At 42.1% G+C, this 288,358-nt stretch overlaps 1 protein-coding gene across 1 annotated transcript; it reads left to right on the top strand.

The window, feature by feature from the left end:
• Nucleotides 1–136,209: 136,209 nt before the first annotated feature.
• On the top strand, nucleotides 136,210–271,476 carry LOC127569160 (protein diaphanous homolog 1-like). Its single transcript, XM_052013548.1, has 17 exons — nucleotides 136,210–136,687; nucleotides 202,259–202,285; nucleotides 205,356–205,505; nucleotides 207,227–207,328; nucleotides 211,168–211,298; nucleotides 212,871–212,957; nucleotides 214,957–215,017; nucleotides 216,395–216,534; nucleotides 218,229–218,337; nucleotides 221,907–222,017; nucleotides 223,094–223,213; nucleotides 230,952–231,067; nucleotides 249,348–249,463; nucleotides 249,679–249,743; nucleotides 252,129–252,308; nucleotides 264,796–265,428; nucleotides 271,342–271,476. The coding sequence occupies exons 1-17, from the start codon at nucleotides 136,586–136,588 to the stop codon at nucleotides 271,474–271,476; spliced, it is 2,385 nt and encodes a 794-aa protein (XP_051869508.1). The 5' UTR covers nucleotides 136,210–136,585.
• Nucleotides 271,477–288,358: the final 16,882 nt, after the last annotated feature.

The following is a 288,358-nucleotide window of genomic DNA, read 5'->3' as shown; positions in this document are numbered from 1 at the left end:
CCTGAGAGCACGTACCACCAAGCTCAAGGACAGCTTCTATCCCACTGTTATCAGACTGTTGAACAGACCTCTCATATGCTAAAAGATGAGCTCTTGAATGCTTGATCTCCCAATCTACCTCACCGTGGCCCTTGCTCTTTGTCTTCCTGCCCTGCACTTTCTCTGTAACTGCAACGTTATATTCTGCATTCTGTTTTCCTTTTTACTACCTTGATGCATGGCGTGATCTGTGTGGATGGCATGCAAACCAAAAGCTGTTCACTATATCTCGGTACATGTGACAACAATAAACCAATCCAATCAGTTACTGAATGGAGAAAATAAACAGATCGGCTGCATCTTTGTACACTGGCATCTGTCACTCATTCTGTTCCAGATCTATGATGTTTCTCATGCAAGTCACAGCCAGCATATTTCAGGCTGGTGACCTAATGCCTGGTCAAGGTGTGAGGTTGTAAGGAGTGTCTTAAAGAAGGGTTGGAGGTTCAGGGAGGCAATTCTAGACTTTAGGCCAGAGAGCATTTCCTGTTTTTATTTCAGATTTCCTGCAGCCATGGTACTTTGCTCTTTTTGTTAAGCAGACACTGCTGGACTCTGTAAGACAATAATCTCACATTGAATCTCCCGCTGACTTCACATGATACTTAATGACTGTATTTGCATTTCTCTGTGGGAGACTTGCCCACATCTGTTGCATATGCATCGGCGCAGCAGCCATAGTGACGGCTTCTAAATGAATTGTTTCAACGCCGTGACAATGCAGTTTGCAATTTCTGCCACTTTAGAAAGACCACAGAATAAATGTAAATTCACAGCCTGAGGAAATGAACAGCAAAACAGAAGGGGTAGCTGAATATGGGGTTGGCTACTTAAGACAAAGATGAGGGGCAAATTTCATGAACCTCTGGAATGCTTTACCACAGAGAGCTGTAAAGGTCAAATCACTGAATATATACAGTGGCGCAGCTGGAAGAGCAGCTTCCTAACAGCTCCAGCAACATGGGTTCAATGGCTCCCTTGGGTGCTGTCTGTGTGGAGTTTGCATGTTCTTCAAGTTCAAGTTTGTGTTTGTTGTCATAGATATATATACCCACGGTATAAATGCCATGAATGTTCACTTTCTGCAGCAGCAGCACAGTACACTACAAACATAGACTCGAACTGACATAAATCGTACATAACTTACATAACAAAATAAACTCAACATAGTGACATTAGTGCAAGTTAAGAGAAAAAAGAAATGGAATCCGAGGCAGTGTTGGGGTTGTTCAGATGGGTTCAAGAACCTGACGGCAGTGGGGGAGAAGCTGTTGTTGAACCTCGAGGTGTGGGTCTTCAGGCTTCTGTACCTCCTGCCTGATGGCAGCATCGAGAAGAGGGCATAGCCCAGACGGTAGGGGTCCCTGACGATGGATGACGCCTTCCTGAGACATCGCCTCTTGTAGATGTCATTGATAATGGGGAGAGCTGTGCCCATGATGAAACCGAGTGAGTCCACCACTCTCTGTAGCCTCTTGCGTTCCTCTACATTTAAGTTTCCATTCCAAGCTGTACTGCAAACAGTCAGAATGCTTTCTCTCTGTGACTGCACAGTTGCTCCAGTTTCATCCCACATCCCAAAGACGGAGACATAGACATGGAGTCTTACAGCATGGAAACAGGCCCTTTGGTCCAACTCGTCCATGCCATCTATGTTGCCCAGTGATCTAGTCTCATCTGCCTGTGTTTGGTCCATAGCCCTCTAAACCTCTCCTATCCGTGTAATTATCTAGACAGCTTTTAAACATTGCTAATGTGCCCTCCTCAACCACTATTTCTGGCAGCTCGTTCCAAATACGCACCACCCTTTGCATGAAGAAGCTGCCTCTGATGTCTCTTTTAAATCTCTCGCCTCTGATCTTAAACCTATGCCCTCTTGTTTTTAGCACCCCCTCCCTGGGAGAAAGACTATGTGCTTTCACCCTGTCTATGCCCCTCATGATTTTATATACCTCTGTCAGGTCACCCCTCTATGGGTCCCTACATGTAAGTCAGTAGGTTAATTGGCCACTGTACATTGAACCTGGTGTGTAGGTGAGTGGTAAAATCCAGGAGGAGTTGAAGGGATTGTGAAGAGATAAAATGGGATTGGTGAAGGGTGAGTGTAAATGGAATTTAATGGCTGGTGCAGACTCGATGGGCTGAAGGGCCTGTTTCTGTGCTATTTGACTCTATGACTATGATCTGCAAGGCTGTGACAGACAGATTTTTGGAATATATGGGATTTAAGGACTATGATTATTGGTATCGGTATTGGTTTATTATTGTTACTTGTACCGAGGCACAATGAAAAACTTGTCTTGCATATCGATCGTACAGATCAGTTCATTACACAGTGCAGTGAGGTAGTACAGGATAAAACAATAACAATACAGAGTAAAGTGTCACAGCTACAGCAAAGTGTATTGCAGGTAAACAATAAGGTGCAAGGTCATAACAAGGTAGGTTGTGAGTTCAAGAGTCTATCTCATCGTATAAGGGAACCGTTCAATAGTCTTATCACAGTGGGATAGAAGCTGTCCTTGAGCCTGGTGGTATGTGCCCTCAGGCTACTGTATATTCCACCTGATGGGAGAGGAGAGAAGAGAGAATGACCCGGGTGGGTGGGGTCTTTGATTATGCTGGCTGCTTCACCAAGGCAGTGAGAGGTATAGACAAAATCCACGGAGGGGAGGCTTGTTTCCGTGATGCGCTGGGCTGTGTCCGTAACTCTCTGCAGCTTCTTGTGGTCCTGGGCAGAGCAGATGCCATACCAAGCCATGATGCATCCAGATAAGATAGGATGCTATTAGGAGTATTAGAAAAATAAGCAGACTTGAGGCCAAGATCACATCTGTGTGACCTCATTAGGTCTTTGATCAAGCTTTTGATCATCTGCTGAAGTATCCCCTTTCGTGGTTTGGCAACAGCGTAACTCCTGATAATGCTTCAATAGTGCAGTATTCAACGTTTCACTACTTAAGAGGCGGTAAGTAAATGAAAGTTGATTTTCCAATGTTAAATCTATTCACAGGTCCTCCCCAGGTAGGCAGGGTTCCGTTCCTGTGAACTGCTTGTAAACCAAAGATTTCACAAGCGGGAAATGCAGCCGCGATCCAAGTTCCCACCCGGCAGAAGATGCCTGCAGCCCTACAGCAACCGGCAAATCCATCCCGCCGGTCTCCCAAACACTCATTTGTATGTACAGGCTGTATCTACTTCCTCAGGAGGCTAAAAAAATTCAGTATGTACCCTTTGACATTCACCAGCTCTTATCAATGCACCATAGAAAGCATCCTATCTGGATGCATCACAGCTTGGTACGGCATCTGCTCTGCCCAGGACCGCAACAAACTGCAGAGAGTTGTGCTCACAGCCCAGCGCGTCACAGAAACCATCCTCCCCTCCATGGACTCTGTCTTTACCTCTCGCTGCCTTGCTGAAGCAGTCAGCATAATCAAAGACCCCACCCACACAGGCCATTCTCTCTTGTCCCCTCTCCCATCAGGCAGAAGATACAGGAGCCTGAGGGCACGTACCACCAGGCTTAAGGACAGCTTCTATCCCACGGTGATAAGACTATTGAACGGTTGCCTTATACGATGAGATGGACTCTGACCTCATGATCTACCTTGTTGTGACCTTGCACCTTATTGTTTACCTGCACTGCACTTCCTCTGTAGCTGTGACACTTTACTCTGTACTGTTATTGTTTTTTCCTGTACTACCTCAATGCACTCTGTACTAAGTCAATGTAACTGCACTGTGTAATGAATTGACCTGTACGATCAGTATGCAAGACAAGTTTTTCACTGTACCTCGGTACAAGTGACAATAATGAACCAATACCAATACCATAAGTCAGGCACTCATAAGCTGGGGAGGATTTGTATACCCGGCGTGAACGACAACAGAAAATGCTGAAAATACTCAGGAGTGTCAGGCAGCATCGAGTCACAGAGAGATATAGCACAGAATCAGGTCCTTTGGGAAAGGGAATCAAAAACTAGGGGACATAGGTTTAAGGTGAAAGTGGAGAGATTTGAAAAGGATTTGACTTGCTTAAGTGGGCATCTTAGTTGGCATGGACGAGTTGGGCCAAATGGACTGTTTCCATGCAGTATTACTCTATAACTGATGAAAGATGTACGAAACCAACAAAGTGAGCAGCTGGCATCCTGTGGAACTGCCCCAGTGGCAGCTAATTCAATTACACCTCGTACCTCAGCGGCCAGATTTACCATGTGTGGCACCAAGCGAGACCCCATCTCCAACCTCCCGCTGCCCAGAGGGAGGGGCTTGGAGAGAGGGTCCTCACGCGAAGAGCTCAGGGCTCACGGTGGGGTCTTCGAGAGAGTGAATGCCAATTAGATGATTCAAACAGGGTCCTGCTGAAGAGATCTGGGGACTTGGGGATAGGAACTGAGTTTTCAAAAGGGTGGAGGTGGCGCAAAGAAAGTGTGGGAAGCAGTTGGGGAGAGATCAAGTGTTTCAGTGGGGAGAGATTGGGGCTTTGGAGACAAGTATTGGACCAACACACAAAATGCTGGAGGAACTCAACGTGTCAGGCATAATCGATGGAAGGAAATGGACCGGCAAACTTTTTGAGTGGAGACTCTTCTTCAGGTCTTGACACGAAATGTCAACAGTCCATTTTTCTCCATAGATGCTGCCTGACCCTCTGAGTTCCTCCAGCATTTTGTGTGTGTTGCTCCAGATTCCAGCCCCTGCAGAATCTCTTGTGTCTCCAGGTATTGGACCAAGGCAGAAGAGGTCAGATCGGAGAAACCCCATGTACCCAAAACTGGGGCATTAAGTTGGGTGCCTTCTGTGGAGAGGTCATCCCCACCCAGAGGGAGTTAGAATGGAGAGAGATTTGGACCTTGGGATGATAAACAGACTGGCAAGTGGCTGGGTGAGAGAACAGTAGGTGGGACAGGGTGCTGAGGGTGTTTGGTGTCCTTTTACTGGAGCAACACATCCTTATTCCGCCTGCGTCCTCACTCACAAAATCTTCCCGCTGAGTTTCCTAAATTGCTGCAGTGACACCACATCACTTGTCTCGTGACTTCTTAAATTTGTGCAAGTGTTACGTGTTAACTCAATCATGTTACTCCTTAAATGTGCAAACCTGCCGCTCGCGGCCGGTGGAATCAGAAACCAAACCAGAAGGTGCTGGAAATGCTCATCAGGTCGGGCGGCGTCTGTGGAGAGAGAAACAGTTAACTGTTCAGGTTCAGGACCCTGAGACATACCCTGAGGGAGGAGAAGAGCGCACACCCCAAGTGCTCTCCTCCACACACTCACCAATTCACCTGGTTTTCTTCTCCATTTTTTCCTCATCTCTCCCAACCTGGTTCCATCTTCCCATCAACCCCACCCCCACCCCCCCCTTCTGGTTCCACCAATCACCTACCAGCTTCTGTCTCATCCCCCTGCTATATACTGGCAACCTTTTCTCTTCCCACTCAGTCCTGAAGCAGGTTCTCGACCTAAAACGTCCTTACACCTTTTGCCTCCACAGATGCTGCTTGACCTGCTGAGTCCTTCCAGCGTTCTGCTTTTTGAACAAAGCTTCCTGTCTGCCACAATGAAAATGTGCTGTTAGGTTACAAAAAAACAGGGCTTAATTGTAAGCTATTTCACTATAAAAGATGTCTATAAAGGTTTCTATTTTTGTGAATGCTTTCATTAACTCTTTATTAAACTGCCTGGTATTCATTTATTTGTTCCCACTATTTCCCATTCCCACACCTACGTGTTTGTCCACGGCCTCCTCTACTGCCAAGATGAGGCCAGATGCCAATTAGAGGAACATCAACTCATATTCCGCCTTGGTAGTCTCCAACCTGATGGCGCGACATCCATTTCTCTAACTTCCGGTAATCACTCCACTCTGTCCCTTATTTCTGATCCTTATCCCACCAGCCCCCATTACCTCTTCTCTTTCCCCTCTCCCGCCCTCTTGATCTCCCCATCACCCAAACATTCCTCCTACTGGTTCCCCTTCCCACCTTTATTCCATGGTCCGCTGTCCTCTCCTATCAGGTTCCATCTTCTTTGTCTCCTCCACCTATCGCCTCCCAGCTTCTCACATTATTCCCACTCTCCCCGTCCCTCACCTGCCAATCACTCCCCCTCACCTAGATCCACCTATCACCTGCCAGCTCTTGGTCCACCCCTTCCCCCCTCCTTTATACACTGACTCCCTCCCCTCTTTCTTTCCAGTCCTGATGAAGGGTCTCAACCCAAAACGTCGACTGTCCATTTCCCTCCATAGATGCTGCCTCACCCGCTGAGTTCCTTCTGCTGCTCTGTATGTTGCTTCAGATTTCCAGCCTCTGCAGTCACTCTTGTGTCTTCATTTATTTGTTTCAAAATTACTGAAGACATTGAGTTGAAAAGGCTCATTTGAACAGTTCAGATTATTCAAAAATAACTACAGAAAAAGATGAAAACACAGATCAGGCAGCAACTATGGAGAGGAAAACATCATTAACATTTCAGGTCGAAGACCTTTCATCAGAAATGGGAAAAATTAAAAACAAAGCAAAGTTGATTCAGTTGATTTAATGTATAAATTAATAGTGTTTTGGGAATATCAGCCAATATTTAACTTTTCTTAACTCAGTCATGGTATGTGAACACTTTGATGAGAACATAAAAGCAGGAATAGTCATTCAAACCCTGAAGCCTGGTCTGCCATTCATTAACATCATGGCTAATCTGATTTTAACCTCAATTCTGCATTCTTTCCTACCCTGCTAACCTTTCAGCTTCATGATTATTAATAATCTTCCTGCCTCTCCCTTAAATATATTACATAGAAACATAGAACACGAAAGCACAGTACAGGCCCTTTGGCCCATAATGTTGTGCCGACATTTTATCCTGCTCTAATATCTATCTAACCCTTCCCTCCCACATAGCCCCCCATTTCTCTATCATTCATGCGTCTGTCTAAGAGTCTCTTAAATGTCCCTAATGTATCTACCTCCACAACCTCTGTCAGTAGTACGTTCCATGCACCCACCACTCTCTGTGTAAAAAGCTTACCTCTTTTCCAGGTTGAACTCCATCTGCCACTTCTCAGCCCAGCTCTGCATCCTATCAATGTCCTGTTGTAATCTGCATCAACCTTCTACACGATCCACAACACCACCAACCTTCATGTCATCAGCAAACTCACTAACTCATCCTTCCACATCCTCATCCAAGTCATTTATAAAAATCACAAAGAGCAGGGGTCCCAGAACAGATCCCTGCAGAACACCACTGGTCACTGACCTCCAGGCAGAATACTCTCCATCTACCACCACCCTCTGCCTTCTATGGGTGAGCCAATTCTGAATCCACACAGCCAAGCTTCCCTGGATCCCATGCCTCCTGTCTTTCTGAATAAGCCTTCCATGAGGAACCTTATCAAATGCCTTACTAAAATATTAAAAAAGAACTCTGCTGCCCTTTCAAGAAGAAAGTTCCAAAGATGTGTTGGTCCTCTGAGAGAAAAGAATTTCACCTCCTCTCCACCTGATATGAGTGATCCCGTATTTTTAAGCAGTGATTAGCAGTTCCAAATTGTCCCACAGGAGGAAATTCTCTCTACATCCACCCTGTCAAGACTCCTCAGGATCTTAGACGTTTCAATCAAGTCACCTCAGTCTTCTAAACTCCAGCAGGTACAGGCCTGGCTTTTCCATTAGTCATAGGACAACCTACCCACTTCAGATGAGGGACACAACTCTCCCCACCACCGAGGACATCTTCAAGAGGCAGTGTCTCAAGAAGGCAGCATCCATCACTAATGACGTTCACCATCTGGGACGTGCCCTCTTCTCGTTACTACCATCGGGGAGGAGGTACAGGAGCCTGGAGACCCACACTCAATGATTCAGAAACAGCTTCTTCCCCTCCACCAACAGATTTTTGAATGGTCTGTGAACCCATGAACACGACCTCATTCTTCCTTTTTTTTCACTATTTATTTATTTTTGTAATTTATAGTAATTCTTACGTCTTTGAAGCTGCAAAACAACAAATTTCACATCATATAAGTCAACGATAATAAGTCTGATTCTGTCAGTCTTGTAAACCTTCTCTGAACTACATACAATGTGTTTACTGAGGAGACTGTACACCAGGTGTGGTCTCACCAATGTCTTATTTGACTGGAGCAAAACCTCCCTCCTTTTGTATTCAATCCCCTTCAAAATATTGGTATTGGTATTGGTTTATTATTGTCACTTGTACCAAGGTACAGTGAAAAGCTTGTCTTACAAACTGATTGTACAGGTCAATTCATTACACAGTGCAGTTACATTGAGTTAGTGCAGAGTGCATTGATGCAGTACAGGTAAAAACAATAACAGTACAGAGTAAAGTGTCACAGCTACAGAGAAAGTGCAGTGCAATAAGGTGCATGGTCACAACAAGGTAGATTGTGAGGTCAGAGTCCATCTCATTGTATAAGGGAACTGTTCAATAGTCTTATCACAGTGGAGTAGAAGCTGTCCTTAAGTCTGGTGGTACGTGCCCTCAGGCTCCTGTATCTTCTACCCGATGAAAGAGGAGAGAAGAGAGAATGTCCCGGGTGGGTGGGGTCTTTGATTATGCCGGCTGCTTCACTAAGACAACAAGAGAACTTTTCTGAATTACTTGCTGTACCTACATGCCAGTCTTTTGAAAATCATGCACCAGAAACTCAGGTTCCTTTGTCCCTACGAAATTTCTGGTCTCTCGCTATTCAGCTAGTATGCTTCTTTTTTTTGTATACTGTCCAACATGAACAACTTCACAATTTCCCTCATTTTCCAGATCTTCACCAACTCATCTAACCTATCTATATGTCTCCGTTGCTCATTTATGTGATGTTAACACCACTGGCAAGACCAACGTATATTCTCCATTGATAATTACCTTTGAACTCAATACCTTCCTGGGCCATTTCATCAGGCTTGCTGTGGGTCAAGAGTCTCTTATTATCCAGATTGGGTAAGAATGTTAGTAACCAAATGGGTTGTAACAACAATCTGGATGAAGGATCTCAACCTGAAATGTCGACTGTCCATTTCCCTCTGACCTGCTGAGTTTCTCCAGCACTTTGTGTGTTGTAACAACAGTCTGGTAGTTTCAATGTCATCATTAAAGGCACTAGATTCTAATTTCAGATTTATTTAAATTTCCCATGAGGTATAGAACTCTAGCTTCCTGATCACTCATCCAGACCTCTGGATAACCAATGTGTTCAAACCCAACCCTTGTGCTCATGTCTCTGAAATGACACTTAAGCCCGCAGACTGCTGACTCTGAGAATCTGTGCTGACACACAAGCAGGTTGGTGGAAAGCACAGGATGGATCCAATTCTATGGGAGAAATTCAGCAGGAGAGGACTTCCTGATGACATTGCAGTCCTTATAGTACACTACCACATGCCCAAACACTCTGTCTACACTTCTCGATGCCTCGGTAAAGCAGCTGACATAATCAAAGGCCCCACCCACTCCAGATATTGTCTCTTCTCCTCCCTCCCATTGAACAGAAGATACAAAACCCTGAAAGCACATACCACCAGGCTCAAGGACAGCTCCCATCCCACTGTATAAAGACTATTGAATGGTCCGCTAGTATGATAAGATGGACTCTTGTCCTCACAATCTACCTCGTTCTGACCTTGCACCTTATTGTCTGCCTGCATTGCACTTTCTCTGTAAATGTTACACTTTATTCTGTATTCTGTTATTGTTTTCCCTTGTACTACCTCAATGCACTGCTGTGATGAAATGATCTGTCTGGATGGCATGCAAAACAAAGTTTTTCACTGTACCTCGGTACATGTGACAATAATAAACCAATTTACATAAATAACCAAAAATGTACCAGCTGAAGTAACTATCATTCTTTTTCTGTTTTCATTTTTACAGTAGACCACTAAGTAAGAATCTTAAGTTGGAAATAGATTGATTGCAGCATCTGTGCCATCTTTTGTTTAGAATGTCATTTCCAAACCCTTATCATTTATGCTGATTTAATTATCCAGCTGCAGTTGTTATATCCAGAATACTGAGAGCAAGCCATGACATTTATAAATAACAAAGCAACGAAAAAAAAATAATTTTAATTTTAAGTATTTTGTGACTAAGACATTAAACAAAAACTGAATTAATTGCTCACTGCCAAAACAGCCCTTGTACTTTTTCCTTGAGCAATAACTATTTGCTGTGCTTTCTTGTTTAGGCAACTTATATATCATTTGATCCATACTAATGATCTGGAGATCCAGGGTATAATTGCAAAATCTGCAAATGGCAAAGAATTTAATGTTGAATTTAGTAACAGGAGAATGAGGCAGACTGGAGAAATAGGCAGATACATGGCAGAAGCATTATACATTCAGAGCATCATGAAGTCATTGTGGTACAGAAGGAGTCCAGTCAGCCCATCAAGTCTGTGCCAGCTCCTGTACATAGCAATAGATTCATAGAATCAAACAGCAAGGATACAGGCCATTTGACCCAACTCATCCAATCTCTTTCCCCGCAGCCATGAAGATTATTTCCCTGCGAGGGTTGTGAGATTTAACAGGGAGAAAGTAGATTTGGTGCTTTTTAGCAAAACCTCAGACAATGTACATCCCAGAACAGAATAAGCAATCTTCACCCAGCAAAAGCAGGATACAATCTTCGTAAAATGTACACTTTCAGGCACAGTTCATTTCCACTACCTCTGTGAGAAAAAACACAATAGACTAAAAAATTAGCCCAAAACATGCTGGTTAGTAGCATCATCGCATTGTAATCTGCCTGCTTGAAGTCAGTTCCAAAGACAAGAGTACAATGAGCTGATGCATCTATACTGCACCATCACTGACCTTCCACTGACTGGTAATGAGTTTCTAGACAGATGTGGAAGGGAGTTGATGCTGCACCCTGCACCCACCTCGAGGCGTCCCTCTTGGACTGAATATTCCTGGAGAAAAGTAACAGCCACTTGCTTTGAGCACCCTTCTACCCCGAGATTAAGAAGATGGCACCAACCATAGCAAGGAGTAGTTCAGACGAATAGCACAGATGCCTTAACTGTGAACTCCCTGACTTGTAACCTCTACCAGCTGGAAGTCTTAGGGCATCAGGGGTGCGGGATGTCACTGCCAGCAAATTCCCCACAATCCCGATTTAGAAATATATCATTATTCATTCTTTCACTGGATCTAAATCCTGGATCTCCCTCCTCAAGGACACCAGGGAAGCACCTTCACCAGAGGGACTGCAAGAAATAAAGAAGGTGGCTCACCACCATGTCCTCCAAGACCATTGGGGAAAGACTAAAAAATAGCGTGTGCACACGGTAATGTGCATGATTGCCTTGAAGGACTGCAGGCTCAAATCACCTGGGGCTTTTGATCTAAGTACAGCTGATATCCTAATTGGTAATGATAGCAACAGTGACTCTATGCATTGGTATTGGTATATTATTGTCATCTGTACCGAGATACAATGAAAAGCTTTGCATGCCATCCAGACAGATCATGCCATACATAAGTACATCGAAGTAGTAAAAAGAAAAGCAGAATGCAGAATATAGTGTTGCAGTTACAGAGAAAGTGCAGTGCAGGTAGACAAATAAAGTGCAAAGGCCATGACGAGGTAGGTTGGGAGATCAAGAGTTCATCTTTTAGTGTATGAGAGGTCCATTAAAGAATTTGGTAACAGCGGGAAAGAAGCAGTCCTTGAGTCTTGCCTCTCTCTCAAGCTCTCAAGCATTTGAATCTTCTGCCCGACCGGAAAGGGGAGAAGAGAGAATGGCCGGGGTGGGACGGGTCACTGATTATGTTGGCTGCTTTCTCAAGGCAGCAGGAAGTGTAGACAGAGTCAATGGAGGGGAGGCTGGTTTGAGTGAAGGACTGGGTTGTGTTTACAACACTCTGCAGTTTCTTGCAGTCCTGGACAGAGCAGATGCCATGCCAAACAGTGATGGTGCATCTGTAAAAATTGTTAACACCCTGAATCAATCACTCATTTTCCAAACCAACCTAATCCTGTTTGCTACAGCATAAAGCTCCAACTGAACTGTTGTTATAGCATCCTGAGCGCATCTGACTACTAAAGTTGAATTTCCCTTCCTCTTCCTGATTGCTGTGAAAACCCACCTTGGTCACTAATATTCCTTGGAGACACAAGAGACTACGGATGCTGGAATCTGGACCAACACATAAAGTGCTGGAAGAACTCAGCAGGTCATAGAACATAGAACATGGAACAGTACAGCACAGGAACAGGCCCTTCAGCCCACGATGTTGTACCAACCTAATTAAACCAGTAATTAAATGCCTAACTGAACTAATCCTTTCTGCCTGCACAATGTCCATATCTCTCCATTCTATGCACATTCATGTGCCTATCTAAGAGCCTCTTAAATGCTTCTATTGTATCTGCTTCCACCACCACCCCTGGCAGTGTATTCCAGGCACCCACCACTCTCTGTGTAAAAACTTGCCTCACACATCTCCTTTGAACTTACCCCGTCTCACCTTAAATGCATGCCCCCTAGTATTAGACATTTTGACCCTGGGGAAAAGATACCAGCTTTCTGCTCTATCTATGCCTCTCATAATCTTATCAACTTCTATCAGGTCTCCCCTCAGCTTCCACCACTCCAGAGCAAACAACACAAGTTTATCCAACCTCTCCTTATAGCACATGCTCTCTAATCCAAGCAGCATCCTGGTAAACCTTTTCTGCACACTCTCCAAAGCCTCCACATCCTTCCTATAGTGTGGCAACCAGAATTGAATGCAATACTCCAGCAGCAGCCAAACTAGAGTTTTATAAAGGTCAGGCAGCATCTGTAGAGGGAAATGGACAGTCAACATTTCAGGTTGTCACTCTTCATCTCTACTCAAAGTACATCAGTCCAGAAGAAGGGTCTCGACCCAAAACATTGACTGTCCATTTCCCTCCACTAATATCCCGTGATGAGCTACAAGTGACTCCAGAAATAGCAATTGATTCTTATTTTGCCTCCAAGGTGGCCCATGGTCTCCTGATTCAAGGGAATTTGGGGATGGAGAATAAATATTTATCTTGCAGTTGTCCCATGAATATATCTTTTTAAAATTCTTAGGCATTTTAATTTTCATGATCAAAAAGAAGCAATGGCACACTGGTAGAGCTGCTGCCTCACAGCACCGACAACTGGTGTTCGATCCCGACCTTCAGTCTACCTGTGTGGAGTTTGCATGTTCTCCCTGTGACTGCGTGAGTTTCCTCTGAGTGCTCCACTTCTCTCCAACATTCCAAGGACATGCAGTGGCTGGGTTAACTGGCCACTGTATAAATTGCAAGGAATTTGAACATTTGGTATTGAGATTTCTAACAGGACTTCAGGAGAATGAGCAAAAACCAAACTGCTGGAGGAACTCAGCAGGTCAGGCAGCATCTGTGGAGGGAAATGGACAGTGAGTGTTTTGGATCGAGACCCTCAACTGTCCATTTCCCTCCACAGATGCTGCCTGATCAGCTGAGTTCCTCCAGCAGTTTGTTTTCGCTCCAAATTCCAGCATCATCAGTCTCCTTCAGGAGAATGAGACAGGCTGGAGAAGTGGACAGGTACATGGCAGAAGCAGTTTACATTTGGAGCATCATAAAATCATTGTGGTACAGAAGGAGGCTATTCAGCCCATCGAGTCTGTACCAGCTCCCGTGCATAACAATAGAGTCATAGAATCATACAGCATGGAAACAGGCCATTCAGCCCAACTCATCCAATCTCTTCAGAGTCATTCTCCTGCTCTTTCCTCACAGCCATGAAGACTGTTTCCCTGCAAGGGCTAAGAGCCTTAACAGGCAGAAGTGAGATCTGATTCTATTTAGCAAAACCTCAGGCCATAACATCGTGGAACGGAATGAGAAATCTTCACCCAGCAAAAGCAGGATAGATGAGTGATAGCATCTGGGGACAGATGATGTGAATGTGGGGGTGAATAAAAATGGGATTTAGTGTGGAATTAGTCAGAATGTGTGCTTGTTGGTTGGTGTGGACTCTGAGGGGCCTATTTCTGTGCTGTTTGACTGTGGTTTTGCCTTATGATTTTCATGATGACTTCTTATTCTTGGAACAAGTATTACTCTTATATCAAACCATAACACATTTTCACAGACCAACACTTTTTGATCCACAGTACTAGACTATCTTGATGGATTATTTTGAAAAGAGTGTGATTCCTTTTTATATTTTAAATTAACTTTATGTGTAACTAACACCATTCATTGTTGAAATTGGAAGCCTACGTGAGCATTTTAATATAATCTAACCTAAATATGTGTCTGTAGGAATACCATCAGGCAGATAGGTAGATCTATGAAGATCCAAAGAGCACAATTAAAAAATTGAAGACTAGTCTTTTTGCCTGAGAAAGACAAGATTTTTCATTGTTGAAATCATCAACCCCCAACACTCTACTGATTGAGCAGAGTTGGTTCATTTTTAGGCTCAGAGCTGTATTGATTGATTCCTGGAGACAATTTTACCAGGAGAGAAGTTTATGCAATAAACATATTGTGATCCAAGATATTCACTTGTGGCATAAGAGTTGTGCTTCTCTTGCAAGTTCTTGCTAATGGATATGCTGAGAGGGCTTAAACCTTCACAAATGGACAGGATATTGATTATGCCTTAAGTGAGTTCAGCATCTTCGAAACTTCCAGATGTCAGATAAGGAGACAAGTCGAAAAGAACTTTAGGCTTAATTAGAAGAAACTGTACCTGGCTCCTTATCACAATTGCTTCATACACTTTTCCTTTAGCTTTGAGGCTCTAAGGTAATCAAAATGTCAATAATGTTACCCAGCGTAGTATTAATAGGGGATATCTTAGCCCTAATAGGGGATTTTCTTTGTGATTCGGGATATTGTTGTCATAGGAAAATGGCTTTTAGCCTCACCTGTGAGGGGAGCACATTCAACCTGCCCTACACTACAACGTTAGAACATCTGAGATGATTAATACAGAGGTTCACAGATACCCGAAATACCTACATTGTTACTGCATTTTTCACAATCCCAAAAATCAATGAGCTATTTTGCAAACCTGGTTGCTCTGCTAACATGGGAAATGGGGCAGGGAATTTACTCGATGATAAACACAATAATGCTGGAGAAATTCAGCAGGCCAGGCAGCATCTGTGGAGAAAAGCAGGCAGTCAATGTTTCAGGAAGGAGGGTCTTGAACAAGGGTCTCGACCCGACACATTGACCGCCTGCTTTTCTCCACGGATGCTGCCTGGCCTGCTGAGTTCCTCCAGCATCATAGTGTTTTTCATCTAGATTCCAGCATCTGCAGTCCTTTGTTTCTCCAGGGAATTTACTCACAGAGCAAGGTCCCACAGTCACCAATCAGATGCACAAATAGATTATCTGGTTCAGCTATCGCTTGTGAACAATAAACCGGGGAGAAGTCTGTGGCTCTTCTTTCAATGGTGATGAGGAATCATTTACTGAGGGGGCAGATGGTTAGCTTTACATCAAAGTGACAGCACCTTCAAGAGTGCAGCACTCTCTCAGTATTGCATTGAGATAAATTAATTTGTTGGTTTTATTCATTGCAACAGAAGAAAAGCAAGTACGATATCCATCTATACTTAACAATATGATATTCATAGGTGTCTGCAAGCGATTGATCAATCCTATCAAGGCACATTCAAAGGACATTGCCAAATGACGTTGTAAGGTTATGGATTTCTAAGCACATGACCTTTATCAGGCCGTGCACTTAACCCAGTAAGTGGTAATGTCACAAGGTGTATGCATAATTCTCAGGCTTTACTTATGGAAAAAGTAATGCAATTTTCCATGGTTATATACATTACATTTAACTTTGCAATGGTGGTAAAACTGTAGGCATGCTGGCTCTAAACTGACCATAATTACCTTACAAACCTTTTGATATTTCATAAATTACATTAAGCCAAAACTTTCTGCTAAGTTTACATTGTCTGGGGAATCTTAGCAACCTAAATAAAACCAAATTAACCCTCTATTACTTAGAATACATTCTTATAATGAATTAATAATCTGTTTTTCTTATTATGTTAAATGTTATCCCCAAGACTGCCATGTACCTGCTTGGGTCAAAGAGTAATACAGCACAGCAACAGGCCCTTCGGCCCAACTTGTCCATACCAACCAAGGTACCCACAAAAGCTAATTCCATTTGCCTGCATTTGGCCCCATCCTTCCAAACCTTTCCTTTTCATGAATTTATCTAAAGGCCTTTTAAATGCCATTATTGTACCTTTCTCAACTACATTCTCTGGCAGCTTGTTCCATACTGTATACGCACCACCCTCTGCATGTAGAAGTTGCCCCTTGAGTCCCTTTTAAATCTTTCCCTTGGAGTTCCCTGAGGATAGTGTTCTGGGTCAGAAGCAGCAGTGAAATCAAATTTTGCCCAAAGCAGGCTAACTTTTCTGAAATTAGTGCTGAATTATCAAAGCTACTCTTCTTTGAGTGAGGTATTTTAACCATGTTTCAATCTGTCTAATCCAATAGAGGCAGAAATTGCCATAATATGATTCAAATTGGAGAGGTAAATTTTTCTGGAGACACAAGAGACTGCAGATGCTGGAATCTTGAACAACAATCACCTGTGGGAGAAAAGGAACTGTTGACATTTCAGAACTGATGCAGGGTTTCGACACAAAATATTGACAATTCCTCTCCCCCACAGATGCTGCTCTACCCACTGAGTTCCTCCAGCAGTTTGTCTGTCAGGTAAATTTCTCTCATGTGCTTCCCAACATCCCTCCGTTAGCTATTACCAACAGTAGGATATAATGGCACAGTATGCTACTTTCTGTGGGATGTTGCTCTGTGGTGTGACCCCACATGACAAAATTAACAAGATTCCAAAAATTAAACGCAGGACAAGAGGCCATCCCTTAAATTTAGACCCAGATCACTCAGGAGTGATATTAGGAAGATCTTCTTCACATACGGAGCCTTTTAATTTGCCATTCTCTCCCCTGAAATGCTCTGAAACCACAGGAGTTTTTGAGTGAGATAAATGGAATTTTGCTGATGAAGTATCATGAAGCAAAGGTAGGCTGATGGCATCGTAGAGTAGCAGTTAGTGTAACGCTGTTACAGCGCCAGCGACCTGGGTTCAATTCCGGCCACTGTCTGTAAGGCGTTTGTACATTCTCTCCGTGTCTGTGTGGGTTTCCTCCCACATTCCAAAGACATACGGGTTAGGAAGTTGTGGGCATGCTATGTTGGCGCTGGAAGCGTGACGACACTTGTGGGCTGCCCCTAGAACACTCTACGCAAAAGGTGCATTTCGCTGTATGTTTAAATGTACATGTGACTAATAAAGATATCTTATCTTATCCTATCGAAGTACCTGTTCAAATGCCTTTTAAACATTGCAATAGTATCTGCCTCCACCACCTCCTCTGGCAGCTCGTTCCAGATGTTCACCACCCTATGTGTGATAATCTTACTCTGCAAATCACTTTTACTTTTTCCCCTCTCACCTCAAACCTGTACCCTCTAGAACCATAGAACCATAGAACCATACAGCACAAAACAGGCCCTTCGGCCCACCATGTTATGCCGTCCATCAAACCACCCTCACACTACCTAACCCCTTCCTCCCGCATATCCCCCCATCCCACACTCCTCCATATGCCTATCCAACAAGCTCTTGAACCTGTCCAATGTATCTGCCTCCACCACCACCCCAGGCAGTGCATTCCATGCACCAACCACTCTCTGGGTGAAAAACCTCCCCCTGACATCTCCCCTGAACCTCCCACCCATAACCTTAAAGCCATGCCCTCTCGTCTTGAGCATTGGTGCCCTGGGAAGGAGGCGCTGACTGTCTACTCTATCTATTTCTCTCAATAGTTCTAGTTCTAGACTTCTCCGCCCTGGGAAAGAAACTCTTGACTATCTATGCTATTTATGGCCCTCATAATTTTGTAAACCTCCATAAGGTCACCCCTCATCCTCCTGCATTCTAGAGAGAAGACTTTTACCTAAGCAACATTTTCCTGTGCTAAACTCATAACCCATGATTCTGCTAGCTAAAAATCAACTGCTCTCTTCATAGAATCATTGAGAGATGCATCATTAAGACAGGACTTCTAGCCCACAGTGTCCATACTGACCATCAAACTCTCACTTACACTAATCCTACGTTGTCCCCTTTTTTTTATTCTCCCCACTTTCTCATCACCTCCCCCCCAGATTCTACCCCTCACCTACACACTAGGGGCAACTTACACCGGCCAATTAACCTACCAACCTGCATGTCTTTGGGACGTGGGAGGAAACTGGAGCACCTGGAGGAAATGCACGCGGTCACTGAGAAACATGCAAACTCCACACAGACAGCACCGGTGGCCATGATCGAACCTGCACCCCTGACATTTGTGAGTTGCATCACTGAGCCGTCTTCCTTGAGTATACTCAGTGACTGGTATATAAGATCATGAGGGGCATAGACAGGGTTAAAGCACATAGTCTCTTTCCCAGGGAGGGGGCTCCTAAAAATAAGCGGGTATAGGTTTAAGATCAGAAGCGAGAAATTTAAAAGGGACATCAGGGGCAGCTTCTTCACACAAAGGGTGGTGCTTATTTGGAATGAGCTGCCAGAACTAGTGGTTGAGGTGGGCACATTAGCAACAGTTAAAAGCCATCTAGGTAAGTGCATGAATAGGAGAGGTGTAGAGGGCTATGGCCAAACGCAGGCAGATGGAACTAGCTCGCTGGGCAATACAGTTGGCATGGATGAGTTGGGCCAAATGGCCTATTTCCAACCTGTACGACTCTATGACTCAATGACTGAACTTCCACAGGACTCTCGGGAAGTGGACTTCAAAGATTCACAACCCTTTGGATGAAGAAATTTCTTTTCATCTCATTCCTGAACGGTCAACCCTTATTTTGAAACCGTGACCATGATTCCTGATATCCCAGCCAGGGAAAACATCCATTCCCATCTACCGTCTCAAGGCCCTTAAGAATTTTATACACTTCAACGAGATCATTTCACGCTTCTAAACTCTAGAGAGCACAGGTCTAGACTGCTTAATCACCCCTCATACAACAAACCCTCCATCTCAAGAATCAACCCGATAAAACTTCACTGCACTCCCTCTTTCAGAAGTGCATCCATCCATATGTAAGGAAACAAGAGCTGTAGATAATGTTCTAGACAAGTCTCACCAGCGCTCAATATAATTGGAATGAGGCACTTGCTGTACCAGTGTGTTAACTTGTAGTGAATCATGCGCAAGGACTGCCAGGGTCCTCTGGACACCAACATCTTTCAATCTTTTAAAAAAGTTCCCCACCTCTCTATTTCCAAATATTAGTATTGGTATTGGTTTATTATTGTCACTTGTACCAAGGTACAGTGAAAAACTTGTCTTGCATACCGCTCGTACAGATCAATTCATTACATCAGTGCATTGAGGTAGTACAGGGTAAAAAACAGTAACAGAATACAGAGTAAAGTGTCACAGCTGCAGCGAAGTGCATTGCGGGTAGACAATAAAGTGCAAGGTCATAACAAGGTAGATTGTGAGGTCAAGAGTCTATCTCATCGTATAAGGGAACCTTTCAATAATCTTATCACAGTGGGATAGAAGCTGTCCTTGAGCCTGGTGGTATGTGCCCTCAGGCTCCTAAGTACATAGATCCCTCAAAGTTGACTCACAAGTGGATAGGGCAGTTAAGAAGGTGTATGGTGTGCTGGCCTTCATTAGTCAGGGGATTGAGTTCAAGAGCGGAGAGGTAATGTTGCAGCTCTATAAGACTCTGGTTAGACCACTTGGAATATTGTGTTCAGTTCTGGTCACCTCATTATAGGAAGGATGTGAAAGCTTTGGAGAGGGTGCAGAGGAGATTTACAGGGATGCTACCTGGGTTGGAGAGGAGAGGTTGAGAGAGTCAGGGTTTTTCTCTTTGGAGTGACAGAGGATGAGAGGAGACTTGATAGAGGTACTTAAGATCATGAGAGGCATGGACAGAGTGGACAGCCAGCACCTTTTCCCCAGGGTGGCAATGGCCAATACTAGAGGTATGGGCATGCTATGTTGGCGCCGGAAGTGTGGCGACACTTGCGGGCTGCCCCCAGAACACTCTACACAAAGATGCATTTCACTGTGTGTTTCGATGTACATGTGACTAATAAAGATCTTATCTTATCTTATCTAGAGGTCACCCGTTTAAGGTGTGTGGAGGAAAGTTCAGAGGGGATGTCAGAGGAAGATTTTATAACAGAGGGTGGTGGGTGCGTGGAATGCACTGTCGGGGACAGTGGTAGTAACTGATACAATAGGGTCATTTAAGAGACTATTAGGCACATGGACAAAAGAAAAATAGAGGGTTACGGGAGGTGAAGTAAAGAGGGGGGATTGATTGAATGCGGAAAAGATTTATATAAATCAGCACATCGTGGGCTGAAGGGTCTGTACTGTGCTGTATTGTTCTATGTTCTCCCTATAAAAGTGATGTCCTCATATTTTTGCACATTATATTCCTTCTGCCATGTCCTTGCCCATTCACTTAGGCTAACTATATCCTCCTAAAGCCTCCCTACATCTCCTCTCACCCCACACGAGATTCCCAGGCAGTTAACCTGCCAATAGAGTGGAGGAAGTGGAGCAGAATACAACTAGAATCAGGTTTATTATCACTGACATATGACGTGAAATTTGTAGTTTTGAGCCACAGTACAGTGTAAGACAGAAAATTACAATAAACTACAAAATAAATAAATAGTGCAAAAAAAAAAATGAGGTAGTGTTCATGGGTTCATGTACCGTACGGAAATCTGATGGTGGAGGGGAAGAAGCTGTTCCTAAGTAAGAACATTAGAATGTAAATAGGAGCAGGAGGAGGCCATCTGGCCCGTCAATCCTGCTCCACCATTCAATAAGATCAGGGCTGATCTGGTCGTGGACTCAGATCCACCTACCTTCCTTTTCCCCATAACCCTTAATTCCCCTACTATGCAAAAATCTATCTAACTGTGTCTTAAATATGTTTAATGGGTAGCCTCTACTGCTTCCTTGGGCAGAGAATTCCACGGTTTTCCTGCCTCTATCATATCTTTGTGTGGGTAATTGAGTGTGGGTATTCAGGCTCCTGTACCTCCTCCCTGATGGTAATAACGTGAAGAGGGCATGTCCCAGATGGCTTGGGTCCTTAATCATGGATGCCACCTCCTTGGGGCACTGACCCTTGAAGATATCCTCGATGGTGGGGAGGGTTGTGTCCGTGATGGAGCTGGCTGAGTCTACAACCCTCTGCAGCCTCTTGCGATCCTGTACATTGGAGCCTCCATACCAGGCTGTGATGCAACCAGTCAGAGTGGTCTCCACTGTACATCTATAGAAATTTGCAGGAGTCTTTGGTGACATACCAAATCTCCTCAAACTCCTAATGAAGTAGAATCATTGGTGTACCTTCTTCATGATTACATGAATATGTTGGGTCCAGTATAGATCCTCCGAGATGTTGATAACCAGGAACTTGGTCACCCTTTCCACTGCTGACCCCCAAATGAAGACTGGTGTGTGTTCTCCCTACTTCCCCTTCCTGAAGTCCACAATCAATTCCCTTGTCTTGCTGAGGTTGAGTGCGAGGTTGTTATTGCAACACCACTCAGAGACCACAGAGAGTTTCATTGGATGCTAAATATTTCACATAGCATGTCTGTGAAGCAGAAGTTTCAGGTGACACCATCTGTACTTGAACCCATGAATTAGGAGCCAGAGATGGCCACTCAAGCCTTCATGTTTTGACTTTTCACCACCTATCAACCTTGTCGTGAAAGTATTCAAAGACTCTGCTTACTCTACCCTTTGAGGAAGAGCATTGCAAGGTGTTGACCAATTTGATCACTCTGATCCTTTCATCCCTGAGCAAGAACCAGTTCACAAAATGGTGGTCACAAAATGGCGGCCTCCACTCCTTCCACCGCATGGCAACAACAAAGACGTTTGTTTTGTCTACTTCCACTGTCCTTGACTCATTCCACTTAGCCGTTTTGCAGATTGTAATTCCTTCATGGCTAAAGGACTCACAGTGCTCCTGAAAATCATTTCACTTCATCTCTGGTTTAAGTGGGTGGTCCATACTGTCAAATAGTGACCCCTAATTACCCCAAACATCCTCTTCACATCCACCCTGTTATGACTCCTCAGAATGTCTTTTGTGTCTTTGACTATTCTAATCTCTGCCAGATTCAACCCCAGCCTGCCTATCCTTTCCTCATGAGACAGCGGTTTATCACTCCAGTGCGTTTCAATGTAAGCAGAAAAACTTCCATTGGTACCAGGACTCCCACATCTCACACAGCTACTTGAAGGGGAAATGTTGCAGTAAGTTGCACTCCCCATCGATTTACAGAGGAGGTTCATTGAAAGGTCACTGATAGCAAGCAATCTTCATCCTGACTTATCACACTGTCTGTGGTAATATTCTCCCAAGCAGGGATGTGATGATCATCTATTATATCTGTGTGATATCATTACTTTAATCCAGTTCCACACTGAAGGAACTGCAAATGGTACAAATTATTCCAGTAATAATCTGATAATGTTAACACAATTGTAATCGTCTATTTTTAATGAGATGATCTCATGCAGGTTTCAATTCATGTTTTGTAACCATCTGAAAACCATTGGCTTCTACCTGGCTCCTGCAGAAGTAGATGGGTTCATTTATTCATCGAGTCACACTGCATCTGAGCAGGGTGTTGCTGATAACGTGGTATTTTGAACAGTTGTTTATCAAACACAAGGAATCTGAGACAATGGGATAGAAATTTGTCCCCATCACATGCAGTAAATGGAGGGCAAAGTCACGTGTGGACATCGTACATTCATTCTGAAATCAAGCTCTGCTGCAATCAATGGAGCCGAATTTCAGAATGCTGCATGCAAACGTCGTTGCATTCAGTGCATGCAAATAAGGGCAGATGTCTGTTCTAACATGTTCAATAGTGGGCTAGATACGTGCTTCAAGAGAAAACATTTCAGGGCTATGTGAGAGTACAGGGAGACAGTGACTAATTTGATAGTGAATGTTCCATTCTGATGACCTGAAGCCTGAACTCTATGTCTTACTCTGCAGACACTGCCTGTCCTGCTGAGCATTTTTATTTATGACTAGTTTGATATGTCTTTCAAACAGCCAGCACAGAAATAACAGGCTAAATCATACTTTATCAGTGACATTTTTTTCAAATATATCAAAAAAATATACTAGAAAAGAAAGATTTGAATTTACATAGCTCCTTACATGACTATGGAAGTTGTGTGCATGCTTTGTTGGCGCCAGAAGTGTGGCAACACTTGTAGGCCGCCCCCAGGACACTACGCAAAAAGATGCATTTCACTGTGTGTTTCGATGTACATGTGACTAATAAAGATATCTTGTCTTATCTTATAATATATACAAAAATTGCTTTGCAGCCAATTAAGTTATTGCTTGCATACACTGCAGGAAATTAATTAAAATTTTGCAAGCTACCATAAGTTAGAATGTGATGTTGGAAAGATAATCTGTGTTGACGATAAGACCATAAGACATAAGACATAGGAGCAGAATTAGGCCATTCAGCCCATTGAGTCTGCTCCACCATTCAATCATGGCTGATTTACTCTTCCCTCTCAACCCCATTCTCCTGCCTTCTCCCCATAGCCTTTGACATCCTTACTAATCAAGAACCTATTAACCTCTGCTTTAAATATACCCAGTGACTTGGCCTCCACAGCCATCTGTAGCAATGAATTCCACAGATTCACCACCCTCTGGCTAAAGAAATTCCTCCTCATCTCACTTCTCAAGGGATGTCCTTTTATTCTGAGGTTGTGCCCTCTGGTCCTAGACTCTCCCACTACTGAAAACATTGTCTCCATGTCCACTCTCCAGACCTTTCAATATTTGGTAGGTTTCAATGAGGTAGATTTCAATGACGCTGATTGAGAGGCAGACGTTGGCCAGAACATGATGGATTACTCCTTACTTCTCCTCCAGGTAGTATAGCAGATTCCAAAACTCCCTGACAAAGTAACCAGAGATTTGGTTTAATAACCCAACCTAAACTCAGCACCATCCAGTATCCTGACTGGTTACATCACGGCCTGGTAAGGCAATTCCAACGCACAGGAGTGCAAGAGGCTGCAGAGAGTAGTGGACACAGCCCAGTCTATCACGGGCACAGCCCTCCCCACCATCGAAAGCATCTACATGCTGTGCTGCCTCAAGAAGGCAGCATCTATCATGAAGGATCCCCACCACCCAGGCTATGCCCTCTTCTTGCTGCTACTGTCGGACAGGAGGTACAGAAGCCTTAAGTCCCACATCAGCAGGAACAGCTACTTTCCTACACCCTTCAGGTTCTTGATCTGACCTGCACACCCTAATCCTACCTTAGCAAGGGAACACTATGGATCACCTCTTGCACTACCGTGGACAGTCAGAGATTTTTTCCCAGGGCAACAATGGCTAACATGAGGGGGCATAATTTTAAGGTGATTGGAGGAAGATATAAGGGGGATGTCAGGGGTAAGTTTTTTTACACAGAAAGTGGTGGGTGCGTGGAACACACTGCCGGCGGAGGTTGTGGGGGCAGATACATTAGGGACATTTAAGAGACTCTTAGACACATGAATGATAGAGAAATGGGGGGCTATGTGGGAAGGAAGGATTAGATAGATCTTAGAGCAGGATAAAATGACAGCACAACATTGTGGGCCGAAGGGCCTGTACTGTGCTGTAATGTTCTCTGTTCTATGACTTGTCTCTGTGGGGTTTATTTGCACTATTGTCTTGTTTTGCACATCTTTTTCTTCACTGCCTTGTATAATTTATGTTCCGTGTGTTGTCTATACCTACGTACCTGTGATGCTGCTGCAAGCAAATTTTCCATTGTACTTTTACCTCACTGTACTTGTGCCCATGACAATAAGCTTGACTTGACTTGACTTACCTCACTGGAGCACCAACATGGGACTTGAGCCTACACATTTCTGACTCAGAGGTGAAGTGCTGCCCAGTGAACCACAGCTGAAATGCACTGTTGTTCTAAAAGTTACTGCAGAACCCACTTCCAATACTCATCAAACAACCCATTCCAGCTGCCAACAATACTTTGCAAGGAGAAAGCCTTCCGTCTTGCTCTTTGGCCCAAGGAGCTTTATTGACGTCTTATGCAATGATACCCAGTTGCTCTTCAATGGAAGTGACAAAGGTGGATTAGAGAGGAAAAATGTGAGAAAACGAAAAGGAACAAAGGAATTAGATTTAACCGACGGCCCCCATTTTGTTTGCACCTCTAATAAAAGACATACAATTTATAATGCCTTAAATGGAAGTGAAAGAAATCAATGTCCAAGCAGTTCATTCACAAACAGTTTGCAGAATTCATCTGTGCGAATTAGCAGCTTGTCACAATGACCAAGGGGGCATTTAGTTTGCTGCCTTGAATTGGAAAACCTGACTGCCAAGAATCCACAAATTAATCATGCAGAGCGTTCTCCAAACTACCGAGTCCATTAATAAAAGATGCAACATTTCTGTTTCAGCTGCTGTTGCTGAATTTGAGTAAATCCATTAGCAAGACAGGCCACTGTGCTTCTTGAAGCAGTTGGTCACTTTGATGTAAACTGAGGCAACAGCACCATCTGTTGTCAGCCTGGGGAACTTTGCAGAAGAGAAGATTCATGTTTCATGATCAGGGAACAACAGAGGGGGATAAACCCCTTTCTCCCGGGCACCAAAGGTGTTAGAAATAAGCTGAAGAAAGATGAGATGAATTATGGTAAACTGAGCGATGGAAACAGATTCCATCGCGCCTTTCAAAAGAGAATCAGATCAATACTTAAAAAGGAAGAAATGCTTGCAGTGTTTTAAGAAAAAAAGAGAATGGTAAATGGTTTATTATTGTCGCACGTACCAAAGGTACAGTGAAAAACTTTGTATTGAATGCATTCCATACAGACTATTTCATTACAACAGTGCTTTGAGGTAGTACAACAATGACAGAATGCAGAATAAAGTGTTACAGTTACAGGGAAAGTGCAATGCAGGTAGACAATAAGGTGCAAGATCATAAGAAGGCAGATTGTGAGGTCAAGAGTTTATCTTAATGAATGCACTTATTGGCTGCTAAAAGAGAGCACAGCCATGATAGATCAAATTGCCTCATTTTATGCTGTATGGTCCTTGCTAAATAAGAAGCAACATGTAATCCACATTATCATTAATCTTGCACTTTCAAATTCTGGAAGTTTAAAGGAGGAAGACAGCAAAATTTAAAATGGATGAAATTGTCACCAATCTCAGCATTTTGTGTTTGCTCCTGTTGAAATGCTCTTTCCAAACCTCCAGAACAAGAGGCATAAATATCCAGGGATTCATTGCTCGGTGCCAGTCATGGGGCTCACCAGCTCCATTTTTGTTGGGATGCATCTGTATGCCAGCTGTTGCTCATCTGGAAGCTCTCTTGCCTTGTTGATGGTTGTGGGTCCAATCCCTTGTCAGAGCTTTGAGCGGAAAATTCTCGGCTGACGCTCCAGTGCAGTATTAAGGCAATAGATCATGGAGTCATACAGCACAGAAACAGGCCCTTCAGCCCACTCTGTCCATGCTGACCATCAAGTCCCCACCTATACCAATCCCATTTACCAGCACTTGGTTCAGAGCCAACTATGCCTTGGTGATTCAAGTGCTTGTCTGGATGCTGTGAGAGTATCTGCTTCCACCACTCGGGCAGGCATGGTAGTGTAGCAGTTAGCATAATGTTTTACAGTGCCAGCAACCCGGGTTCAATTCTGGCTGCTGTCTGTAAGGAATTTGTACGTTCTCCCCGCGTCTGCATGGGTTTCCTCCAGGTGCTCCGGTTTCCTCCCACATTCCAAAGATGTATGGGTTAGGAAGTTGTGGGCATGCTATGTTGGCACCAGAAGCGTGGCGACACTTGTGGGCTGCCCCCCAGAACAGACTACACAAAAGATGCATTTCACTGTGTGTTTCGATGTACATGTGGCTAATAAGGATACCATCTTATCAGGCCATGTGTTCCAGATTCCAACCACCCTCTGGGTGAAAAAAATTCTTTCTTATTTCCCCTCCAAACCTTTACCTCTTTACCTTAAGTCTGTGCCCTCTAGTTATAGATACCTCTGCTATGGGCAAACGTTTACGACTGTCATTCTCATCTATGCCCCTCACAACTTTGTACACCTCTATCTGGCTCCGCCCTCAGCCTTTCCCACTCCACTGAAAACAGACCCAGTCTCTCCTCAAAACTGAGACACTCCATCCCAGGCAACATCCTAGTGAACCTCCGCAGAGCATTCACATCCTTCCTATACACACAGCTGCACACAATATTCCAGATGTAGCCTCACCAATGTTTTATGAAGATTTACCATAACGTCCCTGCTCTTATGTTCTATGCTTCAATTAAGGAAAGCTAGCATCCCCCATACCTTGTTTACCATCCTACCAATGCTACCACCTTCAGGGATCTTTGGGCTTGTACACCAAGTTACCTCTGCTCCTCAATATTCCCTACAGCCCTACCGTTCATTGTGTATGGCCTACCCTTACTTCACTTCCAAAAATGTATCACTTTACACTCATCAAGCGACATTAAACTAACGCTGAATTTTCCCATGTGTGGACATAAAAAATTCCATTGGGAAGTTCTTAAGGAAAAAGATATTTATCCTCGGTTTCTTGGCTAATATTTATCTCTCAACAGTATCTCCACAGATTAGCAGTTCAATTTCAATTAGCTGATTGTGGGAGCTTGGTACAAATCAGCTCCTTTGTCTACTGATTTGCAGCATTGACTACACTTCAAAGATAAGATAAGCTAAGATATCTTTATTAGTCACATGTACATCAAAACACGCAGTGAAATACATCTTTTTGCGTAGAGTGTTCTGGGGGCAGCCCGCTAGTGTTGCCACGCTTCCAGTGCCAACATAGCACGCCCGCAACTTCCTAACCCGTACGTGTTTGGAATGTGGGAGGAAACCAGATCACCCAGAGGAAACCCATGCATATACGTGGAGAACGTACAAACTCCTTACAGACAGTGGCCAGATTTGAACCTAGGTTGCTGGTGCTGTAAAGCATTACACTATCCGTTACACTACCGTACCTGCCATCTACACTACCATACAATATGTTATATAGAACAGTACAGTACAGCACAGTTACAGCCCCTTCATATCTGTGCCGGCCAACCTAAAGAAATCCCATCTGCCTGCACATGGTCCATATCCCTCCATTCCTTGTTCATGTGTCTGTCCAAATGCCTCTTAAATGGCACTATTGTATATACTTCTACCAACTCCTCTGGCAACACATTTCAGGCTCCTCCCACTCTCTGTGTAAAAACTTGCCTTGCTAAATCTCCTCAAACTGTCCCCCACTCACCCTGAACCTACGCCCTGTAGTACTTGACATTTAGAACATAGAACATAGAATACTACAGCACAGTACAGGCCCTTCGGCCCACAATGTTGTGCTGACATTTTATCCTGCTCTAAGATCTATCTAACCTTTCCCTCCCACATAGCTCCCTATTTTTCTATCATTCATGTGTCTATCTAAGAGTCTCTTAAATGTCCCTAATGTATCTGCCCCACAACCTCTGCCGGCAGTGTGTTCCACACACTCACCATTCTCTCTGTAAAAAACTTACCTCTGACATCCCCCTTATACCTTCCTCCAATCACCTTAAAATTATGTTCCCTTGTGTTAGCCATTGTCCCCCTGGGAAAAAGTCTCTGACTGTCCACTCGATCTATGCCTCTTATCATCTCGTACACCTCTATCAAGTCTCCTCTCATCCTCCTTCTCTCCAAAGGGAAAAGCCCTAACCCTAGTAGATTTCCAAAGCCTCTGACTATCTACCCTGTCTAATCCTCCTGTAATGTTAGATACTTCTATCAGGTCACCCCTCAGCCTTCAACCATCCAGGGAAAATAATCCATGTTTGTCCAACCTCTTCTTGTAGTTAATACTTTCCAGTCCAGACAACATCCTGGTGAAGTGTTTTAATGGAAAATAAAACACTTTGTAACATTCAGAATGTTGTAAGAGTTGTTAATATAAACCCAACTCTTTTTCACTATGCTCTGCTGTGAATTCTTCAGTTAACTTCAGTGGAATCTTACATCTTTTTATCTCAATGGTTTTTACAAATGCAGATCAGCACAATTCTGTAAAATCAACAACATATATTTTCAATACAAGCTGAAGTAAAATAAATGCAGTTCCTTAATCAATTATGAGATTTTTCTTTTCAAATGCCTCTAACCGATTCTTTGGAAATTTAACAAGTTCCACGGTACCAGCTTGAACTATGTGGTATATTGAGCATCAAGACTCACAATGGCCAATTGTCCAGCAGATTAATAACTAGCTAATTAATAACAAGCCCTTTCACCTGACCCTTGAGGTGTAAGTTGTGAATTCAGGTTCCAAACACTGACCAGTTAACCAGCAATGGTTAATTAGTCAATCAAGCCTCTTTGGGTTAAAAAGTAAATTTGTTTCGGAACTAAGGAATCGAACACAGCAAATAAAATGGATCTGATTAGTTCCCCAAACGACAAGTAGCACAGCAGGATATTATAACATACAGGCCATAAAGCTAAATGAAAAACAGGAAGTCAAATAGCAGGAAAAGAAAGCTGGAAACTCCAGAGACACAATTGCATCTACTGTGCTTAATGAACATTACACATGAAGGCTTTTTGTTATTGAAAGTTCCAAACTAATATCACAAGGTAGCTCATTGGCAAACTACAAAGGGAAATATATACAAGCCTGGGCGAGTACAATGTTTCTTTATCACTTCATAAAATCCACCAATTTTACATCAGTAAGGTACATGATGGAGTTGATATTGCTTACAATTGTGCTTACGAGAGTGGATAGCATGAAGGCTCCTCAGAGTGCAATCAAAGTGCAGTATCTGTTCTCCATTTCTATTTTACAAAGTGCTTTCTTTTATACACAGCTGCCGAAAAGATCCAGTGGGGGAAAATGCAACAGAAAGGAGTCCAAAGTTAGTTTCTTGGCTCAACTGGTCGCAATTTGGTCTCTGCTCCAGACTGGAAAGCAATAATCTCAGCTGAGGAAGTAAAGACAGGAAATGGGTCAGGCAGCAGTTGTGGAAAGGTGAACAGATAATGTTTCAGATTGATAACCGTTCATCAGAATTAAGAGGGCGTGCATTTAAGGTGAGAAGGGGGTGAGTTCAAAGGAGACGCGCAGGGCAAGTTTTTTACACAGGGAGCGGTGGGTGCATGGAATGCCCTTCTAAGGGTAGTGCTGGAAGCAAATACAACAGAGGCATTCAAGAGTTTCGTAGATAAGCACATGAATGTGCAGAGAGTGGAGGGATCTGGACATTGTGTAGCCAGAAGGGATTAGTTTCATTAGGCGTTTAATTACAAGTTTAATTAGTTCAGCACAACATTGTGGACTGAAGGGCCTGTTCCTGTGCTGTACTGTTTTATGTTTGATGGTCTGTGGTTGCCGACATTAAAGTGGATACAACTCTTCAAGAGCGCTTAAGTGGCTGTGATGCACTTTGGAACAACTGTAAAAAATGCAGTAAGATTGTGAATCCTTGTTTCTTCCTCTATGTGGTAAGGTCACTATTGTATCTGGGAAGTTTGGTATTGGTATCGGTTTATTATTCTCACTTGTACCGAGGTACAGTGAAAAACTTGGTACGAACGTGCATCCCGTTCATACAGATCAATTGATTACACCGTGCAGTTACATTGAGTTAGTACAGGTAAAAAAACAATAACAGAGTAAAGTGTCACAGCTACAGGGAAGTGCATTTCAGGTAGACAATAAGGTGCAAGGTTAAACAAGGTAGATTGTGAGGTCAAGAGTCCATCTCAACGTATAAGGGAACCGTTCAATATTCTTATCACCATGGGATAGAAGCTGTCCTTGAGCCTGGTGGTATGTGCCCTCAGTCTCCTGTATCTTCTGCCTGATGGGAGAGGAGAGAAGAGAGAATGACCTGGGTGGGTGGTGTCTTTGATTTTGCTGGCTGCTTCACCAAGGCAGCGAGAGGCATAGACAAGAGTCCATGGAGGGGAGGCTGGTTTCCGTGATGATCTGGGCTGTGTCCACAACTCTCTGCAGTTTCTTGTGGTCCTGGGCAGAGCAGTTGCCGTACCAAGCCATGATGCATCCAGATAGGATGCTTTCTATGGTGCATCGATAAAAGTTGGTGAGTGAGTTAAGCCGCCATTGTCAAGCTGGAGACCACTGCATAAAATAAACTCTGGGAAACATTGGAACCCTCAGAACATGCGCTAACTCTTCATTGAAGACCAGCGACTACGACACTGCATATGATTATATCATGCACACATGACTTACTTGCATACAGATATATCACAATTGTGTGTTCAAGTTCTGCCCTGACCTGAAAACCAGCAGTAATTGAAAGAAAGCACGAGTGTAGTAGCATGGTGGTTAAGTTACTGTGCTGATGTCCTGAAACCAAGACAGTTGATCCAAAGGCATGAGTTTAAATCCCATCATGGCAGCTGAGAAATTTAAAATCAGCTCACTAAATAATTCAAGTTATCAAATAAAAACACATTTATGCCTGTAGGATTACTGTGCAATTAACAAATTACTTTTAAAAATCTAACTCACCGAAGTCCTTCTGAGAAGGAAGTCAGACATCGTTACTCTGTTTGTTCTTCATGGCGTTCCACACAGAGTAACATGGTTGAGACTCTTGACTATCCACCGAAATTTCTCACAAAGGATTCTAATGAAGGGCCCTCCAACCTACAACATTAACACTGTTTCTCTTTCCACAGACACTGCCTGACCTGCTGAGCGTTACCATTTGATTCTGTTTTTTTTAATTTCAGATTCCCAGCGCCTGCAGTTTCTTGTTATTTTCACAAGCCACTCTGTTCAATGGGCAATTAATCACTTGATTTTCTATGCTGCTATTTCTGAAGATTGGGCCAAACAAGGTTGCCAAGTAGTGGCACTTATCGAGTAGCAGGGAATCATTGAGGCAACCTCAGCATTCTCATGTGTAGCTGTACATGTGCCCTTCGAAAGCTGCTGTTGATTTAATGGTTTAATGGCACTGCATGCCAACAATTTCCTCGCAGTACTCGCTCAAGATCAGGGCTTTTATTTATTGCCATGATTTAATCTGACAACTGGAACATCGTGTATTCATATGGAATGGCAATGCAAAAATCTGACAGAGATAAAATAGTGGTGATCAAATATTTGGCAAGTGTTACATGGTAGGAAGAATCTTAGGTTAAAAGGTATTTAGACAGGAGCATGGATAGGAAAGGGTTCGGGGTGTTCAGTTGGGAGAAAATGTTATCCAGAAGGTTCTTTGGAAGTCATGAATGAGGGGCAAATTTCATGGTTACAGCTGTTTTATTGGATATTCATCATAGTACAAGTCAGCAGTGTCAGCTTCTAACAGCAGGTAAGGCAAGCAGAACACAGTAATGGCAAGTAAAACAAAGTAACAAAGAACTTATCCTCATGCTCTCCCTTTATAATGCAAACTAATCTAAACTGGTAAGGTAAGGGTCTTCTAATAACAGTCTGTGGAAAAGTACTGTCTAAGTTAAACTGCCATAAGACTTCAGGCTTAGGCAAAGGAAATACGGAGCCAGATATACTACATTACTGGAAGTCTACAGACAAATGGGTGGTTATACAAACATATAAGCAAGTGAAAAGAAAACTAAAGTGACAAGATAAACAGCAATCTGGACCGTAATCCAACAGGGGGATGTGGGCCAAACACAGGCAACTGGGACTAGCTTAGTTCGGCATCTTGGTCGGTATGGGTAAGTTGGGCTGAAGGCCTGTTTCTGTGCTGTATAACTCCGTAACTCTATATAAAAAAAGGTGCAGAGGTTGAGAAAGGGCAATTAAAGGACTCGAGGTCTTTGCAGTTTCCACCCGTGTTGCCAATGATGACTTAAAATGGACATCAGGAAGACACAAGAGGTTAGAACCAAGGGAATGCAGAGCTCGTGGAGAACGAGAACACGGGAAGACAACCTGTTTCTGCACATCATAAATTTGATGCAATTGCTGAAATTCTTTGGGTTCTCTGAATTCTATTAGGAAGGCTTAAATCAATCCAGTGACATTTCCTTGCATCAATTTGTGTCGGGTTTTGTTCCTCACGGATGTGTTAACATCGGAATTTGTGCTTGCTAATGGCTTTGCAATTAGGTTGGACTTGAACCAATAAACCAAGTGAACACAATGTTAATCCTATTAAAAAATAATCTGTACAAGAACTATGCAGGTTGCTAATGGAAATGTTATTAGCTGTGTTCCTTGGTTTTTAAATCATTCGGCATCGTTAATGCTCAACAAGCATATTGGTTTCTGTTGCATATAAAATTCAACGCTTTCTGAGTTCTTGCTGCCTGGGTAATGGCTAAATCTTTGTCACTTTCAATGTGGCAATCCGATTTGGTTAGAAAATTGTATAAATGTTACCTCTACACAAACACAGTGAGCGTTAACATTGAGCTTTCAATAGAGACATTGTAAGTATGGTCACACAATCGTGATGTGACTGGATCTGGAATACTGACCTGGAGATGTGTTCAAATCCTGAAAGTCAAAGAAACTACAGATTGGTATTGGCATTGGTTTATTATTGTCACTTGTACCGAGGTACAGTGAAAAACTTGTCTTGCATACCGATCGTACAGGTCAATTTATTACGCAGTGCAGTTACATAGGGTTAGTACAGGTAAAAAACAATAACAGTAAGAAAGTGCAGTGCAGTAAGGTGCAAGGTCACAACAAGGTAGATCGTGAGGTCAGAGTCCATCTCATCGTAGATGATGAGAATCTGAAGCATAAACAGAAAATGCTGGCAGCATTCAGCTAGTCAGGCAACATCTGTGGAAAGGGCAAAAGGGTTATCATTTCAGGTTGATTGATCTGACGGATAATTGAACTGAAGTGTTAACTCTTGTTTCTCTTTCCACAGAGTCTGCCTGACCTGCTGAGTGTTTCCTGCATTTCATGCTCAAACGTTGGATTGGCAGATGGTGGTTCCTTGGTCTGTGGAAAAGTACTGTCTAAGTTAAACTGCCATAAGACTTCAGGTTTAGACAAAAGAAATACAGAGCCAGATATACTACGTTACTGGAAGTCTACAGACAAATGGGTGGTTATACAAACATAGTGAAAAGAAAACTAAAACAGTGATCTGGAATAGAGATCTGGAAGAAAGTAGAACACATGGACTTAAGTCATAGAGAAAAAGTCCCTTCGGCCCAGCTCATCCATGTTGACCAAGTTACCTAACTGAGCTTTTAAATGTTGTAATTGTACCCACTTCTACCACTTCCTCTGGCAGCTCGTTCCATATACGCACCACCCTATGTATGAAAATGTTGCCCCTCATCTCCCTTTTAAATCTTTCTCCTCTCACTTGAAGCCCATGCTCTCTAGTTTTGGACTCCCCTACCCTACGGAAAAGACTGCGGCTATTCACTCTATCTGTGCCCCTCATGATTTTATAAACCTCGACAAGGTCACCCCTCAGCCTCCTACGCTCCAGAGAAAAATATCCCAGCCTATGGAGCTCTCTTTATAATCCAAACCCTCCAGTCCCTGTAATGTCCGCGTAAATCTTTTTTGCACCCTTTAGAGTTTAATGACATCCTCCCTATGGTAGGGTGACCAGAACTGTACGTAGTATCGACTTGGATCAGCTATTGATTTTATTCAATTGCAGATTAGCGTCAAAGAACTAAATGATCTGTTCTCTCTACATTCTGCTTTAAAAATCTAGAATCAGTTATGTTAACCATTAAGCATCTGGAATGTTGTAGAAAATGCACCAAAATCACTAATGTCCTTCAAGAAGGAAATCCGCCATCCTCCTTGACCTGACCGATATACACATCAATAAAGTGACTCTTAAGAGGCTGAGCAGTTCAAGTTAAGGGTGAGTAATATCTAGCCTTACTTGCAGCATTAAGAATTAATATTCTTACAAAAAAATCAGAGAAATCCTCACTTTGACCTGAGGAAGTTCTAGACTAGCAAGGCCATAATTGTGGGAAAGCTAAGGAGGAATATTTTGGAAAAACAAGACATCTTTTCCAATATAAGCTACCTCTTTAAATCCCAATTAACTGCCCCATCCACCATCAGCTCTAAACAATGTATGCGAGTGCCTCAAGGGTTTCTTTCATTATCAATTTGGTTGTCTGAGATGTCAGCTTCAACAAATAACACTAGTGCTTTGAGGTGGAGAGTCGTGGGTTCAATTTCCACTCTGAGAGACTTAGAGTATCGAAATCTAAGCTGATGCTTCAAAGGAGTACTGAGAGTATTGTTGCATTGTCAGAGAAGTCATCTTTTAGATAAGTAACTTGAATCCAGATGGAGGGTCTCGATCCAAAACATCAACTGTCCATTTCCCTCCAAAGATGCTGGCTACCTACTGAGTTCCTCCAGCGCCTTTTGTGTTGCTCCAAATTCCAGCATCTGCGGTCTCTTGTGCCTTCATCTTTTGAAAAAGGGATCATCTTTCAAGCAAACATTAAAGGTCCCTTGATCCTAATCAAAGAGTGAACTTTCTGCTGAGCCCTCGGTCAGTATTTGTCCACAGCATCACTGAATCAACAAAGAATGTGACCCTTACCATATGTTTGAGCTTGCTGTGTGCAAATTAGCTGTCTTGATACCTAAATTGTAACAGAGACCATACATCAGCAATACTTCATCAGCTTTAACAAGCTCTGAAATGGCATGAAAGGCACAAATCAATGCAATGAAAATCAGAAAGAAAACGGCAGATGCTGTAAATCTGAAATAAAAAAGAAAGTATTGGAAAAACACAGCAGGCCAGGCAGCATCTGTGGAAAGAGAAACAGTTAACCTTTCAGGTTGGGGATCCTTCATCAGAACTGAGGAAGAGTGAAACAAATAAATTGGGGTAGCAGAGAAGGTGGAGGAGAGCAACGGATGGGATAAAGGGAACTTCTCAGATCAGGTAAAATAACATATAAGATTTCTTTATTAGTCACATGTACATCGAAACACACAGTGAAATACATCTTTTGCATAGAGTGTTCTGGGGGCAGCCCGCAAGTGTCGCCACGCTTCCAGTGCCAACATAGCATGTCCACAACTTCCTAATCCGTACATCTTTGGAATGTGGAAGGAAACCGGAGCACCCGGAGGAGACCCACGCAGACACGGTGAGAACGTACAAACTCCTTATAGACAGCGGCTGGAATTGAACCCAGGTCGCTGGCGCTGTAATAGCGTTATGTTAACCGCTAGACTACTGTGCCTGCCCATTAACGTGTCAATTAAGGGGCAGCTAAAATCAGATTAATCTTAGTTGTCTGAGTACAGGGTTACGAATGTTGTATAGTCTGTGTAACATTGTATAGTTTCAAGTACTGGGACATGCACACAGAGAAGGTAAGCTTCCACCAATGTAATATTTTTTGCTTCCCTTTTCCTTTCTCACCTATGCCAACTCACTGTCCTGTTCGGTAGAGCCCTTGGTGTCAGCAAGGTAATTGCAGTGGGCATCTTCTGATAGAATATTGAGATCAGCTATTAATAAGAATGTGTAGCGGTTGCTACCGCGGAATAAAACAAGACTCTACTCGGAGGATTGCCAAACAGAACTGGTTTATTTTCCCGCCTTGTGCGGGCCCTTTAAGGGAGAAAAACTCCCGCCCAAAAAAACCGGCAATGACGTAAGTTCTACGTCATCAGGACTTTCCCGCGCGCGGGTTCTCCCCGTCGCTCGGAAAGACGAGGCCCGCCGCCATCTTGGGCCTCGTCGCTCCGACGCCGCGCGACCCGACTGCCGAGCCGGTTCGCCCGACTAGACGGTGAGTCGCCACACAACCCCCCCCAGAACCGGCGAGACAGTCCCCAAGGTCCGTGGGCTGTGCCAGCTGCCGCTTAGGGGGGCGGCCTCTGCGTCGTGGCGTGGCAACCTCGACAGGCTGTTGCAGATCCAAATGGGCCGGTTTGAGGTGGTCCGCCGTGAAAACCTGTTCCCTGCCTCCAATGTCCAAAATAAAAGTGGATCCGTTATTCCGTATGACTCGGAACGGTCCCTCATATGGTCGTTGCAATGGCGCCCGAGGTGTGCCCCTGCGAACGAAAACAAACTTACAGTCCCGTAGTTCCTTGGGCTGGCAGGATGGGGCTTGACCGTGCCATGAGGTGGGAATCGGGGCCAAGGCGCCGAGCTGCTCACGCAGTCTTTGTAGAACTGCTGGGGGTTGTTCCCCTTGGTCCTGAAGGGCAGGTATGAAATCCCCGGGGACAACTAGTGGCGCCCCGTATACAAGCTCAGCTGACGAAGTGCGGAGGTCTTCTTTGGGGGCAGTGCGTATGCCGAGCAGGACCCAAGGCAGCTCGTCAACCCAGTTAGGACCCTTCAGGCGGGCCATCAAGGCCGATTTTAGATGGCGGTGAAAACATTCCACCAACCCGTTTGATTGAGGATGGTAGGCCGTGGTGGTGTGCAGCTGCGTCCCTAGCAGGTTCGCTAATGCAGCCCAGAGACTGGAAGTGAATTGGGTGCCTCTGTCTGAAGTGATGTGGGCCGGAACGCCAAAACGTGAGACCCAAGTTGTGAGCAGCGCTCGGGCGCAGGAATCAGTTGTGATGTCAGTCAGGGGGTTGCCTCAGGCCACCTCGTGAACCGGTCCACGATGGTAAGGAGGTACCGGGCTCCTCTTGAAACCGGCAGAGGGCCCACGAGGTCGACGTGTATGTGGTCGAACCTCCTACGGGTAGGCTCGAACTGCTGTGGTGGGACCTTGGTGTGTCGCTGGATTTTTGACGTCTGGCAGTGCAGACAAGTCCTGGCCCACTCACTGACCTGTTTGCGCAGGCCATGCCAGACAAACTTGCTGGCGACCAGTCAGACAGTAGATCTGATGGACGGCTGCGCCAACCCATGTACCGAGTCAAAAACGCGTCTCCGCCAGGCTGCAGGGACAATAGGGCGGGGCTGACCAGTCGCAACGTCGCAAAGTAGGGTCCGCTGACGTGGACCAACTAAGAAATCTCGGAGCTGCAGACCCGAGACTGCGGTTCGGTAGCTGGGCAGTTCGTCGTCGGCTTGCTGTGCGTCAGCCAGGGCCGTGTAGTCGACACCCAAGGATAGGTTGTGGATGGTTGGTCTGGAAAGTGCATCAGCAACGACATTATCCTTTCCGGAGACATGTTGGATGTCAGTTGTGAACTCGGAAATATAGGATAAATGTCTCTGCTGACGAGCTGACCAGGGATCGGAGACTTTGGAGAAGGCAAAGGACAGAGGCTTATGATCGGTGAAAGCGGTGAAAGGCCTGCCTTCTAGAAAGTATCGGAAATGCCGGACCGCCAGATACAGCGCTAGAGTGGACTAACCGCCTCCTTCGCAGGTCGACTAACAGGTTGTGGGCCCGAAGGAAATCGGCGCCTAGGAGTGGTCGGGCGACGGTGGCAAGGGTAAAGGTCCAGGTAAAACGGCTGCCGCCAAAGTGTAATTGAAGCGTACGGGTGCCGAAAGACCGTATCGTTGTACCGTTGGCGGCATTGAGTAGAGGACCTGGTGGCCTGTCACGAGTGTCGCGGCCTGTCGGGGGCAAAATACTGACCTCCGCTCCAGTATCAACGAGGAAATGCCGTCCAGATTTCTTGTCCTGAACGAAGAGGAGGCTCTGTCGGCGGCCAGCCGCCGTAGCCATCAGCGGCGGCTGGCCCTGGCGTTTCCCTGAAACTTGCAGGGTGGGCGGCATCGACGGGCCTCCACACCCCACCTCTGATGGTAGAAGCACAGCTGGTCACCCGTGTCGTCGTCTGCGTTCCTGGGGCGCGGCTGCTCGGTTGCTGGGGCCGGGCAAGGCAGGCGTTGGGCTCGCGGCCTGGTGATTTGACTGACGGACGAACCGCTCTCGCGCTTGGCCCTCCACAGGACATCTGCCCGGGCGGCCACCTCACGGGGGTTGCTGAAGTCGGCATCAGCTTACAACAAGTGGATGTCATCGGGGAGCTGTTCGAGGAAGGCGTGTTCGAACATCAGGCATGGCTTGTGTCCCTCGGCCAATGCCAGCATCTTATTCATTAGGGCAGATGGGGATCTGTCCCCCAGGCCATCCAGATGAAGCAGGCGGGCGGCGCGCTCACGACGGGAGAGGCTGAAGGTCCGGATCAAAAGATCTTTGAAAGCCGGGTACTTATCTTCCTCCCGAGGCGACTGGATGAAGTCTCCAACCTGGGCGGCTGTCTCCTGGTCCAGAGAGCTAACCACATGGTAGTACTTCGTGGAGTCGGAGGTGATCTGCCGAAGGTGGAATTGCGCTTCGGCCTGGTCAAACCAGACGCTGGGCCGAAGTGTCCAAAAGGTGGGCAGCTTGAGGGCCACTGCGTTGGCTGCTGCGCTGTCGTCCATTTCGCGGGTCCAAAAGCCGTTTGGACCGTCGGGGTCACCAATGTAGCGGTTGCTACCGCGGAATAAAACAAGACTCTACTCGGAGGATTGCCAAACAGAACTGGTTTATTTTCCCGCCTTGTGCGGGCCCTTTAAGGGAGAAAAACTCCCGCCCAAAAAAACCGGCAATGACGTAAGTCCTACGTCATCAGGACTTTCCCGCGCGCAGGTTCTCCCCGTCGCTCGGAAAGACGAGGCCCGCCGCCATCTTGGGCCTCGTCGCTCCGACGCCGCGCGACCCGACTGCCGAGCCGGTTCGCCCGACTAGACGGTGAGTCGCCACAAATGCAAGAAAAGGGAGATGGAGTTGACCATTCAGTCTTTCAAGCCTACTCCTCACAAGTAACTGCAGAGAGTTGTGGACACAGCTCAGCACATCACCGAAACCAGCCTCCTCTCCATGGACTCTGTCTACATTTCTCACTGCCTCGGTAAAGAAGCCAACATAACCAAAGACCCCTCCCACCCCGAACATTCTTCTCTCCTCTCCCATCAGGCAGAAGATACAAAAGCCTGAAGTACCACCAGGCTCAAGGACAGCTTCTATCCCGCTGTTATAAGACTATTGGACAGTCTCCAGTACAATAAGATGGACTCTTGACCTCACAAACTCCCTCATTAAGACCTTGCACCTTCTTGTCTGCCTGCATTGCACTTTCTCTGTAACTGTAGCACTTTATTCTGCGTTCTATTATCATTTTCCCCTTTACTACCTCAGTGCACTGCCGTAATGAAATGAACTGTCTGAATGGCATGTAGAACAAAGTTTTTCACTGTACATGTGACAACAGCAAACCAACTTACCAATTTTCACCAAGTTCTTGACTGATCAACCAGCTTAATGCCAGGTTTCCCTACAATTCCCTATGTCCTTTTCTTCCTTTAGTATCCAGAGATTTGTCATTTTCTATTTTAAATACAATCAGTGACTGAACCTCTTCAGATCTTCAAGGTAGAAAGGAGTGAAGCAATTTTCCCTCATCCTAAACAGCCTACCCCCTTAGTTTTAAACCATGACCCTTAATTCTAGACTCCTCAGCCAGGGGAAACATCTTCCTTATTCTAGGCAGGCACGGTAGTGTAGCGGTTAGCGTAATGTTATTACAATGCCAGCGACCCGGGTTCAATTCCGGCCACTGTCTGTAAGGAGTTTGTACGTTCTCCCCATGTCTATGTGGGTTTCCTCCAGGTGCTCCAGCTTCCTCCCACATTCCAAAGAAGTATAAATTAGGAAGTTGTGGGCATGCTATGTTGGTGCCGGAAGCGTGGCGACACTTGCGGGCTGCCCCCAGAACACTCTACACAAAAGGTGTATTTCACTGTGTGTTTCAATGTACATGTGACTAATAAAGGTATCTTATCTTAGCTTACAATTTTATATAGTTCGTTCAGGTACTGATGAATGGTCTCGACCCGAAACGTCGACTGTTCATTTTCCTCCATAGATGCTGCCTGAACTGTTGAGTTCCTCCAGTATTTTGTGTGTTGCTCTCTATATAATTGAATCTTTTTTCACTGCACTTGAGGCTCATATCAAATTTATCCTGCCAGTTTTGAATAATTCACTGGGTACAGAATGACTCTATTGGGCAAACCACTGAGGAAAAGACCTGGCCTCCAAAAGTGCAACCTACCGTCCAAATATTACCTTCGAAAGGACACTCCCAGTTGTGTTTGTATGCCTCATGTTGTCAAGTGCAGACAAATAAATAATAGAACAGTATTAATATCAAACTACTTTCCTGCAGGCACCTGCCTTGGAAAAAAGATTTATTTCGAATATTATCAGTGGACCTGGTCTTAACAGACACTTGTCAGAAAGCCTGTTATTCAGGAAAGGCAATTGGAACAATTTCTGGAAATCATATAATGTGAATAATCTACTGTTTCTTTAACTTCTTTCACTGTCTCAGAACCTCCCTCAATATTTTACAGTCAACCAACTGCTTTCAAAGTGTAGTCACTCTTGTAACATAGGGAACTCACAAACAGCAGTGAAACGGATGATTAGATCATCAATTTCAAGTGCTGTTTTGGAGACAGAGGACTCAGTTCATGACCGCTGCTTTCCGCAATATATATTAATGACAGGAGCCTAATTGTAGGGGCACGAAAACTAATTTGCAAATTTTCCGTGTTGTTGACAATAAGGAGGAAAGTTTTAGTCTGGAGGAAGATTTCGATGATCTAATCAGTTGGACAGGAAAATGACAAATTGAATTTAAAACAGCAAAGTGTGAGTTATTGCATTTGGGAAGTATAATGAGACAAGGGGAACATACAATAAATGGGAGGATATTGAGTGATATGGAAGAGCAAAGGCACCTTTAAATGTGTGTGTGCACATATCCTTAAGGATTACGGGACAGCTTAATAAGATGGTTAAAAATGCATATGGGATGTTTCCTTTATTAGGGGGAGCATAGAATATAAAAATAAGGAGGTTATGGAACTGGGGGCGGCACGGTAGCGTAGCTGTTAGCGCAACGCTATTACAGCGCCAGTGATTGGGGTTCGGTTCCCGCCGTTGTCTGTAAGGAGTTTATACGTTCTCCCGTGTCTGCGTGGGATTTCTCCGGGTGCTCCAGTTTCCTCCCACATTGCAAAGACGTACGGGTAGGTTAATATGGGTTTAAAATGGGCGGCGCGGACTCATTGGGCCGGAAGGGCCTGTTACCACGCTGTAAAAAAAATTTTAAAAATAAATAAAATAAAACTGCTAGTAAGGCTACAGCTTCAGTAATGCATGGAGTTCTGGTCACCACGTCACATGAAAGATAGAGAGAGTGCAGAGGAGATTTGCAGCAATGTTGTCATGGTCAAAAATTGGATGAGACAGGGTTTTCTCTTTGGAACAGAGAAGACTGAGGAAAGACTTAAGTGAGTTGTATAAGGCCACACTAGAGTGAATAGGAAGGATCTATTCCCCCTCAACAGAGGGGTCAAAAACCAAGAGATGTGGATTTAAAATAATTGGTAGAAGATTTAGAGGAGAGAGGAGGAAATATTCTCCACCCCTCAGAGGGTGCTAGGTGTCTGGGACATTCACTGCCTGAAAGGGTAGGGTAGGCAGAAAGTCTTGTCACATTTAAACAGTAACTGGATGAGTTCTTGAAGAAGCATGAACAGGGAGACTACAGAGTGTTGGAAGGTGGGATTAGACCAGAGGTCTCTTTTCTTGACTAATATAGACAACATTGTGATACATTTTTATTGATTCTATGATTCTTGAACAAGACGCCGGGAAGAGTAACACCATACCCTTGCTTAAAAACATATCAGCTTACATTGCAACAGTGAACACACTTGGAAAGTATGTCAGTGAGTGTAAATTGTTTGGGAAAACACTGAGATGATGTAGAGCTTTGATTTCCCTATCCTGTCTGCTTCAGCTGAGTTGTCCCCATCACCACCCATACCCCCCTCCCATGCCCTCCCAGAGGAGTGAAAATTTAAAGAAAATCCAATAATGTCACTGATAAACGCTCTAGAGGAGGGGAAAAGCTACATAATCAAATTGTTCAAGGCTGACAGCCACATTTATGCTGTGAAATATGTGGAACAGTGATAATTCTCTCCTTAGCAGCAACATTGCATTAACCAGTGATTGATGGGCTTGGTTTTGGAACCTGATCTTTCATTCCCGATAATAGATTTGCTCCATGCAGTGTGTGATCTGTGTGCGTCGCTGTTTCATGAGGCTGCAGTAAGTGCATGAAGACTCGCCCCAGAATTAAACCAATGGAGGCCCTCATCGGATTATCATTTTGTGTGCATGCTCAAGAAGAAATAAGAAGAACATAACAAAGAAATGATTCACAAAATAAAGTGTGGCTGGAATTTGTGTTATGTCTTTCACAGTCACAAACACTTCACAGCCATTGAGGTCATCACTGTGATAAGATCGTTAATGTAGGAAAAGTGGCAGCCAAATTAGGCATAGGAAGATCCCAATCCCACGAACAGCAATAAGATAAGATCTCTTTATTAGTCACATGTACATCGAAACACACAGTGAAATGCATCCTTTGCGTAGAGTTTTCTGGGGGCAGCCCGCAAGTGTCGCCACGCTTCTGGCACCAACATAGCATGCCCACAATTTCCTAACCCATATGTCTTTGGAATAACCAGATTATAACCAGATAATCTATCTCACTAACGTTGATTGATTGCTAGATATTGGCCAGGTCACCAGGCATAGCTTCCTTCCCCATTTTCAAAAACTTCTTCATACCTTTGATATCTTCCTGAGAGAACAAATGAGAACATCGCCTCTCTCCCAGAGAGTCAGCCGACACTATTGTGCTCAGTTCACTGGAGTGGGACTTGAATTGGCCCTCTTCAGACACAGAAACAAGAACGCTGTCCGTCAAGCTATGCTCAACAATGGCAACTAACGCTATCCATGCAAGACAATTCAACCACTCCACAAAACTGGATGGGCAGATAAATAGATGGACGGAGGAAAGATTGGAGGATCGGGCATGAAATGGGATAGGCAGGGTCCGTTCTCAGAATTAATCATGCACAGAGAATATTAAATAGAATTTCAGAGCATTCAGAGCAGAGAAACAGCTCACCTTGCCAGACAGGTACATTCCAGGATTTATGCTCTGCACAAGGCTTCTCCCATATATTTCACCTTACTCTGTCAGCATAATCTTTTCTTTCTTTTTCCTTCAAGTACTCATTTCACAATCCCATATATTGCCTCCATGCTATCTGCCTCCGCTTCCCACTTGCGAGTGAGATGCACACTCTCGCCATTCTCTAACTAAGGACATTCCTCCTGAATTCTTTATTGGGTTTATCACCAGCCATCTCATAGTTATGGTCTATAGTTATTGCATTCCCACAATCTGGAATTCTATCCCCTCTGAAGGACAGATTCTACAGCAAATGAAGTTGTCAAGGCAGAGTATGATCCAGTTCCATTGGGTTATGGGGTCAAAGAGGACTATGAGCTCAATGAATGGTGGAGCAGATTAGAGGGATGCCCCCCCATTCCACTTGACATATTTATGTGCGGAAATGTACCAGATGGGCCGGTGGGTTTGAAATATTGGAATTGGAATTGGTTTATTATTGTCACATATACCAAGGTGCAGTGAAAAAATTGTCTTGCATAGCATTCATACAGATGCATTGAGCTAGTACAAGGTAAAACAATAACAGAGTGCAGAATAAAGTGTTACAGTTAAAGAAACTGTGCAGTGCAGGTAGACAATAAGGGGCAAGGCCATGATGAGGTAGATTGTGAGGTCAAGAATCCATCTTATGAGATATCTTTATTAGTCACATGTACATCGAAACACATAGTGAAATATTTCTTTTTGCGTAGTGTTCTGGGGCAGCCCGCAAGTGTCGCCACGCTTCCAGTGCCAACATAACATGTCCACAACTTCCTAACCCATATGTCTTTGGAATGTGGGAGGAAACCGGAGCACCCGGAGGAAACCCACACAGACACGGGGAGAACGTACAAACTCCTTACAGACAGCGGCCGGAATTGAACCCGGGTCGCTGGCGCTGTAATAGCGTTACACTAACCGCTACACTAACCATTTAATAGTCTTATAACAGTGGGATAGAAGCTGTCCTTGAGCCTGGTGGTACGTGTTTTCAGGCTTTTGTATCTTCTGCCTGATGGGAGGGGAGGAGAAGAATATCCAAGGTGGCTGGGGTCTTTGATTGTGTTGGCTGATTTACCGAGGCAGTGAGAAGTGTAGAGTCCATGGAGGGGAGGCTGGTTTCCATGATGTGCTGAACTGTGTTCACAACTCTCTGCAGTTTCTTGTAGTCATGGGCAGAGCAATTGCCGTACTAAGCCGTGATGCATCTGGATAGGATGGTGAATTGATAAAAATTGGTGAGTGTCAAAAGAGACATGCCAAATTTCTCTCCTTAGCCTCTTCCTCTCTCTGCTTTCATTAGAAGTAATTGTCTGCCGGTCATTGCCTTACCGTTCACGCAGAGTCCAGCTGGCTGTAGGCATGCCGGTGTGGTAGTACCCACCATGACCAGATGCTTGACTGTGAACTGACAGATAGGAGAATGCATGCCCATGAATAATCTAGCATTGAGTACAAAACCTTCCACTTTATACAGCCTGATCCACAGGAGCGACTTCAGAATCCCAGTCCATTGTTGATCTTCACTGCTCTCGGAATTGGCACAAGACATAAGGATTTGATGACAATTCCCAACTCCCAAGGAATTCATGACTCTTGACTCTTGACAAGGTTACAGCTCTCTTTCTCTCTCTCTCTCTCTCTCTCTCCCTCTCTCTCTCTCTCCTTCCAATCCTCATCCAGTCCTCCCATTTTTGTTCCCTTTACCTCAGCCCCCTGCCATCACCCAACTTCGTCCCCCTGCTGATTCTATCCACCTATTACACACATTCACCCCCAGGCTCCCTGCCCATCCCCTTTCTGGCCTGGTTCCATCTGCCATACACCTCTCCCCTAATGGTTCCCATTCCCACCTCCTTTACTTGTCCAAGTCCAGCACCAATAGCCCTTTGTGTTCCTGCTTATCTCCCCCCATCAGCTGTCTCCACCTCCACTCTCCCCTCCCTCAGCTCACTCCATATACCTCTCATTTTTTTATTTTCTCTTTCTCTCTTTTTCTGCCCCCACCTATCATTCACCTGCCACTGTCTCCCAACTCCCAACTTTTACCCCCTCTTCCTCTTCCCCTACCTGGCACCACCTGCTCGTCATCTTACACCCCTCCTCAATCCACCAGTCACCTCAGACTCCTGTCTCGCCACTCTGGCTCTCCTCTATACCGGCCATTCTCCCTCTCCACTCCTGATGTAGGGTTTCAACCTGAAACATTGACATTCCTTTCCCCCCACAGATGCTGCTCGACCCACTGAGTTCCTCCAGCAGATTGTTTGTTGCTCCAGATTCCAGCATCTGCAGTCTCTTGTGTCTCCTAGGTAACAACCAGGATCATATTCCCCAGAAAATGGAAGGCCCAGAGGTGAGATGATGGAAGGTTTGAAGGGTTGGTAGTAGGGTGGATGGGAAGAAATCCTTTCTACTGTTTGGGGAGTTAAAATCTGGAGGGTAATGTCTGTAGATTATGGCCAGGCTTTCATAAATGAAGGTAGGAAATGCTTCAATGCAGAAAGGATGATAGGATTAATGAAGATCAGAAATACCGCAGATGCTGCAAATCCAAAATAAAACCAGAAAGCGCTGGAAACACTCAGCGAGTCATATTTATATGAAGGATTCCATATTTCCAGCAAATCCAATAATTTTCCTGACCTGCTGAAATATAGAACCCTCTTGCACAAGAGAGAAATTTTGCTAAATCAGTTTGAACCTGAGATTGACATATTTAGTAACTAAAGAGGATTTCAAGAGGTTTTTAGTTAAGCACATGAATATGCAGGAAATGGAGGGATATGGATCACGTCTAGGCTGAAGAGATAGTTTAATATGACATCATGCATAGCACAGACCTCATGGGCCAAAGGGCCTATTACTGTGCTGTAATGTTCTATGTTTTATATCTTATGTTCTGTTTTCCATGTTCTATGTTCTGTTCTAAAGGGATAAGGGGAAAACGAAGGTATATAATCACAGATCTGCTGGGATCTTATTGAACGTCAGAATATTCTTGAGGGGCTGAAAGGCCTACTTGTGGTTTTACGTTCCCCAGAACTGTGGACTTCTCTTCCGTGTAACCATGCCAACACAGTGACTGAGTGTTTTTATTTTAATTAGCGTGGTTATGTTACAAAATGAGTCTTGTGCATCTTGTTTGTGTGTTGACTAGTAAAACTAATGATGGTTGGGACTGTTTGACCAGGAGGGAATTACAAATCTTGCCTCAGTTGCCCAGACATTGTAAGCATGCACAAGTTGAGCAGCTAATGTGGGATCTGAATATTGTTAACCTCCAAGCATTTGTAATGTTAAGTGTATTCTTTTGGGAGATAAAACAGTGTGAAATAAATTGAGGTGCAGGAGAAATAGTTTTGGAGGTTTAAGAATCCAGTTCTAACTCAAAGTAATGATGCAAGGAGATCTCAATTACTAACTCCTGCAATAATTGGATAATGACATAAAATAACAAGTGACTCATAATTCAAGGCAATCAATCAAACACCAGGTTAAAGCAAATCTGAAAACAGCGACTGCTAGAAATAAGACCTTAAGATACAGGAGCAGAATTAGGCCATTCGGCCCATTAAGTCTGCTCTGCCACTCAGTCATGTTTGATTTTTTTTCAATGCCATTCTCTCACGTTCTCCCCTTAACCCTTAACCCCCTTACCAACCAGGAACCTATCAATCTCTGCCTTAAATATACCCAATGACTTGGCCTCCACAGCCCTCTGTGTCAACAAATTCTACAGATTCACCACCCTCTGGCTGAAGAAATTCCTCCTCATCTCAGTTCTAAAGGGACTTCCCTTTATTCTGAGGCTGTGCCCTCGGATCCTGGACTCTCCTCCTAATGGAAACAGTCTCTCCATTCCCTCTCTATCCAGGCCTTTCAGTATTCAGTAGGTTTCAATGAGTTCCCTCACCGTCCTTCTGAACTCCATTGAGGACAGGCCCAGAGACATCAAACGCTCCTCTGAAATTCAAGACCGAAAAATGTTGGAAACGCACAGCGAATCAGGCAGTGTCAGTGGAAAGAGAAACAGTTAATGTTTCAGGTCTGCCTCCCTCCATTAGAACTGGGAAAAAGAGTAGCACAGACATTGGGGGAGAAACCAAAGGGAATATCTCTGAGAGGGTGAGACCAAATGGGTTAATGGGAGCAGTTACAAACACATTCAGCTGTTGCGTGTGTGTAATGTGTTTTTAATAGCAAGGCTGTTATTTAATATTTAATTATTTAATAGCTCAACTTGTGCATGCTTACAACGTCTGGGCAACTGAGGCAAGATTAGTAATTCCCTCCTGGTCAAACAGTCCCAACCATCATTAGTTTTACTAGTCAACACACAAACATGCCCAGCAGGCCAGAGTTTACCAATAGAATAACAGAAACTGAGCCAAAATGATGAAAGCCCAATTCTGATTCAAACACAAAGAAAGAGTCAATATCCTAAGGTTGGAGAATTCAGCATTGAGTGTGGAAGGCTACAACATGGTCATACTGAACATGAGGTGTTGTTCCTCAAGCTTGTGTTGGGCTTTGTTCTAACAGTGCAGGAGCCACAGACGGAAAATGGGAGTGGGATGGTGAATTAAGGTGGTGGTTTAAGGAGTGGCTTGGGCTGGGTGTTTCCTCTGGAACAATGGAGAACTAGGGGAGACTTAAACTATATCTAAACTATATGCGGCAGCTCCACCCGGGCCCACGCCCTAGGTTTCCGTGGTCAACGCAGCCTCCCTCCTCCTCATCGCAGCCTAGCCCTCGCGTTCTTTCCACTGCCAGCGACAGCCGGGTGCAGGCCCGACACTCCAACGCCATCTATTTTGAGGGTTGGTTGATTCGGCAGGTGAGTTGTTATGCACTCCCTAGCGGATTCCAACTTCCATAGCCACCATCCTGCTCTCCGCGTCAACCAACACCTCTCGTGGGGTCTGATGAGCGTCGGCATCGGGCGCCTTGACCCGGCGTTCCGTTCATCCCGCAACGCCAGCTCTGCCGACCAAAAGTGGCCCTCTGGGCACTCGCATTCCACGCCCAGCTCCATGCCAGCGAGCCAGGCTTCTTACCCATTTAATCTACAACTACGAGAAGTGTAAGCAAGGTGAAGGAGAAGAGGCAATTTCCCTGAATGGAAACATAAGATAAGATAAGATCTTTATTAGTCACATGTACATCGAAGCACACAGTGAAATACATATTTTGCGTAGAGTGTTCTGGGGGCAGCCCGCTAGTGTCGCCACGCTTCCGGCGCCAACATAGCATGCCCACAACTTCCTAACCCGTACGCCTTTGGAATGTGGGAGGAAACCAGAACACCCGGGGGAAACCCAAGCAGACACGGGGAGAACGTAAAAACTCCTTACAGACAGCGGCCGGAATTGAACCGGGGTTGCTGGCGCTAACCGCTACACCACCGTGCCAGCCCCTACTTCTCTGCTACTCAATAATTACGTATAAAAATTTTGCATCTGCTGCCTATTGGCCCAAGGACAGCTTCTATCTCACAGTTATGAGACTATAACGAGGTAGATTGTAAGGTCAAGAGTCCATCTCATCGTATAAGGGAACATCTCAATAGTCTTATCACAGTGGGGTAGAAGCTGTCCTTAAGTCTGGTGGTACGTGCCCTCAGGCTCCTGTATCTTCTACCCGCTGGAAGAGGAGAGAAGAGACAATGACCCGGGTGGGTGGGGTCTTTGATTATGCTGGCTGCTTCACCAAGGCAGTGAGAGGTAAAAGAGTCCATGGAGGGGAGGCTGGTGCCGTGATGCTCTGGGCTGTGTCCACAACTCTCTGCAGTTTCTTGCAGTCCTGGGCAGCACAGTTGCCGTACCAAGCCGTGCTGCATCCAGATAGGATGCTTTCTATGGTGCATCAATAAAAGTTGGTGAGTGTCAAAGGGGACATACCAAATTTCTTTAGCCTCCTGAGGAAGTAGAGGCACTGGTGAGCTTTATAGGTGCTGGTGAGCTTTCTGGAAAGTCAAATCAAGGTAGGACTTTCACAGTGAACGGCAGGGCCCTGGGGAGTGTTGTACAACAGAGGGACCTAGGAGTTCAGGTGCATAGTTCCCTGAAAGTGGAGTCATAGGTAGACAGGGTGGTGAAGAAGGCTTTTGGCACGCTGGCCTTCATCAGTCAGGGCACTGAGTATCAAAGCTGGGTACGTTGCAGTTGTAGAAGATGCTAGTCAGGCCGCACTTGGAGTACTGTGTTCAGTTGTGGTCACCCTGCTACTGGAAAGATGTCATTAAACTGGAAAGAGTACAGAAAAGATTTACAATGGTGTTGCCAGAATGCCCTAAGTTATAGGGAGAGGTTGGACAGGCTGGGAACATTTTCCTTGGAGCATAGGAGACAGAGAGGTGATCTAGTAGAGGTGTATAAGATCATGAAGGGCACAGATAGGGTGAATGCACACAGTCTTTCTCCCAGGGTTGGGGAATCAAGAATTAGAGGGCATAGGTTTAAGGTGAAAGGGGAAAGATTTACTAGGCACTTGAGGGGCAACTTTTTTTCACACAGAGCTTCTTACCAGTGAGCCAATTGTGTATCCAATTAGCCAGCTCTCCCTGGATTCCATCCAATCTAACCTTCCAGAGCAGCCTACCATTTGGAACTTAATCAAACGCCTTCCTGAAGTGCCAATGCACCACTTCCCTCATCGACCTTCTCGATCACATCATCAAAAGGGTCACTTACTTGAGCTATAAAGAGAGATCGGACGAACTTGGGTTGTTTTCTCTGGAGCGTCGGAGGCCGAGGGGAGACCTGACAGAATTGTATAAAACTATGGGAGGCATAGATAGGGTAGGCAGTCAGAATCTTTCTCCAAGCGTAGAAATGTCAAATACTAGAGGACGTGCATTTAAGGTGAGAGGGGGAATATTTAAAGGAGATGTGCGGGGCAAGTTTTTTTTACACAGAGAGTGGTGGGTGCCTGGAACGGGCTGCCAGGGGTGGGGTTGGAGGCAGTTATGATAGAGGTGTTTAAAGAGGCTTTTAGACGCACACATGAATATGCAGGGGATGGAGGGATATGGATCATGCACAGGCAGAAGAAATTTAATTTAATTTGGCATCATGTTCGGCACAGACATCGTGGATTGAAGGGCCAAGTCATTCTTAATCCCACGAAATTCCTAAAACAGAGACTCTATCTTAAGCACTCTCATTGGAACATGTTATAGGGTGTGCTCAAAGCTTTCCTTGAAGAAATGCAATCTCCCAAACAACTCCTGGGAGCCTCTGATCCATGACCACTCAAGGGGGAGGAGGAGCATTCGGAAAGGTGTTGAGAACCTCGGGGCCGTACATCAGGAGCAAGCAGAGGTTCTGTGTAAATGGTGGAAGGAACACGCCATCTCACAAACCACCCACCCACCTGTCCACCACTCCTTCCCCATCTGTGGAAGGGTCTACGGTCCCTACATTGGCTCCTCAAGACCCACAGAACTGGATTGGAAGCAAGTCATCCTTCCCAAGGAACTGCCAACAAAGAGGACTGTCAAACACACAAGGGCACGTACACACATGGGCACACACACACGGGCAAACACACATGTACACACATGTACATACACACACATGCACGCGCACACACGCACACACACACACGCACAGATTCATACACATTCAGTGGCATTTGGATACAGGGGTTAGATACTAATTTAACATGATCACTGACGCAGGTAGTAACAGAGCTCTCTGTTCTTTATACAAGAGTAACTGAAGTTTATGCTTTCTTTCTGTTCTGTCATTTGCTTGTTTTCAGTTTTAAGTCCCACTGCACAAATAATAGTATTTAACATGAGTATGCAGGCAATCCACAACAGTGACTGTCCTCGATGTTTGGTGCTGTGAAGGGCCCAATTACATCAGAGTTTCTGTTGTTTACAAGCTTTGGAGATAGAAGTGAAGAATAAAACAGCATGCTCATCTTGTATCTAACGCTGTGATCAGTGCACACAGCTGTGGGACAACAGGTAACGGGAAAGCAGGACCAGGCTGGGACTTCTTTTCTTCTTACAGTTCCAATCGGTCGCTTCTCTGGTCAGGGAAGATGAGGAGAATTGCAGGAACATTAACATTATGTTTGCGCCGTGCTGCTCCCGGCCGGCTCTCTGTAGTGAGTTTAATAGACTGTTGTTGGGCAAGTGCAGACTCTAAATAACTTTTGGGATGTGGTGAGTGTGGTGCTGTTGTATGAGGTGAACAGAGGAACTACAACAAACTAGCATGCTGTACAATTATTGACAAATAATTCTGTGAACAGTATCCACTGTAAGCATTGATCCAACATTGACATCCAATTCAATTGACTAGTATTCTCTCTCAACCCTACGATTATATCTAAATCTGTGATGTACCTTCCATGTAGGAGTGAAGGAGGCTGAAGGCTGACCATATAGAGATTTATACAATCACTAAAGGCATTGATGAGGTGAATAGCCACAGTCTTTATCCCAGGGTAAGGGAGGTATAGGTTTAAAGTGAGAGGGGAAAGATTTAAAAGGGACCTGAGGGGTAACTTCTTTACACAAGAGGCCGGTGCCTATATGGAACAAGCTGCCAGAGGATAAGATAAGACAAAATAAGATTTCTTTATTAATCACATGTACATCGAAACACACAGTGAAATACATCTTTTTTGCATAGAGTGTTCTGGGGGCAGCCCGCAAATGTCACCACGCTTCCAGCACCAACATAGCATGCCCACAACTTCCTAACCCGTACGCCTTTGGAATGGGGGAAGAAACCGGAGCACCCGGAGGAAACCCACGCAGACACGGGGAGAACGTACAAACTCCTTACAGACAGCGGCTGGAATTGAACCCAGGTCACTGACGCTGTAATAGCGTTACGCTAACCGCTACACTACCGTGCCTGAGGTAGAAGTGGGTTCAATTATGACATTTAAAAGAGATTTGGACAGGTATGTAGATAGGAAAGGTTTGGAGAGAGATGGCCCAAACACAGGCAAATGGGGTTAACTTAGTTTGGCAACTTGGTCAGCATGGACGAGTTGAGCTGAAGGGCCTGTTTCTGTGCTGTAGATCTCTATGACGATGTGTATTAACCTACACTGGTAACTAGCTCAGTGATCAGTACCCACAGAGTGTATTGTTCCCGTACTGATATCCAATCCTATGTCCAGTATCCTCCCTTAACCCTGCACCATTACTAAACCTGTGACATACCCTCTGCCTATCAAGTGATACGAGCTGTTAAAATGGAGGCACAAGAGACCGCAGATGCCGGAACCTGGAGCAACACACAATCTGCATCTGAGTCCTGACTCAGGGTTTCGACCTGAAAAGTTGACAATTCCTTCCCCCCCCACAGAGTCACTGAGATCCTCCAGCAGATCTTTTGTTGCACTGGCAGCCAGCCCTTGTGACCAGTACCCTCTGTATATCAACCCGACACAGATAACCAGCTCAGTGGCAACCTTTTGCTCAACCAATAGCCTTATAAAAGTATGAAGGTAAAAATTTGTCAACCAGCATTTGCCTAACTTATTAAATAGTTCTTCCGTGTTTTGTGAAGTGTGCTGGTTTGAGGTATTTCCAGATGGCCTGTTCTCTCTGCCAAGCCAGGTTGTTTGTGAATTGCAGCAACACTGATTAAGAAGTGAAGGGTTGACCGTGTCACAGGCAGAGGTAGAATCTCTCTCTTAATTATCTCTGCTTCCGTCAAAAGCAGTGACACTTGGCACTGGCAAGATAGCTGCAGCACTGATTGGGACCTTACAGTGCGATGGCAGGGGGTGTGTGTATGTGAGGGGGGCAGAGTGGTTCGGAGGGGGAGGGGGGGAAACGAGTGATATCAGGTTAGATGGAGACTCCTAATAGCCTGTCAATTGTCTACAACAGCGGCAGAGCCATTAGCAGCAGAATTACCTGCAAAACTGCACAATATTAACCAAAGATCACAGGCTCTGTCAATAATTACGATTTTTATTGTTTCTGGCTTCCTACCTCTTTAGTCAAATAAGGTTCTATTTTCAGTTCATGCAAATGAAAGGCAGATAATTACAGTTTACACATTGTAAACACCGGTCTTTAATCTGTCTGGGAATAATGACAGAAGCATTGCAGGTCTTTAGGATGGATGACAGTGATTTGCAGAACTTCTCCACTCAGTGTTTATGAATATTAGGCTCACTACCTCCCTAGAGATGCCAAGTGAAGACTTGTTTGTTGAGATATTATTGGATTAGTCAGCAGCTGGCTATCAGGAAGGATGTAGCCACAGCAACTGCTGCTTGCCTTACAGAATCTCAACAGTGGGGTCACATCACCATCTAGTGGGCAGAAGTTGCATTGCTGCTCAGTTAACAATAGAGACAAAACTTCAGCTGCAGAACAATCTGCTAGAGGAACTCAACGCGTTGAGCAGCTTCTGTGGGAGGAAAGGAATTGTCAACGTTTCAGGTTGAAACTCTGCATCAGTCAAGTTCCTTTCCTCCCACAGATGCTGCTCAACCCGCCGAGTTCCTCCGGCAGATTGTTTGTTGCTCCAGATTCCAGCGTCTGCAGTCTCCTGTGTCTCCACAAACTTCTGCTGCCCTGACTTGCAACGCTGAAATCAGGGAGCCCTGTTTCTGCAATGCTCTTTGTTTCAGATTTCCAGCATCTACAGAGTTTTTGTTTTTGACTGTCTTAAACCACCTCAGACAGCAACAACGCCCATAATCATTTGTAGAGCATGTTTTATATTGTAAAACGCTCACAGGCACTTCGCAGGACCGGTCCCAATCAAAATTGGATGTGTTGTGAAATATTTAGGCAGTGCATCAAAAACCGGGTTAACAGGTAGGTTTTAAGAAGTCTCTTAAAGGTGGGGATGGACACTGAGAGGCAGAGGGATTTAGGGAAGGGGTTTTGGAGACATCTTCTGCCTTCACCGTCACACTTCCTACCCCCTCGTGCACCACCCCTTCCTCTGGGAAATCCCTGAGTTTCAGCCGGTCTGAAATACAGAAATGCTTTAGCACAGGAAGGCAGGGAGGGAGGGAGAGAAGGAGAAAGGGATGAAGGGAGGGAGGAAGAGGGGAGAGAGGGAGGGAGGAAGGAAGGGACAGATGGAGGAAGGATTCATGTAAAATTGAGCCTTTTATGCTATGAAGTCTTGCCAAAACACTCTCCAACAATGTTTTAATGTGTTACCACCATTGTAATGTCAGAGACAAGCCCCCAATTTATGCTAAAATATCACTGTGACATCAGCCTGACATTCTGTTCTCCTTTTGGTAATGTTCTTCGAGGAATAAATAATGATCAGAAATCCGGTCTCCAATTGGAAATGTTACCATGGGACTCTTATCTCCAAGAGAGAAGGCAATGGTATAACACATCACATCAACTGCCCTCTGCTCCCTTCAGCCAAGCACCTGAGTTCCAGCCTGGATTTTGTGTTCAAGTTTCCAATGGGAAGATATCCAAAAGTAATCATCCATCTCTGTAGAAGATTTTACATTGATTGAAGATGGAAATGTATCAGAAAGTGACGCAAACAGATTTCTGATGGAAGGAACCACAGGCAAAAGGAATCAATATATGGATTGACAACAGAGTTAAAAGACACATTAACACAAGCAAAAATGAAATCAATAAAATTAAACTGTATTTTTGTTTCATCCATGAATTACCGATAAGTATTTCAAGTGTGTGTGAGTAGACTTGGGTAGGACATTCAATCGCCCCAGTATGTTCTGCCTCTGCTAGACTATTATTGGTCTGTGTCCATTTTCCCACTTATTATCTCAAAGGTACACAGATCAATAACCTGACCCAACATTAGATTATCCGTTTCAAATGTGATGGTCGCAATTGGCACCTGGTATCTAGAGTCTTTCATGTTCTGGTTGCCTCATTATAGGAAGGATGTGGAGGCTTTGGAGAGGGTGCAGAGGTTTACCAGGATGCTACCTGGATTAGAGGGTGTGTGCTATAAGCAGAGGTTGGACAAACTTGGGTTGTTTTCTCTGGAGCAGCAGAGGCTGAGGGGAGATCTGATAGAGGTTTATAAGGTTTTGAGGGGCACAGATAGACAGCCGGTATCTTTACCCCAGGGTGAAAATGTTTAATATCAGAGGGCATGCATTTAAGGTGAGATGGGGTAAGTTCAAAGGAGATATGTGGGGAAAGTTTTTTACACAGAGAGTGGTGGGTGCCTGGAATGCACTGTCAGGGGTGGTGATGGAGGCAGATACGAGAGAGGCGTTCAAGAGGCTCTTAGATACACACATGAATGTGAGGGAAATGGAAGGATATCGACGTTGTGTAGGCAGAAGGGATTAGTTTAGTTGGGCATTTGATTATTAATTTAATTAGTTCGGCACAACATTGTGGGCCGAAGGGCCTGTTCCTGTGCTGTACTGTTCTATGTTCTATGGGGGGAGGGGGGGGGTCGCGGTCCCACAAAAATAAAAGAGTGCCAGATTTCTGGAGTTCCTGGTCTCCACGGAACATTGAGGGAGAGATCCCTTTCTGATTTTACTCCTGGGTGACCTTACACCACTTCGGCCCAAGATGTTGTGTCGATCTTGATACCGATTTATACTCAATGTCCTCTTCCTGTGTATCATCCATATAAGATATCTTTATTAGTCACATGTACATCGAAACACACGGTGAAATGCATCTTTTGTGTCGAGTGTTCTGGGGGCAGCCCGCAAGTGTCGCCACGCTTCCGGTGCCAACATAACATGCCCACAACTTCCTAACCCGTACGTCTTTGGAATGTGGGAGGAAACCCACACAGACATGGGGAGAACGTACAAACTCCTTACAGGTAGCGGCCGGAATTGAACACGGCTCACTGGCGCTGTAATAGTGTTACGCTAACCACTACACTACCGTGATATCTCTCCATTCCCTTCATATTCATCTGTCTATCTAAAACCCCACCAGACTAACTGTAACCCATTCCAGGAACCTACCACTCTCTGCTTAAAAAACTTGTCCTTCACATCGCCCTTAAACTTCACCCCTCTAACCTTAAAAGCATGTCCGCTGGTGTTTGACGTTTCTACCTTGGGGAAAAGATTCTGACTCCGAGATATTTCTGGTCATTTGTCTAATTAATTGTTTGTGGGATCTTGCTGTGCAAAGGTTGGCAGCCATGCCTCCTCGCACTTCGAGATGGAGCTCAAACTTTCGGCAGATTAAGGAAGTCTCTCCCAACATGAAGACGGGAAGCAAACGGCATCGGTTAAACACAACCGGCAAAGGAAGAAGAGGGAGCATTGAAGGGGATTTTTCTTTAACGCAGTGAGATGCTTTGATCTGAGGTGTATCAGTCAGTGTGGTGAAAGCTTATTCATTTGTATCTTCCAACAAATGTCACGACAAAAGAAACATAGTGTTACAACTGGTAGAACAAGTTCAATTCTGACATCTGGTGCTGCCTGTGTGAAATTTGCTCCCTGTGACTGCATGGGTTTCCTCCAAGTGCTCCAGTTTCCTCCCACATCCCAAAGATGCAAAGGCTGCAGCCCTTTCGAACTCTGGTTAGACCACACTTGGGGTATTGTGTTCAGTTCTGGTCATCTCATTATAGGAAGGATGTAGAAGCTTTAGAGAGGGTGCAGAGGAGATTTACCAGGATGTTGCCTGGATTGGAGAGCATGTCTTATGAGGATAGGTTGAGTGATCTAGGGCTTTTCTCTTTGGAGAGAAGGAGGATGAGAGGTAACTTGATAGAGATCTACAAGATGATAAGAGGCATAGATCAAGTGGAGAGTCGAGTCTTTTTCTCAGTGCGACAAGGGGACATAATTTTAAGGTGATTGGAGGAAGGTATAAGGGGGATGTCAGAGGTAAGTTTTTTTACAGAGAGATTAGTGGGTGCATGGAACGCACTGCCGGCAGAGGTTGTGGGGGCAGATACATTAGGGACATTTAAGACACTCTTAGATAGACAAATGAATGACAGAAAAATGGAGGGCTATGTGGGAGGGAAGGGTTAGATAGATCTTAGAGCAGGATAAGATGTCGGCACAACATCATGGGCCGAAGGGCCTGTACTGTGCTGTAATGTTCTATGTTCTATGTTCTATGTATGGGTTGATAGTGTAATTGACCACTGTAAATTGCCCCTTGTGTGTGGTAGAATCCCAGGTGATTTGATGAGAAAATGGGGAGAATAAATAAATGGGACTAATGTAGGTTGATGGACAGTGCCTCTCATCCTGCATCGCTCCAAAGCTCGTTCAACCTTTCCTCATCAGACATGTTCTCTAATCCAGGCAGCATCCTGATAAATCTCTTCTGCACCCTCTCTAAAGCTTCCACATCCTTCCAATAATGATGTGACCAGAACTGAACACTATACTCCAAGTGTGATCTAACCAGAGCTTTAAAGACCTGCAACTTCACCTCATGGCTCTTGAAATCAATCCCCTGACTAATGAGGGCCAGCACACCATATGTCATCTCAACCACCCTATCGACCTGTGCAGCAACCTTGAGAGATCTATGGACTTGGACCCCAAGATCCCTCTGTTCCTCCACACTGCTAAGAATCCTGCCATTAACCTTGTATTCTGCCTTCATGTATATTCTTCCAATGTGCGTCACTTCACACTTTTCCAGATTGAATCCATCAGCCACTTCTCTGCCCATCTCTGCATCCTGTCTGTATCCTGCTGTAACCTACGACAACCTTCTACACTATCCATAACATCTCCAACCTTTGTGTCATCCGCAAACTTACTAACCCATAACCCCCACTTCCTCATCCAAGTCATTTATAAAAATCACAAAGAGTAGAGGTCCCAGAATAGATCCCTGCAGAACACCACTAGTCACCCACCTCCAAGCAGAATACTCTCCATCTACTACCACCCTCTGCCTTCTGTGGGCAGGCCAATTCCAAATCCATGCAGCCAAGTCTCCATGGATCCCATGCCTCATGACTTTCTGGATGAGCCTACCATGGGGAATCATGTCAAACACCTTACTAAAGTTCATGTACACCACATCCACCGGTCTACCTCACCTCCTTGAAAAACTCAATTAGGCTCATGAGGCATGACCTGCCCCTCACAAAGCCATGCTGACTATCCCTAATAAGACTATGCTTCTCCAAGTGCTCATAAATCCTGTCCCTAAGAATCCTGTCCGATAGTTTGCCCACCACTGACATAAGACTGACTGGTCTATAATTCCCAGGATTTTCCCTATTACCTTTCTTGAACAAGAGAACAATATTTTCCATCCTCCAATCCTCTGGTACCACTCCTGTGGCCAGTGAGGATGCAAATATCATCGTCAATGCCCCAGCAATCTCTTCCCTCACCTTCCATATTAACCTGGGGTATATCCCATCCATTTCCAGGGACATCGATCGTAATATTTTTCAGAAGCTCCAATACTATCTCTTTCTTAACCTCAACATGTTCCAGCACATTAACCTATTCTACACTGATCTCACATTCGTCGAGATCCCTCTCCTTGGTGAACACTGAAGCAAAGTATTCATTAAGGACCTCCCCTACCTCCTCCGCCTCCAGGTACATGTTTCCCCCTTTATCCCTGAGTTGTCCTACCCTCTAGAGTGACTCATTCTTCTGTTCCTCACATAAGTGTAGAACGCCTTGGGGTTTTATTTAACTCTGCTCACCAAGGCCTTCTCATGTCCCCATCTAGCTCTCCTAAGTCCCTTCTTACATTCCTTCCTGGCTACCTAATAATTCTCAAGAGCCCTGCCTGATTATTGCTTCCTAAAGCTTGTATGCTTCCTTCTTCCTCCTGACTAAATAGTTCGCCTCTCTTGTCAACCACGGTTCCTTTAGCCTGCCATCCTTTCCCTGTCTCAGTGGGACAAACCTATCCAGAACCCCATGCAGGTGTTCCCTAAACAGCCTCTGCAATTTTTCTGTGCATTTCCCTGAGAACATCTTTTCCCAATTTACACTCCCAAGATCCTGCCTAATACCATCGATATTAGCCCTCCCCCAATTAAAAGCTTTCCCATATTACCTGCTCCTGTCCCTGGTGTTGCTAAAGGTCAGGGAATTGTGGTCACTATCTCTGAAATGCTCACCTACCGAGAGTACTGTCACCTGACCACGTTCATTGCCAAGTACTGGATCCAGTATGGCCTTTCCTCTAGTTGGCCTGTCAACATACTGTGTTAGGAATCCTTCCTGGACATACCTAACAAATTCTGCCCCATCTAAACCTTTTGCACAAAGGATGTGCTAATCAATATTAGGGAAGTTGAAGTCTCCCATGACAACAACCCTTTTATTTTTGCACCTTTCCAAAATCTGCCTACTTATCTGCTCCTCAGAGTCCTGGTGGCTATTTGGGGGCCTATAGAATACTCCCAATAGAGTGATTGCTCCCTTCCTGTTTCTAGCTTCCACCCACACTGACTCAGTAGACGATCCCTCCTTAATATCCTCCCTTTCTGCAGCTGTGATACTGTCCCTGATTAGCAATGCCACTCCCTCCCCTCTTTTACCTCCCTCCCTATCCCTTTTGAAACATCTAAACCCCGGAACATCAAGCAGCCAATCCTGCCCTTGCGACAGCCAGGTCTCTGTAATGGCCACAACATCGTAATTCCGTGTACTGATCCGTGCTCTGAGTTCATCGCCCTTATTCTTAATACTTCTCACATTAAAGACATACCAACCCATCCAACTGACTGTGTTTATGACCTATCCACTGCCTATCTTTCCTCACAGTCTCTCCGCACAATGCATCTACCTTTACACCAACTGCTCCATCATCTGACCTAACGCTCTGGTTCCCGTCCCCCTGACAACCTAGTTTAAACCCTCTCCAGCAGCTCTCACAAACCTGCCCGCAAGGACATTGGTCCCTCTCGAGTTCAGGTGCAACCTGTCCCTTTTGAACAGCTCATACCTTTCCCAGAAGAGATTCCAATGATCCACAAATCTGAAACCCTGCCCTCTGCACCAACTCTTCAGCCACGCATTCATCGGCCATGCCTTCCTATTCTTACCCTCACTGGCGCGTGGCACAGGCAGCAATCCAGGGATTACCACCATTGAGGTCCTGCTTTTTAGCTTCCTTCCCAACTCCTTATATTCCCTCTTCAGGGCCTCATCCCTTTTCCTACCTCTGTTGTTGGTACCAATGTGTACCTTGACTTCTGACTGCTCACCCTCCCCCTTAAAAATGCTGCAGACTCGATCTGAGACAGCTCTGACCCTGGCACCTGGGAGGCAACATACCATCCAGGAGTCTCTTTCACATCCACAGAATCTCCCATCTGTACCCCTTTAACAAAGAATCCCCCATCACTACCGCAGTCCTCTTCTTCCCCCTTCCCTTCTGACCCACAGAGCCAGACTCAGTGCCAGAGACCTGGGAACTTGAGGGGCAACTTTTTTACACAGAGGTTGGTCAGTATGTGGAATGAGCTGCCAGAGGAAGTGGTTGAGGCAGGTACAATAACACTTTTAAAAGATAGTTGGACAGGTACATGGAAAGGAAAGGTTTAGAGGGATATGGGCCGAAAGCTGGCAAATGAGGCTGGCTTGGATGGTCATTTTGGTCAGCATGGACCAGTTGGGCCAAAGGTCTATTTCCATGCTGTATGGCTCTGTGACTCTAAGCAATCTGCTGGAGGAACTCAGCCGGACAAGCAGCATCCATGGGCATAAAGGAGTTGTCGACATTTCAGGTCAAAGCCCTGCATTGGGATTTGGTGCCATTCAGTCCTGATGCAGGGTTTTGTCCCAAAACATCAACAATTCCTCTCCTGCCACAGATGCTGCTCAACCCACTGAGTTCCTCCAGCATATTGTGTATTGTCTGTTGTAGTGGTTAGCATAACGCTATTACAGAACCAAAGACCCGGGTTCAATTCCGGCTGCTGTCTGTAAGGAGTTTGTACATTCTCCCCGTGACTGCACGGGTTTCCTCCGGGTGCTCCGGTTTCCTCCTACATTCCAAAGACGTACGGGTTAGGAAGTTGTGGGCATGCTATGTTGGCGCCGGAAGCGTGGTGACACTTGTGGGCTGCCCCCAGAACACTCTACGCAAAAGATGCATTTCACTGTGTGTTTCGATGTACATGTGACTAATAAAGATCTTATCTTATCTCTCTTTATTCCCATGTTTTTCGGCTTCTCTCTTTCCCAATACACCCAGGTTTGAAAATCAAAAATCTGCAGATTTTAGAAATCTAAAATAAAAGCAGGAAATACAGCAAACACTCAGCAGGTCAGGCACCATCTGTGCAAAGAGGAACAGAATTAATGGCTCACGTCGAAAGTGTTTTGTCAGAACTGCTAGGTGCAAATCAAAATCCCATTCTAACCAGGCTGTATTTATTGCTGTACTTATTACTACCATGTACACTGTTTACTCTGTGAACTTCACACAAGCAAAGAATTTCATTGCACCCTGGTGTTTATGACAATAAACTAATTTGTAATCTGTAAAATCAAGGCCTTTTGTAGTCAGGAGCCAGCATAGACAAGAGTGAAGTGTATACTCAATGGACAGTTAACCAATTAAAAATGTTTTTGTTTTGGGAAAGTACACACTTCCAAGTTAAAGAAGGGCAACTTGTCTTCTTTATCCCTAAACCAGGGGATTTTATAGCAGATGACTTACATTTGTTACAACATTTCAAATCTGCCCAATTCACTCTTAGTCATGGTTCTGGGAATTGCCAGCAGACTCCTTGAATAATTGCATTTTAATGTGAGTTATCTTATAGATAGGAATTGTAATAGATTTGCAGAAGTGTTGAATAATATTAATCTACATTCATAGATGCCAGCACTTGGTAGCTATGCTTTATTTTGCATGTGTATGTGTGTCGGGAAACATTAATTTCCCCAAGCATCAAAAGTTTAGTGCTCCTTACGAAACATAGCCCTCAATAAATCAAATTGTGATTTTCATGTATCAGTGAAGTTGAACAGAAATCACCCTGAAGCTGCCAATCTCTGGGTAACACCTTTGAAAAGAAAAGCGAATATCATTCTTCCTAAACCTTTCATCACAATAAATAGCCTAGTCTGGGACTGGCAATTGGTCTGACCCTCTTTATTATCTGGTGCCCTTCTAGAAGGTTGCAGATGGATTCCCAATAGTCTTATAAACAGATCTCCTGAACTACGAATGCACATCAGCAAAGCTTTGTAAAGGAAGAAATGGAATAGAATTCTGAAACCCTAGTTTTACCAGCAGTGAGGGAGAAGATTCAGCCCATTCCTCTCCATGCTTGCAATGTTAATAAGAAACATTGTGGTTTAATTTCTTGTCCAGAGGAATTTGATTAATCAGTTTCCAATTAACACCAGTCCTACTATCTTAATATGAGAATCCAAACCACTTCAGCTTAGTAACATAAGGAAGATTTTAATGGGAATATCTTCTCCGTGGATTGTCACCTTGTCGTGGTGGAGAAGCTTGTGTGGTCCTGAGATCCTGAGAGCGACGCCATCTGGAGCTATGCTCCTGGTAGGGTCACCCATGGTGGTAAGGTCAATGGTGAGGTCCCTGACAAAGAACAATCCAACCAAGACCTCAACGGTGGAACAGGCGGACAAAGTTATTTCGAACTCAATGGCTGTGAAGGCGGATGAAGGCTGCAACAAATCCATCAGCTCCAATCGTCGTGGGTTCCATGCCATTGGAATCAGTTGGTTGATTTGTGAAGTATCGTGTGCTTTTTGTAGTGCAACATCAAGTACACGTTAAACAAATACACGCACAGGCATCTTCGCTCTGTGGGCCATTACTATTGGACTCATAAGCCACTTGAGAGCCCATAAATAGATCAACGGAACAAAGACCATCATCCTCAACCTCGAGGGATAGCCACAACAAATGGGAATATCTTGACCAGTGCACTAAACATATCCCACAGAGCAAATTAACTTCACTGAAGTATCATACAGCAGGAATAAAGCCATTTATCCCAGCTTGTCTCTTCCAGATCTTTGATAAGAATTTGAGAACAGTGAGGTGACATTTGTATTGTGCAGAATTATGATTAATCAATATGAGTTTAAGAAGATTTATTTTGATGAGCACTTAGTTGTCTTGCTTTGGTAATGATAGTAACAATTAGAAAATCTCGTTGCTGTACTGAGGGAGGGCTGCTCTGTCAGGTGTTCTAAGATTTGAAAGAGATGTTTAACAAAATTAACCTTGACTTAAAAGACTCAAGGGCATTGCTTCAAAGATCGGATGGAGAGTAACCCCTGGTGTCCTGTTCAATATTTTTCAGTCCGTAATCTTCACATTACTGTTTCTGGCATCTTACAATGGACAAACTGCCCACCATTACCCTCATTAAAACTGCAGCTACATTTCAAAAAGAAATATTCCATTGGTTATAAAATGCTTTGGACTATTCTAAGTGCTAAATAAATTTAAGTTTTAAATTGAATAATAACTGGCATGGGTGGGTTGACTTAAACTTGTGTTGGGCTTCAATGTGACAGTGCAGACCATGGACAGGGTGGGGAGTGGAGATGGAGATTTAAAGTGGCAGGCAACAAAAAGCTCAGGGTCACTCCTGTGGAATGAATAGAATTTCTCCACAAAGCAATCACCCAACCCTCATTTGGTTTTTCCATGTCAGCACATCAAATGCAGTACGCTAAATCGGACGAAGAGTAATTGAATCATTGCTTCAGCTGTAAAGACTGTCTAGGTCCCTGGATGGTGGGAAGAGAAGATGTGAAAGAACAGGAGCTGCAAGTTCTGTGACTGAATGGACAAGTGCCTTATTGTAGCACAAGAGATTGCAGACGCCGGAATCTGGAGCAACGCACAAGATGCTGGAGGAACTCAGTGGGTCTATGGAGGGAAATAGACAGTCGGCATTTTGAGTCAAGACTCTTCAGCTGGGATGAAGGGTCTCGACCCGAAATGTCAACTGTCCATTTCCCTCCACAGATGCTTCCTGTTCTGCTGAGTTCCTCCAGCTCCTTATGTGTTGCCTTACGGTAACAATGGATTTGAACTTCCTCCAATCTATCAGGAGGCATTTGTGGAGAGAGAAACAGAGTTACTGTTTCAGATGAATGGTCTAAGAGGAGGGAGGGGTGGGCAGAGTAAAGGGAAGTCCATAATAAGGGGGATACTGTTGGATTCGACTGTCTTAAGTAGTTTTTTAACATGTATAGTGTTTAATACACCTCATGGCTGTACAAGGAATGGCCACTTGTTAGCTTATTGGTTCGTCCATCAGGTGAATATCTGTTTTCTCATTGGTTGGTTTTGCCACAGATACCTAATAGGTTTTCTGATTGGACTATTGTTAGCTAAGGAGTACCTCTTATCTCAGGTATAAAAGGTATCGTTTTCTGTTAATCTCTCTCTTGCTCTCTTCCCCCTCCCCCTAGCTCCTTTTAGTTCCTTTGTCTCAGCTCATCTCCTAATAGTAAAGCTAGTGCCATGTGCTCTGTGACCGTTTCTTTGTTTTAAACTCTTCCAATAAAACTTTGTGAAGCACCAAGTTGTTTTCAACTCATTCTTGGACTCCTGAGAGAACCCGCGGATTGGAAAATAACCGGATCCGACAGTACCAAAAGATTGACGTAAGCTGAGAGGGGTTGCTGAAGGCTTGTTAGTTGCAGATGGTCTGTCTGGCAGAGATGTAAATAGAAGACCAATGAAAACAGAAAAAGAAACAAAGGGAGAAAAACAACTGTCTCTTGAGTGCAAGTGATGACAGCCTGTCTCCTGACATGGGCAACTGCTCATGAATTTAGTTGTCAACAATGTCTCAGTGATATCCTCCTCATCTGTGAATCAAGAACTTGCAGATTCCATGACACTGTTGGGTGGAAGAGAATAGGAGCTCTTTACCAGACTCAATAATTCTGATTCCTCAACCAATGTCCAACTTCATGACAGTGCCATCACATCAAGGGAACTTAATAGTCTGATATTGTAAAAGGCATATTGTAAATGCAAACTTTCCTTTATATAAAACTGATTATTTCAGCAGTTATCTTAGTGCTTTTAGTGCGACCTTGATATGAACAGAATTGGATGTACTTATTTCCTCGATTGTTACAGCAACTACCCTTCAAAAGAACAGATCACAAAAGGGACATTCTGAGGTTTTGAACGGCGCTATATGAATACAGGTTCTTTGTTTTGTTTTTGTTGCAGTCAGCTTAAGAATGGAATGAAAGAAACATCATAAACAAGGTTGCTGGCTCAAAGCCAAGAGTCTCTCCCACTCATTGGGCATCAAGCAATATTTCACTAGGAGACTCTTTCTCAAAAAATGTAATATCTCACTCAGGGCATTTAAATGGCGGTAGTTACATCAAAACAAAGATAAACGACGACTACCCCTGCAAAATAACACTATGTCTTTGGTTTTCAACTGAATTAAAATGGACTACATCAACTTCAGACTTCATGAAAAAGAAATTGTTCACTTCAATGAATAAGGTAGAAGTTATTATCTATTAATTACGTAAGTGTGTAAATAAAATGCACATTGGCAAGCAATGGAAAGAGGAAATAAAACTAGTTCAGCCAATTCATCAGAAACATTTTCATTATCTTCTCAAACCGTCACCCAATGCATAAACCAATAGAAGGGAGTGTTGGGCAATTTCTTACACCCAAATGCCATTAAAATTTTACCTGATGGAATCATTTGAAATTTGGGTGGAGATTGAGGACTTGCAATTTACACATTGTAGTAGAATAAATTTAAAACTTCTTTTTAAACTTCATTTTGCAGCACTTTATTAAACTTTATTTTCCGGCCCAATGAGCCCACACCGCCCATTTAAACCCATGTTAACCTACCCGTACATCTTTGGAATGTGGGAGGAAACCGGAGCACCCGGAGGAAACCCACGCAGACACAGGGAGAATGTACAAACTCCTTATAGACAGCGACGGGAATTGAACCCTGACCGCTGGCACCATAATAAAATCACGCTAACCGCTACATTACCGTGCCGGTATCCCAAGGTATTTTGCTGACACATAGTTTGAACTAAGACATTAATTCATAGATTCATAGATATTCATAGAGTTATACAGCACAGAAACAGGCCCTTCAACCCAACTCGTCCATGCTGACCAAGATGCCTATTTATGCTAATTCCATTTGCCGTGTTTGGTTCAGAACCTTTCCTATCCATGGACCTGTCCAAATGTCTCTTAAATGTTTTAATTGTAACTCCAAACCAAAGAAGGAGATTATATGGATCTAGAGACCAGCAGAATCATGGGTTTCAATGACACCTTGGCAGGTGGGAATTTAAAATACGAGTATTTAAATAAAATCTGGAATTAAAACAAATTACATCAGTCATGGCAAGTGTTCGTCTAAAAGCTTGTTGTAAAAACCCATCTGGTTCACTGAAATCCTGCACAGAAGGAAATGTGCCACCAGTAGATTGCCCCACTCTCACAACATCGTGGTCACGACATTTGGCTGGTCTCTTGAAATGGCCTGGGGAGCAATTAGGGATGAACAGTAAGTGCCGATCTTGCCGGCAACATCCATGTTCCACCAACAGACGTGAAGAAAGCTAAATACTGTGTGTGACGAAATTTAAAAGAAAAGCACACAGAGCTAGAATTTCTCAGTAGGTCAGGCAGAGGGACACTTAATATAGGCAGTGCAAAAGCAGGTCATTTAGCCGAGCCAACCATGCCTGTGTTAATACCTCCTCCCACCATTCCTCATCTAAATCGTTTAGCTTGACTCTCTATTCCCTTCTCCCTTATCTGCTTACCCTTACACACATCTATATTCCACCCTCTCTCTGTAGAAGCAAGTTCAACATGCCCACCACTATTTGGCTCTGCAGCGCTTTCATCAGCAATGCATTGACGTTTAGTCGCAAGAAAATTGAATTTCTTTTTATTATTCACAAGGTGTGGACATTGCAGGCAAGGCTGGTATTTACAATGACAGTGGTGCTGCCAGGTTCTCGAGCTCTTAATTCTATCTCTTCTGTTATTGTCATTTTAACATTTCTTTTTGCACTACTTCAGTTTGCACTACTGCACCAGTCCATTGTTTTTGTGCTTTTTAAGTCAAGCCAAGCCGAGTGTACCATGAAGTATAGGTACAATGAAAAAGCTGCTTGCAGCAGCATCACAGGCATGAAGGTACAGACAACACACAGAATATAAATTATAGTAAATTATACATTGTTGTATTTATTATTACCATGTATGCTGTTTACTCTGTGAGCTTCACGCAAGCAAGGAAGTAATGTAGCGGTTAGCGTAACGCTATTACAGCGCCAGCGACCCGAGTTCATTTCCAGCCTCTGTCTGTAAGGAGTTTGTGCGTTCTCCCCATGTCTGCGTGGGTTTCCTCCGGGTGCTCCGGTTTCCTCCCACATTCCAAAGATGTACGGGTTAGGAAGTTGTGGGCATGCCATGTTGGCACCGGAAGTGTGGCGACACTTGCGGGCTGCCCCCAGAACACACGACGCAAAAGATGCATTTCACTGTGTGTTTTGATGTACATGTGACTAATAAAGAAATCTTATCTTATCTTATCTTATTGCACCCTGGTGTATAGGACAATAAACTAATCTGATCTGATCCTTTCAGAAGCAGTTAGACAGGTATGTGAGCAAGCAGGGATGGGGGGTAACAAAGGATGGCAGATGCTGGAATCTAAGTGAAAAACACGATGATGCTGGAGGAACTCAGCAGGCCAGGCAGCATCCGTGGAGAAAAGCAGGCGGTCAACATTTCGGGTCAGACCCTTCTTCAGGACTGAAGATAGGAAAAGAGGAAGCCCAATATATAAGAGGGGAAATATTGGGCTTCCCCTTTTCCTATCTTCAGTCCAGAAGAAGGGTCCTGACCTGAAACGTTGACCGTCTGCTTTTCTCCACGGATGCTGCCTGGCCTGCTGAGTTCCTCCGGTATTGTAATGTTTTTCAGGGGATGGAGGGATTTAGACCATGTGGAGACAGATGGGATTAGTTTAAATTGGCATCATAGTAGACACTGACATTGTGGGCCGAAGGGCCTGTTCCTGTGCTGTTCTACATTCTATGCTCTTAATTCCCTTTTGGATTGAGTGCCTTTCTGAACAATTTGGGAAGAGTCAGGCACACTGGAGTCACATACAACTCAGACCAGCTAAGAATGGCTGATTTCGTTCCCTGAAGGATACCAGTGAACCAGATGGGTCTTTACACCAATCCAGTACTTTTGTAGTCACCATTAATGACAAAAATAGTTGTTTTATTACAGAACTTTTTTCAATTAGGTGGAATTAAGATCCCTCTCTGTAGTGAGACTTGAACTTGTCCTGGATCAATTGTCCAAGTTTACAAACATACCTCACTGGTTGAAACCAAGCATTATTTGTGTTAAGATTAATTTGAAGTTGTTTATGGTTCATTTTCTTCTTTTGGGGGCCACCATGCTTTCTAACTTGTAATAGGGTCATAGAGTGCAGAAGCAAACCATCAAGAAACTATTTACACTAATCCCGTTTACCAGCAATGGAACAATATACACGGGAGGGAAAAATTCCAGTGTTGTCAGGACGACTCAGGAAAACAAGCATTAGTTTGCTTTTTAAAATTATTTCATCTATTAGAAGTTATTGAATGTCTAAAGGAAATGTAACCATGTCCCCGGGGAACCAAGGAAAGGAAACAAAAACAAACGCCTGTCTGCTATTGAATATTGCTTGGCAGACCTGTGACAAGTTTCCGTTTGATAGATTTCCAGGGGACTTCTATTCATTTCCTTTAAACTTTCAACATCTTCAAATATTGATGAAATTATTTTTTAACAAAGCTTTTTCTTTAAGTCATCTGAACAACATCAGAATTTTCTGTGAAGTGAAAAGCTTCAGAGGCAATATTGAGACACACAAGCATAATAAAATACATTTTTAGTTAAGTAAATAAATATTGTGTGCGATGCTAGTTTTAGTAATAGTAACGATGAGACTACCAGATTGTCATAAAAACCCGACCAGTTCACTAATGACCTTCAGGGAAGGAAATCTATCCTTAACCAGTCTAACTGTAGACCAACCAATTCTCCAATTTTGGTCTCTATTAACCACAACACACCACCCCCACCCCCACCCCCACCCCCCCCCCCACGTGCGTGCGCGCGCACACACACACACACACACACACACACACACACACACACACACACACATACACACACACACACACACTGCACTGGAGAGAATGCAGAGGAGATTCACCACAACGTTGTCTGGATTGGAGCCTTTAGTCTCTCCTTATGAGACTGGATAGATTGTATTTGTCTTCCCTGAAGCAGAGGAGGCTGAGGGGTGACCTGATAGAGCTGTATAAAATTATGAGGGGGAGAGAGAGGGTAAAAATATTTTTCCCATAGTGGAGGTGTCCAAGACAAGAGGACTTCGGTTTAAGGTGAGAGGTCGAAGGTTTAGAGAGAACCTGAGGGGTATTTATTCACACAGAAGGTGGTTGGAACATGTTGCCTGAAGAGGTGATGGAGGCAGATACAAGTGCAGCATTTAAAAAGCATCTCAACAAGTACTTGAATCACCAAGGCGCAGAAGACTGAATGCAGGAAATGGGATTAGTGTAGATATGTACAATGAGCAGAACAGACACGGTGGACCTAAAGGCCTGCTCCTGTGTGACTGTATGACTCTATGACATAATATCACTGACACATTTCCTAATTATTATCATGTCCTATGCAGCCAGGAGCCTCCAATGGCTGCCAGTTTCTCTCCACTAATCACTACATCATTACTCCATTTCATTTGTTGTACAGTATTGTTTGGAATGCATTGATTGCTGTGAAACTGGATATATAAGTGCAAGTCTTTCCTTTGTCTTCTGCTACTGGGTCCAGCATTGATAGTGCAAACAAAGGACTGTACATTCACTTAACCACCATGCCGGCTTGTTCACCAAGAGTAGGTTGTTGGACTCATGCACTTGTCCTACTGGAGGAGAACACTGCTATTGAGTTCTGCTTTACTTTAATTTTATTGCATTCTCGGCAGGTGTTTGATCTCCCTGTGGGACAAGCAGATTTTCTTCATTTTAACAAAAATATCTTGTAATCTGTGCCAATTTAAAACATAAATAAAGCAAAGTGTCTAATGATTCTTACCTGACATATTGCAAGGGATTTCTCCATTCCCACTGTGCTATCTTGGCACATCTGGTCTTGTGATCTATAAAACAGCTGTGTCAGTTCATTGCTAAAATACAAGATGCCAACTTGAGGCACACATTGGAACCATTAGGAAGCATTGCTCATCTGGTAGACAGAGTCATAGAGTTAGACAGCATGGAAACAGGTTCTTTGGCCCAGCCAGTCCATGCTGACCAAGATGCCCATCTAAGCTAGTCCCATTTGCCTGCGTTGGCCCGTATCCCTCTAAATCTTTCCTATCCATGTATGTGTCAAAGTGCCTTTTAAATATTGCCCTGCCTCAACCACTTCCTCCGACAGCTCGTTCCACACATGGACCACCCTCTGGGTGAAAGAGTTTTCCCTCTTTCCCCTCTCACCTTAACCCTCTAGTTCTTGATACCCCATTCCTGGGGAAAAGACTGTGTGCATTCACCCTATCCATGCCCCTCATGATTCTATAGACCTCTATAAGATCATCCCTCAGTCTCTTCCACTCCAGTAAATAAAGTCCTAGCCTGCCCAACCTCTCCCAATAACTCAGTCCCTCGAGTCCTGGCAACATCCTAGTAAATCTTCTGTGCACTCTTTCCAGCTTAGTGGTATCTTTCCTATAGCAGGGTGACCAAAACTGAACACAGTATTCCAAGTGTGGCCTCACCAATGTCCAGATGCAAGAAGCAACCATTACAGAGACTTGGGAGCAAAGAAGTAAGAAAGCCTTGCTGCATTTATGCAGGGCATGAGTGAGACTGCAACCAGAGTAGCGTGTACAGTTTTGTCTCCATCTCCAAGGAAGAATTTATTTCCTTGCAGAGTGCAGAGAGAAGGGTCATTGGATCAATTGCTAAGTGAAGAGGATTTCTTTCTGAGAAGCGAATGAACAAGTGGGCCTACATTCCTTTTGAAATGGAAATGAATAGGTGCTTGAGGAAGAATAATTTGTGGGGCTATGCAGAAAGAGCAGGGGAATTGTTCTATTCCTGATAGGATTGTTCTGTTGGAGCTGCTATAGGCTCAAAGGCCCAAGTTATCTAGTTATCTCCTTTTATGCCATAACAATTCTATGATTCAATGAAGGAGATGAATTTGGATCCCAGGGTTACCAGTCTGTGAGTATGATGACGGCGTTGTAATACATCAGCTTGTTCTCTGCCTCAAATCTCCAGTGATGCTCGTTCAATCCTGTACTTGGGTGCTATCCATGGGGAGTTTAAACATTCTCCCTTTGACCATCTGGGTTTCATTCCAGTGCTTCATTTTCCTCCCCCATCCCACAGGTAGGTTGATTGGCTGGTGTAAATTGCTTCTTAATGTAACTGGGTGTCAGGAGAATCAAGGGGCTGTTGATTGGCGTGGGTTAACAGTGCAAGTCAATGACTTTTCATCATTGACTCCCTGAGCTCCCTGCAGAGGAGATTCACCAGGATGTTGCCTGGATTGGAAGATGTTATAGGGAGACATTGAACAGGCTGGGCTTCTTTTCCCTGGAGTGAAGGAGGCTGAGAGATGACCTGATAGAAGGATATAAGATAATGAGAGGCATAGATAGGATAGATAGTCAGAATCTTTTTCCTATGGTAGGCGGTTCAAAAACAGGGCATCATTTTAAGGTGAGGAGTAGGACATTTAAAGGGGATCTGAGGGATAAGATTTTACACAGAGAGTGGGTGATATCCCAGAATCAGAATCAGAATGAGATTTATTATCACTGACATATGACGTGAAATTTGTTGTTTTGTGGCAGCAGTACAGTGCAAAGATATAACAATTACGATACATTACAAAATAACTAAATAGTGCAAAAAAAAGGATTAATGAGGTAGTGTTCATGGGTTCATGGACCGTTCAGAAATCTGCTGGCGGAGGGGACGAAGCTGTTGCTAAATCATTGAGTGTGGGTCTTCAGGCTGCTGTATCTCCTCCCTGATAGTAGTAACGAGAAGAGGCCATGTCCCAGATAATGAGGGTCTTTAGTGATGGACGCTGCCTTCTTGAGGCACCGTGACTTGAAGATGTCCTCAATGGTGGGGAGGGTTGTACTCGTGATGGAGCTGGCTGAGTCTACAACCCTTTGCAGCCTCTTGTGATCCTGTGCATTGGAGCCTCCATACCAGGCGGTGATGCAACCAGTCAGAATGCTCTCCACCGTACATCTATAGAAAGTTACAAGAGTCGTCGGTGACATACCAAATATCCTCAAGCTCCTAACGAAGTAGAATAGATCCTCTGAGATGTTGACGCCCAGGAACTTGAAGCTGCTCATCCTTTCCACCGCTGACCCCTCAATAAGGACTGGTGTGTGTTCTCTCGTCTTCCCCTTCCTGAAGTGCGTGATCAATTCTTCGGTCAAGCTGGCGTCGAGTGTGAGGTTGTTGTTGCAACACCACTCGACCAGCCGATCTATCTCACTCGTGTACACCTACTCATTGCCATCTGAGATCTTACCAACAACGGTGGTGTCACTGGCGAATTTATAGATGGCGTTTGAGCTGTGCCCAGCCACACAATCATGAGTGCGGAGAGAGTAGAGCAGTGGGCTAAGCACGCATCCTTGAGGTGCACCTGTGTTGATCATCAGCGAGGAGGAGATGTTATTATAGATCCGCACTGACTGTGGTCTCCCGATTCATCTAGAATGAATTGACAGAGGCGGTGGTAGAATCAGATACAATCATTATGTTTAAGAGGCCTTTAGACAGGCACTTAAGTGGGCAAGAAGGTCAGCATGGATATGGTGGGCTGAAGGGCCCCTTCCTGTGCTGGGCAAGCTTCATGAGCTGTGATGACTGCTTATCAATCTGAGTTGTCAACTCTGTCTCCCTCTGTGCAGATACTGCCTGACCTGCCACCTTCTGCCTGACCTGCCACCTTCTGCTTGTATCCCAACTTTCCCCCATTGTTTTACTTCAACGAGGCCGCCGTGAGTTTCATCTAATGTGAGACTTTGCATAAAGGCTCCAGTAAAGGGGAGATTTAAGGATTAACTAAAGAATTGGGGCTATTGACATGGTGATGTATTCATAGAATACATGATGCAGAAAATTTATCTATTACTTGTGCCTTGGAACCAGCTAAAGTGTCATTGGCAAGGATATGTTCCACAAATATATCAAGCACAGTAACAATAACAAGTGGGAAATGGCAAAAGAGCTTCCAGTCAGTGAGTTACAGAGTCATAGAGCAATACAGGCCCTTCGGCCCAACCAGTCTATGCCGACCACGTTGTCCACCCAGCTAGTCCCAATTTCCTGCGTTTGGCCCACATCCCTCTAAGCCCTGCCCCTCCATGTACCTATCTAAGTGCTTCTTAAATGACACTATTGTACCTGCCTCAATCACTTCCTCTGGCAGCTTGTTCCAAATACCCACTACCCTCTCTGTGAAAAAGTTGCCCCTCAGGTCCCTTTTAAATCTTTCCCCTCTCACCCTAAACCTATGCCTCCTAGTTTTGGACTCCCCTATGCTGGGGAAAAGACTGTTCCCATCCACCTTAACTATGCCTCTCAGAATTTTAAACACTTCTGTAAGGTCACCCCTCATTCTCCCACATTCCAGGGAATAAAGCCCTAGCCTGGCCAACCACTCCCTGTAACTCGGGCCCTCTAGTCCTGGCAACATCCATGTAAATCTTCTCTGCACTCTTTCCAGTTTAAACACGTCCCTCCTATAACAGGGTGACCACAGATCTCCATGTGAGGCCTCACCAACAACTTATACAACTGCAACATAATGTCCCAACTCCTATACTCAATGCTCAATATTATAAACAGAATATAGGGGCTCAGAAGATCGTGCTGCTGATGCACAGATCCAGCAACCTGGGTTCTATCCTAATCTCCAGTACTGTCTCTGTGGATTTTGCATATTCCCTCTGTGACCACATGAGTTTTCCTAGGTAATTTCCAAAGAAGTGTAGGTTGGAATGTTAATTGTTACTGTAAATTACCCATGATGCAGAAAGGTGGCAAGACAACCAGTATGAGGTGCACACAAAATGCTGGAGGAACTCGACGGCTCAGGCGGCATCTATGGAGGGAAATGGACAGTCAACGGTTCGAGTCGAGACCTTCATCTGGACTTCACCTCCAGTGCTTTGTGTGTTGCTCCAGATTCCACCATCTGAAGTCTCTTGTGTCACCAGTATGAGTTGATGGGCAGGTGAGAGAAGATTAGATTACAGGAAATAAATGGTGAATAGGGTTGTTCTGAGAACTAACATAGATCCAATTGGCCAGATGCAGTAAGGAAATGATGATAAGATAAGATATCTTTATTAGTCACATGTACATCAAAACACACAGTGAAATGCATCTTTTGCATAGAGTGTTCTGGGGGCAGCCCACAAGTGTCACCACACCTCCAGCACCAACATAGCATGCCCACAACTTCCTAAGCTGCATGTCTTTGGAATGTGGGAGGAAACCGGAGCACCCGGAGGAAACCCACGCAGACATGGAGAGAATGTACAAACTTCTTACAGACAGCGGCCGGAATTGAACCCAGGTCGCTGGCGCTGTAATAACGTTACGCTAACCGCTACACTAACCATTTAATAGTCTTATAACAGCGGGATAGAAGCTGTCCTTGAGCCTGGTGGTACATGTTTACAGGCTTTTGTATCTTCTGCCTGATGGGAGGGGAGGAGAAGAATATCCGAGGTGGCTGGGGTCTTTGATTGTGTTGGCTGATTTACCGAGGCAGTGAGAAGTGTAGACAGAGTCCACAGCGGCCGGAATCGAACCCGGGTCGCTGGCACTGTGATAGCATTATGCTAACCACTACATTACCGTACCAGCATGAGAAAATGCTGGAAGCACTCAGCAGGTCAGGCAGCATCTGTGGGAAGAGAAACAGAACTATTATTTCAGGGCTCTCTTCAGCCTGAAACACGAATGTTTCTCATCCATAGATGCTGCCTAACTTGTGGAGTGTTTTCAGCATTTTCTGTTTTACTTCTGAAGTCTAGCATCTGCAGTTTTTTGATCTCCAGTCAGCATGTTTTGATCTCCAATCAGCATGTCCTGGGATGGACAGGGTTATACAGATGCAGATATAACAAATGAATAGTGAGAGATCATCTAAGAGTCTGGAGTCTACTTTCAGTATCTTAACTTCACTGTAAGCAGTTAGAGAGTTAGAGAGTCATAGAGCAATACAGCAGGGATACAGGCCCTTCGGCCCAACCAGTCTATGCCGACCATGGTGCCCACCCAGCTAGTCCCAATTTCCTGTGTTTGGCCCACATCCCTCCAAGCCCCACCTCTCCATGTACCTATCCAAGTGCTTCTTAAATGACACTGTTGTACCTGCCTCACCCACTTCCTCTGGCAGCTCGTTCCATATACTCACCACCCTCTGCGTGAAAAAAGTTGCCCCTCAGGTCCTTTTAAATCTTTCCCCTCTCACCCTTGATCTATGCCCCCTAGTTTGGACCCCCCTACCCTGGGGAAAGACTGTTTCCATCCACCTTATCGATGCCTCTCATAATTTTAAATGCTTCTATAAGGCTCACCCCTCATTCTCCTATGTTCCAAGGAATAAAGTCCTAGCCTGGCCAACCTCTCCCTATAACTCAGGCCCTCTAGTCCTGACAACGTCTATGTAGATCTTCTCTGCACTCTTTCCAGTTTACCACGTCCTTCCTATAACAGGGTGACCAAAACAGTACACAAGGGCTCCAAGTGCGGCCTCACCAATGACTTATACAACTGCAACATAATGTCCCATCTGCTATACTCAAGGCCCTGACTGATGAAGGCCATTGATAGAGTGGAGCTGCTCAGACATTAACCTCACAGAACATAGAACAGTCCAGCACAGTACAGGCCCTTCAGCCCACAATTCCGCCAGCTCCATCACGGGCACAACACTCCCCGTGGTGCCTCAAGAAGGCGGCATCCATCACGAAGGACCCTCACCACCCAGGACATGCTATATTCACGTTACCACCATCGGGGAGGAGGTACAGGAGCCTGAAGACCCACACAATGATTCAGGAACAACTTCTTCCCCTCCGCCATCAGATTTCTGAATGGACCATGAACCCATGAACACTACCTCGTTATTCTTTTTTATTTTGCACTTCATATTTATTTTTATAACTTATTTTTTGTCTTGCACTGTACTGCTGATGCAAAACAACAACAAGACCTCATTATTCCTCTTTTGCACTACTTATTTATTTTTGTAAATCATGGTAATATTTATGTCTTCATCTCTTGCACTGTACTGCTGCCACAAAACAACAAATCTCATGACATATGTCAGTGATAATAAACCTAAAACATGAAACCTTGGCCTATCTAAGAGTCTTCTAAATGTCCCTGTTGTATCAGCCTCTACCACCACCCCGGCAATGAGTTCCAGGCACCCACCACTCTCTGTGTAAAGAACCTACCTCTGACCCCTCCCCTAAACTTTCCTCCTCTGACCTTAATTGGATGTCCTCTGGTATTGACCATTGCCGCCCTGGGGAAAAGGTGCTGGCTGTACCGCTCTATCTACGCCTCTCTTAATTTTATACACTTCTATCGTCAACTCTCATCCTCCTAAGCTCAAAGAGAAAAGAAAGCCCTGCTCCTCAACCTTCCTCATAAGACATGTTCTCTAATCCAGGCAGCATCCTGGTAAATCTCTTCTGCACCCTCTCTAAAGCTTCCACATCCTTCCTATAAAGAACAAAGTGTGGTCTAACCAGAGTTTTATATCATGTCTCATCTCAATCACTTTGGTTTCTCTCTCACTAAAATCCGAGCTAAATCACCAAAAATAAGCAGTTTATTGTACTTATCTTAAACTGCAACTCTGTGTGTGGCAGAGTGTCGAGTACAATAAATTCGATCGGCTTTGCTTCTGAGAAGGTGAATCAGTGTAATTCTAGAGACGGCGAGAGATCAGTAACTGTGGAGGAGGAAATGTATTCAGGGGTTAAGTCCTTGAGAGCTAATATAAAGTTAGAAAGAGTGAAAAGAGTTAATAAGATTTGGTATGTCAGCTTTAACCCTCACCAATTTTTATCAATGCACCATAGAAAGCATCCTATCCATATGCATCATGGCTTGGTATGGCAACTGCTCTGTCCATGACTGCAAGAAACTGCAGAGAGTCGTAGACACAGCTCAGCACATCACGGAAACCAGCCTCCCCTCCATACACTTCTTGCTGCCTCCGTGAAGCAGCCAACATAATCAAAGACCCCACCCACCCCGGACATTCTCGCTTCTCCCCTCTCCCATCGGGCAGAAGTTACAAAAGCCTGAAAGCACGTACCACCCGGCTCAAGGACAGCTTCTATCCCGCTGTTATAAGACCAATGAATGGTTCCCTAGTACGATAAGATGGACTCTTGACCTCACAATCTACCTCGTTGTGACCTTGCACCTTATTGTCTGCCTGCACTTTCTCTATAACTGTAACACTTTAATCTGCATTCTGTTATTGTTTTTACCTTGTACTACCTCAATGCACTGATGCAATGAATTGATCTGTATTGATGGTATGCAAGACAAGTTTTTCACTGTACCTCGGTACATGGGACAATAATAAACCAATTTAACAATTTAGAATGGAGAGTTTTAGCTGAACTCTGAGATGAAGAAGTTGAACCTTTCTTCATGCATACAAGTTGGAGTTTAGTCCTGGAACTACCTCTCCCTGCAAGGGTGTGGATTTCCATATTTCCTTATGACATAGTGGGAGGCCATGTGACCCCTCAGGTCTATGCCAGCGCACAGAGCAATCCCATTCCTGTAATCTATTCTCCTCACCTTCACAGCTTCCTCCCCAATGCCATCAGGTTCTTGAACCAACCTGAAGAACCTCAACACTACCTTGGATGATATGTTGTTTTCTCTTTCTCAATCTTGTTCCAGTGTTGTTATGTTGATTTTGTTGTTTATTTTGCATGAGTAAATTCTGTATATTTTACCTTAATTAAAATTACCTTATCTGTCTTACTGTGCTGCAGCTGCAAAAAGCTAACCTTCATGCCATTTATAACCCTGGATATGTGTGCCTATGACAACAGCAAAACTTGAACTTGAACTCCCTGTGGATTCAACCACCTACCCAGGGGCAATTTACAGTGGACAATTAAGTTCTCATTAGAACATAACATAGAACAGTACAGCACAGAACAGGCCCTTCAGCCCTCAATGTTGTGCCGACATAGCTATTCTCTCCTACCTACAGAATGCCCAGATCTCTCCGTTGGGATATGGGCATCCACATGTCCTTGGGATGTGGGAGGAAACCAGAGCACCCAAAGGAAAACATGCAATCAAAGAGGGAGAACAGGTAAAGCCGACACAGAACGGCATCAGAGCACAGGATTGACCCAGCCCTCTGGAGCTATGAGGCAGCAGCTCTGCTGGCTGAGCACTGTGTGTAAATTGAAAATCCTTGTTGTTGCTGTAGAACATAGAATATTACAGCACAATACAGGCCCTTTGGCCCACAATGTTGTGCCGACATTTCATCCTGCTCTAAGATCTATCTAACCCTTCCCTCCCACATTGCCCTCCATTTCTCTATCATTCATGTGGCTATCTAAGAGTTTCTTAAACGTCCCTAATGTATCTGCCCCCACAACCTCTGCCGGCAGTGCGTTCCACGCACCCACCACTCTCTGTGTAAAAAACTTACCCCTGACATCCCCCTTATACCTTCCTCCAATCACCTTAAAAATGATGTCCCCTCACGTTAGCCACTTTTGCACTGGGAAAAAGTCTCTGACTGTCCACTCGATCTATGCCTCTTATCATCTTACACACCTCTATCAAGTCACCTGTCATCCTCCTTTGCTCCAAAGAGAAAAGCCCCAGCTCGCTCAACCTATCCTCATAAGACAATCAATAGATTTTCAGTGAAGAAGAAAAATGGGACATGGAGTCATGGAATGGATCCTCTTAGAGTCATAGCCACACAGCACAGAAACAGGACCTTTGACCAGGACCGGTCCATACCAATCAAGACGCACGTCCTATTTGCCTGCATTTGGCCCATATCCTCTGATCCATCCCTCTGAACCTTTCTCATCCGGGTACCTGTCTAAGTGCCTTTCTCCAAGTGCATCCTCTTGACTTGATGGAACAATGGAACAAGCACCTGGAACAACTCCTGCACATTCGGTTTTAATTTATTCACCCGTGAGATGTCACCAGCAATGCTGACGTGTATTGTCTATCCCCAATTGCCCCCTTTCAGAGGACCAGTTAAAAATCAAATTAAATCAGTGGGTGTGAAGTCACATATAAGCCAGACAGGGTAAGGATGGCAGTTTTCCTCTGCTGAAGGGCACCAGTGATCCAGAAGGGATTATTTCTACAGCCATGATTAGCAATGAGAGTTCACCCCCTCCCCACCCCTATCTGGTCTGGTTCCATTTGCCATACACCTCTCCCCTCATGGTTCCCATTCTCACCTTTAGAGTCCAGCACTGGGAGCCCTGTGTGTTCCGGCTTGTCTCTCTCCAGCAGCTTTCTCCTATCTTCACACTCCCCTTCCCCCCTTGTTCCATCTGCCTCTCAATATATTTTTCCTCTCTCTTTGTCTGCTTCCATTTATCATTCACCCACTGTGCTCCAACTCCACCCCCGCTCCCCTCCACTGCCTGACACAACCTGCCTGTCATCTTACACCCCTCTTCAGTTCACCAATCACCTCGGACTCCTTTCTCACCACTCCCTTTCTCCTCTTTATACCGGCCATTACCCCTCTCCACTCTCAATCCTGATGCAGGGCTTTGACCCGATATGTTGATAATTCCTTTCGTCCCACAGATGTTGCTCGACCCGCTGAGTTCCTCCAGCAGATTGCTTGTTGCTCCAGATTCCAGCATCTGCAGTCTCTTTTGTCTCCATTAGCAATGACAAGTTGTTTTGTTTAAATTCCAAATTAGCTGAATTTTAAATTCTACAGCTGGCACGGTGGGATTTGAACTCATGGTTCTTGCTTGTCATCAAGCCCTCTGGGGAAAGTCTACAGTTAATGGCAGGACCCTTAACAGCATTGATGTACAGAAAGAGGCAATACAATTAGATAGAGTGGTAAAGAAGGCGTAGGGCATGCTTGACTTCATTGCTCGGGGCAGAGAGTACAAAAGTCAGAAAGTTATGTTGCAGTTGTATAAAACTGAGGTTGGGCCACACTTGGAGTATTGTGTGCTGTTCTGTTCGCCCCACTACAAGAAGGATGTGGAGGCTTTGGAAAAGGTGTAGAAGAGGTTTACCAGGACGCTGCCTGGATTAGAGGGTATGAGCTACAAGAAGAGTTTGGACAATCTTGAATTCTTTTCTCTGGAGTAGGAGGTTGTGTAGCAACCTGAGAGGAGTTTATAAAATTATGAGAGGCATAAGTAGGGTAGACAGCCAGAATCTTTTTCCCAGGGTAGAAATGCCGAATACTGGAGGATATAGCTTTAAGGTGAGAGGGGGAAAGTTTAAGGGAGATGTGAGGGGCAAGTTTTTTTACGCATAGAGTGGTGGGTGCCTGGAATGTGCTGGAAGGGGTGGTTGTGGAAGCAGATACGGTAGAGGCTTTTAGATAGGCACATGAATATACAGGAAATGGAGGGATATGGATCATGTGCAGGCAGAAGGGATTAGTTTAATTTGGCATCGTGCTCAGCATAGATATCATAGGCCGAAGGGCCTGTTCCTGTGCCGTCCTATGTTCTGTGTTCTCTGTAAGTCATCTGGTAACGGACCCCACAGTAAGGGACTGACTGTCGGTATTCGCTGCCTTACTGCTGCCTCCACCATGAGCAGCAGTCTATTACATAGAACACTACAGCACAGTACAGGCCCTTCAGCCCACAATGTTGTGCCGACTGTTGGCATTCATAGTTTGGACAGGAACACAATAACCATCCTATTGGGGTGTTGCCTCAGTGGAAAGAGAGATGGGTGAGGGAAGTTGCTGAAAATACATAAAGGTAAGTCAAGACTGAGTGAGTGGTGACGGGATAACCATCTGAACATGTAGAATTTTGCTAGAAATCAATTAGCTGGAACATAGAAGAAAGGCTTTGCACCATTCTGCTGTTTTGTGCTTACTGTGATAAGACAATTGAACGGTTCCCTTATACGACTCTTGATCTCACAATCTACATTGTTATGACTTTGCACCTTATTGTCTACCTGCAATGCACTTCCCTGTAGCTGTGACACTTTACTCTGTACCCTGTTATTGTTTTTACCTGTACTACCTCAATGCACTCTGTACTAACTCAATATATCTGCACTGTGTAACGACCTGTACGATCAGTATGCAAGGCAAGTTTTTCACTGTACCTCGGTACAAGTGACAATAATAAACCAATATCAATACCATTGTATTTATTGTTGTATTGATTATTACCATATATACTGTTTACTCTGTGAACTTCATGTGAACAAGAAATTTCATTGCACCCTGATGTATATGACAATAAACTAAGCTAACTTATTGACTAACCAACTAACTTTATGAGGAGAATCAATAAAGTGAATAGTTGCAGTCTTTTCCCCAGGGTAAGGGAGTCCAAAACTAGAGGGCAGAAGTTTAACATAAGAGGGAAAAGATATAAAAGCAAGGAACTTCGTTGCACTCTGATGTATATTCCAATAATCTAAACTGTGTTTTAAATTCTCAAGGTATTCCGATGCACTTTGTGTGGAGCTAACCGAGATCAATCCTGAATCTTTTATGTGCCTGAAGCGCTGGTCAATATCCAGTGCCTTCCAATTCCAGTTGAATTAAACAAGACAACTCATTTTCCAGTTGGAATCTAAAATTCTGCATGTGTTTGAACCTTCACTTCCTTCCTGATCCAGAGTGAGAGCTGTTGCCAAGTTCACTGTGTAGATATCAGGCTGGGACCAAGGATTACCATGTGGATCTCTGTGTAAAAGGGTAAAGGCTTGAGTTTTTTGAGTTGGTATTTTGAAGTGTTTTATACCCTATGTGTGTTTATATTCATTTTAATCAATTTGAATAGATTTTCAAGGTCTCAGTCTAGCAGAGACATTTAAAAAAAACAATTCAGAAACCTCTGATGGTAGAGAGAGAATTATCAAAGGACATCAGAGTGATCTGAGGCCAGCACCTCAGGAACCACTGCCTGAGGTCTGCTCATCTCTCAAGTAAATGCTCTCTGCTTGATTGGCCCTCTGAATTTGGAAAAGGAAGTTACAGAGTCATAGATACAGCACAGAACGAGGCCCTTCAGCCCACTGAGTCCATGCCAACCATCAACCACCCATTTACACTAATCCTACATTAATCTCATTTTTATTCTCCCCACATTCCCATCAGCTCCCGCTTGATTCTACCCAACACATTACTATTGGAGAAAATCCTGAAGGATAGGATTAAAGTATATTTGGAAAGACAGTGGCTGATCAGGGAGAGTCAGCATGGCTTCGTGTGAGTTTTTTGAGGAGGTAACTGAGAAGATAGATGAATGCAGGATGGTAGATGCCTTCTATATGGACTTCTGTAAGGCACTTGACCAGGTCCCAGGTGGTAAGTGGGTCCAAAAGGTAAAGGCAAGTGGAATCCAAGACAATCTGGCTAATTGGATCCAAAATTGGCTCGGTAATTGGAGACAGAGGGTTGTGGTGGAAGGCCGCTTTTCTGATTTGAGGTCTGTGACTACTGATGAAACATGGGGATTGGTGCTGGGACCCTCATTGCTTGTGATATGTATGAACAACTTGGATGTGAAGGTAGGAGGTATGAACAGTAGGTCTGCAGATGACATGAAAGTTGATGGTGGTGTGCATAGCAACAAAGGTTGTCTAAGTCTACAGCAGGATAAAGAGCAGAGGTAAAGTTGGGCAAAGAGTTGGCAGATGGAATTTAATCCTGACAAGTGCGAGATGATGCACTTAGGTAGTCAAGTAGGAGTAGAACACATACAGTAAATGGTAGGTCACTATGGAATGTTGACGAACAGAGAAACCTTGAGGTTTAAGTCCAGAGTTCCTTGGAAGTGGCAACACATAACGAGGAAGAAGACATATGGAATGCTTATCTACATAGGTTGGGGTATAGAATATAGAAGCTGGGATATTGTGTTGTAACTTTAGTTAGACTGCAGTTAGTACACTTGCATAGTTCTAGTCATCGCACTATAGGGAGGATGTGTTTGCACTGGAGATAGTGCAGAAGAAACTCACCAAGGTGTTGCATGGATTGGAGGACTTTAGATACTGGGAGAGACTGGATAGGTTGGGTGTATTTTCCAAGGAGCGAAGGAGGCCAAGGGATGACCTGACAGAGGTGTATAATACTATGAGGCATAGCTAGGTCAGATAGAATCTTTTTTCCCATCATAAACAAGAGGGCATAGGTTTAAGGTGAGAGGAAGGAGTTTTATAGGGGATTTGAGAGGGAAATGCTTTTCCACAGAGGCTGTTGATGTCTGGAACACAGTGTCAGAGGAGACGGTGGAGTCAGAGACCATCACCATGTACAGGAGAAATTTAGATCGGCATTTACATAGGCAAGGCATAGAAAGATATGGACCTAATGCAGGCAAATGGGATCACCGTAGATGGGCAAAATGGTCATAGGTCCCCATTCTGAGCTGTATAACTCTATGATTCTGTGACTCTATGACTAATTGCAGTTGTGACAATGAGTTCCACAGATTCACCACCACTAAAGAAATTCCTCCTCATCTCTGTTCTAAAGGGACATCTTTCTATTCTGAGGCTGTGCCCTCTGGTCCCAGCCTCTCACACTACTGGAAACATCCTCTCCACATCCACTCTATCCAGGCCTTTCAATATTCAGTAGGCTTCAATGAGATCCCCCTCATCCTTCTAAAGTCCAGCGAGTACAAACCCAGAGCTATCAAACACTCCTCATACATTAATCCTTTCATCCCTGGGATCATTCTCATAACCCTCCTCTGGACCCTCTCCAATGCCAGCACATCCCTCCTGAGATATGGGGCCATTTAGCTGCCTAGTCCCTAATCCCTGGAAATTAATAAAATCTGCAGGTGCTGGAAATCTGAGATAAAATCAGAAAATGCTGGAAACACTCAACAGTCAGGCAGTATCTGTGGAAAGAGAAACCGTTAATGTTTCTAGAGACACAAGAGACTGCAGATGCTGGGATCCAAAGCATAAAAAAAACAAGCTGCTGCTTAACGTGGAGCAACACACACAAAAAGCTGGAGGAACTCAGCAGGTCAGGCAGCACCTATGGAGGGAAATAAACAGTCGACGTTTCGGGTCAAGACCCTTCATCAGGACTGGAAAGGGGGGGGGGCAGAAGCCAGAATAAAAGGTTGGGGGGAGGGGGAAGAGCATGAGCTGGCAGGTGATAGGTGAGTCCAGGTGAAAGGGGGAAGGTAGGTAGGCAGAGGGATAAAAGGTAATGATGTGAGAAGCTGGGAGGTGATCGGCGGAGGAGACAAAGGGCTGAAAAGAAGGAATCCGATAGGAGAGGACAGTAGACCATGGAATAAAGGGAAGGAGGTGGGCAGGTCATGAGGTCAGGAGAGGGGAAAGAGAAAGGGTGAAGAGGCCACAGGAATGAGAGAAAACAAAAGATGGGGGGAGAGGAAAACAGGGGGAGGGTTTAGCGGAAGTTAGAGAAGTCGATGTGTCTCCGTTCTGCTGCTTAATGTTTCAGATCTGGGAACCTTCAACAGGACTGGGAAAGAGAGGCAACAAGTTAGTCGAGGTAGCAGAGATTGGGGAGGGGCATGGTGAAACAGAGGGAGTACCTCTGATAGGGTGAGAGAGGATGACTTAATGTTGTGGTTAAGGACCTGTTAAATTCAGGTAAAGCTTCTTTGTCTGTGTAAGGTGTTGCCTGTGCTAAGGCTGTGGATTGAGCCAGAAGGACAAACTGTGCAAAAAAAAGGGGGAAAAGCCTCAGCCAAAGTGATGAGAGGCAAGAAATGACAATTTCCAACACAAACAGAACTAAAGCATGAATTGTCTAATGTTGGAGAATTTGATGGGGTTGGCCCAGTAATGACATCAGTAGGTCTGCAAGTTCGTTTTGTGTCACTGCTGCAAATAAGGGCTCCCATCAGCCAGAATATACAAAAGCCTGATAGCACGTACCACCAGGCTCCAGGACAGCTTCTATCCTGCTGTTATAAGACCATTGAACGGTCCCCTAGTATGATAAGATGGACTCTTGACCTCACAATCTACTTCGTTATGACCTTGCTAGTGGTTTGCGTAATGCTATTACAGCGTCAGCGACCCGGGTTCAATTCCGGCTGCTGTCTGTAGGGAGTTTGTATGCTCTCCCCCATTCTGCGTGGGTTTCCTCCAGGTGCTCCGGTTTCCTCCCACATTCCAAATACGTGCAGGTTAGGAAGTTATGGGCATGTAATGTTGGCGCCAGAAGCGTGGCGACACTTACGGGCTACCCCCAGAACACTCTATGCAAAAGATGCATTTCATTGTGTGTTTTGATGTACATGTGACTAATAAAGATCTTATCTTATCGATTGTCTGCCTGCGCTGCACTTTCTCTGAACCTATAACACTTTATTCTGCATTCTGTTACTGTTTTCCCTTGTACTACCTCAATGCACTAATGTGATGATCTGTGTGGATGGCATGCAAACAAACTTTTTCACTGTACCTCGGTACATGTGACAATAATAAACAATTTACCAATTCTACCAATTTATCAGAGCAGGCCCCTAGGAAATGGGGGGGGGGGGGGGGGGGGGGGGGGGCGGGGGAGGTGGGGAAAAGCTTCATGAAGCATGTCATAGGCCTGGCAATTGAGCTACTGCCTATGGTTTGCCCTCTGAAGCCAGTCGTGGCGTCCTCACTAAATGGTCATGTTGAAGGCACAATATTCTTTTTTCTTTGGGAGGAGGTGCTGGAGTAGGGGTTGGGGAGTGACTGAGGGGCCATGGTGGTGTACAACTCTATCATTTCCTCCCCAGGCATCCAAATCCCACACATTCTCTCTTCTCTTCTCTTCCATCAGGTCGAAGATACAGGAGCCTGAGGGCACGTACCACCAGGCTCAAGGACAGCTTCTACCCCACTGTGATAAGACTATTGAACGGTTCCCTTATACGATAAGATGGACTATGACCTCACGATCTACCTTGTTGTGACCTTGCACCTTATTGCACTGCACTTTCTCTGTAGCTGTGACACTTTACTCTGTACTGTTATTGTTTTTACCTGTACTACCTCAATGCACTCCGTACTAACCCAACGTAACTGCTCTGTGTAATGAATTGACCTGGACGATCGGTATGCAAGACAAGTTTTTCACTGTACCTTGGTACAAGTGACAATAATAAACAAATACCAATACCAATACAATGCCTGAATGAGTGGTGTCATCTCCCATTCCATTCCCGTTGAGAAACACCACATTAAGAGGCCCTGTCTTGTCAGAAGATCACAAGGTATACTTCTGACGCAACTCTTGTACTGACTGAACTGCACCGAAATGCTAAAAATCATGACGACACAAGAGAGACTGCAGGTGCTGGAAATCTGAGGCAACACACGCACAATGCTGGAGGAACTCAGCAGGTCAGGCAGCATCTATTGGAGAGAAATGAACAGTCGACGTTATAGGCCGAGATCCTTAATCAGGATTGGTGAAGGGTCTCAGCCTGGAACTTCGACTGTTCGTTTCCCTCCATTGATGCTGCCTGACCTGTTGAGTTACTCTAGCATTTTGTGAGTGTTGCTAAAAATCATGCTATTATACATCATATACATAAGAACACTACCTCCCATGTCCCCACAAGAAAGACGTACGCCAATAGCACTGAAACATTTTTCCCCTTCAAATATTTATTGGAATTGCTTTTGAGAGTCATTATCAAGGCTGCTTTCCTTTCTTTTCAGGAGGTGTAATCAGGCAAAAATCATCCTTTTGCCAATTCCCATAAATCTATGTCCTCTGCTTACTAACAGTGAAAACAGTGTATTAATTACAGTATCAAAATACTTAAGGCTTTAGACAATCTCTAGTAAATCCCTATCAAATCTCTGTTCTGTGAAAATAACCCAATTTCTCTAGTTGTTCTGAATAATTGAAGTGCTTCACACTAAGTATCCAAGGCCAATACTGCCTGATTAAAGATTATGTGCTTGTTTGAAAAGACTTCTGATCTTCAGTGTTTGCTTTGTTTTAGACACCTCCCAAGCTGCAGGTCAGTAATCTTTACACTGTTAATTAACTCCATCAGATAATATATGACTTCAGGTAAATACACACATATGTTATTTGTTTGAACATTAGCAATAAAGCATCACATAAAAATAACAGTATAGATTTTGTTGTGTAAATAATCTGCATTAACTATTGATAATTAAGTCATTAATTTATTCATAGTCTTTTCCTCTTAATAATGTGTTATTGAAATTGTCTGCTTTAAGAAAGCACTCAGCAAGAAATCATTGCTTAACAATTATCATAGGGCAAATGCTAAAAGACAATGTAACATTCCTCTGTCCATTACTATAGTAGGTCTTAACTATAGAAGGGTCCTGACCCGAAATGTTGACCGCCTGCTTTTCTCCACGGATGCTGCCTGGCCTGCTGAGTTCCTCCAGCATCATCGTGCTTTTCATCTAGATTCCAGCAGCTGCAGTCCTTTATTTCTCTAGTAAGTCTTCACATGTTGAAGTCTGCAGATAGTGAAATATTGAGCATTCAATAAAAAAGACTTGCATTTCTGTGCAACCCTTCACTACTCAGAACATTCTATGTCACTTTACAGATAACTCAAAGTTCTCAAAGTCAAAGTTGAGTTTATTAACATATGCACAAGTGCATTCGTGTATGCACGGATGCAATGAAAAACTTACTTGCAGCAGCATCACAGGCACAGAGCATCATTTAAGCAGCATTCACAAGAAAAACATAAACACATTTTTTACAAGAAAGAACACAATAAACAAAGCCCATTTTAGTGCAAAGTGGTCATAGTGTTGCTAAACTGAAGTGATTAGGGTTGTGCCAGTCGGTTCAAGAACCGAATGGTTGAAGGGAAATAGCTTTTCTTGAACCTGGTGGTGTGGGACTTCAGGCTTCTGTACCTCCTGCCCAATGGTGGCTGTGGGAAGATGGCATGGTCCAGATGGTGGGGATCTTTGATCCAAATACTCTTTAAGTGGATTCACTGCTGCAATTCTGAAAACACAGCTGCCATTTTTGTCATTACCACAGTCCTACAGACAGCAATATGCTAACGACAAGATCACAGAGAGATATAGCACTGAAACAGGCCTTTCAGCCCACTGTCTGCACCGATTATCAAGCACCCACTTACATTACCCTACATGCATCACATTCATTTATTCTCCCCACAATCCTATCAGCTGCCCTCAGATGTATTCTTAACAAAATAAAATATTAATCCACAATTATCCACATAAAAATATAAATCCACAATTTACAATGGTCAATTAATCTACTAAACAGCATATTGGAATTATGTGAATCAATTCTCATCTCTTTGTTAACGTCATATGGATAATTTGATATTCTTAATTTCCTTTTGTTTGACTACTCAGGGACAAAAGCTGCCTTTGATAATGGATAAAGAGTGCTGTTTGTCCAGGATTCCAGCATTAAACTGGCATACTGAAAAGAGATAACTGAGTAAATCTCAGGTCAATATTAAATCATTTATCAGCAATATTCACTTGACAGGATGACACAGTTAAATATGCTGTAACAAAATTATTTGTTGGCTTTTGACTACCATGTAAACATTTCAATTATGAGACTGATTGACACTTTGGATAAAGGACTTAGAAAATGTAATTTGCATTTTACAGGAATCCAACTCTAAAGTACTCACTTAATGTCTGGTACATTACTGCAATGCTTACACCGTCATGTCAGAGCTTCTTTTTATTCAGAGACTAAATCCACAGAAACTATCCGCAGATAATAGAATATTTCAGTTGCTCTTATCTGTGCATTTTAGCCAATTTAAAAAAATGAGCTCATTTTCACATCAGACTGATGAGAATAGCCATTTCTTCATGGATTATTAAAATTCATAGAGAGGGCACTGAATGTCACGGAGACCAGTTTCTTATTTAAGAGAAGCAATCCTTGTTTGTTTGGAGGTGTTTTGTTCTGCTGACTGTTAAATTCCATAGAACCATAGAACAATACGGCACAATACAGGCCCTTCGGCCCACCATGTTGTGCCGCCCTTCAAACCACACCTATGACTATCTAACTCCTTGTTCCCACATATCCCTCTAACTTAAATTCCTCCATATGCCTATCTCTTGAACTTGACCAATGTATCAGCCTCCACCACCACCCCAGGCAGCGCATTCCATGCACCAACCACCCTCTGGGTGAAAAACCTCCCTCTGACATCACCCTTGAACTTCCCACCCATTACCTTAAAGCCATGTCCTCTTGTTTTGAGCATTGGCGCCCTGGGAAAGAGGTGCTGGCTGTCTACTCTATCTATCCCTCTCAATATCTTGTATACCTCTATCATGTCTCCCCTCATCCTCCTTCTCTCCAATAAGAACAGCCGTAGCTCCTTTAATCTCTCCCCATAATCCATACTCTCCAATCCAGGCAGCATCCTGGTAAATCTCCTCTGCACCCTTTCCAATGCCTCCACATCCTTTCTATAATGAGGCGACCAGAACTGGACACAGTACTCCAAGTGTGGCCTAACTTGGACAGTTGTTAATGGGTCTCTGTGAACACAAATTAACAGCTCACTGTTAAGTAGAAATTGCCACAAAAGTTAAACTGTCACCCAACTAATGTAGCTGATGTCTGAAATTGTACATTATTTTCTACAATCCTATCGTTCCATCAAGTCCAGTCTAAATATCGCTTCAAATTCCCAGTGTTTGACTCCTCATTCTACTCCAATAGGACCCAGCTAGTCCTGATGAAGGGTCTCGACCCAAAAAGTCGGCTGTACATTTCCCACCATAGACGCTACCTGACCCGCTGAGTTCCTCCAGCACTTTGTGCGTTGCTCCAGATTTCCAGCATCTGCTGTCTCTTGTGTCTCCACTCAGCATGTTACTCAGTTCAAGGGGCAATTGGAGATGACCAATAAACACTGAACTTGGCAGGGAAGTCCACATCTGGTGAACAAATAAATTAAAAACCTCCTTGTGGTAATGAGCTCCACATTCTCACCACTCTTTATAGATAAAGACATTTCTCCTGGATGCATGAGTGTCTAATGTATATCGATGACTAGAACAGCAGAGTGGTGAAACTGCTGGAGCTGCGGGCTCACATCTCCAGTGAGATGGGTTCAATCCTGACCTCCAGTACTGTCTGTGTGGTTTGCATGTTCTCCCTGTGACCACACGGGTTTCCTCCGGTTGCTCCAGTTTCCTCCTACATCTCAAATAATTGTTGGGTGGTGGGTTAATTGTTGCGTCCTATCTGGATGTATCACGGCTTGGTACAGCAACTGCTCTGCCCGGGACCGCAAGAAACTGCAGAGAGTTGTGGACACAGCCCAGCGCATCACCGAAACCAGCCTCCCCTCCATGGACTCTGTCTACACTTCTCACTGCCCTGGCAAAGCAGCCAACATAATCAAAGACTCCACCTACCCTGGACATTCTCTCTTCTCCCTCTCCCATCGGGCAGAAGATACAAAAGACTGAAAGCACGTACCACCAGGCTCAAGGACAGCTTCTATCGCGCTGTTATAAGATTATTGAATGGTTCCCTAGTACAATAAAATGGATTCTTGACCTCACAATCTACCTCGTTATGACCTTGCGCCTTATTGTCTGCCTGCTCTGCACTTTCTCTGTAGCTGTGACACTTTACTCTGCATTCTGTTATTGTTTTACCTCGTGCAACTTAATACACTGAGTAATGAATTGATCTGTATGAATGGTATGCAAGACAAGTATTTCATTGTACCTCAGTACAAGTGACAATAATAAACCAAGTTGAATAATCAGCCACTGTAAATTGCCCCTAATGTGTAGGTGAGTGGTAGATTTTGAGTAGAGTTGATGGAAATGTAGAGAGAATAAAATGAGATTAGTGTAGGGTTGATAGTCAGTGTGTGGTGAAGGGCCTGTTTCCATGCTATATGGCTCTATATGACTTCCCCCAAGTGGAAATGTTGCTTCTATTCCTAACCCTAAATAACCTTTGCATAACCTTAAAAAGATATAATTAAACTGGAAAGGATGCTGAAAAGATTCACGAGGATGTTTTTGGGACTAGAGGGCTTGAGTTATAAGGAGAGGTTGGCTAAGTTGGAACCTTTTTCCTTGGAGCGTAGGAGGCTGAGGGGGTGATAATATAGAAGTATATAAGACCATGAGGGGCATAGATAAGGTGGATGGCCATAGTTTTTTTTCCAGGGTAGGGGAGTCTAAAACTAGAGTGCATAGATTTACGATGAGAAGGGAACGATTTAAAAGGGACCTCAGGGACAAATGTTTCCACACAGAGGGTAGTAGGTATGTAGAACAAGCTGCCAGAGGAAGCTGTCGAGGCGGGTACAATTACAAAAGTTAAAAGGCACATGGACAGGTACATGGATAGGAAAGGTTTAGAGGGAGTGAGCCAAACGCAGGTGAATGGGACTAGCTCAGATAGGCATCTTGGTTGGCATGGACAAGTAGGGCTGAAAGGCCTGTTTCTGTGCTGTATAACTCTATGACTTTTCTGCATCTTTTTCCCCCAACAGACTGTAGGTAACCTTTGGTTTTCAAGTGAAAATAACCCCAGCCTCTTGAATCTTTCCTGATGAGCAGAACGTTACTACCATCAGGGAGGAGGTACGGGAGCCTGAAGACCCACACTCAGCGTTTCAGGAACAGCTTCTTCCCCTCCGCCATCAGGTTTCTGAACGGCCCATGAACCCATGAACATTACCTCATTATTCCTCTTTTGCATTATTTATTTTTTTTAAACTTATGATAATTTCACGAGATATGTCACTGATAATAAATCTGATTCTGATTCTGATCATCCTTACCAGGTACACTGGGCAAGGGTTAAGGGGAATTGAAGCCTGTTAACCCATGAGCTCATTGCTGTATTTATTGTTGCATTTTTTTATTGCCATGTACACTGTTTACTCTGTGAGCTTCACCCAAGCAATGAATTTCATTGCACCCTGGTGTATGTGCCAATAAATTACTTGAACGATATGAAGAAACAATTATTCCAATTGGTTAGAACAGAAAGATTTTAACATAACTATTTGAAATGCATTGATAATGTTAGCATTCTTAGTGACCAGATTAGTGTATTGCAGAACGATATTCTATACCTTGCCTATACTGATCTGGATGCAAGAGGTGTTCCATTCCCCAGCAGTGGTTTCCTTCAAGCTGAATTCAACAGAGATCGCCCAGCTGAGGGAGAAGCATAGCTGCATTTATATAGCTGCTTTTAGAGCCTCAGGATATTGCAACACCTGCCACAGCCATCTGAAGAGTAATCAGTGTCTTATTCCAGGAAAACAGAAAATATGGACAGAGCGGGATCCCACAAAGAGTAATGAGACACATGAGTAAGAAATGTTGTTTGTTAATAATGTTTGACGGTGTATGGAGTGATTGCATTCTGCTTGTATTTGTACTGTGGAGTATTGCATAATTCACTTAACCCAGCAGCATCAGGGAAACACATCTGTTTACCACTGCAATTAATAGCCAGTTGCCTAAAGCATGTTATGTAATATGCTGCAATGGTTAACCACATGACACAGTACCTTAAGGTAATAGTAAGCTCACCTACGTTAAAGCCACACTTACATTTCACATTAATAGGCATTTACCACAGCAGAAGTGTTGAACAGGACACTCTCGTCTATAGTTCTTCAGATGTCACAGTTGGGGCATTGGCTTAATGTCTGGACTGAAAGAAGGGCACTTCCTCTGGACATCTGTGTGGAGTTTGCATGTTCTCCCCATGACCCTGTGGGTTTCCGCCAGGTAGTCCAGTTCCCCTCGCATCCTAAAGACATGCAGGTAGGCTGATGGGCTATTGTAACTTAACCCTTAGCGCAGGTGTACAGGCACAAGAATTAAAGCAGAGTCAATGGGTTTGTGAGAGAGAATAAGTTGCACTCGACAAGGTAACAAGAGGAGGTGGAACACGATTGGTGGGACTGCTCTCTGGGAACAATATATATCCCATGGGCTGAACATTTTGTAATCGGTAAATCAGCCCGACTTACGTTTGGAATAAGTCTTGAACTCTTGAACTTCAAGCTGAGACATGTTAGCATTGTCATGGAGAAATAATGGACTGCGGATGCTGGAATCTGGAGCAAAAACCAAGCTGCTGGAGGAACTCAGCGGGTCAGGCAGCGTCTGTGGAGGGAAATGGACAGTCAATGTTTTGGGTCGAGACCCTTCATCCGGACACTGGTGCCTCTGTAAAGCAAACTGATACTGGAATTTTAAATTACTGGAATCAACCCGAAACATCAACAATTCCTTTCCTTCCACAAATGCTGCTCGACCCGCTGAGTTCTTCCAGCAGATTGTTTGTTCCTCTGGAACTTTAAAACCTTGCATTGGTGCAACTGCAGCACAGCTGCTACTAGGGAGTCTTCCTCTGCATGGTTGCAGGGATTTGCATTTCCCCATTCCGTGTCACCTCATATTCCCAGCACACCAGCGGGTAAACTTATTGGTGCACTGGTACAGTAAAAATTTCCTGTTTACATTGGGGCTGAGTAGTTCCAAACCAAAGACGACAGGCTCAGTTCTTCGTCTGTCATGGGGGGGAGCTGATTCCAACTGAGGCAGAAGGGACAGATTTAAAAGGGATCTGGTGGGAATCCTTCTCACACAGAGGGTGGTGAGTATGTGGAAAGAGCTGCCAGCTGCCATTTCCCTCTACAGATGCTGTCTGACCCACTGAGTTCCTCCAGCAGCTCAGTTTTTTGCTCCAGGTTCCAGCATCTGCAGTCTGTTGGCATTCCTGAGGATGGACAACAAGGAAAATGTGAACCAGAGCAAAATACTGCAGATGATGAAAAACTGAAACAGAAATAGATAATATTTGAAGCATCCAAAAAACATTTGTTTTCTCACTTCTCTACTGAAGATAGGTCCTTGACTTGAAACATTAATTTCTCTCCTCTTAGGTGCTGCTTGACCTGCTGAGTGATTCCAGTATTTTCTGTTTGTGTTAAGAACAAAGTAGTTTTTATGTTATTAGGGTCTTTTTTAATCTTAATGTTGTGCTTCCTCTTTGCAGCTGTGAGTGTCCAGATCAATACTTATCCTGTGGTATATGAAGATCATTATGAAGTGTAATTGTGACTTTAAGGTTAGTGAGACTGCTATTAACTTCTGTGTCATATGGTTAGTTATTGCAGCACTTTGCAGCACACACTTAAATGTATCATTGTAATATTGGATAATAAAATTAATCTACTCAGCTTCTGAAAGTCTGATTTTAGAACAACGAGGAAAATTCATTTAGAAATATTGAAAAACTTTGAACAACAAAATTGAATTTCATAAAGATCTGTCGGCAGGGGTGAAATTGAAAATCTTTTCTTGAATGAATTCCAAAGTGAGAAATGTGATGGGGACCAGTTAATCTTATTTTACAACCGAAGGTCAGGCATTGAGGAAACTTCCCTGTTATTCTGATTAGGATACTTTACATCCACCTCAGAGATGGTGATGGCTTCACGTTTAACTTCTCATCTGAAAGATGACACCTCTGGGGTTGCAGCACACCCTCAGTGAAAGCTCAGCCTAACAGCTGGAGTTCTAATGGGATCCAGCTAAGATTTAAGTCCCTCACTCTATTCCTTTTTTATTGCACTGTTAACTTATTTTTGTAAATTATAGTCATTTTTATGTCTTTTCATTGTACTGTTGCTGCAAAACAACAAATATCACGTCACATAAGTTAGTGACCAGCGACCTGGGTTTAATTCCAGCCTCTGTCTGTAAGGAGTTTGTATGTTCTCCCCGTGTCTACGTGGGTTTCCTCCGGGTGCTCTGGTTTCCTCCCACATTCCAAAGACGCACGGGTTAGGAAATTGTGCACATGCTACGTTGGCACCAGAAGCGTGGCGACACTTGCGGGCCACCCCCAGAACACTCTACGCAAAAGATGCATTTCACTGTGTGTTTCGATGTACATGTGACTAATAAAGATATCTTATCTTATCCGATTCTGATTCTGACCACCAGGTTCAAGAACAGCTACTTTCCCTTCAACCATTTTGTTCTTGAACCAACCTGCGCAACCATAGTCACTACCTCAGTACAGCAACACTATGAACGCTGGATTTTTGTTTTGTTCTAATTATGTTCTTTTTTAATATAATTTTGCATATGTGTTTAAGTAACATTTTTCTTGTCAATGTTGTGTCTCTAATGCTATGTGCCTGTGATGCTGCTGCAACTAAGTTTTTATTGATATTGGTATTGGTATTGGTATTGGTATTTCATTGCACCTGTGTATACATGTACTTGTGCCTATGACAATAAACTCAACTTTGACTTCCCACTTAAAGTAGGAGGAAGGAAAACTGCCAGCTAATATAAAAAACAAGTGGCCCACTCTGCCAAGCTCTACTGATGCAGGGTTTTGATGCAGGGTTTCCCTCCAATAGATGCTGATCAACCCACTGAATTCCTCCATCAGTGTTGCTCCAGATTCCAGCATCTGCAATCTCTTGTGTCTGCTGAGCCCTACCCTGGCTAAGGATGAAGGTCCATCCACTGTTTATTCCACCTCAGGCACCTGCAATGCTTTGCAGTTTTAAAATAATGAAGACTGAATAGAAGTCCGTGTCAGCCTGGCTATCTCCACACCTCTGAGCTCTCCTTCTCCCCCCATCGACACCATCATCTCTGCATGATCAGCATGTACTGCATCAATGTTGCCATGAAACATTCCAGGCCAAACCAAAATAATGAGATGGACTCTTGACCTCACAATCTACCTTGTTTGACCTTGCACCTTATTGTCTACCTGCAATGCACTTCCCTGTAACTGTGACACTTTACTCTGTATTCTGTTATTGTTTTTACGCTGTACTACCTCAATACACTGTGTAATGAATTGATCTGCACGAACAGTGTGCAAGACAAACTTTTCTCTGTACCTCGGTATAAGTGACAATAATAATAAACCAATACCAATACCAGTACCAAATTTCAAGTCCATGAGACTGGGCTTTGGAATTTGTAAGATTCAAGCACATCTGAATGTGTTTCAGATTTCACCTTTCAAGTTTTAGTGCTTTGCGTTTTTAATTTTTCATTCTTATAGACATGGGTACAGAAGGCTGTTCAGTTCCTAATGGTTGTTCCACCATTCAATTCGATCTTAACCTCTTTTACCCATGGTGGTTCAATAATATCACACAGGAAAACAAACTTACCAATTTCCATTCATGCGCTTTTGCATTGAATGAGCATCAGCAGCTTTTTGGGGGAGAGTGTTCGAGTTGTCCAACGTCATGTCAGGAGAAGCCTCCCAGTGTTATTTCATAGTTACGCTGGTGTAATTCAAAGATGATGCCCTTTTGTTCCGCATTCTTGATAAACAGCTGTAATGATGTTCAGATCTCTGTCACTCCAGAGACTTAAATGAAGGATCTCTGATCACACTCCAGTCCAGTATCAAAAAAGGATTGCACTGTCAGAGGTGGTGTCACAGAGTCACAGGGAGTTACAGCAGGGTTACAGGTCCTTCGGCCCATCGAGTCTGCATTGACCATCAAGCTCCCATTTATACACAAATCCTACCCTAACCCATTTTATCCTTCCCACATTCCCATCAACTCTCCCCAGATTCTACCACTCATTTACATACTACAAGCAATTTACAGTGGCCAATTAACCTATCAACCTGGAGGCACAAGTGACTGCAGATGCAAAGCACAGAAGTCCAGATGACAGGTCTCATCCCAAAATGTCGACTGTCCATTTCCCTCCATAGATGCTGCCTGACCCATTGAGTTCCTCCAACATTTTGTGTGTTGCAACCTATCTACCTAAATTAGTAAATTGGTAAATTGGTTTATTATTGTCACATGTACTGAGGTACAGTGAAAAATTTGTTTTGCATGCCATCCACACAGATAATTTCATTACAACAGTGCAGTGAGATAGTACAAGGGAAAAACAATAACAGAATGCAGAATAAAGTGTTACAGTTATAGAGAAAGTGCAGTGCAGGCAGACAATAAGTGCAAGGCCATAATGAGGTAGATTGTGAGGTCAAGAGTCCATCTTATTGCTCAATAGTCTTATAAGAGTGGGATAGAAGCTAACCTGCATGTCTTTGGGATGTGGGAGGAAAACTGAGCACCCAGAGGAAATCCACACAGTCATAGGGAAAACATGCAAACTCCACACAGACAATGCCTGAGGTCAGGATTGAACCTGAGTCACTGGAGCTGTGAGGCAGCAGTTCTACCACATGTGCCACTTTCAGATGAGACTGCCACCCTCCTAAGGTAGGTGTTAAGGATGCTCTTTTGTGAACGTTATTGAGAAGAAAAGCAGAACTATAATTTGCGGTGACCTGACCAACATTTGGAGAGAAGATTGAGAGATTTTGTCAAAGTAAATGAGTGCATGATGCAGAAGGAGTTTACCAGGATGCTGCCTGGATTCGAGGGCATACACTGTAAGGTGAGGTGGTACACTTTGGAAGGACAAACTCCAAGGCAGAGTACAAAGTTAATGGTAGGATTCTGGGTAGTGTGGAGGAGCAGAGGGATCTAGGGGTCCATATCCACAGATTCCTGAAAGTTGCCTCACAGGCGGATAGGGTAGTTAAGAAAGCTTATGAGATGTTAGCTTTTATAAGTCGAGGGATCGAGTACTGTCAGAGAGTCATAGAGTCACACAGCACAGAAACAGACCCTTCAGCCTAACTTATCCATGCTGACTGTGTTGCCCAGCGAACTAGTCCCATCTGCCTACATTTGGCCCGCAGCCCTCTAAACGTCCCTATCCATGGGGTTAGCCAGATGGCTTTTAAATGTTGCTAATGTGCCCGCCTCAACCACTATTTCTGGCAGCTCATTCCACATTCGTACCACCCTTTGCGTGAAGAAGCTACCCCTGATGTCCCTTTTAAATCTCTGGCCTCTGATCTTAAACCTATGTTCTCTTGATTTTAACAGGTTTTATCACCCTTCCCTGGGAAAAAGCCGATGCATTTTCACCCTGTCTATGCCCCTCATGATCTTATATACCTTTATCAGGTCACCCTTCAACCTCCTACGTTCCAGTCTGTGTGCAGTTCTGATCACCCAGCTGTCGAAAGGACGTCATTAAACTGGAAAGGGTGCAGAAAAGTTTCACGAGGATGTTGCTGAGACTGGAGAGCTTGAGTTATAAGGACAGACTGGATAGGCTGGGACTGTTTTCTCTGGAGTGTAGGAGTCTAAGGGGTGACCTTATAGAGGTTTATAAAATCCCGAGGGGCATCAATAAGATGAATAGTCTTTTTCTCAGTGTAGGGGAGTCTAAAAGTAGAGGGCAGAGGTTTAAGTTGAGAGGGGAAAAGTTTAAAGGAGACCTGAGGGGCAAGTTTTTCCACACAGAGGGCGATGGGTATGTGGAACAAGCTGCCAGAGAAAGTGGTAGCGGTACAATTACAGTGTTTAAAAAACATTTAGGCAGGTTCATGGATAGGAAAAGTGTAGAGGGATATAGGCAACAGGCAGGCAAATGGGACTAGCTCATGTGAGTACCTTGGTGCACATGGAAAGGCCTGTTTCCATGCTCGATGACTCTATGACTCTATAAGGTAAAGAGAGAGAAACAGTTCCCTTTACCAGATGATTCAAAGGCCAGAAGGCACAGATTCAAAGTGGTGGCCAAACGATGCAGAGGGCAATCTTTATTAAACAGAGCGCGGTTATGGTCAGGAATAATGATGGATTCAGAATCAATCAGACTAATCAAACACCTCTATAGAGGATAAGAGTATGCAGGATCACTGGGAAAGAATGGGGGAATGGGATTTAATGGATTGTTCTGCATAACTCTAATGAAACATTAGCTCTTGTTTCTCCCCACACACACCCTGCATCTTTAGCTTTTAGGTCTGCGTTTCAGACTTTTAGCACGTCCAGTATTTTAATTATGTAGTCGCAAGTCTTCACTTTGCCCACCAGAGGGAGCAGTCTCTCTGTCTTAACCATTCAATTCAAATCTATGTTGAGGAAACGTGACAAGAACATCAGATATAAAAGTAGGCCATCTGGTTGCTGGACCAGGTTCTGTCATTCAACAAGACCATGGCTAATATTCTACCCCAGATCCTTTGGTTAGGAAGTTGCAGGCATGCTACGTTGGCACCGGAAGCGTGGCGACACTTGCGGGCTGCCCCCAGAACACTCTACGCAAAAGATGCATTTCACTGTGTGTTTCGATGTACATGTGACTAATAAAGAAATCTAATCTAATCTAATATCCAGAAATCTACTGATTTCAGCATGGATTACAATCTATGACTGAATCTCCGCATGTAGAGCTGAGCCCTCAAGTTGAAAGTTCCAAAGTTTCACCACCTCTGAGTGAACAAATTTCTCCTCAGTTCAATCCTAAATAGCCCACACCAACTTTGAGACTGTGACCACCAGTTCTGGACTCCTCAAACCAAGTAACTGCCCTGTCAAACTTCCAAGTATTTTGTATTTCTCAGTGAGGTCATCTCTCATTCTTTTAAACTCTTGACAATAGGCCGAGCCTACTAAATCTCTTTTCATATGACAGTCTCAGGAACCAGCCTGGTGAATCTTTGCTGCACTTCCCCCATAGCAAGGAGACCAAAATTATACATAATACCCCTGGTGCCGTCTCACCAATGCCCTACATAATTGCAGTAAGATATCAACACACACAAAATGCTGGAGGAACTCAGCAGGTCAGGCAGCATCTATGAAGGAAAATAAACAGTCAATGTTTCGGGTCGAGACCCTCATCAGGACTGATATCCCTGATTTGTACTCAAATTCTTTTGCAATGAAGTCCACCCCACCTTCCTCCTTGCTTGCTGCGCCTGTCAGTGATTTGTGCACAAGGACACCCTGGTTCCTTCGAATATCAACATTTCCCAAACTCTCACCATTTAAAAAAACTTAGCGTTTCTGTTTTTCCCACCAAACTGAATAACCTTGCATTTTCTGTACAGTTACCCACTCATTCAGCTTATCCAGCTGCCTGGATTGGAGAGGCATGTCTTATGAGGATAGGTTGAGTATCTTTTAAAAGTAAAAGGTAGGGCTTTTTCTCTTGGAGAGAAGGAGGATGAGAGAGATGTACAAGATGATAAGAGGCATAGATCGAGTGGACAGTCAAAGACTTTTTCCCAGGGTGACAATGGCTAACAGAAGGGGACATAATTTTAAGGTGATTAAAAGGAAGGTATAAGGGGGATGTCAGGGGTACGTTTTTTTACACAGAGAGTGGTGGGTGCGTGGAACGCACTGCCGGCAGAGGTTGTGGGGGCAGATACATTAAGAGACTCTTAGATAGACACATGAATGATAGAGAAATGGGGGGCTATGTGGAAGGGAAGGGTTAGGTAGATCTTAGAGCTGGATAAAATGTCGGCACAACATTGTGGGCCAAAGGGCCTGTACTGTGTTGTAGTGTTCTATGTGCTGTATCTCTTTAAGCCTTTTTCACATCCTCAATCACTCCTCACATTACCACTTGCTTTCATGTCATCAGTGAACCCTCAACTCAAATCGTAAATAAAGATTGAGAACAGATGGGGTGAGGTGCTGATCCCTACTCTTATTTTCTATCTTTGAACTAACTCTCAATCTATGCTCGCACATTACCTGCAATTCCATGTGGTCTAACCTTATTCAGCAACCTGTATGGAACTCTGTCAAAAGCCTTCTTAAAATCCAAACACACCACATCCAATGGTTCATCTCGTCTACTCTACTAAATATGTTATTTTCATCAATCCATGTTGACTATGTTCAATCATTATTTTCTGAGTTCTTCGAGTCAGAATCAGGTTTATTATCACTGAATAAGGCATGAAATTTGTTGTTTTTGCGGCAGCAGTACAGTGCAAAGACATAAAAGTCTATAAATTACAAAAATAAATAAATAGTGCACACAAGAAGGAACAATGAGGTAGTGTTCATGAGTTCATGGACCGTTCAGAGATCTGATGGCAGAGGGGACGAAGCTGTTCCTGAAACATTGAGTGTGGGTCTTCAGGCTCCTGTACCTCCTCCTTGATGGTAGTAACATCCTTTATTGTAGTTTTCAGCATTTTCCCAACCACCTAACAAGTTGATAGATCCTTCTTTTCTATCTCCTTCCTTTCAAAAATAATGGCATTGCATTTGCTACCTTCCACTCTGTGGATAACATCTCATAACAATCTACTCTAACATTGAATAATCTTCCATAGCAAAGTCAGCTACAATGCTTCACAGAAGCATATTCAGGCCAATACGTTCAGGGGTTCCTTGTGGTACCCTCAGGAAATGCTGTCTTGATGCCAAGAGCAGATAGTTTCCACCTTGCCCTGCATTTGGCTCTTTTGTTTATGTTTGGACCATCACTGTAATGAGATCAAGTCCATCGCCATGCTCCCGTCAAACACTCAGCTGAGCATCAGTGAGGGGTTTCTTGATGTGTAAGTGCCGCTTGGCTGAAGAATGACACCTTCCATCACTTTCCAGGTAATCGAGAGCACAGTGTATGGCAGCAATTGGGCAATTTGAATGTATTCCATTTTTTTGTGGCCATGAGATACTCACAGCGTTCCACTTGGTTGGGCACAGGCTGGTGTTGTAACTATACTAGAACAGCTTGACTAGAGGCACAGCTAATTTTGGACTGTGAACAGCAGCCAAGCTGTTGTCAGGATCCAGAATACTGGTTACATCAAGTCGTCTCAGCCAGTTCTTGCAGATCAAGTCCATTGCCAAGACTTGAGGGCTTCAGTATAGGAAGAGGTTGGGAAGGCTAGGACGTTATTCTTGGAGTGTAGGAGACTGATGGGTGGCATTATAGAGGTGTATTCAATCATGAGGGGCATAGATAGGTTGAATGCACCCAGTCTTTTTCCCAGAGAAAGTGAATCAAAAACTAGAGGGCATGGGTTTAGATTTAAAAGGGACCCGAGAGGCAACTCCTTCACACAGAGGGTGGTGCGTATATGGAATGAGCTGCCAGGGGAAGTGGTTGAGGCAGGTACAATAACAACATTTGAAGGACATTTCAACAATATATGGAGAGGAAAGGTTTAGAGGGATATGGGCCAAATGCGGGCAAATGGGACTCGCTTAGATGGTCAGCATGGGTGAGCTGAGCCGAAGGCCTGTTTTTGTGCTGTATGACTCTATGACTGTATGGCATTTACCAGTGGTGGAAATTGTGAAGAATCTCTAAAGTTGTCTGTAAGATCTTCATTCTATCATGTGCTGTTCTACACCATCACTGAGGGTCATCAGTGGAGGCTCACCATCCCATTACTTGTTTAATTGTCCGCCCACATTCACGACTTTGATGCGGTAGGACTGATCTGTCAGATCATCTAGTGCCAGTCATTGAACGCATGTACTGCCACGCTGTATCCCAGTTAACACCTCCTTTTCAGGAATAAATCCTGCTGATCCTGACTTGCTTTTCTGGTAAGGACAACATTTATTGACTATCGTCATTGCCCCTTCTCCTGAATGGTTTCTAGATCCTTTTGTTTTAAAAGTATCAATTCACAGAACATGGAACATTGAACAGTACAAGCACAGAGCAGGCCTCTCGGCCCACAATGTCTGTGCTGAACAGAATGCCGAATTAAACTGAATGGCTTCTGACTGTACATGATCCATAGCCCTCCATTCCCTGCACATTCATGTGTCTGTCTAACAGCATCTTAAGCACCTGATATAGATCATCCCTAATTGAACCCTGTGCTGGGAATTTCAGAGGCCATGGAAGAATCAAGCACATTGCTTTGGGTCTGGGTACGAATGGCCATTTTTTCTTCAGTGAACTAGCTGCATTTGGTATTGGTATTGTATTAGTTGATTACTATCACTTGTACTGAGGTACAGTGAAAACTTGTCTTGCATACCGATAGTACAGGTCAATTCATTACACAGTGCAGTAACATTGAGTTAGTACAGAGTGCATTGAGGTAGTACAGGTAAAAACAATAACAGTACAGAGTAAAGTGTCACAGCTACAGAGAAAGTGCAGTGCAATAAGGTTCAAGGTCACAACAAGGTAGATCGTGAGGTCAGAGTCATCTCATCGTATAAGGGAACCGTTCAATAGTCTTATCACAGTGGGGTAGAAGCTGTCCTTGAGCCTGGTGGTACGTGCCCTCAGGCTCCTGTATCTTCGACCTGATGGAAGAGGAGAGAAGAGAATGATCCAGGTGGGTGGGGTCTTTGATTGTGCTGGCTGCTTTGCCAAGGCAGCGAGAGGTAAAGACAGAGTCCCAAGGAGGGGAGGCTGGTTTCCGTGATGCGCTGGGCTTTCTTGGCCGTGGCATCTACATGGCATTTTAGTGACACTCCAATAGTTTCATGGCAACTATTAGTGATGCAAGTATTTATTCCATAATTTGTTTAAGTTCCTCAGCTACCATGGTGGTATTTGAAGACAGTCATTCTTATTACCACCTCAATGCACTCTGTATGAACAATATACAAGCCAACTTTTTCACTGTACCTCAGCGCAAGTGACAATAAAGAGCCAATTCCAATTCCAATTCTTATTCTTTATTCTTATTTTTCTTATTAGTACCATATTCCTACTCTACTGTTGGTAATGAGGACCATACTCCTACAATTGTGGTTTGGGTGTAGAGGGACGTATGCCAGAGGGATGTCTAACCAGACCAGTGAGGGCTAAGATTCTCCTTCATGTAAAAAGGGATTGAGAGGACACTTGATAAAGGTTTACAAGACATGTTCAGAACAGCCCAATAAATGGAAGCTGTACCCATTAGCAGATGGTTCATGAACCAAGGGACCCAGATTTCAAAAAATTGGGATGTGAATAATTATTCAGAGGTTAGTTATGACTTTGAATTTACCGCCTATGTACTGATGGAAACAGAATCAATCAGTGAATTTGAAAGGTAATTGGAGAAAATAGTTTACAGGCCATAAGGAAGAAGTGGGGAGGTAGGACTGACTGGGTTGCATGACTAGAAACCGCCATCAAAAGCATCCTATCCGGATGCATCGCGGTTTGGTATGGCAACTGCTCTGCCTGTGACTGCAAGAAACTGCAGAGAGTTGGGAACACAGCCAGTCCATCTTGCAAACCACATCCCCTCTACTGACTCTGTCAGCACTTCCCGCTTGCCTCAGGATATCAGACTTGAATGGACCTCTTTTTTGCTAAAAGGTGAACTCTTGATCTCCCCAATCTACCTCATCATAGCCCTTGCACTTTATTTGTCTACCTGCACTGTACTTTCTCTGTAACTGCAACACTGTATTCTGAATTCTGTTTTCTTTTTACAATCTCTGTGTAATTATGTGTGGCATGTTCTATCTGGATGGCACGCAAAACAAAAGCTTTTCACTGTATTTTGGTACATGAGACAATAAGAAACCAATAAGACAGGATATCTTTAGTAGTCACGTGTACATCGAAACACACGGTGAAATGTATCTTTTTTTATGTAGAGTGTTCTGGGGGCAGCCCACAAGTGTCACCACCCTTCCAGCGCCAACATAGCATGCCCACAACTTCCTAACCCATACGTCTTTGGAATGTGGGAGGAAACCGGAGCCCCCAGAGGAAACCCATGCAGACACGGGGAGAACGTACAAACTCCTTACAGACAGCGGCCGGAATTGAACCCAGGTCACTGGAGCCGTAAAATGTTTCGCTAACCGCTACACTACCGTGCCTGCCCAATGGACTTGATGGACCAATTCTGTGCTGTAAAAGTTCTGTGGTTTGTGCATTCTATATGCTGTTGCCAAAACCAAGACTTGTCTCATGGCAGAATGACATTGATGAAAGACTTTGTTATGAGGACTACTTCCAACCCAATATAACTGGAAGCTTAGGTATCCTTATTGTGCCTGAAAATGTGATGTCACCCTCAAAGCTGTAGCCCAGCAATTTACTCTCTATATCTCTCCCACTCAGTCAGTTTATCAAAATTATATTTCTCTTTTTCTAAGTGAGTTTGTTACTCACAGTAATGGTATCCCTGGATGGATAAAGGATATTAAACGTTCGCTTAGCAAATGGCAGTATCAGTGTAAACACTCTTCTCTCTGAAGTTAAAAAGCAATTTCAAGTTTCAATCATTTATCCTTTATCTTCCCTGTGTTATTGTTGGCAGCATTGTGGAATCTGACCCTGAAGTCCACTGATGAATTATAATGTCCACTGATGACTGCTGTCTACTTTGATTGGGTAATTCTGCAATATTAACCTGTGGGCCACAGTAGCCCATTTCCGAAAATTTATTCACCAAGCTTCTTAAAAATTCACATGCAGGGATTGAGGATGTGACCAGCATTTATTGCCACATCTGTACACAACTGCATTTATTTTGGTATTTCATGTTTTTAATTGTAACATCTGTTTCACGGCACATTTAATCAAAGGGAACAAAGCCTATGTCATCCTCAGACTCTGAGATGTTCTTGTTTCGTCTCTTCCATTTTCTCTTCAGCAGGAGTGGAACCAGCTGCAGCAACCGCAACACTAACACCACCAGTGACACTACTGTGCATCAGGCTGTCAGTGCCGACCAGTCCAGAGGGCTTGATGATGAGTTTCACAACTGCTTTGCCCGTGACTGCAAGAAACTACAGAGAGTTGTGGACACAGCTCAGCACATCAAGGAAACCAGCCTCCCCTCCATGGACCCTGTCTACACTTCTTGCTGCCTCGGTAAAGCAGCCAACGTGATCAAAGACCCCACCCACCCCAGACATTCTCTCTTCTTCCCCCCTCTATCTGGGCAGAAGATACAAAAGCCTGAAAGCACATACCACCAGGCTCAAGGACAGCTTCTATCCCTTTGTTATAAGACTACTAAACGGTTCCCTAGTATGATAAGATGGACTCTTGGCCTCACAATCTACCTCGTTATGGCCTTCCACCTTATTGTCTGCCTGCTCTGCACTTTCTCTGTAAATGCAACATTTTATTCTGCATTCTGTTATTGTTTTCCCTCATACTACCTCAATGCATTGTTATAATGAAATGATCTGTATAGACGGCATGCAAAACATGTTTTTCACTGTACTTTGGTACATGTGACAATAATAAACCAGTTTACCAATTTACCAGTTTGTCTTCAGTCTCGGTGACCTTATTGTCAGGCAGGATGGGAAAGCTGCAGGCACAGGCAAGCTCACACAGAGATGCCACAGCAGTGAATCTCTGGAGGTCCATTGGTGCAAGCAACTAGTGGAACTTGGCCTCAGCTTCCTTGAGAAGAACTGAGCACATCAGAACCAGGCAGCAGTTTACTTTGTCATTTCAGAGCCACCCACATGGTTGTGCAACACAGATTGGGATTGGGACAACAGAGTCCCTTCCCTGAAGGGGATCAGTGAACCAAGAACACAAGTAAATAGGAGCAGGAATAGACCACCAGGCCTCTCAAGCCTGCTCTGTTGTTCAATGCAATCACGGCTGATCTGCCCCAGGTCTCAACTCCTCTTCTGTTCCAGTTCTGATGCAACCACTGGTTACATCATGGTCTGGTACGGCAATTCAAATGTGCAGGAATGTAAGAAGCTGCAGAGAGTAGTGGACTCTGCCCAATCCATTGCGGGTACATCCCTCCCCACCATCGGAGGTACCTGCATGAGGTGCTGCCTCAAGAAGGTGACATCTATCATCAAAGATCCCCACCATCCGGGCCATGCCATCTTCTCACAGGTACCATTGGGCAGGAAGCAGAATCAGAATGAGGTTTATTATCACTGATATATATCGTGAAATTAGTTGTTTTGCAGCAGCAGTAATTTTTAGGTCTTTATGCCTTGCACTGTACTGCTGCCGCAAGACAACAAATTTCACAAATGTCAGTGATAAGAAACCTCATTCTGATTCTGATGCTGATTTGGTACAGAGCAAGACATAAAAATTACTATAATTTACAAAAAATAAATAACTAGAGCATAAGAGGAATAACGAGGTAGTGTTCATGGGTTCATGGACTGTTCAGAAATCCTATGCCGGAGGGAAAGAAGCTGTTCCTGGAATGTTGAGTGTGAGTCTTCATCTCCTGTACCTTCTCCCCGATGGTAGTAACGTGAAGAGGGCATGTCCTGGTTGGTGAGGATCCTTAGTGATGGATGCTTCCTTCCTGAGGCACCTCCTATTGAAGATGTCCTCGATGGTGGGGAGGATTGTGCCCGTGATGGAGCTGGCTATGTCTACAAGCCTCTGCAGCCTCTCTCCTATGCATTGGAGCCTCCATACCAGGCGGTGATGCAACCAGTCAGAATGCTCCCCACCTTACATTTATAGAAATTTGTAAGAGTCTTTGGTGACGTACCAAATATCCTCAAACTCCTAATGAAGTAGAGCTGCTGGCGTGCCTTCTTCGTGATTGCGTCAATTTGTTGGGCCCAAGATAGATCCTCTGAGATCTTGATGCCCTGGAACTTGAAGCTGCTCACCCTTTCTAACGTTGACCCCTCAATGAATACTGGTGTTTGTTCTCCTGACCTCCCATTCCTGAAGTCCACAATCAATTCCTTGGTCTTGCTGACGTTGAGTGTGAGGTTGTTGTTGTGACACCACTCAACCAGCCGATCCATCTCACTCCTGTATGCCTGCTCATCGCCATCAGAGATTCTGCCAACAACAGTGGTGTCACTGGTGAATTTATTGATGGTGCTTGATCTGTGCCTAGCCACACAGTCATGAGAGTAGAGAAAGCAGAGCAGTGGGCTAAGCACCCATCCTTGAGGTGCGCCTGTGTTGATTGTCAGCGAGGAGGAGCTATTGCTACCACTCCGCACTTACTGTGGTCTCCTGATAAGGAAGTCAAGGATCCAGTTGCAGAGGGAGGTACAGAGGCCCAGGTTTTGATGCTTGTTGATTAGTACTGAGGGAATGATGGTGTTGAATGGTGTTGATAACAGCAGCCTGACGAATGTTTTGCTGTTGTCTAGACGTTCCAAAGCAAAGTGGAGAGCCGGTGAGATTGTGTCTGCTGTTGAGCTGTTGTGGCAGTAAGCAGATGGCAGTGGCTCCAAGTCCTTGCTCGGGCAGGAGTTACAGTAATTCTAGCCATGACCAACCTCTCAAAGCACTTCATCATTGTAGATGTGAGTACTACCGGGTGATAGTCATTGAGGCAGCTCACCCTACACTTCTTGGGCATTGGTATGATTGATGCCCTTTGGAAGCAGTACAGAAGAAGGAGTCTTGATGACGCACAGAAGCCTGAAGTCCCACACCACCAGGTTCAAGAACAGCTACTTCCCTTCAACCATTTGGTTCTCGAACCAACCTGCACAACCCTATTCACTACCTCAGTATAGCAGCACCTTAACCACCTTGACCACTTTGCACTACAATGAACTTTGGTTTTTTTGTTTTATTGTGTTCTCTCTTGTATAATTTATGCTTAATTTATGTTTTTTCTTGTGAATGTTGTGTCATTGATGCTATGTGCCTGTGATGCTGCCGCAAGTAAGTTTATCATGGACTCTGTCTATACCTCTTGCTGTCTTGGTGAAGCAGCCAGCATAATCAAAGACCCCACCCACCCGGGTCACTCTCTCCTCTCCCATCAGGCAGAAGATACAAGAGCCTGAGGGCACATACCACCAGGCTCAAGGACAGGCCCTATCCCACTGTGATAAGACTATTGAATGGTTCTCTTATACGATGAGATGGACTTTCTCCTCACAATCTACCTTGTTATGACCTTGCACCTTATTGTCTACCTGCACTGCACTTCCCTGTAGCTGTGACACTTTACTCTGTATTCTGTTATTGTTTTTACCCTGTACTACCTCAATGCACTGTGTAATGAATTGATTTGTACAAACGGTATGCAAGACGTTTTTCACTGTACCTTGGTACAAGTGACAATAATAAACCAATACCAATACTAATGCCTGTGCATACATGTACTTGTGCATATAACAATAAACTCATCTTTGACTTTGACAGTTCACCTTAGCCCTTGATCCAGACCAATGTTCACAACAGTCCATTCATTTCACGGTTTCCATTACAACCCCATGCCCAACATCTGAAACATGTGCCTTGAGGCCTCATGGTTAGTGGGTCATTTGATACGCGCCCTTTCCTTAATTCAGTCATGGACTGAAGTATGGCTGACATTTTATATCAAAACGTAATTAGCCTTGAATTAGGCTTCAGTGGATCGCTAGCTCACCTCAGAGTCAACACATTGCTTTAGGTTTGGAGTCAAGTAAACCTGGAGTCAGTGAGCTGGGTACTTCCTTTCAAAATAGTCAAATTATTTTTATATAACTGAGTTATAAATTAAATGTTTCTTAATAAGCCTCTTGAATTGCATAGACAAGGTGAATGGTCACAGTCTATTTCCCAGGGTAGGGGAGTCTAAAACTAGACAGCATCGGTTTAAGGTGAGAGGGGAAAGATTTATAGGGGACATGAGTGGCAAGTTTTTCACACAGAGGGTGCTGGATACATGGAACAAGCTGCCAGAGGAAGTGGTAGAGGCGGGTACAATTACAATGTTTAAAAGACATTTAAACAGGTACATGGATGGGAAAGATCTAGAGGGACATGGGCCAAACACAGGTAAATGGGACTAGCTCAGGGAGGCACCTTGGTCAGCATGGATGAGTTGGTGTAAAGGGCCCGTTTCTGTGCTGTATAAGTCTATGACTTGAATTGCTGCTACCAGTAGTATAACCGTAATGAGTCATTCAGTATATCCAAGATTACAATCAATAGATTTTTGGATTATTGGGGGAATCAATGGTTATGGGAATTAGACAGAAAGGTAGTTGAGACCAACAATTCGGTTAGGCCTGAATAAATACAATATCCTGGAGGAACTCAGATGAGACCCTTCATTGGCCTGAAACATCAACTATTCATTTCTCTCCATAGATGCTGCCTGACCTTCTGAGTTCCTCCAGCATTTTATGTGTGTTGCTCCAGATTTCTAGCACCTGCAGAATCTCTTGGGTAGGCCTGGATAACGTGGATTTCCTCCAGGCGCTCTCGTTTTGTGCAGGTTGGTAGGTTAATTGGCCACTGTAAATTGCCCTTGATGTAGGCAAGTGATGAGAATGTGAGGAGAATTAAACAATGGGATTAGTGTAGGATCAGTGTAAATGGTTGGTTGATTGTTTGTGGAGTAGACTGAAGGACCTGTTTCCATGCTGTACCTCTCGTGACTTCTATAACTGAGCAGACTTGAGGGGGCGTATGGCCTACTTCTACTACTGTTTCTTGACATAGAACTTAGAACATAGAACAGCACAGCACAGGAACAGGCCCTTCGGCCCACAAGGTTGTGCCGATCTAAGTAAATGATGATTATACTTTCTTACCACTGGGCATATTGCAGCCCAGCCTAATCTAATTCCCATTCAACCCCACACATCATGTGTGCTTTTGCGTTTATGAATAGGGCTGCACTGGCTACCTGCAGTAATTCAAGCATCATGTTTCCTCTCACTGTTACTCAGCCGAAAACTTTCTCCAGTTTAATAAAATACAATGGAAATACTACATGACAGAGATATATAGACTTATGAGGGGGATAGGTAGGAAGGAGAGTAAAATTCTTCACTCCATGGTGGAGGTGTCTAAGACAAGATGGCATATGTTTAAGGTGAGAGGTAGGAGGTTTGGAGGGGAACTGAGGGTTTTACTTTCACACAGAGGGCAGTTGGAGTTTATACTACACTGCTGGAAGAGGAGGTGGAAGCTGATCACCTCACAGCATTTAAGAAGCATCTAGACAAGTACTTGAATTACCAAGACATAGAAGGCTGCAGACCTAATGCAGGAACTGGGTCTAGTGTAGATAGGTAAAGCAGATAGCATGGACATGGTGGGCCAAATAGCCTGTTTCTGCTCTGTATGATTCCGTGACTCTAATGACATGACTTTGAGTGGACATTGCTGACAATCAAATCTTGGTGAAAGGACAAAATAGCATTGAGCACTGGATATTTATGTTCAAAAATCATCTTGCTCTGCTACTTTTATATTCCTCCAATCTTTTTGCATCAATACTGACACAGTGAAACAAAAAAGGATATTGTTTTGTTACGGCTGAAGGCTTGAAGATTGCATCATGAATTAGAGATGATGTGAGATTTGTCTTTACTTTTTGTTGTCCATTGGGATATGCAGTTGTAGATGCCTTTGGTCAGAAGAGGTGTCTGACATCTTTGACCCCAGTGAATGGTGAATATTGATTCATAGAAACTCAGGTGGTTAACAACGGGGACCAAGGTTATCTGAAGAATTGGTCAAGGCTTTTGTACATGGAAACCCTGCCAGTATTAGCAATAGGCCCCATTCAAACAAAGCTCTGTTGTCTGCATTGGTTGGTGCCATCTCAGATCTCAGCATGACTGTCGTGAGTGTTGGGATTGGGAGCCAAGAGGGAAGGGGCATGATTAGAGAAGGAAGCAGCAGTCTAGTTGTTGGGATAGGGGAGTGGGGATAGCAGGTTATGGTGCAAAGCTTCCCTGTGAGATCTGGTTTCTTTGGAGCTAAGCTCTAATTGTGCTGGTGGTAGAACCAGCATATTTCCTCCAGTTAAACTCCTGACAAAGCACCTTCCTACTTTTACGTCAATGAAGTCAAATTCCAGAATCAGATTGCTACAGCTTTATTAGCTTCTACCTCTCTGTGTCTGCAAAGTACAGTTAGCTCTGCTGTCAAAGTTCAGTGTGCAAAGCTCCTGAAGCTTTCAGAGAGGGCGTGTGATTTTCATAAACTGGTTCTTGACTTTGCCTGAAAAATGAACTGATTCCTGGCCACAAGGGCTGATCCTACAAGTGTGACTGCTGGAGACGAGAAGGAGGTGATCTCATTGAAACATGCATGATTCTGAGAGACAAACAATCTGCTGGAGCAACACACACAAAATGCTGGAGGAACTCAGCAGCTCAGGCAGCAACTATGGAGGGAAATAAGTAGTCGACGTTTCACGTGGAGAGCCTTCATCAGGTCTCGAAAGGAAGAAGGCAGAAGTCAGAATGGAGGAACTCAGTGGGTCCTTTTAATGAAAGTTTTTTTTTCTGATTTTTATATTTTGTAATTGTTATGTTTGTTCTTCATCAAGAGACAAACTTCACATGGGTTTAACATCTGAACATTTTATTAACCAACCCCAGACTGCTTGCCTTCCCTCTCTTTTTACAGCCACTTCCTTTTCTCCCATGTGACCCCTTGCATTGCCTACTGGGAAATGTAGTTCCTTATTATAACTACATAATAACACATCTTCCCCCTTTAAAGAAAAACAAACACAATACTTTGTCCTTATAAACCTGCCAAGAACCCTTGTCCACTCAGCAGCTTTCAATCAGTCTCTGAGGTGGTTTAATGGTCCTTTTTGGTCTGGTACTTGTTTTCGCAGGTGTGTTGCTTTCATTTGCTGTTTGACCCTTCCTCTTTGCTTTGCTGTTGCTTTCGTAAATGTCTTATGTGCTCCTTCTCTGTTTTCACAGCATGAACTGTTGTGTCTGCCCTGTGCAGCTCCTTAGCTTGTGCTTGTGTGGTTTCTGCTGACCTGCACATATTCACCGCCTGTTCCATGGTCAAATCCTTTTCACGCAACAGTCTTTCTCTGAGTCCATTATCTGGCATTCCACAAACTATTCTGTCTTTAACTAGTGAGTTTCTCAAATCTCCAAATTCACAAGTCTTACTCAGTGTGTGAAGCTCAGCTAAGCATTGGTCGAAGCTAACACCTTGTTTCTGGTCACAGGAAAAAAAATTATATCTCTCAAATGTGATGTTTTTACTTGGGATAAAATACTCCTCAAATGTTTTCATCAAAGTGCCCAACTCAAAAGCTGTCTCATCAATTTGAAAGCTGTTATAGATGTCCAAAGCATCTTTGCCAATCACGGGCAGAAAAATAGACGCTTTCAATTTTTCATCATTCCTTCCCGCTCCACTAGCATCTAAATGTATGTTGAATTGCTGTTTGAAGCATTTCCAATTATCGGTTAGATTGCCAGTAAACTGCATAGGCATGGGAGGACTTAGCTTATCCATAATGGGAACTCTCAGCCTCTCACCTGAATCTCTCTTGGCAAATCCGGTGACTGCTGAACTTCAGGAACAATGTGCTCCCTCGCCACGCCAGGCCAGCTTTTTCTCCATCTTTTTTACAGGTTTTCTTTTGTACTCACTGAGTCTCTTTTCTCAAATGCACACAGTATTCATCTACTCTCCCTGTTCAGATCTCACTCCAACTTCTGACACCATGTTATGTTTGTTCTTCATCAAGAGACAAACTTCGCGTGGGTTTAACATCTGAACATTTTATTAACCAACCCCAGATTGCGTGCTTTCCCTCTCTTTTTACAGCCACTTCCTTTTCCCCCATGTGATCCCTTGCATTGCCTACTGGGAAATGTAGTTCTTTATTATAACTACATAATAACACATAATAACACAGTGATTACATGAATTTATTTGAGGAGTTCTTTAAAAGATTCCATATGAAAATAGGAGCAGGAGTAGGTCATTCAGCCCCTCAAGCCTGTCCCATCAATCAAGATAAGATAAGATTTCTTTATTGGTCACATGTACATTGAAACACACAGTGAAATTCATCTTTTGTTCTGGGGTCAGCCTGCAAGTGTCGCCACGCTTCTGGTGCCAATGTAGCATGCCCACAACTTCCTAATTCGTACGTCTTTGGAAAGTGGGAGGAAACCAGGACACCCGGAGGAAACCCACGCAGACACAGAGAGAACGTACAAACTCCTTACAGACAGTGGCCTGAATTGAACCACGGTCGCTGGCGCTGTAAAGCGTTACGCTAACCACTACACTACCGTATGATCGTGGCTGATCTGCTCCAGGCCTCATCTCCAGTTAACCATAGCTATCCCTTCCCTGGTCTTTCAAAAGCATATCTACTTTCTGTCTAAATATCCACAATGATCCAGCTTCACAATCCTCCGGGGTAGAGGATTCCGGAGATCCACCTCCCTCTGCTAGAAGTTTCTATGCACCTTGGTTTTAAATGACTGCCCCTAATCTTGCAACAATATCCCCTTGTTCAAAATTATCCCACCGGTGGAAACATCTCATGGTTTACCCAGTCATGCCTCCTCAGGATCATATGTGTTTCAATAAGATCACCTCTCATTCTTCTAAATTCCAAACAACGTAGATCTAATTTCTTTAGCTGTTTGCGAAAGGGCAACCGTCTCATTCCAGGATTTGTGAATCTCTTTTGGATTACTTCCAATGCTTAAGTAAGAGGACCAATACTGTGCACAGTGCCTGGATTGGAGAGCATGTCTTATGAGGATAGGTTGAGTGAGCTAGGGCTTTTCTCTTTGGAGATGAGGAGGATGAGAGGTGACTTGATAGAGGTGTACAAGATGATAAGAGGCTTAGATCAAGTGTACAGTCAGAGACTTTTTCCCAGGGTGAAAATGGCTAACACGAGGTGACATAATTTTAAGGTAATTGGAGGATGGTATAAGGGGGATGTCAGGGGTAAGTTTTTTACACAGAGAGTGGTGGGTGCGTGGACACACTGCCAGCAGAGGTTGTGGGGGCAGATACATTAGGGATGTTTAAGAGACTCTTAGACTGACACATGGATGATAGAAAACTGGAGGGCTATGTGGGAGGGAAGGGTTAGATAGATCTTAGAACAGGATAAAATGTTGGCACAACATCGTGGGCTGAAGGGCCTGTAATGTGCTGTAATGTTCTATGTTCAATGTACTCTAGGTGTGGCCTCACCAGTGCCCTGCATTGTAACAATGTTTCCCTATTTCTAAACTCCAACCCTCTTGCAAATCGCCCATCCTTACGAATATCAGAGTCATTGCCAAAACTGTCAAAAATCCTTTGATAGGGACAAGCTGCCAAAGGAGGTCAAGGTGTTCCGCGATAGTGGATCAGAATACACCTCCATCTGAGGCTTAGTCAGTGCTCTTCTTTACCAGACACTGGTCAGGTGTGGGATGGAGTCTTCTGGGCCAGCTGTCTCCACACATTCTGTATATGGAAGAGTGGGCAAGCACTGCTGGTAGTGAGTCTGAGCAGCAGGTTGATCATGCCCGTTCGCAGCAAGTATCTTTAAATGCTGTAACATAGTACAGTGAAGATAAAACACCACAGCCATTACCAAGTTGACACCCAATGCATGCAGATACTTGCTTTAATTTATTCTTTTGTATGTGAATTTCACCAGTAAGGCTGCCAGTTGTCCATCTCTTGCTTCCTTGATAAGTTGATGGCTTGATAAACTGAATGATTTGCTGGAGCATTTCACAGTGACAGGGAATATTCATCTAAATCAGTGTGGACCTGGAGTTACATGCAAATCTAACTGAGAAAGGAAGGGAAGTTTCCCACTGGATTGTCTTAAGCACTTTAATCCAGGCTGATGCTTCAGTGTAGCACAATCAGAGTCCATGCCTATCAGCTGAGACCGACACGAAAGATCCCACTGCCAAACAGTAAAATGCTTCAGATGCTGGAAATCTGAAATAAAACAGAAAATGCTGGAAATACTCAGCAGATCATGAGAATCAGTTAAGAAAAGATAAGATATTAATTTATTAGTCACATGTACATGGAACAGTGAAAGGCGTCTTTTTGCGTTACTGAGAATGTGCTGGGGGACAGCCCGCAAGTGTCGCCACTTTTCCAGTGCCAACATAGCATGCCCTCAGCTCCTAACCCATACATCTTTAGAATGTGGGAGGAAACTGGAGTACTCAGAGGAAACCCATGCAGACACGGGAGAACGTACAAACTCCTTACAGACAGTGGCAGGAATTAAACTCGGGTCGCTGGCACTGTAATAGCGTTACGCTAACTGCTACGCTACCATGCCATATTTCAAGTTAATAACTTTTCATCAGAACTGCAAAAAATAAGACTTAAAGTAAGTTTTCAGTTATCAGAAAGCAGGAGGGCTGGAGAAAGCAAAACGGACAGTTGGTGATAAATTGAGAGCAGATGAAATCTCTTGTGTACTACCCATTATTTATCCTGCACCATTGTCACTGAAGCAGATTTGTTTGGATGATAAGAATGAACATACTACTGCATGATTTTCTGCGTCCAAACTTTGTTCCATTGGCTTTATTAATGAACCATTTCTCTATTTACCGCCATAAAGATTTTCTTTAATCCTTTAAGTGGATTTACTTTATTGCATTGTAATCCTGACTGTACAAAACAATTTCCAAGTGGTTCTGGGGTGAAGTGAAATGATACCCAATATGGGTAGGTGACAATCACTTATATATATGTATCTGACCCCAAACAAATAAGCTGCCATGTGAATTTTGAGACTTGCCATGTCAGTTCTGAAGACTGCTGATGTCAAGAGGGTAAACTACGAATCCTAATATCATATTGCAGGCTAACTTTCTCCTTCCTGTAAAATTACCAACATTATTGCTGAGAACCCTGTAAACACCACTAAAAGGGGACACTTGGACAATTGCAAACATTCCTATTTGTCATATTTGGATGCAAAATATGGAGTTCCTGACTTCCGTGATGAATGCCAGGTAGTTGACACAGACCCAAGTTCTGCTGAGTTTCACGGTGATAACTGGAATCTTATTTGTTCAAGCTTACAAAGAGCAGATTGTTCTTGAGAGGACAGATCCCAAATTGCATGTTCCTTGACAGGTATACCATGACTCTCTCTCTCAAGTAACAGAGAAGCTGGTGGCAGGAGTGATCTATGTTTTTTATTCTTTGAACAATACTCTTATTATCCAAAGAAGTGACTTTGTTACTAAAAATAACTTCAAAACTTTAGGGAAACAAAGGACTGCAGATGCTGGTATCTAGATGAAAAACGTGATGGTGCTGGAGGAACTCAGCAGGCCAGGCAGCATCCATGGAGAAAAGCAGGCGGTCAACATTTCAGGTCAGGACCCTTCCTTAGGACTGAAGGTAGGAAAAGGGGAAGCCCAATATATAGGAGGGAAAAGCAGAGCAGTGATAGGTGGACAAAAGAGGGGAGGCGGGGTGGGCACAGGGAGGTGATAGGTAGATGCAGGTAAGAGATAGTGACAGGCAGGTGCGGGGGAGGAGGGGAGAGCAGATCCACTGGGGGTGGGTCAAAGGTAAGGAGAGAAAGGAAAAAAAAAGAAATAGTCTAGGAAAGGGAAGAAGAGAAGAAGCATGGTGGGGGGGGGTTTGTGGGGAAGGTGGGGGGGATTACGGGTTACTTAAAGTATGACAATTTACTGTTAATGCCATTAGGCTGCAAGGTTCCAAGATGGAAAATAAGATGCTGTTCCTCCAGTTTGTGCTTGGAATTCTGCGCTCAGTCCATAACCACGATCTGTATCTCCCCTTTGCCAGTCACTTCAACTCCCCCTCCCACACTATCACTGATATGTCAGTCCTCGGCCTCCTCCACTACCAGGAGAATTCCAAGCACAATTCATGTAATTAGATTACGGATAAGTAGAAGATGAAATTATTTTAAATTGAAAGCTTGTTTTTCAGCTTATGACTGTAAAACATTGAATTTCATGAACTGTATTAAATTATAAAATATATTTTCTGATTAGAATGCAGAACTTATTTGCAGTACAAAATTATATTAATGTGCCCCTTCTACCACTTACATACTTTCTCACATATTTTCTGTTTATTATGATGGAGCAGAAATTGTACATTATTCAAAACTTTCTTGTTCAAAACATTATTCAAGTAATTTACTACCAGCATTTTGTGTTATTACACTGGTAACTTATCTTGCAACAGTCAGTTAAAATATATCTGTGACTTCTCTTCTTCCTATTTTCTATTCAATTAGGTAACTTTCGACCTGAAGAAACAAAATCATATTTTCAGTCTTTGCTTGTGATGAAATATGGCTGATATTTGTAATTTAACATTTAACCAGATTTGATGTCTGACCAGAGACTGGACTGGCCACATTTAAACTGTGGATGTAACAGCAGACCATGGGTTGGGTTTCCTGTGGCAGCTGACTCACCTCCTGGCTCTTGAAACTGATCCACAAGCCACAATTTAGGAATATGAGGGAATACTCTCCTCTTGTCTGGATTAGTGCAGCTGCAAAACATTCAAGAAGTTCGACATCATCCAGGACAAAGCAGGCCGCTTAATTGGCATGCTACACATCATCCTGAAATCCACTCCCTCTATGTTGTTGCTGCAGTTTTTACTATCACAAGTAAAGTCACAGAGTCATGCAGCATGGAAACAGGCCCTTCAGCTCAACTAGTCCATGGTGACCAAGATGCCCATCCAAGCTGGTCCCATTTGCCAGCATTTGGCCCATAACCTTCTAAAACTTTCCTATCCATGTACCTGTCCAACTGTCTTTTAAAAGTTCTTATTGTACCCGCCTCAACCACTTTCCCTGGCAGCTCATTCCACATACGTACCACCCTCTGTGTAAAAAAGTTGCCTCTCAAGTTCCTATTAAACCTTTCCCCTCTCACAAATCTTTCCCCTCTCATGTTAAACCTACACTCTCCGGTTCTTGATTCCCCAACCCTGGGAACAAGACTGAGGGCATTCACCCTATCTCTGCCCCTCATGATTTTATACACCTCTATAAGATCACTTCTCAGTCTCCTATGTTCCAAGGAAAAAAGTCCTAGCCTGTCCAACTTCTCCCTATAACTCAGTCCCTCGAGTCCTGACAACATCCTTGTAAATCTTTTCTGCACTCTTTCCAGTTTATTAACATCTTTCCTATGGCAGGGTGACCACAAGTGGACACAATATTCCAAGTGCGGCCTCACCAGCATCTTGTACAACCACACTGTGACCTCCCATCTTCTATACTCAATACCCTGAAGTGCACTGCAGTTACTCACCCAGGCTTGTCTTGACAGGACCCCTCAAACCTGTGACTCCCTCTGTCAAGTAGGGCCAGGGAAGCAGGGACACATGAGAACGCCACTACTTCCCACCTAAATCACACATCATTCTAACTTTACACTATTTTGCTATTCCTTCATCATCATTGGATCGACATTGGGGATTTTCCTTCCTAACAACACTGGGAGTCCAAAATACTACAACAGATGAAGAAAGTGGCTCACCACCACTCTCACAGGAGTTGGCAATGCTAGTAACCACATACACTTCAAAAGAACCTGACTGAGTATTAAATGCTTTGTGACAGCCTGAAGTTGTAAAAGGTGGTAGAAAAATGCAAGTCATACCTTCTTTAAATTGTCCCTCAAATATTAAACCTGGAAATGAATTCCATGGGATCCCAATTTTTCTATGCGAGGACATTCCTCTTGAACTCATTTCTAAATATCTTCCACTTACTTGTAAATGTATGATCTCTCAAACTGCACATAACTTTGGGAATTAAATTGGTAAATTGGTAAAATGATTTACTATTGTCACATGTACTGAGGTGGAGCAAAAACCTTTGTTTTGCATGCCATCCATACAGATCATTTCATTACAACAGTGCATTGAGGTAGTACAAGGGAAACAATAACAGAAGGCAGAATAAAGTGTTACAGTTACAGAGAAAGTGCAGTGCAGGCAGACAAGAAGGTGCAAGGGCATAATGAGGTAGATTACGAGGTCAAGAGTCAACCTCATCATGCTAGGAAACAATTCAACAATCTTATAACAGCAGGGTAGAAGCAGTCCTTGAGCCTGGTGGTACGTGCTTTCAGACTTTTATATCTTCTGCCCGATGGGAGGGGGGAGAAGAGAGAATGTCTGGGGTGGGTGGTGTCTTTGATTTTGCTGGCTGCTTTACTGAGGCAGTGAGAAGTGTAGACAGAATGCATGGGGGTGGGGGAGTGGGGTGGATGGGGGTCCGATTTCTGTGTTGTGCTGAGCAGTGTCTCAGTCTATTTTCTTCCACCCTTCCATAATATGAAACACTCACATATCACCATCCTTTGTTCCAACAAAATGGTCATTGTTAAAAGTAAACAAAAGAAAAATGAGGAGAAAACCCACTAAGAACATGTCAACATAATGGCATTCCACGTGTCACCTCCTGGAAGTATGAGAAGATGCAAAAATAAAGAAATACTTCTGAATTTATTTTGTAATAAATAATCTAAATATCCATTTTATAATCAATGGTGGAGTTGTAGTCTATCTCTCTCACTATTTAGAATGTTTCCCCTTACTGTAAAGAGATGGGAAGGAAGATTAATGAATAAATGTATAAAAGGATTTAATACTACACTACTAAAGATCTGAAAAAAATAAACAAATGTTACGGACTCAGTGAAAGTCCCTGTAAGATAGAGAGTGTGTGTGTTTGTGTGTGTGGGGCGTGCTTACGTCAATAGAAGATAAAGGACGTAATGACGTGGTTGAAGGAGGCAGAAGAAGAAGGAGAGAGAGAGAGAAGGGAGAGAGACACCAGCCTGCTTGTTTTCTCTGCCGATGGATGAGAAACAATAACTGTGTTTGCCATAGAAATCCATGTATGGAAATTGGAAGTAATCCGGTGGAGTTCACTTTGTTGCTGACCTGGAGAAGGAAACAGGTATTTGTGTGTGGACGACCACGGTTCGGATGCTTTTCGGGGTGAGGAAGTCACTACCGAGTAAACATTGAAGTGTCGTTTGGGTTCCATCGTGGAACATTTGGATTTCATATGTACTCTCTCTATGTTTCTCTACATCTACGTCTTATCTTCAGACAACGGTGGTGGTTGAAGAAGCCCTTGCTCATGTTTCACCTTATGGCTTGCGGAACTGAACTTTAAGAACCATTCCGGAACTGGGAGTTTTGGACTTTGCCACACCCACACACACACGACGAGTTTAGTTTTGGGGTTAACGTTCGAGGTTTAACATTTTTGAATTCTAACATACTAACATTTTTACTTTTATTTTACGTATTATCATAAGTAGTGATTAATAAAATAGTTTTTAACACTGAATCATGCTCAGTGTGTTTCTTTTGTTGCTGGTTCGTGACAAAATTGGGGGCTCGTCCGGGATAGTTCCCAAGGTTAACGAGATTCGTCCGGGATAGTTCCCAAGGTTAACGAGATTCGTCCGGGATCCAATCCAAACATTAACGAGTGTCATCTGGAATCGTTCCCCAGATTGACGAGATTTGTTCGGGATTCAATCCAAAGATTGTTGAGGGAGGTCTGATAAATTCTTTTTAATTGGCTTGTGTGTGTGGAAACCAGCAGCAATGGATATTAAGGCATTTTTGGAGTCACCAACCCAAAATGGATTGGAGGTGGCGAAAAAGGATGATCTGATAAAGATTGCTACAAGGCTAAACCTTACAGAAGTAAAGCAGTCTATGAGAAAGGCAGATATTCAGAGACTGATAGCTGGCCATTATGTGGAAAAGAAGGTGTTCGAGAAGGAAGTGTTAAAACAGTTTCCTGGCAGTGAAATAGCAATTTCTGAGGCACAGGTGCAGCTGGCAAAGATAGAAGCTGAACGAGAGAAAAAGAGATTAGAGGCCGAACAAAAGAAATTAGAGACTGAACGAGAGATAACTCGGATGAAGATAGAGGCTGATCTAGCAATGAAGCAGATGGAATTGAGGAGGATGGAGCTGGATAGTGAGGAGAAGGAGAAACAGAGGCAGCATGAGTTACAAATGAAGCGAAAGAGTTTGGAATCTGATTCTGATGATGGTTTTTCAGCCAGCAGGGAGGTTCGATTAGTCCCTCCTTTTGAAGAAGATCAGGTTGATCAGTATTTCCAACATTTTGAAAAGGTTGCTGTGAGTTCAAACTGGCCAAGGAAAGGATGGGCTCTTATGGTACAGAGTGTGATTAAAGGTAAAGCTCAAAAAGCTTATTCTGCTTTGTCTGCTGAGGATGCAGCTGATTATACCAAGGTAAAACAAGCTATATTGAAGGTCTATGAATTGGTACCTGAAGCTTATAGACAAAAATTTAGAGACTTGAGGAAATCTGCAGATCAGACTTATATGGAATTTGCCAATGGAAAGAGAATATGTTTTGAATGATGGTACATGGCTAAAAATGTAGATGGGGATTTTGATAAATTGAAAGAATTGATACTAGTGGAAGACTTTAAAAGATGTGTTCCAGCTGAATTAACAACATATTTAAATGAAAAGGCAGTGGAAACTTTACAAGAAACTGCTAGGTTGGCAGATGATTATGCTTTAACCCATAAATCAAAATGGGGACAACCTAAAACCTTTCAAAAGAGCTACAAGGACAATCCAGGTAAACCGGAGATTAAATTGGGAGGTAATCAAAAAGGAAAGGATGAAAAGAAGCCCGTGCTGGAGAAACCTGTTGAGCGTACTTGTTATTACTGTAAGAAACCTGGCCATGTGATATCTAATTGTGCCCTTTTGAAAAAAGGAAGGAAGGTGTGCCCAATGCTTGCTTTCAGGCAATTAAAAATCAAAAAGGTTTAGGAGATGCTGTTAAAGATCAGTCCTTGCAAGAGGTAAAAGCGGAAAAGTGGGAGGAGGTGAGAAAGGAATTCCGTTCTTATGTGTCAGAGGGTTTTGTTTCACTGAATGATGAGTCACCCCAGGTGCCAGTGAAAATTCTTAGAGATACTGGGGCTAGTCAATCTCTCTTGCTGGACAGTGTTTTAAATTTTGGTGAAGAAAGTGACACTGGTGAGGTAAATCTAGTGCGAGGCGTTACAGATGACACCATATCTGTCCCTTTACACAGGGTGATTTTAAAGTCAAAGTTCGTAGAAGGACCAGTCGAGGTAGGGATAAGACCTAGGTTGCCAGTGGAAGGAGTTTCTTTGTTATTGGGAAATGACCTTGCAGATGGAGAAATTGTTCCTGTGGTACGGTTAACAACCAAACCAAGGATTGATGAGTCTGAGAATGATCCAGATGTTTACCCATCATGTGCGGTGACTCGAGCTAGAGCTAGAGAATTAGCCAAGACAGACAGTCCGGTGCAGTCTGATGTGGTTCCTTGTGACAGTCCTAAACAGGAAGAAAATTATGATGCCTTATCTGAGACTTTTCTGTTTTCACTGGAGGATCAACATCCTTATAGTGAGCCTGAATTTAAAGATTTGTCTTTGTCGAGGAAGGATTTTATGGTGGAACAGACAAAGGACCCTGAGTTGACAGAATTGAAAGAAAAAGCTCTCTCATGTGAGGAGATTGAAAAAGTGCCAATGGGATATTATGTCAAAAATGGAGTGTTAATGAGGAAATGGAGACCTCCTCATGTTCCTGTTAATGAGGAATGGGAAGTTATTCATCAGGTTGTTGTTCCAAAAGTTTATAGGGATGAGATTTTAAACCTGGCCCATAGTATGCCTTTGGGTGGTCATTTTGGGGTGAATAAAACTGTAGGGAAGATCTTGAAACAATTCTATTGGCCTGTTTTGAGAAAAGATGTGGTGATGTTTTGTCGAACCTGCCACACATGTCACATGGTAGGTAAACCAAATCAAAAACCCCCTGTGGCTCCTTTGAAGCCAATTCCTGCTTTTGGTGAACCCTTTTCGAAGGTGATTGTGGATTGTGTTGGCCCATTACCAAAGTCTAAGACTGGAAATCAGTATTTGTTAACCATCATGTGTGCCACTTCTAGATTTCCAGAGGCAATACCCCTTAGAAATATTAAGGCCAAGACGGTGTCAAAGGCTCTTGTAAAATTTTTTACCTTGTTTGGTTTGCCAAAAGAAATCCAATCTGATCAAGGTAGTAATTTTATGTCAAATCTTTTTCAACAAATAGTCTATGAGCTGGGAGCAAAGCAGATTGTATCATCTGCATATCACCCAGAATCTCAAGGAGCTCTGGAGAGATTTCATTCTACTCTCAAAAATATGCTGAAGACTTATTGCTTTGAAAACACCAAGGATTGGGACGAAGGTATACATTTACTTTTTTTTGCCGTTAGAGAATCAATCCAGGAGTCAATAGGATTTAGTCCATTTGAGCTTGTATTTGGACATAGGGTGAGAGGACCTTTGGAGTTGTTGAGAGAGCAATGGGTTAATGAGGAAGTGCACTTGAGTCTGTTGGACTATGTCCACAAATTTAAAACTCGGTTGGAGAGAGTCTGCCAGCTAGCGAGAGAGAATTTGAAAACCAGCCAGATAAGAATGAAGACATATTTTGATAGACGTGCTCGGCCTAGGACATTTGCAGTGGGGCAAAAGGTGTTGGTATTTTTCCCTAGCCAAAATAATCCCTTGCAATCTCGTTTTTCTGGACCCTATGTTATTGAATCTCGAGTGACTGATTTAACATATATAATCAAAACACCATATAGACGCAAGAAGACACAACTCTGTCATGTAAACATGCTAAAACCTTATTATGAGAGGGATTCAGTGGTGGCTTTGGTGGATGATGTAAAGGTTGTTTCTAGAATGCCTGATGTTGATGTTGAGGAAGGCCAATTTAGACCAAATATTGTTCCATCGAGACTAAAAAACCAAAATATCCTGGAGAACCTTGAAACGAAGTTGGACCATTTACAAGTTTCACAAAAACAACAGATGAGAGAATTAATTTTAAAATTTAAAAATCTGTTCCCAGATGTTCCAAACAGAACATCGATAATTACCCATGATGTTGATGTTGGGGATGCAAAACCAATCAAACAACACCCATATCGAATGAATGTGGAAAAAAGTAAACTTTTTGATCAGGAGATCAAATACATGTTGGAAAATGATATTATTAGACATTCTACTTCAAATTGGAGTTCGCCCTGTGTTATTGTACCTAAACCTGATGGAACTGTTAGATTTTGCACAGATTACAAGAAAGTGAATGCTGTAACAAAGTCAGATGCCTACCCTATTCCAAGGGTAGATGATTGCATAGATCGAGTGGGAAAGGCAAAATTTCTTACAAAGATTGACCTATTAAAAGGGTACTGGTGTGTTCCATTAACAGATAGAGGAAGGGAGATTTCAGCCTTTGTAACCCCTTCTGGATTGTATGAATACAATGTTTTGCCATTTGGAATGAAAAATGCTCCAGCAACATTTCAAAGAATGATTAATTCAGTGATTCATGGGTTAAAACATACAGATGCCTACATTGACGACTTAGTGACTGGGAATGATACTTGGGAAGATCACATCTCTGCGTTAGAAAGGTTGTTTGAAAGACTTTCCAAGGCTAACCTCACAGTTAACTTGGCTAAAAGTGAATTTGGCCATGCCACTGTGACGTATCTTGGGTATGTTGTAGGTCAAGGCAAGCAAGCTCCTGTTCAGGCAAAAGTTCAAGCAATATCTGAGTTCCCTATTCCCACAGGTACGAGGACTGTTAGAAGATTTTGGGAATGGTTGGATATTATCGAAAACTTTGTAAAAACTTTGCTGATATTGCTCTTCCCCTAACTAATCTTCTGAAGAAGGGAGTAAAGTTTGTTTGGACAGATTCTTGTCAAGAAGCATTTGAGAAGCTGAAAGCCATTTTATGCTACCATCCTGTGCTCAAAACACCTGACTTTGAAAAGCCATTTTCATTAGCAGTAGATGCCAGTGATGAAGCTGCAGGAGCTGTGTTGTTGCAGAAGGGTGACCTTGATGATATTGACCATCCTGTAGCTTACTTTTCAAAGAAATTTAATGAGCATCAAAAGAATTATTCCACCATAGAGAAAGAATTACTGTCGCTTGTTTTAGCCTTGCAACATTTCAATGTATATGTTTGCACCGCTCAGAAACCATTGACTGTATATACAGATCATAACCCATTGGTGTTTCTGAGCCGAGTCAAAAACAAGAACAGAAGGCTGTTAAACTGGAGTTTAATTTTGCAAGAGTTTGATCTCATGATAACTCACATTAAAGGCAAAGATAATGTGATTGCTGATTGTCTTTCCCGATGTTAAATGGGAAACATGTATCTGTACTAATCATGATAATCTGTAGTTGTGTAGCATGATAATTATTAACATTACTAACTGCATGCGCGGTTAAATTTTTCTTGGGAAAAATTTTTTTTAGGTGGGAGGTGTTACGGACTCAGTGAAAGTCCCTTTAAGATAGAGAGTGTGTGTGTTTGTGTGTGTGGGGCATGCTTACGTCAATAGAAGATAAAGGACATAATGACGTGGTTGAAGAAGGCAGAAGAAGAAGGAGAGAGAGAGAGAAGGGAGGGAGACACCAGCCTGCTTGTTTTCTCTGCCAATGGATGAGAAACAATAACTGTGTTTGCCATAGAAATCCATGTATGGAAATTGGAAGTAATCCGGTGGAGTTCACTTTGTTGCTGACCTGGAGAAGGAAACAGGTATTTGTGTGTGGACGACCACGGTTCGGATGCTTTTCGGGGTGAGGAAGTCACTACCGAGTAAACACTGAAGTGTCGTTTGGGTTCCATCGTGGAACATTTGGATTTCATATGTACTCTCTCTATGTTTCTCTACATCTACGTCTTATCTTCAGACAACGGTGGTGGTTGAAGAAGCCCTTGCTCATGTTTCACCTTATGGCTTGCGGAACTGAACTTTAAGAACCATTCCGGAACTGGGAGTTTTGGACTTTGCCACACCCACACACACACGACGAGTTTAGTTTTGGGGTTAACGTTCGAGGTTTAACATTTTTGAATTCTAACATACTAACATTTTTACTTTTATTTTACGTATTATCATAAGTAGTGATTAATAAAATAGTTTTTAACACCGAATCATGCTCAGTGAGTTTCTTTGGTTGCTGGTTCGTGACACAAAATTTTTTAAATCTTTGCAATGTTTGCAATGCAGTGTCTTTGCAATTATACCCATAATACTCCTTTGGTGTACAGAGGGATCTTGGGGTCCAAGTCCATAGGTCCCTGAAAGTGGCTGCGCAGGTTGATAGTGTGGTAAAGAAGGCGTACGGTATGCTTGCCTTTATTAGTCGAGGCATTGAGTTCAAGAGTCAGGAAGTTATGGTTAGGCCACTTCTGGAGGATTGCATTCAATTCTGGTCATCCATTACAGAAAGGATGTGGAGGCTTTGGAGAGGGTGCAGAAGAGGTTTTACCAGGATGCTGCCTGGATTAGAGGGTTTGTGCTATGAGGAAAGGTTGGACAAACTTGGGTTGTTTTCTCTGGAGTGGCAGAGGCTGAGGGGAGACCTGATAGAGGTTTATAAGATTGTGGTAGGCATAGATTGAGTAGACAGCCGGTATCTTTTTTCCTGGGTCGAAATATCTAATACCAGAGGGCATGAATTTAGGGTGAGAGGGGGTAAGTTCAAGGGAGATGTGCGGGACAAGTTTTTTACACAGAGAGTGGTGGGTGCCTGGAATGCACTTCCATGGGTGGTGGTGGCGTCAAATATGATAGAAGCTTTTAAAAGGCTCTTAGATAAGCACATGAATATGCAGAGAATGGACAAATATAGACATTGTGTAAACAGAAAGGATTAGCTTAGGTGTTTAATTACTAGTTTAATTTGGCACAACATCGTGGGCTGAAGGGCCTTTTCCTCTGCTGTACTATTCTATGTTCTATGTTTAATAACATTACAGTCAGTCACTAATGATTTTATGCATTTTCCTAAAAACTAAATTAACCTGTCGGTTGATTTACTTCTGCGTTTTCATCTCAATGTTCTGACAGTTTGGCAGCATGGCGGTAGAGAGACAGCTCAATTTTTGTGCATAAATTGATAGTCAGAGTTAAATCGAAACCTTCTGAGAATGTTACCAAGTGACTCACAAATGGCATACATTCAACCTGCAAAAGCTGTTGTACGTGAAAGTTTTCCTTCTTAATGCCTCACTATTACCAGAAAGGGGCAATAAGAAGGAAAACTTAAGAAGGGTCGCCACATTATAGTGTGGCGACTCACTGTCTAGTCGGGTGAACCGGCTCGGCAGTCGGATCGCACGGCGTCGGAGCGATGAAGCCCAAGATGGCGGCGGGCCTCGTCTTTCCGAGCGACGGGGAGAACCCGCGCGCGGGAAAGTCCTGATGACGTAGGACTTATGTCATTGCCGGTTGTTTTGGGCGGGAACATTCTCCCTTAAAGGGCCCGCGCAAGGCGGGAAAATAAACCAGTTCTGTATGTCAACCCTCCGAGTAGAGTCTTGTTTTATTCCGCGGTAGCAACCGCTACAATAGGAAGGATGTGGAGGCGTTGGAGAGGGTGCAGAGGAGATTTACCAGGATGCTGCCTGGATTAGAGCATATGGAATATGAGGAAAGGCTTAAGGTGCTGGGGCTTTATTCACTGGAAAGGAGGAGGATGAGAGGAGACATGATAGAGGTATATAAAATATTGAGAGGAATAGATAGAATAGGCAGCCAGCGCCTCCTTCCCAGGGCACCAATGCTCAAGACGAGAGGGCATGGTTTTAAGGTTATGGGTGGGAGGTTCAGGGGAGATGTCAGGGGGAGGTTTTTCACCCAGAGAGTGGTTGGTGCATGGAATGCACTGCCTGGGGTGGTGGTGGAGGCAGATACATTGGACAGTTTCAAGAGTTTGTTGGATAGGCATATGGAGGAATGTGAGATAGAGGGATATGCGGGAGGAAAGGGTTAGATAGTGTGAGGGTGGTTTGATGGACGGCACAACATGGTGGGCCGAAGGGCCTGTTTTGTGCTGTATGGTTCTATGGTTCTATGGTTCTATGGGAGAGTTGGTAAAATATATAATATAGCATGAAAAAATATAAAACAGATACATTTAGTAGGTAGATTGATAGAAACATAGCAATCCACATTATCCTCAACAATGGTGCCCTGCATGGCTGCGTCCTCAGCCCTTTACTTTACTCCCTATACACTCACGACCATGTGGCCAGACTCTTCTCTAACTCTATCTACAAGTTTGCAGATGACAGCACCATCATGGGCCGGATCTCAAACAACAACGAGATGGAGTGCAGGAAGGAGACAAAGAAACTAGTGACCACAACCTTTCAAGACAACAACCTTTCCCTCAACGTCAGCAAAAAAGAGCTGGTCATTGACTTCAGGAAGTGGGGCAGAGTACCTGCCCCTGTATGTATCGACGGTGCTGAGGTGGGGATGGTTGAGAGGTTCAAGTTCCTAGTTGTAAACATCACCAATAGCTTGTCCTAGTCCAACCAATAGGCGCTATGGTCAAGAAAGTGCACCAGCACCTCTACTTCCTCAGAAGGCCAGGAAAATACAGTTTGTTCCCATTGACCCTCACCAATTTTTATAGATGCACCATAGATAGCATCCTATCCAGATGCATCACAGCTTGGTACAGCAACTCCTTTGCCCAAGAGCAAAGGAAATTGCAGAGAATTCTGGACATAATTCAGTCCATCACAAAAACTAACCTCCCCTCCATGGACTCTGTCTACACTTTCCCCTGTCTCGGGAAAGCAGCCATCGTAATCAAAGACCCCTTGCACCCCGGTCATTCTCTCTTCTCCCCCCTTCCATTGTGCAGAAGATACAAAAGCTTGAAAACACGCACCACCATGCTCGAAGACAGCTTCTATCCTGCTGTTATAAGACTTTTGAACGGACCACATGTACAATAAAGATGAACTCTTGATCTCTATAACTGTAACTGTGACACTATATTCTGCATTATGTTATTGCTTTTCCCTTCGTACTATCTCAACGTATATATGTTTTGAAATGATCTTTATGGATGACATGCAAACCAAAATTTTTCACTGTATCTTAGTACCTGTGACAATTATAAACGAATTTCCAAAATACATAAATCTACATAAATATTTGCATTTTGCTTGTTATAAGTAGTGGATTTACAATTCTTGTGCTCATGATGAGTTGGAAGCCTGAAGGGAAGTTGAAATAATATGAAAAAAATTATAAATAAATATATTTAGATATTTTAAAACTCCATGCATATTACTGTGCTTCACATGACACTGTTTGCAAAAGTGTTAATTAAAAAGGAACCAGAGTGAAAAAATGCAGAAGTAAATAAATCAACTGACAGATTAATTTAGTTTTTAGGAAAACATGTAAAATCATTAGTAGCTAATTGTCATGTTATTATGGGTATAATTGCAAAGACACTGCATTGCAAACATTTTGCAAGATTTAAAAAAAAACTAAAAAGCTGGATTTTGTTTTCATTAAGAAGTGAAAATATTGCCACTGCTGGGAGTGGTTGTAATCCATCAACTCAGAAACAGTATTTGCAAACTTTGCGGTGAACGTCATTCATACAATGCAAATAATGTTCTGTTTTAAAAGAGAGGGAAATTTAATGTCAGAAATACTATTTATAAAACATAAAGGAAAATATATTCAGCTGATACTTGTGCTGTGAGTGGACTGAAAGCCAATCCTCATATATTGAGAGAGAATTATTTTAAAGAAAGTGCACACGGTAAAATGTATTGTTATTTCACTTTGAAAAGATTGGTTTGAAGATACAAAATTGTGGTGGATTTCTGCACTCTGGGTGGAGGCAGAACCTTAGCTGTTAAATTAGAGTTATTAATACCAAGTTGGAAACCGATTGATTAAAACAAAATGCACAGAATAAACAGGATGTATTTATTATAGAGTTTAAAAAAGTTAAATATCCCAGCTGCTAAGTGTTTTGAGAATGTATGCCATTCTTAAATTGTGTTTCAAAGTTTTTGTAAGTTGGCAGAGTCAATTTAAAATTCAACAATCAAAGCAAATAAGGGATTATTTTAAGAATAAGAATATTTTAGAAAAAAGGAAAAAAATGTAAATACAGTTGCAGTGAATTGGATCTATGTCTATGCTCTCATACTCCAATGCAAACTTTATTTCAATTTATTTTGTTTTGAAGAAAGTTAATGAAGAAGAAATATGTGTTAGGATTTTTAGTGACTTTTTATCAAATTTTTTAAAAATATCATTTTAAAGAGAAGAAATAAAAGCTATGAGTTGATGCAGGTTTATCATATGTTTGAAGAGACCTGATGTATGCTGTTAAATTGGTGTTGTACCTGTTATTTAAATGATTGGTGAAGCAATGATTGAAAATCTATTATTCACAACACCAAAATAGACACTTTGTTTCACTAAAAAGATTTTTGGAGAAAAAAAACTATAAGCTGTTGATAATTGCCATGAGTGATGATGTGCACTACAACCTACTTATTAACAAAGAATCATGTCTATCCTAAAAGTAATAGATGTTTTAAAATTAAAGCAGATCTTCTTTACAGGAAAACATAAATATGAATGGTGTGTTGTGGAAGGCTGCACTGTAATTATTTGAAAAGAAAAATTATTAACGTTGTCCAGAGATAGTGGGATAATTATTTCTTAAACAGAAATAAAATGCTGAACATCTAAAGTGAAAAAAAAAATCAGAAAATGCTGGAAGTGGCCAGGCAGCATCTGTGATGTGAGAAACAGAGTTAATATTTCAAGCTGAAAATCTATCATGCCTGATCTGCTGAGGTTTTCCAACAGTTTCTATTTTTACCACCTTTAAAAATTTTTTATAATGAATTGTTTTAAAACACAATTGATAGTCTTAAAACAAAGCAACATTGTGGATGATTAGGGAAAGAAAGCATTGATTTGTTAAAGTTAAATTGTGTATAACCAACTTGATAGAAGACATTTTAAAGTTATAGTGAAAGCCATTTTGGGAAACGTGGTACGTATGGACTTCGAGTTGGTGTTTGATTAGCTGCCGCATCATAAGCTTGTTGGCAAGATTGAAGGGGATGGAATAAAAGGGGGATGCAGCAGCTCGGATGGAAAATTAGTTATGTAACAGGAAACTGTTGACCTAAAATGTTATTTGTCTGACCAGACGGAAGTATATCGTGGAGCTCCCCAAGGGTTGGAACCAGCCACTGTTCTTCATGATATGTATTAGTAATTCGGACTTTGGTGTACAAAGTGTAATTCCCAGATTTCAGCCAACGTGGAAAGGTGCAGTAAACTGTAAGGACAAGAGTACTGACTTCAGGGAGATACAGACAGACTAGTGAAATGGGCAGACAGGAGGCAGGTGAAATTTACTGTGGGAGTTGTGTAATGTTACATTCTGGTAGGAGGATTGAGAACAGGCAACATAAACTAAAGAACACAGTTCTAAAATTAATGCAAGGATAGAGGGAGTTGGGAAAATATGTACTTTTATTATTAGAAGTGGCAGAGCTGGTTGAGAAAACACATAAAAAGCAAATGAGATCCTGGTCATTATAAATGGAAGTAATAGAGTACAAGACCAGGGTTTCAACCTGAAACATCGACAATTCCTTTCCTCCCACAGATGCTGCTTGGCTCGATGAGTTCCTCTAGCAGATTGTTTGCTGCTCCAGATTCCAGCATCTGCAGCCTCTTGTGTCTCCAAGACCAAGGACATCAGGATGAACATCTACAAAGCATTGGTTTGCTATTTATGGCAGCCACACTTTAGCAAAGCTCTGAAGGATTTCGGGAGTATCTAGAAGAGATTTACCCAAATGATATCAGGGATGAGGGACGTTGGTTAAGTGGTTCAATGGGAAAAGTTGGGGTTATTCTGCTTGGGAGAGAGGATGGTTAAGCTCTTAAAGGGTATAAACAGAGTAGATAGAGATAACATTTTTCCCATTGGTGGTGGGGTAAAGAAACAGGGTACACAAATCAAAGGCTATCTGCCAAAGAAACCAAAAGTAACATGTGGAAATTCTTGGAAAAGATAAATGATTAGGTCCAGGAACCATCTTCAGTGATCAGATTTCCAGTGTCAGTAGTTTACTTTTTAATTTTCATGTGGAAATACTTTTTTATTGAGTCATAAAGTCATAAGAGTTATACAGCATGGAAACAGGCCATTCAGTCCAACCTGTCCATGCTGACCAAGATGCCTTCTTGAGCGAGTCCCATTTGTCTGCTTTGACCCATATCCCTCTAATTGATTCTTATCCACATACCCGTCCAAATGACTTCAATGTCGTAATTGTACCCACCTCTACCACTTCCTCTGGCAGATTGTTCCATATACCCACCACCCTCTGTGTGAAAAAGTTGCTCCTCAGGTCCCTTTTAAATATTTCCTTGTTGACTTTAAGCCCATGCCCTCTAGTTTTAGACTCCCCTACCCTGGGAAAAAGACTGCGACCATTCACCCTCATGAATATGCCCCTCATGATTTCATAAAACTCTATATGGTCACCACTCAGTATTGGTATTGGTATTAGTATTGGTATTGGTTTATTATTGTCACTTGTACCAAGGTACAGTGAAAAACTTGTCTTGCATACCGTTCGTACAGATCAATTCATTACACAGTGCATTGAGGTAGTACAGGGTAGAAACAATAACAGACTACAGAGTAAAGTGTCACAGTTACAGGGAAGTGCATTGCAGGTAGACAATAAGGTGCAAGGTCATAACAAGTTAGATTGTGAGGTCAAGAGTCCATCTTATTGAATAAGGGAACCGTTCAATAGTCTCCTATGCTTCAGCGAAAAAAGCCTTAGCTTATCCAGCCTCTCCTTATAACTCAAACCTTTTAGTCCCGGTAACATCCTCATGTCTTTTTTGCACCCTTTCCAGTTTACTGACATCCTTTCTGGAGCAGGATGAGCAGAACTGTATGCAGGACCAACTCAGCGGTTCAGGCAGCATCTGTGGTGATGCAGCTGCCGGACCCACTGAATTCCTCCAGCAGCTTTTTTTTTGCTCCAGATCCCAGCATTTGTGGTCTCCCTTATCCCCCTTCATGGGGAGGAGACAAGGAAATGGGACAAGCTGAATTGCTGTCACATTGAACATTGGGAACAGACTTAACCGGCTGAATTGCCTCCTTGCCCTCTCTGTCCTCCCATTGGGCAGAAGATACAAAAGCTTGAGAACATGTAGCACCAGGCTCAACGACAGCTTCTATCCCGCTGTTATAAGACTATTGAACAGATGATAAATATGATCCCACCCACCCGGGATATTCTCTCTTCTCTCCTCTTCCAATGGGTAGAAGAGGGCACGTACCACCAGACTTAGGGACAGCTTCTACCCCACAGTGATAGGACTATTGAACAGTTCCCTTATACAATGAGATGGACTATGACCTATGACCTCATGACCACACGATCTACCTTGTTGTTACCCTGCACCTTATTGCACTGCATTTTCTCTGTAGTTGTGACACTTTACTCTGTACTGTTATTGTTTTATTTTACCTGTACTACATCAATGCACTCTGTACTAACTTGATGTAAGTGCACTGTGTAATGAATTGACCTGTAAGATCCGTTTGTAAGACACGTTTTTCACTGTACCTCGGTACAAGTGACAATAATAAACCAATACCAATACCTTTTGCTTTCTCAATTTACCTCATCATGGCCCTTGAACCTTATTTGTCTACCTGCATTGCACTTTTTTTCTGTAATTGTAACACTATATTTTGCATTCTGTTATTGTTTTCCTTTCCTACTACCTCGATGTACTTATGCATCGAATGATCGGTCTGGATGGCATGCAAACAAAAACTTTTCACCGCATCTTAGTACATGAGACAATAAAAAACCAATTAACTGATAATTGGACAATTGCTATTAAACAATAATTAGCAATTAAGCTGTAAAAGCAACATCACATGTCGAGAATGCATGCAGTAACAGCCCTCTCCGCTGCATGTCACTGTGCCCCCGCAGGTGCAGTCTTTGATAGACACCTGTAGCCCCGCCCCCTTCCTTCAGCCACCTGCGGCCCCGCCCCCTAGCCCTGCCGCTCACTGCGCCCGCCGCCCCGCCCCCTCCGCGCCGCCGACGCACGGGCACACGTGGCCCCGCCCCCCTCCTCGGTGACACCTGCGGCCCCGCCCCCTTTCTGCCGCCCGCGCCCTCCCTGAGAGGGCAACCTTGGCCCCGCCCCCCACCCACCCTTCCCCGGTCGGCGGAGGGCACCTGTGGCCCCGCCCCCCTGTCAATCACGGCCCCCGGGGAGGCAGCGCGGGTTCCTGATCCGCCGCCGCTCTCGCTTGATGGGACGTTTCGTCCGCCTTCCCGCCGTCTGCTCGCTACCCCGCTCGGAAGGCGGCGGCATGTGGCTATCCTGAGAAGCGGGAGGGAAGTTTTCTTCAACCAACCTCCCCCTCCCTCCACTTCCCCCCCCCTCCTCCCCTGCCTGTGGCGGCGGCGGCGGGCTTGCGTGAGGATCGCAGCCGGGAGCCCGCGCCTAGGCCCCGGCCTTGGGGGAAGCCGACTCTGCGTCCTCGGCCACCGCATGTTAAGGACTCGTCCAACTCACTGGGAATAAAAACAAGACACACACCTACACGGTGAGATAAACCGGAAGACCATGGAGGGACAGCAGAGGAGTGAGGCTTCGGGCTCTTCCCGGAGCAAGGAGAAGTCCAAGGTGAAGAAGAACCTGGAGGAAGGAGAAAAGAAAACCAAGTTTGTGAGTCTTTAATTTCCAGATTTAAAAAATAAATTGACACGGGAGAAGTAAAACATGCGGAGAGAAACCTATCCCCACTATTTGCAACCTGTCACGGACCCCTTGTGAAGAGTGTTGTAAAGAATCCGTGCAGAGCTAAACTTGCTCCTGTTCTCTCATTCACACACACCAAAGTCAAGGAAATGACTGGGTCCGATGGTGCCCTAGATTTGACAAGAGACTGCAGTCTTGTAGCAAGTGGGACTGGTGAGAGGTCCTGCAAGTGTAACACGACAATGTGGTACTTCCTTGTGAAAGTTGGGTTGTTTCTGCTCTCAACATTTTTGCTGAGGAGCTGTTCACACTGTGAACGTGTTTTCATGTTGCTCAAGAACTTTCATCTACCGTCATGGTTCGAGCAACAGTTAGTGAACTTGGCCGAATGTTGTAAATTTAATTTAGGAGTTCTGCAATTTCAGAGTATGTGCACATGTTTATAAACTCAGCCAAATATTGTAAATTGCATTGTTTTTCGTTGAGTATAGAAAACTCTATTGAATTCAGGTTAGCAAGCACTAATTTTTTGCTAATTTGGACATAAGGAAATGTTGGTTTCCTGTTGATTTAAAACACTTCTGCTTCAAATTTTCGAATATTGGTGCTACATTATGTCATCACTAACATGAGCTCCAGTCAAATGTAAAAATTATATCAGGTAAAAGTTAAAGGGGTTTTAAATTGTGCTAGATTTCTGTTTTATAATGTGACCTATTGAGAGGTAGATATGGCAGCAAGGTAGGAGTGTAGCTGGTTGTTAATTCCATGGTACACATTTGAGGCAAATTTGTTTGTTCCATTGTGTTCTTATGCAGTGTAGTAGTATTTTTAATATGAATATTTTTGTCATTACAATTGACTATTGTTACTACCTTTACTGAGTACTTTTTTCTCTATGACTAGAAGAAAACTATTTTCGCATATTAAGTCCATGTCAGCTCACAGAGCCATCATAATGCCCAAGTTCTTCCTACATTCCCATCAACTCCCCTCAGATTCTATTTGCTCAGAAGCAGTAAGGATGATTTACAGTGGCCAATTAATTTACCAAACTACATCTCTTTGGAATGTGGGAGGAAACTGAAGTACCGGGGAAAACCCATTTGGTCATAGGGAGAACGTACAAGTTCTTCACAGACAGCACTGGAGGTCAGGATTGAACCCAGGTCACTGGAGCTGTAAGGCTGGAGCTCCACTGGCTGTGTCAAATTGAAGCAATACCAGAAATTAATACAGCAGCAAAGCACTCTGAATGCTTTGTTGTGGATTTGCTCTGATGGAGCATTAACCCCAAATACCAGCTCTGCTTAGCTCACCACAGATGTTTCCTGACTTGTCGAGTATTGCTAGCATCTTTTATGACAGATCAATGTTATCAGAAGTGCATCCACCTGTGCTGTGCCTAATTGACAAAACATGATTTTAATGTTCCTTTGCATTTATATGTACTTTTCTCAAAAAAAAGAAACTTAACAGCAGCATTTTACTTGGTTCCATGTATTTTCTGCTTTTGGGAGTGTACAGTTTACAATCAAGTTACATTCTTTGGACATTTACTAGGGGTGGGGCCCCTGGGTCACTGGCAGCAGCTGTTGTGTTTTGAGTGCAGGAGTAAGTATGTATGACAGCTATTATACATGGCCTAGGTGAGATCATACCTAGAATAATGTGTGCAGTCTTGGTCTCCGGATGTTAGGGTATACTTGCTATGAGGGAGTACAGCAAAAGTTAACTGGATTGATTCTTTGGATGATGGGGTTATCCTATGAGGAAAGACTAAGTTGGCTATTCATTAGAGCTTTGAAGAATGAGAGGGGATCCAACTAAAACTTATAAAATTCTGGTTGGGCTAGACAGACTGAATGTGGGGAGGGTGTTTCCCCTGGTTGGGATGTCCAGAACAACGGATCACGGCATGTAGGAATGAAATGAGGAATTTCTGCTGAGGGTGGTTTTATCTGGTAGATGGAGTCTGAAACTTGCAGCTTGAAAGGGTGGCAAAGGCAGAAATACTCATTGCTTTAAAAAGAGAGCGCATAAGTGATCATTTGAAGAGCCAGAAGATACAAGACTGCAGCCCAAAGCTGGGAAGTGGGATTATGCTTGGCAGTTCTTGTTTGGCTAACACAGATGTTCGTGCACGGAATGGAGACCTCCTGTGCTGTGTAACTTTATATGATTCATTTGAAAATAATCTGCAGAATGACACGAATATCTGAAGCATTTGTCCTATTTCAACCATTATGAAGTTTTAAGTCCCATACTACTCTTGAATTTTTCTTTCCCCAGCTGATTGGTACAATCTGGAATGTACTATCTGAAACGTGTCAAAACAGGTTCAGTGGTAACTCTCAATAGTCAATCAGAAGTGCATTTGAAAAGAAATTTTCAGGGTCCTGGGCAAAAGGCAACAAAAGGAGTGAAAATAACTGGATTCAAGTTCAAGTTTATTGTTGTCAGAAGCAAACATGCACAGGGTATAAATGCATTGAAAATCTTTTTGCAGCAGAACAATACATTGCAAGATGACGATCTTGAAAAGATCTGGGAAAGACACTGGGAAAATTGCTGCTCCTGATTGTAGTAATTCTAAGCTGGATATTTGAATCATTACATCTATATTTCTCTTGGGACTAGGGCTCTGCATAGATATTCTTATCAAATTATAGGCATTCAGTTTGTTTCAATTTGAAAAGTTTGTGTGAAAATCAAAATAAAGTTGTAGGTGTTAGAAATCTGAAATAAAAACAACATGCTGGAAGGCCTCAGCAAGTCAGGCAGCATCTGTGAGAAGAGAAACAGTTAACGTTTCAGGTCAAAATCCCTTCATAAGAACAGTTTGTTGGCCTTCCATTGCAGGTTTATCATACCTTTGACAAGACTGAGTTTACCTCGTAGCCATCCTTCAGTTCCAACCAACCAACCAACTTCAAGTCTTTGGTCTGGTTCTTAAGAGAGAAAAGTAATGAATGAAACTAAAATAGAAACACAAAACATCGGAAACACTTGGCAGGTTAGGTAATGTGTGGAGAATGAAGCATGGTTAGCATTTCAGGTGATGACTTACAACTTTTATTTCAGTTTCTAACCTTTGCAGTATTTTCGTTTTTGTGAATGGAGCTATTTAGTAACTTCTGATAATTATGAGATTGTAGAAGATTGGATTGTACATTGTGCAAACCAAGTTGTGATGAACTGAAGTAATGATTCACTGGTGTTGCACTGTTGTTTTGTACTGTATTCTTAGGGATATCCTCAGGAATCTCTTTTATATTTAAACCTGTACAAAATAAACAAGACACTTGCAATGTAAAATGTAATAAAAGCGGGGTATCAAATCCTGAATCTTATTCCCCCACTAGTTTGTGATACTGATTTTAATCAGATCTGGGAATGATTTGTATTTGTCATGTGGGTCTAGCAGCTTGATATACCAGTTGAGTTCCTCCAGCACATTTAAAAGTTTTACTTTGCTCCTCAAAGGAAAAAAAACATAAGCCGAGTTTATTTTGGATGAAGCTTGGTAATGAGAATTTAACTCAAAGACTCTAGTAATCATTGGGCTATAAAAATTCTGCTCATGGAAAATTGACGATTCTGGATAATACAAGGTCTGGAAGCTGGCAGCTTTTGTGGGACATTGTTGGTATTAGTGTTGCACTAGATGAGATGGCTACTAGGCAAAACTGGGTTTTCAGCATTGTTCTTCATTGTGTGTTGAGTATGTGGAGTTTTTGGAATGCTGGAATGTGACAAACTTTGACTCTAACTGCTGTTTTTTCTTTATAGCTGACATTGTAAATGATCCCTAACCTCTGGCAGTTTCCTCCTCCTTTTCAAAATACCTTTCTTTGAAATACCAACCTTGATACTGATAACTTCATAAATTATCATCACTTTCTCAACTTTCTTTCCTCTCCTGAATCTTTGAATGCGTTGCACCCCCAATTCTGTCTCTACCATTCCCTGTTTGAATTGCTTCATTCAGCATTCCACCCTCTGGTACATGGTGGAGAAGCCCTTGTCCATTCATTATATGATCTCTGCAAGTATGATAGTGGTGCACTATTTCTACTACTGCTAACCAAACTTGCAACTCAGCTGCTGCTGTTCTGCTTTCCAGCTTACTGTGGTCCAATTATAAACGCTTTAATGCAAAATGGGGATGTAGAACTCGTATCTTAAACCGAAACTTACTGCTGATTCTTTGTTGCAGATAGTGTGTAGATATTGAACAAAGATGGAGGAGATTGGAGGGAGGGAAGAAATAAGGAAGCATTGGAGAGATGCAAATCGAGTAGCCATAAATGTATGAATGACGTAAATACAAAACTGACAGCTCAATTTGTATTGTTCCCTTAATCTAGTAGTATGTTCTTAGATACATCACAACAGATGGATGGTAACAGTTGACCTTGATCTAACGAGTGTATAAACTAGGAATGGTGAATAAATTTAATTATTGAGGTTTGGTTTTTAAGTGTTTTAAAGGTTGAAAGGTATAGGGAGAGCTTTCTAGACTCCTAGGACTAAAGGCCTAGTTGGTATTGGTGGGGTGGTGGAAATGGGTAAACACCAAGACTCCACAGTCAGAATATTGAGATCTTGGCTGGTTGCGAGCACTTAACGTTGGGAAGGAGTAAATTTTTGGATAAGCTTGGGTTTGTATACTTGTTTCACATTCCTGTCATGATGTCCTGCAATGCTTTACAGTTTAAAATTGTGGCATGTAAGAAATGCAGCAAACTCCCACAAACAACTTTCTCATTGCAGCTAGGTTATGGCAAGGAGTGAGGAATAAATACTGGTCAGGATAGTGAGGATAACTCCCCTGATGTTTATTGAAATAGTCCCTTAGGAACTTTTGCATCCACTTGACAGGGCAAAATGAACATATCTGAGAGACACCAGTCCCTCATACTTTCATTGGCGTATCGGCCTACATTTTTGTGCTTAATTCTCTGGACTAGAGCTTGATTTTGCAGTCGTCTTAATTCAGATACAATAGTAAACCAAGTGAGCCTTTGTTCCAAAAGTTCAATTGAAGCAGATTGCTACTGGTTAAAGACTGGATATAAAGTAAAACTAAACTGAATTTTAAAACCTTGAAGTCTGATTCTGATCTTGAAGTCAGAGTTGTACAGTGTAGAAATTGGCCCTTCATCCCTTCACAATCCTACTGACCTTTTTGTCTATCTACACTAACCCCATATGCCCACACTGGGTCTGCATCCTCTATGCCTTGCCAATATAACTATTTTATATATTATATTTTCCCATTGGGTGCTTCGGTGGTTAAAGACAAGCATTGTTTGATTAAAACAAAATGCTGAAATCTGAAAACCAGAAGTTGTTCAGAAACCACTTGGCAGGTGAGGTGAAAGGAGGTATGGTGCAAAAAAATTAGTTAAGTATAAGGATTCTATGAGAATGATGGAAGATGCACTCTTTTCATCACTGTCTCCACTTATTCTTTGTAATGTAGTCATTCTCAGTTTTCCACCTCTTTCATGCTAGATCTGTTCATCTATTTACGCTATTTATTTGCAATAACTTTAATTCTGACTACGAGTTATCAACCAGGAACATTAACCCTCTCCTCAAGTACTGCCTGTCCTGCTGATTGTTTTTAGCATGGATAAAATCTTCAGTTTAACAGTAGGAAGCTAGTAGGGTAATGTTTCAATTTATTCCATCAGTCTTCTGACTGCAAAGGATTAAGGCAATAAACGTGTGCATTTCATAGAACAGTATAGCTCAGGAACATGTTCTTTGGCCCACAATGTCTATGCTGACCATGATGCCAATTTAAACTAATCTGCCTGCACGTGGTCTGTATCCCTAAATGCATATGTTTGCCAAAATTCCTATTAAACATTGCTATTGTATCTGCTTCCACCACTTCCCTGGCTGCACATTCCAGGCATCTACCACTCTGTTTTGTAAAAATAAACTTGCCATGTAAATCTCCTTTAAACTTTCTCCCTCTCACCTTAAAGTTATGGCCTCTGGTATTTGCTGTTTCCAGCCTGGGAAAATTACTCAGACGATCTATGCTATTTTATATATTTCTATCAGGATTTTCCTCAGCCTCTGACGCTCCAAAGAAAACGATCCAAATTTGTCCAACCTTTCCTTGTAGCAAATACTCTCTAATCCAGGTAAAATCCCAGTGAGCCTCTTCTGCACTCTCTCCAAAGCCTGCACATCCTTCCTATAATGTGATGACCAGAACTGCACACAATATTGCAAATGTGGCCTTACTAAAAATTTTATATAGCTGTAACTTGACGTCCCGATTTTATACTCAATACCCTGACTAATGAAGGCAAGCAGGCCTCTAAGCCTCCTTTACCATCCTAATAGTTTTGCCACTTACAGAGAGCAATGGATGACCCCAATTTCTCTTGCTTGGGTTTGTTTTGTGGAAATCTGATTATGTAAAGTATTAACTGTTAATTGGAGATGAGATTATACTTTAGGAAACATAGACAATTAACATTTCAGAGAAATTATTTTCAATTTATCATTAAGAAATAACTCAGTGAAGTTGTTAACTAATAGGATTAGAGCTTGCCAAGGATTTTGCAAGTTTGTTATGAATGTTTGCAAAATGCAAATATCTGTGGCGAGGTTAACTTTTATATACCTCAAATTAATGCATCTCTGCATGTTAAATATGCTTGTCTGTATGCATAAAAGATGGAGGTATAATTTGCATAATTCATTGGAACATTCTTATACAAATAAGAACATAAGAAAATAAGAGCAAGAATAGGCCACCAGGTCCCTCAAGTCTGCCCCACCATTCAATATGATCATGTCTGATCTACGCTGGGCTCAAGTCTCTTTTGTGCCAGTTCCTTGATCCAGTTCAGTGCAACTGCAAAAGCAGAATCAATGTAATATGATTTCAGTATTTTGATTGTACTTTCATTTCAGGTTCACCCTTTAAATTATGAAATTGGGCTGTTAGTGTCTGCATGCAGTATATAGTCTTTAGGGAAATAAGTAGATGTCCAGGCTGTCAATAAATTTTGAATAATTCTTTTTCAATACATCTAACTTTATATTGGGTTCTGAGTTCAGCATTCAAGAAAAGAGGTGAAGACCTACTCAATAATAAATTCCCCAACATGACACGAAGGTTGGTGGTGTTGTGAATAGTGTAGAAGGTTGTCATAGGTTACAATGGGATATAGACAGGATGCAGAGCTGAACGAAGAAGTGGCAGATGGAGTTCAATCTGGAGAAGTGTGCAGTGATAAATTTTGGAAGATTGAACTTGAAAATAGCTTACAAGGTTACTGGCAGGATTCTCAGTAATGTGGAGGAATGGAGGGATCTTGGGGTCCAAGTCCATAGATTCCTCAAAGTTGCTGTGCAAGTTGATAGGGTGGTTAAGAAGGCATATGGTGTGCTGGCCTTCATTGGTCGGGGGATTGAGCTCAAGAGCCATGAGGTAATGTTGAGGCTCCATAAAACTCTGGTTAGTTTAGACCGCACTTGGAGTATTGTTTTCAGTTTTGGCTGGCTTATCATTAGGAAGCATGTAGAAGCTTTTGAGAGGGTGCAGAGAAGATTTACCAGGATGCTGCCTGGATTAGAGAACATGTATCATGAGGAACGGTTGAGCGAGCTAAGGCTTTTCTCTTTGGAGTGTAGGAGGATGAGAGGTGACTTGATAGAGGTGTATAAGATTATGGGAGGCATAGATAGTGGACAGGCAGCACCTTTTTCCCAGGAGGGCAATGGCCAATACCAGAGGACATCCATTTAAGGTCAGAGGAGTAAAGTTTAGGGGAGATGTCAAAGGTAGGTTTTTTTTTTACACAGAGGTCGGTGCCTGGAATGAAATGCTAGGGGTGGTAGAGGTTGATACAATAAGGACATTTAAGAGACCTTTAGATAGGCACGTGGATGTATGAAAAATGGAGGGTTATGGGCTCTTTAGGAGGGAAGGGTTAGGTTGATCGTGGAGTAGGTTTATATAGGTCAGCACAACATCGTGGGCCAAAGGGCCCGTAATGTGCTGTACTGTTCTATAACTTGCAATGCCAGCTGCTGAGACATGGAAAAAGCTGACAAAATTTCCAAAGGAAGATACACTGAAATTCCTTCCACGTCTTTTAAAAAAAAATCAAATGGACTCTACTCCATACGTTCCCCTGCTGCAACTGTCCCCCTCCCCCCCCCCCCTTTTAAAAGAGCTTTTCTTGACTATTTTAGGACATTAAGAAATACTGTATAGCCAATGATGTACTATTGATGAGTAGTCACTTTTGAAATGTATCAGTACAAAATTTATTTTGTCACGAACCAGCAACAAAAGAAACACACCGAGCATGATTCAGTGTTAAAAACTATTTTATTAATCACTACTTATGATAATACGTAAAATAGAAGTAAAAATGTTAGTATGTTAGAATTCAAAAATGTTAAACCTTGAACGTTAACTCCAAAACTAAACTCTTCGTGTGTGTGTGTGTGTGTGTGTGTGTGTGACAAAATCCCAAACTCCAAGTTCAGGAATGGTTCTTAAAGTTCAGTTCCGCTAGCCATAAGGTGAAACATGAGTAAGGGCTTCTTCAACAACCACTGTTGTCTGAAGATAAGACGTAGATGTAGAGAAACATAGAATAAATACGAAATCCAAATGTTCCACGATGGAACCCAAATGACACTTCAGTGTTTACTCAGTAGTGACTTCCTCACCCCGAAAAGCATCTGAATCGTGGTCATCCACACACAAATACCTGTTTCCTTCTACAGGTCAGCAACAAAGTGAACTCCACCGGATTACTTCCAACTTCCATACATGGATTTCAGTGGTAGACACAGTTATTGTTTCTCATCCATCGATAGAGAAAACTAGCAGGCTGGTGTCTCTCTCCCTTCTCTCTCTCTCTTCTTCTGACCTTTCTTCTTCTGACTTCTTCAACAATGTCATTACGTCCTTTATCTTCTATTGACATAAGCACGCCACACACAGACACACACACTCACTCTCTCTCTCTCTCTCTCTCTCTCTCTATCTCTCTCTCTCTCTATCTCTCTCTCTCTCTATCTCTCTCTCTCTCTATCTCTCTCTCTCTCTATCTCTCTCTCTCTCTATCTCTCTCTCTCTCTATCTCTCTCTCTCTCTATCTCTCTCTCTCTCTATCTCTCTCTCTCTCTATCTCTCTCTCTCTCTCTATCTCTCTCTCTCTCTATCTCTCTCTCTCTCTATCTCTCTCTCTCTCTATCTCTCTCTCTCTCTATCTCTCTCTCTCTCTATCTCTCTCTCTCTCTATCTCTCTCTCTCTCTATCTCTCTCTCTCTATCTCTCTCTCTCTCTATCTCTCTCTCTCTCTATCTCTCTCTCTCTCTATCTCTCTCTCTCTCTATCTCTCTCTCTCTCTATCTCTCTCTCTCTCTATCTCTCTCTCTCTCTATCTCTCTCTCTCTCTATCTCTCTCTCTCTCTATCTCTCTCTCTCTCTATCTCTCTCTCTCTCTATCTCTCTCTCTCTCTATCTCTCTCTCTCTCTATCTCTCTCTCTCTCTCTCTATCTCTCTCTCTCTCTCTCTCTCTCTCTCTCTCTCTCTCTCTCTCTCTCTCTCTCTCTCTATCTCTCTCTCTCTCTCTCTATCTCTCTCTCTCTCTCTCTCTCTCTCTATCTCTCTCTCTCTCTCTCTATCTCTCTCTCTCTCTCTCTATCTCTCTCTATCTAAAAGGGACATTCACTGAGTCCGTAACAGTATGCTTGGAAGACAGAGAATGATATTGAGAAGCCTTAAAGTTCCAGAGAAACAGTAACTGGACTGCATGAGCATCTCTACTGGTTCTGATCTGAATGAGCAATTGGGACAAGAAAGAATTGGATCAGAGGAAAAAAGAGAACAGAAGTGACAGAAAACAAATGTCGCGCAAATACAGGATAAAGGCAAAGGCATGAATGGGGCTGTCTTGCAAACTCGTAGCGAGAGAGACAGGCAGGTGAAAGCGCATATTCTATGCTTAAGGAATGGTTCAGGAGATTCTATAATAATTTTAAAAAAATGCTTTGCTCTCTGATTTCTTAGTCTTGAATCAGTGCCTGATCTAACTTGAGTTCTTTTTGAAATTTATTTGTAACACAGTGGAGCCAGAGATGGGGTTGGAAACACTTGTTTTTACAAGCTGAAACCTACTGAATTCTATTTCCCCAATGCCCATTTATGAGAATGTTGCCAGGACCTGAGTTATAGAGTAAGATTGGGCAAGTTAGGACTTTATTCCTTGGAGTGTTGGGGTGGGAAGAGGGGTGGTGATGGTGACCTTATAGAGGTGTATAAAATCATGAGGGGGTATAGGAATGCAGTTTTTTTCCCCAGGGAAAGGGAATCGAAAACTGGAGGATATAGGCTCAAGGTGAGAGGGGAAAGATTTAAGAGGGACCTGAGGGGCAACGTCTTCACACAGGGTGGTGGGTATATGAAACAAAGGTAATGGTTGAGGCAGGTACAATAACAACATTTAGAAAACACTTTGGATAGGAAAGGTTTAGAGGGATATGAGCCAAATGCAGGCAAATGGACTAACTTAGATTGGCATCTTGGTCAGTGTGGATGAGTTGGGCCGAAGAGCCTCTTTCTATGCTATATTGCTCTGACTCTATTACTCTTAAATTTGCTTAAAGGGCCTGAGTGTATCAGGGCATCCAGAGTAATGCCATAAAAGAGTAGAAGTTTAATTCCCAGCTGCTGCTCTGATTGATCTGAGGCAGGGAAAGGTTTTGTATTCAGTAATTCTTGGCTAGACAGGAGATAAATCCACCCCTAGTCAATGTCAACAACAATGTGCACTCTGACATGGTGTTTACCGTATTTACTATGCTAAAGCACTTTGGGTGGGAGAGATCGGATGCTGAATAGTGGTAATCGTTAAAAGGACAGAGAACTATGTGAGGTAGTGGATTAGGACAAATCCAATCTGGCTAATTAACACCTTATCAGCCCACTCTCAATAACAAAGTTATCTACAGAGCTACCACATGGTACTTATTCACCAATAATTTGCTCACTGACACCAAGCTTGGGTTTTGCTGGAACAACTTGGCTCAAGACTTTGTTATAGCCTCGGTCCAAAGAGGTGAAGTCAGAGTGACTGTCCATGACATCAAGGCAGCAAGTAACCAACTGTGGTATCAAGATGCTCTGGTAAACCTGAAGGTAGTGGACATCCATGGGAAGCCACTCCAGTGCTTGGAGTTGTACCTCGTAACAAGAAAAGTAATTATGGTTGTCAGAGGTAAATTGTCCCAGGTTTATGTCAGTGCAGGAATTCCTCCATCATAAGGTGTTCCACCCACAAAACTTGCACAGGCACCTCTCTGGCCCATGAGTCTAACACTAAAAATACCAAGGGTTGCAGTTGCCTGGAAACATCACCACCTGCAGGTTTCTCTGCAAGTTGCACACCATTCTGACTTGGAAATGTATTGTTGTTCCTTCGCCACTCCCTCCCCAACAGCACCTTCATCAGAAAGACTGCAGTGGTTCAAGAAAGTGGCTCACGCCATCTTTTCATGAATAGTTAGGGATGGGCAATGAATGCTGGCCTTGCTAGTGATGCCCAGATTGCAAATGAATGAAAAAAATTATGATAAAAAGGGCAGGAATAACTGCACTCCAATGGACCGTTAATTTTGTGCTGCGTCTCATGTTCTGATCACCAAATACTCTTTTCCTCAGTCAGTCAAAGGCCATGCAGGTGCACTGAATGCTCTGGTAGATTTCATCATTGAAGTCTGTCACCATTTGAAAGGTGGCTTCTGAAATATGGGAAATGATCCATATCGTCCAGGTTCTTGCTGCAGACGGCAGATTGGTGCAGCAGTTCATGGTTCTGCTGCTGCACAGCTCCAACGAACCCGGGTTCCATCCTCACGTCTGTTGTCTGGAGTACCAAAATCCTTGTATTTTACAATTTACTGTAATGTTTCTGCAGAGCTAGACTGCATTATTGCAGTTTGTTCTTCAGATCAATAATTTAAGATGCATTACTGTGCAATACTCATAAGAGCATATTTATTACTGGTTTCTGTTTTGTCTATTATTAATTGAGCCCTTTTGGAATTCAGTTCTATACAGGTGACAAACACGATGATGCTGGAGGAACTCAGCAGGCCAGACAGCATCCATTGGAGAAAAGTAGGTGGTCAACGTTTCAGGACTCCTGAAGAAGGGTCCTGACCCAAAATGTTCACTGCCTGCTTTTCTCCACAGATGCTGCCTGGCCTGCTGAGTTCCTTCAGCATCATCGTGTTTTTCATCCAGATTTCAGCATCTGCAGTCCTTTGTTTCTCTATATAGGTAACCCCTGCATTATGCCCATTCAGGTAATGGAAATTTGCCCTTACAGAATTCACAAGTCACTCCCCAAAAATTTGAGATGGATAAAATTCACTCTCATGGAGTTTGTGAGGGAAAAGTAAACGAATAAATACAAAATTTGTTTTTTTCAATTCAGTTCTTGACATGTCTACAGATGATGCAGCTGCATGTAAAAAGAAAATTAAGATACAGACCACTTTCTAGGAATGTAACCACTGTGTAACGGGGGAGCTGCCTGTAATTGCAATGGTGGTGTTTGAGTTCATCTTGTAGCTGCAGTCTCAGCAGTAATTTTAGGAAGAAACTGCAAAAATAATAGCTGGGTGGAACGGAATTTAGTTGTCATTATGTTTGGGTGGGAAAGAATGACTCAAATATTGTAGATGACTAATGAATAGGATTTAGTTGAAGGATTTCATGACAATGCCTAATGGTTTGTTTACACTTGTAAAAGGATTTTAAATTGAAGATTAATGTGGAATTTCTGATGGGATTATTATGGGTTTTGCTAAAGCTGTCCATGTTACTGACTGTGGTGACCATAGCAATTGTTTTGTTATTATATCAACATTTCCACATTTTGGTAATCATAATAATAGAATGTCCAGAATTGGCAGTACTTGAATAAAATATGAAATCTAATGTGATGGAAAATTATTCAACATTGACATAGATATCATGAATGAATTAACCAAAAGGCAAGTCTCAAGTACATTGGACTGGGCCAAGTAGAACTGCTTGGTTTTGGGCATTGAATTTGGGCATTCTCAGTCACGGATAGTTAGTCGGCATATTTTGTGAACTTTTTTTTGTATTATTTCAAAGATTGTTTTGATATCCTCTCACCTCTAACTTTCATTTGCCAGTTGTTTTAAGAAGGAACAATTTCTCATTTCCATTATTAAGATAGGTGCGTGTGCATAACCACTCCGTAGGCAAATGTGCATTGCGTCTTTGTAGGATTTGGCCCAGCTCTTTCAAGTATCAAACCTCTTATTACTATGTGCCGATCATCTATGTACCATGTTTGCAAAGCAAATTGGAGTGTAATTAAGACTGATTTTAAACTCTGAAAATTTTAAATCAATTCAGTATTTAGCTACTCGTAACATATTTGCAGTTACAGTGGTGACGTGCGAGGAAGCATTCTAGTATAAATAGGTGGAGGTGGACAATCCAACTTCAAGTGGCTGAAATGCTGCAATGCAGGACAAAACACTGCAGTGCTCACTGAATACTTGTGAAGATATTGCAACTGGTATTTCAAACCTGTAGTAGATATATGGGATGAATTTAGAATATAGCCAACTGAAGCTCACTAACTGCAGATCTGCAATAGAATTGTTTGACTTGAGGGATAGCCTGCATTTAGACTGTACAATCTAAGTGTACCTGAAATTGTAAATCTGATCATAGTCATACAGCACGGAAACAGGCCCTTCCGACCATCTCGTCCATGCGGACCAAGTTGCCCATCTCAGTGAGTCCCATTTGCCTGCGTTTGGCCCATGTCCCCCAAAACCTTCCCTATTCCTGTACCTGTCTGAGTGTCTTTTGAATGTTATTGTACCTGCCTCAACCACTTCCTCTGGCAGTTCATTCCATACACAAACCACACTCTGCATGAAGATGTTGCTCGAGGTCCCTTTTAAATCTTTCCCCTCTCACCTTAAACCTATGCCCTCTAGCTTTTGATTTTCTTTCCATGGTGGGGTGGGGGGAGCCTGTGTGCATTCATCCTGTCTATGCCCCTCATGATTTTGTAAATCTTTACATCATCACCCCTCAGTCTCTTATGCTCTCACGAACAAAGTTCTAGGCTACCTAACCTCTCCCTATAACTCAGATCCTTGAGTCTAAGCAACAGCTTGTAAATCTGCACTTTTTGCAGCTTAATGATGTCTGTCTTATAACAGGATAACCAAAACTCTACACAATACTCCAGGTGCAGCCTCATGTGGTATTTAGCCTGAATAAATTTGGGGTTGGAGGGAGGTGGTGGCTGGGAAATGAGAAGAAAAGAACATTTTTAAAAGAAATATTAGGTTAGTCTCTTTAATTTGTATATTGAGATTATTACACCCATTGACCTATTTTTAAATTGCCAAATAAGCAAGAATGCTTGTTGCCTTATTTTAATCTTTTGCTTCTGTTTCTTCCCATAACAATTTTCTTTGTCACTTATGTTAAAATCTCATTGGACGCAGATTTCTCAAGAGTGGGAATTTACTTGGAAACTTATGTCACATGCTTTCTTGTGCTAAGGTTTAAAACGTTGCTTTGTGTTTATAATTTCTCTTCCAATTAGTATATGATGATACCAGAAGGTTCCCTCTATTGCTAAACTGACTACTTAGTCTACTTAATCTACAGAGTTTGCTGTTCTTCCACTATGTTTTGAAATTGGGACTCTTCCCCGACTCCAGAGTTTAAAAATCAAAAAATTCCAGAGTATAGATGTTCCTTATTGTCTTAGTGAATGCATTTGAATTACATTAATGAAGATGTTAATTGATTGAAGCAGTGTGTGATTTTAGCATTTGGGCAGGTCCATGGATCTGCTTTGTACTAACCAACTATATAGATCAGAATTCAGCTTTACTAATTCCTTTCCCTGCAGTGACTGTAATATGCTTGATCAAATTATCCATTTTGATTATTTATATTATCCAACATTAACTTATTTTAGAATAATAGGCAAGCATTGGAATTTATGATAACTTGTCATTTGGAGCCTTTTGTTAGTGGTCCTCCCATACTTTCTCTTATGTATCATTGTTTTGTTTTATTATTAAGCATGCTTTGACCTTCTTTCAGTTCTTTGATTCCCTCATCATACCTGTTATCACCTGAAAATTGTACCAGATTGCATTTCTCTTTCCCAGTCCCTTTGGAAATAGTTCCTTTTCATTGTGGTCTGGGAACACTGAGCACTGAGGTTACAAATAGTATCATTCCTTGCATTCTCCCCTTCTTCTCATTGCATCGTCCTAATTTTTCCACTTTGCTCTTTCCCTACGTTTTAACACTTTTGTTCTAGCTGTCCCAGTTTTGATGAATGTTAACCGTAAAGATTAATTCTGTTTCTTAATGTGCTGAGTACTTGTAGGCAACTCCATTAATCTGGAATGAACAAGCTTAGTGCCACTAGTATGTTGGATGTTGGCAATGCTGACAAGCTGATCACTTATTGCCCATCCCTAGTTGCCCTTAAGGAAATAGAAAGTCACCATTTTGGACTGATGTAGTATAGCAGTAGTGTAGCGGTTAGCATAACACTATTACAGCACCAGCGACCTGGGTTCAATTCCGGCCGCTGTCTGTAAGGAGTTTGTAAATTCTCCCCGTGTCTGCATGGGTTTCCTCCGGGTGCTCCGGTTTCCTCCCACATTCCAAAGATGTACGGGTTAGGAAGTTGTGGGCATGCTATGTTGGCGCCAGAAGCGTGGCGACACTTGCAGGCTGCCCCCCAGAACACTCTATGCAAAAGGTGCGTTTCACTGTGTTTCTATGTACATGTGACTAATAAGGAAATCTTATATTGATTTGAAACTCCAGGTTGTAAAATCCCACCTGGTTCATGAGTGTAGTCTCGGGAAGTGAATCTGCTGTCCCGGCCTCTGGTCTGACATTTATTGCCTCCAGGCAACTGCAGTGTGATTGACTCCTAACTACTCTCGGAAATGGATAAGCGAGCCATTATGTTGTACCAAATCATCAAGATTCCTTGCCTAGTGGAGTTGAAATGGTACAGAAGAAGGGTCACCATTGCTATTAAAAGGACACTTGAAATGGGTGTTGAATGTCCACATTCCATGAGAGAAGTGGTGCTCATACTTTAGACCTTGCTGCTTTGAAACTGGCTTGTAGGAAATGTGAATTATTGGGCTTGATGCCCATGTATTTGTTTCTTTGAGGCTTTATGATCAAACAGTACGACAGTTCATATTTGCATTGTGCTATTAATATAGGGAAATATCCCAGGAAATGAAGGTCAGAATCTGAAGGTCACTAAATCAAAGAAGTCTGTCTGGGTGACTAAAACCTTTGTCAAATGTTATAAGAAGCTTCTTAAAAAGATGACATGTGTAAAGGTTTGGATTAAAACATGTTTTTGGAGATGAAATTGATAAAGTTTTGACTACCTGTGGTGAGATACAGGGGAATAAGGTGTGCTGAGAGAACACAAAAACATGGAGAATTGAAGGCATGGCATGCCACAGATGGGTTGGGGGGGGATTAAATGGATACAGAAATGAGGTTATGGAGATACTTGAGGGAGAATGAGAATTTCAAATTTGATAAGATAAGATCTTTATTAGTCACATGTACATCGAAACACACAGTGAAATACATCTTTTGCATAGTGATTTTGGGTGGCAGCCCGCAAGTGTCACCATGCTTCCGATGCCAACATAGCATGCCCATAACTTCCTAACCTGTACGTCTTTGGAATGTGGGAGGAAACCGGAGCACCCGGAGGAAACCCACACAGACACGGAGAATGTACAAACTCCTTACAGACGGTGGCCAGATTTGAACCCGGGTCGCTGGCGCTGTAAAGTATTATGCTAACCACTGTGCTACTGTGCCTGCCATAATGCTACCGTGCCTGCCATGACTTGTATGGATTCAGTGTCGATCAATGATCTTAGCACTGCAGGGAGAGTGGTACCTGGTAACAGCAGAATCTGGACACCAGAGTTTTGGTTGGGCTTAATTTTTGGGAGCAGAAGCTGAAGAACATTCAAGAAAGTGTTAAAATCAGAAAAAGCAGATGAACTAAGACGGACTGAGTAGCATAATGTGGTAAAAGAAATGGATGTCCTTTGCATTAAGGAAGATAACTGACGTGAAGCTCTGTTCAGGTCTAGTAAGTATAAAGATAAAAATAAAGATTAAAGAATAAAGAAAGATCTCCAAATTGGCAAAATGTGGAAAAGTACTTCAGAAACATCATGGAATGAAAATGTCAAATTTTGCTCATAGGATCTTTTGAAAAGGAGTGTAGAAAATATTAGTAGTCATAAAATTTCTATCAGTGTTCATTGTTTGTGATAGGAGATTGAATTAGTTTTGTTACAGGGTTATTTCTAATCAACATACTGACGTTAAACCTTTTCATACCCCAGATTATACCTGAATATTGTTGAAATTGATGAGTTGTGTTAAACCTATTTGTAATTAAATTGGACTTCCTCTGATTTTCTTTTTTGCTTCTCTCTTCACTTGCATTCCTTTATGGACTGCATAACTGAATTCATTTATCCTTGGTGATATTCTGTGAAATCTCTTCTCCAAGCCCTTTTAAGTCCTTAAAAAAAAAAACTGCATATAGTAGAAATCTGAAATAAAAGCAGAAAATGCCGGAAACACTCAGCAGGTTAAATAGCATTTGTGGAAAGAGAAAATTAACGTTTCAGGTCAGGGATCCTTTATCAAACTTTGATGAAGGGTCACTGACCTGAAATGTTGACTGTTTCTCTTTACACAGAATCTGCCAAACTTGCTCAGTGTTTCCAGCACTTAATATCCTACCTGTTTACACCCTGCACTAAGGAGTTAAATATATAGTGCTTCATATTGGCAAAGCCTGCTGTGGATTACAAATGCAGCCAAAAGCCTTATCAGGTGATTAGATTTTGTTAGGACTTTCTTGTTGTCTGAAAACAGTGTAATGGTGTTGCAAGTTACCAGTGTTACAATGGATGAGCTCACAGGGCAAAGCTCTGGGTGTACTGACTAACTGGAGTTATTTTAAGGTGTTGGTTGTTTAAAGAATTGCAGAGGGTGGGGTTCCTGATGAAATATGTGTTAAATTTTAAGCTTAACATAATATCTTGCTCTTAGAGAAATGTCAGTAGCTTCATGTCAGTAAATCAATACCTTTTCTATGCAATAGATTAACAGCAAAAGGGTGTTATTATCGCTGTTGCTTTTTCTTCAGGATTTGTGATATTTTGGTATCCTTGTTACTAGTTCCAATAAAACAGCTCTGAGAAGCACTTTGATATTTTATATAGTACCAGGACTGGTTGCAAATGTAATTATTTTGGGCCAGTAACCTCTTTCTGTTTATTTATGCCACCCATATTTATTGGGAAATCAATGTGCACGTCACTCAGTGGTATGTTAGATTAGTTCTTGTTTCATTCATCCAGCAATACAACTTGCATCATTGATTTTCATATGGAATGCTGGGGTTAATCTAATAGTTTTGAGAAGATTTTGGGATCGTGTCCGTATGTCAAATACTTTGTAGATATCCAATATCTTATTGACTTTATGAATGTTACGCTCATTGATTTTTGTATACTTACAAAAGGATTCAGAAAATAATTCCGTGCATCCAGCCACAAAATTTATGTCATGGAACTTCATTTGCAATTCTGATATCTGTAATTCTGAAATAATCAGCATCAGAAAGTTCATAATAAAACATTTGTGTAGTTTGTGAGAGTTATTGGAGCGCAAGGAATGAGAGACCTTGTGTAAGACTAAATGCATGTTTTACTTCTAAAGCTGCTTAGAATTTATCCTATTGAATAATACTTTGCTGCTCGTAAAAGCTGGTTTTCTGAGCCATTGCTTTTCAATATAGTTACTCGAGGTTTAACCCAGTGCACTTGGAACATTTGTTTCATTCCTGGCATTTCGCTAACTTTGGCAGTTGGGATATTTGCAGATGCTGGTAGGTTTTCAAAAAAAAGTATCAGCTCAAGAAATTTCAAGTGCTTCCAATGCAATAACTTTTGATACCATGGATGAAATCAAACAGTATTATGTTTAAGAGGAAAACCTTCAAAGGATGTCATGAGTGAATAGTTACAATTTTTCTTAGTGGGGGAAAAAGAATATATTGCCCTTCACCACTTTCTCATTCCCCACCTCCTCCCCTTTATTCCGTGGTCAACTGTCCTCTCCTATCAGATTCCTCCTTCAGCCCTTTGCCTCTTCTACCTATCACCTCCCAGTTTCTCACATCATTCCCTTTCATCATCTTCTCCCCACCACCCACCACCCCCCCCCCCCCCCCCCCCCCACTCCCCACCCTCACCAGGACTCACCTATCACCTGCCAGCTCATGGTCCTCTCCCTCCCGCTACCTTATTCTGGCTTCTGCCCTCTTCCTTTCCAGTCTTGATGAAGGGTCTTGACCCGAAATGTTGACTGTTTATTTCCCTCCATGAATGCTGTCTGACCTGAGTTTCTCTGGCATTTTGTGTGTGTTGCTCCAGATTCCAGCATCTGCAGAATCTCTTGTCTCTGTTTGTGTATTGTCTTGCACACCCTGTTCATGTTATCCCAAGGTGCTGTACAGTAATTATTTTTGAAGAATTTGTCTTTGCTATAATGTACAGTGTGCAAAAACTAATTGGTATGCAGCAAGCTCCCACAAACAGCAATGTAATACAAACATATGAATTAGGAGCAGAGATAGGCCATTCACCCATCAAGCTTATTCTGCCAATTAATAAGATCATGGTTGATTTGAATGTAACCTCAATTCCCCACATTCGAGGAGAGAGTGCCAAAGACTCAGAACCTTCAGAAGAAATTTTCCCTCATCTCTGGCTTAGTGACCCTGAGTAGTTTCTTCTGTGAAGAAGCACCCTCTCCATATTCACCCTGTTAAGACCCCTCAGGATCTCACATGATTCAATCAAATCCCCTTTTAATTTTCCTAAACTCCAGCAGATACAAGGCTAGCCTGTCCAACCTCTCCTCAGGGACAACTTGCCCATTATGTGTATTGGTCCAGTAAACTTTCTCTGAACTGTTTCCAGTACATTAATTTCCTTCCTTAACTTAAAAAAAAAGCCCAGTACTGTCCTCAGTACTGATGTGGTCTGCAGACTTCCACCTTTCAGATAATATGCTTTATTTTTCCTGCCAAAATAGGCAGTTTCGCATATTCCCACATTATACTTCATTTGTCAGATCTTTATCCACTTGCTTAAGCTGTCTATACCCCTTTATAACCTTTGTCTTCTTTACAACTTGAATTCCTACCGATCTTTTTTTTGTCATCAGCAACCATACTTTTGGTACTTTAAACCAATTCATTTATACGAATTGTAAAAAGCTGTAGGCCCCAGCACCATGTCTATGGCATACCACTGGTTTCACCTTGCCACTCGGAGAAAGGCCCATTTATGCTTACTCTGTTTCCTGTTAGCTGGCTAATCTTCTATCCGTACCATAATGTTAGCTCCTACACCATGAGCTTTTCTGCAATAACCTTTTGAAGCAGCCCCTTCTGGAAATCTTAGTACATCAGCCATTTCCCCTTTTATCCATGGCATTACTTTTTTAAAAAAACTGATGATAAATTGGTTAAACATTATTTCATTTTTGCAAATTATTGTTGATTTTGACTGATTACTTTGAATTTTTTCTAGTGCTCTTTTGTAATAATAGTTTCTGACGTATTGCCAATGACAAACATTAAGCAAACTAGCCTGTAGTTTCCTGCTTTCTGTGTCTTGTTTTGCTATTTTTGGAACCTTCCCTGAATCTGGGAATTTTAGAAAAATTTAAACCATTGCATGAAGTATCTTACTAACTGTTCATGTTAAGACCCTGGAATGAAATCCATCGACACTCAACTTATCAGCCCGCTGTTCCAATAATTTACTCAGTACTACTGTTCCGGTGATTAATTTTCCTGAGTTCCTTCCTTCCAATTCCCAACTTGCAGTTATTTCTGGTATTTACTGGAGTCATTCTACAGTATAGAGGATAAGTTTTTGTTATTAATTTCCCAGACTTGCTTTCTATAGACCAATGTTCACTCTGTTAATTCAATTTTTTAAAGAAAAGTATCTGTAGAAATTCTCACTGTCTTAATTTCTGACTAACTTTTCTCTAATTTTTCCTTCATTGATAATTGATTTATTATTGTCACATACACTGAGATGCACTGTAAAGCTTTGTTTTGCATGCCAACCAGACAGAAAATTCCAAACACAAGTACATTAATGTAGTACAAAAGAAAAAAACAGTAACAGAATGCAGAATATAGTGTTATAGTTGTGGAGTAAGTGCAGTGCAGGTAGACAAATGATGTGCAAGGGCCATGGTGAAGTAGATTGAGAGATCAAGAGTTCATCTTTATCGTACAATGATTATCTGTTTTGGTGATATAGATTGAGGAATGAGGGCTGTCTGATAGTTTAACTTTAGTATCATGCCACCCACTTGAGAGAGCAGATGAGGCCATGGTTTAATGTTATATCTGAAATAAAGCACCCCTGACAGTGCAGGGTTCCCTCGGATTTGCACCAGATAATTAAATCAGAATTGAAGTCATTTCTCTGGTTCATTGGTGATTGATGTTGGCTCTTTGAATATTATGATGGGTACTTCATTATCCATTTGAATGAATGAGTCAGACTGATGGACCCAATTTAACAGATCATTTGATTGCCATTGGTTTCACTTATGCAGTTATTCTTCTGGTGCTGCAGTGAAGTGTCAGTCTGCTGCTGCCTGATGTGGTGTTGAGTGAACAAGACAGATAATCTGCATGCATTGAGTTCTCCAAAGTTGATCTTGGATCTTTTGCAGAATTAGCTGAAAATGCTGGAAGGTCATCAACTTGGTGAAAGATGTTCTTTGGTCTGCCCGAAACTTGTTGGTCTCCCAGCGCTGTGAGATGTCCGTAGGGGAATGCTGCCGGCTGGCACATTCCAGGCTGCAGGAGTACGTGCTGAGGGATGCACTGAAGCTGAGTGCAGCCAATGCAAGGGCTTGGTGGGGAAGGATGACAGTTTAGGGTTCTTCTGCCACTGGAGAGGGGGTGGGGTCAGGCGAGGAAGCCCCTTAAAGATTGTAAATATGGGATTGGGGTATCACCCCAGGGAGCCACACGAGTGGCATCGGTGCTGTGGTTTGTATAAAAAGTAACACTAATAATTGATCTGTACACAAATGTAAAGGTTTGCACTGTTGTATACAGTTTGTCTTTTATTATGAATAAAGTTTATTTTGGATTTTAAAAAAAGATAGTAATTGTGCAATCCAACTGTCCTCTGTACCTCTGTCAAGACAGGGAAATGTCAGATACTTGGTGACCTCCTCTGAAACCTGATAGGCCACTGGTTGAATGCAAGATTGCCATTCGCTTTGATCTCTATCACAGTGGCATACTTTGCTTGTTATCTATGCTCACCTGAACATTGACCTTGAGACATCACTGGTCCCTATGGAACTAATTCAGTAAGAGCAGGAAGTTCTAAGAGAGAAAAGCAGTTTTTTTTAACAAAACTTAATGACTAGTTTTATATTCTGTTTCAAAATTTAATGGAGCTACGTGACTCAGTATTGTAATTCTGTCTGGATCAATGACTAGACTGCAGTTCATAGGAATTACTCTGCCTGTGCTGAATGATACTGCACAATTGTATGCTTGGTGAGAGGATTTAAAAGCCGACATTTTTTTAGATCCAAGCACCAAAGTTAGAAGCTGATATTTCCTGTGCCAAAACCGCAATAGAGAAGTAGCAAGAATGACAATTCTTCTGGAATCAATAAGTGTTGTGCCATTTAGTACAACAGTAGGAAGAAACAATTGCAATTTAAATGAAAAGAATTACCTTTCCCTTTGTTTTTAGATGGTGCTTTCATCAATAGTGTTTCATAATTGAACTGTAGTATCCCACAGTTTTATGTAGATTATAGCTCCTGCTGTGTGGCTTGGGCAATAATTTAAAACTGCAATAAATGTGCAGCTAATAGTATATTTTGTGATCTAAGTAATTAGAAAATGCATGTAACTGTAGTAGAAAATGCCATTTCATATGATAGGATCCTTATTAAATGTAGATTGTAAAATGCTAAGATTGGCTGCTTAGTTTTGTTTCAAAACTGGGTACTCGGGATGCTACTGGTTATAACACTATTGTTTTCCTTCATTGTGCTTTTGAAGGTAGTCTTGAAAGGTACTCTCTCCTGATTCTATTATATATAGTCTTCATCCCATTCTGTTTCTTTTTCCATGTTATTACCCTATTGAGAGAATGGCCAAGGAATTCTGCTTGAACCATTTTTTTTTCCTAATGATCCCACTTGAATACTAACTTGAATTAATGTAGTACTTGATGGGACCGTTTCAACCATTTGACACCCTAATATCCAATGACATATAAACAGAACCTTAAGTCAGACCATCAGGTTTTAAGGAGCATCTTAAAATAGAGATGGAGACCTAGAGAGGAAACGTCAACACCTGAAGCACAAGCAGCTGAAGGCATGGCTTCCAGCTGTAGAGTAATTGAAGCAGGAATCTATGGGTGGGCTGAATTTGGAAAGGTGCAGAGATGTCAGAGGATTATAGGTTGGACGCTGTTAGAGAGCTCCCTGAAGAAAATACATGAATAAGAGTGTGAATTTTAAAATCAGACTCATTTTGATTTGGGATATGAATTATAGCATTTTAGATGTTTGAATTCATATAGGAGGTTGGTTAGTGGATTGGAATATAATGCTGAAATTTTTTTAGCAGGTCAGGCAGCATCTGCAGACAGAGAAGCAGAGCTAATATCTTAAGTCAATGACCTTTCACCAGAGCATTACAATCACCTAAAAAAAGAACATAGAAAACCTACATCACAGTTCAGGCTCTTCGGCCCACAAAGCTGTGCCGAACATATCCCTACCCTAGAAATTACTAGGCTTACCCATAGCCCTCTATTTTACTCAGCTCCATGTACCTATCTAACAGTCTCTTGAAAGACCCTATCGTATCTGCCTCCACCACAGTTTCCGGCAGCCCATTCCACACACTCACCACTCTTGAGTAAAAAAAACTTACCCCTAACATCTCCTCTATATCTACTCCCCAGCACCTTAAACCTATGTCCTCTTGTGGCTACCAATTCAGCCCTGGGGAAAAGCCTCTGACTATCTACTCTTATCAATACCTCTCATCATCTTATACACCTCAATCACATCCCCCCTCATCCTTCGTCTCTCCAAGGAGAAAAGGCCGAGTTCCCTCAACCTGCTTTCATAAGGCATACTCCGCATTCCAGGCAGCATCCTTGTAAATCTCCTCTGCACCCTCTCTATGGCTTCCACATCTTTCCTGTAGTGAGGCGACCAGAACTGAGCACAATACTCCAAGTGGGGTCTGCCAAAAATACACAAAATGGCAGAGCCATTCAAGTTTAGCAAACAGGCCTCTGGTCCAAGGTCCTACTATTGAATATGAGGCTATTGTTTCCCAGATGGTCACTAGTATCTTGTTTGGAGGTCTCTCTAAAGCCTCCAACAAGTGAAGTTTTCTCGGCAAACATATTATTTCAACCTGTTGTCTTACAGAACTCACTAACAAGAAAAGTAAAGATAAGGTCAGCCACCACGTGTTACCTCTTTTTCTCTACTGTTGAAGCTTGATTAGAGTATTTTCAACATTTTCTGATCTTAATTTAAAACTGCAGTATGTGCAATAATTTGCTTGTGAGAAATGAAATTCTGTCTGCATCTCTACCAGACGATAACCTATGGTTAACAAACCTTCACCACTCCCTGCCGGCACCATACCTTTTGTAGCATACAGTTCTCTTGTTCTCTATCCTTTTGCTTCCCTCTTCTCTGTAATTTGGTTCTGATAAAAGATCTTTGACCCAAAACCTTGACTCTCTTCCTCTCTGCAGAGATTCTACCGGGCATGCTGAGTGTTTGTAGCATTTTTTTTTGTTTTTATTTCAGATTTCCAGCAGCTGCATTTTAGTTTTGGTTAATTAATGATGTGCTTCCAAATCAGGATGGGATATGATTTTGAGGGGAATATAATGCTGTTGAGTGCTGTCTGACTCTGTATTCACAAGCACTTGCTGCAATTGTCCTATTAGGTGGTAGAGCTTGGGAAATATTGTTGAGGAAGCCTTGATTTTTTTTTCTTTAGTGTATTTTTTGGGTGATTGTAATGCTCTAGTGATATGCTGGTGACAGAGGGAGTGAATGATCAGTGTAGTATCTCCTAGTGATTTTAGTCCAGGCCTCAAAATAATTAGACAACAGCATAACTACTACTGCCCTTTTTAACTGCTGAATATCTTCCAGGCTAATTGCTTCTTCATTATGTCACACATTGAATAAGAAGTGGTCAGAACTTTGAGGTCTCCTTAATGGAATGAATGGACAAAATGAGGCATTTTCATTTTTAGCAGCAAACCTTTTTGCAATGGCCTTTTTTCATGCATGAGAATTTGGCAGTTATCTGCCACAGATAACAAGTGTTTTGTACCGGAAGATAAAAGTTCTGACTAATTGTGGTTTCATGAGTTGTTGCAGTGTATGCTATAAGTAGTGCTTTCAGGTTAGATATTTAAACACTCACCAGCGAGCTTTGAATGCTGTTTGGATGAAAGTGGCGTACACTTAATGCAGAAAAGTAATCACTTTTAATACATCTAGGTGTTTGAAAATTGAAGTAACTTGTTTTGCATGTCTGCTCGTCCCTCAACTTCCTGTGCAATGAATCTGGAGAAAGATGTTTTTTATACCTAGTGATTGAGTCATTTTATAAGTAACATACCAAAAAAAAGTTCAGGGGAATTTCGCAAAACCTTAATGAAATGCTGTCATTTCTCTAATACTGGTTCCTTTATGGATGGGGCTGAGTTTCAGAGACTTATTTCCTTAATTAGCAACTTTCACAAGAATGGTTAGGATTAATGAAATGATCATCTCTGTTCACCAGTGATCTTGTGTGAAATGAGTTTCTAAGAGTCAGTTGAATTGTTAATGCACAGAAATTTATTAGTTTGCTATGGCATAAATGAGTGTGCAAAATAAAGGAGTATTCTGTTGTGCAGGGTTCTATTATCTTAATATCTTATAAACTAGCACGACACAGAAGAGCTTATTTAGCCTATATTGCTGTTGCTGCCTCGTTGGTTCATAAGGTTGAACTTGAAGTGGTCAGTGGTCGGGTAGTGAGAGCTTTATTTGATATGTTGTACCTGGCTTGTAATACTCTGCCATTGTGAGTTGTGGCCTCTGAACACACATTTATGCTATTCATGAAATTCAGAGGAAAATGGACAGAATTGATAACTGCAAATGAGAGCAGTGAAATATAAGAGGAACCAGAATTTCTAAGATTGGTGTACATTTGCCATTATTTCCTCTTTTTCAATTAAAAATGGTTTGTGTATTTATACTGAAGTTATTGACAATCTGAATGGAAGTAAATTAATTAAACATCACAGTAGATTTTGTTGCTTAATGTATGTGACTTATAACAATGAGACTGATGTAAATAAGCTGCACATTCCCTTGTATCCCACCTCTGAGTATTTCATTCTTTTGAAGGAAGGATTTGAAAATTATTTTGAATGGAGAATGATAAATAGCTATGGTGATGGCTCATTGCATTTGTGATGACAACAAAAGCACTGGATTATCATTAAAAAAAAATCTGGTTCACTAATATACTTCTGGGGAAGGAATCAGCCATCATTGTCCTCAAGAATTTTAGACGAGGACATTGTTACAAGATTGGGGGAGGGGGGGAGGAGGTGGAAGTCATTTAAAATTTCAGTGTGTGGGAGGTTCTCAGAAGGTAGTGAATCCCTGTAATTCTCTACTCTGGAGTGTTGTGGAGGCTAAATCATTGAGAGTATTTAAAGAAATAGGTACTTTATTGAAAGATCAGAGATTTGAGGGCTATTGGGCATTGACACAGAAGAGACAAGGTCTGGGACAGATCAGCTATGACCATATTTAATGGTGGGGCAGGCTTAAGGGACTGGGTGGCCTACTCGTGTGCCTATTTTCTTCTGTACTCCGCCTAGTCTCTGTTATCCAGATTCACCAATGTGGTTGACCCTTAACCACATCCTCAGTACTGGGATAGAGTGGGGGGGGGGGGGGGGGGTGGTGGAGGTAGGTGAATGCAGGGCAGGGCACTGGAAACAATTTAGAATTGCTCCAGTAAGCTAGCCCAGAAAGACTGGTTGAGAGTTGCAGTCACATGCTGAGTTTTATGACTTTTGATAGGTATGTACTATTGAGTGAACCCATTTTATCAATTGGATCGTCCTTTTCTTTTAAAGCCTGACTCTTCATATTGGATAATGCAAACATTTTTACCTTACTGTTCCACTTTGGAGACAATTACATCAGAACATAAGAACTCAAAGTAGGAGGAAACCAGCCAGACCTTTTGAGTCTGCTCCACCATTCATCAAGAGAATGACTAATCCTCTACATCGATGCCATTTTTCTGCTCTGTTCCATGTCCTTGATTCCCTTAATGTCCAATAATCTATCAATATCTGTTCTGAATGAATACAACAACTGAGTCTCCATAACTGCCTGGGGTGGAGATTTCCTAGAGTTCACCATCCTTGTGAGTGAAGAATTTTCTCTTCTCCTCAGTCCTGGATGGCCTACTCCATTATTGTGTCCCCTGGTCCTAGACTCAGCTGGGGAAACATCCTTCCAGCATCTAACCTATCAAGCCCTTGAATAATTTTTTGCATTTCAATGAGATCTCTCATTTCTTCAGAACTCCAGTGACACAGTCCCATTCTTTTTGCTCTCTTAATGTGGCAAACCTGCCACTTCTGGAATGAGTGCAATGAATCTTTGCTACATTCCCTCTATGACAAGTATATCCTTTGTTAAGGAGACCAAAACTGTATGCAATGCTTGAGGTTATCTATAAAATTGTAGTAAGACATTAACCTGTATTCAAATTTTTTCATAATAAAGGATAACATTTTTCCTCCTAATCGCTCTCTGCACCAGTATTTTGACCTTAAGGCAATTATGTACAATTACGTTCAAGTCTGCATGAACATCAACACAATCCAATCTCTCACCACTTAAATCCTCCACTTTTCTGATATTTTCACCAAAATGGATAACTTTTGCATTTCAGCATATTATGTTCCATTCTGCCATGATCTTACCCATTCTTTCAGCTTCTCTATAGCTCCTTGAAGCCTTCTTGCATCCTTTTCTGTACCCACAATCCTACTTAGTTTGGTATTATCAGTAAACTTGGATACATGACATTTGGTCCCCTCTGCCAAATAATTGATATAAACTGTGAATAATTGGGGATCAATCACCCCATTTGTCACTGCCTGCCAACCTAAGAGCAATCCATTTATTTCTAGTCTATACCTTCTTTCTAATAGCCAATTCTAAATACTTGTCAGGATGTTACCCCCTGTTCTGTTTCTTGATGACAAATTGCTCCATGTTGGATCTCATCAAAAGCCATCTGGTAATGCAAAACTGTAATATGCATGGTTCTCATCTATTCCACAAGTCACATCCTCAAAGAAATCTAGCAGATTTGTCAAACTTTTTTTCTTCTGTAAATCATGTTAATATGCTCAATCCTATTAGACTTTTGAGGGTGTTCTGCTGTTGCATCCATCATTATAAATTCAATCATTTTGCCTACCACTGACATAGACAAACAGGTCATTGTTCCCTGTTTTTCTCGGTCTTGCTCTTGCATATGGTAGTGATGCATTTGCTACCCTCCAATCCATTGTAACAACCCAGAATCTGAGGAACTTTGAAAGAATCGATTCTAAAGTAGTGAATTAACAGAAATAAATGAAGGATCTGTGAAGAAGCTATGTATCTCATGCTTTGTCAGGTGATGCAATATGGGAAGCCAAGTGTTCTTGGCAAGTTTTATGTAATCTAGTGGTCACACTGTATATGAAACCCCTCCCAAAAGTGGATTGTTCATGACTGTCACTTTTACAATATTTGAGCAGGAAGCAATCTCGGTTGAGTGACAATGCAATTTTAATGCTTTGAACATGTGTTATTGTTGTTTTGATATTCCTGTTCTTCCTCCTCCTCCTCTCATAACTGTGACTAAGTGCAAGCACAACCTGCAACTGATCAATATTGTCAACATTGGACAAAAGTGTTTTTGAGCAAGGTTATGAAATCAATTTAATTCTCAAGACTTCTCGACCATAAAAGTGTAGAAGGACATGGTCAACCCATCAAGTCTGTGCCATCTCTTTGGAATAGCAATAAACATGGTCCCTCCCGCTCTTTCCCCATATTTTCTTTCTAAATTTTTTACTCCTCGAATATCTCCCACCTAACATGCTGTGTGTTCTAATCTGAGTTTTTTGTTGAGTTTAGCAACTTTTTTATGTTGCTTCTGGTTCTTTTGCCAATCACAAATCTCTGCCCTCTGGTTTATTAATCATTCAACTGTTGAAAATCATTTGTCTGTACTTAATTCATGATTTTACATATCTATACTGCCTCTTCTACTGTCCTTCCTGATGTACAATATCCAGAATTGGCCATGCATGCCAGGTGGTGTCAAAGTAGTATTTAACATAGATTTAGCATAATTTTCAGGCTTTCGTTGTTCAATCCTCATCAATAACGTCTGGGATTCTGTATGCTTTATTAACCTTTTATGCCAGCTTCAAACATCATAGATTCAAAGGAGGAGGGCAAACATGCTCCAGTCTACATTGGAGAGGGTCAGCAGCTTTAAATTCCTGGGTGTTAACATATGGGATGAAGTGTCCTGGTGCCAGCACATAGATGCATTCCCAAGGAAGGTGCGCCGGCATCTTTACTTTCTTAGAAGGTTGAGGAGGCTCAGCATTTCACCAAATACTCAAACAAACTTTTACAGATATAATGTTAAAATTATCCTGACCAATTTGTATCATGGTCTGGTACGGCAATTCGAATGTGCAGGAATGTAAGAAGCTGCAGAGAGTACTGGATTCAGATAATACATCATGGGCATATCCCTCCCCACCATTGGTAGTATCTACAGGAGGAGCTGCCTCAAGAAGGCAACATCCATCATCAAAGATCGCCACCATCTGGGCCATGCCATCTTCTCGCAGCTACCATTGGGCAGGAGGTACAGAAGCCTGAAGTCCCACGTCACCATGCTACTTCCCTTCAACCATTCAGTTCTTGAACCAACTGGCACAACCCTGATTACTACCTCACGAAAACAACACTTTGACCACATTGCACTAGATTGGACTTTGTTTTTTTTGTTCTAGTTGTGTTCTTTCTTGTAAAACATCTATATAATGTATGTCTAATTTGTTTTTCTTGTGAATGTTGTGTATCTGATGCTATGTGCCTGTGATGCCACTGTAAATTAGTTTTTTTTCATTGCACTTGTGCATATGACAAATTGACTTTCGCTTTCTTGTGGTAGGGGAGGAGGCCACTTAACCCTTCATCTGCTGATGGAGCAATCCCATCGGTCCCATTCTCCCACTTTTCCTGTAGTTCTACAGATTATTCTTTTACCAACTGACTATCCAACTACCCTTTGAAAATTGATACAAGAGAGACTGCAGATACTGGAAAGAGCATCAAAGATCCTCGCCATCTGGGCCATGCTATCTTCTCACAGTTGCCATTGGGCAGGAGGTACAGTATGAGGGATTGGAGAGACTGCAGATGAGGGAAGTGGTTACCATTCCAGTAACCACTTCCTGCTGTTCCTCTGTTTTCTTTTTCCTTATCCAACCGGCCCCATTACTCCTTCTCTTTCCCCTCCCCTGTCCTCTTGGTCTGCCCATCACCCACACATGCCTCCCCTGGTTCCCCTCCTCACCTTTCCCTTTATTCCATGGCCCACTGTCCTCTATCAGATTCCATCTTCTTTAGCCCTTTGTCATTTCCACCTAGCACCTCCCAGCTTCTTGCATCATTCCCACTCTCCCCCCTCTCACTTGCTTATCACCCCCCCAACCTGGATCCACCTATCACCTGCCAGCTCTTGCTTTTTGTTTTACTGGCCATCTCCCCTCTTTCCAGTCCCGATGAAGGGTCTTGACCTGAAATGTTAACTGTCCTTCTCCCTCCATGGATGCTGCCTGACCCACTGAGTTCCTCCAGCGCTTTGTGTTGCCCTTTGAAAATGCTGGTTCAGTTGATGCACTCTCTCACGATTTTTTTTACTGTTTGCCATTCTCAAAAGTTTTATGCCATCTGAATACTTGAGGTAGTTCTCCAATAATGCAATAGTTACGTTCCTAAGAAACCTCTCGTTATAGGAAATCACTATAGCAGAACAGATTATAGTTGCCTTCAAAGCAGATTTAAACTTGTTTTCCCAATTGTGATCAGGCAATAACCAATGCAAATAGTGTTCCCCAATCCATCAATCATGTTATAACAAATTTGTGTTGTGGAAGCACACATTACAGCAGAACTATACCTGTACCCTTTAGTCCCAAGCCCATGTGGCATGTCAATAGATAAATCCTTGTACTAAACCCTGAAGGAGATCACTCTGTACCTCCCTCCAGTTTTCTGAAAAAACAGCCATTGATTGTAAATCTTTGTTTTCCATTCCTTTGGGGATTTTATATTGTGCTGCTATTTATATTTTGTCATCTGGGCTTCTGTTTTGCTGATGTCTACAATGTGCTCTTTTTATCAACTGCCTCTTCAAAATTCACATAGCACCACACTGCATTGCTATCATTCGCCCTGTCTCTCATCAAAAGCTATGTTGTGTTAGCTAAGTACAGTTTAACAATTAAAGAATGAGTGCAGGTGCTTTTAATTCATTTCTGCTTGTCCAGGTAAATTTTATCCAGGATTATTGTTTGGGAAAGTTTCTTGCTGCTGAAATCAAAGTGAATGGCTTGATTTATCTTTAAGGAGGTGTTTCCTCCAGTCTATTGTTATCCCACTAAACTAATACTCATCTTTCCCATTTGTGACAGTGTATCTGGACCACCATTTCTTGATAGGCGGCCCATCTTTCTGTATACTGCTATTTGTCAGCCTCTGACTCTACACTATGCACATTCTTTGCCAACTTCCTAAAATAATTCCTTGATTGTCTAAACAATTTCATTATAGATTTTTCATCTTCCTTCTAATGGTATGATCATTATTCCCCAATGATTCTCCAAGTGGGACTTTGACCAACTTCATTCCTATTTGGCAGGAAACTTGCCTGTTATGAGAATTCTTAAAAACGTCCAAGAAGTTCCTCCCTGCCGTACCCCCAACACAATCACTGGCCAATTCAATATTCTGGAGATTAAATCTCCCATTATCACTACTCGAGTATATGCATCCCTGAGGAATTCCTTCACAATTTGTATTTTGTTCCTCAAGGGCCACTCTCTTCCAGTAATATTTGCTTAATCAAAATTGCTATTTTCCCTTTCCTGTATTTCTACAAAACATTACCCAGAGATCTAATTCTTCCTTTCAATCTTAAAAATTTAGATACCATTTGGTATAAGTTCAGGAATTGTGGCGACTCACCGTCCAGTTGGGCGAACCGGCTTGGCAGTCGGGTCGCGCGGCGTCGGAGCGACGAGGCCCAAGATGGCGGCGGGCCTCGTCTTTCCGAGCGATGGGGAGAACCCACGCACGGGAAAGTCCTGATGACGTAGGACTTACGTCATTGCCGGTTGTTTTGGGCGGGAATATTCTCCCTTAAAGGGCCCGCGCTTGGCGGGAAAATAAACCAGTTCTGTTTGGCAATCCTCCGAGTAGAGTCTTGTTTTATTCCGCGGTAACAACCGCTACAGAATCAACTTTTGTATAAGCCTTGGATCTTACTATTCTGAGAATAATGATTGAGCTTAATTTAGGAATTTCCTGTTGTAAATTTGGATTTATCGCCAAGATTTGTTTGGAAGTGAACAGCTTTTCCAATCATCACTGCCAAGTTCTACTAATGTAGTTCTTTAATGCTTGCTCTTCTGCAGAACAATAAGGCAACAATACTCCCTTCCATGTCCCAGGAATTCCTGCTGAACAATTACTTGTGTAAAAAAACAAACTGAGGGATGGTTGGCAAACATAAAGCTATAAGGTGGACTGAAGGATCACCTGACCTGCAACCTCATCAAGTTTATTATTACATTGTCTAGAATAAGCATATGAGAGTTTATTAATCCCTGTTAATTCACCACTGAACCAATGGACTCACTAAAGTAGAATGTTGTGGGTACTGAAACAATTAATTTTTTGGTTGTGCTGGTCTGCCATTTTCATACTGGCATCTGCTGATGTGGCAGGAGTTTTCTGATTTGCAGGCAAGTGGTGGGCATTGCTTTATACCCACCTCTGCATAACATCAGCTGCCTCTGCGCACACTCTCTTACCTTGGTCCCCTTTCCTGCTCTCAAAGGGCAGTAATTTGAAAGCCACAGATAACATTTAGATGGAGTCAAATGAAAACAAGGCTCTTGTGGAGCTTCAACACAATGTGGTTCAGTTGGCTGACTGAATACTTTGCAAGTCATTGGAAACTTTGGTGTTGATACTGAAATTGTAGTAGGTAAATACTATCCGGTTTGTAATTCGTAATATAGTGTGAAGTATTTTTCTGAAGGCTAGTTTTAAATCTGAAATTGATTTTATTAGGTGAGGAAATAAAGGAGAATAACTGTTGGATTATAGATCCATCACAATCTAATTGAATAGTAGAACAGGCTCGGGAAGCTGAGTGGCTTTGTCCCATGCCAGTGGTCTGATGACTGTGCCAAAGGTTATTTATTTTTATATAAAAAAAAGCACTCTTTTTGCTGAAGTTCTACAAAAATAGGTTTTCTGTCTAATTCTTGTGACCTATAAATGTCTTAAAGTAGATGTTTTGTTGGTGCTGCACTTCATTTCATTTAGTAAATATGTTCAGAAAATGGTACAGGAAATGTTTAATGTGATTTGTTTCTGATTTATGTTAAGTTTGTTTCAACAAACTTTACGAACAGATGTGAAGAATGAATTTTCCAGGATGGGGAGGAAGTTAATATGAAGATCCACTGACATATTGCATTTTTTTTTGTCTTTTAATAAACGTTGAGTACATCGATGGGTTGGGAAATAGGTGAATGTCAAGGGGAAAACCAGCATAAGTTTCCTGGCTGTAAGACTTTTGGGAAAGTGACAGAATTCATTGTGTTCCATTTACTAACAATAGAACTGTGTATGTGACATATCCTGGTGTCGAGATTTGGGAAACACCCAGTGAAATTTTCTGTCATCAAATAACTATCATATTAAGCAGCACAAAATAGATGGTTGAGCAAAATGGTATTCAGAATTACTGCTCGGGCTTGGTTTATTCTGTGGAATTATGTGTAGATGTGACCATCCATGAATTATTCATCTGCAGCTATTGAAATTTCCTCCCCAAGAATTTAAATTAACTAACTGCTTTCATAAGACACCTCTCAATGAGTGCCCATCATCGACCAATTACGTAGCATAAATTTGAGCAAATAAATAGAGGTAGTTTTATTTGCCCTTGTACTAAGCACTATGGCACTACCTAATTTTATTCTGGTCTGCCTAGGGTTTCTCTTGACGTCAGGGAAACTCTACGGTCAGAATTGAAATCCTTTCTTAGGCTCAGAATCTTGATTGAGAATTTTGTTTTTGCTTGACTGTTTATGATAAAAAGTAAATTTTGGGCATGAAGAGAAACCTTGCTTTGATTCATTTACTATCTCATTGACCTCCAAGGATGATTTGAAGTAGAGAAAGCAACTTGGCTTAGAAAGAACATACTTCAAAGATCTAGGAGTAGGGAAGACCATTGTAATCTATCAGGCAATAGACGAGTGGCCAAGTAAAGAATCTGTCTGATTCTTAGTATATATTAAACTACAAACTCTTTCCAATTAATATTTCTTTTTCAGAGTTGGTGGTACTTGCACATGTAACTCAGAAGTTAATGGGCTTGCTACCAACCAGAATGTAGGCAAAGGACAAGAGTACTGTTCAGAGTGAAAAATCAAATTGCTGGAAGAACCTGGTGGGTCAAGCAGCATCTATGGAGGCAAAGGGATGGTCACGTTTTGGGTTAGGACCCTGCATCAGACGGACAGTGTAGAGGGAAGATGGCCAGTATAAAGAGGTGAGAGGGAGGAGGAGAGATGGGCTGGTAGGTGATAGGTAGAACCAGGTGAGGTGGATGATGATGGGCAGATGGAGATGGGAGGGGAGAGGTAGAAACAGAGGCTGGAAGGTGATGTGGAACCAGGTAAGGGAAATGTGTTGGACAGATGGGAGCAGGTGGGGGGGGGGGGGGGTTGCGGGTAGAAAGGGTAGGCCAAAGGGGCAGAAATGGAGATGGATAGGTGAGTGGGTGATAGGCAAATGGAACCAGGTGGACCAGTTGGGAAAGGGTGAAGAATCTAGGCAATAGGGTGGGGTGGGAGTTTAGAATGGTAAAAGTGAACAAAGGGAGAGAGAATCTGGGAATGGAAAAGGAACGTTAGGGGAGTGGGTAACCTGAAATTGGGAAATTCAATGTTCATATCATTGGGTTGTAGGCTACCCAGCTGGAATACAAGGTGTTATTCATCTAGTTTATGTTTGGCCTCACCATGGTAGTGGAGAAGGCAGAGGACAGAGGTTAGTGTGGGAATAAGGTGGGGTGTACAAATGGCATGCAACCAAAACCTCAAGGAGGCTGTTGCAAACTATAGGTGTTCCATGGAGCTTTGCCGAGCCTGCACTTGGTCTTGACAATGTAGAAGAGGCCACATCACAAAAACCAACCTCCCCTCCATGGCCTACACTTGCTGCTTCAGTAAAGCAGCCAACATAATCAAACACCCCTCCTGTCCTGGACATTCTCTTTTCTCCCCCCTCCCATTGGACAGAACATACAAAAGCGTGCACCTCCAGGCTCAAGGACAGCTTCTATCCTGCTGTTATGAAACTCTTGAATGGACCTCTTGTACCTTATGGATGAACACTTAACCTCACAATCTACCTCATCATAGCCCTTGCACCGTATTGTCTGCCTGCGTTGCACTTTCACTGTAATTGTAACACTATATTCTGCATTCTGTTATTGCTTTTTCCTTGTACTCTGTGTACTTTTCATTTTGCAAGCCATCATATAGATTTCAAAATATGTTTTTCATTGCATCTTGGTACATGTGACAACAATAAACCAATACCAATTGACAAGGTTGAAGGAGTGCTGTTAGAGATGCCATTTTTCAAATAAGCTTCATGAAAACATTGTCCATCTGTTTAGGTACCATAGAACAATACGGCACAATACAGGCCCTTCGGCCCACCATGTTGTGCCACCCTTTGAACCACACCTAAGACTATCTAACTCCCTTCTTCCCACATATCCTTCTAACTTAAATTCCTCCATATGCTTATCTAACAATCTCTTGAACTTGTCCAATGTATCAGCCTCCACCACCACCCCAGGCAGTGCATTCCATGCACCAACCACTGTGGGTGAAAAACTTCCCTCTGACATCACCCTTTAACTTCCCACCCAATCCCTTAAAGCCATGCCCTCTTGTTTTGAGCGTTGGTACCCTGGGAAAGAGGTGCTGGCTGTCCACTCTGTCACGAACCAGCAACAAAAGAAACACACTGAGCATGATTCAGTGTTAAAAACTATTTTATTAATCACTACTTATGATAATACGTAAAATAAAAGTAAAAATGTTAGTATGTTAGAATTCAAAAATGTTAAACCTCGAACGTTAACCCCAAAACTAAACTCGTCGTGTGTGTGTGGGTGTGGCAAAGTCCAAAACTCCCAGTTCCGGAATGGTTCTTAAAGTTCAGTTCCGCAAGCCATAAGGTGAAACATGAGCAAGGGCTTCTTCAACAACCACCGTTGTCTGAAGATAAGACGTAGACGTAGAGAAACATAGGGAGAGTAAATACGAAATCCAAATGTTCCACGATGGAACCCAAGCGACACTTCAGTGTTTACTCGGTAGTGACTTCCTCACCCCGAAAAGCATCCGAATCGTGGTCGTCCACACAAATACCTGTTTCCTTCTACAGGTCAGCAATAAAGTGAACTCCACCAGATTACTTCCAACTTCCATACATGGATTTCAGTGGCAAACACAGTTATTGTTTCTCATCCATCGATAGAGAAAACAAGCAGGCTGGTGTCTCTCCCTTCTCTCTCTCTCTCCTGCTTCTAACTTCTTCAACAACGTCATTACGTCCTTTATCTTCTATTGACATAAGCAAGCCCCACACACACATACATACACACACTCTCTATCTTAAAGGGACTTTCACTGAGTCCATAACACCTCCCACCTAAAAAAAAAATTTTCCCAAGAAAAATTTAACCGCACATACAGTTAGTAATGTTATTAATTATCATTCTACACAACTACAGACTATCAGATTAGTACAGATACTTGTTTCCCATTTAACATCGGGAAAGACAATCAGCAATCACATTATCTTTGCCTTTAATGTGAGTTATCATGAGATCAAACTCTTGCAAAATTAAACTCCAGTTTAACAGCCTCCTGTTCTTGTTTTTGACTCGGCTCAGAAACACCAATGGGTTATGATCTGTATATACAGTCAATGGTTTCTGAGCGGTGCAAACATATACACTGAAATGTTGCAAGGCTAAAACAAGTGACAGTAATTCTTTCTCTATGGTGGAATAATTCTTTTGATGCTCATTAAATTTCTTTGAAAAGTAAGCTACAGGATGGTCAATATCATCAAAGTCACCCTTCTGCAATAACACAGCTCCTGCAGCTTCATCACTGGCATCTACTGCTAATGAAAATGGCTTTTCAAAGTCAGGTGTTGTAAGCACAGGATGGTAGCATAAAATGGCTTTCAGCTTCTCAAATGCTTCTTGACAAGAATCTGTCCAAACAAACTTTACTCCCTTCTTCAGAAGATTAGTTAGGGGAAGAGCAATATCAGCAAAATTTTTACAAAATTTTCGATAATATCCAACCATTCCCAAAAATCTTCTAACAGTCCTCGTACCTGTGGGAATAGGGAACTCAGATATTGCTTGAACTTTTGCCTGAACAGGAGCTTGCTTGCCTTGACCTACAACATAACCAAGATACGTCACAGTGGCATGGCCAAATTCACTTTTAGCCAAGTTAACTGTAAGGTTAGCCTTGGAAAGTCTTTCAAACAACCTTTCTAACGCAGAGATGTGATCTTCCCAAGTATCGTTCCCAGTCACTAAGTCGTCAATGTAGGCATCTGTATGTTTTAACCCATGAATCACTGAATTAATCATTCTTTGAAATGTTGCCGGAGCATTTTTCATTCCAAATGGCAAAACATTGTATTCATACAATCCAGAAGGGGTTACAAGGCTGAAATCTCCCTTCCTCTATCTGTTAATGGAACACACCAGTACCCTTTTAATAGGTCAATCTTTGTAAGAAATTTTGCCTTTCCCACTCTATCTATGCAATCATCCACCCTAGGAATAGGGTAAGCATCTGACTTTGTTACAGCATTCACTTTCCTGTAATCTGTGCAAAATCTAACAGTTCCATCAGGTTTAGGTACAATAACACAGGGCGAACTCCAATTTGAATTTGAATGTCTAATAATATCATTTTCCAACATGTATTTGATTTCCTGATCAACAAGTTTACTTTTTTCCACATTCATTCGATATGGGTGTTGTTTGATTGGTTTTGCATCCCCAACATCAACATCATGGGTAATTATCGATGTTCTGTTTGGAACATCTGGGAACAGATTTTAAAATTTTAAAATTAATTCTCTCATCTGTTGTTTTTGTGAAACTTGTAAATGGTCCAACTTCGTTTCAAGGTTCTCCATGATATTTTGGTCTTTTAGTTTCGATGGAACAATATTTGGTCTAAATTGGCCTTCCTCAACATCAACATTAGGCATTCTAGAAACAACCTGTACATCATCCACCAAGGCCACAACTGAATCCCTCTCATAATAAGGTTTTAGCATGTTTACATGACAGAGTTGTGTTTTCTTGCGTCTATCTGGTGCTTTGATTATATATGTTAAATCAGTCACTCGAGATTCAATAACATAGGGTCCAGAAAAACGAGATTGCAAGGGATTATTTTGGCTAGGGAAAAATACCAACACCTTTTGTCCCACTGCGCATGTCCTAGGCCGAGCACATCTATCAAAATATGTCTTCATTCTTATCTGGCTGGTTTTCAAATTCTCTCTCGCTAGCTGGCAGACTCTCTCCAACCGAGTTTTAAATTTGTGGACATAGTCCAACAGACTCAAGTGCACTTCCTCATTAACCCATTGCTCTCTCAACAACTCCAAAGGTCCTCTCACCCTATGTCCAAATACAAGCTCAAACGGACTAAATCCTATTGACTCCTGGATTGATTCTCTAACGGCAAACAAAAGTAAATGGATACCTTCGTCCCAATCCTTGGTGTTTTCAAACCAATAAGTCTTCAGCATATTTTTGAGAGTAGAATGAAATCTCTCCAGAGCTCCTTGAGATTCTGGGTGATATGCAGATGATACAATTTGCTTTGCTCCCAGCTCATAGACTATTTGTTGAAAAAAATTTGACATAAAATTACTACCTTGATCAGATTGGATTTCTTTTGGCAAACCAAACAAGGTAAAAAAAATTTTAAAAGAGCCTTTGACACCGTCTTGGCCTTAATATTTCTAAGGGGTATTGCCTCTGGAAATCTAGAAGTGGCACACATGATGGTTAACAAATACTGATTTCCAGTCTTAGACTTTTGGTAATGGGCCAACACAGTCCACAATCACCTTCGAAAAGGGTTCACCAAAAGCAGGAATTGGCTTCAAAGGAGCCACAGGGGGTTTTTGATTTGGTTTACCTACCATCTGACATGTGTGATAGGTTCGACAAAACATCACCACATCTTTTCTCAAACCAGGCCAATAGAATTGTTTCAAGATCTTCCCTACAGTTTTATTCACGCCAAAATGACCACCCAAAGGCATACTGTGGGCCAGGTTTAAAATCTCATCCCTATAAACTTTTGGAACAACAACCTGATGAATAACTTCCCATTCCTCATTAACAGGAACATGAGGAGGTCTCCATTTCCTCATTAACACTCCATTTTTGACATAGTATCCAATTGGCACTTTTTCAATCTCCTCACATGAGAGTGCTTTTTCTTTCAATTCTGTCAACTCAGGGTCCTTTGTCTGTTCCACCATAAAATCCTTCCTCGACAAAGACAAATCTTTAAATTCAGTCTCACTATAAGGATGTTGATCCTCCAGCGAAGACAGAAAAGTCTCAGATAAGGCATCATAATTTTCTTCCTGTTTAGGACTGTCACAAGGAGCCACATTAGACTGCATCGGACTGTCGGTCTTGGCTAATTCTTTAGCTCTAGCTCGAATCACTGCACATGATGGGTAAACATCTGGATCATTCTCAGACTCATCAATCCTTGGTTTGGTCGTTAACCGTACCACAGGAACAATTTCTCCATCTGCAAGGTCATTTCCCAATAACAAAGAAACTCCTTCCACTGGCAACCTAGGTCTTATCCCTATCTCGACAGGTCCTTCTACGAACTTTGACTTTAAAATCACCCTGTGTAAAGGGACAGACATGGTGTCATCTGTAACGCCTTGCACTAGATTTACCTCACCAGTGTCACTTTCTTCACCAAAATTTAAAACACTGTCCAGCAAGAGAGATTGACTAGCCCCAGTATCTCTAAGAATTTTCACTGGCACCTGGGGTGACTCATCATTCAGTGAAACAAAACCCTCTGATACATAAGAACGGAATTCCTTTCTCACCTCCTCCAACTTTTCCGCTTTTACCTCCTGCAAGGACTGATCTTTAACAGCATCTCCTAAACCTTTTTGATTTTTAATTGCCTGAAAGCAAGCATTGGGCACAGCTTCCTTCCTTTTCTTCAAAAGGGCACAATTAGATATCACATGGCCAGGTTTCTTACAGTAATAACAAGTATGCTCAACAGGTTTCTCCAGCACGGGCTTCTTTTCATCCTTTCCTTTTTGATTACCTCCCAATTTAATCTCCGGTTTACCTGGATTGTCCTTGTAACTCTTTTGAAAGGTTTTAGGTTGTCCCCATTTTGATTTATGGGTTAAAGCATAATCATCTGCCAACCTAGCAGTTTCTTGTAAAGTTTCCACTGCCTTTTCATTTAAATATGTTGTTAACTCAGCTGGAACACATCTTTTAAAATCCTCCACCAGTATCAATTCTTTCAATTTATCAAAATCCCCATCTACATTTTTAGCCATGTACCATCGTTCAAAACATATTCTCTTTCCATTGGCAAATTCCATATAAGTCTAATCTGCAGATTTCCTCAAGTCTCTAAATTTTTGTCTATAAGCTTCAGGTACCAATTCATAGGCCTTCAATATAGCTTGTTTTACCTTGGTATAATCAGCTGCATCCTCAGCAGACAAAGCAGAATAAGCTTTTTGAGCTTTACCTTTAATCACACTCTGTACCATAAGAGCCCATCCTTTCCTTGGCCAGTTTGAACTCTCAGCAACCTTTTCAAAATGTTGGAAATACTGATCAACCTGATCTTCCTCAAAAGGAGGGACTAATCGAACCTCCCTGCTGGCTGAAAAACCATCATCAGAATCAGATTCCAAACTCCTACGCTTCATTTGTAACTCATGCTGCCTCTTTTTCTCCTCGTTATCCAGCTCCATCCTCCTCAATTCCATCTGCTTCATTGCTAGATCAGCCTCTATCTTCATCTATCTTTTGTTCGGCCTCTAATTTCTTTTGTTCGGCCTCTATCTTTAACTGGGTTTGCTCTCGTTCAGCCTCTAATCTCTTTTGTTCTCGTTCAGCTTCTAATTTATTTTGCTCTCGTTCAGCCTCTATCTTTGCCAGCTGCACCTGTGCCTCAGAAATTGCTATTTCACTGCTAGGAAACTGTTTTAACACTTCCTTCTCTAACACCTTCTTTTCCACATAATGGCCAGCTATCAGTCTCTGAATATCTGCCTTTCTCATAGACTGCTTTACTTCTGTAAGGTTTAACCTTGTAGCAATCTTTATCAGATGATCCTTTTTCGCCATCTCCAATCCCTGTAGGGTTGGTGACTCCAAAACTGCCTTAATATCCATTGCTGCTGGTTTCCACACACACAAGCCAATTAAAAAGAATTTATCAGACCTCCCTCAAAAATCTTTGGATTGAATCCCGAACAAATCTTGTCAATCTGGGGAACGATCCCAGATGACACTCGTTAATCTTTGGATTGGATCCCGGACGAATCTCGTTAACCTTGGGAACTATCCCGGACGAGCCCCCAATTTTGTCACGAACCAGCAACAAAAGAAACACACTGAGCATGATTCAGTGTTAAAAACTATTTTATTAATCACTACTTATGATAATACGTAAAATAAAAGTAAAAATGTTAGTATGTTAGAATTCAAAAATGTTAAACCTTGAACGTTAACCTCGAAACTAAACTTGTCGTGTGTGTGTGTGACAAAGTCCAAAACTCCCAGTTCTGGAATGGTTCTTAAAGTTCAGTTCCGCAAGCCATAAGGTGAAACATGAGCAAGGGCTTCTTCAACAACCACCGTTGTCTGAAGATAAGACGTAGACGTAGAGAAACATAGGGAGAGTAAATACGAAATCCAAATGTTCCACGATGGAACCCAAGCGACACTTCAGTGTTTACTCGGTAGTGACTTCCTCACCCCGAAAAGCATCCGAATCGTGGTCGTCCACACAAATACCTGTTTCCTTCTACAGGTCAGCAATAAAGTGAACTCCACCAGATTACTTCCAACTTCCATACATGGATTTCAGTGGCGCAAACAGTTATTGTTTCTCATCCATCGATAAAGAAAACAAGTAGGCTGGTGTCTCTCTCCCTTCTCTCTCTCTCTCTCTCTCTCCTGCTTCTAACTTCTTCAACAACGTCATTACGTCCTTTATCTTCTATTGACGTAAGCACGCCCCACACACACATACACACACACTCTCTATCTTAAAGGGACTTTCACTGAGTCCGTAACAACTCTATCTATTCCTCTCAATATCTTGTATACCTTTATCATGTCTCCCCTCATCCTCCTCCTCTCCAATGAGAACAGCCCCAGCTCCTTTCGTGTCTCCTCATAATCCATACTCTCTAAACCAGGCAGCATCCTGGTAAATTTCCTTGGCACCCTTTCCAACGCCTCCACATCCTTCCTATAATGAGGCGACCAGAATTGGACACGGTACTCCAAGTGTGGTCTAACCAGAGTTTTGTAAAGCTGCATCATCACTTCTCGGCTCTTAAACTCGATCCCCCGACTTATGAAAGCTAACATCCCATAAGCTTTCTTAACTACCCTATCCACCTGCGAGGCAACTTTCAGTGATCTGTGGATATGAACCCCCAGATCCCTCTGCTCCTCTACACTGCCCAGAATCCTGCCATTAACTTTGTACTCCGCCTTGGAGTTAATGTCCTTCCAAAGTGTATTACCTCACACTTCTCTGGATTGAACTCCATCTGCCACTTCTCAGACCAGCTCTGCATCCTATCAATATCCCTCTGCAAGTTTTGACAGCCCTCCTCACTATCCACAATACCACCAATCTTTGTGTCATCTGGAAACTAGCTAACCCAGCCTTCCACCCCCTCATCTAAGTTGTTAATAAATATCACAAAAAGTAGAGGTCCTAGAACCGATCCCTGTGGGACACCACTAGTCACAGCCCTCCAATCCGAATGCACTCCCTCCACCACAACCCTCTGCTTTCTACAGGCAAGCCAATTTTGAATCCACACGGCCAAGCTTCTCCGGATCCCTTGGCCTCTGACCTTCTGAAGAAGCCTATCATGCGGAACCTTGTCAAACGCCTTACTAAAATCCATGCAGACCACATCCACTTCACTACCCTCATCAATCTTCCTGGTCACCTCCTCAAAGAGCCCTATCAGGCTTGTGAGGCAAGATCTTCCCTTCACAAAGTGATTTTTGTTTTTCAGTAAGATTTTTAATTTGTATCCACTTTGAATAGTTTTTAAATATCTGATCTTAAACACTCAAAAACTATTCAATTCAAAATAGGAGTGATTGATGATTTGTTGCATCTACCTAAACAGTTGGACAATGTTTTCAAGAAGCTTATTTGAAAAATGGCACCTTTAACAGCAGTCCTTTGACAACAGTGAGTTATCAAAAGATAATTTGGGGCAGAGCCTCAATCTGTTACCTGAGCCTGCTTTGCATCACAGAGTGACTTCTGCAGCCAGTCATCAGGATAATTGAACCTGCAGAGCTGTGCCACTAGAATTATGTGGTGAGATGGGGTGTGTGGGTGGCAGGCTAGATAATGGACTGCCAAAAAAACCAGTACAATTTGCCCTTAATGAGTCTTTGCAGAAATTAGCTTCTGTCTTAATGACAAGTGACTGCATTTCTATCCTGTGGAAATTGAAGATATTATAATATTAATGGAAAAAAATTCCTCCTGCCTCGTACTAGCAGAATAGAAGTTTACACTCCTATACCTGTGCACCCAATCCTCTGGGAATTCCTTTCAATTGCAAACAAAAATGGATAAATGCAACTTCATCATTAATGATGGAGATGAGTATTATATGGCCAATTACAAACACTTAGATTGAATTTTTATAAATAGTTTGTAGTGTTTAAATATAGTTATGAAAAGAAGTTTTTAAAGGCTGGCTTGAGAGGTTGAACCAGAAGTGAAAATTATAAATTTGGTGCATTAATTCAAACAGTGTATTTTGAACAAAGTTCTTTTCACAGTGGTGAGATTATAAAATTCATTTTTGGATTTTGCTTGCTCAGGATAAAGAAAAAGGGGAAAAAAATGAGATGGCAGGTGCTGTAAATTTGAAAATAAAAACAGAACATGCTGGAAATACTTAGGTTAGGTTGCATATGTGCAGTGATGGTTAACACTTTAGATCAATAGACTCGATTGTGATGAAAAGATCTTTGATCTAAAATCATAAATATGTTTCTTCATTGCTGCTGTACAACTTTTAAGTAATTTGGAATTTTAAAGGAAAACAAAGACTTTCGTTTCTATTGTGCCTTTCATGACCTTTTGAACACAGTATTTTTGAAGTAGTCAATCCCTATGTTATACCAGTTTGGGTAACAGGAATTTATCCCGAATTCACATACCACTTCCCAACGAAATTTGAGATATGGAATTAAAATTTGCTCTCATTGAGTTGTGTCAATTTAAATTTTATTTTCAACTCTTATTTCTTGATGCACACGCAAATGTTGTGGCTTTGCGTTATGGAAAGTCGCGTTTACAGATGGTTTCCTATGGGCGCAAGCCCTGTAACGCAGGGGTTGCCTATATACCCTTAGGCTGTCTGCTGTGATTGAGGATGTCTTCCTTTCACTCCGGTTTTGTGGCAGCCAATGAGGAAACCACAAACTACCCCATAATTGGGGCAGGTGGTGCTTGCGTGATTAATGAGCCAGTTGGGTGGCTTGTGAGATGGTCCACTCCTTCTGCCTTCTGTGTGCTCCCAGATGCATTGCCTTGAAGTTCTCAACACAGTGCCAAATGTTCCTTCTCTACTTTCTGAGAGGTCATGGCCCAGAAGTTCTCACAGAGTAAGTGGGATGCAGCATTTCTGCAGTGAAACTTGAAGCACATCCACGAATCTTTTCCTTTATCTGCCTGGTAATCTTTTTTCATGACACAACCTGGAATAAAGTAGCTATTTGGTATCAGGCATGCAAATAATGTGACCATGAGTAACTAGGAACTCAGTCCTGAGGATGTTGGCCTAGGAGGGTGCACTCACATTAATTCACTTATCCTTCCAGTGAATTTGGTGATATTGTGGAGACAATGTTCATGGCATTTCTCAAGTGCCTTGATGATCAGGTCTCAGCATTTTAAGAAAGGGATCACTGCTACCTGGTAGACAATGAGTTGCATCATGTAACCCTAACTGTAACACACAGCCATCAAATTCAGGCAAATATGCAATCACTGAGCAGAGTGGCATACTGACATGTATAAATAGAGTTGTGGACAGACTGCTGGATTTTCTGCCTCAAGCATTTTGCTTTTTTGACTCCAGCTTCTATTATTTGCCCTTCTCATTTAAATGTGTTTTGTCAAACATGTATTTAAAATAGCATGTTGCCTACTAAATTGCCAAATGTTCAATAAAAAAAATTGCATTTTCTCGGAGACAGAGTATTTTCTCTGGAGTACATGCTGATATCGCTTCATTTTACATATTTTTTCTTTAAAATGTCATCTGTACGTCACTGAGCAAACTCTGGAATGGCAAGCGTACTGCATCTTGGATAGATTGTTAAATCAAGGGTCCAACTATCTGCTTGGGTGGAGCAGCGTAGGGACTGTGCAACTTTGTTGACCATCTTCCTCCCTTGAGCAACACCACCAAAGGCAGATGCATTATTATTAAATCACTAAGCTAGTGTCTTGAGGGCTGGAGGCCAGAAACATGATTTCAAATCAAAACAGCACCGTTCAAGAGTTTTAATTCAATATTTAAAAAAAATCAAGTAATTGTTTCAAATAATTAAATGAACATTAGGAATGATGACATGAAACTGCTGGATTCTTATAAAAACCCATTATGTTGACCAGAGGAAATCTACCATCCTTACTTGATTTGGCCTTTGTGTGACTCACAGCAATGTGATTAACTCTTAGGTACTATCTGACACGCCAAGCAAGTCGCTCATTTCATTTTTGTTGTATTAATCACAAAGGATGGACAGAAATTAGCATATTTTGTTTTGGAAGAATGACGCAGGTCTTTGTGTGTACAGTGCAGATTTTGCTCTGTGTATTAGGTTATACCAATCTGTCTGTATGTTTAGTCTGTTACTTTTATCAGCATTTTCTGAATTGCTGACTAACAGCAAAAAAGATTTAATGGCACTGTGGTTAATTGTCTTTGTCAGTAAAATGTGTTTTTGCTCATCTTTTCTTGTACTTATTTATTTCAGTTGGAGTCGAGGTAACTGACTTTATTTTCACAGCAATTAACTAAAAGTTGAGTTGTGTGTGAATGGGCAAACATGATTAACAAAAAATGGTGCTGTGGATGAATGGGTCTGTTGCATAGAACTATGCTGTGCCTTCAAACTGCGCTATCATAGGTTGCATAACAGCTGGCTGTCATGTGAATGTAAGCAGTCAGCAGCAATTAGTTGTATTGCAGGAGCATTTTTAAACCAGAAGGTGCACAAAGTTAAACTTACGTTAAGCATGAAGATTTTTTTAAACTATTGTAGTTCTTCCTATATTTTGCAGTCTGTTTTACAAGATTAACTCTGTGGAGTCACAGCACTATTACACAATTTGTTTTAGCTGCAAAGCTGCATTTGATTTTTGTGAACGATAGATGCTTCATTAGTGTAATCATTCTTTAAGTTTATTGAATGCAGTGTACCAAAAGAGACTCATAACAGAATGGCTCACAAAGCATATTAATTTATAGATACCATTGGAATCAAATGGTGAAATGGTTTTCCCATTTGTTTCCATTCAGTGGTATGTAATAATTCATGCTCAATCTTGTGATCAATATGTTAAAAAAAAGGTCTGTCCAGAATCATCTGAAAACTGTTTGGATGTCCAAAATAAACAGGTTAAAACTATGATAATTAGAAAATCCAATTAAGTCAGGAAGGAACTACTGTACAACATTGAGAAGTGTGGTTTCCTCTAACACTACAATTAGAGATGTTTTACTGCTACTGTTAATATTATGGCCAATACCAGTACACAAGTAACTGGATTGAAATAAAATGGGTTTTGAAAAGTCAAACCAGGGTAGGACTTTTGCACTGAACCTTGGGGCCCTGGGGAGTGCTGTAGAACAGAGGGACCTAGGAGTACATAGTTCCCTGCAAGTGGCATGATAGGCAGATGGTGGTGAAGAAGGCTTTTGGCATGCTGGCCTTCATCAGTCAGGGCATTGAATATAGCTGTTGGGATGTTATATTGCAGTTGTCTGAGATGTTGATGAGACTGCACTTGGAGTATTGTGTATGGTTTTGGTTACCCTGTTATAGGAAAGACATTAAGTTGGAAAGAGTGCAAAGACAATTTACAAGAATGTTGCCAGGACTAGAGAGCCTGAGTTATAGGGAGAGGTTGGACAGGCTGGGACATTCATTAGAGCTTAGGAGACTTGAAGGGTGACCTTAGAGGTGTATAAAATCATAAGGGGCATAGATAGGGTGAATGCGCACAGTCTTTTTCCAAGGGAAAGGAAACCAAAACCTGGAGGGTGTAGGTTTAAGGTGAGAGGGGAAAGATTTAAAAGGGACCTGAGGGGCAACTTCTTTATGCAGAAGGTGTTACGTATATGGAATGAGCTACCAGATTAAGTGGTTGAGGGGGGTACAATAATGACATTTAAAAGACATTTGAATGAGTATATGGATAGGAAAGGTTGAGAAGGATATGGGTTAAATGTGGTCAAATGGGATTAGCTAAAATGGGCATCTTGGTCGGCATGGGTGAGTTGTGCCGAGGGGCCTGTTTCCATGCTGTATTACTCCATGACGCTATGGTTAAGTTGAGGAATCTTTACTGGATCAGTGGTATCATTTTTTATACAAGTGTTATACTTAGTATCAATCTCGTAAAGCTAGCTACCAAAGTTGTAAATTGCAACCGAAGAGCAGCTGAAGACGATGTATTCTATCAATGTATCATTAGTAAATCTTGGTATCCAGGCTTTCTCTCTGTGACTTGAACAAAGGAGCCATGACCTGGTCCCGAACTGTTGGCTAGTGCTGTGGAGTTGAAGTTGTGCGTTTCCCTGGAATACTTGGATTGGCCGATGGGGTTGTTAGGTGAAGTACAGGCCAGAGTCTCTGTCTTTTTGTTATCTTGACGTAGCTTAACCTTTTCCAATTCAATGTTTTACAGTGTAGTTTAACTGTGCTTTACCCTTTGTTTTATAAAGAAAAATCATAAGCTAATGTTTGGGCTTTACCTTTTTATTTCTGTAATGTTAAACAAAGGTGTCTGCTGCATCTCCCTCATGACTACAGTGACAACACTTCTGTGGCTGTATGGTGGTTATGTGGATTGTCCTGAGGCCAGTAAAGGCATTTATAATGTCTTTTCACCTTCTGATTTAAACATTCTCCAATTGGGACTTGCTTCAAAAATATTTAAGCATCTACTTTAACCTTATTGTTTTTGAATCACCTTGTATACTTGGATTTCATTGAGGAATTCTCCCAACTAGAAATCAATTTGGTTAATTCCCATCGAGCCTTTCGCCAGGTGTTCTGGTCCTGTGGCTGACGGATTTTCACTAGCTTCAGAGGTGTTTCCATCGGATGCTTACTCTGCATTGATTTCTAAAACCTGGTGAAAAAGGCATGTTCTTTGCTGGAGTAGTTTAACAATGTTGGTTATAGACCAGTGAGTCTTACCTCAGTGGTTGGTAAGCTAATGGAGAAGATCCTGAGAGGCAGGATTTATGAACATTTGGAGAGGTATAATATGATCAGGAATAGTCAGCATGGCTTTGTTAAGGGCAGGCCCTGCCTTACGAGCCTGATTGAATTTTTTGAGGAGGTGACTAAACATATTGATGAAGGGAGAGCAGTAGATGTAGTGTATAAGGATTTCAGCAAGACTTTTGATAAGGTACCCCATGTGAGGCTTATGGAGAAGGTGAGGAGACATGGGATCCAAGGGGACATTGCAGTGTGGATCCAGAACTGGCTGGCCCACAGAAGGCAGAGAGTGGTTGTTGAAGGGTCATATTCTGAGTGGAGGTCAGTGACCAGTGGTGTACCTCAGGGATCTGTACTGGGACCCTTACTATTTGTGATTTTTATAAATGACCTGGATGAGGAAGTGGAGGGGTGGGTTAGTAAGTTTGCGGATGACACGAAGGTTGGGGGTGTTGTGGATAGTTTGGAGGGCTGTCAGAGGTTACAGAGGGACATAGATAGGATGCAGAGTTGGGCGGAGAAGTGGCAGATGCAGTTCAACTCAGATAAGTGTGAAGTGGTTCATTTTGGTAGGTCAAATATGTTGGCGGAATATAGTATTAATGGTAGGACTCTTGGCAGTGTGGAGGATCAGAGGGATCTTGGGGTCCGAGTCCATAGGACGCTCAAAGCGGCTGTGCAGGTTGACTCTGGTTAAGAAGGCATATGGTGTATTGTCTTTCAATCGGGGAATTGAATTTAGGAGCGGTGAGGTATTGTTGCAGCTATATCGGTCCCTGATCAGACCCCACTTGGAGTATTGTGCTCAGTTCTGGTCACCTCATTACCGGAAAGATGTGGAAGCCATTGAGAGGGTGCAGAGGAGATTTACAAGGATGCTGCCTGGGCTGCGGAGCATTCCTTATGAAAGCAGGTTGAGGGAACTCGGCCTTTTCTCCTTGGAGAGACGGAGGATGAGGGGGAACCTGATTGAGGTGTATAAGATGATGAGAGGTATTGATAGGGTAGATAGTTAGAGGCTTTTCCCCCAGGGCTGAATTGGTGGCCACAAGAGGACATAGGTTTAAGGTGCTGGGGAGTAGATATTAGAGGAGATGTCAGGGGTAACTATTTTTACTCAGAGTGGTGAGTGCGTGGAATGGGCTGCCGGAAACGGTGGTGGACGTGGATACGATAGGGTCTTTCAAGAGACTGTTAGATAGGTACATGGAGCTGAGTAAAATAGAGGGCTATGGGTAAGCCTAGTAATTTCTAGGGTAGGGACATGTTCGGCACAGCTTTGTGGGCCGAAGGGCCTGAATTGTGCTGTAATTGTTATATGTTCTTTGTCCTCAATGGTGGGGAGAGTTGTTCCTGTGATGGAGCTGGCTGAGTCTACAACCTTCTGCAGCCTCTTGTGATCCTGTGCATTGGAGCTTCCATACCAGGCTGTGATGCAACCAGTCAGAATGCTCTCCACTGTACATCTATAGAAATTTGCAAGAGTCTTTGGTGACATACCAAATCTCATCAAACTTCTAATAGTGTGCCGCCTTCATGATTGCATCAATGTGTTGGGCCCAGCATAGATCCTCCGAGATGTTGACGCCCAGGAATTTGAGGCTGCTCACCCTTTCCACTGCTGACCCCTCAATGAGGACTGGTGTGGGTTCTCTCAGCCTCTTCTTCCTCAAGTCCACAATCAATTGAACAAATCTACCTGATTAGTTCTTTTGTTTTTCCAGGATAGCCATAATTTGCTGCTACTGGATAAAAATTCTCAGGGTTCATGAATTGAAATGAGTACATTGATACTCTTCCTTTCTCTAAAGGACATAAAGGGCAAGATCACGAGTAAGCAGTATGACCCCTTTATTGTTAAGAACGTGGCTGACCTTTGATCCATCCCTCCATTGACGTGTGTAATTTGAAGCATTTGTCACAATTTAGATTTTTTTCCATGTTATCTTGATCAGATTGCTGGTCTTGTGCTAACAGCATTTGCTACATTACTCATGCTGCAACCTCAGTATCATTTGAGAATTTTTATAAATCAGGGCTTCCATCCATGCCCTTGTTTTGGGCGGTGCTTTCGTAAGTCACTTTCTGAAGGTGGAATTGGAATTGGTTTATTATTGTCACTTGTACCAAGGTACAGTGAAAAACTGGTCTTGCTTACTGTTCATACAAATCAATTCATTACACAGTGCATTGAGGTAGTACAAGGTAAAACAATACAGAATGCAGAATAGAGTGTCACAGCTACAGAGTGCAGTGCAGGTAGACAGTAAGGTGCAAGGTCATAACGTGCTGGTGTTTTGTGGTTGGAATTTGAATTATCCTTGAAATGCAAGGCAGATCTGCATTTGTATAACAGCTTTTGTGACCTCAGGAAGTCCCAACATATATTGCAACTAATGTTATAAACATAAAAAATATAGGTCTTTCCACATCAACATATTAGTCATAGAGTTAAACATCACAGAAAGAGGCACTTTGGCCCAAGTCATCTGTGCCGACCAAGTTGCCTATCTGAGCTAGTCCCGTTCTTTTGCATTTGGCCCATATCCCTCCAATCTTTCCTATGCACATACTTGTCCAAATGTCTTTTAAATGTTGTAATTGTAGTACCAATAATACTGATCTGATGTAAAACCCAGAGATGACTGAAAACATTGGCATTTCTGGTAGTATCTGTAAGGGGAGGCATAAGTAAGGAATTTGAAACTTGTGGTGATGTTTGTTTTAAAATACAAGCAAATGGAATCCTTGCTTTCATCAGTAGCATGCAAATAATTTTTGTAAAATACTGGTATGACTTCAGATGGTGTCTTGTGTTTAGTTCCAGGCACCACGTGTTGTGTGAAATCGTTCTTTTAACTGTCTTAAGGATCAAGGACTCTGGAAACGAGCTTTGTAGACCAAAGCTAGTTTAATCACAAAGGCAAATGCGGGACAGAATGGATGGGAACAGACACACGCTCACTCATGCACAGGATACCACAAACGTGAGAGGGGAAGCGCAACTGGGGTAAAATATACTCTCACACGCACACTAATGCATGCATGCACGCACGCACACTAATGCACGCACGCACATAGTAACAATGTACAACTTCAGGATTTAACACTTCAATGCCCATCCCACACTAGCATTGGCCCTTAATGCTCTGAGTCTGAGTGAACCGCTCCCTGACCATGTGGTGATGCACTCTTACAAATGATCCCTGCAGCGTTGTCTCACTGCTCCTGGGGTCGTCGAAAGAGCAAGGGCTAGTGGACACAGCCTTTTTTATGGTGCTAGGAGGCTGGGTGGAGCCTCACTTATGATTTAAACGAGCCAATGGTGTGGAAGTCAAAGACAAAGGTTCCTGCCACAGCCAATGGTCAAGCAGGTTCAGAGACAAAGGATACTGGTCGGACAGGTTCAGATGCAAAAGGTACTCTCACACATGAGGGGTGGGTGGAGCCGCACGTTGATTGACAGTAGTATCACTTCCGATCAGAGGAGCAATGCTGTCCTTCGGTCAGCGGGAGTCATTGTCGTTACTGTCACGTGACATCCATGTGGATTTCTCATAACATCACACATTAAGAATGATATCAATGTCTTTGAGGGAGATACAGAAGAGATTTATTAAAATGTAATTAGAGGTGAAGGGCTTCAGTGGAAAGCCTGGAAGAGCTGGGATTATTCTCTTTACATAGAATAGTATAGCACAGTATAGGCCTGGTTTAGTGCAAAAGAGATTGAGATTTGATATGAATTTAAATTGTGGAAATATTTTGGAGGAGAAACCATCCATTGTATTAGAGGACATTAATTAAGATAATTGACAGAAGGACCGCAGGCAATATGAAGCATTTTATTTGAAAATAAGTTACCTAGCTGGGGAATAATAAGTGCTTGACTTTACTGAATGGACCAAATTGAAAGTTTTTTTCTGTTAGATGGAAGCCTGACCAGAGATCATTGGTCTGAAACAACAATCCTACATTTTTTCCCCACAGATGCTGCCTCACTGACTTAGTATTTGCAGGCGGTCCTTTTATTGTTGTACATGCATCTTTGTGTCATATGGTGAAACAGTATTTCAAGTCTAACCACATTGGGGAAAATGAAGGTGCTGCTTTAAGGTTCTTTAGTACTTGCACCAATGTAAATGGCAAAATTCTTCTAACTTAAGGTTTATAGTGACAGGCCATGAGTCAAGGCAGCCTTGAGAAGATTGGGTACATTAATGTTGTTTCTTTTGAAAGAAACAAGGCTAAGAGGAGATGTGACTGAAATGTATAGAATTATCAAGAGCTAGTAAGTATAAATGGAACTGTATTGCATTTCCAATAGCAGACTGGTCAGAAAACCAAGAAGTGTACATCTAAGTTAATTGGTAGAAGGACAGGAGTGGAAATGAGTTGAAAAATAAACTTTTCACTCAAATGACGTTGGATGTCTGGGACTCACTGCTTGAAAGGGTCATAGAGGCATAAACTCTCATCACATTTAAAAGGCACTTGTATAAGTATTTGAAGAGCCATAACCTGCAGCACCATGGACTTAGTGGAGTGATCAGGCTTTTTTAGTATTGGTTTAATATTGTCACTTGTACCGAGGTACAGTGAAAAACTTGTCTTGCATACCATTCGTACAGATCAATTCATTACACAGTGCAGATACATTTAGTTAGTACAGAGTGCATTGAGGTAGTACAGGGTAAAAACAATAACAGAAGAGAGAGTAAAGTGTCACAACTACAGGGAAGTGCATTACAGGTAGACAATAAGGTGCAAGGTCAAACAAGGTAGATTGTGAGGTCAAGAATCCATCTCGTGTATAAGGGAACCAATAGTCTTATCACTGTGGGATAGAAGCTGTCCTTGAGCCTGGTGGTATGTGTCCTCAGGCTTCTGTATCTTCTGCCTGATGGGAGAGGAGAGAGTGACCCGGGTGGGTGGGGCCTTTGATTATTTTTTCATCCAGCTTGGCCAAATGTGCTGCGAAATTGTCTTGCGAAGGGGCTGATTGATTTCCCCCTTATTCAAATTGCAGCTCGCATCCATCCAAGACGTGCACAATTTGAGATTCTAAAAATGGGCACTGGAAGCACTGCAAGATACTGCAACATTATTCTTGGCACATCAACAGACCTGGTGGGGATGATGGGTTGTTTGCTATGTAGGATGGGAGGCTGAACATCGTGATCTTTGCTTTCTTTTAATTCTCTTATGGGAATGGCTGTGGGTGCCAAGGGTGCATTTAATGGCTGCTCCCTAATTGATCTCTGAATGGTGGCAGTAAACCACCTTGAACCTTTTGGACTGCTTGCTGTAAAAGCTACCACCACACTGCTGTCAGATAACGTTTTGAGGTAGCAGGTTTAGTCTGACGGTTTGGCACATTATTGGGTAAATTCAGAGGGAATTTAGGAGTCAGTCCCATTGTTGGTCTGGTGTCGCATATTGCTGGATGGTATAAGGATGAAAGCTTCCTTCCCTCAAGGATGTTGGTGAACCAGATTAATATCTTATGATAATCTTTGCATTTAATGATAACCTTTCCTATTCCAGTTTTACAATTCCATACTTTTATTACAGGATTAATTATCTGAGTTTAAATTATCCAACTGACATTGTGGATTTGAGCTTGTCTCCATCGTGTTAGTCCAGTAACTTAACTATCATTGTGTCTGAATTACCTACTTGATTTATTTTTTCAATATGTTGAAAATAATTGCATTAGCTCTTGCAAAATCTTTTGCATAAAAGAATGAAGACATTTCTCAGGAGATTCCTAAAGCACTTCACATTTGAATGAATTGCATTGTGTAGTCACTACTTACTTCTATGCATGGGCAGCCAGTTGTGAAGTACAGAATCTCCAAGAGAGGATGATGATGAATGATTATTCAGTCAACATAGCAAAAGGATGTTGGCTTGGGTGACTAGGTTCCTGGAGTGGAGTCTGTAAAGATGCAACAGGAGTAAATGTTATCAACTGCAAACAAAGTGGGTGAATCAGGCTCCCATGATATGTGGTCAGTAGTCTTGCTGATCTGTGAAAAACTGTGCTCTTCACTGGTGAAGCGGCCAAGGCTGCTAACATGTTACTTTCAGATAACGATGCAGGCTTGACGATTCTGAGATTGTGTTACCATGTATTGGCTGTCACCAAAGTGTTTTTGCCTCACTACCATTAGCTCGAGCACAGCCAAGGTCATTTCTTACGGTTCTGACCACCTGGATGTTGAAATCCATTAGATTTCAGTCTAAAATGTATAAAGGATTATTAGCTGAGGTTGGAGGGCAGAGGTCACTCGCATAATAAGCTTAAGGTGGACAGCCCAAAAATGCAGGACTTTGGGGAAAGATGAGTGAAATGTTATTTCTTTTGTGTGGCCAGAGCAAGTATGATGGGCTGAATGGCCTCTTTGTGCTGTATCATTCTTTGATTTTAGAATTGAAGTTCGTGTTCAGCTTCTGCCTTGAATCCTCTGAATTCTGATCCATGCACAATCAAAGATGGTTTGGTTGCTTGAAATCAATCATCTCAGCCCCCAGGATATTAATGCAGGAGTTCCTCAAAGCAGTGTCCTGAGCTCAACCATCTTCAACTGAGTAAATCATAGACTTTCCTTGGGTCATAAGTGTGGATGTTTGATGGTTGTACAATAGTCAATTCAATTGTCAACCCCTCAGCAAATGAAGCAGCCCATGTCTGCACACAGCAAGGTCCAACCAACATTCAGGGATGGGCTAACATATGGTGAGTAGCATTTGTGCCACAAAAATGGCAATGACTGCCACCTTACCCATTTAATATTATATGATATTGCATGCTGAACCCACCACCAATATTCTTGGGGTTATCATGAACCAGAAATTCAGCTGGATTAATCATACAGATACTGTGGCTAGGAGAGTCCAGAGGCTGGGTAACTGGCCCCCTGACACTCAAGCCTTTCCACCATCTTCAAGGCACAAGTCAAGAGTGTGATGGAATACTCTCCACCTACCCAGGTTCAACATTACTTGGGAAGCTCAATACCATGCAGAAAAAGCTGCCAACTTGATTGGCATCCAATCAATCATATTAAATATTTATTCCCTCTACCACTTGAGTACATGATTGATGCATTGATTTTAATTTAAAGTTTACTGGATTCGGAGAAAGTTCCATTAAATTGGAAAATAACAATCATAATTCCTGTATCAAGAAAGCATGGGGGGAGGTAGTTCAACCGAACATAGGAAAGCTTACACACAGAAACGTTAAAAGCTATTATAGCAGGGCACTTCGGAAAAATTCAAGGTATTTGGCCAAGGTCAACGTGGCTTTGTGAAAAAGAGATCATGTTTAACCAATTTATTGAAGTTTGTAGAAGTAACATGTCCTATGGATAAAGGAGAAAGCATGGCTGTAAATACTTAAATTTTCAGAAGGATTTGATGAGGTGTTGCATCAAAGGTTATTGTTGAAAATAAGACCTCATGTTGTAGGAGGTAACATATTAATGTGGATAGAAGATTGGTTGGTTAACAGGAAACATTGTCGGCATAAATGTTTTTCTTTCTGGTTGACCAGGTGTAACAAGTGTTGTGCCACAGGGAATGTTAATAGGGCCTCAACTTCTTCCTATTTATATAAATGACTTGGATGAACACACTGAAGGTATCGTTGCTAAACATGCCAATGACACAAAGATAGGTAGGATTCTGAAGAGGACATAAGGAAGCTGTGGAGGCATAAAGATAAGTTATGTAAGTGATCAAGAATCTGATAAATGAAGTATAAGACAGGAGGGTGCAAAATTCCCCTTTTTGGAAGGAAAAGTGGGGGAGAAACATTTTAAACGGTGAGAGGTTGCAGAGCTCTGACATCCAGAGGGCCTGGGTGGTTTAGTGATTGACTTACGAAAGGCAAGCATACAGATGTGACAGGTAATTAGGAAAGCTAACAGATGTTATGATTTATTTCCATTGGAATAGAATGCAAAAGCTGAGACGTTACGCTTCAGATCTGAAGGTTATTTGTGAGACCTCATTCAGAGTATTGTGTACAGTATTTGCCCCTTAAGGAAGGATGTTAGTGCGTTGGTAACATTCCAGAGAAATTTACTAGACAATTGCCTGGGATTAGTGGGTTGTCTTATCAGGAAAACTTGGCTGGAGTTAAGAAAAGTGAGAGGGGACTTCATTTAAATACAAGTTCTTGAAGGGTCTTAACAGTGTGTTTCCTCTTGTGGGAGAATCCAGAACTAGGGGCCACTGCTTATAAATAAGGAGTCACCCACTTAAAAAGATGAGGCAAATTTTTCTTTGCTCCATTATGAATCTTTGGGAATCAGATGAAGGGTGTTGACCCAAAATGTCGACTGTCCATTTCCCTCCACAGATGTTGGCTGACCCGCTGAGTTTCTCCAGCATTTTGTGTGTTGCTCCAGACTCCAGCATCTGCAGTCACTTGTGACTCCATGAACCTTTGTGACTGTATTCCTCAAAGGGCAGTGGAAGCAGAATCTTTGAGTTTTTTTTTAAGGCGCAGAAAGATAGTCCTGATGGTCAAGGGGGTGAATGGTTACTCAAAGTAATGTCCGAGGCCCAACCATATTCAGCTGTTTAAATCAATGACCTTCTTTGGGTCATAAGGTCAGATGCGGGGATGTTTGCTGATGATTGCACAATATTCAATTCCATTGTAAAACCCCTCAGCAGGGCAGGAATGTGGAGTTGAGATTACAATCGGATCAGCCGTGAACATAATTGAATTGCCGAGCAGTCTCGATAGGTTAAGTGGCCCATACACCTGCTCCTAATTCATATGTTTGTATGCCCAGCTCTCTCTCTCCTCATTTAACATGCTTCTTAAAATAACTTCTTCAACCGTGCCTTTGGTCATCTAATGAAAATTCAAATCAAAACCTCCAGATACTGGAAATCTGAAACAAAAACAAAGTTTTGGGCACACTCAACAGGTCAGGCAGCATCTGTGGAAGGAGAAACAGGTAATTTTTCTTGCCAAAGACTCTTTCCCCAATTCTGATGAAGAGGCTTTGACCTGAAGTGTAAAGTCTGTTCCACAAATGGTGTCTGACCTATTAAGTGTTTCCAGCATTTTCCACTATTATTTGGTAATTTATGTAGCTTGGTACTGGATTTTCTTTTTGATAAACCCGTGAAACACTGCGGCACTTAATTACTTATACAAATGTGAAATGTTATCTTGAAGTACAATCTAAATCTGTTGTTGATGTAATGTTTCCAATTTAAAACTAATAGTCAAGATGAACTGGAGTCAAGGTGATGATGTTCCCAGGTCAGTATTTGCATAAAATGTCTTTGCATATCTTATTGCAAAGCATTTATAGTTTATTACAGCTTGAAAGGATGCCATTTAACTCATGAAGTCCATGGTGCTTCTCTGCAAGACCTATCCAGTCAGTTCCATTCCCTAGTTCTTTACCCATAGCCCAATAGTTTTGTGTCCTAACTATCTGTCTCAGTGATGTTTGAATCTCCTGCCATTCCAGGCAGTGATTTCTTTCTCTGCCATCTCTACCTGTCTGTTTCAAGAGAATTGTTTTGATGTTATCATTTTCTCTGGTGATGTTTCCCCTGACTGACACTGAGTTCTTAATTTTAAGCCCTCGACTTTGGACAGGAACGAGGCGCAGAAATTGCTTCAGAAATTTTGGTTGATATGTACTGCATTATTTGTCCTTTTACTCTACATGATTGTGGGTGTATTGTTGTGATTACACACTGAGATTTCAGTTTTTATTGTATCATAAAAACACAAGTATGCTAACTGCAATAATCCATTATTTAACTATTTGGAAATCCTGATGGTTCACCATGTGGCGTACAGGGGGCCCCAGTTCCTGCGGTTCCCTTGAAAATTGCGGGCTTTGTTTCCTGTGTTCACTTTTTAAACCTGCTTTCACTGGTAAATTTGTTATTCTACCATGTAATATCTTGAACAAAAAAAAGTGAATTAAAAGTGTGTTGTTTTAATAGAAATAATTTCCAGTAGTCTGGAAAATATGCTAACCTGGCATGTCCAAAGTTCCAAAGGTACAGGATTAATGGACTTTTACTATAGAAGCCGGAATTTGGCTCCTCAGGCCTGTTATGGCATTCAGTAAAATCATAACTGATGTCTTAGTGTCACTTACCTGCACAAACCCTTATATCCCTTGATTCCCTTAATATCGAAAAATCTATTGCCCTTTGCCTTAGATACAATCAGAAATTGAGCCCCCATAACTCCTTTGGGTAGAGAAAGATTGACTGCTGTCTGAAGAAATTTCTTCTCAATCTGTCCTGAATGACTAGGAATTGGCTTGCGTGTAGAAAGCAGAGGGTTGTGGTGGAAGGAGTGCCCTCGGATTGGAAGGCAGTGACTAGTGGTGTCCCGCAGGGATCGGTTCTGGGACCTCTACTTTTTGTGATATTTATAGATAACTTAGATGAGGGGGTGGAGGGCTGGGTTAGTAAGTTTGCGGACGACACTAAGATAGGCGGTGTTGTGGATAGTGTGGAGGGCTGTCGGAGCTTACAGAGGGATATTGATAGGATGCAGAGCTGGGCTGACAAGTGGCAGATGGAGTTCAATCCGGAGAAGTGTGAGATGGTACACTTTGGAAGGACAAACTCCAGGGCAGAGTACAGGGTAAACGGCAAGGTACTTGGCAGTGTGGAGGAGCAGAGGGATCTGGGAGTTCATATTCACAGTTCATTGAAAGTTGCCTCACAGGTGGAAAGAGCAGTTAAGAAGGCCAATGGGATGTTGGCTTTCATAAATCGCGGGATTGAGTTTAAGAGCCGCGAGGTGATGATGCAGCTTTACAAAACTCTAGTTAGGCCACACTTAGAGTACTGTGTTCAGTTCTGGTCGCCTCATTATAGGAAGGATGTGGAGGCATTGGAGAGGGTGCAGAGGAGATTTACCAGGATGCTGCCTGGATTAGAGAGTATTGAATATGAGGAGAGGCTTAAGGTGCTAGGGCTTTATTCACTGGAAAGGAGGAGGATGAGAGGAGACATGATAGAGGTATATAAAATATTGAGAGGAATAGATAGAGTAGACAGTCAGCGCCTCCTTCCCAGGGCACCAATGCTCAAGACGAGAGGTCATGGCTTTAAGGTTATGGGTGGGAGGTTCGGGGAGATGTCAGAGGGAGGTTTTTCACCCAAAGAGTGGTTGGTGCATGGAATGCACTGCCTGGGGTGGTGGTAGAGGCAGATACATTGAACAGGTTCAAGAGCTTGTTGGATAGGCATATGGAGGAACGTGAGATAGAGGGATATGCGGGAGGAAGGGGTTAGGTAGTGTGAGGGTGGTCTGATGGATGGCACAACACGGTGGGCCGAAGGGCCTGTTTTGTGTTGTATGGTTCTATGGTTCTTATTTTGAGACTTGCTCTCTAATCCTGTTGACTCTGCTCAGTCCTCCTACTCTTCTAAGCAACCTGTTACCACTTCCTTAAAATAGATTCAGCATTTCCCTACTACTAATATCAAGCTAACTGGTCTTTGATTCCCAGTTTACTCACTCAAGTAGAATCCTGTTGATAAATTCTGCTCAGCTATCTCATTGGTGATGATGGCTCAGATGAGTCAACAAGTTTTGGTTCCAAACTGGCTTCAACTTATTGGCGTCTCTTTTTCTGGCGAGTGACTCTTGATTTTTGCGTATCAGAAAGGCAATGGCATTACCAAGTCATTATTTGCACTTCCTTGCATACCTTTCACGAAGAGTTTTATTGGTTTGTGCCAACTTGGAAGAATGCCATTCAGCTCGTGAAGCCCTTGGTGCTTCTCTGAGAGCAATCCAGTCATTTCCATTCCCCAGAGCTCTACCCATGGCCCAACAACAACTTTGGATTCTCTTTGCAGGCTTGCCGGAAGTATTCCATCAAGCCTTTTTTGAAAAGCAAAGTGCTTGAACCATCGTACTGTATATTATAAATGTAGAAATTTGTCTTGTCCATTCCTCACTCTTTATTGGAGACACAAGAGACTGCAGATGCTGGAATCTGGAGCAAAAAATAAACTGCTGGAGGAACTCAGCATGTCTGGCAGCATCTGTAGAGATGTCCAATTTTTATCAATGTACCATAGAAAGCATCCCATTTGGATGCATCACGGCTTTGAACGGCAACTGCTCTGCCCGTGACCACAAGAAACTGCAGAGAGTTGTGATCACAGCTGGGCATATTATGGAAACCAGCCTCCCCTCCGTGGACTCTGTCTATACTTCTCGTTACCTCGGTAAAGCAGCCAGCGTAATCAAAGACCCCAGCCACCCTGCACATTCTCCCTTCTCCCCTCTCCCATCAGGTAGAAGATACAAAAGTCTGAAAGCATGTACCACCAAGTTCAAGGACTGTTTCTGTCTTGCTGTTATAAGACTATTGAATGGTTCCCTAGTATGATGATGGACTCTTGATGAATCTACCTTGTTATGACCTTGCACCACATTGTCTAACTGCACTGTACTTTCTCTGTAACTGTACCACTTTATTCTGCATTCTGTTATTATTTTACCTTGTACTAGCTCAATGCACTGTGTAATGAACAGATCTGTGTGAATGGTATGCAAGACAAGCTTTTCACTGTACCTTGGTACATGTGACAATAATAAACCAATTCCAATATAGAGATGCTGCCTGACTTGCTGAGTTCCTCCAGCAGTTTGTTTTTTGCACCTTGCTCTTGATTCATAGTTTGAGTCCTGGATTTTCCCAGGTTCCAACTCAACCAACTTTGCTGTTGATGACTTCTTGCTTTCTCTTCTCCTGTTCCAGCATGTGCTTGCTTTCTGTTAAGATAAGATATCTTTATTACTCACGTACATCGAAACACACAGTGAAATTCATCTTTTGTGTTGAGTGTTCTGGGGGCAGCCCTCAAGTGTCACCACACTTCCGGCACCAACATAGCATTCCCACAACTTCCTAACCCGTACGTCTTTGGAATGTGGGAGGAGACCAGAGCTGCTGGAGGAAACCCACGCAGACACGGGGAGAACGTACAAACTCCTTACAGACAGAGGCTGGAATTGAACCCGGGTCACTGGTGCTGTAATAGCATTATGCTAACCACTACACTACCGTGCCTGCTACTTTTTTAACCTTCCAGAGGCAAGTCCCATCCTTGGGTTATTTTCTCTGCAATTCCTTTTTGCTGCCACCAACCTCCCAAGACATGGAATATGCACAAGGACATCTGAAATGACCACATCAGAAACTGAAAATGGATCAGACAGGATCTAACCTGTGTTTCACTTCATCCCCTAGGTCCAACAATGAAATAAGCTTTAACTTTGCAGCTTCAGGATGGGAGGGCTACAATTGAAGAGTAGGAAATTCAGCTGACTTATTCTGCAAAATGCACAAGTTCATGAACAAAATTATATCTGTTGTTCTGGTTGAGTAGCTTTCCTCTTTTGAGAGTAAATGGGAGCTGTTTACAAGCATTAGATCACAGCAAAATGTGCTGTGGTACTTTTGGGGTGATGGGGTTGAGGTGACAATTCCTCCTTCAAGTAGTGGAGGAGGAATTGCATCTTTGCAAGTGCACGTATTATAAACAAAGTCAAACTAAATCATGAAATGCTTTTATGAAGATTTTGTGTATTTCAAAGTGCATCACTCCCCTCTGGTGGAAGCTGTCCTGAACTGCAGCAGATATAACTAATCGTGGTTGTTTGAGCTCTCCACTCACTAAACCAGTATTTCAGCAGATTTGTTTATTGGTCGGTGTTTCTGTTTGTATTTAAGTAAATGACTTGAGAAATATTTCTAATATATCTATTTAATTACAGTGGGGCTCTTGTATATGAAAGATTGGAGAAGGAAACCAGATTATTGGGCCTGTTGGTTTCACATCTGTTGTGAGGAGGTTGTTGAATCTATTAAACACAGTGTGGTAGAAAATTGGAGGTAACTAGAGTCAATGTGAATTTTGTAAAGGGTACATCATGTGTAACAGAGCTAATTATATTTTATTTTGAAGAAGTTGGTGGACAGCACATTAGCAGATGCATTTTATATGAACTCTTGCTGAAGTTTATTGGCTTACACTAACACTTGTGGAATTAAAGAGAATGGGTTGGAGAATGATAAAGTTGAGACAATGGATAACAGGTATTTACTTGAATTGGAAGGAAATATGTGGTGGTGCTCTTGAAGATCTGTGATAGAGCCTCAACTAATTTATATTTATTAACTTGGAAAATGCAATAAAAAGCAATATGTACATTTTCAGCTAACACAAGATTTGTAGGACATGAAATGATGTAGGTAGGGAGGATAAAAGTTCAAAGCAACATTAATAAAGTGAGTGAATGAAACTGAAGATAGGTTGCAACACAGATGTGCGGTTCACCTACGGTCAATGAGGAAAGTATGGATGATGCCAAAAATAAGAACAGTGGAAGTCAATGCATCAAGATCTTATAGGTGTCGTCAAGTATAGAAGACTATCAGACAAGCTAAAGCAGTGTTAACTTTTCTGATTGGAGGACTGGATTATTAAAGGAAGGAAGTTATGTTGTGTGTGGACCACATCTGTACTGTGCACATTCTTGGCCACTGCATCTTAGAAAGGTTGTATTAGAGTCAGGAGCAGTGCCTCATTAGATTCACCAGAATGTTATCAGGATTCTAGGCATTAAAATTTAGGAGAACATATCAACTAAGCTCTTATTTCCTGGAATGTAGAAGATAATAGTGATTTAAGTTTTTATGGAAATGAGAAATGCAGAAAACTTTCTCTCATTGGTGGGAAGTTTGAGGCAAGTCAGAGTCAAGTCCTTTAACAACAAAGTTGGCAAGTGCTTCTTCAAACAAAATTTGATCGAAAATTGGTACCCACAAGGAGCAGATGATGCTAGATCAATTATAAAATTTGACAGTGTCATTTTACTGAATAAGAGTATGAAATGACAAGGAGCCAACTCAAGTGTATGGATACAGATCAGGCACACAAACTTTATAGACTCGGGGAAAAAACTCAATGGTTTACTCCATTTTTAGATTTCTTTCTTGGTTGCTGGTGATGGGAGAACTTTTGAGGAGGATGCATGTAAATGTTTAAGGAGTACATTGGGTTAAATATTCTCTTTCATTGCTTCTGTTTCTGACCAATTGTGCATTATTGGAAAATGCTAATAAAAGGGCTCTCTGGGTTGTGGAAGACCTGACTTACAGAAATCTGACTTTATGCAAACTCTGTCATAAATTTTTAAAGAATTTTCCAAGATAGGAAAGCTTCCTTCTACATCTACACAACCTTCCACATCCTCAGCTTCATTTCATGAGTTATCTTCTACCCCCTTTATTTAACACACTTACAATTTGATAGTTTACGATCTCAGCTGATGTTCGGAAGTTAATGCTTTGTTAACCTAATAAATAATAAAATGGTTTGTAGTATTCTTTAACAACTGGAGTCTGTACATGTTGCATTAATTTAGTTATTGATCGTGTTGGGGTGAACATAGAAAATATTTGAGGAAAAGTAAGAATTATGGGAAGTGTTTTTCATTGTACCTGGATTCAGCGTACTTGCAGGTGGCAATAAACTATATCAGACTTGACTTGTATACAGAATAAACACTATGGGTAGTGAAAGAAAATGACTGACTGACAGTGCAATGCAGTTCTGAGAGAATGCAAAGTAGTACATCAAAAAGGGGAGGTTTAACTATTTTGAGGAATGAGTTTTTAATCTTGTTTTTTTTTGGGGAAATTGTTTCTGACTTATGGAAAAATCAGCTTACAGACAGTTGTTTGGGACGGAACCGTTGCGTAAGCTGGGGACTGTCTTTTTATAACTGAGAAGTGTGATTGGGTCAAAACTAAGAGGGTGATGCTGTTTTTGCTTGGCTATTTCTTTGTTTCTTGGGTGTTTTCTGATGTTTTATTTCTCCTTTGGTGGTGGACAAAAACTTATCTTTCTTTCTATTTCTCTTTCAATCTATAGACATTTAAGAAGCTGATTCCTGATGAGGTAAGTGGCCTGAATATTTTTCGTTCTATATTCTTTTCAATTTTTGCAACTTCTATGATCTATTGTACAATTTATAAATACATCACTGTGAATTCTGGCACTCTTATTATTTAGTAAAGGATTTTGCATTATAAACATCCAGTGAAGATGTTAAATAAAAGTAAAATGCCTGGAGTACTCAGCAAGTGAGGAAGCATCTATGCAGAGAGAAATGGAAATTAATCTTTCAATCACCTTTCATCAGTAGAACTGTTATTCACTTAACAAATGCACCGGTCTGCCTCTCAATGCATATAGATTTTTATTCATTCCCTGAATGTGCATACACTGACAAGGTCACACTTCAGCACTGTTCCCAATTCCCTTGAGCAGAATGGCATGCTAGCCATATTAGAGGTCCTTTAAGAATCCAGACTGGATAAGGATGGTTTCATTATCTCAATACTAGTGCTTCAGTACAAATTCATTTAATTACTTCAATTGAAGTTGCTCAGCTGGTATAAATTTGAACTTGTGACTTCAGAGTAAAAGTCTTATTCTCTGGATACCTGTTAACCTGATCACCAGTGAGGCGTGGGTGAAGGAGAAGGGGGTGGAATGGCTATATAATAATAATTAGGTTGGAGGACTATGATGGGTCAGAGGTTGAGAAGTGGGTAGTAAAAGATGCCTGTTTGAGGAGGAAAGCTCCTTTGCAGGAAACTGGATGTGAACATAAAGAGGGGGAGGCAGTTTGGTGAAGATCCATGCACTGGAATCAAATCTTAGAGTGAATTGGAAAAATGCTGTGACTTTTCCCAACATTTATAGAACCAGTGTCGGAAGAAGTCCCATTTGTGCGATTTTTAAAGGTGCATCCTTCAACTAGTAGAATTAGGACCACCACCTCCTAATTGAAGGAGATCCCTTCTAGAGTTTGGGATTGTGGAGTCGGACACCATATTCATTATCAAAGCCAAAATTGTACATTAAACTCTGCTGCCCATTGACTTAATGAAGGACACCCTTCAGCCTCTCATGCTTTGTTCACCATTTTATATAGATCGTGATTGGTCCCTTATTCATTTCATTTGACTCAGCTTTACTAAACATTCCTTGATGCTTCCGGACCTTTATCTTCCCAAAATCTCAATCTGCCTTGCATCTCAGTTGACCCAGCATTCACCACATTTTGTGAGAAAATGTTGCGGGTTTCCGATACCTATTGATTTGGGAAGAATGCCTCCTAATTTTACTTCTGAATAGCCTGGCTTTATTTTTTTTTAAAGATTGTGCTTCCTTGTTGTCTGTTCCGTCACCAGAGGTGATGTGTTCTCTTTATCCAATCAATTGAATCTTTTATTATTTTAAACATGTTAGGTCATTCTCTGTTTTCTAAACTCGAGAATACAAGACAAATTCGGCAAATTATCTGCGAAATTTTGCCTTTTGAGTCTTGGTATAATTATAAACTCGGCGTACCCCTTCTTTCCTCATTTACCCCAGGGTTAATGTATCCTTCCTGAGATGCAGTGCTAAACATGAATGGTATTCTACATGGCATGTGACCAAGGTTCCATCTGTCTGAATCAAAACTCTATCACTTTTGTATTCTCGTCTCCTTGAGATAACAACCAATATTCCAGTCGACTGTTGTTTACATTCTGTACATATGCTCTTAGTTCGAGTAACCTGTGTACATAAAATCCTATATCTCTCTGCTCAGCATTAAGATCTGATTTACATTTTGGATTCAAAGTGCATATTTTGCTCACAGATATGGGCACATCTACTTGTGTTGCTTAATTTAAGGTATCAGTTGCAAACTTGGATGTATAAATCTCTATTAATTTATATGGAGAATTTTGGGCAACAAATCACATTCTAATCATTAAAATACCTACTTAACCCTTTAATGTCTCTTCTATCTCCAGCACAGGTCCTATTTGAATCCTATTAAATAGCCCATTCCCTTATCAATACCTCTTAATTTAGTTACACACATTAGAAGGAGCACGCTAGCACTTGGTGCATGTTCTTTCTGACGTGTAACTACATTAAGGCCTGAGCTGGATAGGGGATGGTATGGGAACGGTTAGGACCATTGGACAGTACAAACCTGGTGTTGTAGATTTTTTGGGAGAGCTGGGCAGGCTACTTACTATAAGTTAAGGTGGTTAGAAACTTCATAGATTTGTACAGCATGGAAACAGGCCATTTGGCCCAATTTGTCCATGCTAACCAGTGAGCACCCCTTCCGTGTTAACCTCATTGCTCAGAACTTGGTCCATAGCACTCAATGGCCGAAGTGTTTCAAGTGTTCGTCAGCAACCCAGCTTCAACCATTCTTTCAGGCAGTGCATTCCAGGTACTTGCCACTCTCTGGGTGAAGGAGGTCTCTTTCATATCCCCTCTGAATCTCTTCCCCCTAATCCTAAACCTTCTTCTGATTTTGGAAAAAGTTTCCTGCAGTCTACCCTATCTATATCCCTTAATATTATATACCTCAGTCACGTCCCCCCTTAACCTCCTCTGTTCCAGGGAGAAAGACCCAGCTTCTTCATTCTCTCCTCATAACTGAACTGCTCCATCCCAGGCAACATCCTTGTGAATCTCCTCTGTGCCCTCTCCAGCGCTATCACATCCTTGGTGACCAGAACTGCACACAGTACTCCAGCTGAGCTCTGGCCAAGGTTTTATAAAGTATAACCTCCCTACTTCTCTATTCACTGCCCTGACTAATGAAGGCCTATATCCCCATACGTCTTCCAAACCATGTTGTCTACCTGTGGTGCCACCTTCAAGGATTTATGGACACGTTTAACTTTGTCCTGTTAAATTTTATTTTCATGGACCCATAAGTAAAAGTCTGTCATGACAGATGTCCAAAACTGAAGTGTTTGGGTAAAGAGTTTGTATATCAAAATATACTTTTTTAAACTTTATTTATATCATTTGTTAGTGGTGTACAACTTGAACCAATGAAGAAACAGGAAATAATGCTCATGTTGGTAATAATTCAGATGTACTTGTGTAAAGGGTAGGGGTGGAGATTATAATCCATTTAATTCTTTTGAACCCTGTTTTGCAGCTGGAACGATTCACCAGCATACGAAAGAAGGATAAAGAGAAGCCTAATGTTCACACAAGACACCCACCAACGCCAATTTATGAAACCCATTCCTCTGCACTGATGGGACTTGGTGATAAAGAGGTGCTGGACTTGTTTGAGCAGATGTTGGTAGGTACTTCATTCTTTAACTTTTCACAGCTAAATATTGGATGGATTAAAACATGATTTAACATCAGAACCATGGAGATTTACAGTAGAAGTATAAAATTTTGACATGCAACTAGTAGTAGCATGTTGATGTTTGAGATAGAGATGGAGAATTTCATCAAAAGCTCCTTACCTGAATTATTTATGTCTTTTCTTACAATGTGCTAACGTGCATATGAATTTAGACCATTCTGAATCTGATAAGACTGCCAGTGATGAGAAAGTCAGGGAAGGACAAGGGCCAAATACTGAAAATTGAAATTAGAGTGCGTAGAAAATGGTCCACAGGTCCGTCATTGGAAGGAGGAGGAGTGTTAACGTTTCAGGTCAATGGCCTTTTGTAAGAACAATCACATTTGGGGAAGAAACTAATGTTCACCTGATGATAATTCATGAGTAACATGGTTTCCTGGAATTCTCGTCATTCCCTTGCCCAACTGGGATGGGATTTTTCACTCCCTGAAACCAAACCTTTTGGTTTGTTTACTCTTGGAACCTGAGGTATTGTTGCATGTATCACTTAATAGACAAGTTCAGTATACTCGAACTGAATGTTTTTATATGTTCATATCTTAGATTTGCAGGACATCTATAATGAGGAAAAACATGATGCTGGAGGAACTCAGGCCAGGCAGCATCCATGGAGAAAAGCAGGTGGTCAATGTTTCGGGTCAGGACCCTTCTTCAGGATGCTTTGGGTTACTTTGGACCCAAATCCTGAAGAAGGGTCCTGACCCGAAACATTGACCGCCTGCTTTTCTCCGCAGATGCTGCCAGGCCTGCTGAGTTCCTCCAGCATCATCATGTTTTTCATCTATAACGAGAAAATGTATTATAATAAAATTAAGCCACAAATCATTAGTGTTCTAGAATACTGCAGCTTCTCACTTTGAAGTAAAGGATTTTGAATGCCGGGGGTGGTTCAGTCGTTAAATAGGTGAGCTGATCAAACCTTTTGGTAGAAATGGTCCAGTCTATAATTGGGGTCTGGTAATGATAGGGTTTGTAAAAGTCCATACCACTGGAACAAAACTTGTGACAGTCCTTGATTTTATTGTATAGGTATGGTCTAAGCAAAATTAACTGCTTTGAATGGTAGGAATGTGAAACCCACCATCACTATTTAAGGTGCAGCTGGTAAGCATATTGGAAGAGGACACTCATCTATTTAGGAACAGCTTCTTCCCCTCCACCGTCAGATTTCTGAACAGTCCATGAACCCAATCTTGTTAATCCTTTTTTATTGCACTATTTATTTATTTTTGTAATTTATAGTAAATTTTATGTCTGCACTGTGGTACTGCTGCAAAACAACAAATTTCACATTATATAAGTCGGTGATAATAAACCTGATTCTGCTAGTTAAATGAAGTTTGGGAGGGTGCTCATGTGGAGCATAAGTCCTAATGTCGACCAATTAGGTTAAGTGGCCTGTTTTTGTGCTGCATGTTCTGTGTAAGCTTGGAAGTGTTGTTCTGCTGTTTCAGAAGTTGCCTTCTATTTTTGTACAGAATCATTACAAGAGGTGACCAAGGTACTGAACAATACTTGGCTTTGAAGTGAATTAGGGAGTGTTTTATGAATAAAGTTTGTCAGAAGGACTATTTGAGAGATCAAAATCCTTATCTCTTCATGTCTATTTAAAAATACATTTGTGATGTCTTTATTTTATCTTTTAATAGCTTGACATGAATTTGAATGAAGAAAAACAGCAGCCATTGAGGAACAAAGATATATCGATAAAGAGAGAAATGGTTTCACAGTATCTTCACACTTCTAAAGCGGTAAGTATTATATTCATTGCTGATGCTGCATTTTAGATTTTCTGGATTCTTTGAACTTCCAAATTTTTAACTCCATTTAGAACTGCTATTTACACAGTGAAGTGCATTCAATTAGATTCGTAGCAGCTCTCAAATAGGGAAAAATGAGAGAAGTATATGAATTGGATTGCTTTTCAAAAGAGCTGTTGCATACTTAATGGGCCAAATGTGGTGTGAACCCAACTTAGTTCACCAGTATTGTTTGGACTTTTAAGTTCCTAACGCTAATTGACATTTAATCATTCTGTGGAAAGTCTAATTACATTGACTCTTACTGTGATAGTAAAAGTCAAAGTCGAGTTTATTATCATGTGCATAAGTGCATGTATGCACAGGTGAAATGAAGAGCTTGCTTGCAGCAGCATCACAGGCACCTAGCATCATATAAGCAGCATTCATAAGAAAAACATAAATTATGCACAAGCTTTACAAGAAAGAAGATGAGTAGAACAAGTCCATTTTAGTGCAAAGTGATCAAAGTGGTCATGGTGTTGATAAACTGAGGGGGGGTTCATATTCACAGTTCATTGAAAGTTGCCTCACAGGTGGAAAGAGCAGTTAAGAAGGCCAATGGGATGTTGGCTTTCATAAATCGTGGGATTGAGTTTAAGAGCCGCGAGGTGATGATGCAGCTTTACAAAACTCTAGTTAGGCCACACTTAGAGTACTGTGTTCAGTTCTGGTCGCCTCATTATAGGAAGGATATGGAGGTGTTGGAGAGGGTGCAGAGGAGATTTACCAGGATGCTGCCTGGATTAGAGAGTATTGAATATGAGCACAGGCTTTATTCACTGGAAAGGAGGAGGATGAGAGGAGACATGATAGAGGTATATAAAATACTGAGAGGAATAGATAGAGTAGACAGTCAGCGCCTCCTTCCCAGGGCACCAATGCTCAAGATGAGAGGTCATGGCTTTAAGGTTATGGGTGGGAGGTTCGGGGAGATGTCAGGGGGAGGTTTTTCACCCAGAGAGTGGTTGGTGCATGGAATGCACTGCCTGGGGTGGTGGTGGAGGCAGATACATTGAACAGGTTCAAGAGCTTGTTTTATAGGCATATGGAGGAGTGTGGGATGGGGGGATATGCGGGAGGAAGGGGTTAGGTAGTGTGAGGGTGGTTTGATGGACGGCACAACATGGTGGGCCGAAGGGCCTGTTTTGTGCTGTATGGTTTTATGGTTCTATGGTTTTGCTGGTTGGTTTAAGAACCAAATGGTTGAAGGGAAGTAGCTGATTGACACCTGCCTTAAGAGTGCAGCGGTATATGTTTACATATGACCTTTTAATGTAGGAAAAGGCCAGTGAATGGAGAGTTCTTTGAGGTTGGAGGGAGTTATAGATGTAATAATTGGCAAGTCCAACATGTTTTAAAATTCTCACATTTCAACTGAAGGTATTGGGGAACTGAGCTAGTTTAGGAAGGAGAATACTGCAGTAAAGACTGAGTTTGGTGCAGAATAGGATATGGGCAGAAGAGGTATGGGTGTCTGCCAGCAATTAAGAAGTGTCTAGATGAGCATTTGAATTGCCTCAGCCTAGAAGGCTTTGGACCATGTGCTGGGAGATGGGATTAGTACAGAATCAAGTTCAAGTTACTTTATTGTCATTCACCCATATGCTATAAAAACACATGGAGGAACGAAATGTCGTTTCCCCCGACTCTCTCAACAGAGGACATAGATAAAACAGAAGACATACAATAAACACAGACCAAAAAAAAATTATGCAAGTACAAATAGTGCAAAAACGGTATATACAGAATACACATTTAGTGCAGAGTTGGTGCAGTGCAGAGTTGGTGCAAGAAAATACAGAACTCAGTGTGTTGCACTAATTGTATGAATGTGTTCAGCAGCAGCCAAAGTTCTTGTACGCCGTTGTGCAAACCAGGGCTTTTGATGTGGCATTTGTCTGAAACTGTCTCCAGGGTATTCAGGAGCCTGACAGCTTGGGGGGAAAATACTGTTGTACAGTCTGGTAGTTCTGGTCCGGATGCTCCGGTACCACTTGCCAGACGGCAGTGGGACAAATAGGTCATGGGAGGGATGAGAAGGGTCATCCATGATTCTGCAGACCTTGCGTGTGCATTGTGTTGGAGATATCCAGGGTGGAGGGAAGAGGTACTCCAATGATCTTTCCCGCTGTACTCGCAATTCTCTGCAAGGACTTATGGTCAGAGATGTTATAGTTACTGTACCAGGCAGAGATGCAGCTGGTCAGGACACTCTCAATGGTACCCTGTAGAATGTGGTGAGGGTGGGGGAGGGCAGGTTTGCTCTCTTCAGCCGCCGTAAAAAGTGGAGACGCTGCTGTGCCTTCTTGGCGAGGGTGGAAATGTTGGTTGATCAGGACAGGTTGTCTGCTATATGTATTCCTGAGAACTTATAACAGCTGACTCTCTGTACAATGATGCCATTGATGCACAGGGGTAAGTGGTCAGCCTGGGCCCTATGCTGTACAATTCTGTAAGTGAAGCATATCTTTACATTAGGTGATGTATTGCGAATACATGGAAACTGACCATTGCAAGTGTTGGAATAGTTGTGTCCGTATGATGCAAAAGGAAATGAGTGATGGAACAGAAGTAAAAGTAGACAGATATTGCAAAGGAATTAATGTGGGGTTGGAATTCAGCTTGGAAGTCGTGAAAGTCTGGTGCAGCTGTTGGCAAGGCTATGAAACTTTTGATGGCAAAACCTGTTGCCAGTGAAGTTTAGCTGGAGGAAATAACATTTCATCTAGGATCAGTTGGTGATCTCCTGAGCTGGGGATTATGATATGTATAACCAAAGTGTTGTCAGGAAGGCACTGATTGAAGTTTTAGTTCCAAGAGTTAAGTGGACTGTAAACTTTGATCATTTGGTTATGCACTGAGGTCTTGCACCATTATTAAAGAATGTTTACATTTTAAAATAAAGTGAATCAATTTAATTGATTTTTAGAGCAGCCTGTCAGTGTTCTTGTCATAAACATAGAATAAGTGCTGAGTCATTAAGTATACTCAGGGCTGAGATAGTCTTCTAGAGTTCAGGGCATTTGAGGGTTGTGGAGACCTAGCAGAAAAGTGGTATTCAATAAGCTCAGACTAATCTGACCTTATTGAATATTGGAGCGGTTTTAATGGACTCCTGTAGCCTGCTGTTTCTTATGTTCTTGTGTACTTCCAGCTTTATAACTAAAACGTAAGCAGTATTATTTTGTGTTAAATTCTACTTTACTCAGCAATGAAATCAACAACAGCAGCTTTGATTTGTATTGCACTTTTAATATAGTACAGTAGTAAAATGTGCGAAACTTAAAGCTAAGCCACATATGGTGTGGCTGGTGACCAGAGATGATAACTGAAGAATAAAATTAAAATAGATGGCAAAGTACGGAAACTGAGCATTTAGAGTGTTACTTCCAGTCCTTGGGGGCTAGGTGTTGAAGGCATGTCCACTGTCGGTGAACTGATTAAATTTTGGGATAAGCAAGGGGTGAGAATTGGAGGAGCACAACTAACATGGAGGAGGATCATTGGCCTGTAGAACATTCCATGAGAGGTGAGGTCCTGAATGAATTTCAAAGCAAAGGTGAGGGTGTTAAAACTGAGGCACTGCTTAACGAGGGATTCTTGCTTAACTAGGGGTCATTGCAAATTATGAAGCATAGGTGATGAGTGACAGGTTTGGATACAAGCATGGTGGCAGTCTCAGACAGTCTTTACAGAGGATCAGGTGAGAGATACTGGCAAGGAGTGAGTTGGAATGATGTTTTTCCTTATCTAATTTTTTTTTTCCCTACCCCCCCAACCCTTTTTAGAGTCAAAATCAGAAGGAAAGTACAAGATCAGCAGTGATGTACATTCAAGAACTGAAGTCAGGAATACGAGAACAGCAGCTCCTCAATTGTTTGGAGTCGTTACGAGTTTCTCTCAGCAATAACCCAGTCAGGTAATGGAAGTGATCGGCTTTTCACTGGTATGGATTACTGAAGCGGACAGGAATATTTGCATGGTGTCAGATCCAGCTTAAAACTTGATTTCGGAGGCCTAGGGTTGGTCTGTTTATAAGAAAAGCAAGTTTTAGTATTCCAATCTTGAAAACTAGCATGGTGATTCCACTGAGCTGTTGAATTTCACAGTGAATAAGAAAAATGGCTCATCTCAATTTGTGCTGCTAGTTCAACGTGATGCGATGAATCAATCGTCCACTTAATAAAGGTCACGGACAGTTCTTTAGGGGCAAACAATGTTGGTCCTTTTTTTTACTTTCACCCTTCACACACTTAAGTAATATAGCTGATTCTAATGCCTGTACTACCCATCAAACACACTTGTTGCCTTATTGTTCCAGACAAGGTATTGTAAATATTTGCCTCACTTTGAGTGCAATACCAGGTAGTAAGTGAGCTTAGTAGATATGGTCTCCAAGTATTTGTGTATCTATATTAATAAAACAAAAACAATCTATCTTGCTCTTAAATTGTTGAGAATCAGTATATGTTTCATTCCCCTTTCGCTGTTGATGTGTAATTATGCAGTCCAGTATAGAATTTCAAGGAAATGTAAAATACCAATTTGTGCCAAAAGAAACAGTACATTTAACTGGGATCCATGGTAAATTGGCTGTTTGGATTTGGAGTTAGCTTGTCCATAGACAGAGGGTAGTGGTCAATAGGACTTATTCTAGTTGGAGGTCTGTGACTAGTGGTGTTCTGCGACTGCAGGGATCCGTACTGGGACCTCTTGTTTGTGATGTATATAAATGACTTGGATGACAATGTACATGGGTGGGTTAGTAAGTTTGCAGATGATATGAAGATTGGTGGTGTTGTGGAAAGTGTAGAAGACTGGCAAAGGATATAGTGGCATATAGATCAGTTGCAGATATGGGTGGAGAAATGGCAGATGGAGTTTAACCCGGCCAAATGTGAAGTGTTGCACCATAGGAGATCAAATGTAAAGAGACAATACACTGTTAAGGGCAAGACCCTTAACAGTGACTAGCAGAGGGATCTTGGGGTCCAAGTTCGTAGCTCCCTGAAAGTGGCTACACAGGTTGATAGGGTGGTAAAGAAGGCATATGGCATGCTTGCCTTTATTAGTTGAGGCACTGAGTTCAAGAGTCAGGAAGTTATGTTGCAGCTTTATAAAACTCTGGTTAGGCCACATCTAAAGTATTACATTCAGTTCTGGTCACCCCAGTAGAGGAAGGGTGTGGCGGCTTTAGAGAGGGTGTAGAAGAAGTTTACCAGGATGCTGCCTGGATTAAAGGGCATGTGCCATAAGGAGAGGTTGGACAAACTTGGGTTTCTCTGAAGTGGTGGAGGCTGAGGGGAGATCTGATAGAGGTTTATAAGATTGAGAAACATAGAGTAAGCAGCCAGTATCTTTTTCCTTGGGTTGAAATATCTAAAACCAGAGGGCATGCATTTAAGGTGAGAGGGGGCAAGTTCAAAGGAGATGTGCGTAATTATCCATTAGTGTTCAGGAAATGGTGTAAGCCTTTTTTTTCTTTAAACAGTTGGGTGCAGAGCTTTGGTGCAGAAGGATTAGCTGAACTGTTGGGAATACTAAAAGGATTGCAAGATGAACAACTGGATACTACAAGGTAAAGCAGTAACATTCATTGGAATTAATTTTTACACAACTATGCTTGATGGTGTCTTTATTACTTCACCTCCTGAAATTAAATACTTATGTGAATATTATTTTAATGTACCTTTAAATTTCTGAACTGTTATTTTCAGTCAGTTGGGTTTTCCAACTGGTTAAGTATATTAGAAACCTGTTAATGCCTGGGAAAATTTGAAAATCTAAAAGATGCCAACTGGTTCAGCTCGTTAAGGTACTGGTCCAGATTTCGCATTACTAATTACAAAGACGCTGCCAGTGTTCACTCTAATTACTCCATGGTACTGACCAAAACTTCAAGATTCTCAAGCATGCATTGGTTAATGTTGAAGTTCTGAAGTTGCTGAAAGTGATTCAAGGCTCTTCCATAGATGTGACATTTACGGTCTCCTCAACTGCAATCAATAGAAAGCAATGGTCAAATTGTCTTCCCCAATGAAGCCAATAGAAATCATGCAAAGTTAAGGTGTGAACTATTCCCTCTGTAATATACCCTGAAAATCTCTCTTGTTTACATGAGATCTTAGTAAGTTCTTAATGGCACATTAATCCATAATTACTTTTCGGCAAACATTCTGATCATAAAACTTGTATTTTTTGTGTATTTCATAAATCCAAGGGACTTCAAAATATAGAACAGAATCTTTAAAAATAATTTGTTTTGGCTTCCACTTTAATTATACATTATTCCTGACATGCTACTCTATTTAAAAAAAAGTCTGTTTTAATGGCTACTTGTCATCTGCAGCATTTAGGCACCAGGGATTATCTTTAAATTGACACCTACAGGCATCAGAAAAAGGCAAGTTCATGCTGTAGAGATGGCTAGATTTTTGTGGGGAGATTTCTTTGGGATCAGGGTCATATATAGTGGGCCTTTATTGCAATAGGGTTGGAGTTAACAAATAGGGAAGCTTTGTTACAATTGTACGGAGTGTTGGTGAGGCCACACCTGAGTACTGCACACAATTTTGGTCTCCTTAACTGAGAAACGATGAAGCAGCATTGGAGGCAGTCCAAAAAGAGGTTTACTAGGCTACTTCCTGGGATGAGAGGATTGTCCTATCAAAAGAGGTCTATATCCTTTGGAGTTTAGAAGAATGAGAGGCTTTCTTATTGAAATATGAAATACTAAGGGACATAATAGGGTAGATTTCATGATGTTTTCACTAGTCAGAGAATCTTGAATGAGGGGACATAGTTTCTAGATAAGGGGTTAGTCATTTACAACAAAGGTACATAAAAATGTCTTCTTGCAGAGGCTGGTGAATCTCTGGAATTCTCAGCCCCAGGGAGTTGTGGAACCTAGCTAGAAGTATTTAAAGTGGAAATAATAAACTTTTGAAAGATTGAGGACTATGGGGATCAAGGGTCTTGACCCAAAACATGAGCTGTCCATTTCCTTCCATCGATCCTGCCTGCCCGCTGAGTTCCTCCAGCGCTTTGTGCCTTGCTCCAGATTCCAGCATCTGCAGTCTCTCCAAGAACTATGTAATGGTAGATTATATCATTGCCCAAGCTAGGGACTGCAAAGACGTCTGCATTACTTGCATCTTGACAGGTACCATTGACTACTGGACTGACTGCTGCCGCTGCCAGAGTCTAGGAGGCTCAATGCATATTAGAGTACTAAAAAAAGAGAGGCACACAAAACAGCAAATGCTGGAATCTGGAACAAAAAGACAAACTGCTGGAGGAACTCAGCACGTTGAGCAACATCTGGTGGGGGAAGGAATTGATGTTTTGGGTCAACACCTTGCATTAGGATACATTAGGGTGTTAGCTGCAGATTGTACTGAATTCGGACAAAGCTTCTTGAAGTCCAAAAAGTGAACAAGTACTTGTACATTTGCTGAATGTAGCCTTTTTCATTTTGGTTAACTTGCTGAAGTTGGTCACAATTTAAAAATAAAACAACTCATTGCAAGCAGTGTCAAGCTATTGTTATGTTACTATTGCATTATGTTTTTTTACAGTGTGAACTACAAAATTCAACACGAAATTATTCGGTGCTTAAAAGCTTTCATGAACAACAAAGTGAGTATTTTAATACTAATGTATAAGTAATGTGGGATTGATTAGTGTTGGAATGACTGACTCTGACTGCAAATATTTTAAGATATTGAGGTTCTTGCAGGTCTTCAATCATTTGTTTCAGAGATTCCAAGCGACAAATATTGTCTGTACTGATCATTAACTGTTGTTTCTCCTGAGCAATGAATGCTTTCAACCAGAGATTAACTTGGGAGTGCAACTTTGAGCATTTTGTTTTCTACACATGACTATCAGTAGCTGCTTCAGTGTAGCAACTAATGTTAATCTTGGGCTTGAATGGATTTACGAGAATGCTGCTTGCACTCCAAGAATTAAACTTTAAGAAGACGTGACACAACCAAAGCTATATTCCCTCAAATTTAGAAAGTTCAAGAGTGTTGGAAGTTTTCAGGACGTTAAGGGCAGATGGGGAGAAACTTCCTGCTGGTTGGGAAATCTGGGACCAGGGGACACAGTCAAAGAAAGATCCAGATGTTTCAGGAGCAAAGCAAGGAAACATTTCAAGATGCAATGTGATTGAATTTTGAAGTTCTCTTTCACTTATAGCACTAGATCCTATTCAATTGTTGATTTTAAATCTGAGATGGACTGATGTTTGTGAGCCAACAGATTAAAGGATAATATCTATGATAGTGAATGGTAGGCAGATTTGAGGTTAACTAACTTCCCTGTATTCCTGTAATATCCTGAGGTTATTGTCCTTTTATTGACTGGTTTCAAAGTTGTGTTCCACTGAAGCTAGGTAGATTTTTTTGAAAGCTTTTATTGTATTGCTAAACACAGAATGCTAGAGGAATTTAGCAGATCAGGCAGCATCTATGGAGAGAAATGAACCGTCGACGTTTTGGGCCGAGACTCTTCATCAGGACTGGAAAGAGCAGAAGCCAGAATAAAAGGGGTGGGGGGGAGGGAGGGGGAGGAGGATGAGCTGGCGGGTGATCGGTGAATCTGGGTGAGGGTTGTAGGTAGGTGCTGGGGGAGGGAAGGAGAGAGTGGGAATGATGTGGGAATGATGTGGGAAGCTGGGAGGTGATAGATGGAAGAGGCAAAAGGCTGAAGAAGATGGAATCTGATAGGAGAGGACAGTAGATCATGGAATTAAGGGAAGGAGGTGGGGAACCAGGGAGGAAGATGTGCGTGATAAGTAGGTTGTGAGGCTGGGCGAGGGGAAAGTGAAGGGGCTAGAGGGATAAGGGAATTAGACTTTTTTTTAAAGAAATATGGTGCTTATCACCTGCTGGTGATTATTTTGCTAATATTTTCATTACTAGTTTTCATGGGAGCTGGTGTAATTTTCTCCCTAACACTGAATGGCCTAATTCTACTCTTGTGTCTTATGGTCTTGTGTCTTATTTGCAGCATGGGATAAAAATGATGTTGGAATCAGCAGATGGAGTTCTGTTGTTGGTGAAAGCCGTCGATCCTGGTGCTCCAGCCATGATGATTGATGCGGTAAAGCTCCTGTCTGCCATCTGTATTCTGCAGGACCCTGAGAACATGTAAGCATATACTTTAAAAGCAGCAATAATTGCAGCAACTGTGTGTGATGTATAGCCACAGAGGTTCACTTATCCATGGACCATTGGATGTTTCTGTCACTGTACATCCCCATTGAACTAACACTACTGGTCATTTCCTGTTGACTTTCTGCTAGCTACCATTTCCAGTTAATGTAAAACTATAGCATAAGGCTCAGTGCTGCAGGGCAATTTTAGAAGATTGCCGTACCCACGGTTTAATGGATTTTTAAAAGTAGAAACCAAAGATATTTGCATTGAAAAGGGAAAACAGCTTGGAATGAGTTGTATAAAATTTGGAAAAACTGGAAGAAACATCCGAAGAATATACTGTTCTTTGCATTTCTTTTGGTATGCTTTTTATCCGTATTGCTACACACCTCTGGTGAATGGAAAAATGGATTGTGGTTATTGGCAAAAGACAGTTAAAGGGATTTTCTTTTAGTATAATTGTTCAACATTGATTGCAAATCCTGATGTGTTAGCTCCAACCTATAATTGTAGATGCTAGTTAGGAGTTGTTGCAAATTCTGGTCCAGATCTCTCACACTTTAATGCTCCATCCCATTCCCACTGTGACCTCTCTTTTTAGATAGCTAGCCTTTCTAATTTATGTTTGAACTGGTCATTAATGTTAACTTGTTTTTTTATCTCTCCACAAATGCTGCCTGACCCTCAGTGTATAAAGTGTTCTGTTTTTATTTCAGTTTTCCAGCCAATGCAGTGCCTCAGAGTTCTAGCATTGTTTTTATTTTGTCCCTCCTCTATCCTCATTTATCTCCCCTGTACAGATCAGCTGCATTTAACAGGCCTTCACCACACTCTCAATCATTCTTGGGGTCTATTCTATGCTTTATTCTTTCCACTCCTTCCCTTTCTCTGCAGCTTAAAGCATATTTATTTTCTAAACTTTCCTAGTTCTAATAAAAGTCCTTGGACCTAAGACTTCAAATCTGTTTCTCTCTACAGCTGCTGCCTGATCTGAGTGCTTCCAGCATTTTCTGTTTTTAAACTGAACATTCTAGACTCTTTAGTTCAATGAACATGATTGATTGATTGGACGCTATTTGTCCAGTATCTGAAGACCTCAGGAGTGATAGGGCACATTAAACTATAGATTCAGGAGACATGAATCTCAAGTAATTCTTTGAAGCCTATAAAGCATGAGTGATAGGACAATGATATATTGTGAGACCCATTATGTTTTTCATGGAGATACAGGAATACATAGTAAATTCAAAATGTTTTCTTCCAGTCATTTGTTAAATGAGACATCTTTCAGTGCGTGAGGACTTCAGAGCATTGGAAGTTTGGAGTTGGCTTCTAATCTCAACTTGGGGAGTTGTCCCCTCTTTGTGATCTAGTCAGTTGGTTCTTATTTCTGAACAAAATCTTCTTTAGCAATCAAAGTTTGCAGCGGAGTGTCAGCCACCTTTCACAACCTCCTTAGATTGCAGTTTAAATCCTCAATTTTTTTTGTCTGTTTACATAAAGCATGGTACAGAATCACTATTTAAAAGGTGTTATTTTTTAAGAATTACTGCTTATAAAGTTTTGTGTTTGGATAGGGATGTTAAAAGAAGCTGAAATTAAGAAGCTGTACCGAATGGATATTGGGAACTGGAATAATTAGAGGCTCCTTAACACTGACGTCTGTCCACCCTGTTCTTTTCCAGGCACGAGAAAGTATTGGAAGCATTGACAGAGAGAGCAGAGCAAGAGGACAGCGAACGGTTCAAAGCACTGTTGGATGGATTGAAAGCTGAACAAACCATACCACTGAAGGCAAGTCTTGCAAAAAGGCAAATGAGGCAAACAAGAAGTTGATTGTACACTGTTGCTTTTGATGGAAAGTTAGTGCTAGGTTCTGCCCTTTGTTTGTTACAGAACATAGCTAGTGCTTAATGGCAGAAATGGAAGTGTTTTGAGATAGGAAATGTTTGAGCTTATGGGATCCTCTGATGATATGGTTCAACATGTGCCATGATGATAGGTTGAGTGAGCCAGGGCTTTTCTCTTTGGAGAGAAGGATGAGAGGTGACTTGATAGAGGGTGTACAAGATAATAAGAGGCATGGATCGAGTGGACAGTCAGATTTTTTCCCAGGGTGAAAATGGCTAACATGAGGTGGCATAATTTTAAGGTGATTAGAGGAAGGTATAAGGAGGATGTCATAGGTAAGTTTTTTTTTACACAGAGTGGTGGGTGCGTGGAATGCACTGCTGGGACATTTAAGAGACCCTTGGATGGCCACATGAATGATAGAGAAATGGAGGGCTATGTGGGAGGGAAGGGTTAGATAGATATTAGAGCAGGATAAAATGTCGGTGCATCATCGTGGGCAGAAGGGCCTGTACTGTGCTGTAGTGTTCTATGTGCCCTTGAGCCAGTCTACGCAACCTAAACCTCAAGGCAAAAAAACTATGCATGTTGAATTTGGGTTGGGTGTGTATTCTAGTGGATTCTTCAGGTTCTTGTTGGGTTGGGCAGTGCCATGCCACCCTGGCTCAATACAAGATTCAAGAATTCTTTATTTGTCATTGTACTGTTGCCACAACGAGATTACGATGGCACTCCCTTGCCCAATAAAAACCAAAACAGTAAATTAATAAGAGCAATTATAGCTATAAAATAAAACAAACATACACAAATATAAAGTACTTAAAAAAAAAGGCAGTGTGCAAATGAACCATGATAATAATGATAATCAGCAGCATATCAATATATTAAATAACACCATGATGAGTTCAGCCAGTAAAGGGGGGAAAGACATAATATGTGTATGTATGTACAGGAGGTGTCAGTCCACGTTCAACAATTTAACAGCTTTGGGGGAAAAAGCTGTGTTTCAGTCTTGTAGTGTGCGCATGTATTGTCCTGTATGGCCTACCAGAGGGGAGTAATTTAAAAATGTAGTGAGCAGGGTGAGCTGGTTCTTGAATGATGTTTAAAGCCCTGCTCCGACATCAAGCGTGATAGATGTCCTCCATCGCTGGTAACTGAGTCCCAGTGATGTTCATTCTTACCAAGGTTAGAATGATTTGTTTAACAGGCATATAAATAGTGTTTATTTATACTGATGGTCAGGTTTGGGACTGAAAAATATGTTCATGATCATTTGTTGCTAGTTTGCTGTTGGGTTAGGTTTTAATTTTATGTACAAATGGACCTCTACTTCACATTACCCGTTGGTATTAATTTATTATTTGCACTACTGGTTATGTTTAATGTCAGTATTAAAGCATCAGGATCAGCAGCACATTTGGGAGCAGTTTAGTGGCATGACACCAAACACATCACAGGTCAACAGCTTTTCCTGTACTCCTTTGTAAGTTTACTACGTATAAAATATATGCATCAGTCAGATGGAAGACTGGCAGCGTGACTTGCGTAATTTGCTACTGTTTCTCAGTTGGACTTTGTTTGCTGGATCATCTAGCATGCAGCAGTGACATAAACAAAAAGGGGCAGGTGTTGGCCTTTTGGCTGCTCAAGCCAGCTCCACCATTCAGTAAGATCATTACTGATCCAATTTTGGCTTTGCCACTTTTCTGCTCTCTCCCTATCCCCCTTGACACCCTTTTAAAAACATTGCAAATATTCATTGTCTGTCTCCACTGTTCTGAGGTGGAGAATTCCAAAGATTTATAACTCTGAAGAAATTCCTCCTTATTTCTGACTTAAATGGGCAACCCCCATATAATGAAACCATGTCCCACTAGTTTTGGGTGAAGCCTCCTTCAGCAACCACCCTGTCAACACCCATCAGAATCTTGTGTTTCAATACATCTCATTCTTTTCAACTGCAATAAGTACATGTCCATTGAAACCTCAATGATAGGACAGAATCTTGATTGACAGTCAAAACCACTATCAAATTTAGATTTTCTCCTTGGCTGTTTGTTGTGGGAAAAGGTTCTTTCAAGTCTCAAAGGCAGAGGAATCCAGACAGTCTTTGGACTTTAAAAAGGATTTATTTACAAAGACAAATGTGAACAGAATGAATGAGAATGGATGCGCACTCACACGCACTCGGGTAATCGTGACACGTGAGGGGATTCGCAATGGGGGTGAAGTGCGCGCGCGCACACAGAGTAAGCTAGTTACAAATGGTCAGGGAAAAACACAATGCGGTGCCTGAACCCTCCCTGCCACTGGACAAGCAACAGCTCTACGCTACTGGGAATCTACTTAAAAACGCCCCTAAACCCCTGGACGCGCACACCTACCAGTGGTCCCTCGACATGGTTTTGACCCCGGCAGCAATCAAAAGAAGAGAGAAGAAGAGCCACACATGTGGCATCCTTTATTGTGCTGGAGAGCTGGGTGGAGCTAGCTCAGGTAATTCGAGAAGTCCAATGAGTCATGGCCAGGTATGAGAGGTGTGCACGGGGACCAATGGTCAGAGTGTGCTGCTAATGGCTGGGTGGAGCTAGACCCTGATTGACAGTGGTGTTACTTTTGACCAGTATTCGATGTCACATGACAGCCATGACCTTTCACATTACACTGTTAAACTTTCTTTTGATGCAACTTGACTGGTCAAAGGTTTAGGGGCTCTTCCTAAACATGATGGTTCTGCAACCCTTTTAGCTGGAAGCACATTGATTTTAAAAAAAGGAAACCAATGAAATCATCCCATGTGCATCTTCACAAAAAAAGACTTAATGGACCTCTCCACTCTGCACCAATGTGGTTCAACCTTAATCAATAAATAATTGGATACTGCTTGGTGTGGACTCCATTGGTGAAATAACAAAACCTTGCATGATCTCCCTGGGCCAGCTAGGAATGGACACTCAATGCCAGTCTTGCCAGCAATGATTACGTCCCAAGAATAAATCATTTTTTAAATGGAGCAACTAGTTTGCTCATATTTATGGAATTTATACTTTTTTCATTGATCTTTCTAATTCTTTTCCTCCTCCTGATTTTTTTGATACTATGATCTTTTGGCACCTTGCCCAAGTGACCATTTTTTGTGAGTGATCTTCAGTAAAGATGGACCAAGTGAAGGATCACCCTGAGCCTAAGTGACTTGACTTGACTGTCTTCACTGCCTTTATTCTGACAGTATCCCATTTGACCTGTGTATAAAGGGTTTTGAAATGAATTAGATAATGAAGTAGTAACAGAACAGCCAAAATCTTAATGGAATGGCAAAAAATACTCTTTTCTCTCCTTGTTAACTGTAGGAATGTAATTGCATTCCTAGTTCAGTGTAGATCAAACCTGGTCTATAATGTTATTTCCTTCCATTATTTTCTGTTTCTTTTGTAAACAGGTCTGTATTTTAGTAACAAGTAATCAATTTTCATTTAAAATTGGTCTGGAATTATTGTCCCTTTGGCTAGGTGGCGTGCATGCAGTTCGTTAACGCCCTCATAATTCCTGCTGACGAACTTGACTTCAGAATTCATTTGCGGAGCGAGTTCATGCGCTTGGGTCTCAATCAAATCTTACCGGTGAGTGTTCCCTTCTTGGGTGTTTCAACTCTGTACTAGGTAAGCACAACCCAGCACCAATTAAAGGAAAATTAAAAAAAACTGTCTCCAAAGCTGTAGGAAGTGACACTAAGCAAGTTGATAAAATGCTGTCAATGAAATAGGTTCTAATGAGAGAGGTTAATGGGGAAATTTTGGCCCAGAAGGTGATTCAGCAGCACTGAATTAGAATGCTTAAGAAAACAGTCAGAAATCCCAAAGGGTTTGTTGGGGGTGGGGGTGGGTGCTGCTTGGGAGGTTATAATGCTGGAAAAGCTTGCAGGGATCAGCAGTGGCGAAGCTAAGATGAGAATTGACCACCTTGGTTGAATTTTAAATTTGTGGATGGAGGAACTGGGTTCCAAACTAAGTTCGCAAGTGCAGGTTGATGGGAAGTAGGGCACGGAATGTACAGGATTGACGTGGGTTACAAACTTCATGACCTGATGTTCATGATCAGCAGGTGATGGGTGGGAAGTTGTCAAGAACATTGGAAGCACTAAGAAACATTCAGGGGTAAGAAAAGTTCAATGACTGAATGGATCGAGTGGGATAGACCATGAGTTGGGCAATGTTTTGGGTCTTGAGCAGATGAATTATTTGCTCTTTGTGAAAAGGCATTGGAAATGTAACTTGGGGTTATCACTAGATACTGTGGGTGTGAATGGTCTAGTGCTGCCTAGAAGTGGCCAGGAATGGGAGGGCAGTGTGGGTTGTAGTTGATGGCCAAGGAGCAGGTTTTGTGGTAGGGAGGGAAAATAGTGACGTTGGTCCTTTTAAGAGAAAATGTTGAGGTTGGATAGTGGACAAGAAAGCTACGAAGAGGGTCATGACTGATGTCCTGTTCTATCAGCATAACACATGATGTGACTTCACGTGAATTTTCATTTCTACTACTAAAAACTGATAAAGAAGTAACATGACTGGAGCATTTATTTTGCAGATCTTTCATTTTCCATGTGTTCTCACATCCTGGCCTCCTGGAACATAGTGATCAAAATTCAGAGCAGTTAGTTGTATCCGTAAGCATCTATATAGTCACCGTAATCTTTCTTTAGGAGTTGAGGAAAATTGAAACCGAGGAACTCAAGGTACAGCTGAATGTTTTTGATGAACACGCGGAGGAAGATTCCGATGACCTGAAGACTCGTCTGGAGGATATTCGGATAGAAATGGAATATCCTTTTCAAGGGTTGTATGGTGACTCTGATTGACTGGGTGCCTGACTACATGGGCCAGTGTGTGTTTGCAGTTGCTCAGAACAGCTGTAACCTTGGCAACAGACAAGATTGAAGCTTTAATTTTTGTGCATCAATAAATAGTAAAAAATTTGCCAGGACTTTGTGGAAGGTTCAGGCTTGGCTGCTGTTTAGTTTTTTATTTTAAAGAAGTCCTCTGAACTCTGAATAGCAGCTTCCCAAAAAGTTCTGTTTGGGGAAAAAGAGCTTGTAAGTACATCAAGCCCACTCGGTTATTTCTGTGTGCATCTGGTTCATTCCCACTTTCCTTAAAAGTGAGAGGACTGCAGGAAATATCTTGGAAATGAAACTTGTAGACCCCTTCCTGTTGAGTTAATTTACAACATTCGAGGGATACAGGGTTAGGTGAGAAAACTTGTATGGTGCACAGCAAGGTGACGATGCAAAGCTAGCTGGCAGTGTGGGGTGTGAGGAGGGTGTAGGGAGATTTCAGCCATAAGACAGCAGCAGAATTAGGCCATTCAGCCCATCGAATCTGCTCCGCCATTCGATCATGGCAGATATACACAGGGTAAGTGAATGGGCAAGTGCGTGGTACCTGGAGTATAAAATATGAGGTCATCCATTTTGATAGAAAGGCTGGAGTATTTTTAATAATGAGAGATTGAAAGGCTTTGCTGTTTGGAAGGACCTGGGTGTTCCTGTACTTGAATTGTCAAGAATTATCTTACAAATGCAACAAATAGTTAGGAAGACAAATGATATGTTGGCCTTTGAAAGGACTTGAGTATAAGTGTGGTGGTGTGCTCCCAATTATATCGGGTTCCCGATGAGATTACATCTTAAATATCACGTACAGGTCTGGCCTTCCTATCTAAGGAAGGATATACTTGTGTTAGAGGGAGTGAAGGTTCATGGATTGATTCCTGGGATGGTGGTTTGTTATGAGGAGAGAGTATGCAGGCTGCACCTCTAATCTTGTTAGCAGAATGAGAGGTGATCTCATTAAAAATGTACAAAATTCCTCAGGTGATTGACAGCAGAGATGGAGAGTTGGTGCTTCTCCTGGTTGGGGTGTCTAGAATCAGAGGTCATAATCGCCAAATAAAGGATTGCCGTTCATGACTGAGGTGAGAAGAAATTTCTTCATCTAGCGTTGTGAATCTTTCGATATCTATCCAAAATGGATGCGGTGATTTGGTTACTGGATATATTCGTGCAGGGGTTGATTAGGTTTTTTAAGATATTAAGTGAATGATTGGTTAATGCAGGGAAAATGGCACTGCTGTGAATGATGTTGAAAACAGTTCATGTTGAATCTGCTCCATTATATAATTAATATCTAATTGTTCTGGTATTCCATCTTTTATTCTGGATTCCAGCATTTTCCCAATGCTGATGACAGGATCATTATCGCTGGTTTCTCTATCACTCATTAAATAGTTGGGTTATTTTTGCAACTCTTCAAGCTGCAGGAACCATTCTAGAGTATAGAAAATTTTGGAAAATAGTAACCTGGGCATGTCTTCTAAAAATCTGGGATGCAGGACATCTGATGGTTGTTCACAATGTTCTAACAACATAAGAAATGGGTGCAGGAGTAGGTCCTTTGCCTCGTTACTCCTTTTGTTGCATCCAATAAGATCAAATTGATCATTTGCCTCATTTTTAGAACATAGAAAAACTACAGCACAATTCAGGCCTTTCGGCCCACAAAGCTGTGCCGAGCATGTCCCTACCCTAGAAATTACTAGGCTTACCCATAGCCCTCTATTTTACTCAGCTCCATGTACTTATCTAACAGTCTCTTGAAAGACCCTATCGTATCCACCTCCACCACCGTTTCCGGCAGCCCATTCCACGCACTCACCACTCTGAGTAAAAAAACTTACTCCTGACATCTCCTCTATATCTACTTCCCAGCACCTTAAACCTATGTCCTCTTGTGGCCACCATGTCAGCCCTGGGGAAAAGCCTCTGACTATCTACCCTATCAATACCTCTCATCTTATACACCTCTATCAGGTTCCCCCCTCATCCTCCGTCTCTCCAAGGAGAAAAGGTCGAGTTCCCTCAACCTGCTTTCATAAGGCATGCTCTGCAGCCCAGGCAGCATCCTTGTAAATCTCCTCTGCACCCTCTCTATGGCTTCCACATCTTTCCTGTAGTGAGGTGACCAGAACTGAGCAGAATACTCCAAGTGGGGTCTGACCAGGGACCTATATAGCTGCAACAATACCTCTCGGCTCCTAAATTCAATTCCCCGATTAATGAAGGAAAATACACCATATGCCTTCTTTACTTGAACTTGTCTCTGTCTTGAATCTACTCGATGAATGAGTCTCTGCAGCCCTCTTGGAGAATTCCAAAGATTTGCCTCCACCTTAGGAAGGAGAGAGTACGCAGGTCCGAAGGTTTCTTCTCATTTCGGTCCTGAATGGCCCACCCCTTATTTTGAGACTCTAATCCTTAGCCAGAGAAGGCATCATCTCTGCATTTACCCTATTCATATGAGTTTTGTATGTTTCAATGAGATCACTTTTCATTCTTCTAAAACCTAGAAAATATAAACGCAGTCCATATGATCTCTTATGGTCTACTTAATTCCTCATTGGACAATTTCCCTATCCCAGGTATCAACCTCATAAATTGTCATTTTACTCTCTGTCAAGTTTCTCTTTCCTTGCTGTATCTGCATGTTACCTTTGTGATTTATTTACAAGGACTCCCAGCTCCCTCTGAACACAATATTTTAGTTTCTTGTCACTTTTTTTTAGTGGTTTTCAGTTTTTATTTTTCTCAAAGCGGATGTTCACGCTTTTCCCCACTTCCTGTATCCTCATCCATTCACTTAGCCTGTCTGCATTTTCTTCTCAACTTCCACTGCAATAAGCTATCATAAGCAAACTTGTATGTGTGACACTTGGTTACTTTCTCCTGATGTAGATTGTCAACTACCAGGATCCCAGCACTAAACCCATGGCATCCCCTTATTACAGCCTTTGCACCTGAAAATAACCTATTTATTGCTATTTTATATTTTCTGCCCATTCACCAATCCTCAGCCTATAGAAGTATATTACATGTGGCACGTTATTGAAGGCCCTCTAAAAGTCCATAAACACCACATCCACTGGTTTCTTACTTATTTTGGTAGTTGCAACCTCAAAATTGATTTATCAAACATGATTTCACTTCCATCAATCCATGTTGAAGTCTGTCCAATCCTATAAATTTCTTGTTTATGCAGTTTAATTAAAATGGTTGGAGTGTGTGCTTGGTTGGGTGAGAGCTAATGTGAATTGGCACTCAAATAATCAGGCAAAATTGACAAACTAGTTTTGATTTGAGTATCATGAAACCCTTAAGATGAGTAAAAGAGCACGACTAAATTGAACAGCCACCTGCCATTATCTACACGGTTCACAAATATCCCACTAAGGAGCTTTGGTTTCGGTTTTGCAGATGTTTGCAAGTGTTAAACTCTATAATGTTGCAAACTCCTTGCAGCAAGCTGGTGAAAATGCATCACATTAATTTCCTTCACACCTTTTCATTTTGCACCATCGGCAATCCATCCATCATATTGTCATCAGTTGACTACGTTTGTGCAATCGCCTCAGTTACTACAGCATGCTCCTCTGGTTAAAGAATTTTCTTCTGAATTTTTTGTTTGGTTTATTGGTGACATCTTAGAATCAGTGGTTCTGGTCTCACCTGCAAGTGGAAGCAAAATGCACTGTTGTAACTCACTAACCCGACCCAGTGACTGCTGGTTCACACAACCTCCAGTTTTGACATAGGCACTGTTTAAAGCATTGAGCACACAGGACCATGAGGACATCATCATCCTGGAGTCTTTTCCATTATTTAGTGTGATCGTGACTGATCCAACTTATCTCCAATTGACTACTTTTGCCCTGTGTAACTTTAAATCTTTGATTAACAAAATCCTATCAGTCTTCAACTTAATGACTCTTGACTTGGTATCAAGAACACATGAAAGCAGGAGTAGGCTACCTGGCCTCTCGCCTCCACTATTCAATATGATCATGGTTGATCTGCCCCTTTTATCAACTCCTGTTCTGTGCCAGTTCCCCATCGTCCTCAATTTCCCGATCATTCAAAAAAAAAATTATCTCTGTCCAGTACGTACCTCCAGTGATCCAGTGTCTGCAACCCTGTAGGGGAGAGAATTCCAGAGAGTCGCTGTCCTCTTAAGTGATAGCTTTGGCAGATAAGGTAAAAGAATGCACAGAGATTCTATAAAGTATATGGAGTGCAGAAAGGTAACTAGGGAGAGAACAGATCCATGATGTGTGGAGCCACAGGAGATGGGGGAGGTCTTAAAGGAATATTTCTCATCCATATTTACTGTGGAGAAGGTCACGGAAGCTCGGGAATTCGGGGAAGAGAACAATGATGTCTTGAAGCATATCTGTGTTACACAAGAGGTGCGTAAATCCCCAGGTCATTGTGGGAAGCCAGGGAAGAAATTGCAGATATTTGTATCATCATTAGTCATGGGTGAGGTACTGGAAGACAGGTAGGTGGTGAATGTCGTGCCTTTATTTACGAATGGCTGCAAAAACAAACCAGGGAATTACAGGCTGATAAGCCTAACGTCAGTGGTGGGGAAACTTACTGGAGGGCAGGATATACCTGCATTTGGAAAATTGTATGCAGTTCAAATAGAATAGCTGTTGTGCACAATGTGCACCAATCAGCTGCTAATATTTAAATTAGTAAATAGTTGAGTTTTCTCTTGCCCTGGTTGAGTGTTGCGTTGGAACGGATTGCTGTTCTGGGCCCACACCACAGGAGGGCAGCAGAGCTCTAGTATAAATAAAGCACCCTGCAGCTTTCATGATTTAGTGATAGAAACATCTGTTTCACATCTTTTGCCATTAGGAGCCATGTTGTGGTGAAAAAAGGTCTGGAAATCATAAACACAGTGGTGTCTGCACAAAATGGATACTCGTTTCTTTCCATGTGATTCCTTAGTCTTGGATCCCAACGTTCAGCTGTAGCTGAAACACGGAAACTTCTCCAAACTTTCAACTGCACCTCATGCTGAATATTTTCATTCCAGATTTCTGAACTAGTTTGGGATAAAAACTAACCGAAAGAAATTGATGTGTAAATTACTAATTTATCCTGCATAAATTATCAACAAAATTGGGTCTGATTTTCATTAGTTTTTTTTCTGCAAATTCCCCTCCAGTTAACTCTCTATGCTTTCTGAAAGTTTTAATCCTCACTGTCATTTGCCTGTGAAGAATTCCTTTGTCAGATACAAGTGAAATTAGTTTAAGGGAGATTAGTCTTTTTTTTTAAGGCCACAGCAGCATGTTGGGTGTGTTATTGGACCAAGAGCCCAGACACCAGATTTAATGATCCAGAGACTGGAATTCAAATAACACCATTGTAGCCAGGGGAAAAATACATTCATTGAGTAGGCCACATGGTCTCTTGAACCTGCTTTCTGTTAAATAAGTTGCAATATTCTGATCCTGGCTCAACCCCACTTCCCTGTCTAGTTGATTTTGTTGAAGACTGACAAAGGCAGATATCTGACTCTTGAGGTGCTGAATGGCTCAGGATATGTTCCAAAGATTCACAAGCTTTTTAAGAGAAGATCTCCAAATGTAAGCCAAGTGGGCGAGTTCTTACCTTGAGACTCTGTTCCTGAATTCACCACCATCTCCCAGTGAGGAAATACCCTGCCAGCATTCACACATTAAATTAAGAAGCTGGAATCTCTGGTGACTAAGACATCGCTGGACTGCACTAAAATCCCATCTACTGTACTTTCCTGGTCTGGTTCATGTGACTCCGATCCAACCACAATGCGGTTGAGCCTTGACTGCCCTCTGCATAGGCCCATGATGCAAAGGATGCTAATTTCAAGGGTGTTCGGGGATGGAGAACAAATTGTGCTCTTTCTGGAAATGCCTCTGAAGAGAAAACTATACTGAATTGTTAAGGGTTGGGGGAAAGGGGGAGTGGGGTTAATGATGATGGCCAATTCTGCTGCTCTGTTCAATTGAACCATAATTGTGCTTGGCTCCAGAAAGATAAACTTCTGCTGTGCTTATCTTTCTTCGTTACAAAGCCATCTAATTACTTGTCTGTCACCTTTGCTGCAGTTGCTCATCTCAGAATGGTATAGTTGTGGTATAACGTTAAATTGTTTAAGGTAAAACTGTTTCTACTGGCAAGAGTTAAATAGACATGCATTTAATGTAATTAGCTGAAGAACCAGGAAAGAAATGGACTATTGCTTGTGCAGGGAATGGTATGTACTGGGGCACATTGCCTCAGAGAGAGGTAAAAGCTGATTCTAAGGAGGCTTTTGAAATGGGAATAAGCTGAATAATTGTAAGTGCAAGATTGGTATGTCTACAGCAAGATCAAGGAATTTGGAATAATTGGACAGCTGTTTCAAAGAGCCAGTGCAGATATAAAGGACTAAGTGGCCTTCTGTTGTGCCTTTTGTATGCACAATATTTATTTACCATTGAGATACCTTCGTTGTTGAAAAGAGAGGTTTATCTTAGGAAGAATGATTGAGGTTGTACTTATGCTCAATGGTGTTTAGAAGATGAGAGCTTATTGACACAAGATTCTATGGTGGCTTGATGGTTGATGCCTAGCCAACATTTCCCCACTTTGTAGAATCCAGAGATCTGTGAGCTGCTTCAGAATAAGAAGTCACCCATTCCCAAGGGTTATGAACCTTTGGAATTCCAGGGAGAATTCTTTGGAATGCCGTAGAGGCCGAGTCATTGAATATATTCAAGGCTGTGATAGATTCTGGTGTATTAGGGAGCTCAAGAAACGGGCAGGAAGGACGCTGAGGCCAAGATCAGATCAGTCATCCTCTTCTTGAATGAGGGAGAAGGCTCACGGGATTGTTTATTTCCAACACCTACCCTGGAGGTTTTTGCTTTCAGTTACTGGGCATGGCCTGTTCCTGCTCCTAATTCTTGCATCCTTGAGTAATAAGGGATTCAAATTGTGTGGCCAATGCAGTGCATTTCCTTCTGACTATAAATGAATTTTGCTACCTCAGAAGTGCAAAATGTCACAGAAATTCAGAAGGGAACAAATATGAAATCCCAGCCTTTGTTTCCTTGAGTTCTTAGAGGAAATTATTGGCAGTTGGTAATGTTATTCTGATTTAAATATAAGAGCAAAATCTTGGCTTTGCAATTAGAACATAGAACAGTACAGCACAGGAATAGGCCCTTTGGCCCACAATGTTGTACCAAACTAATTAAACTAAATAATTAAATGCCTAATGAAACTAATCCTTTCTGTACATACAATGTCCATATTCCTCCATTCTCTGCACATTCATGTGCCTATCTAAGAGTCTTTTAAGCGCCTCTATCGTATTTGCCTCCACTACCATCCCTGGCAGCGCATTCCAGGCACCCACCACTCTCTAAACTTTCTCTTTGTAACTGCTGATAGGAGGCTAGTTCGGCACGGCGCCCAGTGTGGCCTGTTTCAGTTCTCCAGTTTCTTTCTGAGATTTTTCCAACAATGGGTCTTTGCCAGGAGGCAGTCAGTGTCGGTTTTGGAGGAATAGGGCTAAAACAAGCACGTGAAGGTGGTCTTGCTGCAGGTTCTATAGCATGGAGTCCAGAGGAGCCCTCTAACCTGGAGAGTTGGGAAGTTGTTGATTTGTCTCCTTAACGGTGGTTTCACAGATGTGAATGAAATCTTCCAGATGCTCCTGAACACAGTGAAGGACTCCAAAGCAGAGCAATACTTCCTGTCTATACTTCAGCATTTGCTTCTGATTCGCAATGATTACCAAGCCAGGTAGGTGACTTCATTCATGTTTCTTTGCAAAGCTGTCTGCCGCAAGAATTAATATGTTACTTATTGGAACTATTTCGATTTCTAGTACTCCCTTATAATTTCCATCTGTCCCTCTTTGCCCTCATTCCTTTGTGTGGTGGTTGTACAGGTTAACCAAGCTGTGGTTCAGCTAATCCAAACATGCAACTATTGTGCTAGTTGCTTAGAAGCTGGAAGGATTAAAAAGGAAAGGCCACTTGTACTTGGAGAGACAAACGTGACTTTTTGGTTGGCACTTGTATGTTACCTTGTGAATTAATGTGAGATAGGTTGGTGCTGGATAGGATTTTGTATTCCCCAGGGTAGGGGAGTCCAACACTAGGAGGCATAGGTTTAGGGTGAGAGGGGAAAGATTTAAAAGGGACCTGAGGGGCAACTTTTTCACACAGAGTGTGGTGAGTATATGGAACGAGCTGCCAGAGGAAGTGGTTGAAGCAGGTACAATAGTGTCATTTAAGAAGTTCTTGGATAGGTACACGGAGGGGTGGGACTCAGAGGGATTTGGGCCGAATGCAGGAAATTGGGACTAGCCGGGTGGGCACCGTGGTCGGCATGGACTGGTTGGGCCGAAGGGCCTGTATCTGTGCTGTACTGCTCTATGAATCTAACGGACACAATTGGCTAGATTTCAAAGGAGAAATTTACATTCAACCAGCACTCAAAAATTTCCTTCTCCACTGCCTCGAAGCAGCAAATCTTTATTCCTTGACTGTTGTATACACTCATTAAAATGGGGTTTGGCCTGGTAAATGTGGGAGGTTCAGGAAGCACATTTACTGTGGCAAACCCTGAATCCAATTGAATCTGAAATTTGGAAAAATTGAATCCAAAACTAACTTAAGCATTTCACTTTTATGTGGCTGTGGGCTGGATGTTATGTGAATCTATTTCACTGGCTCTGGATACATTGCTAACATTTAGTCTGCCATCCCATATTTGGGCCTTGAGTGCAAAGTTCTGGCACTTCATTGCAGAGCGGATGGGGTATATATCAAATGGGTGCAGTCCCTGGACTGGATCCCACATGCCTTCTTGGGTTCAGGTTTACATTGATGATCCTGGAGCAACACACAAGATGGAACAAGGAGTTCTGTCCCCAGTATGTAAAACCAGTTAATAACACATCATGTAGCTGCTTATGACATACCACTTTGTTCAAAATAGCTGCTGTGTTTTCCTATGCAGCCAGTTGTCTTTAAACCATTCTGTCTGTGAAGCCTCATGACATTTCCGTCATAAATGATGCAGCTCTATAAAACTCTGGTTAGACCACACTTAGAGTACTGTGTCCAGTTCTGGTCGCTTCATTATAGGAAGGATGTGGAAGCATTGGAAAGGGTGCAGAGGAGATTTACCAGGATGCTGCCTGGTTTAGAGAGTATGGATTACGAGGAGAGACTAAGGGAGCTAGGGCTTTACTCTTTGGAGAGGAGGATGAGAGGAGACATGATAGAGGTGTACAAAATATTAAGAGGAATAGATAGAGTGGACAGCCAGCGCCTCTTTCCCAGGGCACCAATACAAGAGGGCATGGCTTCAAAGTAATGGGTGGGAAGTTCAAGGGAGATATCAGAGGGAGGTTTTCTACCCAGAGAGTGGTTGGGGCATGGAATGCGCTGCCTGGGACAGTGGTGGAGGCAGGTACATTGGTCAAATTCAAGAGATTGCTAGATAAGCATATGGAGGAATTTAAAATAGAAGGATATGGGGGAGGAAGGGGTTAGATAGGTGAGGTTTAAAGGTTGGCACAACATGGTGGGCCGAAGGGCCTATATTGTGCTGTACTGTTCTATGTTCTATAAAGGGTATAAATTACAGAATGAAAAGTTCATAATTATCAGGAAAATTGAGAAAAGTTGGGACTCCTTTATTTTCCTGGTAGAAAGTGGATGTCACGTTACCAAGCCTTTAAAATTTGGAAGTCTTTGATGGGGGGAGGCCACTTCCATTTATGAAGGACTTGAGAAGTAAGATCTATAAATACAGCAGTCACCAGTAAGTCAGGTCAGCATTTCATGAGGTACCTCTTTCCCCAGAGAGTGGTTAGAATCTGAAAAATGAAGGATTGAGGCAAGATTTATTGTCTATATTCAAAAGGATTTTGGTTTTTTTTCAGGGCTTTGGGGAAAGAACAGGGACTGGGAGTAATTGGAATGAGTTCATTCCAGGAACTGCAGAGGCACCGTGGGCCAATTGATGCCACATGATTTCAATTTCATCTTATGCAACAATAAATGTTTGAACAATGGTGTTTTTCACAAATTTTGTTGCTGTGAAATCTTGGAGTATAGAAGGAGGATAATGCTAGTGACTATTAAATTTCACAATGAAACACAGTGGCTCAGATAGCCACAGCAAGGTGGTGTGCTGGTGTGTGACTGAATACATTGGCCTTGAGCAGCTTCTGAAGATATTCTTTTTGGATCTAGACTTGAGTATTGCAGTACTTTCCTGATTTACCTCCCATCTCTCAGCTGTCATGAACTTGAACTCATCCAAAGTTCTGCTCCTGGTTCCTCTCATCTATTTCCCCCACCCCTTACTGACTGACCAAGATTGGATTATGCCTGAATCTTAAAATTCTAATATCTGATTTAAACCCCCTCCTTGGCCTTTCTCCTCCCTCTGGTTCTGACCTTCTCCCACTCTACCGCCTCGGTTATCTCTCTGCTTCTCCAGTTTAAGCCATGTCATGTATAATATTGGTTTATTATCATTGTCACATATACCAAGATACGGTGAAAAGCTTTGGTTTTGTGTGCCATCCAGACAGACCATTCCACAAGTAAGCACATCGAGGTAGTACAAACGGGGGGGGGGGGGGGGGGGGGGGGGGAGGAAATGGTATCCCAGATTTCTTTTGTTGTAACGTAGGTGCCTGTGACTTCAAGGCCCAAAATTCTGGAATTCCCTCTGTTTTCCAGCATGGAAAATGGGCCCTTCGGCCCAACTCATCCATGCCGACCAAGCTATCTAATTGAGCTCATCCCATTTGTCTGTTTGGTCCATATCCCTCTTAACCTTTCCTATCCAGGTACCTGTCCGAGTGTTTTTTTAAGTGTTGTGATTGTACCTGTCTCAACCACTTCCTCTGGCAACTCATTCCACAAGCTGCTCTCTGCAGATCTACTCATTACTACTTCGAGAATCACTCTTTTAAATCTAAATTCTACCTCGTGCTACCTCAATGCACTGTGTAGTGAATTGATCTGTATGAAAGGTATGCAAGTTTTCACTGTATCTCGGTGCGAGTGACAATATTCCAGTTCCCTCTGTATGCAAAGTCTCTTTGTCTCGAAGCCACTTTCTTCTCTCCAACTTTATGGGGCTTCTTGAAATTCACTTGTTTGACCATGCTATTGGTCGTCTATTCTAAGGTCCCAGAGCAAGCTCGAACCAAACCATTGCCTAAGCTTGCTGCAGTTTCAACTCTGCAACCCTATTAGCGTTCGCAGCTAAGGAAGCTCCCAATGACCATGAGGTTTATTCCTCAAGTGAAACTATCCACAGGTGGCAACCAGGCTTTTAGATGCAATATCCTGACACCTTGTACCAAAGCCACCCTGATAAACAGTCAGAATCTTTTTCCCAGGGTGGAAATGTCAAATACTGGAGGGCATAGCTTTGGGGGGGCAGGGGGTAGGTTTTTTTACCGAGTGCTGGGTGCCTGGAATGGGCTGCCAGCAGTACTGGTGGGACCAGAAATGACAGTGGCATTTAAGAAGCTTTTAGAAAGGCACATGAATATTCAAACTTTAGTTCAGCCACATCTAGAGTATTGATGAGTCCTGATGAAGGATCTCAGCCTGAAACATCGACTGTTTGTTTCCCTCCATGGATGCTGCCTGACCTGCCGAGTTCCTCCAGCACTTTGTGTATTGCTCCAGATACATCCAGCATCTCCAGAATTTCTTGTGTCTCTGGATTATTGCATTCAGTTCTGGTTGCCCCATTATAGGAAGGATGTCAAGGCTTTGGAGGGTGCAGAAGACGTTTACCAGGATACTGCCTGGATTAGAGGAGAGGTTGGACAAACTTCTCTCTGGAGCGGTGGAGGCTGAGGGGAGATCAGATAGAGGTTTATAAGATTGAGAGGCATAGATAGAGCAGACAGCCAGTATCTCTTCCCCAGGGTTGAAATGTCTAATACCAGAAGGTGTGCATTTAAGGTGAGAGGGGGTAAGTTCAAAGGAGATGTGCAGGGCAAGTTTTCTTTTTACACAGAGTGGTGGGTGCCTGGAATGCGCTGCCTGGGATGGTGGTGAAGGCAAATACGATAGGGGCATTCAAGGAGCTCTTAGACAGGCACGTGAATGTGAGGGAAATGGTAGGATATGGACATTGTGGAGGCAGAAGGGATTAGTTTAGTTGGGCATTTTATTACCAATGGAATTGGTTCGGCACAACATTGTGGGCCAAAGGGCCTGTACCTGTTCTATTTTCTTTCACAGCTTGTGCTAGTAAAGCCTGTTTCACTATTTTTAAATGTCTTTGATGATTAGGGAAGTTTTGAAACATTTGAGGTGCATGTAAGTAGTTTTAAAGCGACTTGCAAATACAAACTGTTGTTGATTAATTAAAACAAAGATGCAGTGAATTAAAAGCAAGCTATTTAACGAATATAGTTGCTCACATGTAAATGGTGCCTTGGATGGCATGAAGCTGAGGGCCAAGGTATGGTGAACTAACTGCTTAGCTCAGTTGAGGAACATCCCTGTGCAGTGCAGGAGCAACAGGTTAGATGCCCCCAGGTCTGACCTGCAACACATTCTGTACATCCACGCTGCAGTGAGAAGGCATTCGCATCCAGAACACACTGACGTGCAAGCTTCAGTTAGTTGGTGATTCTCTACAAAACCATGGACCAGCCATTGGCTAGACTTATCTCAATAACTTGCGTGACTTGGCATCAATTTTTTTTTAATGCTCCTGTGATGCATTCTGGGACACTTCACTACCATAATGGCATGAAAAATATGTGTTGCTTATATGACATTAAGAAATGTCCATCGGGACTCTCTTCCCTGGAGAAAAGGAAGCTGAGGGGTGACCTGATAGAGGTTTATCAAACCATGAGGAGCCTAGATAAGGTGGATGGTCACAGCCTTTTTCTCAGGGTAGGGGAGTCTAAAAGTAGACGGCATAGGTTTAAAGTGAGAGGGGAAAGATTTAAAGGGGACCTGTAGACCTGAAGGGCAAGTTTTTCCAAACAGGGAGTGGTGGGTATATGGCATGAACTGCCAGAGGAAGTGGTAGAGGCAGGTATAATTATGTTTAAAAGACATTTTGGACAGGTTATTGATTACTGGATAAACATAAGAAGGAATTTAAAATAGGGACATGTGGGAGGAAGGGGTTAGGTAGTCTTAGGCGAGGTTTGAAGGTCGGCACGACATTGTGGGCCGAAGGGCCTGTATTGTGCTGCACTGTTCTATGTTCTAGGTTCATGGATAGAAAAGATTTAGAGGGATATGGGCCAATGGGACTAGCTCAGGTAGGCACCTTGGTCAGCATGAATGAGTGGGGCAGAAGGGCCTGTTTCCGTGCTGTATGACCCTAGTGTTCACAAGAAGAGAATTATCGAGCCAAAGGAGAGGCCTGCAGCAAATGTAGCCAACCTATGCCTTCTGAGCTTTTGAGAGGCAAGTGACTGGCTCCTATTTGCCCTTGTTACTTTTTGTTGTGATCAAATCTACTGAAATTTGAGAGGTTGGTTCAGGAGGGGCTGCTTTCAATTTTGTTTTACTGTCTGTTGTACGCACTACAGCCCCTCACATTGTGACGTACGTGGTGCACTATATTTCTCCAAATGATGCCCGGGAAGTGAATGGAGACAGATTTCGGGAGCAGAATTCAACAGATTTGTTAGTTTATTGCACAGGTGATGGACAACATAATTTTATTCTGGATATTAAGATAGTTGATTGAGCATAGTGTTTTCAGGTATGATTGTAGTGAAGGATATGGAACACTGGGTGGCAGTATTGCTCTTCCAGCAGAAGCCCTGTTTGGATTGCTTTGATCTGCAGGATATCCATATTTGTGTGTTGTAGCCCCCTTGAAAGAATTGCTTAATTTAGTGCTTCACATTTATTTTTGAGGTGTGTCACTGTGATAACTTGAGATCATTGTGACGCAAATGTCTATCCATCGTTAGTGAGGTGGTTGTACACACATAATTGCAAGGAAGGGTGATTTTTCTATTCTTTGACTTGCAAACCACAAAATTCGGCCCTTGGCTTCATCATGACTTCCCTTTGGTCTTGTGAATCACTGATCCAGTTAGTCCGGCTCTCCAACTTGTTGCCCAGAACCCTGCAACACTTCTCTTTCTCAGTTATTTCCAAGCGTTACCAAAGGTATGGTCAAGGAGGTGGGTTTCGAACAGGTTGTTCTTTTGGAGGATGGTGGACTGAAGCCACAGAGTCGGCCTTCGGCCCAGTTGGTCCATGCCGATCAAGGTTCCCATCGAAGCTAGTCCCGTTTGGCCCATCTCCCTCTAAACCTTTCCAATCCATGTACCTTTTAAATGTTGTTCATGTACCTGCCTCAACCACTTCTTCTGGCAGCTCGTTCCATACTGACCACCTTCTGGGTGGAAAAGTTGCCCCTCAGGTTCCCATTAAATCTCTCCCCTCCCAGAATCAGATTTATTATCAATGAAATTTGTTTTTCAGCAGCAGTACAGTACCCTCTCATCTTAAACCTATGCCTGCTGGTTCTTGATTCCCCAACCCTGGGAAACTGTGCATGTCCATCCTATTTATGCTTCTCGTAACTTTATACACTTCCTATAAGATCACCCCTCAGTCTCCTATGTTCCAATGAAAAAATGTCCCAACCTGCTCAACCTCTCTCCATAATACAGTCCCTTGAGTCCCGGCAACATATGGTAGCGTAGTGGTTAGCATAACGCTATTACAGTGCCAGCGACCCAGGTACAATTCTGGTCTGTAAGAAGTTTGTACGTTCTCCCTGTGTCTGCGTGGGTTTCCTCCGGGCGCTCTGGTTTCCTCCCACATTCCAAAGATGTACGGGTTAGGAAGTTGTGGGCGTGCTATGTTGGCGCCGGAAGCGTGGCGACACTTGCGGGCTGCCCCCAGAACACTATGCAAAAGATGTATTTCACTGTGTGTTTCAATGTACATGTGACTAATAAAGATATCAATCTGAGTGGGATGAAAGGAGAGGAACAAAAACCAGCTATAAGAGCAGAGCAAGGAATTTGTGAAGAGTATGTAGGGTTAGAAAGAGGGAGCGAAGGTTGAGACGATGAAGAATTGTTAAATTTGTGTCAAGCTGGTGTATTGTAGGATATAGGCAGCGATATTGAATATGTTGTAGTTTATCATGTGGTTGAGAGCCTGCCTGACATTGCTTGAATGCTAAGCTGGTTCTACCCAGTTGAGTATAATTGTTAGTGTGGATTGTGCACTGTGAAAATAGCAGCTGAATTCTAGTGCCAGGTGGGATGCATGGAAGCAGGCAGATCTGACAGACTGTCAAATCCCAGGCCCTGTAAGCAAAAAACACTTGTAAAATGCTTCAGATCCCCCTTCAGCGATTGAAACTGGTCCAGGAGATCACACGGGCTGTGTTATCTGTAAGGATACTTATTCTCTGAATGATGCAATGTCTGCCCAGGATGAAATGAATGTGTTATTCTCTTGGTTCTCTGTGGGTCTTTATTTTATTTTATTCCTTTCATATTGCGTGACAACCATTGCCAGACACAGTAAATTGTTTTTCTTTTTATCTGGCAAGAAAAGGTTTTTTTTATATGCTATAGTAGTATTCAATATCTGATGAATTGACTTCAGACTGTAGCAAAACATTCCCTCATTGTTCCAAGTGCATTTCAGGCCAGTTATGATTGCTGCAGTTGACTGCAGGCACAATGCGTCATTGCTGTTCCTTGTGAATGCTTTTCGTGATACAATATTCCTTTTGTCTAAGCACACAGGATGAAGTTGAGGCAAGTTCCATAAATAGTATAGTGAGTATGTTAGTGGACTGCTATTCCACACAGGGCTGGACAACTGATGCAGAGACATGAGCTCAAATCTCACCCGGGCAGCTGGGCAATTTAAATTCACTTAAATAAATAAAAGTAGGCTATTTAAAAGCCTCATCAGTACTGGTAACCATGTAATGACTGGATTGTCATCTTCTGGCATCTTTACCCACTCTGATCTAAATGCAACACCAGGCTTCCCTTGTGGCTGGCATCTGAAATGACTGAGCAGGTGACTCAGATCAAGGGCAATTGGGGATGGCCAATAGCTGCTGACCTTTGAAGAGATGCCCTCATCTTGTAAAAAGAATTTTATAATTCAATTTCCAGAGCATACATTTGCTGGCCAGAATAACTTGCAACAAAAGTTAGATTGGGATCAGTGAGGGTTGGTCAGGTCTTGGTTACTGCTGACATATTTCATTTTGTACCATGGTAGTCAATGTATGTTTGCATCTGAGTGACTGCAAGTGTTTCCACTGCAGGCTATGGTAACTCAACATTTAAATATATTATTCCTTCCACTGGAGACCAACTGCTATACGTAATCGTGCCTGCAGGTGGCAGCATTGCTCCATCTTAGATTCCTTCAATACAAGTTCACATCTGTACAATGTGTTTCAGAACAGGCAAAGAAAAATACTTTTAAATTGTGTTCTAGAGTACAGTTTTTAAAAATTATAAATGAAATAATCTTAGGTGAAAATATTATAGTGGTGAATTCTGCTCCTCTTGAGACTTATTTGGGTCTGCCAGACTACTGATGTACACCGAGATAAGATATCTTTATTAGTCACGCATACATCAAACCACACAGTGAAAATGCATCTTTTTGCGTATACTGTTCTGGGGGCAGCCCGCAAGTGTCACCAAGCTTCTGGCGCCAACATAGCATGCCCACAACTTCCTAACCCATACATCTTTGGAATGTGGGAGGAAACCAGAGCACCCGGAGGAAACCCATGAATACACAGGGAGAACGTACAAACTCCTTACAGACAGTGGCTGGAATTGAACCCAGGTTGCTGGCGATCTAATAGCGTTACGCTAACCACTATATTGCCGTGTATTTTGACATATTATGTTCTGAGCTACATGGGACATTTATTGGTTTGTCGTGCATTTTCATGGAGTATGTGTCACTTGCTCAAGCCCAGGGGAAGAGCCTTCAGCCCTACCTGAATGATGGAACCCTTGCTTACTGAGTAGAAAGATTCAAGATTTGACCCTCAAACCTTGGTGAGCACTGCACCGTCGGAAGAGTTCTTCCTCTAGGATGAGGCGTTAAACTAGTGTCCCATCTAATTGCTTGGGTGGATGTAAAAGATCCCCATTATAAAAACAGAAATTGCTGGAAATATTCAGCAGGTCAGGTCGCATCTGGGGGAAGAGGTTGAAGACACTTTGTCAAAAGATCACAAGATGCTATTGCAGAGAAGAAAATAGTTCTTCTTGGGTTCATGTGGACATTTATATCTACACTCACGTAACACTGCTGTTGATGGGATCTTGCTGTGGGGAATTGGGCTGTCCAGTTTCCCCACATTATCATAACCGTGCTTCAGCAGTTAGCGTAACGCTATTACAGCGCCAGTGACCCGGGTTCAATTCCTGCTGCTGTCTGGAAGGAGTTTGTATGTTCTCCCCGTGTCTGCGTGGGTTTCCTCCTGGTGCTCCGGTTTCCTCCCACATTCCAAAGACATATGGGTTAGGAAGTTGTAGGCATGCTGTGGTGGCACTTGCGGGCTCCCCCCGAACACTACGCAAAAGATGCATTTCACGGTGTGTTTCAATGTACATGTGACTAATAAAGATATCTTATCAAAAGTTCTCCATTGCCTCTGAGGCACGTTGGAATTTACTGAGGTTGGGTAAGACATCAAATGATGGTTATTTTCCTTAGAATGCTTAAGATGCTACTTAGAAGTCTTAGTAAATATTCTGGTGTCATCTAGCTTTCCACTATTCTACCGATGACTGACAATCTTATGCTCAAGCTTTCACATCAAGGGGCACTGAAAACTGCATCATGTTAATGGCGAAGTCATGGTGCAAGGTTTCCCTTAGGGAATTTACTATACAATATTGCATTTTTGGTGAAATCTTTAAATAAATTCTTCATGCAAATCTTTCTTAATCATTTTTTGTCAGATTTGGAAATATTTTTGAATTTTTTTTAGGTGACAGTCCAGCTTTAAAAAATAATTTATGCAGGACTTGGGGGTTTGGCTTCTTTTTGACAGGCAGCTGTCAGATGCCACTCAGCTGTGGTACTGACTGCTTCTGGACAGTAGGTGTCAGTGTTGCCCTTTGCTTTCATATTTTTCAAAAAAAGGGTGTTGTCTGAATGTATAAAAAAATACATTCTGGGTACAGAGGATTTTGTTTTACATCCTATTTTTGCTGATGAAATTGTTGCCTTTGGTATTTTTATTTTGCAGAATTGTTACCATGGATAATGGCTGACTGCGACACATGTTGTTGATCTTAAGTGAATTTGATTTTTTTTTAAAATGCTCCCTAATGCTGAACAGATGGTCTCAACAATGAGAGCAGCTGCATTGCCAAACCACAGTCTGTTTTATAGGCTTGAAAAAACTGTTTTTGTAAATTAATGAGGCTGGAAACCTTGCTTATTCTTCTCTTTTCTGGATAATGTCTTTCCATGTTTTTTTATTTCACCAAGCAAGCAAAGTTCCTGTGTGTTTGTGATCCAGTTTCCTCCTTGTCCTCTGCGTAGACTCCATTTTGCAATACGCAGCAATAAATATCCCTGCATCCTCACGAACCACCACCTCACCCCACCTCCATTCCCCGCATCTTTCTGCCTGCTTCAATTTGATGAGCAGTTTGTTTGGAGAATGTTCAGAAAAGGCTTACTGAAAGCTTATGCAAAAACTGGGACAGCTTGATTAAAGCTTCTTTAACCCTCTGCAAAGCTTTAAATCGCATTGTCTGTTTTAAATTAAATCACAAATTACAGACATTGCGAAATTGCAGTAAATGACCATTAAATTGTAACACATCATTGAGCCTTGATTTTTGATATCAGTGTTTCCTGCATATTTAAAAGCTTGAACCTGATTACTTTGTGTAGAATGTATTGGTAAGTGGAGTGCCGTTCTGTGTGAGCTTGCTGCTCTCTGCAGCAGCCCCTTTCTCAGTGTTTTGCTCAGTCATTGGGCTTCGCTGCCTTTGTTCCCTTTGTGGCTCCCACCAGTATTTTCCAATTCTTCTGATCTTCCATAAATACTTGAAATGATTGAGGATTTTTTTTGGCACTCCTGCAGATAAATATTTGCGAAAGGACTTTATTCTTTGTGTGTCACCTCAACCCTGATGGGGAAAAAAACACTTTGCAGAGGTGAGGTAAAGGACACTGCTGTTGAGCTACAGAAAATAAATCTGCTGTTTAACTCCTTGAGATCCAGAACAGCTTTCAGCTTAAAACCCAACAATGAGTTTAGTACAATATTAGAGGCAGACTGTATTGTATGAGTGTGAAACAGGAGTAGATCAAACTGACCCTCGATCTGCTCAGTTTTTTAGTGGATTGTGATTAACTCTGTGTCTCATCCACTTTCCCAACTAGCACACTGACTCTTTGTTCTCAATTTCATCCCAAATGCTGCTCCTACTCTTTAAGTGGTCAAGGCCAAAAGGTTCCCAACAAGAATCATAAAATAATACAGCATGGAAGCAGTCCCTTCAGCGCAGCTTGTCCATGGTGTCCACCAAGCTAGGACCATATCCCTCTAAACCACTTCTATCCCTGTTCTCATCCAGATGTTTTTTGAATGTTGTTATTGTACCTGCCTCGACCACTTTCTCTGGCAGCTCATTCCATGAACACACCACCCTCTGCACAAAGAAGTTGTCCCTTGGGTCTCTTTTTAAATCTTTCACTGTCACTTTAAACCTATGCCCTTTAGTTTTTAATGCCCTTCTCTGGGAAAAAGACTGTGTGTGTTCATGCTATCTGTGCCCCTCCTGATTTTATACACCTCTATAAGGTCACCCTTGTCGGATCTGGTTATTTTCGAATCCGCAGTTTCTTTCAGGAGTCCAAGAATGAGTTGAAATCAACTTGTGCTTCACAGAGTTTTATTGGAAAAGTTTAAAACAAAGAAACAGTCACAGAGCACATGGCACTGGCTTTACTACTGGGAGATGAGCCGAGACAAAGGAACTAAAGATGAGCTAGGGCCGGGGGGGGACGAGAGCAAGAGAGAGATTAAAAAAAAGACACCTTTTATACCTGAGATAAGAGGTACTTCTTTGCTTACAATAGTCCAATCTGAAAACCTATTAGATACCTCTGGCAAAACCAACCAATGAGAACACAGGTATTCACCTGATGGACGAGCTAGGAAGCAGCCATTCCTTGTGCAACCACTTGAGGTGTATTAAACACTATACATGTTTAAAAAAAACTACTTAAAGCAGTCAAATGCAACACCCCTCAATCTCCTTCATTCCAAGGAGATGTTGCACATTCCCAAGGAAACTTTTGACAATATCTCTAAATCTTTTCCTCTGTCCACCTGGCAGTCTCTTGCCATGGTGGAGCTCAAGAATAGTATGCCTCTTTCGGGAGTCTGATGTCTGGCATACAAGTGGAGGTGACCAAGTGTAGTTAGGGTCTCAGCAGTGTGACCTAGGAGAGGGCACTGTCACTGGATTGCTTCTCCTGCAGTGGATTTGGAAGAACTCGGAGACTGTGTTGGTTTCTCTCCACTGCTTTCAGGTGCCTTCTGTTAGTAGTCCAAGTCTCCAAAGTATGTGGGAGGGCAGGGGGAATACTAGAGGACATAAGTTTAAGGTGAGAGGGAGAACGTTTAAAGGAGATGTGTGGGGTAGGTTTTTGTTTACACAGAGAAGCTGGTGCCTGGAACGGGTTGCCAGGGGTAGTGGTGGAAGCAGATGTGATAATGATGTTTAAGAGCCTTTTAGACAGGCAGATGAGCTTGCAGGGAGTGAATGGATATGGATCAGTTGCAGGCAGATTGGTTTAGTTTAATTTGGCATTGTGGTCGGCACAGACACTGTGGGCCAAAGGTTATAAATAACTGCTGTCCAGTAGACCGTGAGCTTTGTGCTGGGTTTGAGATCTTGATCTTCAAGCAACTTTTTCCTTGGATATCTGAAGGTTGTGTTGGTGAACTTAAATGGTGAATTTCAATATCATTATGTTCCTTCACTGAGCTGCCTCTGGAGATATGAGATGTGGTCCAGGTTTTCCACAGTCTCAATGAGGCCAGGTTGTGGGGAAGACCTTTGTTTTATGAATGTTAAGCACGAAGCCCATCCTCATAAGCTTGAGTGAAGCAGCTGACAATGAATTGGAGCTTGGCCTCTGAATGCACTCATATGCAAGAGTCATCTGTATTACCAGAGTTAGGCTGTGCTGGATGTGGTGACCTTGGTTCTGCACTGGAGCCAACAAAGGTTGAATAGTTTCCATCAGTTCTGTAGATTCTTTCCTCAGAAAGCTTGTTGAAGGAGGTTATAAGCACTTCACTGCCTTAAAGCATCCTCCCACAATCAGACAATGTGCTGGAGGAACTCAGCGGGTCAGGCAGCATCTATGGAGGGAAATGGACAGTCGACATTTTGGGTTGAGACCCTTCACCTGGATGCTGTCTGACTTGCCGAGTTCCTCCAGTGTTTCGTGTGTTGCTTCAGATTCCAACATCTGCAGTCACTTGTGTCTACCACAAACAGTGATGTATACTGAGCTGGTAATGTATTTCTTAAACATGTTGGTTAAGGGTTAATTATTAGCCCAGAGATGTGCCAATATGGTCTACACTGAATTCACAAGACCGCAGTGTTAGGCAGAATAGATGGAAGAGCAGTAATTTTAGAATATACACTATTTGGCTTCAATAATGCAAGAGGAATTACTTCCAGGAAATGATTGTTCCCTTGAACGGGGGCAGGTAGTTAAAATGAAATTAGAGCTGAATGTGGAAAAATGATTTCATATCTTAGTCATCCAGCCACGTCCTGTTTACTGAGCAGCTGTAGCCGTGTCCTCAATCATGAGGGCTTTGCATTGATCCAGACTGATGCAAGAGTAAAGGAAGCCTGATTCATTACTTTGCAACTCAATTAAAATCTGAGCTGCTGTTCCCAAAAAGACTTTGTTCTGAAAATTGTCATCTCAGTCTGCGTCATCGCCTCTTAACTGCTTAGCTTTTATTTCCTATTGCAAAGATTGCTGTAAGGTTTGTGTCAGCTGTCCTTGAAGTGCATTGATATAGATTTTCCAAAGTCAGGGATGTGTTGTGGCCAGAATTGGAAACAGATTGTTACTTTAATTAGTTGCACTCACTGAAACTGCCTTAAACCGTTGCTTTGCTCTCTTCTACTTATTCTTGTAGAATCTTGCAGCAATTGAGAGCATTCCACCCATTATGTCTGTCCTTGCACTTTGAAGAAACTATTTAACTAATTCTCTCCAGCTTTCTCAGAGACCTGTGATTTTTTTTCTTTCAGTACTTACCTGATTTCCCTTTTGAAGATTATTGAAACTGCACCCTTCTGTGCATTTCAGATCATAACGTCTTGGATTAAATAAAAATTTCTCATCTTCCCACTGGTACCTTTTTGCTAATTACCTTGAATCTGGGTCTTCTGTTTTTTTTACCTTCCTACAGTGGAAACAATTTCTACTTGCTCTTTTTAAAAAAAAGTCATTTATTATTGTGAATACATCGGTGTTAATTTTTCCTTTAACATTCCTTGCTTCAGGGAGACGTAGCCCCACTTCAATCTTTGTGTGTAACAAATCCCTCACACTTGTCATTTCTAGCAAATGCAGGCTACCTCTTCAAGGTCATGCTGACCTTCCAGTGACAGTGTCCTGAGCTGGCCACAGTGCTCTTGTTGATGCCTCCCTGATAATTGATCAAAGGTTTCACATATCTTGCTTTTGTACTCCATGCCTCTATTTGTAAAGCTCAGGATGACTCATGCCTTTTCAACAGCTATTTTCTTTCCATCTTGAAACGTCTCTGCAAATTGCCCTGTTCTCTCCTTCCTGTAGTCTTTTTGAAACCATACCATTTGTATATTGGTACTTTGGTCTTCCAAAATGTATCTCATACTCGTGTGTATTAAATTCCGTCCACCATTTCCCTGCCAATTTCACAGTTTTGCTGATGTCTTTCATTGTTTCCAGATTGTCTTTTGTACATAGATCAGCTCATTCGTCTGAACTCTCGGAGGATAAGTTAATGGTTCACTGGGATTGTCAGGATTTGTGGTTTGGAGCCACCTAGGGTACTGATTGACTTCGGGTGTTTGCCAGAGCTATTCCTAAATTAAATGTTTTTTTCTAAACCCTTCCAGGAGATTGTGTGATTAGTAGGTAGCCCAACTATGCACACGGCTCAAAGACCTACTTAAGGAGGGTAGAAATACACTTTCCTAATGTTTAATTACATATTAAGGAAGGGTGAAGAGTCTAAGCTCTTGATCAGAAGCAGGGAGAATAAGGGGTAACCAAAGAGTCAGACAAAGTTTATGATATGACAGCACAGAAGGAAAAATATTTTCACATGGAGCATACCAAAGATAACTATAATAGTTGCCAAGTAATTCAGGAGGGAGTTTAAGTAAAACTTGCCAGGAATTGTTTAGAATATGAAACATTTTGCCTTAAGAAGTTGCAGAGGTAAATTCACTTGAAGGGGAAACTAGGCATGTAGATGAGGGAGAAAGGAATATAAAACAAAATTCTGTGATGAAGTTGGCAGGGAGGGGGTTTGTGTGGAGCATAGACTACGTGTGTGCTGAAGGTCCTCGTCTCTGGAGAGAGTTGATGGACCCGATGGCCCGTTGGTACTTGGGTCAGTAGCACAGTTAAGGTTCATGTGGTCTCATTCCAATACCGGGCGACTGAGCAGAGCACTTGGATATTTAATAGCATTGGTGTTTAAGAGGCTCTTAAGTAGGCACATGAATATGGCAGAGAATGGAGGGATGTGCACCACGTGCCAACAGAAGGAATTGGGTGTAATTAGCTTAATTTGTTTGGCACAACATTGTAGGCCGAAGAGCCATTCCTGTGCTGAACTGTTCTGTGTTCATTGGCAGCATCTTTTCTCCCTATCCATTTTGATCATGAATTTAAAGTTTGGTTTCAGCCTTTATTTTGTATTTTCATTATCTACACTTTTTCTTTTAGGATTGGTCTTTTAGTAACAGGAACTCGCAGGACAGGAGGAGGCCATTTGGCCCATAGTGACCATGCAAGCCAACAATGGACTTTACAGCCTTTCATCCATTGCTTTGCAGCTTATTGGTCACGCAGATACTTTTTAAATGTGGAAAAAGTTTTTGCTTCCACCACCCTTCTGGGCAGTGAGTTCCAGACCCCACAAGTCATTGAGTGAGTTGTTTCCTCAATTTATTCTAGTCCTGCCTGTTCACTGGGTAGTCTTGATGCAGGGTTTTGACCAATCCCCACCACACACGGACTATTTACTTTGTTTTTAATATAAATTGAGACTTGGGAGGTTTTGTTTTATATGTCAGGTTATCAAGTGAATAATGTGTTTGGAATAATTGGTAAATTTTTCTTGAAACTAAATGGGTTTTTATGTCAATCTGGTACTTCCATGGTCATTATATCTGATGCACATTCTTCATTTCAGATCAATTTAATTAACTGAATTTAAATTTACTTAGCTGCTTTGGTTGGTTTTGAACTTGAGTCACCAGAGTAATAGAGCAGGCATCAGGATACTAGTCCAGTAACATGAGTACAGTGATACCATACTCAGCATCTCTTCTTTAGTGGTAAGGTAGTGTTTGAATGTACATCCAACATCAGGCATGGATGGCCCCACCTTTTTCATCTAAACCTATCTATGTAACTCTGTTCTGTTCTCCTCTATTTGCTCATCCAGTCTCCACTGAAGTGCACCTGTACCATTCAGCTTGACCACTGCCTTTGATTGGCGGTACAATTTTTGCATTATTTTGAGTAAAGTAGTTTCTTAATTTTGTATTGGATTTTTTTTAGTGATTAACTTGTATTGAAGGCCTCCAGTTATGCTATTGAAACAAGTACATAGAACAGTACAGCACAGGAACAGGTCCCTTGGCCCACAATGTCTGCACCAAACAAGTTGCCAAATGAAATCTCTTCTGCCTGCATGTGATCCATATCCCTCCATTCCTTGTCTGTCTGACAGCCTCTGAAATTCCACTATCGTACCTGCTTCCACCACTACCCCAGCAGCCTGTTCCAGGTACCTACCACTCTGTTTTTAAAAAAAACTTGACCCTCACATCTTCTTTAAAGTGCAGATTTTTTTTTCTATAGCCATTTTATCAAAACCTTTGATACTTTCTTTAAAAAAAATCTTAGTATGTCAACCCTCAACTATCCTTTCTCCAGAGGATACCAATCTATTCAGTATTCATCAAACTTAAACATTTGCAATTTGTATTATTATCCTTGTGAATTTTTTTTGTCCCATGTCCAGTGTCTATATCCTTTTAATAAAAGGGTGACCAGGGCAGCACAGTGGTGCAGCCAGCGGAGCTGTTGCCTCATGGCTCCAGGGACGTGGGTTCAGTCCTGACATCTGGTAATGTTAGTGTGGCATTTGCATGTTCTCTGTGTGATCATGTAGGTTTCCTCCGGGTGCTCCAGTTTCCTCCCAGATACACGGAGACATATGGGTTGGTAGGTTAATTGGCAGCAGTAAATTGCCCTTAGTGTGTAGGTGAGTGGTAGAAGTTGGGGGGGAGCTGATCGGAATGTGGGATGAGTGTGGGTTCAGTGTAAATGGATGAATCATGATTGGTGCAGACTCAGTGGGCCAAAAGGACCTGTTTCCGCGCTGTGTAAAAAGAAAAATCTATTGTGCTTTAAGTGTGACCTAACTTTCTGTGTAAGTTTAGTGTTCCTTTCCCTTCTGTGTTGTCTCTGGGATAAAGGTTATCTTGCTCATCTTTAAATTGTGCCATATGGTCTTTTACATCCTCTTGAGAGAGTAAATGGAACTTCCGGTCATCTTATCCAGAGTTGGCACCTCTGAAGGTGCAGCTCTCCCTCAGCATTGTTCTGAAATGTGGGCTTCAATTTGATGCTGAAGTCTTGGAAGAGCCTTGCTGCCCCCTCATCCTCAGCTAAAACCAGCTTTTTCCAACTCTGGGGGAGTAAAAGGATTGAAGATTTAAAAACTAAAAGTTCTTGTTTGTTTCTAGGCCACAGTATTACAAGCTTTTAGATGAATGTGTGTCTCAAGTAGTCCTGCAGAAAAATGGATCTGATCCAGACTTCAAGTGCAGAAAAATTACTATGGATGTGGACCATTTAATAGGTAAATACAATTTCACATTTTTCCTTTGATTTATTTTGCCTGTATAGCAGGTTTGCAAAGATAATAAAGTTTCAGCACTTTGAAGCTCACCGTTGATGTGGTCACGTACACAAATGCAAGCGCTCATTTCATCTCCTATTTGATCTAGTATTAGAACTGCACTGTGACAGATTGAAGGTGCCTAAAAACACTTTGATGGATTTATTTTTTTTCAGACAACATGATCGACAAAACCAAAGTGCAGATCAGCGAAACCAAAGCTGCAGAACTGGAAAAAAAGGTAATTCAGCAGGGGGGTGGGGGGGGGGTGGAAGAAAACAATCTAGTTTTGAAGGTAAATATGACTTCACACAGGCTGTGATGGACAGGTCCACTTGCAACCAGCCACAAAGGTGTCAAGGGTTCATACTTTTAATAACAGATCTGTCAGAATATTCAACTAGCTGCCGGATGATAGTTTTATGTAAAAATGTCTACATTTAATAGTTTAATGAAAAGGTTACCTGAAGCATTCTAAAGTAAATAGTATGGGATGTTTTCATTAAAAAAATAATATGGCTCTCAATGCCAATGTACTTTTGACTGATTGCCATAATTTCATTGCAAAAGTGATTCTGGTCTGCAACTTCCACACAAATTTCCCATGTTTTATCCTTTTTTTTAAATTCAGAAATTGATTTGATGGTCACCGGCATTTTTTTTAAATTCTAAACTAAAATGTTGAAAATCTGAAATAAAACAAAATGTTGGAGATGCTTGTTTGGGTAGGCAGCCTGTATGAAGAGCAAAAAAGATGATGATCTTTAACCTCTTGTTAAAGCTGCCACAATGAAGATGATAATTCCTTTCAGTCTGTAGGTTTTAGATCTGCATCACTCTGTGGGTGGTTTAAAAAAAAATCCTCTAAGAAAAAAGCTTTTAGTCTTTCAACCAATTACCCTAATTACATATCCTCTCTGCAAATGGAAGTAGTGCCTTCCTGTTCACCTCCGACCCTGAGGTCTTTGGGTCTTTCCCAGTCACCTTCTGTGGTTGCTGACCCTTCAGTCATTGGTTCGTAATTGTCTATTGTTCCTGAATTGTTTAGGGCTGTTTCTGTTAAATCTCCTTTTTCTTTTGGAGTCAATGGAGAGTAAGCCTATGTTCTCAAGCCTATCCAATTAACGGTGATATTTAAAAAAAACCTTTTCTATGCCCTCTACAAAGCCAGTCTGTCCTTCCTAAAATATAAGAACCTGGAGCTGGACACACTATTGTAGCCTGTGCCACACTATGGTTTAACATAAACCATGAGCTAGCTGGGAGTGCCATCTGTAATTGTGGATCAGAAAAGAAATGGATGATTCTCTCCTTCCCTCCACACCACTACACACATCATCCCCTCCCCTTGTTTGATTCTGCTCAGGACCGTTGCAGTTGCTACCTATAATCCCTGTTTCCTGTCCCTGCTCAGGAAACGAGGATGCTGCCTCTGCAGACCAATGATTTTGTGTTAACCTAATCCTGTCCTCCAAGCAGAAGGACAAGACGTGAAAGCAATTGTCTCCATTAGAATTAAAGCAGGATGAGATGTGAGGATTGTTGAATGTGTGACCTGGAGAAGTTGGCCAAATTCTGAATGCCAACTCGGGAGTTATTTATGTGACTTTGGCTTAACTGAATTGGGTGACTTGAGCTGACCTCATTGGATTAGTATAGGAAGGAAGGAGATGACTGCTACCGGTGTAGCTAACGTTATTATGAGCTACTTTTACTGTATATATTCTCAGGAAAATATATAGTAAACCAGAGTAAGTGATAACAGCAAGACTTTTACACTGTATTACACAAACTTTTCATCAATGAGGAATTTGTATTCAGTCATTTTTGTTTTTAATTCTCTAATGCTTTTCACGTGTTTCTCTATTTTTACTTCCTTCTCTTTCCTATTTTTCATTCTTGCATCCTCTTGTTTCTACCCCTCTTTCTGTCTAATCCTCTTATTTGCCACTCTAGTCTTTTGATTGTACTAATCTATAACTTGCGTCCCTTGAACACCTATTCTCTGACAGTTTGTCGTGATTCTCAAGATAAGGAATATTTTCCCAGCTCACTTACCCTCCCACTTTATTCTCCCCTTCCTTGACAAACTCAGAATACTGTTCTGTCCATACCACCTAGGTTCTGATTGCTCTTTGACCATTTCAGTGCTTCAGTGGTGTCCAGTCCATTTGCTCTTGCCATGTACTGCCATAACAACTATCATGGACAGTTGTTAACCACTATCCTGTCCTGTTCCTCTCCCTGTTTGGCTCAAAGATGCTCTGTTTCATTGTAATTTTTGGTTCTGGCTAATGCCCTCAACCAGCTTGGATCAAAACCCCAACTTTCATGGCCTGAATGGTTCTCTACATTTTTAGTTATCCTAAGAGCTTTACTGAGCATCCACATGTTAACAGGAATGCATAATAATTCATGTGTTATCCTGAAATGGTGACCAGTAGAACAGACAGACTGTGTCATTTTAATACTCTCATTAAATCATCTTAATTCTTTTTCATCACCATTCATTCCATGCAACCTTAATGGTCCTTAATCATATAAGTTATTGAAAACCAGCATAATTAAAATGGCAAACTTTTGTGCTACCTAACTTTTATATATTTGCAATTTTTTTTTCCAACAGCTTGATTTGGAGCTGACCACTCGACATGAACTTCAGGTGGAAATTAGGAAGAAAGAGGGTGATTTTGAATCAAAGCTCTCAGAACTTCAAACAAAGCTACAGGTTCTGGAAACGGATAAAACAGAGGTGGAAACTGATAACAAGAAACTGCTGGCCGAAATTAATCAGCTGAAAGATGAGGTAATTCACTTAACATAGTACATAGCATACTCATTGTAAATCCTCTTGTGTACTGCAATAGCTTGCCAGCGTTCCAATTCGCATTGAGAAGAGTGAGTGGTGGTCGATCACAGGCATCTACAAGGCAAGATGATTTGTTAGGGTGGAATTAGAGAAGTACTTTGCGGTTTTGGGAAGTGCAGAGCAATGGGTTGGGAGAGCTAATTGAATGATGCAAAATATGTGACGGTAAAATTAAAAAGCACTTTTTTTGTACAAATCTGAAATGCATTTTAACCCACCTGCAAAAAGTCTCAGGAAAATCGATGCTTTTAAGACAGTGATCAATAGACCTTTGTTAATTATTAGGATTATGAAGCAAAGCACATTAAATGAATGCAAGGAAATCTGTCACAATCTAATTAAATGACAGAACAAGTTTGAGTATCTGACTGCAGTAGTCCTGTTTCTATCATTTAATATTGGGTATTTTAGATAACATGACAATTATTAGTCAGGCGGATGAGAAGATATGAGTACATTTGTAACAATAGTCACCTTTTGTGGGGGGGAGGGGGGTGACTAACCTGATAACACATTTCATCTCAGTGAGTATATAGCTGCTGGATCATTAAATTTGGTTTTCATACTGCTTTTAGGCCTCACTGGCTGTAAAATTCATTCAGAAAGGGCACAAGAACTATGACAAATAACGGGGCCCTCCAAAAATGTTTTGTTTTGTTTTGCATTTAAGTCAGTTGTCCTTCTGTTGAGGGTAATGGGTAATCCATCACTGCTATGTTTTTTCCCTCAGCTGGTGAAGTTGTACTTTACCTATCTCCCCACCTACCCACTCCTCTCCTCACAACTCTCCTGTGGTCTTCACACATTAAATAGCTGTTACAAACATCATTCCTGGGCTATCAAGGTTAGAAATCTGTTTTATCACCATTCATTTGGATTACTATCAAATGCAGCAAGAGGGAAGATTGCTGAAGACTCTGAAGGCCAGTCAGCATCTTCGGGTAGAACTAGTGAAACCGACGCTAGTTTCAGACTTGACTGCCAGTCTTCCTGTTCTCTGCACATTTACCACTTACATTAAAGTGGCTTACATTTACCACTTTAGTCAATCCTCCACTGCCAGCTGTCATTCCCCCATTTTATGATCCAAGTTCAGTTATTATATGTTGGTTCACATCGCTTTGATATCTAAATAGTGATCCTTGGGAAACCGCCTGTGAGCTGCAGTGAACTTATCAGTGCTTCACATGAATCAGAGCAGTGGTGGTCACCTGGTCTCCCACTGTGTCGCTGAACTTGATGCTATTGGAATTGGTTTATTATTGTCACGTGTACCGAGATACAGTGAAGAGCTTTTGTTTGCATACAAAAGATCTGGACAGATCATTTCAAAATGTAAGTACATTGACGAAGTACAAGGGAAAAGCAATAACAGAGTGCAAAATATAGTGTTACAGTTGCAGAGAAAATGCAGTGCAGGTAGACGATAAAGTGCAAGAGCCATGACAAAGTAGATTGTGAAGTAAAGACCATCTTAAGGTACAAGAGGTCCACTCAAGAGCCTTGTAACAGCAAGATAGAAGCTGTCCTTAAGCCTAGTGGTGCATATTTTCAAGCTTTTGTATCTTCTGCCCGATGGAAGGGAGGAGGAGAGGATGTCTGGGGTGGGAGGGGTCTTTGATTATGTTGACCGCTTTTTCGAGGCAGCCGGAGTTGTGGACAGAAGTGTTGATTTCAGCTGTGAACATGTGGCGGCAGTTGTCTGTATTCTTGTCAGTATGGACGTTCCAAGTTTTATGGAATGCTCCTTGCCATCTGCATGTAGAAGAATTTGATTCCTTAAACATACTTTGTTTTAATGATGTGGCATTTGTATAGACATTCTTCTCATATTACTAGTCTACACATGGAGAACCGTCTGGAAGCTGACTGTGCCTCTTTCTAGCTTTGTAGGTCAATTAACATTTAACTAGCCTGAGTTTCTGCAAGAAATTATTCTTTTTAAAGCTTTATTGAAAATCAGGTTATTAATAATGCCATGAAATTGCTGTCATGTGCTTTTCAAGGACATGTCTCAAGTCCGTATATGATAATGTCACCCAAGCAGAGATTCTGCTCTTTGTTTTTTATGGGTTTGGCTTCATGTTTCCTATTTGCCTTGATCGATTCTCAGTCACAATCCCAGGCCACTTTCAATATCTAGCCTACTTCTCTGAGCACATTCCCTCTGTGTCTTTCTTTTTTAGCATTTCCTCCTTGAGATGAGGATTAGCCATCTTAATTACCTTGTCAAAGCAACATTTTTCATTTCAAATTATTAATTCTGTTACATCATCTGCCATAACATGTTCCTTTCTAGCCATTACCAAGTCTCTCATAGATCGTTGCTTGAATTTTTTTAGTTTCCCATATTGTTTTAAAATCTATCAGAGGATCTGAGGAATGAGAGGGAAATTCATTTACATTTTTAAATGGGCCACTTTAGGTGTGTCAGAATAGCGATCTTCCTTCGTTCGAAGTTTTCTGCCACTAAAGCATGAAATGACACCAGGCATCCTTCCAGAACGTCACATTAGTGGAAAATTGTGATTAGGCAGAGACAACATGGTTTAAGGGAAAGCCGTTTTTTTTTGAGGATGTAATGAACAGAGTGTATCAACAGGAACCAGTGGGTATGGTTATATCTGCATAAAAAGCTGTTGCATAAAAGAATGGCTCATGGGTTTAGGGATCAGTATTATGTATTAGCCTAAATAAGGGATTGAGTAATGGGATTAGAAGTAAACTTTTAAGGTTGGAAGATTGTTACCTGCGATGTGCTACAGGATATGTACAGTCATCCGCTGCCCATAACTTGTGCGTGTGAACATACTTGGCTTCGTATGCCTGCTCCACTATTCAATATGGTAATGGCTGATCTGATTGTAACTACATTCCTGCACATTCCTTATCTTTTACTCCTTGTTATCAAGAATCCATTACTTCCATCCATCCAGCTTAGTCCATCACGCAAACCAACCTCCCCTCCAGTGACTCTGTCTACACCTCCCGCTGCATCGGGAAAGCAGCCAACATAATCAAGGATCCTTCTCACCCTGGTCATTCTCTCTTCTCCCTCCTCCCATTGGGCAGAAGATACCACCAGACTCAAGGACAGCTTCTATCCCATTGTTATCAGACTCCCAGGTACTAAAAGATGAAGTCTTGATCTACTTTGTCGTGAACTTTGCACTTGTCTACCTGCACTGCACTTTCTCTGTAACCGCCACACTATATTCTGCATTCTGTTTTCTTTTTACTACCTCAATATAATTATGTATGGCATGATCTGTCTGGATGGCACACAAAACATACGGTTATCACTGTATCTCGGTACATAAACAAGTAAGAATTTATCTTCCTCTGCCTTAATATTCAAAGACTTTGTTTCTATTGCTCGTTGTTGGAGCAAGTTTCCAAACTCTTGATGCTCAGGAAGAAAATTGCCTCATGTCTGTTTTAAGCAATGACCCTTAGTTCTGGATCCTATTACAAGAGGAAACTCCCTCTCCTCATCCATCCTGTCAAGACCCCTCAGGATCTTGTATGTTTTAATCAAGGCCTCTTTCACTCTTCTAAACTCCAGTGGATACAAGTCCAACCCATCATCATCAGATAACTCACCATTTCAAATATCAGTGCAGTAAACCTCTGAACTGAATCCAATGGATTAAAATCCTCAAGTAAGGAGACCAATACTGTACATAGTACTCTACTGTGCTCTCTCCAATGCCCCATATAACTGAAGCACAACTTCATTATTTTGTTCAATTCCCCAAGCAATAATTAGTTTATTATTGTCACATGTACTGAGATGCAGTGAAAAACTGTTTTGCATGCCATCCATACAGATCATTTCATCACATCAGTGCATTGAGGGAAAAGCAATAACAGTGCAGAATATGGTATTACAGTTACAGAGAGTGCAGTGCGGACAGACAATAATGTGCAGGGCCATAACGAGGTAGATTGAGAGGTCAAGGGGTCTGTTCAATACTCTTATAACAGCAGGATAGAAGTGTGCTGGAGCATGGCGACTCTTTGCAGTAAATCTTAAAATTCTATTTGCTTTCCTAATTACCTACTGTACCTTCATACAAGCCTTTGTTGAATCGTACACTAGGGCACGCAGATCCCACCACATCTAAGAGCCCGGTCATCTGTCACCATTTAAATGCAATACTTTTTTATTCTGCCAAAATGGATAATTTCATATTTTCCTATGTTATGCTCCATTTGCCAGGTCTTTGTTCATTCACTTAACCTATCTATATTCCTTTTGTAGAGATCTTCTACCCACTTTCAGCTTGCTTTCCTCACCAATCTTTGTGTCATCAGTAAATGTAGCAACTATTCTTGGTGCCTTCATCCAAGTAATTTCTTCAAATTTTACATGTTGAGCTGCCAGCAGCAATGCCAGTGGCACATTTTTCATTACATCTTGCCAACCAGCAAAGGACCCATTTATACCTAATGTCTTCTTGTTAACTAGCCAATATTCTATTCACGCCAAGAAGTTACCTCCTATGCCATCGGCTTTCATTTTCCTCGAAAACCTCTAGATGCAATGTATTGCTATAGTTGCACTTGCTGGTCAAAGTATGGGAAATTATATGCAGTATTTTATTAACTCTTAAAGCAAAATGAGGTCTGCTTTTCACCTTGAATAGGACCTTCTTTTTCCCATATATTCAAAATAAAACGGAATACACAAAGGATGCTGTTTGCATCTTCCAAAAATAGATTAAATTCAGGTGCTCTACATTGTTGTAGCAAACAGGAATGCACCCGAAACCTGCATTTACTCTGTTCGTGCTTATGATCCTGACACACATTTCTAATGTTTACACTTCAGTGTATAGGCACATGAAGGATTGGATATCTGTCTCCTACCCTGTTTCCGTTCTAATCTTCAGAGACCCAAGAATTTTAATTCAAGGCAACTCTGAGGTGAGACTGAGCATATCCCATCTCCGTGCCTGTGCTCTTTCTCTCCCCCTCCCCCCAATTCTGCACCAAATGCATTCCCATCCACTGCAGCTGAAACCTTTCCCATCTGTTCTGTACGAGTTAATGTTCCAGACTGAAGTCTGGCACGGGTAGTGGATTATCTCACAGGAGTTCATGCATTGTAAAACAACATCCTGAGTGCTTGTCTAATTAAGGAGTTTGTCCTTTTCCTCCAGGCAACTTTCTTTTGTGTAGCAAGAATGCAAGGTCTCTTCCTGCCCTGGTTTTCTTTTCCAAACCCAGCCTATGAAGAGAAATGTCAGTCAGCTGTGCATCATGACCATTGTTATCCCGTAATCTGCTAAATATATATGCATTTGGTACAATTAATATGGAGAGTGCTGACCTAGAGCTTTAAGGATAACAGTTATGCTGTTCTCCTCCCAGAATGAATATCTTTAAAACCAAAAACTGATCTTGATTCGATTGGTGTGCTTTAAGTGCTTGTTATCATGTAGTTCACTGTAGGAGCTGATTCCTAATGTAACTGAAAAGGCGCACAAGGCTGAACCAACACTTATTGTTCGACAAATGTTTAATTAGCAACTGTTCTATTCACTGATCAGGAACAGTACTTCTTTTCTGCCTCTTTTTAATGAGTAAAAAGTACTGCCAGTAATGTTTCAATGCAATTTTCTCTCCAGTTTTGAAAACAACTTCATCTTAAATCAGCTCTTGGCTTGAAATAGACTCCTTTTCAGGGCTAGAAGTCTGTCTTTGTCTTTGACTTTTTGATTGCAGGCAACTCCTTTATCCGACTATCTATCCATTAAGGTTAAAACTTTTCTAAACTTAAATTGCTTATTTCATTCCATTACAGCACATTCTTTGCCTTAAGTTGTTTTAAAGAAAGGTTACTTGCAAGATGATTCTTTAAACCACTAAAAATAGCAGCCTGAAAAGTAGCAGGGATTATTTTAAACATTCCCAGTGTTTTCCAAGTTCTATAAATTTTTCAGCTCTAACCACATTCATTTTGAATCTATAAATAGAATTTAATCAAGTTAAGAGTTTGAAACATAAGTTTTTTGTCATTTTTTTTGTCAAATGTGCTTAACAATTGTGTGATTCAATAAGATGAATCAATGAGCTAAATTTACATTTAAGTCATACTTCCTAAATGCACTTAAACTAAGAACCCTACATTTGCACTTCGTAGTTTCCATCTGCTGTGTCTTAATCTTTTCTTTATGCCTCCTGCATTGTTTGTATTATATAAATGAAATTCAGGGCAGCAGACAGGGGACATCTGGCCAATTGTTGCATGCTATTTTGGTTCTATTGTGACATTCAGAAAACTTACTGCTGAAAATAAACTCTATTAAAGTGGGACCAGAATAGAGAAATGCCTTTGTATTTGGAAACCATAAATTCTTGTCAAACTGCACACATTCCGGATGTAAACCGCGTTGGGTGAAGAGGCAGCTTTATCACATTCCATCCATATGTTTGACAGGGTCTGCTACATCTGCTTTAAGTTACTAGACCAACATTGGTTTGCATACCAAAATTCTGCTCTTGGGGGAAAAATTGGTCTGTTCACATGGAGAAAAGAATTTGGAAATGGGAACCATAGCCTAGAAATTCAATTTCAGATTTCTTTACAGCATTATCTGATTTTTGTTTTGATCTAGACTGAAGTGTATTAGTGACCAAGGTAGTTTTGTGCCACTCTAGAAATTTGACCAGGAACTTCTTGGATTAATTCCTACTCTGTGATTTCAATACTAATTGCACACAGGGTGCACAAGACTCCTTTTGGAAAATTCTAGGGGAAATTTGGCCTCATTGTCCCAGAAATCACCATCCTTAATCACTCCTGGAATATTGCAATACTGGATTGGGACTCATGTAATGAAATGTTTCCCTGATTTTTCTCTGGACCCCAAGAGGCTCCAAATCTCTGACCCTCTGTTGTTTCAGGCCCCCCCCCCCCCCCTGTTCTAATCATACATCCAAAAGATGTATGAAGAGTTGTACATCTCTTCAAGCCCTAATTCTGGAAACTATGGCCACCTCCTTCCCTCCCCTCCCCTCCTTTCCCCTTTTCAATGCTACCGGATTTAAATAGACTGGGGAACAAGATAGGAAAGTCAATGGGTGATGCCAGGCTTTAGTGTGTAGTAAGGAGGGAAGACTGGAGTTCCAGTTTTTTTCAATTTAAGAAATTAAAATAAAATATGCTGAAAGAAATCTTAATTTTTATCACAACAAGAATGCAGAGAGATGCAAGTGTGTTATCTTATTATAAGTGGATAACATGGTTAGTAAGTTGATTGTAAACCAGATCTTGTTTCTTTGGTCGGTATAAGGAGTGATATTCTTATCAAGGTAACAGAAGGTGCTGGCAGCAAGTCAACCCAAGTATTGCAGGGAAGGTTTTTGTTCCAGGACTTTCCGGGAAATTCTGGTAGTTCTGTGAAGACTTGCCAGCGAGTGCCAGCAAAGTTAGGAGTTTAAATGAATGTGAATATTCTGATTGTGTTGGGTAAGCTTTGCTGGGAATTACTTGGCTGCTAGATCCGCACTACACTGAATTCCCCAGCATTTAAACTGTGAATTTGCCCTTAGCACCTGCATGTATGAAAAAAAATTGAGTTTATTTAACTAAGCATTTATTAAATAGTCATTTATTTTAGTTTCTTTTTAATGCTTTTATTGTGTTTTTTCAATTGTTTTTGAATTTTACAATCAAGAATTTTAAAGCTTGACAGCTTTGAATAGACAGCAAAGCCTGGGGTTTAGACTTTGCCAAGTCTCAGTTTATAATAGCCATTTGTGGTGTGGTTTGTTCAGGTACACCTATATAACAAAAAATAAACAAGGTCCTGCTACTGCACACAGCCATGCAATTTTGGATCTGAATTTAATATGCAGCAAGTTCCCGGCTGCTTATGTTAATTATGTGGAAGTAATAATTCCATGAAATAATGTATAAAGTCATCCAGTCTGTTTTTTTTACCCTTTCTAAGTCATGTTAGGGATGCCAGGAAAAATGTTGAGAATCAGATCATGCATTTGGCGCAGGTGCGGTTTTGTTGTACTGAGGATCATATAATTGTAATAGTTTTTTCCCCAAGATTGTTCGATTACATAAAAAGCACATGGTGTGAACTAGTTATGTTCCATCAAGAATTTAGATAATTTAACAAAGAAAATCACAAGGGCCTAAGTATTTTCATCTGCTGAAGAACATGCTCCATGTTTCCTTGTCTCTGGAGTTGTACCAATAGATAAACAGATATCTATCCAGGATTTGTAATCATTCTCCTTTCTGCCTTTGACTCTCGCAGTCTATATTTTTTAAGCCCAAGACTCTGCACCATTAAGTATTATTTTATTAGAATGCCCTGGACATTTTTCCATTGCCAATAAGATTTTGCAGAGTGACATTGTGGTTTTTAGATTCACCCCGAGTACCAGAACAGTCTTGAAAATGCCAAAAGCTAGGCAATGAACAAACTTCAGTAGGCCCTTCAAACCCTTGACTCTAGCCTGCCGATGTTGTATCATGGCTGATTGATATTCATCCTGTTTGGTTCTGCAGCGATTAATACCATCTACTAAAAATCTACAAATCTTGTTTAAATTTTCATTTTGCCTTGGAAGTTCAGAATTCTACTTCAAGGTCAAAATGCCAAGTACCTTTCCCTTCAAGGCATCCTTGGCCTACGTGTAGAAATCTTGGCAACTTATGACTCTGTAGGACATTCAGCCTGTTGTGGATGCACCAGGCTAATCTCATTCCACCTTTTGGTCTGAACCCTTGTCGGTTACAGCACTTCAAATGTGCAGTCAAGTTTTTTCAAACACGAATAAGATTTCTTCTTCTACCACCCTTTGAAATGGTGATTGGGAATGATTTCTCCTCATCTCCCCTATAATATTTTACGTTACTTTAAGTTTGTGACAGTTTATCGAACCCCCTGCAAAAGGAAGTAATACCCTCCTTGACTCCTGTCTAGGCCCCCAATAACTTTATCCACCACAATTAAATCTCCCTTCAAGTGCTCTGTTCCAAAGAAAACAAACCCAGCTTAGGAAAACTATTCTCACAGCTAAAATTTTGCAGATCTGGCAGTGACTTCTATAAATTTCCTCTCGAGACTGCTCATTTCCTCTCCTGTAATGAAATGAAGCTCCTCCATCTGTATTTTTTTTCTTGTCATGTTCCAAAGACTGCAGTTTTCAACCTGCAAGTGATGTAATGAAAGCTGTTCAAAATCTTGCATTTAGGTTGGAAGTTGAAGATGGGGGATGCCAATCAATCATCACCTTCTCAAGTAAATGTTTTCTCACTTCTTGCACCAAACTGCTCTGGTTCCAGCTGTCTTGCCAAGTAGCAGAGACCATCTGTTTGACCAGCTAGGTCCCACTGGTATCTCGGTTTAATTCCTTTATAATATATTGACGTCCTCATGTAGAAGTGCTATTGTGAGCTACAAGCTTTGAAGGGATTTCATTACAGAAATTATTTCAGCAGCTTCTCTGGAGGAATGAGCAGACTGTCTACACAGCACATACCTCAATATGTTACCTAGGGCATTGGAACCAAATCTAGAGTGTCCTTTGAGAGAGAGTGCCTCATTTGCCAAGGGTTTATTGCTGCAGTCTTTTTCCCACTCTGGTTGTGTATAGCAAGAATGGGAGCTTGATGTTTCATGGTCCTGCAAAGTAGAATTTATCAACGCAACTTGGTAATGGACAGAAACAAGTCTCTGCCATTGTTTTGACAAACAACACTGTCACTACACCTACTGGCTCCTCTGTTACCCCTCCCACTCCCCTCTTTATACAGTACTGGCTTTTCTCTCCACTCTCAGCCCTGATGCAGGGTGTTGACCCAAAATGTCAACAATTCCTTTCCTCTACAGTTGCTGCTCGACCCGCTGAGTTCCTCCAGCAGATTATTTGTTGCTCTAGATTCCAGAATTGTACAGTTGCTTGTGTCTCTCTTACTACATGTTGGTTTTTAAAACTCTAATGGTTCATGGCTGTTGAGTTTATTTGAACTTAAATTCCATTACACACAAACTGTTTTATGAGCTATTTTGTTTCTGATTTTCATTGTCCTAGGAATTGGCAAAATAACATTAGTTTGCCTAGATATTGATAAATGTTTAGATAATAAGGAAATCAAGGAATATGGAATTAGTGAAAGAAAGTGAAGCTGAGGTATGATCTTAATAACAGAACAGGCATAAGGGAGTGACTGACATCTTGCCTCTATTTCTTATGCCCTTGTATTCACATGCATTTATGATGAAAGGCAAGAAATTTGCAACTAAAACATTTGAGATCATTACCATTTGATATAAAGTGTAAATCTTAAGGGAGGTTGCATACTGCTAGAAGTTTGGAGAATTTGGTTTACATTGTGCTGCATTGTGTCATGTGTAATCTGAGAGGACGATGTGCATCAACTGGCTGTGTGAGCCTCATTAATTTCCCCGCTTAATCACTTTACACCCTGAGCTACTTGACTTTGAGTTTACTCGTATTGTCCTCCCGACATATAAAAGTGGCAATTGGGATCCTAGAATCTCTTTACCTTGAGAGGCCACATAAAAATATCACATGGCAAAGAAGATCATTCATAAAAGCTGTCTGAAGCAACAAACACACATTTTGTTTTATTCTCCTGCTAGTGGAATGTAATTCTCATTAGGAAGTTATAATTGAATCTGCTTCCACTACTCTTTTCGACATAACAATTCAGTGAGAAGTTAAGAAGGTATTCTTCCTCTTCCCTATTTTTTTCTTGTCAATAATATATATCGACTGGTATTAACTACCTAGCTAATCAAAAAACTTTTTCTCTATCCACTCCATTAAATCTCCCATCATCATCTTTGCTGCAAGGTTGTAAGTTCCCTTATTCCCAGTGCTAATTTGATAAATCTTCACTGGGCCTCTTATGAAGTTTTTATTGTTTGTTTTCTGTTAAAATTTAACTTTGGGTTCTAATTTGTTTTCGCCAGGAAGCTAAAATTTTTTCCATTTTTGGGTTGGGTTTGGTTGCTGCTGACATTTAAACAGCACTGTTTAGCATGGTGAGGCTCATGATTCCTTTGAGGTTTCCAAAGCCACAATGTGATTCAGATGGAGAGAGAGGAGCTCAAGAGAGTCGCGTAAATGCAAGTGCAGCAAGATCTAGAGTGTTTAATCAACACCCGTTCTTGCTGTGAGGTCTGCATCACCACAGCTGTTGTTTTGCCAGTTGCTGGATAACCTACAGCCAACATTTGGAACACTGGCTCTTCCCCAAGAAGGAAGGCTATCAGAATATGGCGATTTCCTTTGTCATCCTTCTGGTCCTTCACAAGGGACTTGTGCCATTTTAGGCAGGCAAGTGACTGGCTTTTAAGTGCACAATAGACAATGTCTTCACCCCCTTAGAGCAAGGAGGCACAACTGGACATCACAACTTTTCACTCATCATCTGGGTTTGCTGGAATGGAGGATGTTGTTGCTGCAGGTCTATCTAGGATTTGGGGATATAATCTCAGAATAAGAGGAGGATCAGATAGAACTGAATAAGAAATTTCTTCACTCAGAGTTGTAAACCTGGATAATCACATCAATCCCATGGGCAACAAGAACTGGAATGGTTGCACTCAACCCATTCAGATGTCACCTGAACACAGTAGTCCTCATGTTCTTTATATCAGGTTTAAGTGAGCAGTTCCTCTGCACTCCTTTCTGATTTCAGATGGACATGAACAATCCCATGACCACTATTTCGAAGAGTGGCCGGGGTGTTGTTCCCAGTGTGCTGCCTGGTATTTACCTCTCACCCAACATTACTAAAGTGGATTGTCTGGTCATTATTGCTTTGCTGTGTGTGGGAGCTTAATTTGTGCAAATCATTGACTACATTTCCTACATTACAACACTGACTACATTTTGAAAAGTATGTACATGGCTGTATACTGCTGTGAGACTCCTATAAGAGTTATGAAAGATATTTACAAATGTATGTTTTGCTTTTCAATATAGATAGACAAACTAGGTATTACAATGTATTCACTTTGGGGGTTTCTTCACGGATTTGTGCAGTTTGTATTGATTCCTAATGCACCACGTTTCCTCAGGCTGTTTAGGGGTATTTAGGATTTGGGGGCATAGACTCCATAAAAGAGGTGAATCAGTTAGAACTGAGTAAGAAATTTCCTTGGATTTCAAGAGTTGTGGATGTTCACTGAAATTCTAGAGTAATTGTGTGACAGGTGAACTAAGATTTGGCATTCAGCTGAAAAAGTGACGTTGAGATTATGATACTGAATGGCAGACAAGGCTTGAAGATCTACCTCTATGCCTCATGTCCTGGAGAGTCTCACTAATTTGATAATGAAGGCTATGTAATAACAGTTTGATTTCTTTTAAGTCATTGTACTTTTCAAGTTCAACATGTAAGATCTTTTGTTTTACACAGAAGGCACAATTATCTAAGAACCTGGAAGATGCAAAGACAGAGTTGGCCAACATTCCGAAAGAATTGCCAGTTCAAGTTAATGTCCTGCCGGTGGCACCTCCTTTGCCAGGACAAAATCCATCTTCGTCAGCAGGCCAAGTGGGGATACCACCACCGCCTCCGCTGCCTGGCCAAGTGGGGATACCACCACCGCCTCCGCTGCCTGGCCAAGTGGGGATACCACCACCGCCTCCGCTGCCTGGGCAAGTGGGGATACCACCACCGCCTCCGCTGCCTGGCCAAGTGGGGATACCACCACCGCCTCCACTACCGGGTCAAGGTGGACCTCCTCCACCACCTCCACTACCGGGTCAAGGTGGACCTCCTCCACCACCTCCACTACCGGGTCAAGGTGGACCTCCTCCACCACCTCCACTACCGGGTCAAGGTGGACCTCCTCCACCGCCTCCACCACCGGGCCAAGGTGGACCTCCTCCACCCCCTCCACCTCTAGGATTCCCTGGAATGCCTCCACCACCACCTGGACCATATGGCTTTTTTGGTGCTCCAGTTGCCCCAACTTTACCCTTTGGGTTGGAACCTAAGAAGGACTACAAGCCAGAAGTTCAACTCAAAAGGACAAACTGGCCAAAAGTAAGTAGATATTTTTGAATGGTTTATTTAGAATTGAAGCAGCAATTGGTGTGTTATGATGTTTCATTGACAGGTAGTACAGATGGTGCATTTTCATTTGTAAATTCAGAATCCATATGAATTTCTTCTCTCCATCCATACCAAGTGAATAATCATACACAGTTTTGACTACCTGGAGTTCTAACCTCCCCGAATACTGATATCAAATCTTTTTGTCCGATATCCCACCTTATCCTACCTTGTCAATGAAGTCTGCTTCTTGTCAACTTGACCCTGCTGTAACTGATCAGTTTACCACCAAACGTAATTTCTTGGGCCTGACATTGATATCATTAACAGTTCCCTCTTCTTGGATGTTATACACCCAAGTTTCAAATCTGTTTGACGTGAAAAACCCACTCTTGAAATCGCCATCCAAAGACGTTAATGGCGGTGTCTCCACCATTCCTTTCCTGTCCTTGGTCAAGTTCTCATGCCCTGAATCTAGGTCAATTTTCATCTCTTTCCTATTTACCTCTCTCAGATCTGGTTTCCTGTCCTGGTCTTTATCAAAGCCACAGATAACTTTATTTATATAACCTTGAGTATGGCAAGCTCTCTCCCTCTTTCTTTACTGTTTGTAGCCTTCAACACATCTGACCGCTCTACGCTATTGATAGAAACATCAACTTTAGAAAAATAAGCCATTCCATCCTTGGAGCATGCTCTGCCACTCAACATTGTCATAGCTGATCATCACAATTCAGTACATTGTTCCAGCTTTATCCCCACATTTCTTGATCCCTCTAAGTCTAAGACAAATATCTAACTCCTCCTTGAACATATTTAATGATTTGGCTTCAAATGCTTTCTGTGGTAGAGAATGCCACCAGTTCACCACCTCTGGGAGAAGAAATTTCTCTTCGTCTCGGTCTTAAATGCCTTGCTTCTTATCCTTGGAATGTGACGCCTGGTCCTGGATTCCCTGGCCATATGGAACATCCTTCCTGCATCTAATCTGTCTAGTCCTGTATATAAAACAAAAATTGTATGTTTCTATAAGATCCCCTATCATTCTTCTCAACTCTTGTGAATGTAAGCTTAATTGATCCAATCTGTCTTGATAAATCAGTCCTGCCGTCCAATGAATCAATGTGGTGAACCTTTGCTGAACTCCCTCCATGGCAGTAACATTCTTCCTCAATTCTAATGCCATTTCTATGTTGACAATCTACGTAATACAGCTCTCATTGATTGGAACACAACCCGAGAACTATATGCAATGTTTTTTCTACCCACAACCATCCCATTATTTATGGGGCCTGTAAGGAATTTTTCCCTGGTCATCATCCATTTCCATTGCTTCCTTTTGACTATTATCATTTGAAGGCACAACAGTAGGATCCATCTGTGTCTCTGGATCAGACTTGTCATACTGCTTTGGCACCAAGCTGAATATTTGTTCACAGATCTGTTGTATCACTGCAAAATTGCCTGGCTTCTCACCCAGGTTGGCTCATCTGCAGTTGAAATGCTCCTCCATGACTTTGTTACCTCTAGACCTGGCTTCTTTTGTGTATTTCTGGCTGTCTGCCCATTTTCAAGCCCATATTATCTTGTGCTCACCAAAAGTACATTTTTGTCTCATTCATTCAGCGACTGTGTTTGCTGAGCTGAGGCTCCTCTCTCCTGCTGAGAACTACTTGGTTTTAAAATGCTCACCCTTGTTTTCTTCTATAGTTTTCCTTTATTCCATTTCTGCAACCTCATTCAGCACTACGGCTCCTTCAGTTTTGTGCCTTTTGTGAATACATTCCACTTCATTCTTCCTTGAAGGACAGAACATGGTTAGATGCAGAGTGAAACTGAAATCTATTCTTACATTGTGCCTTACAACAAGCCTGGGAAGAGTTGGCTTTGTAAGTGGCATTTCATGACCCCAGGTGAACCAAAAACCACTCGCAGCCAATGAATTATTATTTTGAAGTATGTTCGTTATGGTAATGGAGCACAATCACTAAAGAAATAATGCAATTTTTTTAATTTGTCTTATTTAGCCAACAGGTAAGTGGTGAAGAAAGAATATGCAGTACTTGCCTTCATTAGGTGGGGTATAGCATATAAGAGCAGGGAGGTTATGATATAACTTTATAAGACATTGGTTAGGCCACAGCTGGAGTATTCTTTGGTCTTCTGCTGAAATCAGCATTGCTAGCTAATTTGCTATATGAGCAAAAGTGCCGCCTTGCACTGGGTGAAATATGTAGTAAGGTCCCAGAACCATGCTGTGCTCAGCTGGGGCAGCCCCTAGGCTGATACACCTAAGCTTTAGTAGGGAAGTATTTCTCTCCATTATCAGGTGATTCCTACTGAACCATGGGTTCACTTCAGTTGCTTATTTGGTCAGCATGCTCATATTCAGAAGTGTAGAATAGTCACTTAGGCCATAAACTAATGTTTTACCAGTGATTGTGTAGCCCAATAAAAACTGCCTTTGGCAGAGGTTAGATTAATACATTTATTTCAGTAAAAATTTTACTGATAGAACATAAGAAACAGGAGGAGGAGAAGGCCAGTCAGCACCTTGAGTCTGCTCTGCCATTCAACATGGCCATGATTGACCTTCTACTTCAACACCATCATCCTACCTTGTTTCATGTCCTCCATAGCCACAAATCTGTCTCCATTTTGAATAAAATCAGTGACAGCTGCCACAGCCCTCCTGGGTAGAAAATTCCAAAGATTCACTACGCTTTGAATGAAATCTCTCCTGATTTCAGTGCTAAATTATTCAATGAAAATGCTGGAAAAATTCAGCAGCTCAGGCAGCATCTGTGGAAGACGAAGCAGTGAATGTTTCAGGGTGAAGCCCCTTCATCAGAATTGAGAACCTCTTAAATTCCTTAGCCAATGGAAGCATTCTTCTGGCCATCCAGCATCTACCCTGTCAAGCCCTCTAAGATCGCCTCTCATTTTTCTATGCTCAAAGCTTATCCAGGGATCAGTCTGATGAATCTTTGACATACTCCTTCCCTAGCAAGTATCTGCTTTTTTATGTAAGGAGACTAAAATTGTATACAATACTCCATGTCTCAACTCAGCAAGGCCCTATAATATTGTAGCGAAACATCTTTACTCTTGTACCAAGATCCTCTAATAATAAAAGCTAAGATACCATTTCCCCTCCTGACTGCCTGTAGCATGTTAGATTTCAATGATGTCCCCTTGAACATCATCTCTTCCCAATCTCTCACCATTTTTAAAAAAAAGTATTCAGAATTTTTTTGTTTTTCTACCAAAGTAGATAGTCTCACACTTTTCCACATTTTATTCCACCTCCATGTTCTCCACTCACTCAGTTTGCCTGCATCCTCTTGAAGCCTCTACATCCTCATCACTGCTCACATTACCACTTAGTTTTGGATCATCAGCAAATGTGGAAATATTACATTTGGTCTTCTCAGCCAAATCATCGATATGGATTTTAAATAGTTGGGGCCCAAGTAATATTCCTGTTGGACTCTGCTTATCACAGCCTGCCAACCCCAGAAGGATCTGTCTGTTCCTACTTTTCTATCTGTTAAACAACTGTCAATCCATAATATTATATTAGCCCCAGTTCCATGGACTGTAATTCGTTCAGCAATTCCTGTGTAAGACCTTGCTGAAAGCCTGAAAACCCAAATACACCACTTCCATGCTCATCTTCTCTATTAGAGACATCCTCAAAGAACTCCAATAAATTCAAGTTGAATTGACCCAATCAGATTTTCAGTTTCAAAGTAATAACTGCAGATGATGGCTATCCCACAGAAAGCTTCTTATCCGAATATATCATGGCTTGGTATGGCAACTGCTCTGCCTGTGACCGCAAGAAACTGCAGAGAGTTGTGGACACAGCTCGACTCATCATGGAAGCCAGCCTCCCCTCTGTGGATTCAGTCTACACTTCCCGCTGCCTCAGTAAAGCAGTCAACATAATCAAAGACCTCACCCACCTCAGATATTCTCCCTTCTTCCCTCCTCTTCCACACCACACCCGCCACCCCCCCCCACCCCCAAAAAAAACAAAAACCAGGCAGAAGATACAAAAACTAGAATGCACGTACCACCAGGCTCAAGCACAACCTCTGTCCCACTGTTTGAAGATTATTGAACGGTCTCCTAGTACGATAAAATGGACATTTGACCTCACAATCTACCTTGTTATGACCTTGCACCTTATTGTCTGCCTGCACTGCACTTTCTCTGTGGCTGTGACAATTTATTCTGCATTCTGTTATTGTTTTCCCTTGTACTACCTCAATGCACTGATGTAATGAAATTATCTGTAATGATGGCATACAAAACAAAGTTTTTCACTGTACCTTGGTACATGTGACAATAGTAAACCAATTCCAATTCCAAAATAGAAAATGCTGGAAACATTCAGCAGGTCAAGCAGCAACAGTAGAAAGAAAAGCAGACTCTGAAATATTTACCTTTTTTCCTTTCCACAGATGCTGCCTGACCTGCAGAGTGTTTCCATTGTTTTCTCTTTTTAAATTATTTTCAAAGCCTGGCTTTGAGCTTAAACTAAAGTATAAGTTGTATTTAAAGTTTTGAATATCTTAAAATATCATAAATTACTGGATCTGTAACTTATAGAGGAATTAACACGCGGAAAAAGATGATAACGAGTTCATAGCTTACCAGAATTCTGGCCATTAAGAATAATCAATGCTGCTTAAGACATTTATAGAATATTTATTATTGAGCCCTTGTAATGGTTCACATTTCTAACAGATACTGAAATATTTATTGGAGAGTTCAGTATTTTCTCGAAGTTATAGAATCTTTTTTCCACTCAGTTGACTTTGGGGGGTGGGGGGGCGGGTGGCAGGAATATATATATATAAAAGCTGGGGTTTCAGAAACATACCTATTTTGTGCTAATGATGGAGTAGAATTATTCCTTAACATCTGTATTTTATATCTGAATAGTGTTATTTGGCTCTTGTTTTGTTTGCCTCTTTCATCTTTTGTTACTCTCCCAGTTAATAGGCTGGGCACATTGCCATGTTGCTCCTGTTTCAATGGGCTATTTTTTCTTCTGATGCAGCTGGGAACTGCTTCCTAGTTTTCCTAATTATTTGCCACCTCACAATGTGGAAAATCAATTAATTTAAGATATTTCCTTTGGATTTGGTCACAGTAGTGTAATAAGTTGGAATGAGAACTCTCTTCACTCTTATTCATCAGAACATGACATGGAAGCTTTTTTCAAAGGGTAAATGACAAATCAATAATTAAAAAAACAATAGAGAAAAACACTGTTTTACACAGCAACGTAAAGCTAAATAACTACTTTCTGAAGAGTACTCACTATTGTGACACCAGTAATGTGGCACAGCAAGATCCAACAAACAGCTGGTTGAGAAAGATCAGTTAATACTTTTGTTCAATGTTGGCGATCAAGAGAGAGATACATATTGGCCAAGACAGTGGGTACCTCATCAGTTCTTCAAAATAGTGATAGTTTGTTTTGGTCCACTTAGTAAAGCAAACAGGATTTTAATTTAAAGTTTTAAACCAAAAGCAATACCTTCTTTTGGTACTACCTTGGAGCATCATTTTAGATTTTCATGCTCAAATTTCTTGTGTCAAATTTAAATGCATAATCTTTACCCTCAGGTAGGAGTATACCAGCTATGGTCAAGTTGAATTGTTTCTTTGCATTCTTATTGGTGTCGGAAAACATGTTAAGCTAATGTATCTTCTTGGACTTCCTCCAGACCTTGCATGTTTCTTTTGCTTTTCAATGGCAGGTGTAGTTTAATTCTGTTCTCCGATTTGCATTCCTACTGAGTAATTACCATAAAGCAAATTATTGACGACTGTCTTTTTTCTTTAAAATTATCAGCTATATTATTCCTATTTTTGTTTACCTTTCAGCTTGGGCCTGGAGATTTGACAGAAAAGTGTTTCTGGGTGAAAGTGAAGGAGGACAAGTATGGGAGTAAAGAACTGTTTGCGAAACTTACTCTTGCATTCTCTGCCCAGACTAAGTGTAAGTTGCTGACTGGATGACATTTTGGTTAATTTATTTTCCCTAACTCCAAGTTGAATTTATCCCAGCTAAATTTAGGATAAAAAACTTAAGTTTGACCAAGTTCAAGATCTATAAGGCATCAAATTGCTGGAAATACTGTGTTTCAGGTCAGGAGTCTTTGGGAACGAAGAGTAGGTCCCTTTGAGAAGAAAGTTTCATGGAACCTAATGTTTTCAAATTCTTCTTTCACTACTACAAAATACTGGAATTCTTGATACACAAGTACAAGATATAAATCTTTGAAACAAACAAAGCTAGCTACTCCTTAAGCCTGTTCCTTCCTTAGCCCATATTTTCACCTCTCTTCCCACTTCATGCAAGCACTCCCTAAGCTTTGCTGAATCACAGCTGAATCAAAAATCTATATTAATGAATTTTAACTAAGCCTCTGAACGAATATTGATCTAATTCTCTTTTAAAGATAAATTGGTTGATTCAGAATGACATGTTTTATCTACAACAATGTTCAAAACTCTGTGAAGGAAAGGTTTGGCTTGTTGGCCTTGTCCTTAATTATAATTCTGATGTAAATGTAATAATTATTCTGTGCTTGCTGTCCAAGGTCCTAAAACTTCTCTACCATACCTGAATAACTAAGCAAGTTGTTATGTACCTAGAGTGATTAAGCTGTTTTTCTAATTTAAAAGATGTCGTGCACTCTCAATCGTAGAACTGTCATTCAACAAGTGATCCATTTGAGTGCCAAGTTCACATTTGCTCCCTACATTTTGAACTCAGATCAGGAGTCACATGAATATAGTGGGCATTCCTTTACTCCTCTGGGACAAAATAGATGATGTCAATTTCAATCTATAGCTTGATTAGCCAGCGCTATTACTAAATTTTTGTTCATGTTATCTTCATGTTAAATTTTTAAGTCACTCTAAACTTCATGCATTTTTCTAGTCTGGGACTGGTTGAGATTGCCATAATCTTCATAAGAGCTTCCAAATTTCCATGTGGTCAGGGGACAGAGCCAGAGCTCTCTTATTTGTTGAAGTGACTGGCAAAGAGGTCAGGAGTGTATAAATTGACAGTACAAAGTCACTGAAGAGGAACCTAATAACAATATTAGATATGAAGTCCAAGGCTGAGGACTTCAAAGGGTGGTTTTACTTGGTGTTCTGACACTTTCTTACACTTAGATCTGCCATAAAGTTCTGCCTCTTTCTTTCCTACCCAGCTCCCAAGTCAGTAAGTCCATCTTCATCAAGAAAGAATTTAATTTTTTTCAGAAGATTACTTTAATGACAAAGCTTCATTGTAAATAAATCATGAGCTAAGTAATGGAACTGTCTTGATAGTGCAGTTTTAAACTGTTATCCAGCTTTCAAGTCCGAAGAAGTTCCATTATCAATTAAAACAGATAGGCCTTAATGCATTCTTGCATTATAGTTAATTTACTTGGTAATTACTTGCACTGCAGAATCTTAGCATAGAACATAGAATACAGTACATTACAGCACAGTACAGGCCCTTCAGCCCATGATGTTGTGCCGACCTTTTAATCGACTCATCATCAATCTAACCATTCCCTCCCACGTACCCCTCCTTTTTGCTATCATCCATGTGCCGAACTAAGTCTCTTAAATGTCCCTAATGTATCTGCCTCTGCTACCGCCCCTGGCAGTGTGTTCCATGCACCCACCACTCTGTAAAAACAAAAAAAAACCTTATCTCTGATATGCCCCTGTACTTTCCTCCAGTCACCTTAAAATTATGCCCCTTATGTCAGCCATTTCTGCCCTGGGAAAAAGTCTCTGGCTGTCCATCTCAAATGCTTTCTTACTACAGGACTGCTATCTTGTCCACGTTATATTCGATAGCCTAGGTACTAATGAGTGAAATATGTTAAATATTTGCTTTATTCCGCAAGCATGAGCTGTGAATTGCAGATGTATAGGAAACTGATTTATTTGAACAAAATATTTAAATACAAGAAAACTTACTATATATCATGTTGCATATAAAGTTGAAATTGTATAGGAAATAGTACGAATCATGTTTAAACTAGTTTTGGGATGTTCCCTTGCCAATATGGTTTCATACTGGTTGTAGTTGCAACTGATGGAGCATTTGGGCTATAGTATTCACTTATGTGTGTGTTATTAAACCAGAATGTGCATTTCCAATTTCAGGTAACCATCACCTTCTGTTTTCCTCCCCTCCATCTCTCCTTCCAATCCAACTTCAGTCCTCTCATTTTTGTCCTCTTTCTCAAACACCCCCTCTGGCCCTGCATCACCACCACCTCTCCCCTGATGGTTCACATTATCAACTTCCTTACTTATCAGATTCCAAGTCTGGTAGCCTTTGTGTTCCTGCTTATCACCCTCCAAGCAGTCTCCACCTTCCCTTGCCTCCCCCCACCTGGCTCTATCTGCTCATCAATCTTCACTCCTCTGTTCACCAAATCATCTACTGGCCCCTGTCTCACCACACTCCCTCTCCTCTCTATACTGGCTATATTCCTTCTTTACTTGCAATGCTGAAGCAGGGTGTTGACCCAAAATGTCGACAATTCCTTCCTGTCCCCAAATGCTGCTCGGCCCACTGAGTTTCTCGCATTAGTAACAAAAGCCAAATTGCAGCTGGCTTTTAAGCCACTTAACAAACTCAAAGCACACACCACTTAACAAACTAAATGTCATCAAGTGCAATGTCATTTGCTTGATCAGCAACCTATTCAGTATCTCCAACAGGCACTCCCTCCTCTCACTGGCATCTGGTCTCTGTAGTGTACCTGTTCAATGTGTAATAGCAAGTTTTTTTTTGATGGCGCCTCCCAAGCCTGGAGCCTTAACTGCCTAGATATAAGCAAAGACAACAGGCATACAGGAACACCAAGTTCACATTCTCTTCCACAGCATGCCAACTTGGAAGTATATTGACCATTCCTTCACCTGATTAAAATACTGAAATACCCACTCTATGTAGCATATGCAAAATACTTACCATATTTCGTTATGACATAGAAGTAATGATTCAGTTCATTGAGCCCATGCAGCTCACAGAGCAATCCCATTCCCAAAGTCAAGTTTATTATCATGCACACAAGTCCATGTAGGTACAGGTACATTGAAAAACTTACTTGCAGCAGCATCACAGCCACATAGCATCAGATAAGCAGCATTCACAACAAAAACAAATTAAACATAAATAGTACACAATTTTTACAAGAAAGAACACAATTAGAATTTAAAAAAAGGTCCATTGTAGTGCAATGTGATCAAAGTGGTCATAGTGTTGCTATACTGAGGTAGTGATTAGGGTTGTGCAGGTTGGTTCAAGAACCACTAATTTTCCCTACATTCCCATCCCAACCGCACTAGGGACAATTTGCAGTGACTAATTAATCTACCAATCCACATGCCTTTGACATGTGAGATGAAACCAGATACCCAAATACCATTGCAACTTATACTTAAAAGGTACATGCTGCAACTCTTAAAATGGCACACATCCAACATTAGATAGGCTACCTATACAGTATATCCCCAAAATAATTGAATGAATAATAAAAAAAATCTTTGATCTTCCAGAGACCATTCTCCTCTCCCAGACGTCCTTTGCAGAACATTTAGATGATGGAGTATCCATTAAAATGAATGTGGAGGTATAGGTTTCATTGTGGAGTGTGGAACATCCTACTAAACACTGGCAATGGCCTCATTCTGTTCTGTAAATATTATGGAAGTCATACAACAGGCCCTTCAGTCCACAGTCTGTGCTGATCATCAAGCATCAATGATTCAATTTTAGTTTCCCAACATTCCCATCAGCGCCACCCAGATGACACAGCTAGGGGCAATTTACAGTGGCTGATGAACCTACCAGTCACAAGTTTTTGGCACATGAGAGAAAAGCAGAGCACCCGGAGGAAACCTTTGTGGCCACAGGGAGAATGTGCAAAGTACACGCATACAGCAGAGGAGGTCAGGATTGTATCTGGTCGCTGGAATTGAGGCAGTAATTCTAATAGCTGTGTCGTTTTGTTGCCCCCACACACTTCAATAATTTAAGGACGACGACCGTCTTCTTGAAGGGCTTCCAAGGGTGGACAATAAATTCCAGTCATTGCCATTAATACCCACATCCTAGGAATGAATTTAACAATACTGCTGAGACTAAGACTCTGCTTAGCAATTGTTTATCGCTAGAGAGTACTGTAGATGCAGCATTTGTATTCTGATATGGATCCAACACTTCACTTACAGCAGTTAACCCAAGTATAATGATCCCCTTATTCTGTATCCAACCTTGGTTCAGCTGCTGGGCAAAACTTCCTCCTTGCAGCTTGAGATATTATCCGAATCCTGAATTTTTTAAAAATTTCTTCATAGGACAGGGAAGACTGTGGCATTCCTAACTTCCCTCTCAAGGTGCTTGTGGCATCCCTCTTTGAGTGACAATTGTCTGTCCAATAGAATAGATAGTTCGGTCACTCCAGCGAGCATTGTCAATCACATAATGTGAGTTAGAATGATGTGGAAGGGAGATGGGTTAGGCATTTAAGAACTTGAGTGAATAAGTGCATTTTATGATAATTCAGCAGTTTTGGCTGTTTCGACTAATGTTAGTATGCAATTTGTCATATTGTTCCATTAAGTTTATAACTTGCTGTGCTGGCTTTTGAACTTTCAACCTCTGGGTTGCTGGTCTGATACCATAACCACCCCAACATTATACCAGTGATGGGCATAATCTTCCGCTGAGCTTGTACATTGGTATAATCCAGCTTCCATTCGTGATGTTGTGCAGGCTTAATGTAATGTAGCTGACGGTATTCTACCCTGACACTGATTTTTTTTTCTTCTTTTCCCTCCTTGCAATTCTGTAACGGTGATCCATGCAGCTAGTAAAGGTAAGACAATTGTTTTCTTTTCCTAAACCTGTTGTTTTGAGATGCTTTCTGGTCCTTCATAAATGTTGGATTGGATGTTGAAATTTCTTGAGGAGACACGAGTTGTCAAAATGGAACATTGCTTGACTATAATTTGTCCTTATTGCATGTGTGATGAAGAATCAATTAGGAACAAGCACAGTTCAGAATAGAATCCATTTGATTGAATAATAGGGCACAAATATTGCTTAAAAAGCTTCAAAATATGCCTGTCCTAATTCGGCATTGGGCAAAGCTTGGACTAGCAAAGTAAATTTTGACAGTTTCCTTAGTCTGTTATAGATTACCTGATGTATAAATATGGAACTAGATATGCCCTCCAAATTTCTCAACCTAATTTTGTATTTTTAAGTATTTAATGAATTGATTATGCATTTAATAATCTATATTGTGCAAACTACCAATGAATTAAGATGGGCAGCATCCAAGTCTTGTATTGAGCACTGGCGTATTGAATATACTCTTACTGGATGTAAAATATATCGAACTGCACTTGGAGATCTTATACGGTTCATTTTCAGTGCTTCAATGACAAAATGATTCTTGATCCAAACTTCTATGAAGTTATTTTGTTTTGCATTTCACCATGCAAAAAGAAACATAGATTACTGTGTGCTGTGATTATTCTTAATTTTATTAAGACTTGTGTTGGATGGTGGTGCATGTGAAGATTTGTAGGGATTTTAATTTTCAATTTTAAATGTATAGCAAATGACAAAAATTACTTTCTGGAAATCAGTCTGGAGTTGCATGACAACCAGAACTGTCTGCCTAGGCAATACATTTGGTTATTACATGAATATAGTTGGATTTGCTGTTTAAAGTTCAGTGTAGTATCTGAACCAAAATCTTTGAAGTGGAAGGTCTCCGCTTCCCCTTTGAAGTAATTGAGAGCTTCGCTTCCTTTTGTATTTAGTTTAGTTTTAGTAGACTATTTTTTAATCTTAGCACTGGTTGTTAAACTGGTGGTCTGTGAATGCAGTTCTGACAGCTGTTTATTGTGGCGAGCCATGATGTATTGTGTTTTGATTTTGGGCTGGAGGACTTTTTCTGTTTACAACCGAAGAAAATTATTTGGGATAATTTAGTTTTCAAACTTGTTGATATATTTGTTCCTATACTGCATGTTAAGTTCAGCTTGTGCAGTTTAAGACAACAGTCTGAAAATTTCACTGCTTCAATTCACAGTATGAATATGTAGTATTTGTTCTGGTGAAATTCATGTTGCTGCTCTTTGAAGAGGCCATGTCTTTAAGATTAGCCAATTTAAAATTTCTGAATTTTGGATGTAGGATTTTCATGTGGGTCAGAGTTTCAGTGATGCAGCACTGAGTATTTTCTAGGTGTGTGTTAGGAACAGAATGAGTATATTTGGTTTAATATTTTTGTTAAGGACTGAGCCGTATTCATATCCATGACATAAGTTTTTCTATAGGTTTAACACTAAATTAGATGCTGTAGGAGGGGAGATAAGAGAATGTATATCAGTGGGGTTAAATAATAAGGCCATCAATTTGTGCTGCTTGTGGAGTTCCAAAAGTGACTAGCCTTTATTTATAACAAAGGTAAACATCACAAGTAACTCTTTTAGGAGTCGCCTGGATGTCTGCTTTCCCTGGGAAGTTAAACTAATATGTTTGAACAGTTTTTGACAGAATTTCACAATCTTTAATGATTCATAAAAATTCTCAAAGATTTATATTGCACTCTTAAATCCATTTCTGTGTCGCCAACTTGTGACTGAGAGCTTATTGTTCAGACAGTATAATAACAGTTACCAGAACGTACACACAATTAGTTGTGACTTTTGGAGATTTTTTCATTAAAACAAGGCAGTGTATCCAGGGATAAATGGCTTTGTTTTAATTATTTTTTGAATTCTGCAAAGAAGCTGTGCAGATTTCATATTTAAACTATAAATATCTTGGTCTTCACTGGTCTTTGTAGCAACAATTTAGGATTGTAAATTAACTCTGACATTTGTTAACATGTGTTTTCACAAACCTAAGAACTGAAATACGTTGTGTTTTTATTAGCCCTTTCATTTAATGATTCTGTTTCTTGTGAAATTTTTCCAGCCATTCACTTAAATTTTCCTCTTTTGGGACTAACTTGGGTATGCAAATAAGACTAGGACAGGTAGGCACCTTGGTCAGCAAGGACAAGTTGGGCTGAAGGGCCTGTTTCTGTGCTGTGTGACTCTCCTTGACTTGCACAGAGGTTGCCATGAGAGAAGGGAGATGTTTCCAATGCTTATCAAATATATTCTTGGGAGTTGCTTCCTTTCTCTCCTCCTCCAAGGTTTCTATTTCAATATCTGCTGATAAATCACCAGGCAGACAATCCCTGATGTTGTTGCTTAACATCAGTCACAATTGGCTCTTCAGTGGACACTTTGGTGAATATAATGTGAATACTCATTGTGTAACAGTTTGATACCTGCCCTATTCTGACTGTTCAAGCATTTATTTATTTTTAAGTATTGTACATGGAGTTTTCTTCTACAAAGGAAAGGCACCAGGTGTCTGATCCCACTTATGTATTTAATATAACTAAATTCCTTCAAGTGTATTTCCAACCACAACCTTGCCACTTAAAGTAGGCATGGATGGCCCCAGGATTTCCTTGATCATCAGTGTGCACTGTGACCCCAGTCAATAATAGAATTTGGTAAGTGAGAACAAACCCTATGGGAGTAGCGTCTTTGCATCCACCTCTACTGCCAGTTTTGTCAGCCATCTTACACAGCTTGCTGTGGTACATATGAAGCACTTGTATTCAATATGTGTTAATAAGTTTAAAATATTTTAACAGGTGAAGTCAGAATATAAACCTAATGGCACACGTTCTTGTTCTATTAAAAATCCACTTAAAAATGTCAGAAGTGGCATATAACACAGCTGCTTCTGTCTGCCTTTTTACGGCAAATAACCAAAAGAAATTTCTGCCTCTGTTTTTATTTCTGAAGAGTCTTGCATTTTATTTATCTTGAATCCTGGACATTTTTTCTAAAATCTAATTATTTTCACAAATCATTTTGTGTAAATAATTTGCATTATTTCTTAGCAATCTCCTCAGCCTTGTCTGCACCTTCAGAACATATGGATCAGTTTTAATGATTTTGTGTAATGTGAGCATCAAAAACAGGAGATGCATACAACACTGTTTAAAAAAGAGACTAGCGACTTCAATAATAATGTACTAACTGGAGTATTGTCAGCCTGCAGTGACTTAGTAGATTTCATATGAAGACTGTCCCTGTTATTTTTGCTGGCTAGGGCATGGGTTTCTTTGGAATGGGCTCTGGTCTAAGAAGACTGCTGCTAATGGGTTTTATTGAATGTAAGCCAGTTCTGAATGTTGTAATTTTTATTTCCGGTGGTAATTGTATTATATTTCTGTAATAAAAAAATGCTGCATCATTCAGCACAATAATTAAAATCTTTGTCATAATTAGTACTTAAAATAATGTTGACTTCACAAAACAAAACTGCCAGTCCACTTTAATTTCTAAAATTATGGAATAGTTCAGAATTTAAATATTAAATGTACATTCATAATTAAGATCAAATTATTTACATTGGTTGGTATGTGTTTTACAATATCTAGCTAAATAATGGACCAAAACCTTTAAAGTTAATGGTGCGAAAGGATCATGGTAATCAGTGTTTAAGATGATTTGAAGGTTTTTGATTTATTTTTAGGGTATAACTTAGAGTAGTCCTGTAGTTATTACAGATTTCTAAAAAAGAAAGTTCAAAATTTTATTGATGTCAACCCATTTTGCTATTCATTTCTTTTTCTGATCTGGTACAGATAAAAAGAACTTGTATTTATGATAGGTTTCACAAGTTCTGAAAGTATAAAAATGATTGATAACCAGAGAAGTGCTTTTGAAGTGTAGTCGCTGTTCTAATGCAGAAAAAAAACAGCAGCCATTTTGAGCACATCTCGCTGCAACAAAATAATGTTAGGAGCTCAACTATTTCAAGCCAGTCTGAGGGTACTGAATTAGTATGCACAGTTGAAATAATTATGGCAATAACTTGGTTAATTACTTGCATATATGCCCTTTTTATTTTATACATTTTTATGTATAATTTAATTTTACGTATGTCCTGATTCTTTTTCTCTTGTCCTTTACTTCCCCATTTCTATCTTTTCCCTCGTACCTTGAGAAAACTGCAAGTTTTATTGTTTGGTTCCACTGATGCAATTTTCTCTCCTTCACCTTGTGTAATATTTGTTGTTCTTGAATTGTGGTAAAGTAGCATTGTGACCATAAGACCATGAGACATAGGAGCAGAATTAGGCCATTTGTCCCATCGAGTCTGCTCCACCATTCGATCATAGCTGATTTATTTTTCCCTCTCAACCCCATTCTCCTGCCTTCTCCCTGTAACCTTTGATACCCTTACTAATCAAGAACCTAGCAACCTCCGCTTTAAATATACCCAATGACTTGGCCTCCCCGGCTGTCTGTGGCAATGAATTCCACAGATTCACTATCGTCTGGCTAAAGAAATTCCTCCTCCTCTCTGTTCTCAAGGAACATCCTTCTATTCTGAGGCTGTGCCCTCTGGTCCTAGACTCTCCCTCTACTGGAAACATCCACTCCACGTCCACCCTATTCCGGCCTTTCAATATTCGCTCGGTTTCAATGCGATCCCTCCCTCATCCTTCTAAACTTCAATGAGTACAGGCCCAGAGCCATCAAACACACCTCATATGTTAACCCCTTCATTCCTGGGATAATTTTTGTAAACTTCCTCTGGACCCTCTCCAATGCCAGCGCATCCTTCCTTAGATATGGGACCCAAAACTGCTCACAATACTCGAAATGTGGTCTGACCAACACCTTATAAAGCCTCAGCATTACATCCTTGCTTTTATATTCTAGTTCGCTCAAAATGAATGCTAACATTGCATTTGCCTTCCTTACTACCGACTCAACCTGCAAGTTAACCTTTAGGGAATCGTGCACTAGGACTCCCAAGTCCCTTTGCACCTCCGATTTCTGACTTTGCTCCCTGTTCAGAAAATAGTCTACGCCTTTATTCTTTCTACCAAAGTGCACAACCGTACACTTCCCTACGCTGTAAAAAGAAAGGTCGTCAGATGGAGGACATGGTGGTGTGCTGCAGCTGTTTGATGTGGGAACTCATGGACCTTGCTGCGGTCCAAGACGGCCACATCTGCAGTAAGTGCTTGAGGCTGGACGAACTTCGGCTCAGAGTTGATGAGCTGGAGTCGCAGCATAAGGGAGGGAGAGAGTTATGTAGACACGGTGCATCAGGTGACAGTCACCCCCCCCCTTAAAGCAGGCACATCTGAGGTTCAGGAGGCAGATAGAATGGTGACTGTCAGGGGAGGGAAGAGGAAGAAGAAGTCTGGCAGGCAGACAGAGCAGAGAACCCCGGAGACTGTTCCCCTCAGTAACAAGTTTTCTACCTTGGAAGCTGTTGAGGGGGATGACCTGCAGGGGCCTAGCTGCAGTTACCAGGTCTCTGGCACTGGGACTGGTACTGCTGCTCAGAAGGGAAGGGTGGGAAAGAGACATGCGGTAGTGATAGGGGACTCGATAGTCAGGGAAACAGATAGGAGGTTCTGTGGCAGTGAGCATGAATCCCGGATGGTGTGTTGCCTCCCAGGTGCCAGGGTCCGGGATGTCACTGATCGGGTCCACAGGATTCTTGAGTGGGAGGGAGAGCAGCCAGAAGTTGTGGTCCATATTGGCACCAACAACATAGGTAGGAAGGGGGATGAGGTCCTGAAGAGTGAGTTCAGGGAGCTAGGCAGAAAATTGAGCAACAGGACCTCAAGGGTAGCAATCTCGGGATTGCTGCCAGTGCCACGTGATAGTGAAGGCAGGAATAGGAGGAGGTGGCAGATAAATGCGTGGCTGAGAAGCTGGTGCAGGAGGGAGGGTTTTAGATTTCTGGATCATTGGGATCTCTTTTCGGGAAGGTGGGACCTGTACAGAGAGGACGGGTTACACCCGAACCAGAAGGGGGCCAATATCCTTGCGGCGAGATTTGCTAGGGTGGTTCAGGAGAGTTTAAACTAGTTTGTGAGGGGGAAGGGAACCGGAGGAGTAGGTCAGAGGAAGAAGGGAATGGGGAAAAGTTAGATCAAACAGGTAGAGAGGCTTTGGGGAAGGAGAAGCAGAATACAGGCTGTAAAAGTAGTAAGGTAGATGGACTGAAGTGTGTTTACTTAAATGCAAGAAGTGTCAGGAATAAGGGGGATGAACTGAGGGCTTGGATGTTTATGGGGGACTATGATATCGTGGCTATTACTGAGATGTGGCTGACGTCAGGAGAGGAGTGGATATTGAATATTCCTGGTTTTCGGTGTTTTAAGAGGGATAGGGAAGGGGGGAGAAGAGGAGGAGGGGTGGCGATACTGGTCAGGGACACTGTTACGGCTGTGGAAAAGATGGATGCTGTAGAAGGATCATCTCTAGAGTCCGTATGGGTGGAATTAAGGAACAAGAAAGGAGCAGTTACTCTACTAGGAGTATTCTGTAGGCCCCCCGGTAGCAGTAGAGATATAGAGCAACAGATTGGCAGGCAGTGTTTGGAGAGAAGCAAAAATAACAGGGTTGTTATAATGGGAGACTTCAACTTCCCAAATATAGACTGGAACTTGCTTAGTGCCAAAGGTTTAGATGGGACGGAATTTGTTAAATGTGTCCAGGAGGGATTCCTGATGCAGTATGTTGACAGGCCGACTAGAGGGAATGCCATGTTAGATCTAGTTTTAGGAAATGAACCAGGACAGGTGAAGGACCTGTTGGTGGGTGAGCATTTGGGGGACAGTGACCATTGCTCCATAACCTTTAAAATTGTCATGGACAGGGACAGGTGCAGAGAGGACAAGATATTTTTCAGCTGGGGAAGGGCGAACTATGATGCTATAAGGAGAGAACTTGGGAGTGTAAAGTGGGATGTCCTTTTTGAAGGAAAATGTACCATGGAGATGTGGTCAATGTTCAGGGATCTTATGCAGGATGTTAGGGATAAATATGTCCGGGTGAGGCAGAGAAGGAATGGCAGGGTGAAGGAACCATGGGTGACGAGAGAGGTGGAACAACTTGTTAAGGAGAAGAAGGTAGCATACGTGAGGTATAAGCAGCAAGGTTCAGACAGGGCTCGTGAGGAATATAGGGTGGCAAGGAAGGAACTTAAGAAAGGGCTGAGGAGAGCTAGAAGGGGACATGAAAAGGCTTTGGCTAGTAGGGTTAAGGAAAATCCCAAGGCCTTTTTCAAGTACGTGAAGGGTAGGAGGATGGCTAGGGTAAAGGTAGGTCCGATTAAGGACAAAGGTGGGAGAATTTGCCTGGAGGTGGCGGAAGTAGGAGAAGTCCTCAATGAGTACTTCTCTTCGGTATTCAGGGAGAGGGGTCTTGATGACGCGGAAGGGAGTGCTGGTAGAGGTAATGTTCTCGAGGTTGTAGATATCAAAAGAGAGGATGTGTTGAAGTTGTTAAATAATATTAAGACAGATAAATCTCCGGGGCCTGACGGGATTTTCCCCAGGCTGCTTCGAGAGGCTAGGGAGGAGATTGTTGAACCGCTGGTAAGGATCTTTGAGTCCTCGTTGTCCACGGGGATGGTGCCAGAGGATTGGAGGGTTGCGAATGTTGTCCCCTTGTTCAAAAAAGGTAATAGGGATAGGCCAGGGAATTATAGACCAGTGAGTCTCACGTCTGTGGTGGGTAAGCTGTTAGAAAGGATTCTAAGGGATAGGATTTATGAACACCTAGAGAAACGTGGACTGATTAGGGACAGCCAGCATGGCTTTGTGAAGGGAAGATCTTGCCTCACAAGCCTGATAGAGTTCTTTGAGGAGGTGACCAGGAAGATTGATGAGGGCAGTGCGGTGGATGTGGTTTACATGGATTTTAGTAAGACGTTTGATAAGGTTCCTCATGGTAGGCTTCTTCAGAAGGTCAGAGGCCAAGGGATCCAAGGAAGCTTGGCTGTGTGGATTAGGAATTGGCTTGCATGTAGAAAGCAGAGGGTTGTGGTGGAAGGAGTGCCCTCGGATTGGAAGGCAGTGACTAGTGGTGTCCTGCAGGGATCGGTTCTGGGACCTCTACTTTTTGTGATATTTATAGATGACTTAGATGAGGGGGTGGAGGGCTGGGTTAGTAAGTTTGCAGACGACACTAAGATAGGTGGTGTTGTGGATAGTGTGGAGGGCTGTCGGAGCTTACAGAGGGATATTGATAGGATGCAGAGCTGGGCTGACAAGTGGCAGATAGAGTTCAATCTGGAGAAGTGTGTGGTGGTACACTTTGGAAGGACAAACTCCAGGGCAGAGTACAGGGTAAACGGCAAGGTACTTGTCAGTGTGGAGGAGCAGAGGGATCTGGGGGTTCATATTCACAGTTCATTGAAAGTTGCCTCACAGGTGAAAAGAGCAGTTAAGAAGGCCAATGGGATGTTGGCTTTCATAAGTCGCGGGATTGAGTTTAAGAGCCGCGAGGTGATGATGCAGCTTTACAAAACTCTAGTTAGGCCACACTTGAGTACTGTGTTCAGTTCTGGTCGCCTCATTATAGGAAGGATGTGGAGGCATTGGAGAGGGTGCAGAGGAGATTTACCAGGATGCTGCCTGGATTAGAGAGTATTGAATATGAGGAGAGGCTTAAGGTGCTAGGGCTTTATTCACTGGAAAGGAGGAGGATGAGAGGAGACATGATAGAGGTATATAAAATACTGAGAGGAATAGATAGAGTAGACAGTCAGCGCCTCCTTCCCAGGGCACCATTGCTCAAGACGAGAGGGCATGGCTTTAAGGTTATGGGTGGGAGGTTCAGGGGAGATGTCAGGGGGAGGTTTTTCACCCAGAGAGTGGTTGGTGCATGGAATGCACTGCCTGGGGTGGTGGTGGAGGCAGATACATTGAACAGGTTCAAGAGTTTGTTGGATAGGCATATGGAGGAGTGTGGGATGGGGGGATATGCGGGAGGAAGGGGGTGGTTTCATGGACGGCACAACATGGGCCGAAGGGCCTGTTTTGTGCTGTATGGTTCTATGGTTCAGTCTGCCACTTCTTTGCCCATTCTCCCAACCTGTCCAAGTCCTGCAGACTCCCTGCTTCCTCAACACTACCTGCCCCACCACCTATCTTTATATCATCCACAAACTTGGCGACAAAGCCATCAATTCCATCATCCAGATCATTAATATATAACATGAAAAGTAACAGACCCAACACCAACCCCTGCAGAACACCACTAGTCACCGGCAGCCACCCAGAAAAGGCCCCCTTTATTCCCACTCTGTGCCTTCTGCTAGTCAGCCAATCTTCTATCCATGTTAGCACCTTTCCTGTAATACCATGGGCTCCTATCTTGTTTAGCAGCCTCATGTGTGGCACCTTGTCAAAAGCCTTCAAATATCCAAGTAAACAACATCCACTGACTCTCCTTTGTCTATCCTGCCTGTTATTTCCTCAAAGAATTCTAACAGATTTGTCAGGAAAGATTTCCCCTTAAGGAAACCATGCTGACTTCAGCCTATTTTATCATGTGCTTGCAAGTACCCCAAAGCCTCATCCTTAATAATGGACTCTAACATCTTATCAACAACTGAAGTCAAGCTAACGGGCCTATAATTCCCTATCTTTTGCTTCCCTCCCTTCTTGAAGAGTGGAGTGACATTTGTGATTTTCCAGTCCTCCAGAACCTCTCCTGACTCAAGTGATTCTTTGAAGTTCACTGCTAATGCCTCCACAATCTCTTCAGCTACCTCTTTCAGATCCCTGGGATGTAGTCCATCCGGTCCAGGTGACTTATCCACCTTCAGATCTTTCAGCTTCCCAAGCACCTTCTGCTTAGTAATAGTGACTACACTCACTTCTGCCCCCAACTCTCTCGAATTTTTGGCACATGCTGGTATCTTCCACAGCAAAGGCTGATTCAAAATACTTCGTACGCCATTTCTTTGTTCCCCATTACTACCTCTCCAGCGTCATTTTCCAGTGGTCCAATGTCCACTCTTGCCTCTTTTACCATGTTTTTATCAATAAAAAATTCTTCACAGGAAGTTGTTGGACTTTTGTCCAGGAGTATAAACTGTAATAAATCAAACTAAAAGTACTGGAAATCTGAAATGAAAAGCTCAGCTGGTCAATCAGCATAGTGGAAAGAGAAACAGTTTACGTTTCAGTTTGAAAACCCTTCATGAGAAGTGAGAAACTGAGAAAACAAGTTACTTTTAAGTTGCAGAAAGGATGGGAAGGGAGGGAATGGACAAAGAAATATCTCTGAAAAGGTGAGGCCAGGGTTGCTGAGGTGATTCCACAGTTTTATGGAGTCATCGATTATTGGAAGTCATTGGTTAGACCTGATTTCGGGTACTTTAAAAGGATGCCGGGTACTTTAAAAGGATGCCAGGTACTTGCATTGTATTCAGAGAAGTATGATGCCAGGGACTGAGAGACTAGTATGAGGAAAAACTGAGATTGTCTACCCAGAGTAGGTTAAGTGGAAATTTAATGATGTTGCTCAAAATTCTGAATTATTTTGACACAAAAGGAAACTATTTCCATTGGCAGCAAGGTCATTAACCAGGATTAATGGCAAAAGGTATTGAGGGAAATTAAATAGAAAACACAGCTTTTATGTCTCCATGTTTGAAGTGCAGGTCAGAACTGTTGCTGAAATCCAAAACCAGAGGGAGAAATGCCCAGCAGATCAGGCAGCATCTGTGGAGAGAGAGGAAAAAAAAGAAACATTGAGTTGATATTGCGGATGGATAACCTTTCAGCAGGACTGGCCAGTTCCAATGCAACAGAAGAAGCAAGTTACCTGAAAAGGGTTGTTGAATTTGATAGTGGTGATCTCCTGTTTGTTCCAACAAGGCCCAGCATCCATTTGAGGAATAGCATCAGCTCCATCCTGTCTTTCACAACTTTTGCATCTCTTTCATTTGTTTTTTTTCTCCAACTACCTTCATTAATCTATCAATCAGATGGCTCCTTAAATAGTGGAATCACCTTGGCAACCCTGGCTTCACCCTATCGGATGCATTTCCTTTGTACTATCCACCCTTTCTGCAATTTAAAACCAACATGTTTTCCAGTTTTGGACCTGAAACATTGCCTCTCTTCTTTCCTTAGATGCTTCCTGACTTAAGAGTGTTTCCTTCCTGAAGGATGTATGTGAATCAAATGTGTAAAAACGTATTTGATTTACTAATGCCCTTCAGGAAGGAAATTTGTTGTCCTTGGCTGGTATAGCCTCTAGATCTACCAATATGGATCACTCTGAAATGGCTAAACAACTAAAGATAAACAAGGAATATTAATGATGTAAATAAATAAAGGTTAGTTCCAATAATGGGAATATATAAGGGCATAGGAACAGGAGTAGACCAATCAGGCTATGAAGCCTGTTTTTCAATTCATTGACATCAAGGCTGTTGTCGCTCAGTACGTTTTTCCAGCATTATGTCCATATCCCTTGATTTCCATAATATATAGGAATCTAACAATCGGTGAACACAATGACTGAGGGTCCACAGTGAACAAAGGTTCACCACCCTCTGTCCTGAATGGCCTATCGTTTCATCTAAAATGATGCCACTGGCTGTGGACTCCTCAACCAAGGGAGAATCTTACCTGCATTAGCTTGTTAAGCCCTTCAGAGTTCTGTATGTTCAATGAGATCTCCTCTCATTTTTCTCATTGCATTCTTTGCTGGGTATGAAGACTAAAAATGCACATAGTACTCCAGGTGTCACAAAGTCCCTACAGATTGCAATAAGACCTTTTTTTTACTTCTGTATTCAAATCTTATAATAAACACTACCATTTTCCTCTTTTAATGGCTGGTTATACCTGCATGTTGGCCTTCAACTTGTGTACCAGCAGACCTAGGTTGCTTTGAACATCAACACGACACAATCTCTCACTATTGACCAAATATTCCACTTTTCTGTTAT

The sequence above is a fragment of the Pristis pectinata genome, chromosome 4 (assembly GCF_009764475.1).
Source record: "Pristis pectinata isolate sPriPec2 chromosome 4, sPriPec2.1.pri, whole genome shotgun sequence".
NCBI classification, from domain to species: Eukaryota; Metazoa; Chordata; class Chondrichthyes; order Rhinopristiformes; family Pristidae; genus Pristis; species Pristis pectinata.
The sequence above is the reverse complement of the archived record's forward strand: the minus strand, read 5'-3'. Positions and strand labels throughout refer to the sequence as shown.

Bases quoted from the DNA above. Each gene is read 5' to 3' on its own strand.
- LOC127569160 (XM_052013548.1), top strand. From the start codon at position 136,586: ATGGAGGGACAGCAGAGGAGTGAGGCTTCGGGCTCTTCCCGGAGCAAG. The intron at 212,958-214,956 runs GTAAAGCAGTAA...GTTTTTTTACAG, and splicing joins GAACAACTGGATACTACAAG to TGTGAACTACAAAATTCAAC. The intron at 222,018-223,093 runs GTGAGTGTTCCC...ATCTTTCTTTAG, and splicing joins GTCTCAATCAAATCTTACCG to GAGTTGAGGAAAATTGAAAC.